We start from the raw sequence: 288,358 nt of genomic DNA on the forward strand, positions 1-288,358 counted from the left end.
TTGAATTTTTGGTTGATACAGGAGCAGATTAGTCCTGTCTCAGCAAAGTAACATCTGAAGTTAGACAAAAAAACAGCTAGGTAGAAAGGATATCCAATAGCACCAAAACTGGCCAGTAAAACTAAACTTGTAATAAGTGGTGTGAAAGTAAAAAGGTACCTTATTGTTGTCTTGTTGTGTGTGTGAGAGTGAGTCACAAGAAAAGTCAGCCTCAACTTCCCGGGCAGGTGGGAAGGGGGCAGTGGAAGTGTGTGTGTGACCTGCAAACCAGACTAGGGCTCCCTAGATGTGTGAGGGAGCCGTAGCTGTAAGAGCATGAGTGACACGCAGGCAGCCTCACAGGTGAATGTGCACCAGAGGCAACCAGAGTCTGGGCCCTTCCAAGAGGCCCAGAGATACTGAGACCTGTGGGCCAACCCCAAGGTGAGGGGGGGCTATAGGGACCTGTGATTTTCTAGCAATAAGTTTGTGTCTTAAAGGTGTGGAGGAATGTGCGAAAGTGAATGAGAAATGAGAGAGTGAATATAGATGAGTTAGAATAGAGGTAATGTAGATTGTGCATTACAAGTTTTACCACATCTCCTTAGAAGGAAGTGTATTGTGTAAAAGAATGGTGTAAGAAAAAAAAAGGGAAAAAGAGATAAAGAGTAAGGGGTTGAAAGAAATATTTAAGCTGTAAATAAAAGTAAGAAACAGAAGCAAGAGATAAATAAATAAGATCTTGAAAATAGAACAGAAAACCAGTGAATTAAATACACAGAAAAAATAGGAGAATAAAAGTACTTTGAGAGTTAAGCTAGCTGAGAAATACAACTCCTTGCAAAATACAGAGTATGTAGAAGTTGATGACAGAAACATACAAGCTATGGAAAAAGAGAAATTACTGATAACATTAAACAGAGAAGCTGAGTTTTGATAAAATCATTAACAGTAGACCATTAATGCCTGTGTTTGAAAGCCCGTTTCAGGTATTCTTCATTACTGAGACGGTTGGACTCACATCACTCTCACCCCTGGTATTGGACCAGGATTCAACACCAAGTTTTTCCCTCTGGCATTCTGGTATTGGACCGGACTGCACCCCTTTCTCCCTGGTATTGGACCAGACTCCACCCCTGTCTCCGTCTGGCATTGGGACAGACTCCCAGTTTCTACGTCTGGCATTGGGCCAGACTCCCAGTTTCTCCTTGTGGCATTGGACCGGACTACACCCCTGTCTACTTCTGGCATTGGGCCAGACTCCCAGTTTTCCCCTCTGGCATTGAGCCAGAGTCCACATCACTCACCTCCGGGCACTGGATAAGAATTCATCCATATCACAAGTTAATTCACCTGCGTATACTGAGTTTTAAAGTTGACTCTCAGGAGGAAGAGTCAAAAAGGACTGAACTGTATGGGAAAAATTGGTATCAGAGTTCTAATATTGCTTAAAATGTTTCAAAACTGTTTTGTGTAAATTATGTTGGTAAAAAGTTTAAGGCTGTAGGTGGGTGATTCTAGTTTAAGTTCCCCAATATACTTCTAAAGACTCCAGGTTAATCCTCTAGGGAACACTCCCCTGGGGGGGAAACTAAAATTTGTAGGGAACAGACCAAGAGAGGCTTAACCAGAGAAGCGGGTAGAAGGGACTCTAAAGAGCTTGGAAGCTTCTTCTCAGTAAAATTCCCCAAGAGGCAAGGCCGGGTGGGCAGGCTGTGCAAGATGACCCATACCGGACTCTTGGGAAGGGTAGTAATGCTGGCTCTGATTGCTGGTGGTGCTCAGGGGAGCCCAGCTGAGCTGTGCAGAGAGTGCTACCAACCCCTCTATGAGGAGGAAGAGAGCTCCTTGTTGAGAGTCCACATCAGTTCTAACCCTGATTGTGTTAACCTCTCCCAATTGGTCCTTTATGAGAAAAATAAGAGAGTGTATTGGATAGCCCAGAATACTGCCACTTTTAGGCAGCCACTCCTAGGAGAGTGCCCTATAGAGGAAGCCTGGTTTTGCTTTGAATGTGATGCTGCTGGAACAAGCTCAGCAGATCTAGTAAAAAGCAAAGAAATGGTGAAAATGGTAAGAAAAACTGTTTGTTACAAGTATTTATATGAGTGTACTGGAAAAGAGATAAACCCCTTTTGGAACACATTTCAGGGGAGCTCTAAACCCCTAAGTTTGATCTCATCTGGCAACTGCATTGCTAGAGTGATAAAACCAATTTTCTTATTACCCAAAGAAACTGGATCAAGTTTGGGAGTTCCTATATATAATGATTTGGGAGAAATTAAACAAAACCGGGAAAGTGAAATAGAAATTGGGAAAATCCAAAATTGTAAAAGCCAAGTTCGGATCCCAATATCTGTGTTGAACAAAGTCATCCGGCTACAGGCAGTATTAAAAATAAAGAATTCAATTATTAGGGACATTACAAATGAAATAAAAAGATTAGCATGTGTAAATAATCAAGATCAAACTCCTACACTTGATCCCAGTGGGTGGGAGAACTTAGAGATTTTCAGAAAATATGTATGGGAAAAAGTGGTTTTTCTCGCTGTGTGTGTACTTGGAGGATTGCTCTTTTTACTATGCTTATTTGTCTGTTTTAGTAAAACAGTATTGGCTGTATAAACCAATCTGAAAAAAACCAAGAAAAGTAAGAAGGTTAAGTAAGCATGATTACCAAAGTGCACAAGATATTTATAGTAGATTCAAAACAAAAAATTGTGAGTTGATGCGAGCTTAAGAATTTAAGCTCGATCAAAGAAAAAGAGGGGGGACTGTTATGAACAAAAATTCAGTTTATTTTTTTTTTTGAGAAAGAGTTACAGGGAAGCAGCCAGGTCTCTGTCTCTGCCAAAGTACTTAGTGCTTTGTTATGGTAATACCGGGTCGTTAAGGCTTATCTCCTCTTTTGTATTAGTAGAAAGCCTGGCTGGGTGCGGTGGACCCTTCCCCCGAGGCTGTGCTCTCTTACAGCATAGGGAAGACACCTGAGAGGGTGGGGGGGGTTATGCAAAGTGACTCCAAAGTCCAGAATGCTTTGTGGGACCCCGACTCGAAATGCAACGAGAAAACCCCAAAAACAACGAGCCAAATAAGAATTGAGAGACTAAAGTGATGTCTGGACGTGAGGAGCCGAGTGCTGAGCCTGCAGAGATGCTGAACACCTTCGGAGCCCCTCTCGCCCTGAGCAGAGAGTCGTCCGGACGCCGGGACCAGACAGGACCGAGCCAGGCAAAGTAACATCTGATGGGGACATCACGCCCTAAGGCTCCCATGAGGACTGGATCCCCGACTCTGCCCCTAGTGGATGGAGCTGCGCATATCCTCCTCCTCTGAGTCGCCCTGGGGGACGCGACGGGGACTGCAGCCCTGCTGAGCCGCCCAATCCTGAGCTGATCACTTTTAATAAAGGCATTATAAAGGAGAAGAAGTCTCCTGGCCCTGTTTATTTCAGAAGCGACTGAGGCGGGTGATTGGCAGCTGGCACAGAAAATTAATGCTTTCCCTGTAGAGTATAGACAGGGAAGAAATGGTGGGGAATCTGCTATAAAGACATGGAAACCAAACTCAAATAAGGAACTCATACAATTGAGAAATATAGCCAAAGAACATGACAGAGGCTCACATTTTTTTAGAAATTTCTTAAAAGCTATGTTCTTAGCACATCTTACTTCCCCACAATATTAAAAATATTTCACACTGCCTCCTTTCCCCAACAAAATATACGTTATGGGAAAGGCATTGGAAAAAACAATTTAAAACATTATCAGACTCATATTCTGCAAATGCTGATAAGACAAATTTTACAGTAGAACAGCTGGCTTGGGAAGGGGATTTACAGAAACCAGGGGACCAATTGGAAACTTTGAATAAAGAGGCACTGCAAGATCTGGCACTTGCAGCACAAACCTCCTTACTTCTCATGCATCATAAGTCAATGCCGACAATGCATTTTTCTACTATTAAACAAGGTATAGATGAAAGCTTTATCAAATTTGTGGACAGACTTAGAGATGCTCTGAAAAAACAGATAGAGAGCTCAGAGGCAAGGATGGAACTCTTATGTAAGCTTGCCTTGAGAAACTCAAATGAACAATGCAAAGCCATTCTGAGGTCTCTACCCGTGGATACAGACCCCACCATAGAGCAAATGCTGGAATGCTGTACACATCACATGTCCACTGAAAATACAGTGGCCCAAGCAGTTGCTAAGGGTATTGCTGAAGGAGTTTCTGGTGCATATGCAGTAATAGCTTCTAAAGAGCAAGCTAAATGTTATCACTGTGGGGACCTTGGACATTATATAAAGGACTGCCCAGACAGGTCACCTCCCCGATACCCCCGCAATACCTATCAAAGACCCCAGAATCAGCAGCGCTACCAGCAGCGGCTGGGAAACGCCCCGCGCAGCCCAGTGGGGCCCCAGGCTATGACAGCAAATCAAAGGCCATCCAGACCCAACCACGCACCAACCCAGGAGGTTCCGGACCACAAGAAGAGGATTCAGCAGACGGGGTGATACAGATGGGAACCGGCCGCCAACTGGCAACTGCTCTGTCCATTGACTTTAAAAATGAGAATGTTTATCGTGTTCCCACAGGCAAATATGGGCCAAAAGGTGGCCTTTCAGACATTTTAATTATAGGTGACTCTCTTAATTGCCCAAAGGAGATCTTCGTTTTTCCACAAGTGCAAACAGTGCACCCGGGACAAGAGATTCTTGTCCAGGTGTACTGCATGGACTTACCCTTTTTTCTTTCAAAGGGAACTCCAATAGCACAAGCCTTCTTACTCCCAAAGAATCACAGGGAACAGATTCCTCTCAACCCTACAGCAATGTGGGCACAAGTCGTGGGACCAACCAAGCCTACCACCGAGTGCAGCCTTACCTGCAGAGGGGAGAAGATCCACCTACCGGGGATGCTGGACACCGGTGCAGATGTGACCATCATCGCTCGCTCAGAATGGCCAGCACACTGGGAACTACAACCTGTCGCAGGCATGATTTCCGGGATTGGTGGAGCTACAGTATCAATAAGAAGCAAGAACAACATCCTCATTGAAGGGCCTGAAGGCAAGCTGGCAACCATCCGCCCATTCGTGGTAAGGGCACCCATCACCCTTTGGGGCAGAGACGTTCTATCCCAGTGGGGAGCTTTCCTACGTATCCCTACTCAGGATTTCTAATTGGGGCCACTGAAGCACACACACTGCCAGATACACCTAGTCTCACCTGGAAACGCCACAAGCCAATCTGGATTGAACAGTGGCCCCTCTCTAAAGCCAAGCTGTGCGCCCTAAACACCCTTGTGGAAGAACAGCTCACAAAAGGCCACATAGTAGAGTCCAACAGCCCTTGGAACTCTCCAGTCTTCGTTCTACCAAAGCCTGGGACAAACAGGTGGAGGCTCCTCCACGACCTTCGCAGAATCAACAAGGTCATCGAGGACATGAGCCCCCTCCAGCCTGGCCTGCCCTCCCCATTGATGCTGCCTAGAGACTGGACACTTGCTATCATAGACATTAAGGCCTGTTTCTTCAGCATTCCTCTGCACCCTGAGGACGCACCACAGTTTGCTTTCTCTGTTCCCTCTCTTAACAAAGAGGCTCCACTCAAAAGATATCATTGTCTTTTTCTTCCCCAATGACTAAAAAAATCGCCCACTGTTTGCCAGTGATATGTGGCTCACATCCTGTCTCCCTTTCGGAAATTATTTCCAGACGCTATCACACACCACTATATGGATGATATCCTGGTTTGTGCTTCAGATAAAGCTTACTTGGGCACAACAGTTAAAAAGATCATTGAAACCACAGAAAAGGCAGGAATGGAGATTCGTGAGGATAAAATACAGTACACCAACCCATGGACTTACCTTGGAGTCCAGATCCGGGAAAGGACCATCATACCCCAGCAGCTCACCATAAACAACGACCCAAAAACCCTGAGGGACTTACACAGCCTGTGCGGATCCATCAACTGGGTACGTCCACTGCTACGAATTGCAACAGAGGACCTTGCTCCCCTGTTCAATCTTCTTCGTGGGCCTAAAGACCTCGACTCTCCATGCACTCTCACAACAGAAGCCCGGGGTGCCATCACCAAGGTCCAGGAAGCCCTGTCTTCACGCAAAGCCCATCGCTTCGAGCCCAGCCTGCCTTTCCAGTTCATCATCCTGGGCAAAGCACCTCGATTCCATGGACTGATTTTCCAATGGGACTTTCAGCTTTGAGACCCTTTGTTGATTCTGGAATGGATTTTTACAAATAGCCAGCCTGCAAAGACACATACCACCTACCAGAAGGTCATGGCACATTTAATAAAAAAGGCTAGAACTCGCCTCCGCTCTCTTGCAGTGTGTGAGTTCACATGCATATACCTGCCAATAACCCTTGCAGACTTGGAGGATTTGCTCCAGACCAATGAAAGCCTCCAGTTTGCCCTAGATAGCTATACAGGCCAAATTTCAGTTCAGATCCCAAAACACGAACTTTTTAACCCTGATGTGACCTTTCATTTGACTCCAAAATTAATCCAAAGTAGAAAAACTCTCAAAGCTCTAACCATCTTTACAGATGGCTCAGGGTCTTCCCACAAGTCTGTAATTACATGGAAAGACCCTCGGACACAAAAATGAGAATATGACATAAAAATAGTGGAGGGATCTCCACAGATTGCAGAATTAGCAGCTGTTGTCAGAGCCTTTGAAAAATTTAAAAACGAACCTTTCAATCTGGTCACAGATTCAGCTTATGTTGCTGGTATAGCTATGAGAGCAGAACATGCTCTTCTCAAAGAGGTTTCCAATCCGTGGTTGTACCAATTGCTCTCTAAATTATTACACCTGATCTCCCACAGAAAGCAACCTTACCATATAATGCATGTGAGGTCACACACTGACCTCCCAGGTTTTGTTGCAGAAGGTAACAGGAAAGTGGATGCATTAGCAATGGCAGAAGAAACTGCCAATGTCCCTAACATCTTTGCCCAGGCAAAGATGTCATACGCATTTTTTCATCAAAATGTACCTGCCCTTATGAGAATGTTCAAGTTCTCAAAGGATCAGGCAAAGGCTATTGTTGCTACATGCCCGAACTGTCAAAACTATTAGATATCATCTATGGGGACGGGAGTCAATCCCTGAGGTCTTAACAGCTGCCACATGTGGCTGACAGATGTAACTCACTTCACACCTTTTGGAAGGTCAAATTATGTGCATGCATCGGTCGACACGTATTCGGGAGCAGTATTTGCATCATCACATCCAGGAGAAAATACACAGCACACAATAAAACACTTTCTCCTCGCCTTTGCCGCCCTGGGAATACCAAAGGAGATAAAAACAGACAATGGACCTGCCTATACCTCCCGAAAGTTAAAGGAGTTCTTCAATGAATGGGGAATAGCACACAAGACCAGCATACATGTAAACCCCACAGGACAATCCATCATGGAAAGGACACATCAAACCCTCAAAAGAGTCCTCGATCAACAGAACACAGACATGAGAATTACATCTCCAGTGGAAAGACTTTGCAAGGCTCTCTACGTCATCAACTTCCTGAACTGTACAGCATCAGAGCCTGACTCACCAATACTTCACTACTTTGCAAATACCACTCAAGCAAAGCTCACTGAGAAACCACCGGTGCTCATGAAGGACCCTGAAACACACCAAATTTCTGGGCCTTACTAATTGATTACCTGGAGTAGAGGATATGCTTGCGTGCTACTACCATCTGGTCCAAGGTGGTACCCAGGAAAAAACATAAAACCATACCTAGGCACTGCAAGCACTACTCTGGCAAACGGGGACAAGAACTCTCCTGAGTCAAACACAAGACCGCCTCAAAACCAAACCAGCTCTGCCTGGAGACGAAGACGTCGCCGAATACCCACAAACACAAGAACAGACTGCCCCATCACGAGACAGCAGACAAAATTAAAAGCTAAATAACATTCTGCTGCATTAAACCATAGATAGCCTTAACACAAAAGTGTTCTCTGAATTATGTGTTGTTACCCCTTTTTTTGTATCTCAGAAAACCCTATTATTCCCTTTTCCTAACCTTTTAAAACCCCTTAACCTTATACCCACTCCCCCTCCCTTAGTGTAGCTTAGAAATTAAAAGGAAAAAGGGGGGAAGGAGGGGAGCAGAGAAAAGAACAATGGAGAAAACCCTCCCATCATAAAGATAACAAATTCTGCTTATATTCCCTATCAGAAGCCCTATTCCTGCCCAAAGATGAAAAATATCTCCATTGGTGCTGTCCTCACTGCTGCTGGGATGTTCTTCACTGTACCTCATGCCTTTGGCTGGATTAGCCCTCAGCCTAGCCATAATGTTTGGGTAACCTTAGCAAAATCATTAAAACAGGATAACATGTGCTAGTCCATGGGAAACATTGATAACCCACTTTCCACATGTCTAGTAGGAATTCCCTTTGTAGCAGATGATTGGCCCGTCTATAACTCAGAGCTTCTCGGCACCACAGGTAAGAGACCCAACGTGGCTGATACTTGGGATGAGTGGACAAAAATGTTGCACAATGCTCTGGAGGAACCCAAAGAATTGGACCTGTTTGGGTCCTCCAAGGCCACATATTGTGTCAAATTTTACTTTATACGTCCAAAAAACAATTGGCCAGAAATTGACCAGACCAAAAACACATATTGAAAAGACATATCACCAATTAACAAAGCCTATAACTCTCACGATTGGTGCAATTATACGGCTCATGAGATTTCTGTGTCCTCTCTTCACCCCAAAATATTACCCAAGGGAATGTTTCTCATCTGTGGTGACAGAGTATGGGCTGGGATCCCCTCCTGACTCCAGGGAGATCCCTGTACCCTTGGAACACTTTCTACCCCTACTCCAAACATCGCCCTGTTACATAATTGGAGAAAAGAATGCAAATTCAAATGCCAAAAAAGGTCCTACACGGAATTTGATGAAAATTGTGATCCCAAATTATATGATTGGAACAAACCAAAAAAAAATTGCTGTCTCGCTGTTCTTACCCTGGGTAGCTGCAGCTAAAGCCCTCGGTGAAATCAAATCACCTTGGGTGCTGGCTCAGTAAACAAGCTAACGCTACCTCTGCTGCCCTGAGTGATCTATTAAAGGAAGAAGAAACCACAAGACAGGCTTCGCTTCAAAATCGAGCAGCAATCGACTTCCTGCTGCTTACCCATTGTGGTGGTTTGATTAGGAAGAAGTGAGAATTTTGAGATGTTGTGGTTAAATTAATGGATGTTTGGAGTTTGATATTGACACTTGGTGTAGCTAGTGGAGTTTGGATACACTTTTGAGAATATATAGGAGTTAAAAAGCAGAGCTTTGGCTCTGAGAAGCTCTTTTAAGACTTTGAAGTGAAGAAGTCAGATTTTTTTTTCTTGTTTAGCTGCTGCTGCTGGGCGGGGGAGGGGCAGTTATGTGGTAGGTTTGGAGTTTAGATAGAGATAGAGAGTGAAAAAAACTTTCAAAAATAGAAGAGTAGAAAAACTTTAAAAGACATCGGGCAGCTATTTTTTCTTTAGGAGGGAGAGAGAGGGAGAGTTAGTGTTTGAATGTAATAGTAGCTGGCTTAAAAAGAGAAGGGGGGGAGAGTGTTAGCCGGCTGCAGCAGCAGCGCATGTGAGAGTATCAGCGTTTTGAAACAAAGACTAAAAGTTTTAACTTCTTTCTTACATGATTGAAGCCTTGCAAAAATGTTAATCTTCTTCAGAGCTGAATAAGAAAAGAAATAAGAGATGAGATGAAACAAAAACTTAGCCTAAAAAATGTAAAAATGACTGAGTAGAGAAACATGATTAGAGTAGCTTTTTAGTTAGACTTTTCTTGTGTAACCATAAACTCAATTTGTTCTTGTTACACAGAAACTGCACTTAGAGAAAAGCAGTGCCTCAGAACTAAAAGAGTTCATCGTAAAGACTCTTCAGCTTTAAGAAGTTAGAAAAATATGAGAAAAACAGATGTTCCAAAACAAAAACTGTGCCTTTTTAGAGTGAGACAAAGCATCTTTAAAAAACAGCTTTAAAAGCAGCTCTAGTCTATGCACAGTAGTGAGAGCACTAAACATAGAAAGAAGATGTCACAAGCAGCAAAAAGACTTTTCTGAGCAGTGCCGAGTGACATTAGAAGCACACGAAGTTTCAGTGTGTTTCTAAAGAAAGAATATAGAACAAGAAAAATTCTTCTCTTCTTCATAAACTGAAGTTTAAGTATTCTAAAAAGTAGTGCTAAGCTGAACAGTTAGTAATTTAAGAAAATGTATCAGATTGAGAAATTCTAGTAGTAGAGAAGAAAAAAGTGTTTTTGTAAAGTTTTCAATTTTTTTTTCTTTATAGTTTTTTCTTATTTTCCTGTAAATTAAGTAATAAAATTTTCTTTATGTTTAAGCTAAAACCTATTTTGCTTATTCCTAGTCACATCTCACAGCAGACACCAAAGTAAGAGCATTTTCATGAGAGCACTAGCTCTGTGCCAAGCTCAAACCATAACACCCATGAACATGGCTGTGAAGACTTCGAAGGGATGTGCTGCTTCAACCTCTCTTCATGCTCGGAATCCATCCATGCGAACATCCAGAAATTGAAAGAACTCGTGAAGGACTTGAAAGTAGAGAGAATCCCAGACTGGGTCAATGAACTTTTCAGGCAATGGGGATTAACCGCATGGGTTGTACCTTTGGTTAAGGGAATGTTGTGGATTCTCCTTGTAGTTGTTAGCGTGTTAGCTATGTTCTTGTGCCTTGTTCACTGTTTCAAAAGAACTGTAGCGAATGCCTTTTTTCTAAAATCAGAAAGTGGAGTTGTAGCGGACTCCATAGAGCTTGCGAGAGCTCCATGGAGGATTGAGGCTTAACAGTAGGAACTGCCGAGTCATGATGAGACAGCAAAATAAGCTCCTGTCTTCTACTCCTCGCCCCCACAGCTTATCTATGTAACCTCATACGCCACTTCTCCCTGACCCTTACTATTGGACAAGTTTGGATCCCCTTATACCCTATAAAAAGGGGCTGTTTTAGCCCATTCGACAGAAGAAGAGCTGTCGCTGGAACCCTTCACAGACCCCCCAATAAACCATTGCAGTGGAACACCAGGACCTCTCCTTCTCCTCTCTCGCGTCTGCTTCTGCCTCAGCCAAGGGCGCCCTAGCAAGCAAGTAAAGAGCTGAAAACCTAAGAGAGCTGATAATCACTGAAGAGCTGACAATCACTGAGCTTGCTAAGGGTAGCTGATGGCTGCGAGCTGACTGGGTGTTCAGGCACTCTGTCCCCCAGAGGGATTGAGCTATCCGGACTACCTTGCATCTCTCGATGATAAGGCCAAGATCGAGGACTTATTATCCCCCCCCCCCCCCAGCCTCTGAGCGCCATTTTCTGCTAAATGCTGATGTCCTTCCCACCACCCACCATCTGCGGTCTTGGACAGTTACCTCTTTTAGCTGTCCTCAAATGGATGCTATTTTAAACTCGCTGCATCCAACGCAGCTGCAAACACTGCTGAATAATGATTTTCATTATCACTTCAACACCGTGTCTCTCCACTTGGCGGCTTCCAAGTGCTTTTGAGCTCTTACAGATCCCTTAATCTCACGCGTCCCACCAAGCTGAGAGTCTCTGCTTTTGTCTTTTACGTATCCTGCCCACTGCATTTCAGCCCTTCTTTTACATGCATCCCACCAGTTACCGGGTTCCCCCCCTTCTTCTCATAAGCGTCCCGCCCTGCTCCCAACCATCCATTATCCTGAAGCTTCAACAGACCATGATGGATCCGTATATTACTAATGTGAAGCTCACGTTCATATACTGGTATTACGGAACTATATTTTGGCCAAAACAATTATGAGGATCTTTAATCTTAAGCACAGTCCCAAAATGACTTCACTCACACTTCGGACATACATACACTTATACTCACAATCTTCTTGATCCTTCTTCTTCTTTTTCGTTATATAGTCCTTTGTAGTCCCCAGGCTTACCTGCAGTCACCGATGGTCCGAAGAGAAGTTGTTTGACCTGCTAAAATCAGCAGCGGCGCCATTTGTCTGAAATCTCCTAGGCCACGGGCAAAGAGGCTTTATATCCCCTACAACACCCCATTTGTGAGAAACAACTGCTCACTTTGAAAATTTAGAAGGGTTTATTAAACCTTAACAGAAATACAACAAAGGACTACATAAGGAAAAAGCTGCAGCACTGGGAACTACCCCTCATGCATACCATGTGGCCAGTTAGTCTTCAAGATGGATGCTCAGTCTTTTATACCCCTGGGGGTTGCATCAGCTACCCCTGGCCCCTCCCAAAGTCTGTCAGTCAGTTCTTCTTTGCCATTTATCGGTGGAGACATTTATGGGTTGGACTCGATGATCTTAAAGGTCTCTTCCAATCTAGAATTTCTGTGATTCTGAGACTGCTTTTTTTTACCTCTCCTAGACAACCCCGGCTGTCTGATGGTCACAATACAAGGGGGGGGGGGGGGAGGGAACTATGGGGACAACAGAGGACATCTAAAACATCACTAAAGCTTTTCTTAATATTCACACAATAGCTATCTTTTAATTGTGAGAGCCAATCATTTCATTACCCATCTATAACACCAATTTAGTTCTCCCACTAAGATTCTCCAAACCCCACTGCTGTTTACTTGCTCCCCATCCCTCTCTTCCACCCCCACAGCTGGCCAGGAAGGAGAACTGGAGGCACAAAAGGTAAAGATCCCAGTTTGAGATAAGAACAATTTATTGGAAACGGCAATGAGACAAGAAAACAAACAGCAACAGCAACAATATTAACAACAAAAGTGTATGAAAGAAAGTGATTCACATGCAAAAATGCTCTCTGCAGAGCCCAACCCGATGTGACTGCTACCCCATCCTGACTGCCCTGTCTGCCACACTTGCTCAACCAAAAGGAATCCCTTCTCCTCAGAAGGGAGTCCCTTCACCCACCCCCAGCAACGATGTGAGATGGTATAGAATAACCTCCGGGCCCTGGCCACACCCCCTCCCGCCTACTGCAAAACCTAACCCTGTCCTGGCTAAAACAAGGACGATATTTTATCCCTAAACATGTGTGCCATGAATATTTTGATCAAATAATCAATTTAATTATATTAAAGGTTTAGCTATGATTATAAATAGAACATTGTGAAGTATAAAGTATAGAAATATCAAGAATTATGTGTTTGGAATGCGTAACCACAGAAATCTCGCTAAGAAGTTACTGGACCCTTATGTTTCAGTCAAGAAGCGATGGAGACTGTCATGCTCTCCAATTATGCTGCTTGGAAACCCACTACCCTTCCCATCTTGATTTTAACATTAAGGATTGGAATCAGTAGACCTCAGTAGAGATGACCAATGATTGTTTTAGAATAGAATATTAATGAAGTTATTAACTATTGGACTCAATCAATGTAAAGGGTAAATTTAAGAGCAGGCATGGTATGTATAGTATGCAAAAGAATTTATATAACAATGATTCAGCAGAAAAAGTAAATAAAATGGATGAGGTTTGTTTGTTAAGTGTCCCCGGAACCTTGAATAAAGAAGTGTCTGCTTATTTGCATCAAAGGATAAGTTTGGATAAGTTTCTTTGACCCTGATTGTTGACATGTGGACTGTATTTTCTGTATTTTTAAATAATGCCTCTTTGGTTTCTGCTAATTGCTTTTCCTGGACTTACAGATGTAAAGAAACTCTATTTGCAAGCATAAATATAAGAGAAGCTCAGGTAAAGATTCATATATAGTGCTCCATAATTCTAATGTTTTATTACTTGTTCTAAAACAATTTTTGCAGACCATAAAATGAACTGAATTATTTTATAATTAAAATCTACAAAATCCTCAATAAATCATGTTGTTAAAGGGTTATATATGCTGTGCTTTAAAAATTACCAATCAACTACTATATTTCCCTTCTCCAAGAAAATGTATGAAAATTGTGTTTCTATAGCTCATTAATGAGCTGTACTATTTTAATACTACTCCAAAGATCTGCTATGGTGATGATTTCATTAGAACTAGGTCAAAACTAAGATTTGTTATAGATGGATAATGAGATGATTGGCTCTCACAATTAAAAGATAACTATTGTGCGAATATTAAGAAAAGCTTTAGTGATGTATAGTTATGTTATTCTAGTTCAGATGTTCTCTGTTGTCCCCCATAGTTCCCTTTCCCCCCTGTATTGATACCATCAGACAGCCAGGGTTGTCTAGGACAGGTAAAAAGAAGGTGTGCACATGTGTCCCTTACCTGGGACAGTTGGGAATGGAAAAGCTTGTTGCTTAGGGGGTGTGGCATGGCAACACCTTACCTCCAATCAAGTTATAAGAAAGCAGTCTCCACCGATAAATGGCAAAGAAGAACTGACTGACAGACTTTGGGAGGGGCCAGGGGTAGCTGATGCAACCCCCCAGGGGTGTAAAAGACTGAGCATCCATCTTGAAGACTAACTGGCCACATGGTATGCATGAGGGGTAGTTCCCAGTGCTGCAGCTTTTTCCTTATGTAGTCCTTTGTTGTATTTCTGTTAAGGTTTAATAAACCTTTCTAAATTTTCAAAGTGAGCAGTTGTTTCTCACAGATTCAGTACAATTTGATCTGAAGTGAGATCAGATGCCTATTCCTTACTTTGGAGTTTTATTAATTTTATTGTATTATTCTAAGGCAAACATTAAAATATATGCATTAATTTCAAATTTGAAATCAGTTTTACATCTATCATGGAATCAAAGTTGGGACATACAAATATAAGAAACTCAAAGTATAAGTAAAGCTCTGTTTTACCTTCCACTTATGTTTGCAGTTCATTTAAAAATTAAAACAATCAGAAAGCATTGTTAGCTTAATTTGGCTTTAAAATGTTATTTTCCTACTTATGTACGCTAGAAATTTTCACTTATATGTAATTTCCTATGATTTTTAGCTTTCTTACCATTGAAAAATAAACCACAATATTTTATATTTGGGGACACTGAGAATCCATGCAATACCAGAGAGATTTTACTGTATTTTGAACCACTGTGCATCAAAATATGCATATATAAGTAGTAAAAGTGATAGACTGTGAAGGTAACCAGCTCTATGGGACAGCATATTGCATAGAACTGTTGGTGTCATATTGCCAGCCCCTGGGCTGAGTGACAAGGGTTTTGGCCAATCAGATCTCTCATCAGACTACAGGCATTTCAGTGGTCCAGGACCCGAAGGGGCATGGAGTTCAAACCAATGAGAGCACCCAGACCGGGTCTTTCAAATCCTCTATATTAAGGGAGGGCATGGAAAATAAAGGTCTCTGTGCCACACGAATATCTAGGGTCAGTGGTCTCTGTCTCCTTGCCCCTCACCCCCTGACACGTGACCTAACACATGGTGAACCCTGAAGTTATAGAACTCAGCAGCACAGAGCAAAGGGGACACACAGCATTAGAGCTGGAAATCGGTGTAGAACCAGATTACAAGAAGTGTAAGAGCTGGGAATTGGTGTGGGAGCCTGATTACAAGGGCATCAGAGCCTGGATTGATGTTTGGAACCGGAGGCATACAGCCTGGGAGCTGGGAACAGTGGAAGAGCCGATACGGTGAAAAAACAGGACTTTGCTAAGTAGCGGAAAGTGCTACAACGTTTCTAGCCCTGTTTTTGTGGACTGGAATCTCTTAGGAGACCATGGGAGCTTAGATGTCAGGACCAGATAACTCCGTAATGAAGGTACTGATTTTCTTTCAAAGAAGAGGGATAATGCACAATGAACGAGCTCTACAAGCTTTATTCAGGTGGTGCGAAAACCATGAGCTGCACATATCAGAAGAGGACGTTTTAAATTTGCCTTTTTGGGAGAGGGTTGGACAAAATATATTTGAGGCAGTCTTATTTGGCAATGATGCAGCCATCGGTATTATAAACGATGAACGCTCATTCTGGACTTGGTAAAACAATTAGATTATGAAAGGCAAAGAGGGAAGGGCAGTAGCGCAACCATTCCTCTGTCTCACCCTGCGCGGGAGCCGGCTGGCCCCGGCTGCTGTGAAGACGTGCCCTGCTACATTGAGACTACGGCTGACCGCAGTGGAGCGGTCGTGGAAAACCGCACCGCCCCAGGGAGTGGGGGAATCCCGGGAAACGGAGATCATCCGGGGGCTGCCCGAGCCGCAACTGTCGGCAATGCCCAGGGAACCAGCAGCGCCGGTTGCGCAATCCGACCACGTGGAGAGAGGGATGCCGCCGTAGCTCCGGGATGCCCTCCGTCCAGTCCGGACTGCTGTAATCACCATGCAGCTACCCCGGGCCAATATATCGCCGATCCAGGCGGGTATGCCATGCCACCCCGTTCTGGGGGAACAGACCACGTTGTGGGTGCTTCTTACCCCAACGGGACACTATGCCATGCGGCCGCTCTGAGTCCTCCCAGGTTAAAGGGGAATTCCGCAGGCTTTACACCGTGTCACGTGGCTGCTGACATCGCCCCCCCACCATTCGCACCGGGTCCGCCTGTACTTCCCATCACCATGGAAACACCAACTTCCCCGGAGACTTAGTGGGCTGGCTCCAAAGCCACACCATCGAGGGATGTGCCTACCCCCGTGACCCCGCCTGCGACAGGGGGCGGGCCCCTGCACCCAAGCCAGCCTCCGTGGAACACAGCCTCACCTCCGATGGGAGTGGTCCCGCCACCGACCTAACCCCCAAGGGCGGGTCTGGGAACGCATCCACCAGGAACACCAGCAGACATCCAACCCAGAAGCAGAGCAGCTACCCCCTCAGCCCTGCCTCTACCAGAACTACAGCCTTACATGCCGGCAAGGGACACAAGGTATCATCGTCCCCCTGCAGAACACCACGACAATACCACAGTCGTCTTGTTGCTGACAGTCCTGCCAGATCCTGCAAGTGTCTGGGAAAAGGCAAAGCTTGCTGCTGTCATGAGTGGAGACTATGAGGGAGCAGAACTCATTAATGTTCCTATATCGGGAGACGGGGAACCAGAGGATGAGACACCAGGAGCTTATCCTGTAATAAGAGGCAATGGGACTAGTTCTGACAAATATACCCCTTTTCAATGGCCAGCTCTATCTGAACTGTGTCAACTTGTGGCCAAGCATGGTTTGGGTTCTACTGCAGTTGCTAATATGCTACAGTTCTTAACCACTGAGGAGATAACTCCCTTTGCTATAAAGCAACTAGCAAAACTGATGTTTACAACTGTCCAATATATGGTTTTTGAATCAGCATGGAAGAGCGGTGCTTATAAACAAGGGTTAAAAAATCTAAAGATTCCATGGGAGGACCCACGTTATGGGGCAAGGGTCCCTCAGCTTCTGGGTCTCACGCCAGTGGACGATATGAAGCTCCAAGCCAGGTTACACCCACTAATACTGGCACAAGTAAAGGAATTGGGTCTGCAAGCACTGTTCAAAGTAGCTAGCATGACAAACCCGACCCAAACACATTCAAAGATAAGGCAAGGACTTAAAAATCATAGAGAGATTGCAAAATGCAATGGAAAAACAAATTGTTAGTGCAGAAATCAGCTAATTTTACAGCTGGCAAAGACAATGCCAATGAGGATTGCCAGAGGGTGGTAGAACTGTTACCTAATGAGAACCCATCACTAAATGACCTGATAAATGCCTGTGCTAAGGTTGGATCCAATTTTCATAACATGACTATGTAAGCAGATTCTATAACAGCAGCTGCAAAGGTAGCACCTCAATGCTTCCAGTGTGGTCAGCAAGGCCACCTGAGAGCAAACTGTCCCCAAAAGTCCTTTCCACGGGGGATGTTTCAAGGACAGAACAGAGCATATACCAGCTGCAGCTGATGAGGAAGGACCGGACATGTGGCCAAGGTATGCATGTCAAGACTTCATGCTAATGGTCAATTTCTTGAGAACCGGGGAAACAGGATACCGAGCAAGGACAGAAATCGCTTGGCGGCACAAGTAATTTCCCACCCCTCAGCACAAGCCTATGTGATCAGCTCACAAGAGGGATTCAAGGAGCAACTGGAATGGATGTGTCCACCTCTGTCACAATAACTATATGCACTTCACAGGTACACAGGGTCCCTCTCTAGACTTGGGGGACGATCGGGGAAGAATTAAGTGCACTGTTAATTGGAAAGTCCAGTACCACAATGCAAGGTATAATTGTACCCTATTGTTATCGATACAAGTTTTGCTGGACAAATACATGCAATGGTTTCCACCTCTACTCCACCAGTAGACCATTCCTGAAAAAACTAGAATTGCTCAACTTGTTCCTTTTAAGTCTTATATCCCCAAAACAGACTCTAGAAAGCAAGAAGATCAAGGCTTTGGATCCACAGGGCAACCCCAGGTGAACTGGACTCAGATCGTGAGTAATCAAAGACCCAACATGGTTTGTACTATGATGATGCCTAAGGCAAAGCCCTCACAGATAAAGGTCAGTGGGATGGTTGACACAGGAGCAGACATCACCATCATCTCTGCCAACATGTGGCCACCATTGTGGCCTACTACACCTTTGGGATCTGCCGTTGCTGGCCTAGGAGGGGTCACACAGATACTGAAGCAGCAGTCCTGTGCTGATAAAGAATACTGAGGGCCAAAGAGCTACAATACGGCCATACATCACTACTGCACCGTTGAACCTGTAGGGGAGGGATGTTCTGTCTGCATGGGGGGTCCGGGTAGGAAGGGATTTTTAACAGGGGCCGCTGTGTTGAAGGGTGCAAGGTGTTCCACACCAGCCTTAAAATGGCTTACAGATCAGCCTGTGTGGATACCACAGTGGCCCCTTGAGGAAGAAAAGTTAAATGCCCTAAAATCACTTGTAAAAGAACAACTAGCACAAGGACACATAGAACCCTCTATGAGCCCCTGGAATACCCCTTTATTTGTGGTAAAAAAGAAAGCGGGTATATGGAGATTGCTCCATGACCTGAGAAGAATCAATTCAGCGATGGAGGGCATGGAGGCTGAAGCAAAGTGAAAATTTTGCAAGATAGAAATCCATTTTAATTTAGGTGAAATGTACATTTTTGAGTTGGGCCTGTGGTTAGAAATCGTAGTTATTTAGCCAGGCTGCAAGGCCTAAGCTCAGTGAAGTTACTTCAGCGAAGGACAGAGATAAAGGGGAGGAGACAGAAGATGATAGAGAGAGACAGGGACTGCTGTAAGGGCAAGTCAGCCTGACCTCGGAATTCTTTCTGATAAAAAGGAACTAGTGGTAAAAGTCACAAGAAACCCATAAAAATGAATATGTATGAATCTATTGTGAAACTGTATGCATATGTATTTGAGAGGGGGATAAAAAGAGACCTGAAGTTCTCAGAGGTACGCATGCCTTTTGAGGAGAGTTTTCTCCGCATGTGTCCAGCGCCGTAAATAAACATACCGAGCTTTACAACTTTTATAAAGTTGTGAGGTTTCTTCTTTTCTCCGCAAAACATTATGGCGAGCCAAGCCGGGAGTTCTCTGTCCCTGCAGGGGCAGGGGGATAGACAGACCTCCAAGGCGCGCCCTAGGATTTTTTCCTGGTGGGGCTCCGCTTGTCTCGACTTGCCACCTGCGAGGACAGACAAGGACCTGCTGGCCTGCGGAGGAGAATACAGTATGTACTGTGGGGTCCCTGGGGGGGAATGTCGTGGTTTGACCAGGAAGGAGTGGGAATTCTGGGAAGCTGTGGTCAAACCAATGAAGGTTTTGGGTTTCATACTGACACCTGGTGTAGCCAGTGGGGTTTGGACACACCTCCGAGAATACACAGGGGTTAAAAGCAAGGCACTGCCCTGGCACTTCCTCTTTGGGACATCGTCGGGCGAAGAGGTCAGATCTCTTCCCCCGCCCAGCCCGCTGCTGCTGGGCGGGGGAGGGGCGGCCATGCGGTAGGCCAGGGGCCTGGATAGAGGTGGGGGTTGAGGGGCTTTCAAGGATGGAAGGGTGGGGGAGCCCCAAGAGACATCGAGACATCGGGCGGCCAGCCCCCCCCCCCCCCCCCCCCCCCCGGGAGGGAGAGCGGCCGGCCGCAGCAGCAGCACGTGTGGGAGTATCATCTCGTCCCAGGACAGACAGAGACTGAAAACTTTTAACCCTTTCTTGCATGATTGGGGCCTTGCAAAAATGCTAATCCTCCTCGAAGCTGAATAAGAAGGGAGATGAGAGATGAGATGAGACAAGGACTTTGGCCCGAAGAATGTGGAGATGATTGGATGGGGGGAGATGATTTGGAGTGGCCTTTTGGCTGGACTTTTTCTTGTAGCCATGGACTCAGTTGTTCCTGTGACACAGACTGCATTTAGGGGGAGGTAGTGCCTCAAAACCAGGAAGGTTCTTCGTGAGGACCCCCCGGCCCCAGGGGGTTGGAAAAATATGGGGGGGACAGATGTCCCAAAAGCAGAGACTGTGCCTTTTTGGAGTGAGACAAGGCATCCTTGAAAGACAACCCTAAAAGCAGCTCTGGCCATGTCTCGGTGGTGAGAGCACTGAGCATGGAAGGAAGATGTCACAAGCGGCAAATGGACTTTCCGGGCGGTGCCGAAGTGACAGGGAAGCACACGAGGTTTTCAGTGTGTTTCCACGAGAAGCCTATGGAACGAGAAAGACTCCTTTCCTCTTCATGAACTGAAGTTTGAGTATACTAAAGTGTCGTGCCAGGGCTGGGCAGTTGGTGTTTTTTGGGAGAATGTATCGGATTGGGAAAGTCAGGGAGTGGGGAGGAGGAAAGTTTTTTTGTAAGGTTTTCAATTTCTTTTTTTTTTCTTTCCCTATTTTCCTGTAGTTTAGGTAATAAAGTGTTCTTTATGTTTAAGTTAGAGCCTGTTTTGCTTATTCCTGGTCACATCTCACAGCAGACACCAGGGTGAGGCATTTTCATGGGGGGCACTGGCTCTGTGCCAGGCTCAAACCATGACAGGGAAAAAGAGAGCAAGGGAGTAAATCACTCAGAGACGTTTGAGTTCAGGTGATAGAGCAGCTACTGTAGAGATGGGGTTCATCGTTCTGATAGAGCAGACCGCTAGTGACCTTGGGGGTGGGTCGGGTGAACCCATGCATGTGTGTATTGGGGGTTCATTGTTCTGATGGGGCAGAACCACTGAACCCGCGTGTGTTTTGTTTGTGTGTGTGTGTGTGGTGTCCGGACACTGTGTTGCTATATGGTTAATGCACTGTGTGGTCAGTGCACTGTGTTTGTAATCGTGCAAGTGTATAAGTGAATGGTGTATAAAAGAGAGTAGATCTACAGTGCTCTACAATGCGGGGGGGGGGGGGGGGTGAGTACTACCCGTGTTTGAAGCAGCCGAGTGAGGCCTGAGGTGCCGGCTGCAGAAAGCTGTGGGGGCAGGGAGAGAAGTGCCCCACGGAGAAGCGAGTGGAGGAACGTCAGTGATGGTATTTATTGTGTTTAAATGTAGTGATTTGTGTAGATTTGTGTACATTTTAACCGTGAGTACAAGCTCAAAGAGTTTCTTTGCCCTGGATGTTTGGACTTGATCTCTAGACTGTGTGCTGTTATTTTGATTGTGTCCAAGAAAAACTGATGTGAGTAAATGCTGAATTATGGTATGCTGTGTTGTGTTGAGAAAAGTGAGCACTTTGAGAGATATGCCCTTTCCCAGTGATTTTGTGTGGTGATTTTCTTCCGCTGCATTGTGGTAATTTGATTCTCAGATTGTATAGTGGTGTTTGTGTAGATTTTAAGATTTTCTTGCAACAAGAGTAGCATTTTACACAGAAGGACTATTGTATGGTGATTTATGCCTAACTACGATAAAGCGAATTAAAGGAATTCCAAGAATTCTCCCCCTCACAGCAATTCAAGCCTTGGCTCTAGTGAATTTGAGATAAAAGGGAGGGTGTATGTGTGTCTGTGTCTGTGTGCATATCAGAGTTTCGGCCGTGACAAGCACAGCCTTTTTGCAAGGCAGTAAAACAAGTGTAAGTAGACACAGTGCTTAATTAGATTGTGCAAGAAGAGAACTAGAAAAGACTGATATTTTGTAAAACAGAGTTTGGATAGAAGAGATGAATGAAATTAATTAGTTTATGAGACTTCAGTTGGTACTGTAGTAAGTCTGGTCTGGGAATGGCCTACTATAAGGATTTAAAGTTCTCAGTAACAAACAGAATAGCCTGTCTTTGCGGCAATTTTGGGGAGCCTTTGGTGCAGCAAGAGGCTGGCACGCTGCATGAGGTGACAGTGGCTGTCCCCTGAGCACAGGGACAGCTCTGGCTGCCCTGTCTCCCCAAGGAACACGGGAAGGACCTGTGGGCAAAAGCTAGATGTGCAGGTATTATTGCAGTGCAGTGTTTGTGAGAAACGCTGGTATTGCTCTTCTAATAAGTGTCAGGGCACATGCCCCGGGTGTAAATTAAAGGTTTCTGATCAAGCTCATTCAGAACCTAAGATCTTAAGGCTCGTGTGTTAGAAATCACATCTGATAGCTGCCACCTGGGGCTGTGTATGTGTAAGAGGGAAACTGAGAAACTACTGTGAAGGTCTGTGAAAAGAAGTTTGAGAAGAAGTGAGATAGAGCAAGGAGAAAGAGATAATGAGAAATGACCAGAGCAAAGAGGTTCCTAAATTAGCCCCGTTTTTGGGAGGAGGGGCTCACTGGGAGAAGGCTGCCAGTAGGAGCAGCTCAGAAAATAAAAAGATTTATAATACTTCATTGCAGTTAGTACTGTTTTAAAATAAGAAGATAAATAAGTTTTTTGTATGCTGAAATGTCTTTTTGTTTTAAGAAATCACCCAGAGTGGCAAAGAGACTGTGAGATCAGACCGCCCTCTGGTCTTGGCCCTTGAAAAGGAAAACAAGGCAAAGAGAAAGCAAATCAAACGTGTTGTTCAGCATGTAGCATAAGATAGCAACATATGAAATCAAGCAAAGATTATCATGCTGAAATGCAAAGCAATCACAGTTCGCAAAATGAGTACATATGATTTGTTAAAGGCTCCTCCCAAGGTAAGGGAGGAAGGATAAAGATGACCTCCCCAAAAAGGAAGAATTTAAGTTGACACAAGGGCCATATATTCAGTTTTAAATAAAGCTTTAGTACCTGTAGAGAATGTTTATGTTGTAGCGTGGGGAACAACTGAACAACTGGCCAATCTGAGAAGGCATACTTTTGCAAACCTTTAAAGTAACATGTACTGTGTGTACTTAGAAGCTTTTGTATAATTCGCTCAATTTGCTAAACATTCTCAAATGAGAAAGGTTACTCTGGAGGCAAATGATATAAAGATGTTATGCTTAACATTAACAGACACTGAAATTAAGAAAGACATTAGTAAGGAGATATTAGAATAAGCAAATAAGTGTTTTCAAGAGTATGGGCCTCTGCTGTACCAGGGAGAGTGAAAAATGCCCCCCCATGGTAATCAAGCTTAAGGAAAGAACACGACCAGTGAGAGTTGAGTAGCACCCTCAAAAGGAAGATAAGGAAGGAATCAGCCCAATAATTTATAGTACTGGATTAAGGGCTGTCAATAAGATAACACAGAATTTGTACCCTGTGGTAGCAAAACCATGTACTTTACTAACTTGTTTAACACCTGAGCTAAACTGGTTCACTGTTTTAGGCCTCAGAGATGCCTTCTTTTGCCTCCCTATCCACGAAGCCAGCCAGAAAATTTTTGCATTAAAACACAAGCTCACATGGTCCATGTGCCTGAAGGCTTCAAAATTCCTCACTCCGATTGGAGAACAGCTTGCAAAGACCCAGAGTCCCAGGAAGCTCCACAAGAGGAAAGGAGGCTGTTGCAGTACGTGGATGATGTTCTAGTAGCCACTCGGATGAGGGAAGCGAGAGAAGCCTGGACAGTAAGCCTTTTGAATTTCCTAGGACTCCAAGGATGCAAAGTCTCAAAGAAAAAGGCACAGGTAGTAAAACAGAAGGTAATCTACCTGGGGTAAGAAGTGGGTGCTGAGCAGAAGAATTTAAGACAGGGAAGCCCTATGCCAAACCCCGAAACCCCAGACAACGAAAGAACTCCAAACCTTCTTATGCATGGCAGGGTAGTGCCAGCTGTGGGTTTATAATTATGGACTGCTCGTCAGACCCCTCTATGCTCTTATTGCCGATGGAAACAGAGATCTCCAGTGGACAAAAGATGCCACATGGGCCTTTCACCAGCTAGAGAGTGCCCTCATGTCAGCTCCAGCTTTGAAACTTCCAGATGTAAGTAAACCATTCTTTCTATTTTTCCATGCAAGGAATTGCCCTGGGAATATTGCCTCAGGACTTGGGTCAATACTGAAGGGCAGTTGCTTACTTCTCCAAGAACCTAGATGCAACAACCAAAGGATGGCCAGGTTGCCTCAGAGGGGTAGCAGCAGTTGTGCTGAATATTCAAGAGGCGCCCAAATCTACTGTAGGACAAAAATTACTGTGCTAGTGTCCCACACAGTGTTGAAAATAAAGTAAAGGGTGGCCACTGGCTTTCACCACAGAGGTTTCTGAAATACCAGGCCATCATGGTAGAGCAAGATGATGTAGAGATAGTGGTGACTAATATTGTCAACCCAGCTTCTTTCCTCAGTGGAATCAAGGAGAAGCAGTACACCATGATTGCCTGGAGACTATTGAAGCTACCCACTTGTCCTGGGGTGACGTTATGATGCTTGTATATCCCCATTCATCTGTTCTGTGCCTTTAAGACAGGCACTGAAGAGTGGAAGTTTTGTTTGGGTTTCTCTTATCAGGACAGAGAGACAAGCCGTAGACAGAGCTGTTTTTTTCTTACTTCCAGCTTTGGGCTTGCTGCTTTTGCTTGCTGCTTTTGCTTGCTCTCTTTTTCTGCTCTTGCTTCTGCTCTGCTTTCTGCCTCTGCTTATTAGCTAGTTCTAGCTAAACAGTCCACATTGCTTCCTGGACTGTTTCTCTTCTCCTGTTCCTGTGACCATCTCGAACCTGCTCCGGACTGGGACCCGGGAACACCAAGGGTTCGGCTGCAGGGGCTGGCCCAGCGCCGGAGGGACTGAGAACAGAGCAACCACCCCCGAAAGAGACTTTCTGATTTTGCCATCTTTCTCAGAGCGGTGTCATCGGGTATTGTTCATTTTGTGTGCTGGGGGGTGCGGGGCCAGTCAAATAAACAGGTTCTTTCCACCTCTCTCCGAGGAATTTTTTCCCGAACCGGTTGGGGGGAGGGGCCGTGTGGGTTTCGCTTTCTGGAGGGGCCCTCCTTTGCAGATTCTTTAACAAATTTGCCCTAAACCAGTACAAAATCTTTGGCGCCCGAACAGGGACGTGAGAGAGAGAGTGGAAAAACCCTGTTTTGACTGCATTTTGGCTGCTATTACTCTGTGTTCGTTTAAATCAGCTAATAGCAATGCTTTTTGGATTCATAATGTCTGTTGGGGTGAAGGTTTGCATGCATTTCTGGTCCCTAGGGTTTTTTGAGATTTTAATACCTCTCTGGTCCCTAGGCTTATTTTCCTATCCAGAAATAGCTTTAGTATTGCCCCTAATACGTAGTTTTTACATCAGAGGGGCTGTGACCAGAATAGCTATCCTGCTGGGTTTGGTGGCAATAATGTGCAAGAAGTTTATAAACATGCTGGGGTCTGCTCCAGGTATGAATGTTTCATGGCTATGGTTATGCATCCAGTTTGTCGCAGGAGGAGCAGGAGGGAATGAGGTTTTTCAGCCTCTGCTTTCCTCCTTCTCCTATGAATCAGTTGCATCACTAGTGAAGGATGTTCAGTTTCCCCTCAATGTTAAAGAAACCATCTTCCTGGTATTCAATCTGGTAACCTTCCTCTATACAGCCTGCTGCTTCTCTAGAATGAGGGCTGAGATTTCTAGACGGGCTGATGAGACCCCTGACTCAGGAGTAAACCCTGGTGTGGAAAATCCTAAGTGGTGTGGGAAATGGGAGGATATGGGCCAAATCCTGAAGGAATTCTCTGACCCTATAGTGTGGGATTTTCCCCATGAACAAATTCAGAACCCAGCTGAGGTGGAGACATACCTGAAAGAGAAGTACCAGGATGAGCCTAAGGAGAGGAAGGTCATTGCAGTGAGCTGGGCCCTGGCATATGCTTATCGCACACTGCTAGATACTCTAGGGCAGCAGACAGAGGCAGGGGGGCAGGGAGATAAATCAGCAACTGTCCCGGTGACTCAGGCTGTAGCTAACACTCCAGGCTCGAAGCCAGCATCTAAACCCATGGCTGTTGCTACCAGCACTAGAAGTGGGAAATGCACAGCCAAGACCAATCGACCAGTGGACGATGATGATGATGATGATGATGCAGGAGAAGGAACCTCAGTGCCTCCTGACGTAAAGTCAGGAGTCAAAGCAGCAGGTGCAAGATCAGATGCTAATACTGAGTCCTTCTCCCTGAAGGACCTTCGTGGCCTACGGAAGGATTACACTCGAAGGTCTGATGAATCCATAATTAGTTGGCTGGTCCGTCTCTGGGATGCTGCAGGCGAGGCTACCATTTTGGATGGCACTGAAGCCAGGCATTTGGGATCCCTGTCACAGGATACTGTCATAGACCAAGGAATGATGAGGGGGGCTAACTCTCACAGCCTCTGGGAACGGGTCCTAAGAAGTGTGGCAGAAAGATACCTGTGTGCAGACGATCTCTATATGCAGCAGACTCAGTGGAAGACAATAGAGCAAGGGATCCAACGCCTGAGAGAAATGGCCGTGGCTGAGATTATCTTCTCAGATGATGTAACAACTAGGAACCCAGATTTAGTACCATGCACGTCTGTGATGTGGCGAAAACTCGTACGACTCGGGCCACAAGAATATGCTTCTGCCTTAGCCATCATGAAGAGGGATGAGAGGGGTGAGACTGTGCTTGACATGGCAAGGAAGCTCCGAGCATATGCAGATGCTGTACATGGCCCGACACATGCCAGAATCGCAGCGGTAGAAACACGTCTGCAGAACTTAGAGTATAAGATAGAGGAGAACCATAAGAAGCTTAGAGAGGAGATTAAAGAAGACCTTCTCCAAATTTCAGCAGTACAGATCCGAGGTTCCGGTATCCAAGGCAGACGTTTTCAAGATGGTGAGAGAAGATACACCCCACGAGCTGAGCTGTGGTTTTACCTGCGTGATTGTGGGGAAAACATGAGAAGGTGGGATAGGAAACCTACCGCTGTTTTAGCACGACGGGTGCGTGAACTGAAGGAAGCCACCAGGAGGAAAGCAGCTCCAGTTGCCCGTAGCCGAACGGCCAGGTATGATGATGATGACATGTCTGATCCCCTTGAAGGAACATCCAAAACATACACCCAGGGAAATAATGATAACCAGGCTTAGAGGGGCCCTGCCTCTAGCCAGGTAGAGGCCAGGGAAAATCGTGTCTTCTGGTCTGTGTGGATTCGTTGGCCTGGCACATCGGAACCACAAGAGTATAAAGCCTTGGTTGATACTGGTGCGCAGTGCACGTTAATCCCATCAAGACATGTGGGGACAGAGTCTGTTTCTATTGCTGGTGTGACAGGGGGATCCCAGGATTTCACTTTGGTGGAAGCTGATGTGAGCCTAACGGGAAATGAGTGGAAGAAGCATCCTATTGTGACTGGCCCAGAGGCCCCATGTATTTTGGGCATAGACTACCTTCGAAGTGGGTACTTCAAAGACCCAAAAGGACTCAGATGGGCATTTGGAATAGCTGCTGTAGAGACAGAGGGCATCCAGCAATTGAACACCTTGCCTGGGTTGTCTGAGAATCCATCTGCAGTAGGATGCCTGACGGGAGAAGAGCAACGAGTTCCAATTGCCACTTCCATAGTACATCGACGGCAGTATAGAACCACTCGAGATGCTGTGATCCCCATCCATAAGATGATCCGAGAGCTGGAGAGCCAAGGGGTGGTCAGCAAGACCCACTCACCCTTATACAGCCCCATTTGGCCTGTGCGAAAATCTGAAGGAGAATGGAGATTGACTGTGGACTATCGTGCATTGAATGAAGTGACTCCACCACTGAGTGCTGCCGTGCCAGAAATATTAGAGCTCCAGTATGAGCTTGAGTCCAAGGCAGCAAGGTGGTACGCCACTATAGACATAGCCAATGCATTTTTCTCCATTCCTCTGGCAGCAGAATGCAGGCCTCAGTTTGCCTTCACATGGAGGGGAGTGCAGTACACCTGGAACCGATTGCCCCAGGGGTGGAAGCACAGCCTCACCATCTGCCATGGACTGATCCAGACTGCACTGGAAAAGGGTGAGGCTCCAGAACATCTGCAGTATATAGATGACATCATTGTGTGGGGGAACACAGCTGCGGAAGTGTTCGAGAAAGGGAAGGAAATCATCCAGATCCTCCTGGGAGCTGGTTTCGCCATTAAAAAGAGCAAAGTAAAGGGACCAGCTCGTGAGATTCAATTCCTGGGAGTGAAGTGGCAAGATGGACGGCGTCAGATTCCTACGGATGTCATCAACAAGATCACAGCAATGTCTCCACCCACCAATAAGAAAGAGACACAAGCTTTCTTGGGTGCAATAGGTTTTTGGAGGATGCATATTCCTGAGTACAGTCAGATCGTGAGCCCTCTCTACCTGGTCACCCGCAAGAAGAACAATTTCCAGTGGGGCCCTGAGCAGCAACAGGCCTTTGTCCAGATCAAGCAGGAGATTGCTCATGCAGTAGCCCTTGGCCCAGTCAGGACAGGACCAGAGGTGAAGAATGTGCTCTACTCTGCAGCCGGGAACCATGGCTTGTCCTGGAGCCTTTGGCAGAAGGTGCCTGAGGAGACTCGGGGTCGACCACTGGGATTTTGGAGTCGAAGCTACAGAGGGGCTGAAGCCAACTATACTCCAACAGAGAAAGAAATCCTGGCTGCCTATGAAGGAGTCCAGGCTGCTTCGGAGGTAATAGGCACTGAAGCACAACTCCTCCTGGCACCCCGACTACCGGTGCTGGGGTGGATGTTCAAAGGCAAGGTTCCTTCCACTCACCATGCCACCAGTGCTACATGGAGCAAGTGGATTGCTCTCATCACTCAGCGCGCCCGTATAGGTAAACTGAATCGCCCTGGAATTTTGGAGGTCATTACAAATTGGCCCGAAGGTGAGAATTTTGGTGTCACAGATGAAGAGGAACAAGAACCAGTGACACGTGCTGAGGAGGCTCCTCCCTATAACCAACTGCCCCCAGAGGAAACACGCTACGCTCTTTTCACTGATGGTTCCTGTCGCATCGTAGGGATGAACCGGAAGTGGAAAGCAGCCGTATGGAGCCCCACACGACAGGTTGCACAAGCTACCGAAGGAGAAGGTGGATCAAGCCAATTTGCTGAACTCAAAGCTGTTCAACTGGCCCTAGACATTGCTGAGAGAGAGAAGTGGCCAAAGCTCTACCTCTACACTGATTCATGGATGGTAGCTAATGCTCTGTGGGGATGGCTGGAGAGGTGGAAAAAGGCTAACTGGCAGCGTAGAGGGAAACCAATTTGGGCTGCTGGTGAGTGGAAAAACATTGCTACCAGGGTAGGGAGGCTACCTGTGAAAGTCCGCCATGTAGATGCCCATGTACCCAAGAGTAGGGCCAATGAGGAGCACCAAAACAATGAGCAGGTAGACCAAGCTGCAAAGATAGGGGTGTCCAAAATAGACCTAGATTGGGAACATAAGGGAGAGTTATTCCTAGCTCAATGGGCCCATGATGCCTCAGGCCACCAGGGCAGAGATGCCACCTATAAGTGGGCACGAGACCGAGGGGTGGATCTAACCATGGACAGTATTTCTCAGGTTATCCATGACTGTGAGACGTGTGCTGCCATCAAGCAGGCCAAGCGACTGAAGCCCCTCTGGTACGGTGGGCGGTGGTCCAAGTACAAGTATGGGGAGGCCTGGCAGATTGACTACATCACACTGCCCCAGACACGCCAGGGCAAGCGCTACGTGCTGACCATGGTGGAGGCCACCACTGGATGTTTGGAAACCTACCCTGTGTCTCATGCTACAGCCCGGAACACCATCCTGGGCCTGGAAAAGCAAGTTCTGTGGAGACATGGCACCCCTGAGAGGATCGAGTCAGACAATGGGACTCATTTCAAGAACAGCCTTATCAACACCTGGGCTAGGGAACATGGCATTGAGTGGGTGTACCATATTCCCTACCATGCACCAGCTGCAGGGAAAGTGGAGAGGTACAATGGACTACTAAAAACCCAGTTGAAAGCTTTGGGTGGGGGATCTTTCAAGAATTGGGAGCAGCATCTGGCAAAAGCCACCTGGTTAGTTAACACCCGAGGTTCCACCAACCGAGCAGGTCCTGCCCAGTCTGAGTCCCTGAATGTAATAGAAGGGGACAAAGTCCCAGTGGTACATATCAGAGGTTTGTTAGGGAAGACTGTGTGGATCAATTCTGCCTCGAGTACAGACAAACCCATGCGTGGGGTTGTCTTTGCTCAGGGACCAGGTTGCACGTGGTGGATAATGCAAAGAGATGGAACAACACAATGTGTACCTCAGGGAGATCTGATTGTGGGGTAAGAATGATGTGCAATATCACTGTTCATTGGATGTTACTGCCATTGTCTGTACATTAAACCATACAGACATGAGATAGAAGGAAATGTGTAAGAGTTGAAGGTCTGGGCAAGTGGAAGATGGAGAAGGAAATGTGTAAGTGTCGAAGGTCTGAGCAAGTGATAGATGGAGCTTTAAGTGACTAAAGTGAAAAGGGGGAATCCTGCAGCTCTGTAATATAGGGCCTGGATTCAGTGGTCCAGTGTGGGGATGTGATGAAGGCATGATGGGTATTGCTTGTAATTTTGGGGGAACAGATAGAAATTTTGTATGAATAATGCATGATGTGTTGTAGTATGTTGATGATATGGGGATAAGGGGTGGAATGTCCTGGGGTGACGTTATGATGCTTGTATATCCCCATTCATCTGTTCTGTGCCTTTAAGACAGGCACTGAAGAGTGGAAGTTTTGTTTGGGTTTCTCTTATCAGGACAGAGAGACAAGCCGTAGACAGAGCTGTTTTTTTCTTACTTCCAGCTTTGGGCTTGCTGCTTTTGCTTGCTGCTTTTGCTTGCTCTCTTTTTCTGCTCTTGCTTCTGCTCTGCTTTCTGCCTCTGCTTATTAGCTAGTTCTAGCTAAACAGTCCACATTGCTTCCTGGACTGTTTCTCTTCTCCTGTTCCTGTGACCATCTCGAACCTGCTCCGGACTGGGACCCGGGAACACCAAGGGTTCGGCTGCAGCGGCTGGCCCAGCGCCGGAGGGACTGAGAACAGAGCAACCACCCCCCGAAAGAGACTTTCTGATTTTGCCATCTTTCTCAGAGCGGTGTCATCGGGTATTGTTCATTTTGTGTGCTGGGGGGTGCGGGGCCAGTCAAATAAACAGGTTCTTTCCACCTCTCTCCGAGGAATTTTTTCCCGAACCGGTTGGGGGGAGGGGCCGTGTGGGTTTCGCTTTCTGGAGGGGCCCTCCTTTGCAGATTCTTTAACAAATTTGCCCTAAACCAGTACACCACTCCAGCTGCCCAGACTTAAAGGACACTCCTTTGGATGATGCAGAGACCTGGTTCATTGACAGGAGCAGCTACATTGCCAGTGGAAAGCGACATGCAAGGTACACAGTGACTACCTGCAGAGAGGTAATAGAGTCTGGACCCTTACCAACAGGTACCTCGGCACAGAAGGCTGAGATAAATGCATGGACCCACGCCTTAGAAACAGCAAAAGGCATTCAGAGTTGTGCATGCACATGGAGCCATCTGGAAGGAGAGGGGACTGCTGACCTCACAGGGAAAGAAGAGACAATCCAGCTGCTGGAAGCAGTTCAGCTGCCTGAAAAAGCATATTAGAGCACACCAGAGAGTGAGCTTAAAATTGGAGGAAAGAAATGAGCTGGTGGATAGAGAGGCAAAGAAAGCAGCAAAGGGTGAGGTGCAGATCTTCCTCGAAGGTAAGCCATAATACAATAATACTAATCAAAAGAGACATACAACTGCAAGGGGTGGGCTACCATTGAAAGAGAGCTAGTAATCCCTTCCCATTTTTGTGGTTACTAGTGAAAGAAGAGCACTAGAAAACACACTAGGGCCTAACTACTTAAAAGCTTTTTATAGAGTGTAGCTCCTTTCTCGAAATGACCAAGGCTGCGAGTGATACAGACTGCACTTCAATGAAGTGTTGACTTTGAAGTAGTAATTCCCACAGGCTTTCTAGAACACACATCTGATTGAAATACTCATTGTCAGGAATTTATATGTCACTATCACTCAGGTAAGCCGACAATGTGATCCTTGCCTCCAGACTAACCCCAAAATACCCCCCGGCCGAAACTCGGTCAGACTGAGAGAGGCCATGGGCCTGTACAGCAGTGGCAAATTAACTTTTCAGAACTCCCAAGGAAAGGGGGGTATCAGTATTTACTGGTATTGACAGATACATTTTCAGGGTGGCCAGGAACATTCCCCACCAGAACTGTCAAAGCTCAAGAGGTGACCAGATTATTTTTACAAGAGATAATACCACGCTTCAGAGTTCCAGCCACTATATCCTCAGATAAAGAATCACATTTCATTTCCAAAGCAGTGCAACAGATTAGTGGCCACCTGGGCATAGATTAAGAACTTCCCACTACATATTGCCCCAATCAAGTAGCCAAGTAGAGAAAATGAATCATTTGATTAAGCAGCAGATTGTAACAATGGGGCAAGAAGTTAATCTACCCTAGCCCCAAGCTCTTCCACTAGCACTATTGCAAATTCGAACTAAACCTGGAGCTAAAAGAATCCTTTTGAAATGCCTTATAGAAGACCATATAGAATACAAAGGGAATGTCCAGAATATCCAACTACATGGTGGCTTTAAGCAAACAGCTCAGAGTAATTGAGAAACATGTGGCTGGAACTCGGAGCAGAGAGTTAGATAGCCTGGGGATGATGTTTATGTTAAGTCTCTTACAGAGAAGACTTCGGAACCACTGTGGGAGAGACCGCTGCAAGTACTTCTCACCACCTTCACTGCAATCAAAATCAAGGAGCAGAATGCCTGGATCCATCACTCTGGAGTGAAGAAAGCCCTAGAAGTCACTGGAGAGTGATACCAGAAGAGAATGAACTGAGACTAAAACTTACTCCGGCAAAATGAGTACATTGCAGTCGGGACTAGCTCATACTTTAGTGTACAGAATTGTTTTGTATGTAATTATAACTGAAGTTTTAGAACTAGAGTACCTCTACCCAAAGCAATGCTGAATGGCCTTGGTCCCTGGCGTTTAATCAGTATACTGGATCCATGGGAAAACCTTCTGAGATAAAAGATTTAAACCTATCCACTGTGGTAATTCATGAGAATCAGGTATATGAGGAGCAAGAATGGCAGGAACGGGAACTGTGGACACTTGAAGGGATAATCAAAGTAGGGTGCCAGATGATAAATGGGACGGCTTATGAGAGACCAAATGAAATTAGTTTTGTAACCTCTCCTGGTGTATACGAACACCAGGAAGTTTGTGATAGCCTAAGTGAATCAGACTGTTGGTGTAATTTCACTTTAATACAGCCTGTAGAAGTGACCTGCCTTTGAGCTCGAGTTGCTGTCACACTTTCATTTAAATTCAAAGTAGACACTGCACTTTTTACAACAGCAGGGCCTTATACAACCCATACTAGTTCAGACTCTACCCAAACTTGAACCTAAAGTGTATGAAATAGGCCCCTACGTAGTAAAGAATGTGAGTGAAAAACAGCTATTATTCAATCCAGAATGGTCTCTCAAACGAGTGGAGTTGATAATGCAAATTAACATCTCGAAAATCCAACCAGCCTGCTCCTCCTTCTTAAAAACATCCTTTGAGGGCTAGACAACATAGTTACAAAGAAAGGCATATCTCAGGAGCAGAATAAGAAAGGATCTAACTGGCATATTAGGGACAAGATTAGGAGTTTGAAATGGAATTGATTCAGAAATACTGGTGAATAAACTGGCCACTGCAGCAGGTGGCCTAACAAAATTTAAGCAACTCTTACAGTCATCCCTATTGGCATTAGGAACTAGCCAGCGGCAGATTTCAAAAGTACTGCCAAAGTGGGAAACGGCCGGGGACCAAGACCACAAATTAATAGTAGAAGCACTTAGTACAGTTCAAGATAATGTGTCTTTAGCTTTCAGTTGTATACAAGCACAGTTATGGATGCAGGCAACAGCAGCTCTGATCATACAGGAAAGGGGGGGAGGTAATTTTCCAGCTGAAATTTGGAGAATTGTTTGGGATAATGCAATTGATTTTGAAAGGAAGTTTCAGTCCTGGTGGATTATGGTGAATTTCACCTATGATCCTGCTTCTAATGTGGCCACTGCCTTTGTGCTTACCATATGTAATGCCACTGTTTATGTTATCCATCCCATCATTGCACTAAGATTAAACCATGAAAAAACAATACTCTGTCCTTCAGAACATAGAGTGTGGGCACGAAAGATGAATGAAAAGTGGCAGACAGTAAACTTAGAGTCCTGCATTACTAGAGAAACGATGAGATTCATTTGTGAAAGCAATACTATCAATGCCCAAGATGTGTGTCTAGACACTGAACAGAGTATTTGCCACTTCGAAGTTCATCCAGTCACTGACCAGAAAACTGTGCTCGTATATACTGGAAAAGGGGTGTGTATGCCTGAGAACTGCCTGTGCTGCTGTAAAAATGGATAGCGATTATGTTATTTTGTCCAGTAGAAATCATTCTAATTTCTGTATTTGTAATTTTGTTAAGATTATCGGGTGTGATCTTTTGTACTCAGCCCCAGTGACATCCCACCAGCTGGTTTAAACCAGTTGTACAATGTATCACAGATTATCACCTACCCCTATTGTGATGGACCTTGCATTGGTAAAACAATTAATTAAGCACCAAGACCTACTGGAAATCTTGAAAGAAATCCAAGAAAGTAGAAAGAAAACCTTAATTACTGTCCAACATGTTACAAAAGAAATAACTAGAATTCTGCAAAGAATACAACAAAATGCAGATCATCACTGGTGGGATGTGGTCTTTAGGTAGTCACCAACTACAAATAGAATCCTTAATAAGTTGTGTCATCCTACTGTAGTTTTGTTAATATTAGTTAGAATAAGTTCAGGATTATCCATTATCAAACGTACATGGTTAAGCACTAATGTACACTTGTTGTCATAAGAATTTGTATGAAGTAAAAGAATTTACTTCATCCTTTTAGGAAAGGGGGGAATGAAGCAAAGTGAAAATTTTGCAAGATAGAAATCCATTTTAATTTAGGTGAAATGTACATTTTTGAGTTGAGCCTGTGGTTAGAAATCGTAGTTATTTAGCCAGGCTGCAAGGCCTAAGCTCAGTGAAGTTACTTCAGCTAAGGACAGAGATAAAGGGGAGGAGACAGAAGATAGAGAGAGACAGGGACTGCTGTAAGGGCTAGTCAGCCTGACCTCGGAATTCTTTCTGATAAAAAGGAACTAGTGGTAAAAGTCACAAGAGACCCATAAAAATGAATATGTATGAATCTATTGTGAAACTGTATGCATATGTATTTGAGAGGGAGATAGAAAGAGACCTGAAGTTCTCAGAGGTACGCATGCCTTTTTGAGGAGAGTTTTCTCCGCATGTGTCCAGCGCCATAAATAAACATACCGAGCTTTGCAACTTTTATAAAGTTGTGAGGTTTCTTCTTTTCTCCGCAAAACAGGGGCTTTGCAAGGCACTATGCCTTCCCCTGCAATGATACCTGGCTCCTGGGACATCCTGATTGTGGACCTAAAAGATTGCCTTTTCACTATTCTACTGCACCCAAACGATACCTCAAAGTTTGCCTTTACGGTGCCCTCCATTAATAACGCTGCACCAGCGCAGTGTTATCGATGGTGTGTACTTCCACAAGGAATGCACAACAGCCCCAGTATCTGTCAGTGGTATGTTGCACAAGCACTCTCATCCATGAGAGAACAGTTTCCAGGGGCATACTGTTATCATTACATGGATGACATTTTGGTTGCATCCCAAACAAAATGGGAACTCTTACAGATTCAGCCAAACCTGCTGCCAGCACGGAAATCATTTGGGCTACAGATGGCGCCAGAGAAAGTGCAATAACAAGCATCCTGGAAATATTTGGGACTTAAAACTATAAACAAAACAATACAGCCACAGCCAATTTAATTTTCAACCAAGTTTGAGAATTTAAATGATGCACAGAAACTTTTGGGTACTATAAACTGGGTCAGACCATATCTGGGAGTAAATAGTTCACAATTAGCACTCTTATTTGACCTCCTGAAAGGGGATCCCGAATTAACTTCCCCTGGAAAACTAACCCCAGATGCAAAAGCTGCTCTTGAAACAGTAGAGCAAGCTATCACAAACAGACAGGTCCACCGGATATGCCCAGAGGTATGTATCACCATATTCTTTATCATTGCTGACTCTCATATTACGGGCATTATTGGACAGTGGAACACACAATGGCCTGACCCTTTGCACATCCTACAGTGGGTATTCTTACCTCACCGATCAAAAAAGTCGGCACCTACTGTGTCTGAGCTAACTGCACAGCTAATCATTAAATGCCATCACAGGTGTCTGCAAGTGAATGCAAAAGACCCTGCACAAATTATTATTCCCATAAAACAAGAGGAATTCAAGTGGAGTCTTGCTAACTGCACAGCCTTGCAATGCACCCTTCAAAACTTTACTCGACAAATCACTTACCACTTACCAAGCCATAAATCACTAAAGCTAAGTGATGAAACTACACTCTCTAAAACCCCTAAATAGCTGAACACCCCTAAAGGGTGTTACAGTGTTAACTGATGGCTCTGGGAAAACAGGAAAGGCCATTGTGACATAGATAGAGGAGAGTGAGTGGCAAACATTGGAGGGACACAAGAATGGATCACCTCAAATAGTAGAGCTACAGGCTGTAGCTATGGCTTTTCCATGTTTTCCCCACTCTCCCCTAAATGTCATAACTGATTCTGCATATGTGGCTGACATTGCACAAAGGTTAGACTGAACACTACTAAAAGAGATTGATAATGAGCAACTGTTTAAATTGCTAAAATTTCTATGTCTAACCATCCAGGCCAGGACTTACCTGTACTACATCCTACACATCAGGAGCCACACAAATTTACCAGATTTTATCACAGAGGGCAATGCCAGGGCAGATATGCTAGCTATCTCTGCTTGGACAGCACCAAAACCAGATTTGCTGGCACAAGCAAAGGCATCACACAGTTTTTTCCACCAAGGTGCTTGAGCATTACAGTGGCAATTTCAGCTGTCAAACACAGAGACTCATAATATTGTTAGCATCTGTGTTGACTGTCAAGGTCACGCTGCACCATTGCAGATGGGAGTGAACCCCCATGGACTGGGTGCTTTGCAAATCTGTCAAACTGATGTCACACACATCCCTGAATCTGGTCATTTTAAATACACTCATGTCTCAATTGACACCTTTTCCTCAGCAACATGGGCTACAGTACACACAGGGGAAAGAGGACAGGATGCCATCACACACTGGCGATCAGCTTGTGCATCCTTGGGCATTCCCCAAACCATCAAAACTGATAATGGCCCTGCATACATCTCACAGAAAACCAGGCAATTTCTACAGCTCTGGGGTGTATCAAACCAAACCCATATCCCTCATTTACCAACTGGACAAGCCATAGTGGAAAGGGCACATGGTGCCTTAAAAGGTATACTTAATAAACAGAAGGGAGGTATGTGTGGTGAGACTCCACAAAGCAGAATAGCTAAAGGTATATACACATTGAATCACCTAAAAGTATTAGAATCCAGTTATCCTAAATCACTTCTTATCACTACAATCATCCTGCAATGTTCAATTGCCCAAACCCAAGGTAATGGTACACAACCTCCTTACCAATACATGGGAGGGTCCTTGGGATCTCATTACCTGGGGTCGGGGATATGTATGTGTTCCAAAAGACCATGAGACATGTTGAGTACCTGCCAGATGCATCCGACCTGCACTGTGTCCTGCTCAGGACCACAGACAGCACCCTCCTGATAAACCCTCAGCAGACATCACAGAGCCGTGTGATCAGAGTGATTGATGACTACCTCATGGAAATCTGGGACTACAGTTCACATAAAGACTCAATCTGTTTACAAATTATTTCTCTGTTTACAAACTGTTTTCCTTGTCTACAGATTGTTTCCTAGTTTTCCAGTTGGGTTTGTTTTTGTTTTTTTTTTCTTTAATAAGGGTTGAATGATTCTTGTTCTTACAGACTGTTTCATTTTCTTCATTGGTTAAATGGTTTGTTGCTTTTAAAAAAAAGTTGCAATCTGCAACCTATAAGTCTAATGCCTGTGGCATATTTACCTGAGCTCTCCCCTATTGGGTCCTGGACATAAATGCTGCAGCTATAATGCAAATCAAAATTTATAGAAAAAAAATGGTGAGATGTTGGGGCCATGTTTCCAGCCCCTGGGCTGAGTAACAAGGGTTTTGGCCAATCAGATCTCTCATAAGACTACAGGCATGTCAGTGGTCCAGGACCCAAAGGGGTGTGGAGTTCAAACCAATGAGAGCACCCGGACTGGGTCTTTCAAATCCTCTATATAAGGTAGGGCATGGAAAATAAAGGTCTCTGTGCCACATGAACATCTGGGGAGAGCGGTCTCTGTCTCCTTGCCCCTCGCCCCCCTACACGTGACCTAACATAGAACAGCCCGCATGAGAGGCTGATAAAGCAGAAGCAAAATGTATGGTAATTAGAGAGCATTTGAGTCAATCTCAGCAGACCTAATTAACACACTAGTAGCTCTCTAGCTGCCTAAACTGTATCAGCAAGGTATTTTAAAGTTTTTCTTGACACAATCACATATAAAGGATTGTGCTAGATAAGGACCCTCAGGCTACTATGCAGATAAATCTCCAGATTTTTGTTATGTGTATGGCCATGTTCCATTGACTTAACCATCCTTTTTTTTTTACCAGATGAAAAATTTTACCAGACCTCTGTAGTATATTACTCAGAGCATCTGAATTTCTTGGAGATGACATTTAGACAATGCTCAGGGTCCAATGTTAAATTGCATTGCTATTTTAAACAAGGAAAACAGATGTTCAAGGGCGTTGCAATTTTTGTGATTTGCTTAGAGGTCTACCTTTGATTGCACTTTCCTAGTAATAATGTAAGATTTCAAATTATCATACACTTATGTCTTGAGAAACACACACATAATACTAAACTAGATTCACTACCTTCCTTACAGTAGTCTTTACATTCACATAATTAAGTGCAGGTTTGTGCTGAATATGCATGCACACGCAGATCCTTGCACACATACATAAAGAAACTGTACGTGTAAGTACATAAAAATATAGTATACAAAGATAAAAAGTATGAATTAATTTGATAGAAAGAACAGAAAATAAGATACAGTTATTTGTAGCCACTATATACTTACTATTTTGTTGAATCTGATAACTGATATTCTCGTCGTCTATCATAACATTCCTGGATTCCAGGGTCATTCCATAAACTTCTCAGTGCATCTACATAGGGGTTCTCAAAAGTTGACACCTTCTCTACATCGACTTCTCGAACTAACTGTGCATGAGCCTAATTTGAAACAAAGAAAACAATTTAATTTATTTCATTTTCTGTGTTTACAAATAGTTCATTTTCTCAGATTGAAAGGTGTAGCTGAGTGTGTATTCTATTGCCATCTGTTAGAGGTGGGGCAGTTATCTTCTGTTAATTAGGCAGTTTTCTTTATCTCTTCCACTACCCATCCTCCCTCAGAGGAGATATCTTCTGTTAATGGGCCATTGAGTCTCACTGCATGACTGATAAAATTACATCATCCTCTTGTGAGATGCTCTGCCCAGAGGGAGGAGCCAAGCATTCCTACCTAGATATAATCTGAGATTTGGAACACCACAGTCAGCCTTCTCCCACTGGATTCCCAGAGGAGCAGCTTTCTTCTCCACTGGATTCCCAGAGGAAGACCAGGCCTATCTACACCACCACTGGACCTTCAGAGGAAAACTACACCCTTCTACAAGATCAGTGCTTCAACAGAACCACATTTGTCACTCCAGGAGGACTGCAGCCACCATTTAATCAGACTGCTGCCAACACCCTGACCCACAGGATGTCAGGTTGTATTCTGATTCTTTCACTGTTGTTTTTTATTACTGCATTTTTATTTTTTCCTAATGAAGAACTGTTATTCCTACTCCCATATCTTTCCCTGAAAGGCCCTTAATTTCAAAATTATAATAATTTGGAGGGAGGGGGTTTACATTTTCCATTTTAAGGACGTGTCTTGCCTGCCTTAGCAAACCAAAACAGATTTTGGCGCCCAATGTGAGGCTCGAGGGTCTCGAGAGAAAAAGGGTGAAAAAGAAATAGCAGTTCTTGAGTAACCTAGTTTTTTGTGTGCTGGATACAGAAAACTTGTTAAGTGTCACCATGTGGTCTAGCTTACCCTGGTTCGGGTGGCATGTGGTCATGGCTATATTTCTCCCATTTGAATGCCCTTATCTAAACATGGTTCCTATAACTAAGGCTACTGTGGCTGTTATTCAGTTTTCTTTATGGGTTAATATGGGGAGGAATTCATGGATATTTAACTTCCTCTGGAAGGCAGGCACATGGAGTCAGAGCTATCACACACTAACTGTATGTTTTTGGGGTTACTTTAATAATGGTACCTACTGTGAGGAAATGACACCGGGGGAAATTTTCTCTCAACCCTTTAACCATCTCTTTGGGTCTGCCCCACCAGTTTTTGATGGGTTCAAATCTTCTCTAAATGCTAATGACATCATACAGTGGTTGATGTTGCTGATACGCCTGTTAAGCCTGTTCTATTTAGCATTCAGAGATAAGGGAAGATTGACTTGCATAACCACCCTGACACCTATCCCAGAAAGTAGGGATGCTGCCACAGAACCTGACACTGCCCTGGGGACTAGGGATGCTGCCCCAGAGCCTGACCATGCCCCATAGCCCACCTCAGAAATAAACCACCCAGATTGGGTGGGAGTTCTGGTAAAGGAGGTACGTGAGATGAGCCAGATGCTGAAAGAGTACATTTCTCCAGCTGGTGAGAAACCCTCCTCCTGCCTCAAAGAGGGAGAGTTTAAGGGTGCAGCAGTGGAACCCACAGATGTTACAACTGTCCATGTTCCAGCTGAACTGCAAGAGCAGTCACAGCCAGCAACAGTCGCCCCTGTGGAAATGAGGAAGTCTAAGATGAAAACTAAACAGCCAGATAAGGATAAGAATGGAGCGTCTTCACAACCTGCAGGGGAGCCAACAGTTGAGATCATCACAAAGTCCCTGACATATGAAAGTCTCCGTAATCTGCACAAAGACATACGACAGGGACATCAGGCTTATATAACCTGGTTATTTTGGGTCTGAGACCTTATGGGTACAGGTGTGCAACAAGATGGTGGTGAGGCAAGGAATTGTGGGACCCTTGACCCAGGACTCAGGTGTGAATCGGGTATTCATAAGGGAGCCAGGGTCCCCTTTCCCTCTGGGAGCGGCTTTTAATGAGCATCAGAGAGAGGTTTGTCCCCAGGGAGAGAATGCAAGGGCACCATCATAGAATGCACTAGAAGACCCTTGAGGAAGGGATCCAACAGCTGAGAGAAGCAGCAGTATTGGAGGTACTCTTTGGTAGGGATGGACAGCATGATAATGACCCTGACAAAGCCAGGTGCACAGGGCAACTGTTGTAGACTGGCAAATCTAGGGCCATCTCTATACACCACCTTCATTGCAACGATTAATGCCGATAACAACCGAGACAGTGGGTTCTGTCACCAACAAGCTTAGAAATTATGAGAGTATGATCAATGGCCTGATGCAGGCCCATGTCTCTGCTGTAATTAGAAGCCTCCAAGAGGAGATGAGGGAGGAGGTGAGGAGGAACAGTTCCTATATGGCACCAGTGAAAGTCACAGGCAGCAAAATCAGAGCCCAATGTCCCCCCCGAGAGAGAGATATGGTACACCCTCCGAGCTCACCTGTGGTTCTTCCTGGGTGACCATGGGGAAGACATGGGATGTGAAACCCGTAAGAGTCATCTCTGGGGCCTTTTTGGGGGTCCGATCCGGCTAGCTCTGGACCTTGGCCCCTTGCAGTCTTACAAGGACAAAATAAAAATACTCGAGGCACTCTTTCCTCTCGGGACCAGAGTTCCACTTTATTCTGGAAAGAGGCCGCCTGGGAATCAAGGCGGTGTCCCTGGGGGGAAAGAGGCTGGAATGTCTGATGGCAGGAGATTTTAAATCCAGGGAAAGGGGGGCAGAGGAGAGGGGCCACAGCCAATGTGATACAAGTGAGGGGAGGGGTGAGGGGAGGAGTAACATGGAGAGAGACCACCACTACTGGGGCTTAGGGGAGAGGGGAAGACCATGGGATATGAGGGGGGAAACCCATGAGGATACAAACATACTATTCAGTGCAAAATACCAAACTCAGTGCAAAACAACAAATAAATAAACTATTTAGTGCAATACAACAGAAACCTACTTCTGTCCTGGCAGAATGGGTGTGTGTTGTGGTGTGTTTTAAACTTCCGGGTCCCTTCCCCAGGTGTGCCAATACCCCTCTTCCCCCTCGCCCCTCGCCCCCTGCTGGGCTGTCAATCAGTTTTAACATTCCAGCAAGGCGTCGTGTGGTTGGTCAAGTTCAAAAGATGCCCCTATACCCAGAGGTCATTGGCCTGTCTAGGTGTCATCCCCCCCTGAGACCCTGCCCCTCTCACCTTGTTGGTAGCTGACCTGCCCCTTCCCTCCCCCTCCCCTGGGAGCCTAATCAGGTAATTAGACCATGCGGTCGGCTTCTGTTGGAGCTGTTGCCAAGATTCAGACCTGTGTGACCATGGAATAAAGCTCTGGATATATAACCCTCCAGCAGAATCCATCTCCTTTTCCTCCTCACCATTCGCCCGAAGCCTTCTTCCTGAGGTAAACGGAGTTCCTAACAAGCCTGGACTTGTTCGGCTGCCCAGCTGCAACCACCAGCAAGCTAAAGGTGTCTCTGGGGTGATACACCACAGCTGCCGCCTTTGGCCCAGCAGCAAGGGTCAGACTGGCCCAGGCACAATCTACCTGGTAATACTGGGATTCATATTCCAATAGATGTGTCAACACAAGGAGGGAAACACTAACTGAGGGAGTTCCACTAAAGTGAAAGCAGCCTCAGCCTCTCATGACTGAGCTGCTGGGTATGATCTGTCAGATCCCCTTGAAGGTACCTCTAGCATGTATGCCCAGGAAAGGAATGATAACCAGGGCTAGAGGGGCCCTGCCTCTAGCCAGGAAGAGTCACAGGAAAACTGGATCTTCTGGACAGTGTGGATCCAATGGCCTGGCACATCAGAGCCACAAAAATTTGAAACGTTAGTTGATACTAGTGCTCAATGTACCCTAATGCCATTGGGACATGTGGGGGCAGAACCTGTTTCCATTGCTGGGGTAATGGGGGGGGTCACAGCAATTGACCCTGTTGGAAGCCAAGGAGAGCCTGACTGGGAAGGAGTGGCAGAAACATCCTATTGTGACCAGCCCAGAGGGGCCGTGTATTCTAGGCAAAGACTTTCTTGAGAACAACTATTACAAAGACCCAAAGGGACTCAGGTGGGCTTTTGAAATAGCTGCTGTAGAGGCAGAGGACATTAGGCAATTGAACATCTTGCCTGGACTATCAGAAAACCCATCTGCAGTAGGACTCCTGAGGGTGGAAAAGCAATGAGTACCAATTGCCACCTCGATGATGCACCACAGGCAGTATCGGATGAATCAAGATGCTGTAATCTCCATCCATAAGATGATCTGTGAGCTGGAGAACCAAGAGGTGCTCAGCAAAACCCATTCACCCTTTCAACAGCCCCATTTGGCCTGTGCGCAAGTCTGACAGAAAATGGAGACTGACGGTGGACTATCGTAGCTTGAATGAAGTGACTCCATCACTGAGCGCTGCTGTGCCGGACATGCCGGAACTCCAGTACGAGCTGGAGACTAGGCAGCGAGGTGGTATGCCACTATTGACATTGCCAATGCATTTTTCTCCATTCCTCTGGCAGCAGAGTGCAGGCTTTAGTTTGCCTTACCTGGAGGGGAGTGCAGTACACCTGGAACCGACTGCCCCAGGGGTGGAAACACAGCCCCACCATCTGCCATGGACTGATCTGAGCTGCACTAGAAAAGAGTGAAGCTCCAGAACATCTCCAGTACATTGATGACATCATTGTGTGTGGGAACACGGCAATGGAAGCATTTGAGAGAGAGCATCATCCATATTCTGCTGAAAGCTGACTTTGCCATCAAGAGCAACTTCAAAAGACCTGCCTGAGAGATCCAATTCCTAGGAGTAAAGTGGCAAGATGGACAGCGTCAGATTCCCACTGATGTCATCAATAAGATCACTGTGATGTCTCCACTGACCAGCAAGAAGGAAACACAAGCTTTCCTAGGCGCCATGTTTTTGGAGAATGCACATTCCTGAGTACAGTCAAATTGTGAGCCCTCTCTACCTGGTTACCTGCAAGAAGAACAATTTCCACTGGGTCTCTGAACAGCAACAAGCCTTCGCCCAGATCGAGCAGGAGATCATTCAGCCAGTAGCCCTTGTCCTAGTCAGGACGGGATGAGAGGTGAAGAATGTGCTTTACTCTGCCTCCAGGAAAAATGGCTTGTCCTGGAGCCTGTGGCAGAAGGTGCCTAGAGAGACTCGAGGCTGACCACTGGGATTTTGGAGTTGAAGCTACAGAGGATCTGAAGCCAACTACACTATAACAGAGAAGGAAATCTTGGCCCCCTATGAAGGACTTCAAGCTGCCTCAGAGGTGATTGGCATGGAAGCACAACTCCTCCTGGCACCCTGACTACCACTGCTGAGATGGATGTTTAAAGGAAAGGTTTCCTCTACCCACCATGCCACTGATGCCACATGGAGCAAATAGATTACCCTCATCACACAGCGCGCCTGTATTGCCCTGGGACTTTGGAAATAATTACAAATGTGCCAGAAGTTGAAAACTTTAGTCTCACTGATGAAGAAGAGCAGGAACAAGTGACACAGGCTGAAGAAGCTCCACTGTAAAACAGACTACCAGCAGAGGAAACACAATACTCTCTTTCCACTGATGTTTCTTGTTGCATCATAGAGATGAACTAGAAGTAGAAAGCAGCTGTATGGAGCCCCACACGACAGGTTGCACAAGCTACTGAAGAAGAAGGTGGATCAAGCCAACCTGCTGAACTAAGGTCGTTCAGCTGGCCCTGGACATTGCTGAAAGAGAGAAGTGGCCAAAGCTCTACCTCTACACTGATTCATGGATGATAGCCAATGCTCTGTGGGGCTGGATAGAAAAGTGTAAAAAGGCCAACTGGCAATGTAGAGGAAAACCAGTCTGAGCTGCTGATGAGTAGAAAGACATTGCCACTCAGGTAGAGAAGTTACCTGTAAAAGTCTGTCATGTAGATTCCCATGTTCCCAAGAGTAGAGCTAATGAGGAGCACCAAAACAATGAGCAGGTAGATCAGGCTACAAAGATAGAGGTGTCAAAGACAGACTTAGATCGGCAACACAAGAGAGAGTTGTTCTTAGCTCAATGGGCTCATGATGCTTCAAGTCATCAGGGCAGAGATGCCACCTATAAGGCATGAGACCGAGGGGTAGATTTAACCATGGATAGTATTTCTCACTTTATCCATGACTGTGAGATGTGTGCTGAGATCAAGCAGGCCAAGCGGGTGAAACCCCTATAGTATGGTGGGCAGTGGTCCAAATATAAGTATGGAGAGGCCTGGCAGATTGACTACATCACACTGCCCCAGTAAGCACTATGTGCTGACCATGGTGGAAGCCACCACTGGCTAGTTGGAGACCTACGCTGTACCTCACACTACTGCCCAGAACACCATCCTGGGCCTTGAAAAACAAGTCCTGTAGAGACATGGCACCCCTGAGAGAACTGAGTCAGACAACAGGACCCATTTCAAGAATGGCTTTATAAACACCTGGGCCAGAGAACATGGTATTGAATGGATATATCATATCCCTTATCATGCACCAGCTGCTGGGAAAGTTGATTGGTGCAACGGACTGCTTAAGACTACCCTGAAGGAACCTGGAAGGGGAACCTTTAGAAATTGAGACATTAACTTGGCAAAAGCCACCTGGATGGTCAACACCCATGGGTCCTTCAATTGCACTAGTCCTGCTGAGTCTGAACCCTTGCACACAATGGATGGACATAAAGTCCCTATGGTACACATAAAAGGTATTTTAGGAAAGACTGGATTAGTCTGACCGCAGGCAAAGATGAACCCATCTGCGGGATTGTTTTTGCTCAAGTACCTGGTTTCACTTAGTGGGTAATACAGAAAGATGGACAAGCCCATTGTGTACCACAGGGAAACCTATTATTAAGTGAAAACTGTGTGTAAAGTTTCACTGCATAGAGTTTATTGATTTGGCTAAGATGCAGATGGTAATAGAATAAGGGGTGGATAATGTCTTAGGTTGAAAAGTGTAGCTGAGTGTGTATTTTATTGCCATCTGTTAGAGGTGGGGCAGTTATCTTGTGTTAATTGAGCCATCTGTTAAAACCAGGTGGTGCAGTTTTCTTTATCTCTTCCACTACCCATCCTCCCTCAGAGGAGATATCTTCTGTTAATGGGCCATTGAGTCTCACTGCATGACTGATAAAATTACATCATCCCCTTGTGAGATGCTCTGCCCAGAGAGAGGAGCCAAGCATTCCTACCTAGATGTAATCTGAAATTTGTAACACCACAGTCAGCCTTCTCCCACTGGATTCCCAGAGGAGCAGCTTTCTTCTCCACTGGATTCTCAGAGGAAGACCAGGCCTATCTACACCACCACTGGACCTTCAGAGGAAAACTACACCCTTATACAGGATCACTGCTTCAACAGAACCACATTTGTCACTCCAGGAGGACTGCAGCCACCATTTAATCAGACTGCTGCCAACACCCTGACCCGCAGGGTGTTAGGTTGTATTCTGACTCTGTCAGTGGTTTGTTTTCTTTTTTGTACTATTACATTTGTGTTTTTAATTTTCCTAGTAAAGAACTGTTATTCCTAATCCCATATCTTTGCCTGAGAGCCCTTGAATTTCAAAATTATAATAATTTGGAGGGAGGGGGTTTACATTTTCCATTTCAAGGGAGGCTCCTGCCTGCCATAGCAGACACCCGTCTTTTCAAACCAAGACATTAATATATTGTGAATGTGATTAACAAGAATAATTTTTCAGACTGGCCATCTTGCCAATGTGTGGTTATGAATGAATGATGTTAAGGTGTGTTCAAACTAAGAAAAATAGTAATCGGAATTCTACGAGAGAAGGTAAATTAATAAATGGGTATATGGGCCATTATTTCAGAATAAGCTTATCCTAATCCAGTATGATGTAGCTGAAATTGATAAACTATTCTTTTGAAAATTTATATTTAATTGGGCTACATTTTAAGAAAGTTCTCATTTTTCAGATCTAATTTTAGGACATATAATATGCTTGCTTTAAAATTATCATTTCTTAAGCAACTTGACAGAGTTAGACTGATAGGAGCAGAAAGAATGGGAAGGAGGGAGAAAACTTGTCTTTTAGAGAGATTCATTTATATGTGCATACACTAAGAAAGTAAAAGAACAGATGAAAACTTAGCAAAGAAAAAAAAAGGGATTCTATTCTCAAATTTAGTCTACATTTCAGACTAGACTCATTTCAGTAAGGACACAGACCCCTTTTCATTTTAAATCAGGTAAGTACATAAAATAAGGACTGGGTTTGTTAATTTTAAAGTAATTTGTCCTGCTTTCACATGTACAACCTGTCACCTCTCTTTTTAGGCAGTCAAGGAGAATGCTGCAACTCATTACTTAACAAAATTTTATACCTGCAACTATTGTCTACTCATAGGGAAATCAAGAACCCCAAGTTCAGTCTGAAAAATGTTTGAGATATGGAGAATATATGTTCTCTATTCTAAGAATTCAAGTCTCCAAGTTCTAACAAAGTTTATTTTCTTCTGGAACATCATGTTTACCTATCCCAAAACTGGACAGATCATGAAGGGTTTCTACTGTCTGATAACAAAATTTTTACAAAATGGTGTTCAACTAAGCGCAAGCCAGTACTCTTATGAAACAGGAAGATATATTTTTTTCCCAAAATATTTTGTATTTTTTGCTGAAGCCCAGTTATGTATTCAATTTGCTTTATAGTCTTCCAAAAGAATGATACTCCAAGTATTTGCTCACTACTTGCGACAAACCGATACACAATATATTCAGATATTATTTATTTTATTGTTCTTGAGCTCTGAAAGTATGGCCAGCTGATATCAAAATGCTAACATAGGTAAAAGACGGACTTAGTATTCAAAAGTTGCTCTTAAGCTTTCATTGGAAATTCATCATAATTGACAGATGCTCAAGTATTATACATCAGGAGCATCATAAAAGGTATTTACTATTTTCAGTTAATAATTTAGACATGTAATTACTAAAAAATAGATGAAGATTTTAAATAGCTTTGTTTCTCAGTTCTGCTTGTCCTGCCCCAGAACTAATATGACTTTGCACTATGTGGCAAAAACCTCTGAAAAGAAGTTCAATATATACCAGTGACACATATCCAGCAGAAATCTAATTCAGCCTTTTAAAAGAAACATAGGAACATCCTTTCCTCAATAAAAAATGTTTCTGGTTCCCTTGGTAGACTTATGACTACTTGTATCCTACTGACATACAGCTTTGACAACAAAGCTGCTTTTCTTAAAAAAGTACTAACCCTTCACACAGATTTCAAGTCTTTATGCTACGTCTAGGCTATGGTGTCTTGTTCCCCAGAGGTACTATACTTTTCTGTAGATTACATTTTTTCTTTCTCTGAGTCTTTGTCAGTTGGTATCTTTTACTGGCTTCTAATTTCTGGTCGAAAAGAGATTTAAAACCAGGATCTCATCTATTGGCTTGTTTTCTCAATCCCATAAAAACAAAAGTAATTCTACTGAAGCCTAATGAGATGCAAAAGCATGAATTTAATGCAGAAAAAGACTCAAGTATGCATGATGTGTGGTGCTAAAACTGCTAAATATTTGGTTTAGTTTCCTTCCACTAATATAATATCAATCTTGGAACATTACTTTTGATGTTAGCACTCAAACTGCTTGCATGAAAAATCTGAGGACTCATCATTCATCCAGTTTCCGCAGTATAACCTTTACCTAGTACTTCTTAGTCTTCACTGATACTTTTTGCTGTACCCAAAAATAAACATTACTTGAAACAAAAAAATAAAGCTACCACCCCTTAAAAAATTGTACCATCTGAGATTTCTTTCTTTTGCAACAACTGCAATCAAAGCAGTGAAATGAACAAAACATAAAAGGATTCTGTGAGAACCACCAAGTTCAAATTGGCAATTAAAATGCAATTACTAGTTAAGCTGTAATGTTCTGCAAACAAAATCTAGATGATCTAACTTCAGAGTCTGATACACTTGACATCTGCAGTCAAAGAACATTTTCCATGTCCTTCTGAAGATATAGGAATACATGTAACAAATTTCTCATTATTTGCCACAGATGTTATAGAAACATTAATCCAATTATCTATATCAAATCACATAAATTTTTAATTTTTAGAGGTTTCTTCCTTAAATTCTACAGGTATTAAAAAGAATCATCCCAGAAAAAGAAAACTGAAATTTCTAGGAATACCATTACAGTTATTTTCTAACAATGATTTTATGTTTCTGAAACCAGGAAATCAGAGAGTTAGATGATACCAAAATAGCGATCTTCTCCTTCTTCACCATTGCCTTCAGAAAATTATTGTCAATGTTAAAAACTAATTCTGAGCTTGAAGATAATTATAATTTTATACTGGTCATTCTGGCAATATTACTTTCCCCTTGATTGCATTTAAAATAAATATATTTTTAAATCTCTAAGGTTCTGTCCTTGTTCTACCCCAGATCAGTGGGAGGGGGCATGGCCAAGACATGTTATGTGATAACACCTTATGTAATTGCCAGGGTGTCCTGGTTTAGGGTAAATTTAAGAGGAAACTTTTAAAGGGGTTCCTCTAGAAAGTAGATTTAAGCAGTCCTTCTCCTGACTGGTTCAGAAAAAGATTTTGATGGAGAAAAGTGGAAAAACTGTTTATTTAACAAGCAAAGTATTCACAAGCATAAAAATTATTAATATTAAACAATAAAACCTCCTGCTGCTTTAAAGAGATGGTAAATTCAAAAAGTTTCTTTTGTGGAGTGTAGTTCAGTTTGTTCAGTCTCTTATTAGTTCTTCTTGCACTGGAAAATGCCGCGTTCTGGGCCCTGGTGGGCCACAGGTGCGAGCTTTCAGTGTTTATTTTGGGTTTTCAGTTTAGAGCATGACGGACCAGTTTTAAGAAAAAGAAAAGCTGCAGTTCAGGGAACTTTTCTGTCTCAGCTAGCTAAAAACTAATTAAAAGCAAAGGAGAGCTCTTTCTCGCTGTCTGTGCTGCAGACAACACAGTTTGTGAGTAGAAAAGCTAAAGATTTAACCCTATGTTTTTGAATACAGATGCCTCAGATAACTCACTGCTTTTCTGTCTCCCCCTCTTCACTCTTAGAACTAGTTTTAAAGGTGTAGAACTTATTTCTGTGTTAAAAAGACGAATGGGGATTCAGCATCATAAAGTTACGCTAGGACACGGGAAGGGACTGTCTCGCTTCCAGGGAAAAAGGATTCCTTCCAGTTATGGCTGTGGCTGTGGTTGGGTTGAGTCTGGATCTGTGGTGAGCATTTTTGCATGTGATCTGTCTTGGTTTGAAAAGATGGGTGTCTGCTATGGCAGGCAGGAGCCTCCCTTGAAATGGAAAATGTAAACCCCCTCCCTCCAAATTATTATAATTTTGAAATTCAAGGGCTCTCAGGCAAAGATATGGGAATAGGAATAACAGTTCTTCACTAGGAAAATTAAAAACACAAATGTAATAGTACAAAAAAGAAAACAAACTACTGACAGAGCCAGAATACAACCTAACACCCTGTGGGTCAGGGTGTTGGCAGCAGTCTGATTAAATGGTGACTGCAGTCCTCCTGGAGTGACAGATGCGGTTCTGTTGAAGCAGTGATCCTGTATAAAGGTGTAGTTTTCCTCTGAAGGTCCAGTGGTGGTGTAGATAGGCCTGGTCTTCCTCTGAGAATCCAGTGGGAAAAGGCTGGCTGTGGTGTTACAAATTTCAGATTACATCTAGGTAGGAATGCTTGGCTCCTCCCTCTGGGCAGAGCATCTCACAAGGGGATGATGTAATTTTATCAGTCATGCAGTGAGACTCAATGGCCCATTAACAGAAGATATCTCCTCTGAGGGAGGATGGGTAGTGGAAGAGATAAAGAAAACTGCACCACCTGGTTTTAACAGATGGCTCAATTAACACAAGATAACTGCCCCACCTCTAACAGATGGCAATAAAATACACATCCCTTGCCATATCTTGCATTTGCATCCTAAGACATGAACCGTTCTCTTTTTCTATATTTTTCTTATTGATATTGTTGCTGTTACTGTTAGTTTTCCTATCTCATTGCCGTTTACAGTAAATTGCTCTTATCTCACCCCGTGACCTTTGCCTTTTGTGCATCCAGTTCTCCTCTCTGGCCACCCACCGTGAGGGGGAGGTGGAAGAGGGGGTGGGAGAAATGACTAAGCAGCAGTATTGTTTGCAAAGTCTCATTGGGAGAACTAAATTGAGGAGTACCATTCCTAAACCATGACAGTTTCATAGTCTCAGTTTTCTACTTATTTTCTAATTTTTTGAAAGCACTCATGTTCCTCAGTGACTAAGCGGGACAGTTCCCATATTCTTTCCATAGATGCACTAACCTTTTGGAATCTTACAACAGTGGTGACCTAGTTACAGGGATAGAAGGCAGAGTTTAGCATTAGGGATAACAAAATCATGTATTCTAGACTTTTCTACATCATCTTTAGTGGATTGTCTTTTTTTAAGGCAGTAGGGGGAAGCATAAGGTCTGCCATTCTTTCTCTGGCCTGGAGCTGGGGAGGGACTGGGGCTTTCCAGACCACATCGTCACCACAGGTCCCCGGTTCATCATTTTCTCCAGCCGTGGAGCGCAAAGCCTTGAAAAGACAGCTTCTGACCCAGAGATTGCCTTGGGAAATGGAGCAGCAGGGGTGGCCCCCAGTCCAATCAAGCTGTGTGCAGCCAGAGCCTGCTCAGGACCCAGCTGCATGTTGCCTGCCGGTTTGCTGCTGCCTTCACTGAGAGAACGACTCAGCACTCGCCACTGCCATTGCCACTCGCTGTCGGGGAGAGACACTCACCACAAGTAAGGGAAGATCCAGACAGTGACAGCATCCCCCACTGCCACTACCACTGCTGCTGCCTGGGGGAGGGAGCTTGCCCAGGACCGTGCATCTTGGCAGCATAGTTCCTGGTTTGAACTATCTCATTTGGTTTCATTTTGTTCCTGTTTTTCTATTGTTCCCAGTCTGGGGGAAGGAGGTTTGAGCCATGTTATGAACAAAAATTCGGTTAATATTTTTTTGTGAGAAAGAGTTACAGGGACGCAGCCAGATCTCTGTCCCTGCCAGAGTTCTGCATGCTTTGTTATTGTAATCACGGGTCATGGTAGCTTATCTCCTCTTTTGTATTAGTAAAAGCACTGGCTGGGGTGGGGTGATGGCCCTTCCCCGAGGCTAAAGTTCCTACCATAGTGAAGACACCTGAGAGGGTGGGGGGGGTTATGAAAAGTGACTCCAAGACCAGCATGCTTTTGGGACCCCGACCCCAAAATGCAACAAGAAAACCCTAAAAACAACGAGCCACCTAAGAGTTGAGAGACTAAAGTGATGTCCAGACGTGAGGAGCCAAGTGCTGAGCCTGCAGAGATGCGGAGCCCCTCTCGCCCTGAGCAGAGAGTCGTCCCAACGCTGGGACCGGGCAGGACAGAACCAGGGAAACTAACATCTGATGGGGACATCACGCTCTAAAGGCTCCCACGAGGACTGGATCCCCGGCTCTGCCCCTAGTGGACAGAGCTGCGCATATTCTCCTCCTCTGAGTCACCCTGGGAGATGCGACGGGGACTGCAGCCCTGCCGAGCCGCCCAATCCTGAGCTGATCACTTATAATAAAGGCATTAAAAAGGAGAAGAAGTCTCCTGGCCTTGTTTATTTCAAGCCACAAGACCCTCTCCAGTGTGCTGCCTCTTCTCCCAGGTGCCACGTGGCAGACAGCGTGGGGGGAGCTACCATTTTGGTTTTCCCCTAGGGGTGGGGGGCCAGGTGACGTTTTGCCTTTGCTGATTTTATAGATAAACCATTTTTCTCTGTATTGTTGTATTGTTTGCACCTTTTGCCTCAGTAAAATTGTGACTAATGGTTTTTTTTTTACTTCTCACGGTCCTGTTTTCCCCTCCACTTGGGCAGGGGGGAGGAGCTCAAGGAGTATTAACATTTTTTTCCCCACTGAGTTTTTCTTTTTAGAACCATTACAAGTGGTTACAGTTGTTATGAATGAGTAATGTGATGGTTGGCTCTCACAATTAAGAAATAGATATGGTGTGTATGTTAAGATGTATAGTGATGTTATTGTAATATGTCCTCCCATAGTCCACTTTCCCCTACCCCTTGTAATAGCTTTGGTAGTCAAGGCATTTGAGGAGGGCCGGCTTACTACTAGGAGGCCCATCATAATAACACCTGACCTCCAATCAAGATGTAAGAAAGTGATCTTCACCAATAGACAGCACAGAAGGAGTTAACTGAATAAACTTTGGGAGGCGCTAAGGGTATAAAAGTCAGAGCATCCAATTTGTAGACAAGCACCTGGTTGCTAGTCATGGAGACTCCCAGCACTGTAATTTTTCCTTATTCAGTCCTTTGTTGCATTTTTGTTAAAGTTTAACAAACCATTAATGTTTTAAAAGTGAGAGTCATTATCTCACACAGTCAATGTTAGAAGAAACTTAGCAAGAAGTTGTTTTTTAATATTCCTTTTGATATTGTCTATGTAATTTTTTTCAAACTAGTTTTGTTGGAAATGATACAAGGTTTTAAATGTTTATATAACTTTAGTCAAGGGTTTTGTTTTCCTTTGCCCAGGGGGAAAGGAATTGAAGTTTCTTTTCAAAGGACTGTTTCACTACTCAAGGCCTGATGAGCTTAACATCTCAACAGACTGGCAGAAGAACAGGAGATATACAAAAGATAACAACCATCAACTCCAAACATCACCTCTGGCATGGTCAGAGATACCTGGTCTGGGAAAAGATAGATAAGAGAACAAAGAATGAGAACCTATTTAGCATTGAAGGCAAAGGGATCAATAATCAGTAGGAAATCAAATACTAAGAACTGTGTAACTTGGGACAAATGAAGATTGAACCAATGACTTTCTCTGGGTTTGGACTGTATGAGTATGTCAAAAATCTAGCAAAGATCCTGTGATGGAATGATTTTCTCTGCACAACCCAGGCAATGTGTGGATGAAATTATTTCTGTTGCACATCTTGGCAAGAACAACATCCTGGCTAGAATAAAGTGATGCCTTGATTCTCTTACACTGCAAATATGTCGTTAGAAAGTTTTTGTTTTTCCTGCAGTTTCGGTCACAGCTTTCTAACTTACCAAAAAGATTTATGATAGACATACACAAATGCAGTCCATTTTTAAAGAGTATTCTGATACACAAAAGAAAGCAATATGCTTGAGATGCAGCAGGCAAGGTTGTTTTGTATCAATGATCTAAGTGGACTAATTGATTTTAAGATGCCCATTTAAAGAATCTCTTTTCCATGGGAAAACAAATCTTCACAAATATTTTCTGTTTTCACAGAATCACATAATCACTAGGTTGGAAGAGACCTTCAAGATCATCAAGTCCAAACCATGCCCTAACACCTCAACTAAATCATGGCACCGAGTGCCACATCCAGTCTTTTTTAAAACACATCCAGGGATGGTGACTCCACCACCACCCCCGGCAGACCATTCCAGTAGTTTATCACCCTTTCTATAAAAAACTTTTTCCTGATATCCAACTTATATTTCCCTTGGCATAACTTAAGACCCTGTCCTCTCGTCCTGTCAGTTGCTGCCTGGAGAAAGAGACCAACCCCCACCTGACTGCAACCACCCCTCAGGAAGATGTAGAGAGTGATAAGGTCGTCTGAGCCTCCTTTTCTCCAAGCTAAACAACCCCAGCTCCCTCAGTCATTTCTCATAGGGCTTGTGTTCCAAGCCCCTCACCAACCTCATTGCCCTCCTCTGGATGTGCTCAAGCGTCTCAACATCCTTCCTAAACTGAGGGGCCCAGAACTGGACACAGTACTCAAGGTGTGACCTCACCAGTGCCAAATATCGGGGAAAGATGACGTCCCTGGTCCTGCTGGCCACACTATTCCTGATACAGGCCAGGATACTGTAGGCCTTCTTGGCCACCAGGGCACACTGCTGGCTCATGTTCAGCTGGCTGTTGACCAGTGCGCCCAGTTCCTTTTCCACCTGAGCACTGTTCAGCCATACTGTCCCCAGCCTATACCACTGCAGGGGGTTATTGTGGCAAAAATGCAGGACGTGGCACTTGGACTTATTAAACTTCATCCTGCTGGACTCTGCCCATCCATCCAAATGTTCTAATTCTCTGCAGAGCCCTCCTACCTTCCAACAGGTCGATACACGCTCCCAGCTTAGTGTCATCTGCAAATTTCCTAATGAAAGTCTCAGTATCCTCATCCATGTCATCAATAAAAATATTGACGAGAACTGGCTCCAGCACGGACCCCTGAAGAACACCACTAGTGACTGGCCACCAGCTGGATGCAGCACCATTCACCAGCACTGTCTCTGGGCCTGGCCATCCAGCCAGTTCTTAAGCCAGCAAAGAGTGCTCCTGTCCAAACTGTGAGCTGCCAGCTTTTCCAGGAGTATGCTGTGGGAGATGGTGTGAAAGGCCTTGCTGAAATCCAATTCGACAACATCCACAGCCTTTCCCGCATCCACCAGGCGGGTCACCTGGTCATAAAAGAAGACCAGGTTGGTCAAACATGACCTACCCCTCCTAAACCCATGCTGGCTTGGTCTGATACCCTGGCCATCCTCTAAGTGTAGAGCAATAACACTCAATATAAACTCTTCCATTACCTTACCGGGTACTGAGGTCAGGCTAACTGCCCTATAATTACCAAGATCCTCCTTCCTACCCTTCTTGTGAATGGGCATCACACTGGTCAGCTTCCAGTCATCTGGAACCTCACCAGTGAGCCAGGGCTGTTGGTAAATGATGGAGAGTGGCTTCACAAGCTCATCTGCCAGCTCCCTCATCCCCCTGGGCTGGATCCCATCTGGTCCCATAGATTTATGAACATCCAAGCAGCTCAGCAGTTTTCTGACTGCCTCCTCCTGGATAGCAGGGGGACCATTCTGCTCCCTGACACCATCTACCAACCTAGGAGGACAGTTGTCCTGAGGGCAAGCATCCTCCCACTAAAGACTGAAGCAAAGAAGGCGTTAAGCACTTCCACCTTCTCCTCATCTGCAGTTACTAAGTTCCCTCCCACATCCAGTAGAGAACAAAGGTTGGTCTTACTCTTCCTTTTGCCGTTAATATATTTGTAAAAACATTTTTTACTATCCTTTACAAAAGTTGCCACATTAAGTTCTAACTGAGTTCTGGCCTCTCTAATTTTTTCCCTACATGACCTAGCAACCCCCTTAAATACTTCCTGAGAGACCTGTCCCTCCTTCCAAAGATGATACACCCTCTTTTTATTCCTAAGTTCCTTCAAAACCTTGTTGCCCATCCAGGCTGGATGTTTGCCTTGTCGACTCCTCTTTCAGCACACAGGCACAGTCAGTTCCTGTGCCTTCAAGATTTCTGTTTTGAAGCACACCCATCCTTCCTGAACTCCTTTGTTTTTAAAGGCTGCTTCCCAAGGTACTCTCCAAATAAGGCCCTTATATAGGCCAAAGTCTGCCCTCCAGAAGTCCAGTGTAGAATTTTCATTGATGCCCCTCGTTGTTTCACCAAATATTGAAAACTATAATTTCATAATCACTGTGCCCTAGATGGCCTCCAACCACCACATCTCTCACCAGTCATTCTCTGTTTGCAAACAGAAGATCTAGTGTAGTTCCTCCTTTGGTAAGCTCACTCACCAGCTGTGACAAGTTGTCCTCCACACACTCTAAGAATCTCCTAGACTGCCTCTTCTCTGCTGTGTTGAGTTCCCAGCAGATGTCTGGCAGGTTAAAGTCATTTAAAAGAACAAGAGCTGGTGATCTTGAAACATCCTCTGGTTGCTTGTAGAATAAGTTATTCACCTCTTCATCCTGGTTGGGTGGTCTATAACAGACTCCCACCAGGATGTCAGCCTTGTTGGCCTTCCCCCTGATTCTTACCCATAGGCACTCAACCTTATAATTAATTTCAATTTCCATGGCGTTGAGAGCCTTCCTAATATACGGAGTCACCCCTCCACCTCTTCTCCCTTTCCTGTCTCTTCTGAAGGGCTTGTAGCCACCCATTGTAGCACTCCAGTTATGCAAGTCATCCCACCATGTTTCCATGATGGAGAATACATCATAGCTTTCTTGCTGTACCATGGCTTCCAGCTCCTCTTGTTTGTTACCCATGCTGAATGCAGTAGTATACACACACTTCAAATGGGCTACTGATTTCACCCCCAACTGGCTTACCACCTCTGGGCTTGTTTCTGGATTGTCTAGTGGCATCCCCTTCCCTGAACTTAGTTTAAAGCCCTCTCAATGAGTCCTGTCAATTCATGGGCTAGAATCCTTTTGCCCTTGTTAGCCAGATGGAGCCCATCTGGCTCTAGCAGGCCAGGTGCCATAAAACTTGCCCCATGATCAAAGAACCCAAAATTCTGCTGATGGTACCAGCCCTTATGCCACTTTTTGATAATGTGGGTTCTCTTTCTTTAATCATCATTTGTCCCTGCTATCAGAGACTGAGCAGAACACCACCTCTGCTCCTGCCCCATCAACCAATCAACCCAGAGCCCTGAAGTCCCTTTAATTGCCCTGGTGCTCTTCTTTTCAATCTCATCACTGCCAACCTGGAGTATCAGCAGTGGGTATTAATCAGAGAGCTGAATCAGCTAAGGCAGTGTCCCAGTGATATCCTGTACCTAGGCCCCAGTGAGGCAGGAGACTTTCCTGTGGGATGGGTTCAGTCAAAATACAACGGCCCTCTGTTCCCCTCAGGAGGGAGTCACCTACTACGACTACCCTTCTTTTCTTTTTAATACTAGAGGTAGTGATCCATCTGACAGACAAAGTCTAATTGGGAGGCTCTCCAGCCAGATCATTTTCTTTGGTATCTGGCTGACCCTCCTCATCCAGGGCCTCATATCTATTCTGAAGTGACACGTGGGTGGGTGATAGGGGTCGGGAGGTGTTTTTACTAACTCCTCGAGTAGGGACCTATTTCCACTCCCTTTCATCTACTAGGTCTCCTCCTTCTGTCTGATGGTAAGAGGCATGGGAGTCCTCTGACTCCTGGTGAGCTTCTCTCAGGGATGGAAGGGTGAAACTCTACCAGTCTATTTCCCTTTCACTTTCCCTAGTACTCCTTAGTCTTTCTACTTCCTCCTTAAGCTCCACCACCAGACAGAGCAGATCATTCACCTGTTTGCACTGCATGCAGGCATCTTTTGCACCATCCCCTGGTACTACTGACAGGCTCAAACACTCCTTGCACAAAGGGGTCTTGACAAATGTGTCCTCCTTGAGGGGTTCTGTTTGGGTTGGTATACTTCTATTAGCTATAGCTTTTGATTGTTTGGAGACCATTGCTAAGGAAAAAAACAAAAAACCAAAAAAAACCAACCAACCAAACAAAATCCCAACACAAAATAAAACTCCACTACCAGGACGATGGCTGCAACCCTGCCCGCTTGCCCTGTCTGCACAAACTGCCATGCAATGCCTTCCAAGACATGCCATGCCCCTGTTTGCCTGCTCTAGGTCAGTATGCTCCCTAAAGCCTTCTTTAAACCATCTACCATGGGCAGAGGAAGCCCCTTCCTGTGCCTGAATGGCTAATGAGAGGAAGGGAACCACCTGCTCAGCTCCCTTTTCAAATCACCTCTGATGGGTGGAGGAAGGCCCTCCCTGTACCTGAATAACTAACAAGAGGAAGCCATAGTACCCACTATCTCGTTTTCCTCATTCCACTGTGGTGACGCTAGGAAATGTGAGTATGCCTGTCATGCGAGTTTGAGTCACATCAGTGTTGTACATTTTACCAGGTCTGGACTCTTAGTGGTTTTGTCATTTGAGAAAAGGATCTCTAGCACAACCCGTTCTCGCAAGCATTGGATTCATTGCTCCATGGTCTTCCTAGGGCCTTGCTGAAGCTGGAGATCTTCTGGACAATGGTATCTCTCCTTCACAATGGCCAAGAGTTGCGTCCAGAGGCTGAGGGGTTCGGACTTCCTCACGATCCCCTGGTCGATACTCATGACACAACAGAGATCCCAAGTGCCTTGCTTTAATACCATCCAAAACTGAACCATCACTGCAGTGTCCCAGACTCAGATCAACAAGCTCAATATACTTGTTGTGTTGTCAGGCGAGGTCTTTCCTGAGATTGCACAGGCTTTCTAAGGATGAAGATTTGGTGATTATTTCTGGTTCTGATTGCTTCCTGTGAGGGTCCTGCCTCCCTGTTATCATTCATCAGGTAAATGGATTTGGTCTTATACTTCCTTTTCTGGATGGGGGCAACTGCTATTGGCTTAGGCTGCCCTTCTGGTTTAACTGCACACTGAGTGACCATGGTGTCCTCTGATTTGCTCTCCTTACCCTCCAGCTGTAGGTGCTGCTGTAAGGTGTGCGATAAGCATTAGCCAGGACCCAGCACAGTGCAATGAGCTACCCCTCATTGAAGCTGTCATTGCAATTTTCTTTCAGAAATTTCCCTACCTTATCTGGGTTCTGAATTTGTTCAGGAACAAAATTCCAAACTATTGGGGCAGAGTTTTTCTTCAGGATATAGCCTATATCCTCCCACATCCCATGCCACTCCAGATTTTCCACCACTGAGGCAGATCTCTGAGCAACCACCCTGAAAATCTCAGCCCTGATTCTAAATGTGTTGTAGGCCATATAGAGGAGAGTTAACAGAAATAACAACAAAAACATGGTGTCTTTAACATCCAGACGGAAATGAACATTCTCAAAAGGTGATGTGTCAGACCTGAAGGGGGAGAAGGATGTAAAAGGCTGGGAAAAATCATCCCCTACTTTTCTTCCAACAGGCTGGGGGTGATTATTACTAAACGCCCAGAAGTTGCAGCTGAGACCAAGACAGACAAAACAGCAGCGAATACACATCTCATTGCCTCTGATGTTATTTTAACGAAAACTGATATTGCAGAGTGCACCAACAAAGCAATCTTGGTTTGTGTCCCCGATCTGAAAAAGAACCATTTCCCAGGCAAATTGTACCATATATATGGAGATGTATATAAGCCTAGGTGCCAGAGACCCATGATTAAACAGGGCAGCATGTTGACCAGTGAGTTCTGTATCCAGTATAAAATGTTCCAGACAAAATTGTAATTTTTCCACTTTCTCTCTCACGCCCCTTAAGTTGGGTGACAAATTTGTCTTGGTTTAAGACAAATTAAAGGACAACACTCTGGAATGAGTTGCCTCCTTTTATAAGTTCTAACAAATCCCTTTCCACCAATGAGGAATGAATACAAGTGGAAATAGGTGAAACAGTAACTGTTTACTAACAAGTGGAACAGCAACAGGCAAAAAACCTCAAAACAACCAAACCAGTAAATAACGGCTAGATAAAACATTGCTAAATCTCACAGATTTCCCCCAAGAACAGAGAGACCCAAAATGCCAGGCATATCCCCCCAAGATGGCCCTCTGCAGGCAAGCATGTGGTTTGAAGGACAAAGGGAAAGATGGTGTCAGTCTTCCTCCCATGTCCCGCTCTGCTTATCTCCCTGACGTCTGGAGCTACAACTGGTATTCTCTGGATCAAGGGCTAGAAACTCACAGAGGGATGGGACTTCACCTTCCTTGCAGCAGGAGATGACAGGAGCAGGCAAAACAAGGTGGCTGGGCTGGGGCAGCTCACGGTCTTCTCCCCTTGGCTGGGCACCAATGGCGATCTAGACTGGCTTGCTGGAGCAGGGGCCACTGCTCAGAATTCGCCCCAAGGCAGTCTCCCCAAGTTGAGAAAAAAAACCAAAAAGAGAGTCCAAAAAGGAAAAGGATCTGCCCGTGCTGCCTTGGCTCTATAACAAGAAACCAAGAGCCAAACAAAGCAACCAAGAAAGAGCGAGCTCTGCCTAAGGCAAAACCCAAGAAGCCAGCAAGGCAAAGATCATGAGTCAAAAAAAAGAGAGTGAGCTGCCTGGGAAAGAGCAGACTTTAAAGCACCTGCCCTACCATCCCCTGAACTCCTGATTCTGTTTCTGCCTGAACTGCTGGTCCTTAAAGAGACAGTAACAATTTTTGGGCACAGATGGATATGGAATACAATAACATTTTGGGCTACCCATGGCATGAGCATTTTATCATATTTTCTCTCCCCTCTCCAGCTAAGGAAAGGGAGTGATAGAGCAGCTTTGGTGGACACCGGGCATCTAGTCAGGGTCAACCCACCACAAATATCCAGTATATTTTGCGCTTTTTTGAAAAGCTTTATTTTCAATCCTTTAATGTTTTAAATTTTAAAAGGTCAAGGGAGTATTAAAGTTTTAAGCTGACAGAGAAAGTAGAGGAAAAGAAAGGCAGAAAAAAAGAACCAAATGAAACCCAGAAAGTACTGGTTTCATGGGGAAAAAAGTATTTAAAAGCCTTACCGCAAAAGATTTCAGCTTTCAAAAGTCCCTTTTCAATCCAGAGTTTGAATGAAGCCAGCTTTAAAAAAATGCATAGGAACATCAAGAAAACATTAAAAATGTATTAAAAAAATTTCTTAAAAATACAAATATTTCATGCCAGAAAACACACAATTTTATTGGATCACATGTTGTGAATTAAGTAAAAAACTCCCACCCTCCAAAAACTTAAAATTATACAAGATTCTTCCTATTTGACTGTGGTATGTGCCTTTAAGTTTAGCTTTCAGAGACCGGTACAATGAAATTATTCTGGCCTTTTAACCTTTATTACCAAATGATATAGCAACATATGACATTGTAGCTTAGTCATAGAAATGGAGGATGCTGTTTTTTTTTTTTTAATGGAATATCATTATGATTCTAACTCTTAATAAAAATCATAACAGTAAGGAAAACCCTTCCAAACCAAACTATTCACATCTTTTCAGTTTTTTAAAAAGAAGATTGATAATATATTAACTTTGCATCTACACCCAGTTCAAAAGAAATACTGAAATACACTGCAGAAAAGTTCTGTTATGTCAGAACACCTGTTAAAATACTTAGATGAGACAGGAAGCCTGTTTCTGCACAACTATAAGTTCTAGTGTAGTCTGAGTGCACCCTGCAGGTGTAAAAGTTATTCATGTTTTGTACTCAGCAGATTTGTGTTTTAAATGATCCTTGAAGGATCTTTGAATTATTGGTGCTACTATAGTTCTCCAATGTCAAGCACCTAGTTGAGCAGAAGCAGCAGTAAAGAATTGTGGTGGGTTGACCTTGGCTGGATGCCAGGTGCCCAAAGCCCCTCTATCACTCCCCTCCTCAACTGAACAGAGGAGAGAAAATATAATGAAAAGCTCATGGGTTGAGATAAGGGCAGGGAGAGATCACTCACCAAATACTGTCATGGGCAAAACAGACTCAGGGAAATGAGTTTATTAGCAATCAAATCAGAGCAGGATAATGAGAAAGAAAACCAAATCTTAAAAACACCTCCCCCTCACCTCTCCCTCCTTCCTGAGCTTAATGTTACTAACAATTTTCTTTATCTCCTCCCCTAGTGGTATAGGGGGACAAGAAATTGAGTTTGTGGTCAGTTTGTCACACTGTTTCTGCTGCTCCTTCCTCCTCAAGGGAACCACTCGTCACACTCTTCCCCTGTTCCAGTGCAGGTTCCTTCCACAGGGTGCAGTCCTTCAGGAACAGGCTGCTCCCAACATGACTACCCTGCAGTTTCACAAGTCCTGCCAACAAACCTGTTTGAGTGTGGGCTCCTCTCTACAGGTCCACAGGTGCTGCCAGGACCCTGCTCCAGCACAGGCTTCCCATGGGGTCATAGCCTCCTTCAGGCATTCACCTGCTTCAGCGTGGGTCCCTTCCATGGGGTGCAGTCCTTCAGAAACAGACTGCTTCAGCATGAGTCCTCCACAAGGGTCACAAGTCCGGCCAGCAAATATGCTCTAGCATGGGCTCCTCTCTCCACAGGTCCTGCAAGGACCCTGCTCCAGTGCAGGCTTCCCACAGGCTTACAGACTCCTTCAAGCATCCACCTGCTCCAGTGTGGGTCTCCTCCACAGGCTGCAGGTGGATCTCTTCTCCCCCATTGACCTCTCTGGGCTGCAGGGGCACAGCTGCCTCACCATGGTCTTGCACTATGGGCTACAGGAGAATCAGCTCTGGCACCTGAAGCGCCTCCTGTCCCTCCTTCTCCACTGATCTTGGGGCCTGAAGAGTTGTTCCTCTCACATATTCTCACTCCTCTCTTCTGGTTGCAGTTGCTGTTGCACAGGTCTTTTTTTTCCCTGCTTAAATATGTTATCCCAGAGGTGGTACCACCATCACTGATGGCCTTGGCCATTGTGGTGGTTTGACCAGGAAGAAGTGGGAATTCTGGGATGCTGTGGTCAAACCAATGGATGTTCGGAGTTTGATACTGACACCTGGTGTAGCCAGTGGGGTTTGGACACACCTCCGAGAATACACAGGGGTTAAAAAGCAGGGCTCTGGCCCTGGGAGGCTCTCTTGGGACGTCGAGACGAAGAAGTCAGATCTCCCTCCCCTGTCCAGCCGCTGCTGCTGGGCGGGGGAGGGGCAGCCACGTGGTAGGCCCTGGGCCTGGACAGAGATGGGAGGTGAGGAGGCCCTCGAGGATGGAAGGGTGGAAGATCCCAGGGAGTCAGCCCTCGGGCAGCCATCTCCCCCCAGGAGGGAGAGAGAGAGCCGGCGACACCGAATGTGATAGCAGCCGGCCCAGGAGGAGAAGGGGGGGGAGAGTGCCCGGCCGGAGCGGCAGCGTGTGTGGGAGTGCCGCAGCTCCGGGACAGACAGAGACTGAAAGTTTTAACCCCTTTCTTTCATGATTGGGGCCTTGCAAAAATGCTAATCCTCCTCGAAGCTGAATAAGAAGGGAGATAAGAGATGAGATGAGACAAGGACCTGGCCCGAAGAACGTGGAGATGATTGAATGGGGAGAGATGATTTGGAGTGGCCTTTTGGCTGGACTTTTCTTGTGGCCATGGACTCAGTTTGTTCCTGTGACACAGAGACTGCACTTAGGGGGAAGCAGTGGCTCAGAACCAGGAGGGTTCATCGTGAGGACCCCCCGGCCCCAGGGGGTTGGAAAAATATGGGGGGGACAGATGTCCCAAAGCAGAGACTGTGCCTTTTTGGAGTGAGACAAGGCATCCTTGAAAGACAACCCTAAAAGCAGCTCTGGCCATGCACGGTGGTGAGAGCACTGGGCATGGAAGGAAGATGTCACAAGCGGCAAAAGGACTTTTTTCCCGGGCGGTGCCGAAGTGACAGGGAAGCACACGAGGTTTCAGTGTGTTTCCAGGGGAAGCCTATGGAACAAGAAGGACTCCTCTCCTCTTCATGAACTGAAGTTTGAGTATACTAAAGTGTGGTGCCAGGCTGGGCAGTTGGTGATTTGGGAGAATGTATCGGATTGGGAAAGTCAGATAGTGGGGAGGAGGAAAGTGGTTTTTTGTAAGGTTTTCAATTTTTTTTCTTTTCCTTATAGTTTTTCCCTATTTTCCTGTAGTTTAGGTAATAAAGTGTTCTTTATGTTTAAGCTGGAGCCTGTTTTGCTTATTCCTGGTCACATCTCACAGCAGACACCAGGGTGAGGGCATTTTCATGGGGGCACTGGCTCTGTGCCAGGCTCAAACCATGACAGCCATCAATGTGTCTCTCCTGAAGCTAGCTGGCATTGGCTCTATCAAACATAGGGGAAGCTTCTGGCAGCTTCTCACAAAAGCCACGCCTGTACCTCCTCTCTAGCAAAACCTTGCCATGCAAACCCAATACAAGAATAAACTACTGGACTACCGCAAAAAAATTTAACAAACATTAATAGAAATGAGCACACAAAAATTTGATTTCCATTTTGTTCTAAACCTCTTAACAAATGTAAAACAACATAGTGCGGCCCTATAAATGGTACCGTTAGAAAAAAACATTTGCTGTCAGACTTTCCAAAGTCAAGGTAGTGCTTCTTTACTACAACAGACACAGCAAACCTTCTGTAGATTACAAATAGATATAGACTACGTAAGAAAAATATGATCAAACAAAATTCAATGTCAATAATTTTGATCTCTGTGTTTTTCTTTTTTTGGATCAACAGAAATAAAAACATTTTAAAAAAGTCATGAAGTGGTGCAATTGGCACCCCAAAGACGGCTATGGGATTCACCAGGGTTACACAACTGCAGTGTTAATACCTCTTTACTCCAGGGTATGTTTCCATTCTGTCTCCACCCAGTATATGTCTGTACCAGAGTCCATAAAGGGAACAAGTGTGCCCAAGACCTTTTTTATGCTCCAGTGACAGTTACTTTTTTGTATAACCTGTACAATTAATTGCACTTGGTTCTCTGGCCCAAAAAAACAGCTAGATAAGGACTGAAGGCAAGATGCAAAGAAAGTATGCACATCCCAAGAGTGTTCATTTATCTGCTTGTACAGCAACAATACATACTGAGAGCATAGTTCTCAAAACAAAGGTCATAGCTTATTAAATAAAATAAAATCTAAAAATAGAGGAACATCTCCAAACAAACTACTTGTCACATAAGTTACATTTTGAAAATATTCAAGAAAAGCTCCAAATTTGCAAAACATGTGCATGCAATCTATAGCTGCACTGTATACAAATTAGCTAACAAGGTTAACCAAAACAAAAGCCAAAATTAAACTCTGCCCTATTGGTCATGGGAAGAAAAATGCAAAGTCACAAACCTTAAACAAACTTATTCAGCATGAAAATACCATAATCATAACAGTTTTTTCACAGTATTACTTACCCCACCCAATGCATACATTTCATGAGCTCTAATGCACATGAGAATTAGAGAAATGAAAAAAGGGATTCAAAGCAACCCTGTCTCAGTTACCCTTTGAACCCAATACTAAGCTTGGTTTTGTCAAACTGAAGACTGTCCACAGAGGCCACTTGCTCATAACAAATCATCTCCTTCTTATCCAATATCTTAGGTCCACCATAATAATAAATAATCTACAGAAACCAGTCAAAATGTATATACATTTTTCCAAAATTAAGGCATGCAACAGAGGCTTTGCCCTTTGATTCTGGAAAAGCATATTGTCAAAACAAAATTAACACCAATAATGTCATACCTAAGTTTTTTTTCACCCACCTCCTGTTCCAGAAATAAAACACTGGTCCTTTTTCTCATGCCTCACTTTTAGGTAGACACCTAAAGTTAGATTTTGTATTCACATTGTTGTAAGAATGGAGGCACATAGGTCCATATTCTGAAATCAGGCAGGCATGAGACCAGAACTGCATAGTGTGAAAATGTAATAAACTCTAATGTTTAGATTTTATACCGACTTTAAGCAAGGAGAAAAGAATGCAAAAATATTTCAACAATCAAAGTAATTATGAGAATACCTCTATCAGGCAATATATCCCACTATAAATACAAAACTAGTAGTAGTGCCACTAATAATAAAAAACCAAACACTTGATAAAAAAAAAGTTAGTTAATTTCTAATATTTAAAAAATCTCCATAATTAATTTGCTTAACATTTAGCCAATTTTCTAAACCAAACCTGAACTGTATAAAAAGAGGAAGCTTTCTTGCATTTCAGATGTGTGCTGGTTTTGCATTAATTGATTTGTGGTGAGAAGGGAAAGAGCTAACTATGGAAGTAATTTTTGAGAAGAGCTACAAAGAGCTTCCTCTGTGTCTAGCAAAACCAATAGCTAGCTAGGCTCTAAGAAATAACAACCTATGAAATAATTTAAAAAACTAGATCCGCCTCTGCGAGATTCATATTTTAAAGACAGGCAAGCCTGGGAAAAGCTCTTTCTCTTCTGTCTTTTAGAGAGAGAATTTCCCTCTCCCCCTCCCAGCGTGTTGGCCGGGCAGGGGGAGACTAGGCTGTGGGACCAGTTCAAAGCTGCCAGGCAGGGGAGGGGAGGCCATCAGCCCCAGCGTGCTGCAGCTGAGTCCTAGCCTGGCTACTGAAATCCTAGCTGCTCCCCCATCCTCCCAGCACGGCCGCTGAAGAAACTTTCATCTTCATGGTAAACAGCTCCTGCAAAAAATCACATGACCACCCGAAGGCCTGAGCAAGATATTAACTCTTTCACTGCACAGATGAAACTTGCAAAACATTGATCCTATTTCGAGTGAAAGAAAAGAGCAAAGACATGTAAAACACAACATGAGACACTGAGGTCAGTAAAGAAGTCAAATTTTAGATTGGAGGAGAATGAGGAGATGCCTTAGTTTTGGGCTGAAATCCTCTTGTAAAGCTATGGAAAAGAATATAATTGATACATCATACTCTTTTTCCTTATAACTCATTAAATGCATTGGAGGGATGTAGCATTCTAACCACAGCCATTAACAGAGGCACTAGTGTTGAAATAAGCAGATGTTGCAGGAGCTGTGATCAAATGAGAAGTTTGAACAGAGAGAAATGAGAGCGATGAGAAACCTTGCCCCAGGAATAGAAGAAGAAAACCTCTCTTTCCCAGAGATAGATGAAGAGAACTTTTGTTTTTATGCTAGAACAGCTCATCCTTAAAAATAGCACCCTAATAAGTTGACATGGCCCAGGAACGCAGCTGTGGGGAGGCTGTGAAAGATAGGAGGGACTTCACAAATGCAGATTTATGGACTACTGCTATTCCTGGAAATTGAAGCCATGAGAGAACTGTTTCTTGTGGAGAAGTCTCCATAATCTTAATAAGAGGGACTTCTCTCCCTAAGTGAACTGAAGAAAGACTATTCCAGAGGTGGTAAACTGACTGAAAATACCAGGTTTTGTCTCTGTACATTGACAGTGAGAAAGGAGAGTTGGGGGGAGGAAAAGTGTTTTAAAAGTTTATTCTGATTCTTATTATTTTTCTTTTAGTTCTGTTAATAAAGTTTTATCTATACCCTTTAAAGTTTGAGCCTGCTTTGCTCTCCTGTTAATTCTTATCTCGCAACAGAAAATGAGTAAGTAATTCTAGTGGGTGCATTGGTATTTGTCCAGCACTCAATCTACCACATTATTTGGTGCCGAAACCCAAGAAACGAAAAATTAGCAAACCAAAACCACTACAGGATGTTACAACTTTTACCACATAGGAAGTGCAAACTAAAAAAGAGACACCAATAAAATCTTGAGAAAAAAATTGTCCATTTTTGCTGACAGTTTCTTAATTCATGGCAGTAAATCTTATTTCAAGCAAATTTTGTGAGTTAGTAGAAATGAACAAAGACATGAGACTGAAAAGCTTTTAGTAATTTCACATAACATAAATGGAACATAACTGCATCAGTTAGTTTCCCAAAAAAAATGTTTACTGGGGGCAGAAAATATTTTCTAAAGTTTCAGAGAGTTTTAAGAAAATATTTCAATATGAAATTATTTCATAATTGAATGCTGGATTATGTAAACACAATTTGTACAAATGAATTAACTAAATAGGAAGTTAAATATTTTGCTCTCAGAGAAAAATATATATAATATGAATACCCATATAGCTATTAAATTACTGCTAATGAAGGAAAAAAATCAGAATCATTTCAAGACTATGACATCTTAGTCATTACCTTAAAATAAACTCCAGACCTCTATTACATAGAAAAGTTGCCCAGAGAGTATTCAATATTTTTATTGTCAGAATGCATGGTCATATGAATATTTGTTTTCAGATACTCAGTAAGAAAAATCACTGTATCAAGCATATCTAAAGTAAAAGAGAAAGAATACTTATAAAAAAGAAACAACAATGACAAAAAAAAAAGCTAGAAACATCTTGTATAATTACCATCCTTTAACATCTGCAGGAGCTATCACAAAATCTACAAGAATCTGTAAGCAAGCATTTTAACCACCCATTCTCTCTACTAGGAGTAAAATGGTGGAATTGGAAAGATAAAACATGGATATCACACCCCACACATATGCTTTTGTATTTGACTTCTCATTTCCCATTAGCAAAGGGTAGTTAATCACTTAAAACATTATATTCCAAAAAAGATAAAGTGCTTCTCTTAAAATATAAAAGAAGGAATGAAGAAATTTTAATGCACTGAAATATGAGTAGCTAACATTGAGTTTTCAAATTTATGCCTACAGTATTCTATATCTGGCATATATATTAAATAATCTAGGTCCTATTAATTTCAAAATTAAATATTAGCAGATGCATGAACTTCAGTGTGATTAATTAATTTTGTGGGCTTGCAGCTGTTTTAAAATGCAATCAAAAGATATTTTTAGTTCTTTGAGTGATGCTGCTAACCTATCTTACCTCTGATAGACAGTTTTCCTACACTTGGAAAAAATATAATCTAAAAGTCACTTCTGTTGGGCTAAAATATGAAAAAGTAAAGAAGAATATAGGAGATGGAAACAAATAATTTATAAAATCATTTGAGCAATGTTAGAACCCAGGGCACAGGGAATATTTCTCTGCCTGCCCTGAGGGGTCCTGGCCCCCAGAGAAGCACTGCCTTTAACCTTGGCCCATGGAGAAGACTTCCAAGACTTTGGGATGGACTGGAGTCTACAAGTGTGTGAAACAGATCATAGAGAATGGTGTAGTTTGTCACAGGGTGATAAATTTAGAGTTTTGGGATTTTAGTATAGAGGTAGATAGGAGGCAAGATGGACGATCTTGGGCGTTGTCTCAAGCTTCTTCTTCATCTACTCCATTTTCTGCAGTGTTGGTGGCACAGGGTGATTTGCCACAGGAAGCCGCAGTGCAGAGGTTACATGGACAGACAAAGGATTAGTTATTGGTAGAAAGGTAGAAATAAAGTACATTTTAAGAGTTAATTGGATAAAACAGCTTTAAAAGACCTTGAAACCGTACATCTTGTGACCATTTTTGCTGTACTTTCTTGTGTGCTAAGTCTGGCAGATGACATGCCAATTTTCTGATAAGATAACAATGCACAGCAACCTGAAGACCAAAAAAAGTCCTATGCGTCTCTCAATCCTGGCACAGAACTGTTAAAAGGAGGTTTTCCCCCATCAGGGGAGCCTCTGGGGCCCAACGAGAGGGGCTTCACTCACAGAGCAATACAGGCAAATGCAAGAAATTTCAGCTCTAACCAAAAGGTAAACAAAAAAGGGAAGTAAGCAATGGCTTTAAAAAAATTTGCTTTAAATGTAATGAAAAATGAAAACAATAGAGAGTAGGACAATATGGTCACAGACAAACAGATAATTTTATAATGTCAAATGTAAAATAAAACAGGATAGAGACCAGCTAGGTGAGAGAGAAATAAATGACTGACAGAGGAAGACAGATAAAAAGAAAAGCAGTTAGGAGTAGACTGAGTTCTGTTTTGGGTTGTAGAAGTTTATTCTTTATGAAGCACTGAAGAAAAAATGTTCATGGCTTTATTGAAGCCCTTTTTAAAGCAAATCCTCATAGGAGGAAATGTAAAACTATTGGGGAACCAGCTTTTACCTCATATTAAACAAGGCTCATGAACAAAACAAGTAATCTTTAATTTCTTTATCTGCACAGATGTTAATTGATTACAATACTTGAAATCCTACTGCACTCTTTTCCATATCAGCTTGCTCTTAGGTAATCTATTTCTTGTGGGAAAAAATTGCATCAGTAGCTTCACAGTATTAGAAGCATTTAACTGACTGCAAGACTTTTATTTACTGGGTAATTTTTCTTTAGTTTTGTGTGTCTGGAGGAAGACATCTAAGAGTACTAGGAGCACTAACTAACATGACTACTATAAATCCCCTTTTCCTGTTCCCTGCTTCTAAGCTCTCTGCTTCAGCTTTGAGATGCTGAAGAATACTTTTTACAAAGATTCACAGTTCAGTTTTTTATTATGTGTATTCCAGACCAATAAGCTATTCTTTAGAAGCATTTCATTTCAACATCCCAAAAATATAATAATTTCTTTTTAGAAGGCCATAAATCTTGCAGATTATTCATCATCTGAGAGTCAATGCATCTCACACACAGCTTGCATGCTGATGCTTGGGATTCTAACCTTCATACTCTTTGAATACCAGGTAAGGTATATGAGGGAGGTCGTTTTTTCCAACCTATGTTGTTCACATAGCCCTAATGTTTGGACTTCATACTTACTTTAACCAGGGAGAAAAAAATGTCATGTGAAATTACTACTTTGTTGCTCAACATGAAATTTCACTGAAAAGACCCAAAACTTTTAAGACTCCACTACTTGAGAGGAGAATTTATGTAATTTGACTCCATACCTGATCCTGATATCTTACTTTTGTGTGTTTGTGTCCTGGGGTGACTTCATGGTGCTGAATTGCATCCCCATTCATCTGTTTAGTCCAGAAATAAGTTTTGCACCTTTAAGACTGGTTCTGAGAGCAAAGGGGGGGGAGAGAAGAAGCGCACCATTTGTTATCAGAAACTACACTCACTCCTACACAGTCCTGCTCCTAGACTGTGTTGTCTGCAGACGGACAAACAGCAGGACAGAGCTCTCCTTTGCTTTTAGCTATCTGAGGTGTTGTTATTATATTTCTAGAGTCCCATACCTCCTGGCTGGTTTTCTCACAAGCAGCTCTTTACAGCAGAGTTGTTCCCGCTTCTTCGTCAGGGCTCCTCAAAGCCTCTTGCTGACCAGCCAACCACCAAATACACACACCCCCCCCTTATCCCAGTTATCTTCATTAACCACAGCTGCCACCCAATTAAGGACATCACAGCTGCAGCCCATTTAGAACAACTAGGATCGGGGCAAGGCCACCTATACAATACATATATTTTACTAGGATTCCTACTATACTGAGGCAGAGAAGTTCTCTGAACTGTGGGTTTTCTTTTCTGTGGAACTGTTTAAACCTGCTCTGGAATGAACACCCAGAAGAGCACCGGCAGCTCGCATCTGTGGCCTGCCAGGCTGGGCCGCGGCATTTCCAGTGCCAGACAGACTGATAATAGACTGGATGAGCTGAGCTGTAACCCACGAAAAGGACTTTCTGAGTTTGTCATCTCTTCAGATTGGCAAGATGCTTTATTGGTTTATATTGTTCATTTTTTTTGTGCTGGTGAATGCTTTGCCTGTTAAGTAAACAGGTTTTTTCCATTTTTCTCCAAGGAAATATTTTCCTGAACCAGTTGGGGGAGGGGCCGATTGAATCTGCTTTCTAGAGGAACCCCTTTGGAGCTTTTGTCTCAAATTTACCCTAAACAAGGACAGTTTGTTACAGTAGATTGCTTCTATGGGGGTGGGGATGTGGAGCTATTAACAAAGTAAACTTGGCCTTCAAGACAATTTCAGTAAGATTTTGGACTTTAAAACCATTTTCCCATATCTGCTTTTTTTTTTAATTTTTAAACATTTCCTATAGGGAAATAGGCTTAAATAAAGAAACAACTTCACCAATAGAAACAATTTACAGCAAAATTCTTGGTCTACTTTAAGGCATAATTTTACCTTTTTAGTGCCTATGGTTTCTTGTAACTTGCTCTATCTTACATTAGGTATCTTGTTATAAACAGTTAAGAAGTCTCATGGGAAATTATGTATATGGATGGTCCTGGGGTGACGTTATGATGCTTGTATCCCCATTCATCTGTTCTGTGCCTTTAAGACCGGCTCTGAAGAGTGGAAGTTGTGTTTGGGTTTCTCTTATCAGGGACACAGAGATGAGCAGTACATACGGCTGTTTTTCACTTCTTGCTTTCAGCTTGCTGCTTTGCTTGCTCTCTTTTCTGCTCTCGCTTCTGCTCTGCTTTGGCCTCTGCTTATTAGCTAGTTCTAGCTAAACAGTCCACATCCCTTCCTGGACTGTCTCTCCTCCCCTGTTTCTGTGACCATCTCGAACCTGCTCTGGACTGGAACCCGGGAACACCAAAGGTTTGGCCTGCAGCAGCTGCCCCAGAGCCGGAGGGACTGAGAACAGAGCAACCACCCCCGAAAGAGACTTTCTGATTTTGTCATCTTTCTCAGAGCGGTGTCATCTGCTATTGTTCATTTTGTGTGCTGGGGGGTGCTGTGCCTGAAATAAACAGGTTCTTTCCACCTCTCTCCAAGGAATTTTTTCCCGAACCGGTTGGGGGGAGGGGCTGTGTAGGTTTTGCTTTCTGGAGGGGCCCTCCTTTGCAGATTCTTTAACAAATTTGCCCTAAACCAGGACAGGATTTAAATAAGATTTTCTGCCTGATAACCACTGCTGAGTGACATCTTCCTGACAGTCTGTAAGAAGAGGCAACTGTCTTCTGGAAATTACACTGAAAGGGAACAATAATGGGTAAAAGTGCTAGTACTTCTTTAGCACAGTAGTAAATTTATTTAGTAAAAGTTCTGTAACAACAGGAGAGGAAAAATAAAAAGCCTTCCTTCAGCAATTAGACATGAAGAAAGATAGAAAAGGAGAAATGGGGGGACTACATTACCTGGAGCAACGACTTCTAAGCCACTATGGACAACACTGGGAATGTCAGAAGATAAAAAATTTAATGTTTTAATTCAGAATTGGAAAGGATTGACAAGAACATAAATACACAGGTCAGATTTCTAAAAAGATAATTTTAAAAATTATTTTAAAATATATATAAGATTTTTGTAATTGAATTTGAGTGTCAGTGGCTGCACATGAGATACTATTGTACATTCACAAAAACCTTGCAGACAGGCAATTTTGAGAATTGCTGAAGTCCATTTCTGTAAAAAAACAGGACAAAAATCTCCACCTAAGGCTTTTCTGAATTTTATAAACCGCTTCTCTAAAATTCAAGATGCATATAAAAAATTCAAAATTTCTGGTTAAATAAAATGGAAACACAGTAACAGTTTACTCAAATGGAAACTAAAAACCTAGTCCATAAGCCACCATTTCCTATGTCAGATCCCTTAAGAGATAACCCTCACCTTTTATCTTAAAGCTCAGTCGAGCTTATATTCTGAAACTGACAAGACAAAAAAGTGTGATGAAGTATGATACAATGCCTTACCATCAGTTTTGAGACATTACTATGTAAACAATAATTTTTACATTTCTCAATTGACTTTCATTATTCTGATAATAAATATTTCAAAGATCCTAGATTATTATAATATAGGACAATGAATTTCAGACTCTGCCTCTTTAATTATATCACTTACTATGAAGCCAACACAACACTGGAAGAACTAACTTCCTTAACTTACAACATGCTTCTTCCTACACTGATATTAAAATAATCCAGCCTGGATGTGTTTTTTTTTTACACTGTACAAAGATTACAAATGTCTACCTAACTGGACTTTTTGAATTTGCTAAGTGTCACTTCACTCTCTTTTCTTTAGGCTCAGCAATACAAACATCAGCTTGAGCTGTAGTTTTCTAAGCTACTGTACAAGACAAGTACTGTGCTAAAAATATGCAGTTACTTGAACTGTGAGATATTTTCTAGAGACCAATATTTTTATGAGATTCAAATTAATAGGAAATGCCCTTCCTGTGTTTTTTAGGTTGCGAGGCTAATAAATTTACCTTCTTAATGGAGGAAAAAAAGGAGGGAAGTGGAGAAATAAGTTTGCATTTTTAATTTCTTTGAATTAAAAAATCCCCAAGTTTTTAAAGGAATTGAATCTAGAACCTGGCAACTTTGGCAAGTTGTACTTTAATTCACACCTAGAACTGATGGAAATGCTTGTGAAGGAGGTGAGTGCAAAGATAGACTCACTTAAAGTCAAGGTATTTTTATATAGAGAAATGAACAGCATTAATTAGAAAGGTCTGGCCACACATATACAGGTATGACACATCTAATTCACTACAACTATACAAAAACAGCCTATATGAATTGAACATTCAATCTGAACAATACAAAACACTTTGCATTATAATACAAGAAAACAATTTACTGATTTATGATTAGGACTTCCATATACTACAGCAAAATGTCTGTCAGTACCGATTCAAAAATAAAAAAAAGTGCGCTTCACAATCAACTAAGTCTTCAAGTCAGCTTGTTAGGAAATTCAGTGCTTTATGTACAGCAAAAACATGGACCTGAAATACACATGCAAATTTCAATTTTAATACTGGTTATACCAGTTATACATTTGATTTTAAATGGAAAATTTCTGAATGGAACAAAAATTAAAAGAAGTCAGGTTAATCAAAGATAAACCTTATAAAATGCTTTAAATGTGTTTTCTTTCAAAGTTTCAATGATGTCATCACTTTCAAAATAATTTGCTTATTCCAAGGCCTTGTATCAAAAGTTTTATTTCATAATATACTCACATACAAGCAGATATCCCCACCTATTTTTCTAATATTTTTCCCCCACATAATATTTATGGAAAACCTTAAGTAGTACTGGTACAAACCAGAAAAATTACTTAACTATGCTCTGGCCAGAACATAAGCTGGGAGGAAGGGAAAAAAGATAATTAAAGTCACAGGCAAATGGCAGCCTGCCCTCTACCCTCTTGCTGTCACAAACCTCCCAAACATCTTGATAAGAACAGCACCTGTGTTGTCAGAGCAGTGCAAAGGGCAGAGAACTCGAGGCAGGACTAGAAGAAGCCCTTTTCTTTCAAACTTTAGGTAGAATATAATTTGTGATTTATCATTTTTAGAGGCCTTCAGTACATTTCCTAAAGATAAAAGAGGAAAAATTTCAGCTATGGAAATAAACAAAAATCTCACCTTATTATGGTCATACTTATATGGAATTTTGAGGGTATCCATGGCTCTGATCATGGCCTGCATTGCTGTAAATATATTCTGGTACACCAATTTCGTAAAGCCCCTTTTGTCTTCATCAGAGTAACCTGATCCATGAATAATTCTCATCTGTTTGATGAATGTGCTTTTGCCACTCTCTCCTGTGCCTGCAAGACAAATAAGAATATACTTCAGCCAATGGACACAAACATGACTTTTCTGCACAAAGTGGACAGCTTGTTAAGTTCAGGGCAAAACACTGTCAAGTGGTTATGGTGCTTGCAAGGTGCTTGCTTCAATATCAAGACAGCAGTAACACAGTAACAACTGCAGCAACATTGAATTAAAAAAAATTTTTGAAGACAAAATACAAGCAAAAAAAAAAAAGCAATGAGTTAATAACTAAAACAAAACTTCTCCAAAAAAATCTAGAATACACCACTGGGTATTTAAAATTATAAGCATAAAATTCCAATCCCAAATAAATAGTTCTCAACTACAAGGAATTACTATTAGATGTTCTATCACAAAAAATCATAGAGTAAGAACAAAAATTAGCTTGCATGGCCAACTTTCAGAACATTATGGTAAGCAGCAATATACAACCAATGCATAATTCTTAGAAAGCCAAATAATGTAACAATTATAGTTGTGCAAACTTCAACCTCAGAAATATATAAAATCAGCTTTAAGTAAAATTTGGCTTGTATTTGTTAATGCACAGTCACGACTTCCTTTACATTTCTTTGTATCTTTGTACTTTACACAAAGAATAAATAACTAATAAATTAATATTCTGCATGTTTACCAATTTAAAGTTAAGATTTGCTTTTTTGGAATTTTGCACAAAATATATCACATAGCATTTTTTCCTTTGGCAAAATTCAGTCTCTCTGTGATTAGCTGAGCTTATCTAAGCAATCAAATCGTATGAATACTTTATAAGAAGGAACTGAAATTTAAAACAGTTGCACAGCTGTATGTACACCTAGCTATTTAGCTCCCTAAGAAATGCAATGCATTCAAATGCATGCAGTACTTAGCCTTGAAGCCTAGATTCTATTTTGATCATTTTTATAAAGCTTTCAGGCCTCATTTATGATATAATACTTGACTACCAGGACAAAGAAAGTTTTATGCCTTACATGATATTTTAGGTGTCTCAGAGTAGTGTATTTCACAAGCAGTGCAATGTTGCAGTACAAGCTGATTCGTACTGAACATGAATCTGGTTATAAATAAGAAATCCAGCCCAGTTCCATAAACCAGCCTATGGGCTGACTGACAGAGGTTTCAACCAATAACAACTCTCCTAAAGTACAAGCATTTGACTGGTTCAGCGTCTAGGAGGTGTGGAGATTAGACCAATGACTGTTTAGAGCCAAGAGTTTTTGAATTGCCTATAACAGCAAGCCCCGAACAATAAAACACACTGTTTGGCTGAGGAGCAACGAAGGTCTGTCATGTGTTATGTCTCAGACACATGAACTGTTATGAGTAGAACAGCTGCCCATTTTTTTTTTAAGATTGCAGAGTTAGCAGGTTGGGCCAGTTGCTGCCAGGGGTGGAGTTCTAACTGTTTGTTATTGTAATCACTGGTCATTTTTGTTAACTACCTGTCGTTGATGGTTAAGAATTCCCCCTTTTGTCGAGTGACATCCTGCTGCTTCCTAGAGGATGACACCCAGAAGGTGAAGGGGAAGGGACATCGACATGCAAATGACATCGAATCCAGCATGCAACGGGAGAGACCCCTCACCAAACCTAGCCAAAAACCCCTAAAACAACGAGCCAACACAAAATTGACGAATCAAAGTGATGACTAGACGTGTGTGACCATGGTCACAGGGGTTTTCAGGATGAGAGAGAGGCGAGAATGTTGATTCCATGATCAGAAGGCTTGATTTATTATTTTATGATATATATACTACATTATAAATATATTAAAAGGAATAGAAAAAAAAGTTTTCAGAAGGATAGCTAAGAATAGAATAGAAAAGAATGATAACAAAGGAGCTCTCTCTGACTCTGTCCGAGAGAGCTCAGTCTTTGACTGGCTATTAATTGTAAACATGTAAGATGGGCAAATCACAGGTGGACCTGTTGCATTCCACAGCAGCAGATAACAATTGTTTACATCTGTTGCTGAAACTTCTCAGCTCCAGCAGGAAAAATCCTAAGAAAGGATTTTAATGAAAAGATGTCTACAACAGACATGAGGAACAGAATCTAGTATCCGCCAAGGCCTTTTTACCCCTCACCCTAACCTAAAAAGATGCCAGCTAGACAGAGGACCTTGAATGTTGAACCGAAAAGCAAGGGATTTCCCGATGCTCTCATGAGGACGGAACCCCCAGCTCTGCCCACAGACCAGTGGACAAAGCTGCACTCTTCCTCCTCTTCCGAGTCACTCCTGGGAGCATCGGTGGCGTGAGCGTGGACCCGTTGGTTCTCCCCACCGGAGCTGATCACTTTTAATAAAGGCATTAAAAAGGAGAAAAGTCTCCTGCCCGTGTTTATTTCATGAGCATCATGTGACAGTGCAATGCAAGGTTAAAGCATGATTCTGTGCTTGCAACTCTTAAGTGTTTCAGGTAGGATTCCTCAAAATCTAACCTCAAAGTTTCTACAAGATTTTGTCTTTACTCTGTGTGACTGTTCATTAAACTCCCACTTAAATTTTTGGCTATCACAGCTCATGCTAAGGAATAATGTATGCTAGGAGCAGAGTCATTAATCAAAGCCAAGCACTAGAGTCGGCAGGACAGGTGGCCAAAAATAACTAAAGGGCCATTAACCAACCATTATCACCTGCAAATTGTTGTTTCCAGGAGCTGTTATCTTTTGTTTGACAGTCTGGTCAGAATGTGCTAAATTATGGAAATGATATAGACCAAATCTCCAAGATGGAGAGTATAGAACACCAGCTTACCTAAAAAGCTTTTGAAGTATATCCAACAGCAGTTGGACTGCTGAGGCTTTCATGCTTCCTGGTGTGATACAGGACATACCTGCACCGTGATGGAAGAGGAAGGATGAGCACACTCACTGTCGGCTAGGCAACTAATTCTTTTCCTCATAGGTGTGTTACCAGATAATAAATGGCCTTCACCTGGTGAGCTAACACAATGCTTATTCTCTGAAACTACTGGCCTACGGAAACTGCACAATGCCCATTGTGTAAGAAGGAGAACTGGAAGTTAGCCAGCCTCAGTGTTCTGCCAACTCAGCCAGGTCACCTGGAACACCAGGGTCTAGGAACACCAGGGACCACCAGAGAGACCCCCAGGACAGAAGAACGCACGAGTAAAGGGGAGGGGAAATATGTTAATGATTTCAGAGAAATTATTATCACATGTTTGTTTAGTCTGGGACAATCAATGAATATGTATGCAAAATACAGTATCTAAACAGAAACTTTCTTGTACCCAGCATGCACAGCTTTGGGAGGAGCTATTCCCCCGAGCATCCAGTCAAATAAAGAATGCCTGCTTCTTAATGCTACATTGGTGTTAAGGGGTTTCTTATTTTACCAAATTTTTGGTAACAGTTTTGGTGGCCCAGATGGGACAGACTCCTGATTTTCCATGGATCCAAGGGATCTCAGGACTTCCAGCCAGCACCGAGGGATTCTCGGGGAGAACCTTCATCCCTGGTCCAAAGGAAATCGGAACAAGATCCCTGGTAAGATAAAGGCATTCTTTACTTTACTCTAAAGATGTTAACTGTTAACCTACCTATAAGGCACAGCAAAAGCTACACAGGGTTTGGTTTAAAGGTACCTAAGGTGAGAAAAGGAAAGGGTTAGAGTCCCTTCAAAAGGGAAGGGTTAGACTCCCTTCTAAGGAGCTCCTAAACAGTAATTTGTTATAATGAGAAACAAAACCTCAAAAGGGGCATCACAGGTGTCACTGCTGAGATGTATCTTGAAACACTGGAAACAAATTTGGGGTATTCCCCTCATGCGCGAAAAACTTAGAATTCTGTAATCAGTGGTAGCCACTTTACATGCTGGAAGATCAAAAGAAGTGGCCTAAGGATGGAACCTTACAGTATAACACCCTGTTGCACTTAATGTTCTTTTGTAGAAGGGAAAAGAAGTGGAATGAAGCTCCTTATGTTGACTTGGTTTTCACCCTAATAAATCATCCAGAGTGGCAAAAGGAATGTGGGAGGACCCTGCAAGATCCATTAATTTTTGCACTTGAAAAGGAAAAGAAAGGCAAAGGGTTGAAAAGGTGATGTTCTGTCTGCAGCCTAGGGCAGAGGTGCTTAAAGTGTGGAAGAGAGGACAAGGATGATTTAGAGATGATGGTTGCTCTACGGCAAAGAGCAGGTGGGGTGAATGGTGAATCAGCCGGGAACAGGTGGGGTGAATGATGAATCAGCAGGGAACACGGCTAGATGCATAAGTAGGTCATGGGACAGTGGACTGGAGTGGAGAGAACACTTTAGGGGATCAGAGGATTTTAGCCTGGTTGCAGGACGCACTAGAAGGCAGCAAGGAGATGTTGGAGGGATGCTGGGAATATTCTGATGGCTCCCTTCTGGCAGGTGGTTGGGAAACATGGTCCAGGAAAAGTAAAGACCCCATTTTCAATTGTGGATTTAATGTCATGGGAAAAGGCAGCAGGAGTTTATAGAGAGGATCCGAATAGAGTTGCTAAAGTATTTGAAACCATAATTAGGACTCAGGACCCTGACTGGAATGATATACAAATGATGTTAGATATGTTGTTGGATAACACAGAAAAAAGGATGGTTTTGACCATGGCCAGAAAGCAGGTGGAGGGGACACATGCTAATGGAGACTTAGGAGGAACTGTAGATGAGATTTTTCCTTCAACAGATCCAAGATGGAACCCTAATTTACTGGGACTTCAAGATTGCTTAACAAGATATCAGAGATGAATATTGTTTGATGTAAAGCATGCTACACCAAAAGACATGAACTGGTCAAAACTGTATGAGGTAAAGCAGGACAGTACTGAATCCTCTACAGCTTTCATGGAACTATTGAAGGTGACTGCCAGAAAAATATACTGATCTGGATCCTGAGAATCCAGAAGAGGCTGTACAGTCAGCAACTACCTTTATAGGGCAGTCTACTCCAGATATTAGAAAGAAACTCCAGAAACTGGAAGGAATGGGGTCACATGACTTAGGAAAGTTGTTAGATGAAGCGTGGAAAGTATATCACGACAGGGATAGGGAAAAAGAACTATGGCAGGCTAGAAGGGAAAACAAGAGACATGACAAATTGCTTGCGACTTTTGGGGTGGCTAGGGGACCTGTGGAGGGTACTAAGGGACCGGCCAACAGGGGAGGTTGGGTGGGGGGAACAAGGGGTAGGGGAGGTGGAAGGCTTCCACTGTTTCCCTGACAACAGTTAGGGGAAGACCAGTATGAAGTCTGCAAGGAAAAGGGGCATTGGAAGGTAGAATGCCCACAGGCTGGAAAGCTGGACCTGGTCTTAAAGATTAGACCATTAGAAGATGAAGATTGAAGGGGACCAGGGGATTCTACCCCAGCTGAGCCTCTGGTTACACTGAGGCTGGGAAAAGAAGAAGTGGAATTTTTGGTGGACACAGGAGCAACTTATTCTGTATAGAATACATGTAAAGGGAAACTTCGTAGAAATGTGGTTGTCTTGGGGTGATGTTATGATACTGTATCCCCTATCGTCTGCTTTATGCCCAGACATGGGTCCTGTAACTTCAAGCTCAAAGGGGAGGGCGCGGCGGTGGAATTCTTTCGGTGGCCTATGTTCAAAAACACAGGTAACTCCCTTGGCTTTTCCCCAGCACTCAGCTCTGTGTATGCAGCAGAAAAAAAAAGGTAGTTGTGTCTGCTTTTAGCTAGCTTTTTTTTGTTAGCTGAGGCAAGAAGTTTTTCTCCCAGGACTGTGGCTTCTTCTTCTGGAACTGTTAAGCTTTGCTCCAGTCGAAAACACCTGAACATTGCCAGGAGCCCCACGCCATGGCCCAGTGGGGGGAAGGCTTCGGGGATGCCTCATTCTGGCTCCAGACCTCAGGAGAAACCAAACAGGACTCTAAAAATCTACCATCTTTCTCCACAATGAGAAGGTTTATTATCTAACAATATTAATTTTCTTTTCTGTGATTGTGTGCACTCTGCTTTTTCAATAAACAGAGGTTTTTTTAATTTTCCTCCAAGAAATTCCTTTTGAACCTGTGGGGGAGGGGCTCTTGAAACCTACCTCTCTTTCGAGAACACGTTCTTTTCAGGACATTTCCTCCTAATTTGTTTCAAACCAAGACAGTGGTAAATGCAATTGATGCTACAGGGAAAAGCAAAGCCTGGTCCTTTTTACAACCCATGAAATTTAAATTAGGAAATAATTGGATTACTCACCAGTTTCTATATATGCCTGAATTCCTAGTCCCCTTGCTGGGGAGAGATTTATTGGGAAAATTAAATGCTCAAATAATTTTTCAGGATGGGGAAATAAAAATTTAAACACCAGAATCAAAAGCCCTTTGGGCAAGGATTTTTATGTTACAGGAGTCAAATGAATTGGAAGAAATCCCATAGGAGGTAGAAAACACCGTGACCCTGTTGGTATGGGCAACTGAAATGCCTAGACAATCAAAAGCAGCCAAACCAGTGAGGATTACTCGAAAACCTGAAGCTAAACTGGTAAGGCAAAAACAATATCCTGTTAATTGGGAGGCAAGGAAGAGGCTGGAAAAGCTCATAAAAATTTTATTAAATATGTGTTATTGAAGGAGTGTGAATCAGAAAATAACGCACCAGTACTACCTATTACAAAGCAAAATGGGGAATATAGGTTAGTACAAGATTTAAGGGTCAGTAATAAAATAGTACCAGATATTCATCCAGTAGTAGCTAATCCATACACACTTTTGACAGTACTAAAATGGGAATATAAATGGTTTAGAGTTATTGATCTTAAGGACGCCTTTTTCTGCATACCCTTGGATGAAAATAGCCAAACAATAATTTGCTTTTGAATGGGAAAGTCCGACCTCTGGATTCAAAGTTCAGTTAACCTGGACCACCCCACCACAGGGTTTTAAAAATAGTCCAACAATATTTGGAAATTAACTAGCAAAAGAAGTCGAACAATGGAAAAAAAATAACACCGAAGGGGCAGTTTTACAGTATGTGGATGACATTCTGCTGGCAGCAGAGACCTAACACTAATGCCTGCAAATGGCCATAAGTCTGTTGAACTTTCTGGGACAGAATGGTTACAGAGAAGCTAAAAGAAAAGCTCAAATAGGAAAGACAACTGTGAACTATTTGGGCTTCGAGATCACTCAAGGGCAGAGAATTCTTGACCTTGACAGAAAGGAAGCAATCTGCCAAATTCAAAACCACAGAACATCTGAGAATCATGAGGCTTTCTGGTAGTGGTTGGGTGGTGCCAGTTGTGGATCTTAAATTATGGACTTTTAGTGAATCCTGTCTATGAAGCCCTAAAAGAAACAAAAAAGGACAATTGGTGTGGACTCACAAGTGCTGAACTGCCTTTTGAGAACTGAAAAAGGCATTAATGACAGCACCTGGATTAGGGCTTCCTGACTTAACCAAGCCCTTTAAACTGTTTGTACATGAGAGGCAACATTTAGCCCTGGGGGTCCTGATGCAGAAGCTGGGAACCTGGAGGAGACCTGCAGGCTATTTCTCCAAACAGCTGGACAATGTGAGCAAAGGATGGCCAGAATGCTTGCGAGTGGTTGCTGCAGCTGTTCTACTGATCCAAGAGGCCAGGAAGCTCATGACTGCACAGCACATAACTGGTTTTGTCCCTCACATGGTGATACCTGTATTAGAGTGAAAGGGGGGAAGGTATTGGCTGTCCCCCAGCAGGATGCTCAAATACCAAGTTGTGCTTTTGGAACAGGATGATGTGAAATTGAAGACAACAGCAGCCACGAATCCAGCTGTATTCCTCGATCCAAAGGCAGTGGATGAGGGAGCCCGGGCACATTAATGTCTCCAAACTATTGAACAGGTATATTCCAGCAGAACTGAGCTGAGAGATGATCCAATAGAGAATCTTGATTTAGAATTATTTACAGATGGGAGCAGTTTCGTGAAGGATGGAAAATGGATGGCAGGATATGCAGTGGTAACCACTACTGAAGTATTGGAAGCTCGATCTTTACCAGTTAAGATGTCAGCACAAAAGGCAGAAATAATAAAACTAAAACAAGCATTGAATTTGGCAGCAGGCCAAAAGGTGAATATTTGGACTGATTCTACGTATGTATTTGGTATAATTCATGGCCATGGAGCTATATGGAAGGAAAGGGGACTCCTGCTCAAGCATCAGCTATTAAACACAAAGAATAAATTTTACAACTTCTGGAAGAAATTCAAAAATCAAAGGAGGTGGCAGTGGTGCATTGCAAAGCACATCAACCTGGGCAAACGAATGTTATAGTGGGAAACCAATTGGCAGGCAAAGCAGCTCGAGGAGTAGCTGAAAAAGGCATCCTAGCCTTAGTACCACAAAGACAAATTGACATATCTGAATTTAAGCCTAATTATGACAGTGAGGATCAGTGCTTAGCAAGCACATTAAAAGCCACTAAGAATCAAGAGGGATGCTGAGTAACAGCCAACAGGTATAGTTCCAACTTCTGTAATGAGAAAAATAATGGAAAAAGAACGCAACAAAACCCATCGGGGAAGTAAGTCCATGACATCGAGTCTCCAAAGCTCTGTAGTCTGCATAGGAATGACTGAAATAGCAAAATCATACCTAGTGAAATGTCCAATTTGTTTAAAAAGTAATCCCATATATAGGAAAAGACCACCTGCTGGAAGAATTAAACAGGGAAATTCACCTGGAGATTACTGGCAAATAGATTTCTCTAAATTACCCAGACAAAACGGGTAGAGGTATCTTTTGGTTTGGTAGATACTTTTTCCAGATAGCCAGAAGCCTTTCCCTATCGCACCAATAAAGCTGGGGAAGTGGTAAAAATCACGCTTAAAGAAATCATACCGAGATTTGGGGTACCACTTAGGATGTCCTCAGATGGAAGCCCACATTTTATAGCAGATGTGGTGCAACAGCTGAGCAAAACTCTAGGTATAAAATGGGACTTACACACACCTTGGCGACGACCACAATCAAGTGGGAAAGTGGAAAGGATTAATCGGACTTTGAAACAACAAATTAGCAAAATGTGTCAAGAAACTTGCTTAAAATGGCCACAGGCCCTCTCTCTGGCTCTTTTGCGAGTCAGAATTCAGCCAAGGTCAAAAACTAAAGTCCCTATGAATTGCCCTATGGATGCCTGTATCAGACACCATCCTATCTTGGAGAAATACTGTTGTGGTTTAAAAGCAAAACCAGTGAGAGACTCCAAGTCAGTAATACAATTTATTAGGAAAAGGGGAAAAAAAAACACTGACAGAGACAGAATGCAACCTGACACCCTGCTAGTTAGGGTGGTGGTAGCAGTCCAGACAAAATGGTCTTGTTGAAGTGATGATCCCGTAGAAAAGATCTGGTAGCTCTTGTCCTCTGGAAACCAGTGGGTAAGGGCAACTTGTTCTGTCCCAAAACCCAGATTATATCCAGGTGGGGATGATTAGCTCCTCCCCCCTGGGCAGAGCATCGCACAATGGGCTGATATAATTCTACGAGCCATTCGGTGGGTCCTTGATTGCCCATTAAACAGAAATGGCTCCCGAAGGGAGTTATCTCTGAGTCTTGTGGCAAGGCATTGATGGGTCCATTAACAGGAGATAAAGGAAAAAACAATGTTCCTCCTGGTTTCAACAGCTCTTGAAGATGGGGATAGAATGCATCTTTATATTGTAACCTAGGACAAATGCATTCAAAGGGAGAAACAGATTTAAATCTATACTTAATTTCTTTAGGGAAAACCCTTACAGGATTCTGCCATTTTATAACCCTATTGGGACCAGTTGCTTTGGATGCACCTGTTCACCCATACCAATCTGGGGACTTTGAATATGTTAAGACCTGGAACTCTGAACCCTTAAAAGAAAAGTGGAAAGGACACTTTCACGTCCTCCTGGTAACCTACATGGCACTTAAGGTGGAAGGAATCAAACCCTGGGTCCATCACACACAGGTAAAACCAGCAACCATGCATTAAACACAGCAAAAAACCCATTAATTAACACCACAGAGTTTTTATTATCTGTAAACCCTATTGTTTTAGGTATGCAATATGATTTTCTAGGGGGATATTATTTATTGGATCTAAATGAAGATGATAAGTAATTGCATATTTATAATAATAATAAAAACTATGTTATTAATCTCTGAGAAGGGAAATGTGATCTTAAAGCTAGTGCAAGATTTTGGCAGATTACAGAATGTAACCTCTATAACAGCTTGTTTGCCAACACCAACTTGTGCAGAAAATCCAATTCTGTGGGAAGTTTTAGTGAGCAATTTGACAAAAATTTGGGAACACATGTGGCAAGGAAATAGCGCCCATGCCAATTGGACAGGGATGGAAGAAGAATACTCCTTACAATGGATGTGTAACAATGTTGAGAGTTGCAATATCTTAAAACCAGATCTGGAAATAACTTCAGGGAATATTTATCGGCTGACAGACTGCATTAATACCCCTTGGAGATGTCAAATACCCAAATATGGAACAGCCCTCAAACGGGACAATGGGAATATATCCAGCCAGTTCAATGGTGCCTGGACTGGGAAGGGAATCCAGGCCTCCCAGAAGACCCCTTACAGGTTGGTATAAAATATTCTGATTTAATTAGGTCAAGGCAAAAGGATCCAAAGATAAAAGAAAAGTGGAATTGCACTCAAGTATACACTTGTACTAGTAAGAATCCTGAGATATAGCAACTCATGGCTGTGGCTCAAGCTCTAAGTTTAGGATGTGTTTGTAGAAATTATTCTACCTTTCTTAATGACACCTGGTCTCACCTAACAAATAACAAGACTTGGAGAGATATAGACTTTAGGCAGGACATGGTAAAATCATTAGGACCCACAGTATGGGTGGGAAGTAATGGAATCTGGACCATACATTTGCCCTTGGGAGAACTGAGAGTACAATAGACACTTGGGAGTATTAACCTTATGTCCCTTGTGGAAGGAGTCACCATTGGGAACCCAACTATGGGGAAAAGTTAAACGTGATGAGACTTGGAAACACCCCAGTACAGGAATCATAGTGGGATGGATTTTAGAATCCATTTTTGTGGATATTCTCAGTTCAGTTGAAGAGAGAACAGAGACAATTTCTCCCAGGCTGAGCCTGGGAATGTTAGACGAAAGAATTCAAAAAATTATTATCTCTCTTTCTGTAACCATTGTTAATAGTTATGGTTCTCCACAGCATGCTATTCATAGGCACCAATAATGTGAGATGTTTTCTACTTTGAGACCAATCCGGTCCCACTTAGCAAGTGAGACTATAAAGCTCGCTGCTTCTTGCTAATAAAGATTCTTCTTGAGCCTTCTGATCCACCTGAAGACTGGAGTCTTTCCGTCCCTGACTCAACAGCATCACATTTTCACTTCCCAAATATCTACCTTCAGAAGTAGACTAACCATACAAAATTTTTGTTAACAGGTGAATAATATTAGGAATTATGGGTTATAACTTATGAAACCTTATGACTTCAATGATGAATAAGTGAATTTGCGTGATAGTCTGGGCAAAAGGGGATTGAGCCCATTTGTTGTATTTCTTCTTGAAACTACGATAAAAAGTTTAAATCACAGAGTATGTCATCCTGAAAATTTGAGATCAAAAGAGACTGACACTGTTGACTTTGTTTTGAAACATTCAGACCCATCTCCCATGTGTATAAACCAAATACAAGTCTTCCTTAAACACACATTCTCACAAAATCAAGCACAATGTTGTATACAGACCTATTTATTTTTTTTTTTTGTGGAAACACAAATGGTTATTGTTGCAATGAAACTTCTCCAGAGTTGAAAGGTTAGACCAAACCTGCTTCCACAATCAGCCTTCACTATGATCTCCAGATTGTGATGTGATCAAGAGCAAAGCACCAAATATGCATACCATCTTTGCACGGCAAAAACTGGCCAGCAGGATGTAATTTACCAGACAGGAGAGAACATGGATTTTTTTCCAAGAGTTTATAAAATTACAAACCCAGGCAAAGAAAAAGTACTACATACTTCAAAAAAAAAAAAGTTTCAGGATATCTTTATGTCCTGGGGTGATATTATGATGCTTGTATCCCCATTCATCTGTTTAGCCCAGAAATAAGTTTTGCACCTTTAAGACTGATTTCAAGAGTGAAGGGGGGGAGAGAAGAAGTGCAGAGTTTGTTATCAGAAACTGCACTTACTCCCCCACATCCTTCTCCTTGACTGTGTTGTCTGCAGCACGGATAGCGAGACAGAGCTCTCCTTTACTTTTTAGTTAGTTTTTAGCTATCTGAGGCAGAGAAGTTCCCTGAACTGTAGTTTTTCTTTTTCTTAAAACTGTTAAAACCTGCTCTAGACTAAAAACCCAGAAGAGCATCAGCAGCTCTCACCTCTGGTCCACTGAGCCTGGCCTGGGCCAGGGCATTTCCAGTGCCAGAGGGACTGAGAACATACTGAGTGAGCCGAGCCACAGCCCACCAAGGGGACTTTCTGAGTTTCTCATCTCTTTGGAATGTTTGGAATGGCAAGAGGTTTTATTGTTTAATAGTGTTCTTTTTTTTTTTTTTTTTTTTTTTTTTTTTTTTTGCTAGTAAATGCTTTGCCTGTTAAATAAACATTTTTTTCCACTTTTCTCCAAGGAAATATTTTCCCAAACCAGCTGGGGGGGGGGGGTCCACTTAAATTTGCTTTCTAGAGAAACCCCTTTAGAAGTTTTCTCTCAAATTTGCCCTAAACCAGGACAAAACCATTTTTTGGCGCATAACATGGGGCTCAAGAAAGTAGAAAAACCCTATACTAATTACATTTTAGTTGTACTTACGCTGTATTAAGATAAATCAGTCAGTACCTATGTTACCTAAATTCATAATCTTTCTAGGAAGAAGCCTTCAGGTGTTTCTAGTTGTCATGGTTTGAGCCTGGCACAGAGCCAGTGCTCCCCATGAAAATGTCTCACCCTGGTGTCTGCTGTGAGATGTGACCAGGAATAAGCAAAACAGGCTCTAACTTAAACATAAAGACTACTTTATTACTTAAACTACAGGGAAATAGGGAGAGACTATAAAGAAAAGAAAAAAAAATTGAAAACTTTACAAAACTACTTTTCCTCCTCCCTACTCTCTGACTTTCTCAATCTAATACATTCTCTCAAAAATACTAACTGCTCAGCTCGGCACGACACTTTAGTATACTCAAACTGCAGTTCATGAAGAGGAAAAGGAGTCTTTCTTGTTTTATAGGCTTCTGGAAACACACTGAAATCCCGGATGCTTCTTTGTCACTTCGGCACCGCCCGGAAAGTCTATTTGCCGCTTGTGACATGTTCTTTCTATGCTCAGTGCTCTCACTACTGAGACATGGATCAGAGCTGCTTTTAGGGTGGTCTTTCAAGGATGCCTTGTCTCACTCTAAAAAGGCACAGTCTCTGCTTTTGGGACAACTGTCCCCCCCATATTTTTCCAACTTCCTGGGGCCGGGGGGTCTTCACAAATGAACTCTCCTGGTTTTGAGGCACTGCCTCCCCCTAAATGCAGTCTGTGTCACAGGAACAACTGAGTTCATGGCTACAAGAAAAAGTCTAGCTAAAAGGCCACTCTAAATCATCTTTCTCCATCTAATCATCTCTACAATCTTTGAGCTAAGTCATCTCATCTCTCATCTCTCTTCTTATTCAGCTTCGAGGAGGATTAGCATTTTTGTAAGGCCCCAATCATGCAAGAAAGGGTTAAAAGTTTTCAGTCTCTGTCTGTCGGTCCCGGAACGGCTCCCACGCATGCTGCTCACACGCTGCCGCTGCGGCCGGGCAGTCTTCCTCCCCCTTCTCGCTGGCTGCTCTCCTGGGGGGGGAGGGGGGGGGGAGAGGGGGGCTGGCTGCCCGAGGGCTGACTCTCTGGGACTTTCCACCCTTCCATCCTCGAAGCCCCCCCGAAGCCCCCTCTGTCCAGGCCCCAGGCCTACCACGTGGCTGGCCCCTCCCCCGCCCAGCAGCAGCGGGCCGGGCGGGAGAGAGATCTGAACTCCTCGCCCGACGATGTCCAAAGAGGAAGTGCCAGGGCAGTGCCCTGCTTTTAACCCCTGTGTATTCTCGGAGGTGTGTCCAAACCCCACTGGCTACACCAGGTGTCAGTATGAAACCCAAAACCTTCATTGGTTTGACCACAGCTTCCCAGAATTCCCACTTCTTCCTGGTCAAACCATGACACTAGTCCCTAAAAGTTTTTGAAGTTTTAATGTCTTTCTAGTCCCTAAGCTTATTTTCTTATCGCAAAATAGCTCCAGTATTGTCCCTAACACAGTTTTTACAGTAGAAGGGTATGAATTAGAATAACTATTGTGCTAAGCTCAGTGATAATAATTTATAGAGTTTACAAAGGTACTAGAATTGTAGGAATGTGCCCCCTGTTGACGAAGTGACTAAATTATTCTTTGTTTGCTTCAAAAGGCAAAAAGCCCAGAAGTTTCTCTCCCAATTTGGTACAAAAGACACCTCATAGGACCTTTGGGACTTCACCTCAGACCTGGGGCTGTTCGATTGGACAGAGGCCAAGAGGTCCCGCCTAGGTAATTCACTAGAAAAGGAAGAGAACAAAGGAAATACTCGCTTTTGTGGGGTGTTTTAGAAGGAGCAAGAACTTCCTGCCCCTGGCTCAGTTTTTCTCTGTAAGAGCTTTGTTATTTTGCCTTTTATTAAACCTTTTTCAGTTTCCAAAACTACCTCAGAAGCCATCCTGCTAATTTTATGCTATTTGGGGTAGCTGGGCTATCTCAGGTGTGATAGGTCTTCTGAGAGCTCATAAGACCTGGCTTGAGGAGAAACCCATCATAGAATCTGTTCAAAATATATATAGTTTATCGTTTCTTCAACCTACCCTGTGTTCTAGTTCCAATAGCATGTTTTAGTTTATTAGTAATTACAGCCAGTTTGTTAGAGGAGGAGCAGGAGATGAGCCTTTTCAGCCTTTCCTTCTTCTCCTTTGAATCTGTTAAGTCACTTTTTGAATATGTTCAGTTTTGCTGCAGCTGGAATAGCTGCTAATAAAGTCTAGGGTAAGGAAGCAAAAAGGGCCTTTGCATAGTATCCACAGATGTTTAATTCAGCCACGTGGTAAGATGTGCAGGGTCCCAGGGCACACTCATCCAGGGAGTCCAGGTTTCTCTTTCCCCAGAGGTAGGGGCTCCACAGTAGTCTTGGGGCAGTTCCAAGATGAGGGCCAGTCGGGGAATAGGGAGGGAGTGGCTCAGAGACATAGGAACAAGGGGAGGAGCCAATGGGGTCCCAACAGCCTCTGAGGGAAGCCTCTTGTGTCTCCCCAATCCAGGGGATGCCTCCCAGGGTCCCCACACAGTTTCCCCTAAATGGTAAAGAGATCACTTTCATAGTATTTAATCTAGTTAGCTCTATATGGTCTACAACTTCTCTAGAATGAGGGCTGAGATGTCCAAAAGACCTGATGAGACCCCCTAACCCAAAAGTAAACCCAGGTGTGAAAAATTCTAAGTAGTATACAGAATGAAAAAAAATAAGTCGAACCCTAAAAGAATTTTTTGATCCCCCAGCCTAAAAATATTCATGTGAACAAATTCAAAGCCCAGACAAGGTGGGGAAATATTTAGAAAAAAACTGCCATGATGACTCTAAAGAAAAAAAGATCATTGCAATAAGGTAGACCATGGCCTATGCTTATCATACACTACTAAATACTAAAGAACAGCAAATAGAAACAAGGGGGCAGGGAGATAAATCAACAACTACCCCAGTCACTCAGGCTGCAGCCAACACCCCAGCTACTCAGGTTGTAGCTAAACCATATAGTAAGCCTAAGCCTGCAGCTAAACCAGACAATAAGCCTCAACCAATTACTATTGCTCCTACCATGAGAGGTGGAAAACACACAACCAAAGCCGATTGGATAGTGGACAATGATGATCCGGGGGAAGGACCCTCAAAGCCAATTACTGACACAAAATCAAAATTCACTATTAAGTCCTTTTCCTTGAAGGACCTTCATAGCCAGAAAAAAGATAATACTCGACAACCTGATGAATCTATAATTAGTTGGTTAGTCCATCTTTAAAATACTGCAAGCAAAGATACAAATCTGGATGGTACTGAAGTAAAGCATTTAAAATCTCTGTCACATAATCCAGTTATCAACCAAAAAATGATGAGAGGGGCTAACCCTCAGTCTCTAGGCACAAGTCTTGGGAAGCGTGGCACAAAAATATCTGTGTGCAGACAATCTCTATATACAGCAAACCCAGTAAAAGATCTTAGAACAAAAAATTCAACACTTAAAAAATCAGTAGCAAAGATTGTCTTCTCAAATAACCAAAACACTATAAATTCAGACTTAACACCATATACATCCATAATGTAACAAAAACTTATACGACTTAAGCCACAAAAATACACTTCTGCTTTAACAATAATAAAGCAGGATGACAGGGAAAAGACCATACTTAATATAACCAAGAAGTTCCAAACATATGCAGATGCCGTGCATAGCCCAACATATACAAAAATCACAGCTAGAGAAACGTGTCTAATGAAATTAAAAGATAAAATAGAAGAGAATCACAAAAAACTCAGAGAAGAAATTAAAGAAAGCTTTCTCCAAATCTCAACAATACAGATCAGAAGTTCTAATACCAAACATAAACATCCCCCAGACAGGGAGAGAAGGTACACCCCACAAGCTGAACTATAGTTCTTCCAACATGATGATAAAAAAACCATAACAAAATAGAATAGAAAATCTACTACTGCTTTAACGCAAGAAGTGCATAAATTTTTAAAAAGCAAAACTCAGAGAAAAAGTTTCAATAAAAAAGAAACAACTCCGGTTGCCCATAGCAAAACTACCAAGTATAATAATAATGACAACATATCCAATCCCCTTAAAAGAACCTCCAAAACATATGCCCAAGAAAAAAGAGATAACCAGGCTTAGAGGGGCCCTACCACTAGACAAGTAAAAGTTTAAAAAAACCTTATTTTTTAGACTGTATAAATTCATCAGCCTATCACATCAGAACCATAAAAATATAAGACCTTAGCGAACACTAGTGCACAGTTGAGACAGAGTAAAAATCCCCCAGAGTAGAAATCCATTTTGATTTAGACAGAGATAAGGGGGGGGGGGGGAGACAGAGGGAGATAAAGAGAGACAGGAACTGCTGTGGAAGCAGGTCAGCCTGACCTAGGAATTCTTTCTGATAAAGAAGAACTAGCGGCAAATGTCACGTGAAATTCGTAAAAATTAATATGTATGAACCTATTGTGAAACTGTATGCATATGTATTTGAGAGGGGGATAAAATAGGACCTGAAGTTCCAGAGGTATGCATGTCTTTTAAGGAGAGCAATCTCTGCATGCGTCCAGCGCTGTAAGAAACATACTGTCTTAACAACTTTCACAAAGTTGTGGAGTTCTTTTTCTCTTTCTCCCCAAAACATTCTGGCGAGCCAGGCAGGAGGAACCGTCCCTGTCCCCGCAAAGGATGGCAGAATAGACGGACTCCTAGGCACGCCCCAGAATTTTCCTGGAAGGGCTCCGCTCGTCTCGGCTTGCCTCCTGCGAGGACAGACAAGGACCTGCTGGCCTGCGGAGGATGCAGTATGTATTGAGGGGCCCCGGGGGAAAAGAGGGATAGGATGGCTGAGTAAGTCACTCAGAGACGTCTGAGTGCTTGGCCTGTGGTTGCAGCAGATCGAGTGGCTAAAGGGGGGGTTCACTGCCTGATAGAGCAGCCGCTAGCGACCCTGGGGGTGGGTCAAGTGAACCTGTGTGTGTGGGTATGTGTGTGTGTGGTGTCCGGACACTATATCATTGTATGGTTAGTGCATTGTGTGCTTAGTGCATTGCGTTTGTACTTGTGCAAGTGTATAAGTGTATGGTGCATAAAAGAGAGTATATCTAAAGTGCGGGGGGGTTTCTACCTGTGACTGGAGGGGCCAAGTGAGGCCTGAGGCACCAACCGGGGCAGGCTGTGGGGGCAGGGAACGCCCGGGAGAAAAACAGAGGAAGTAGTGGAGAAGCATGGGTGAGGACGATCATTGAGTAAAGGTGGTGATTTGTGGTGTAGATTGTGCACGCTTTTACTGTGGCTAGACGAACCCAAGGGGTTCCTCTGCCCCTGTGGTTTGGACTTGACCCCTGGGAGTTTGTGAATCCTGTTAATTATTGCATAGATAGAGGAGACGAACAAGTTCATTTGGAGGGGCTCTACCAGACTTCAGCTGGTACTGTAGTAAGTCTGGACTGGGAACAACCTGCAATAGAGGATTTGGAGTTCCCTGTAATAAACGGAATAGCCTGCCTCAGCGGGCAATTCCTGAGAGCCTTTGGTGCATCAAGAGTCTGGGACGCTGCGTGGGTATTATTGCAGTGCGGAGTTTGTCAGAGACGCTGGTATTGCTGTTCTAATAAGCGTCAGGGCACATGCCCCGAGTGTAAATTAAAGTTTCCTGATCAAGCTGATTCAGAACCTAAGATCTTAAAGCTTGTGTGTGAGAAATCACATCTGATACCTGCCACCTGGAGCTGTGTGTGGGAGGAAGACTGGGAAACTACTGTGAAGCTCTGTGAAGAGAGGTTTGGGTGGAAGCGAGATAGGGCAAGGAGTTGGAGATAATGGGAACTAACCAGAGCAAGGAAGTCCCTCGGGGTAACCCCTTGGGGTGCATCTTGGCCCACTAGAAGGAAGTCACCAGCAGGGGGGGCTCTGAGAATAAAAAGAATCTAATCCAATATTGCACACGCTGCTGGCCATTGTACAGGTTAGAGGATGGAGCGAAGTGGCCGCCCACTGGAACTTAAGATTATAATACCTTACTGTAGTTGATGTTGTTTTTAAGATGGGAAGGTAAATGGGATGAGGTTTCGTATGCTGATATGTTTTTTGTTTTAAGAAATCACAAGAATGGCAAAGGGACTGTGGGATCAGACCGCCCTCAGATCCACTGGTCTTAGCCCTTGAAAAGGAAAACAAGGCAAAGAGAGGGCAAATCAAACGTTGTTGTTCAGCATGTAGTATAGGACAATGGTGTAGGAGATCAGACAAGGTTTATCATTCTGAGGAGAAAGAACGAGACACATTTGAGCAGATGAAAGCTCCTCCTAGGAGGAAGGAGGTTGAGGAGGTTGAGGATGAGGATGAAGAGGAAGGGAACTTCCCCAAAAAGGAGGAGGACTCAGGTGAGGAAGGCATATCCACTAGAATCGACCCCCCGCCCCCGACAGTCCAGTTGCATCTAGAACTAGGAGGCAAACAGTGTTACAGGCCCCTCTGCGAGAGGCAGTGGGACCAGAAGAGGGGATATTAATGATTAAAGTTCCATTTACCACTCTTCATTTAGAGGCATGAGAAAGGAACTCTCGTATTGATCCGATACTTACTGCGAAACGTCTACGATATGATATCAAGAAACACAGTCCAGATTAGGCTGACATCCAGTTACTACTGGATGCTTTCACTGAAACAGAAAAACAGCTGATCTTAAAGAAAGCAGGGACTTTGGCAGAGGATTATTGCAAGAGCAAGCAGCTAGATGTAAAGGAACATTTCCCCCTCCAAGACCCAGAATGGAATCCTAATGTATCAGCAGAGGTAAAGAAATTAGCAGATTACCAAGACTGGATAGCAACAGGGGTGGAAAGAGCTATTCCAAAAACCATAAATTGGTCTGCCTTATATTCCCTTAAGCAGGGGCCTTCAGAGACTGCATCTGAGTTTCTAGAGCATTTAAGGGATGCTATGCGTTGTCATACATCATTAGATTCGGGGCCTGAGATAGGGACAAATCAACTAGTTAATTAATTTTTGGGGCAGTCTGCCGAAGATATTAGAGGTAAACTTCAGAAAATTCGAGGACCGGAAGGGAGAAACCTCGAAGCCTTGCTAGAGGAAGCCTGGAGGGTATTTAGTAACCAGGAAGAAGGATATAAACAAGGAATTAAAAGATTGGTGGCAGTGGTACAGGAAGAAAGGCAAAGAAAATACAACCAGGGACGACCCAGACAAGGACCACCTCGGCTGGGCAGCAACAAGTGTGCAATCTGCAAAAGAATTGGTCACTGGAAAGATCAATGCCCGGAATGGAGACAGAGTGACCAACAAATGGCTGCACACATACAAAACAACTGAAGAGGTCTGGAGAATTCTGCCCCAGCAGATCCACAGGTTATTACAATGAGTCTGGGGGGAGAAAGGAAAAGGGTAGAATTCTTGGTTGATACAGGGGCTACATATTCAGTTTTAAATAAAGCTTTATTTCCTGTGGAAAATGATTATGTTGTAGTGCAAGGGGCAACTGGCCAGTCTGAAAGGGCATATTTTTGCAAACCTTTGAGATATAAATTGGGAAAACAATGGGGTATTCATAAATTCTTCTACATGCCTAATTCACCAAAAGCACTTTTAGGCAGAGATTTATTGGAGCAGCTACAAGCAACCATTACGTTCAAAAATGGAGAGGTTACTCTGGAAGTGAATGATCAAAAGTACATAGAGGTATTAAGTTTAACCTTAACAGGTATTGAAACCAAGGAAAAAATTAATGAAGAAATACTAAGTAAAGTATTTCCCGGGTTATCGGCTTCTGATGTACCAGGGAGGGCAAAAAATGCCTCCCCTACAGTAATTCAACTCAAGGAAGGGACACAACCAGTGAGAATCAAGCAGTACCCCCTAAAAATAGAGGACAGGGAAGGAATCAGCCCAATAACTGAAAATTTTCTGCAGTTAGGGTTATTGAAAGAATGCCAATCTGATTTCAACACTCCCATTTTACCTGTTCGGAAATCTGATGGGTCATACCAGATAGTACAGGATTTGAGGGCTGTCAATAAAGTAAGAAAAGATTTGTATCTGGTAGTAGCCAATGCATATACTTTATTAACTTGTCTAACAGCTGAGCTAACCTGGTTTACTGTTTTAGATCTAAAAGATGCCTTCTTTTGCCTCCCCATCCACCAAGCCAGCTAAAAAATTTTTGCATTCGAATGAGAAAGCACTAAAAGTGGGTGCAAAATGCAGCTCACATGGTCGAGATTGCCCCAAGGCTTCAAAAATTCCCCCACTCTCTTTGGGGAGCAACTTGCAAAAGATCTGGAGCCCTGGGAAATTCCACAAGAAAGAAGGAAGGATTTTGCAGTACATGGATGATCTTGCAGTAGCCAGTCGGATGAGAGAAGCATGTGTGGCCTGGACGGTAAGCCTTTTAAATTTCCTAGCACTCCAAGGATGCAGAGTCTCAAAGAAAAAGGCCCAGGTAGTGAAAGAGAAAGTACCTGAGGTACAAGGTGAGTGCTGGGCAACGGACTTTAGGGCAGGCTCGCAAGGAAGCCAGATGCCAAACCCCAAAACCCCAGACAATAAAATAACTCCGAACCTTCTTATGCATGGCAGGGTGGTGCCGGCTGTGAGTTTGTAATTATGGACTGCTCGTCAGACCTCTCTATGCTCTTATTGCCGATGGAAACAGATCTCCAGCGGACAAAAGAAGCCACACGGGCCTTTCGCTAGCTAAAGAGTGCCCTCATGTCAGCTCCAGCTTTAGGACTTCCTGATGTAAGTAAACCATTTCTTTCTATTTTCCCATGAAAGACAAGAAATTGCCCTGAGAATAGTGGCTCAGGACTTGAGTCGATACCGGAAAGCAGTTGCTTACTTCTCCAAGCAACTAGATGCAACGGCCAAAGGATGGCCAGGTTGCCTCAGAGCTGTGGCAGCAGTTGTGCTGAATATTCAAGAGGCACGCAAGTTTACCCTCAGACAAAAAATTACTGTGCTAGTGTCCCACACAGTGTCTGCAGTACTGGAAGTAAAGGGTGGCCACTGGCTTTCACCACAGAAGTTTCTGAAATATCAGGCCATCATGGTAGAGCAAGATGATGTAGAGATCATGGTGACAGATACTGTCAACCCAGCTTCCTTTCTCAGTGGAATCAAGGAGAAGCAGCACACCATGATTGCCTGGAGACCATTGAAGCTACCTACTCCAGCCGCCCAGACATAAAGGACACTCCTTTGGACGATGCAGAGACCTGGTTCACTGACGGGAGTAGCCATGTTGCCAATGAGAAGTGACATGCTGGGTATGCACTGACCACCTGCAGAGAGGTAATCGAATCTGGACCCCTACCAACAGGTACCTCTGTGCAGAAGGCTGAGATAATTTCCCTGACCCGTGCCTTGGAAATGGCAAAAAAAAAGAGAAAAAACATCTATACAGACTCGAGGTATGCATTTGGAGTCGTACATGCACATGGAGCCATCTGGAAAGAGAGGGGACTGCTGACCTCACAGGGAAAGAACCTCAAACATGCACAAGAGATAATCCAGCTGCTGGAAGCAGTTCAGCTGCCTGAAAAGGAAGCAATTATGCATATGAAGGCCCACCAAAGAGTTAGCTCAGAACTGGAGGAAGGAAATGAGCTGGAGGATAGATAGGCAAAAGAAGCAGCAAAGGGGGAGGTAACTACTGAAGGAGTCCTAATTCCAGATGGAAGGATTTCCCTTGAAGGTAAGCCGGAACATATTAAGAGAGATAGAAAATTTATTGAAGATCAAAGAGGGACGTATAACCAGGAAGGGTGGGCTACCATTGAAAAGAAGCTGGCAATCCCTTTCCATTTATTCTAGTCACTAGTAAGGGAAAAACACCAGAAAACACACTGGGGAATAGATGACCTATACACCTACTTGATTGAAAGAATTGTTGCTAAGAATTTATATGCCACTATTACTCAAGTGACCCAACAGTGTGATCCTTGCCTCCAGACTAACCCTAGAAATACCCCCAGGCTGAAACTTGGTCAGACTGGGAGAGGCCATGGGCCTGGACAGCAGTGGCAAATTGACTGTTCAGAACTTCCAAGGAAAGGAGGGTATTGGTATTTACTGGTATTGACAGATACATTTTTAGGATTGCCAGAAGCATTCCCCACCAGAACTGTCAAAGCTCAAGAGGTGACCAGGGTATTATTACAAGAAATAATACCGCGCTTCGGAGTTCCAGCCACAATATCCTCAGATAGAGGATCACATTTCATTTCCAAAATAGTGCAACAGATTAGTAGCCACCTGGGCATAGACTGGGAACTTCACAAGCCATACTGTCCCCAATCAAGCGGCCAGGTGGAGAAAATGAATGATTTGATTAAGCAGCAAATTATAAGACTGAGGCAGGAATTTAATCTACCCTGGCCCCAAGCTCTTCCACTGGCACTATTGCGAATTCAAATTAAACCTCGAGCTAAAGAAAAGTTGAGCCCTTTTGAAATACTCTGTGAAAGACCATACGGAATACAAATGGGAATGTCCACCCACATTGGGGAGGTAAACTGGCCATCTACATGGTGGCTTTAAGCAAACAGCACAGAGAAACTGAGAAAAACATGGCTGGAACTTGGAGCAGGGAGTTAGATGGGCCAGTATATACATACAGCCTGGAGATTATGTATATGTTAAGTCTCTTACAGAAAAGACTTTGGAACCACAGTTGGAGGGACCGTTCCAAGTGCTTCTCATCACTTTCACTGCAATTAAAATCAAGGAGCAGAACGCCTGGATCCATCACTCTCGAGTTAAGAAGGCCCAGAAGCCCCTTGAGGAGTGACTCCAGGAGACAATGAACTGAGACTAAAACTTACTTGGGCAAAATGAGTATATTGCGGTTGAGGTAGTTCAGACTTTGATTTAAACACTTGTTTTCTATGTACTTATAACTGAAGTTTTAGAACTAGAGAGTACCTCTATCCAAAGCGATGCTGAATGTCTTTTGTCCCAGGCTTTTAATCAGAATACTGGATCCATGGGAGAACTTTCTGAGATAAAAGATTTAAACTTGTCTACTGTAGTAATCCACGGGAATCGGGTATATGAGAAGCAAGAATGGCAGGAATGACAACTGTGGACACTTCAAGGGATAAGAAGAGAAGAAATCAAAGTAAGGTGCCGGGTCATCAATGGGTAAGCTTATGAAAGACCAGATGCAATTAGTGTCTCAACCTCTCCTGGTGTACACGAACACCAGGAAGTTTGTGATAGCCTAAATGAATCAGACTGTTGGTGTAATTTCACCTTGATACAATCTGTAGAAGTGATTTGCCTTTGGGCTCCAGATGCTATTGGACTTTCATTTAAATTTAAAGTAGACACTGCACTTTTTACAACAGCAGGACCTTATACAACCCATACTAGGACTCAAATACTTCAGACTCAACCCAAACTTGAACCTAAAGTGTATGAAATAGGCTTCTACGTTGCAAAGAATGTGAGTGAACAACAACAATTATTCAATCCAGAATGGTCTCTCAAACTGTTGAGTTGCTAATGCAAATTAACATCTCGAAAATCCAACCAGCCTGCTCCTCCTTCCTAAGAACATCCTTTGAGGGCTGGACAACGTGGTTATAAAGACAAGTATATCTCAGGAACAGAATAAGAAAGGATCTAACTGAGATATTAGGGACAGGATTAGGAGTTTTAAATGGAATTGATTCAGAAATACTGATGAATAAACTGGCCACTGCCGCAGGTGGCCTAACAAAATTGAAGCAGCCTTTACAGTCATCTCTATTGGCATTAGGAACTAGCCAGTGGCAGATTTCAAAAGTACTGCCAAAGTGGGAAAAGGCTGGGGACCAAGACCACAAGCTAATAGTAGAAGCACTTAGTACAGTTCAAGATAATGTGTCTTTTGCTTTCAGTTGTATACAAGCACAGTTACAGATGCAAGCAACAGCAGCTCTGATCATACGGGAAGGGGGTGAAGGTAATTTTCCAGCTGAAATTCAGAAAGTTGTCTGGGATAATGCAATTGATTTTGAAAGGAAGTTTCAATCCTGGTTTCACCTATGATCCTGCTTTTAATGTGGCCACTGCCTTTGTGTTTACCATACGTAATGCCACTGTTTATGTTATCCATCCCATCACTGCACTAAGATTAAACCATGAAAAAACAATACTCTACCCTTCAGAACATGGAGTGTGAGCAAAAAAGATGAATGAAAAGTGGCAAACAGTAAACTTAGAATCCTGCATTACTAGAGAGCAGATGGGATTCATTTGTGAAAGCAATACTATCAATGCCCAAGATGTGTGTCTAGATACTGAACAGAGTATTTGCCACTTTGAAATTCATCCAGTCACTGCCCAGAAAACTGTGCTCATATATACTGGAAAAGTGTGTGTGTGCCTGAGAACTGCCTGTGCTGCTGTAAATATTGATAGCAACGATGTTATTTTGTCCAGCAGAAATCATTCTAATTTCTGTATTTGTAATTTGTTAAGATTATCAAGTGTGATTTTTTGTACTTGGCCCCAGTGACATCTCACTGGTTAATTAAAGCCAATTATACAATGTATCACAGACTATCACCTACTCCTATCGGGATGGACCTTACATTAGTAAAACAATTAATTAAGCACCAAGACCTACTGGGGATCTTGAAGGAAATCCAAGAAAGCAGAAAGAAAACCCTAATTACTCTCCAACATGATACAAAAGAAATAACCAGAATTCTAAAGAGAATAAAACAAAATGTGGATCATCACTGGTGGGATGTGATCTTTGGGTGGTCACCAACTGCAAATGGAATCTTTAATAAGTTGTGTCATCCCACTGTAGTTTTGTTAATATTAGTTGGAATAAGTTCAAGATTATCCATTATATTGCTAATTTAGAATTGGAGAATACTACAGCGAGTAGCTGTGTTAACTTCTTTATCAAATGTACATGGTAAAGCATTAAGAGACACTTATTGTCAAAGGGGTTTGCATTAAGTAAAAGAATTTACTTATTTTCTAGAAAAGGGGGGAATGAGACAGAGTAAAAATCCCCCAGAGTAGAAATCCATTTTGATTTAGGAGAAAGGTACATCTTTAAGCCTGTGTAGCCTGGCTGCAAGGCCTAGGCTAAAGGGAAAACTGTGGCAATGAAAGACAGAGATAAGGGGGGGGGGGGAGACAGGGGAGAGAGGGAGATAAAGAGAGACAGAAACTGCTGTGGGAGCAGGTCAGCCTGACCTAGGAATTCTTTCTGATAAAGAAGAACTAGCGGCAAATGTCATGCGAAATTCGTAAAAATGAATATGAACCTATTGTGAAACTATGCATATGTATTTGAGAGGGGGATAAAAAGGGACCTGCAGTTCCCAGAGGTACGCATGCCTTTTAAGGAGAGCAATCTCTGCATGCGTCCAATGCTGTAATAAACATACCGGCTTTACAATTTTCACAAAGTTGTGGAGTTCTTTTTCTCTTTCTCCGCAAAACATTCTGCACATTAATCCCATCAAGACATGTGGGGGCAGAATCTGTTTCTATTGCTGGCATGACATGGGGATCCCAGGATTTTGCTTTAGTAAAAACTAATGTAAACCTATCTAAAAAAGAGTTTAAACAATCACCCAATTGTGACTTGCCCAGAAGCCCTATGCATTTTAAACAGACTTCCTCTGAAATTAATATTTCAAAAACCCAAAAAACTCAGGTGGTTGTTTAAAATAACAGCTATAAAAACAAAGAACATTAAGAAATTAAACACCTTACCTAAACTATCAAAAACCCCATCTACAATAAGACTCCTAAAGGTAAAAGAACAACAAATACCAACTATCACCTCAACAGTACACTACCAACAATACAAATCAACTCAAGATACAGTGATTCCCATCCACAAAATAATCTGTGAGCTAAAAAGCCAAAAAGTAGTCAACAAAACCCACTCACCCTTCAACGGCTCCATTTATCCTATACACAAATCTAAAAAAAAAAAAAAAAATAGAAATTAACTGTAAACTATCATACCTTAAATGAAGTGACTCCACTGCTGAGCACTGCTATACTAAACATGTTAGAAGTCTAATACGAGCTAAAACCCAAAGCAACAAAATAATATGCCACTTATAACATTGCCAATGCATTTTTCTCCATTCCTCTAACAGCAGAATAGAGACCTCAGTTTGCCTTCACATAGAGGGGTGTGCAATACACCTAAAACCAACTGCCCCAAAAATAGAAACACAATCCTACCATCTACCATAGACTAATCCAGACTACACTCAAAAAAAAAGATAAAGCTCCAGAACATCTACAGTACATTAATAACATTATTATGTGGGGGAACACAGCAGCAAAAGTGTTTAAGAAAAGAGAGAAAAGCATCCAAATTCTTCTTAAAACTCATTTTACCACCCAGAAGATCCAAGTTATGGGACCTACTGAAGAAATCCAGTTCCTAAGAATAAAGTAACAAAATAGCATCAGATTCCCACCAACGTCATCCACATAATCACAGTCATGTCTCCACCGACCAAGAAGGAAACACAAACTTTCCTAAGCACCATAAGCTTTTAGAAAATGCATATTCCTTTATATATCCAAATCATGAGCCCTCTTCTTAGTCACCCACAAGAACACTTTCCAGTGGGGCCCTAAACAGCAACAAGTCTTTACCCAAATCAAGCAAAAAATCACTCATACAATAACCCTTAGCCCAGTCAGGACAGGACCAGATATAAAAAACATACTCTACTCTTTTTCCAGGAGTTATAGTCTGTCCCGGAGCCTTTGGCAGAAGGTGCCTAGTGAGACTCAAAATCAACCACTAAAATTTTAGAGTCAAAGTTAGAAAGAGTCTAAAACCAACTCAATCCCAACAAAAAAAGACATTTTAACAGCCTATAAAAGAGTCCAAGCCACCACAAAAGTAATAAGCACTAAAACACAACTCCTCCTGGCACCCCAACTACCGGTGCTGGAGTAAATGTTCAAAGCAAAAGTTCCCTCTACCCACCATACCACCAATGCCACATGGAGCAAGTGAATTGCCCTCATGACACAACATGCTCATATTAAAAAACTAAATCACCCTAACATTTTAAAAATAATTACAAATTAGCCTGAAAGCGAAAACTTTAGTCTCATAAACAAAAAAGAACAAGAGCAAATAACTCCAGGAGAAGAAACACATTGCAATCTTTTTACTCCTTTTACTAATAATTCTTACCACATTATAAAGATAAAACAAAAGTAAAAAGCATCCATAGAAAGCCCCACACAACAAGTTACAAAAGCTACTAAAAGAAAAAGTAGATCAAGTCAACTTACTAAACTCAAAACGATTCAAGTAACCCTAAACATTACTAAAAAAGAGAAGTGGCCAAAACTATACCTTTATACCAATTCATAGATAGTAACCAATGCTCTGTGGGGATGGCTGGAGAAATAAAAAAAACTTAATTAGCAGCATTGAAAAAAAATTTAAGCTACTAAAGAGTAAAAAAACATCACTACGAAGATTAGAAAAACTAGCTGTGAAAGTCCGCCATGCAGATGCCCATGTTTCCAAGAGTAGAACTAATAAAGAACACCAAAACAATCAACAAGTAAATCATGCTACAAAAATAAAAGTGTCAAAGATAGATTTAAATTAGCAACACAAAAAAAGTTATTCCTAACTCAATGGGCCCATGATGCCTCAAGTCATCAAAATAAAACTACCATCTATAAGTAGGCACAAGACCAAAGAATAAATTTAATCATAAACAATATTTCTCAAATTATCCATGACTGTGAGACGTGTACTGCCAGCAAGCAAGCCAAGGAAGTTAAAATCCCTATAGTATAGTAGACAGTAGTCCAAATGTAAGTATGGGGAGGCCTAGCAGATTAATTCACATCATACTACCTCAAACCCACCAAGGCAACTGCTATATGCTCACAATGAAAAAAACCCCTACTAAATAGCTAAAGACCTACCCTGTACCTCATGCTACAGCCTGTACACCATCCTAAGCGTTAAAAACCAAGTTTTTTAGAGGCATAATACCCCTAAAAAAATTAAGTCAGATAATGAGAATCATTTCAAAAACAACCTTATCAACACCTAGGCTAAAAACCATAACATTATGTAAGGATACCATATCCCCTACCATACACCAGCTGCAAACAAAGTAAAAAAGTGCAATAGATAATTAAAAAGCACCTTAAAAACATTAAGCAAAAAATCTTTCAAAAATTAAGACCAACATCTAGCAAAGACCACCTAATTAGTTAACATCCAAGGCTCCATCAACCAAGCAGGCCATACCCAATCTAAGCCCCTGCATACAATAAACAAAAACAAAGTCCCAAAAATACATATCAAAAATTTATTAGGAAAAACAGTTTAGATCAATTCTACCTCAAATACAAACAAACCCATTCATAAAGTTGTCTTTGATCTGGGACCAGGTTTCACATAGTAAATTATACAAAAAGATAGAACAACACAATGCATACCTCAAAGAGATCTAATTATTAAATAAGAACCATATATACATATCATTATTTGCTAAATATCACTACCATTATCTATCTATCTACCTATCTATCTATCTAAAATGTATGTTTATAAAGCGAAAATATATATTAGTTTTAGTAATAACCTAACAATATAGGAATAAGGAGTAAAATGTACTAAAATGATTTTATGATGCTTATAACCCCATTCTTGTATTTAGCCCAAAAATAAGTTTTGCACCTTTAAGACCAATTTCAAAAGCAAAGGGGAGGAGAAAAGAAGTGCAAAGTTTGTTATCAGAAACTGCACTTACGCCCCCACATCCTTCTCCTAGACTCTGTTGTCTGCAACACAGACAGCCAGAGCTCTCTTTTACTTTTTAATTAATTTTAACTAACTAAAGCAGAAAAGTTCCCTAAACTATAATTTTTCTTTTTCCTAAAACTGTTTCAACCTGCTCTAGACCAAAAACCCAGAAAAATACCAGCAGTTCACACCTATAGCCCACCAGGCCTGGCCTAGGAGGCAGCATTTCCAGCACCAGAAAGACTAATAAGACTAAGTGAGCCAAGCTACAGCCCACCAAGGAGACTTTCTGAGTTTTTTATCTTTTCAGAGTGGCAAGAGATTTTATTGTTTAATATTGTTAATTTTCTTTTATACTAAGAAATGCTTTGCCTATTAAATAACATTTTTTTCCACCTTTCTCCAAATAAATATTTACCCAAACCATTTTTAAAAAGGCCACTTAAATTTACTTTCTAAAAAAACCCCTTTAGAAATTTTCTCCCAAATTTGTCCTAAACCAAGACACCTCAGATCTCAGTTTTTCCCCTTCTTCTGAAACTTATGCAATAGTGTCATGTTCTTATATATATGAAGTAAGTACCATATCACACATTGCTTTAATAATTCTGTAATATTTTCTATTTTTCCTGCAAGATATGTGATACATTTAGTATAAAAGTGTTCAATATGAACCCAAAAAGCACAGAATAATATATGGTATTCATTTTTGACAGGATTAACTCTTATTAAAAACTTTCCTTTAACTAACACGTAAAAAAGTAATATGCACCAAATCCCCCTGATAGGAGAAATGGATGTTAATGTCTGCACAAACTACTCGATCTGAAAGAACTTATCAGGTTCTGGAAGAATGGGTGTGGGAGTCTTCATGAACATCAAGCCGCACAAGTTTGTTGCAGAACCCAGCAGTCTGAACTTCTGAACTTTAGAAGAAAATGCTCAGGCTTAATAGACTTATGAATATTAACTTTTCTGCCCGGGGGGGCTTAAAGCTAATTTTAATGGTCATACAATGCATGATGAGGGGGGAATATGTAATAGGCAGTTGGGGAAGTATGTACCTTCCTAGTACTGCAGCCAGTCGGGAAAGGAGAGGGGCAACATGCAGTGAAGAGTTTAGGATGAAAGGAGGCTGTGTCCTCGAAAAAACTTGACAGAGACCCCATGAGGGTATGACCTTGTGGATTCTCTCCCTTTATTCAAATAAAGTTGATTCTCGCAGGACTCCTCTGTCCTTTGGGGACACTGGCCTTTCACAGTGTGATTTTCCACATATCTCTAAATCATTGGAACACAAAGTAACTTCCATTTTTGGTCAAAATATTGCTTCTTTAAGAGGAAATCCATACTCCTCAATAAGAAATCATAAAATACAAATTTAGCCATTGAGATGGTAAGAACATGCTTGTATTATCTACTCTGCTTTAAAATAAAATAAAACTTGAAGCTTGTAATTCTTTATTGGGAGTTTAGGTAGCAATAAAAATCATACACAACTGGAAAGAAGACATGCCGATAAAGCCATCTGCATTATATTATAGAAAACAGTACTTCCAATTATTTACTCTGTGAGTATAAAATAATTAAAATGTATAGACAAACTAAATTTTTTAAACTCACAAAAATAAAACTGAAGGAGTCTATATCTTATTCAGCTTTGTGATTCTTTAATTGAGTGGCACTGTACTAAGGCTTTGTCAGCCTAAGGCCGATAATAAACTATATTTGGAGATCTAAAGGTATACCAAATTTTGCAAAGACTGTGATGCAATGGTGATGAATTAAAACTATATTTACTCCTGGCTTCAGCTTTTCTAGAAGTCTCTAAGGGAACAGAACTGGATCCAATATCGTTTTTATACAGCCATACATACACACATGCAAAAGAAAATGTAATACTAGACATACATATGTAAAAATGTAATTTCTCTGTGCTTTCTCAAGTCCATCCCTTCTTAGGTCAATGCTCAATAAACCATCCTGTTTCTTCCCATAGACTGATCTTGTGTTTTGTCAGGATCTCTAGCTGGTCAGAGTGACCCTGAGAAAAGTTAGAAAGTCTCTTTTTCCAGCCCGGCACTTGAAGAAGGAGTCAGAGCTCTTCATTTCTCGATCTCAAGGTTGTTTATTACATCTTATCTATAAAAAATTTTCTCCTGCCCTGCCGAGGTCTGTCCAGCATGACAGTTCCAGTCACACTGCCTGCCCCCGGGGTGGTGTTATGTCTTTATACTAAAAACTACGTATACAATGTTTACAATTACTTTCCAATACCTATCACCTATGTTAGACAGTGAGCTTCTACTCTAAACCAATCTGTAAGTGCCAACATCACAGCAGAAGATGGAGGCCAAGAAGAAGAAGGAGAAAGGCTGGACATGCCCAGTTCCCTCCATCTTGCCTCCTGAACCCCCATTCCAGAAACCCTAAAATCTACTTTTCCACCCTGTGATAACTTCACTATTATTCTACCTAAACTGTTGTGGCTTGCTGATCTTCATATAAGGTTGGTAATTTGCTCCACAGGTCATAATCAAAACCACAGGTGCTTTGGGCTCCGTGCCAGGGCCTCCGAGCCCCCTGGCAGGGGTCCCGGCCATCCTGGGCAGCCAGAGGGATGTTCTGGGTTCCCACAGTGTTTAAGCCAGCAGCAACAGTGAAGCAAATATTTACAGCCCTCCTTAACTGCATGGAGAGGTGTGTCCTCTACTTTAGCCATAACAACCCCATGTAAGGTTATAGGCTTGGGAAGAATGGCTGAAAAGCTGCCCAGAGGAAAAGGACCTGAGGGTGCTGGTTGACAGCCTTTGAATATGAGCCAGAATGTGCCCAGGTAGGCAAGAAGACCAATGGCATCCTGGCTTGTGTCAGCAATAGTGTGGGCAGCAGGACTAAGGAAGTTATTGTCCCCTGTACTCGGCACTGGTGAGGTCACACCTCAAATATTGTGTTTATATTTGGACCCCTCAATACAAGAAAGACATTAAGGTGCTGGAAGGTGTCCAAAGAGGCACAACAAAACTGGGGAAAGGTCTGAAGCACAAGTTTTATTGTGAAAACTGTTTTTGTGATTTGTGTCAATTGGTAATGGAAATAGCAAATGCTTGTATCTGCTGTGTCAAAAATAGACGCAAAGAATGGTTTTGAAACTTTCTGACTGAATAGCCAAATAAAGCATCGAAATAAAAGTATAGTAGAGTAAAAGAGATGACGTAGCAAGACGACTGGTGCTTAGAATAAAATAGAGGAAGTTGTGGTAAAGCTATGAGATACCGCAACAAAGGAACTAAATGCTTATGTATAATAAAAAGCTTGATGCACTTGACAAAATCATGTAGCAGACACCAGTGTAAGGCCTCCCTCCAGACAACCACAAGAAGGACCGGAAGCCAACAACCACCTGGAAAGATTACGAAATTGCTGATCCCAGCTTATTGATATTTGCTGACTCGGACTAACCAAGCCCATTGGAAAATGCTTTGTAGGCTTAAAAACAGCATATATACCTTGCCAAACTTTTAAGTGGTGTGTGCTGTGAGTGGAGCAGTGACTCCCTGGCCACCTAGCACTGCTTGCTTATTTTCTTTAAAATAAAAGATATAAAAATGAAATTTGGTTTGGCAATTAAAATTTTATGTCATTATGAGGAGTAGCTGAGGGAGCTGGGGTTGCTTAGTCTTGAGGAAGGGAGGCTGAAGGAGGGACCTTATTGCTCTACAACTAATTGAAAGGAGGTTGTAGTGAGGTTGGTGCCAGGCTCTTTTCCCAAGTAGCAAGTGATGAGGGGAAATGGCCTCAAATTGTGACAGGGGAGGTTCAGATTGGATATTAAGAAAAAAATTTTCACCACAAGGGTTATCAAGCATTGGAACAGGCTGTCCAGGCATGTGGTTGAGTCACCATCCCTGAAGGGATTTAAAAGATATGTAGACATGGTGCTTAAGGGACATGGCTTAGTGGTGGACTTGGTAGCATTAGGATTACAGTTGGATTTGATGATATAAAGGGACTTTTTCAACCTAAATGATTCCATGATTCTATGTACAGGGGAAAAGTGTGAAGAGTAATCCTAATAAAAAAAGAAATAATGGAAAATTTCCATCACAGAATGCATTAAAATTGGATAAAACCATATGAATTTGTGATCTTATAGAAATTATGGGATTACACAGAAATTATTAGGAAGTGAATATGCAATTTTCAACACAATATACAGGAACTTACAAAATCTTAACATTAATAACTTCTCTTAGATATGATCAACGGGAAGTAAGTCAATATTTTTCTACTGTTAGTCACAAAAAAAGCACACAGAAAAAGTTTTTTTAACTATGAAATCACATATTTCTGTTTAAAAAATTCTCTTTAGGTGAAAATAAAGCTGCTTAGTAGTGGCAGAACATGAAATATATGCATGTATAGGGATTTGCTCAGATACTTTCCCCACAACTAAAATAACTTGGAAGAAAATGAGCAGTGTTATTAGCTACAACAAAACGAGGAAAAGTTGAGATTAATGGATCTCAAAGGTTAGCTAAAAAAAGCTGCAATCATTACAGCCTTATTACCAGTGGAAAGTGATGTTTAAGACTATTATTACAGCACTGAAATCAAACTATTTTTATATATTTTTGACCTTTTAAAGTTACATGATTGGCGCTATGAAAAGATCAAAGCATTGGCTGATAGCACACTTATAGCAGAGTCAGGAAGGTAGTCAAGTTGCTTAAAGGCAGCAGTAGCTCCGTATATACAAACATCATGCACAATTTATTGCATTAATACTATTGTTTCCTGGCACACATCTTGCAGAAAGGAAACTACAAAATGGTAAGATAGAATATGCTTTTAATCTCAGAATAACCTACGTTGGAAGGGACCCATGAGGATTGAGTCCAACTCCTGACTCCATACAGGGCAACCTAAACATTAACCTAAGAGCAGTGTCCAAATGCTTCTTGAACACCAACAGGCTTGTGGCCATGGCCACTTTCCTGGGGAGCTTGTTCCAGTGCTTGACAACCCTGTCAGTGAAGAACTATTTCCTAATATCTATCTTCCCCTGATGCAGCTTTAAGCCATTCTGCCATGTCCTGTCACCAGACACAACATGGAATAGTTCAGCACCTCCCCTCTGCTGCCCCCTTTGAGGAAGTTGCAGACAGGAATGAGGTCATGCCACAGTTTCCTCTTCTCTAAGATGAGCAAACCTAGGTATCCTCAGCTGCTCCTGATAATTCATGCCCTTGAGGCCTTTCATCATCTTTGTTGCCCTCCTTATATTGAGGAGTCCCAAACTGCACACAATACTCAAGGTGAGGCTGGACCAATCCTGAGTATGGTGATACAAGTACCTCTTTCGATCAGATAGCTATACTGTGCTTAATGCACCCCAGAACATAGTTGGCCCTTTTGGCCACCTGGGAATTTTGTTGAGTCATACTGAGTTTTACCATCAACCAGAACTCCTAAATCCCTTTCTGCAGGGCTGCACACCAGCCTCTTATTCCCCAATCTATATTTACACCCAAGATTGCACTGTCCCAGGTGCAGAATCCAGCATTTGTTCTTGAATTTCACAAGTCTGGCAATTGTCCAGCATTCTAATCTATCAAGCCCTCTCTCTAAGGCCTCTCTATCCTCAGGGTAATCAACAGCTCCTCCTATTTTGTCTTGTCTTCCCCCTCCAACCTCACTGAGTAACATTTTTCTCCACTGAATGAAATTTCAATCATTATAACTGGAAAAGAGGGGTCTGGATTTCTTGATGTTTTCTAGTCTTATACATAATTATCATGTACCAAAACATATCTAGGAAAAAACTGAACCCACACATTTACCAAAGAAATACAACTTTGTACATCTATCTTTCATAAACTGTAGATAAAATATTTGTTACTCAATTTCCTATTTGATATTTTACATAAGTACTATCTGGAAAGTATACTTGATATATGTTTGTATACATCAGAAATGCAAATTGAAACCTCGTATGTTCTGCAATTTGTTACTTTTTAAGAATATGTTAAAAACCAAATTACGAAAAGATAAAAGTACACTTTTCAAAGGGGGAGTTATTATTTCACATATTTTACATTGGTTAGGTTTGTTTTGACAAAATAACATTAACTTTTGACCTGCCACTTGTATTAAGGGCCTCCATACAGGAAATCAAAGGATACTAAAGAGAATTTTGTTTCTTAAAATGTATAAATGCTTTAAAAATTAATTGCTTTATCATACAAAAGCCAGCATAAGCATCTGTATTAAAAACAGAAGCCATAGGAATAGGTATGCCTCTGTTACAGTGCAATATTTATGTCAAGCAGCATTTTTTATATTATTAAATAATATTATCTTAAACAAGAGACTAAGAACAGCAAGCGCCTCTTAGTGCTCTCATGATTTTTTCCCCATAGAAATTTTTGGCCACTGTTGAATACTAAGGCTAGAACAACAGGCCCTGAGACAAAGTTGACCTCTAGATGAACCTTCCAACCAAATGCTATATGTATCCACTCATTAACTGTCTGGATGGCCAGGCCCAGAGAGTGGTGGTGAACAGTGCTGCATCCAGCTGGCAGTCAGTTACCAGTGGTGTCGCTCAGGGGTCCGTGCTGGGACCAGTTCTGTTCAATATTTTTATTGAAGACACGGATGAGGATATTGAATCTTTCATTAGTAAGTTTGCAGACAACATTAAGCTAGGATTGTGTGTCGATCTCTTGGAGGGTAGGAGGACTCTGCAGAGAGACTTGGAACAACTGAATGGAAGGGCAGAGTCGAACAGGATGAAATTCATTACATCCAAGTGCCAAGTCCTGCGTTTTGGCCTCAATAAGCCCCTGCAACATTATAGGCTGGGGACGGAGTGGCTGGACAGTGCCCAGGCAGAAAAGGACCTGGGAGTACTGGTCAACAGCTGGCTGAACATGAGCCACCAGTGTGCCCTGATGGCCAAGAAGGCCAACAGTATCCTGGCCTGTATCAGGACTAGTGTGGCCAGCAGGACCAGGGAGGTCATCCTTCCCCTATACTTGGCACTGGTGAGGCCACATCTTGAGTACTGTGTCCAGTTCTGGGCCCCTCAGTTTAGGAAGGATGTTGAGACACTTGAGCACATCCAAAGGAGACTCCGAGGTGACCTTATCACTCTCTACAACTTCCTGAAAGGTGGTTGTAGTCAGGTGGGGGTTGGTGTCTTTCACCAGGCAGCAACTGACAAAACCAGAGAACACAGTTTCAAGCTGTGTCAAGGGAAATATAGGTTGGATATTAGGAAAAAGGTTTTTATGGAAAAAGTGCTAAAGTTCTAGAATGGTCTGCCAGGGAGATGGTGGAGTCACCATTCCTGGATGTGTTTAAAAAAAGACTGGATGTGGCACTTGGTGTCATTGTTTAGTTAAGGTGTTAGTGCATGGGTTGGACTCAATGATCTTCAAGGTCTCTTTCAACCTAGTCATTCTGTGAATTCTGTGTGAATTCTGTTAATTCCATGAACAAAGTATTATTAGCAATATGATATATGCATTCATTCATTGGCAAAACATATATTTACCTTTCCATATTTAGAAACTGGAAAAGGCCACATCTGGCCTTGTTTGGGGGTGTAAGATCAAAGACAACTCCCATGGTTCCTCCTTGAGCCGTGGCCAGGCTTTAGGAGAAACCCAAAAGGAGAATGAAACAAGATGCTCCTGCACTAGATCTTATCGTGGATTTTTTATTTAACAGTATAAAAACAGGACCCTACTCACAGCAAAGTCAGAAGCCTCATGGAATGCAAAGTGGACACACCACAGAATTTCTCAATTACTGGATCTGGTTCTCCAGTCCTTCACTATGACAGCTTCCCCCAGCTGATGTTTGTGGATCTGGATGAAGGGATAAAGTACTAGGGTAACTGGTGATGTATCTTTTTTAATAACTACAGGCAATCTTTTGTAGTAATGATTAGATGCATTGCTTAGCTTATCCTTTTGTAATTATTTGCTAATGATTTGGTGCATTTCTTAGATTATCCTTTTGTAATTCTTTGCAATTTTGCGTTATAGTAAATTATATTTATTCCTTAAGCTGGTGTCTGTCTTTGGTGGTGACCCTGCCTACCGGCAAAATAACTGTTTCCAAAAGAGACAGTCACTCAAATTCTAGGCTTTTGCCTAGATAGCATAGAATAATAGAATCATTTGAGTCTGAAGGGACCTTAAAGATCATCTAGTTCCAATCTCCCTGTCATGGGCAGAGGAACCTTCCACTAGACTAGGTTGCTCAAAGCCCTATCCAACTAGGCCTTAAACACTACCAGGGATCAGGCATCCACAGTTTCTCTGGGCAACCTGTGCCAGGGCCTCACCATCTTCACAGGGAAGAATTTCTTCCTAATATCTAAATTTTATTTTAGCTCTTTAAAACCATTTGTGTTAACACCAAGGTTGTGGTTTTGATCCCCATATGGGCGGTTCACGTAAGAGTTGGACTCGATGATCCTTGTGAGTCCCTTCCAACTCAGAATATTCTGTGAAATCCTGTCACTATAGGCACTGGCAAAAAAGTCTCTCTTTGTTTTTCTTGTAAGCCCCCTTTATATATTGAAAAGCTGCATTAAGGTCTCCCCAAAGCCTTATCCAGGCTGAACAACCCAAACTCTCTCAGCCTGTCTACATAAGAAATGTGTTCCAGCCCTCTGTTTATTTTTGTGGCTCTCTTCTGGACCCACTCCAACAAGCCCATGACTTTCTTGATCTGGGGACCCCAGAACTTGGTGCAGTACTCCAGGTGGGGTCACATGAGAGTGGAGCAGAAGGGGAGAATCACCTCCCTTGACCTGCTGTTTAGTCATGTGAAAGAAAGAACATTATCATATGGGTTTAGATGGTACAAAACGTAAATGCAGATCAAGCTGGTCATTCTAACATGATAGATTAAACACATTTCTCCCATGTAGCTATTTGGGATCTCATTGTGCTATATAATATAGTCAATAAAATAGCTTTATGTTTCTAACATAAGCTGATATATTATATATCAAATATTAGTATTCAGATGCTTGTCTGATAGTTTCAATTGTCCATAATACCTATTTGCTCAGTCAGAACTATACCCAAAAAAAGGATTCTTTCAAGGCTCAAACATGCCACTTCTACTAAAATGATAAAGCAATTCTTACTTCAAACAAACACAAAAAATATAAGTCCATGGTCTTGCAATCAAAGCCTTCTAACAACTTGAATCCTCATGGATAACATGAATTGTAAAATAATATACCTTACAGTATTTATTACGCACTGTATATCCTTATTGGTTTTCAAATAGTACATCTTGAGTACCATAAGGATAATACTATCTTAGTGTAAGTAAAATATTGTCTTACAATAAATATTTTCTTCTCATATTTAACCCTTTTTGCTTCTACCAGTGTATAGAACTTCTTCACACTCCTCTTTGTTAAGAAGACTGAAAAAGCAGTAACTATCTAGACCTACATCTACCTAGTTTTGAAGCCATTCATAGACCTTTCTCAAAAGAGCATTCATCTCACTCCCATATACTCTCATCCTGGCTACTCTGTTTTCTCAGATTTGCCTCAGTATTATTACATGTGATTACATAATTAAACTTTGAGGGGGGGAAAGAAGAGGTATATTAGTAATTTGATAAGGAATAAACAAAAGTACTCTTCCATAAAATAAAATAAAATAAAATAAAACCAAAAAAACACACAAAACACAGGAAACTTTACTTGGGAATCATATGGATAATTTTAGCCATAACCTCCAACAGAGGAACAGAAAAGGAGGCAATTGGAGGGAGGTAGGAGGGCAAGGCTAAAGGGTACAAAACTTTGCAATTACCAGCCTTGAGAATGCATTATGAAATCCTTTCCCTCTTTCCCTTCTCATTAATGCTCCAAGACTGCAACTGTTACTTTCTTGGCTATGCACAAAACATAGTTCTCCCTTACTAAAGCCACTGTTCAAAGTGAAAATTTCCCACAGGTTATTAATAAATGCTAAGAGAAGCTATGTCCCTGAAAGATCTGTTCCTTAAAACTTATAGTATTCCTTCATCCTTTCTCCCCCAGTGTGTATGCATAGACCAAATTGGACGAAAGTTCACAATAAGGAGCCATGACATAACAGGACATGACATGTAGCAAGACAATGAAAACACTACTCACATTTTATTTTTCTCTCCCTTGGTCCTGAATTTATAGGGTCACTTACAGTTTTATCTCTTTCTCACAACAGCCACCCACATGTGTGTGCATGCAGAGAAATTCCTACTGGTTCCAAGGGCAACATTATAAGCCTACCCAGAGGGTAGCACAGTTCCAAATATTGTAACACATTTCCTGTGTCTTACAGTGGGTTGTCCTTGAGAGTGCTTTTTAATGTCTATTTTCCTTGGAGAGTCACCAGCAATTTTTTGCTGTCCTCTTGCACTTCTACATCTTCACAGCTATTGCAAGAAGTCCCTCTCAAAGAAAACGATCCCCTCTATGGACTTTGTCCACCAGCAAGGGGAGGAGGAAGCCCAGCCAGCTTCCCTTCACCAGCATTCCCCATGGAAGGTGGCCATGTTCCCATACAGATTAGTCAGGGCCAGCCAGCCCTCCAGCTGAACAGGAACAATACAACTTCTATAGTCTCAGAAGAGACCCCAAGTTTAATTTCAACTATTTCAAACTAGGAAGACAGATCATCAGAAGTCATTAAATAAATTAGTGTTTTAATCATGTTCCTTGTATAGTTTAATATCAATATACCTATGCATATACTTTAATGCGTATAGATAGACACACACAGTGATGAAGACTTTATAGATACAAATATACCACTGGCACTGAAAGTTTAAGAAAACAGGTAAGGGCAATATTATCAAAGAACAAGTTTATAATTAAAATAATAATTAGATTCTGCACACAAAAGAAACCTGTGATATTTATTAAAGAAAAAAAAAAAGAAAGCAAAAAGAGAGCAAATTGAACAGCTAAGTTCTCAGAGGACATCCTTGCTAGCCTTATGCACTATACTATATAGGTATTTTGGTGCTAACTACATGATTACTGAAATGCAATGTAAATTTTTAGATGCAGTATTTGCTCATGACAATAAATTAAAACAAAATTTATTCTTGGGGGAAGGGAAGGACAGAAGCTTTTATTGGGTCAATAAGAACATGAGATTAAAATATACAAGGGACAAATGGGCAGATTTTATCAGTCAAATCATCTGGTCAGTTCATTCTGCATTTGCATTCATAACAGCACAGTGTATTAACATGTCATTTAAAGCACTGGTTTCCTATGACTGAAAAGAACAGCATAATATTCCATTTCTTCTGCAAAATTATTAGCACAACAGAGCATCACATTATGTGGACAGCATTCACCTGTAGGGCCCAATCAGCCATACTAGCTTGAATTCAGCTCCATTCTGTCCACCTGCTCAGCTGAGCTAATTCAGTAACCTAAAGAAAAATGGTTTCCAGCCTTTTCAGACAAATCAAAACTAATGTTTCTCATACTCCCAACATTCTCTTAAAGAAAAGCTGCTGCTTTTCTTTATACTTACCTAGCAGCTTGTCATATGCTTAAAGTACATATTTATTTACATTTGATTATGAAACCTTGTATATACCAAATCAGCAACTCCCCAAAAAGTTTTTATAATTACTTTTGTAATGTTTTTATAGCATTTATAAACACACATAAAATATCAACCAAAAATGGCTAGATTGATAAATAACTGCTCCCTATTAAAAAGGCCTTAAAAATCATAAGACTATGTCAATCAGAACACAATGAAAATTATAGATAAGTGGTATTCTTTGTTGCCATTCAGAAACAGTATCTACTCTCTGATACTTTTCTAGTATGAAAAGTCTTACTAAATGCAAGAATTAGAAGTGGTGAGTTACAACTACTGTTTTAATCAACATCACCTCTAGTGAATAAGCTATACTACTGAAGTACAGATTTATGTACCTTAGAAAAAACCAAGCTCTCCCAAAGTTTCTTCAGATCTGCTCTCTTAAAATGTTATGTGGGGTTTTTTGTTTAATAAAAGTCCACAAGCTGATTACTGGCATAAGAGTTAATGACATTATAAATCCTGCTTTACCTCTGCATCTGAGGAAAAATTCTAAATTCACTACAGTCACTGGCTAATTAAGGTTTTTGTTTTATAATGTTTTCAATAGTTCTACTTTTCACTAGTCATACTTGCTTCTGGTTTTGCAGAACTGACTCAAATACATTTCTAGTTATTTTTATTTGTTATGGAATAAGATACTCAAGAATAGGCTTAGGTAGGGAATCAGTCCCTATTCTGATATTCTGGCAAAGAATTGTTGGAGACTGAAATCTTATAATTTATGGCTTAAACATATTAATGAAAGATTTTTGCCTATTATAACAAATCTGTACGACAAAACCTGCATGGAAGAACACCACGCCCTGACTGAGGCCCTGCACTGCACTTGATGGAGATAAGATAAAGTGACTCAGGTTTGGGCTGAGGGAAGAAGAATATATTCACAGGAGGATTAAGCCTCACACCTTGGGGGTGGAGACTGCAGCCCCAGGTTTATCTGCTGCAAAGCTCACACAGACCCTCACACCAAAGAAGGGGCGAATAAAGGGTTTGGGTGTATACTGCAAAAACCTCTGGTCAGAAGCAGTGAATGCTCATCCTGTCGTGTGTCGTCCCGTCCCCCCCCCCCCCCCCTTCTTCTATTACTTTCTCTTTGCCTCTCTTACTATTAAATAAAATATATCAATTTTCTTGACACCAACATCTAAGCTCGTTTAGTTTTAATCAAGTTTTGGAGTATAATTCAAACTTTTCTGGGTTCAATCTGCTTTATTCACAGACAGTTTTCTTTGTGCTTGTGTGTTAAGACCAGATCCTAAAAAGAATCATAATGAAATTTCAGCTCACACAAGAGACGAGGCCTTGTAGCTTGTCTTTCTTTTTTAACTTTTTTAACTTTTCTCCAAAGTAAACTTTTACTTCCATTAAATAAACAGTTATTTTATACATAATTTCTTTGTAAAACAGACAAATGAGAAGTATTCAAGTCTAAATTTTTAGCTTACATTTTCAGCTATTAAAATGTTATCCACACAAGTCAATATTCTTCATAATTTTTATATTATAATTTCAGCTCAACAAAAAAACAAGCAAAAGGAACACAAACAGCTATCAACAGAAACACAAAATAGCTGTCAACTGGCTTATTGAACACTACACAACACCTCTAAATCCTTCTTCAGCAACTCTAAGAAGACATGTGTATGTACTCATGGAGGAAACATAATTGATTTTAAATTATTTTAAATCTCTAAAGCAGATAAAATTAATTTAGAGGTGTCCTGGGTAACCCAAATTGTTCTTATAGTCCATATCTATTTGTCCCCAAAACTGTTGCTGTCACTTTAAGACCTGGCATTGCAGCTGGAAACAAAGCTGAGGGATTGCTGGGGTGCCTCTAAAAAGTCGGGGGTAACCAAGCAAACCCTCTTTTACCCGGTGGCTTTTGTTTAAGGCAGAGGCTCCGCTTTGGAGGAGGTTGTTTCGGGTGGGTTTTCTGGGCTCACAACAGTAGCAACCCAAAAGAAAGCTGCACTTCACAATCAGAAACTGTTCTGGAGTGAATTTTGCAACAACTGTGTGGCGGTTTTAGTTCAAAACTAGGTAGAAACACTAATTTCGTGTAGTGGTTTTGGTTCACTAATTTTTCTCCAATTTTGAGATTTCTCTAATGCACTAAAGAATGTAGCAAGTTCAGTGCTGGCTAATCACTAATACACTTACTTTTTGTTGGGAGATAGGATTAGAAGAAAGGTAAAGGAGGTTCAAAACTTTAAAAGGATATAAAGAAGATTTTATTAAAAGTAACTAGAAGGAAAAAAAGTAGTAAGAATCAAAACAAACCCTCTAGAACACTTCTCCTCCCTTTACAACCTTTTCTTTCTTACTGACAATGTAAAGAAACTACACTTAAGATTTCTAGTCAGTTTACTACTTCTAAAATAATCTTTCTTCAGTTCACTGAGGGAGAGAAGTCTCTCTTCTTAAGGTTATGGAGACTTCTTCACAAGAGGAAAAAACAGTTCTCTCATGGTTCTCAATTTCATCACGAGTAACAGCTGCTTAGAGAATCCTGCTATCATGAAATCTTTCCCATTTCTGCAAGCCTTCTTACAGCTTGTCAGTGGGCCATGTCAACTTATAGAGTATTGTTTTAAAGATGAGCTGTTCAAAGGAAAAAGTTCTCATTATCTATTTCTAAAATCATCTTCATCTCTAAGAACAGAAATCTTTTTCTTCTAAAAGCAAAAGATTTCTCTCTTTCTTTGTACCAACTTCTCATGGGATCACAGCCCTTTCAACGTCTGCTTATCTTAGCATAGAGGCTTTTGCTCAATATCAATTTGAACACTTTCATCTCTCCATAGCTTCATCCATTATAAGGAAAAAGTCTTTTTTTCATAGCTTACAAGAAGATTTCAACTCTAAAAACAAAGCATTTCCTCACCCCTCCCATCTGAGACTTAACTTCTTTACTGACTTTGATGTTTTCATGTTATTCCTTTACATAGTTGCATTTTGTTCTTTTCTCTCACTCGATAGAAGATTGAAGCACCGAAAAGGTTAACATTACACCTGAAGCCTACCTGACCTGCCGGGTAACTTGTAGCGGAAAGCTGCAACTAGGCTTTATCAAGATCGGCCTCATAGTTAGTTTCTTGCACAAGCTGCAGGAGTCACTAGTCTCAGCCGCGCTGAGAGAAAGGAATTTGATTATAAAATCTTTACAGCTGTGGCTAAACCTGCTCCGGCCAGGGCTCGGCAGCCTCCCCCGCCTTCCTACCTGGCAGCTGCTAGGGCCAGGCCCGGCCAGATCGGAGCCAATGGGGAAGCGCCAGCAGACAGCACGGGGAGGGAAGAAAGGGCCCGGCTCGCGGCAAGACTACCCGGCCCGGCCTGGCCAGGACTGGGGACCAGAGCCCGCCACTTCCTTACCGACCACAAAAGAAAGAGATAATTCCTGAGATTTTTCATTTTTAACATGTCTGTTTCACAGAAAGCCTGTCTAGCTTCTCAGTAGTTCTACGGATTGTCAGTTACACAAAAAGCTTTGCATCACTTCCCTGAATTTCCTCCCATTCTAAACCAAGACAGACTGTCAGTAGTACAAAGCTTGAGCTGGTCCAACATTGGGCCACCACTCCTTGGTGCGAAGTGAACGTTTCACAGAATCACAGAATCACTAGGTTGGAAGAGACCTTAAAGATCATCGAGTCCAACCTATGCCCTAACACCTCAACTAAACCATGGCATCAAGAGCCATATCCAGTCTTTTCTTAAACACATCCAGGAATGGTGTCTCCACCATCTCCCTGGGCAGATAAATCCAGTGCTTTATCACTCTTTCTATAAAAAACTTTTTCCTAATATCCAACCTATATTTCCCTTGACACAGCTTGAAACTGTGTTCTCTGGTTTTGTCAGTTGCTGCCTGGTGAAAGACACCAACCCCCACCTGACTACAACCACCTTTCAGGAAGTTGTAGAGAGTGATAAGGTCACCTTGGAGTCTCCTTTTCTCCAGGCAAAACAACCCCAGCTCCCTCAGTCATTCCTCATAGGGCTTGTGTTCCAAGCCCCTCACTAACCTCATTGCCCTCCTCTGGATGTGCTCAAGTGTCTCAATGTCCTTCCTAAACTGAGGGGCCCAGAACTGGACACAGTACTCAAGGTGTGACCTCACCAGTGCCAAATACCGGGGAAAGATGATGTCCCTGGTACTGCTGGCCACACTAGTCCTGGTACAGGCCAGGATACTGTTGGCTTTCTTGGCCACCAGGGCCCACTGGTGGCTCATGTTCAGCCAGCTGTTGACCAGTACTCCCAGGTCCTTTTCTGCCTGGGCACTGTCCAGACACTCCGTCCCTAGCCTATAATGTTGCAGGGGCTTATTGAGGCCAAAACGCAGGACTTGGCACTTGGATGTAATGAATTTCATCCTGTTCGACTCTGCCCTTCCATTCAATCATTCCAGGTCTCTCTGCAGAGCTCTCCTACCTTCCAAGAGATCAGCACATGCTCCCAGGATGTCATCTGCAGTGTCCCAGTGTTGTCTGCAAATTTACTAATGAAAGATCCAATATCTTCATCCGTGTCTTCAATAAAAATATTGAACAGAACTGGCCCCAGCACGGACCCCTGAGGGGACACCACTGGTGACTGGCCGCCAGCTGGATGCAGCACCGTTCACCAGCACTCTCTGGGCCTGGCCATCCAGCCAGTTCTTAAGCCAGCAAAGAGTGCTCCTGTCCAAGCTGTGAGCTGCCAGCTTTTCCAGGAGTATGCTGTGGGAGACAGTGTCAAAGGCCTTGCTGAAGTCCAAATCAACAACATCCACAGCCTTTCCCGCATCCACCAGGCGGGTCACCTGGTCATAAAAGGAGACCAGGTTGGTCAAACATGACCTACCCCTCCTAAACCCATGCTGGCTTGGTCTGATACCCTGGCCATCCTCTAAGTGTAGAGCAATAACACTCAATATAAACTCTTCCATTACCTTACCGGGTACTGAGGTCAGGCTAACTGCCCTATAATTACCAAGATCCTCCTTCCTACCCTTCTTGTGAATGGGCATCACACTGGTCAGCCTCCAGTCATCTGGAACCTCACCAGTGAGCCAGGGCTGTTGGTAAATGATGGAGAGCGGCTTCACAAGCTCATCTGCCAGCTTCCTCATCATCCTGGGATGGATCTCATCTGGTCCCATAGATTTATGAACATCCAAGCAGCTCAGCAGTTTTCTGACTGCCTCCTCCTGGATAGCAGGGGGACCATTCTGCTCCCTGACACCATCTACCAACCCAGGAGGACAGCTGTCCTGAGGGCAAGCATCCTCCCACTAAAGACTGAAGCAAAGAAGGCGAAGGCGTTAAGCACTTCCGCCTTCTCCTCATCTGCAGTTACTAAGTTCCCTACCACATCCAGTAGAGAACAAAGGTTGGTCTTACCCTTCCTTTTGCCGTTAATATATTTGTAAAAACATTTTTTATTATCCTTTACAAAAATTGCCAAATTAAGTTCTAACTGAGCTTTGGCCTCTCTAATTTTTTTTCCTACATGACCTAGCAACCCCCTTAAATACTTCCTGAGAGACCTGTCCCTCCTTCCACAGATGATACATCCTCTTTTTATTCCCAAATTCCTTCAAAACCTCGTTGCCCACCCAGGCTGAACATTTGCCTCGTTGACTCATGTTTTGGCACACAGGGACAGTCTGCTTCTGGGCCCTCAAGATCTGTTTTCAAGTACACCCACCTTTCCTGGACTCCTTTGTTTTTAAGGGCTGCTTCCCAAGGAACTCTCTGAATAAGTCTCCTAAATAGGCCAAAGTCTGCCCTCCAGAGGTCCAATGTAAAATTCTTATTGATGTTCCTCCTCATTTCTTATCCACCTCAACACACACACACACACACAAAAACACACACACACACGTGGCTCAGAAACAGCAGCACTAACACTGGCAGAGTCCAGTGGGTGGCAGAAGGATGCAGTGAGACAATAGCACCAGTATCTGAAGAACTGGAGGCTGATGCCACGGGGCTGGAGTTCCTCGGGCAAAGTTTTGGCAATTCTTATCTGCCAGTAGAACTGCTTCATAAGCCCACAAAGCCCCTCTATCATTCCCCTCTGTTGGGAAGGATGAAAGTTTGACAAGAAAGTCTCACAGATATGTATGCTTAGCAGAAAGATTTTTAAATGTAGAGTCTGATGAAGGAATAGAAATGGAAGCAAGTTTTGATATAGAAGAAAAGAATTGCTGAGCCAGTTTTACTGGATAACCAAGGAGGCAAAGGGTATGTTAGTTACAAGGGGTTTTTATGACTTAGAGCAAAGGATAAACCCACCTCAAGCAAGATGTTTTTACCAAGCAGAAAGATAGCACAGGCAAGCAAGTCAGCAAATATTGCAAGTAGAAAAAAGGTTTCAGAATTTTCCATTGCAAGAAAACTGAAAAACAACTTCTAGCTTAAATTGTAATGTACTAACTTTTAGTGATTGGAGAATAGTAACATGAATATGGTAATTATAGTAGTTATGATAGGCTATAGATAAAAGTTAAGGTATAGATTGGTTCTACTGTATTAAGATGCTCAGCAAAGAAAAGTATATAATGCATTTGTAACCTAAACTAAGGGTCTCCAGGCCTGCCTGCAGTTGGAGCTGACAGCTGTAGGCACAGGCTCTGTGACCCACGACCCTGGACTGCTATAACATCTTGAATGTAATAAACTGCATTTTGAAAAGCCGCCTGGAGTCCTGCATCCCTCATTTTGCCTCTTACACCCCTCCATCAACAGAACAGGGGGAGAAAATATGACAAAAAACTCGTGGGTTAAGATAAGGACAGAGAGATCATTTGCCAGTTACTGTCATGGGCAAAACAGATTTAAATTGGGAAAATAATTTAATTTATGTCAATTAATTGTAACAGCAGGATAGTGAGAAATAAGAACAAAACTAAATCACTTTACTCCCACTTCTCCCTTCTTCCCAGCCTCAACTTCACTCCTGACTCTTCTACATGCTCTCTCTGAACAGCCCCGGGGAATGGCAGTTGCAGTCAGTTCATAACACTTCCTCTCTGCTACTCCTTCCTCACACTGTTTCCCTGCTCCAGCATGGGGTCATTCTCACGGGATACAGTCCTTCATGACCTGTTTCAGCATGGGTCGGTTTCCTTCAAGAACAGACTGCTCCTGCATGGGTCCCTCTGCAGGGACTGAAGTTCCTGTCAGGAACCTGCTCAAGCATGGGCTCTCCATGGGCTTCAGCTTCCTTCAGGACATGTACACCTGCTGTGGTGTGGGGTCCTCCCTGGGCTGTAGGGGGACAGGCTATTTCACCATGGTCTTCGCCACAGAATGCAGGGGAATCTGCCCTTGCACCTGGATCACTTTCTCCCCCTCCTTCACTGACCTTGGTGTCTGCAGAATTGTTTCTCTCACATATTCTCACTCCTCTCTCCCAGCTGCTGTTGCACAACATTTTTTATCCTTTCTTAAATGTGTTATCACAGAGTCGCTACCAGCTTTACTGATTGTCTCAACTTTGTCCAGCAGCTTGGAGTTGGCTGAAACTGGCTCTACCACACACAGGTCAGCTTCTAATGAATTCTCACAGAAGACACCTCTGCACCCACCCCACCCCGTAAACCCAATACAGGGAAAGAGATGTTATTAAAGAATAATGTCTTGGCCTTTGCTAGGAAGGATTGCTAACATAAAAAGATACATGTATTCATATTTACCATTATGAATTTTACTGGCAGTCTTAGAAACCAATGCACGATGCAATTACACTACGATTTGTTTACTTGACATTATAATCTTTATCATTAAATTCAGGATATATATATTAATTTTATTTGAAGCCATAAGAGAAAAATTCTCTTAGATTCTCTTGGTCCATGAAGTTAGAAAATGACTGACAAGAAAGTTCATGGTTTAGATTCTCATGTCCTGTGAATTCAGCTAGCTAATTTCCTAGATCCAAATCTAATCTCGCCTGTTTTCACTCATTTTGCTCTGTCTTCTTCATATCAATAACTATTTTTCCTATTATATAAAATAATACATGGCCTATAGCAATGTTCTTTTGTACAAAGTAGCTAGTGGGTGTACAACACACTGAACATGTAAAAAGTGCTAAATAACTATTCTCTTTTATTACAAATACTACTGAGCTGTCACCATCCAAAAAAGAAAACAGTAAAAGCAAGAATTATTTTGTAATGTCTTCACTGTTAAACTTTGTTCCAGTTAATTAAATGCTGATTGTAGCATATTTATTTCATAAAAGGTGATAAAATTCTGACACATACACATAAAGTGCATTTTAAAATTTTATTTAGGATACTGTTTTGTAAAGTAGAAGTTTGTACTTTATATAGTAAAATCTTTTCATAAGCCTGAGAAGTATATTTCATACTTACCAACCAGGATTTTTTTTTAATTAACTGAACTCTTTTCAACGTCATTGCTACAAAACCAGAAGCAACAAATATCAGCTAGTATATTGGTAATTTATTTTATTTATTAATTCTTGCTTAATTTGACCAAAAATTGTGTAAGAATGTATGTCTATTAATTAACAAAACAGCTTTTATATTTCTTTGTGATGATTTTGGTGACATTAGCCTTGAGACTAAAGTCTGTGGGACTAAACAATGCTGATAAGAAGGTATATCTTGGCCAGACCACATTGCTGGGATGCATTCAAGGAGAAAAAACATTTTTAAAGGCCTGTGACCAAAAAAGGATAATTTGGAGTGGGATGTTCCCCAAATGATAACCAGCAATCCTCAAGAGACCCTTATTCTAATGTAAATGAGCTCCAAGAAATCATTTAAATATGTAAAAGAATTTTTGGCCACGTTCAGCATATATGTATGAGTTTTAGGAAATATAATGAATATGTATTAGTAACATAGATATAAACTAGTCTGTTAGCTAGCTGTGATAGGAAGATATATCCTGTGCATGCCCAGCACTGAAATCAAGTAATGCCACTTTCTAATACCGAAATTAGAGTGTTAGAGAGTTTTATTCCTGATTTTTAGTGATTTTCTGGCAACCCGGATGGGACAACTCTGTTGACACTTCACGGATTCCAGGATCCTGAGGACTCCAGCATGCACCAAAGATTTTATTCGGGAAGATCATCTCAGTCCCTAGATCTGCTGAGTTCAAGGCAAGTTCCCCTAGGATTTAGTAAGGCATTACTGGAGGGGGTACAACAAGGCTGCTGGAAAGTCTCACTGGATTATTAAGGTAAAGGGAATTTGGAAACCAGGTTTTGGGCTTGCTTGCACATTACTATGGGGACGCCCAGAGTGCCAGCCCTATGGAAGGTTAAAAATAATAAATGGAAAAAAAGGTAAAAAGGAAGGTACCTTGTGGGTTAGGGTCCCACTGCCTACATACTGAAATCTGTGCTGGCTATTTTGTAGGTGAGCTTACACAGGTGACCTGTGTTTCAAGCTTTGCAGTATGTGAGTGTTGCACACCCCTCGGGGTAAAAAGGTGGGAGTGGGTGTTGTGCATCCCTCTCAAAGGGAAATTTAATTGTCTTTTATTATATTCTGTGATGAGTTCTGGCCTATCATCAAAAGGGAAGTTTTGGAGAATTACCCCCCCAGGATGTATTTTGAAATACTGTAGAGAGATGGGAGGTGTAATGGGAGGCTACGTCTCCAGAAGACAGTTAATTGAATATTGTAATAATTGGTGGCTTTTGTACTCTTTGGATCATGGCGAAAATGGCCAAAGAATAGAACTTCAAGTTACAATACAATGTTATAATTGATGGAATGAGGTGTCATATGTAGATTTGTTTTTCATGCTGCATAATCATCTGGAATGGAAAAAAAAAAAACAAAAAATGATGCTGCTCAGCTTGTAGTATTGGGAAGCATTGTAAAAATTATGGTTGCGCAGAGGAAGAGGAGGTTGATTTACTGGTAGCCCCTGAGAGAGGGGATAAAATGGATGCAGGAAGATGTGGGGGACATTTGGAGTGATGGCGTTTGTCTTCCTAAGTAACTTACACATGATAGGGCCCCGCTTGCCTGGAGATAGCTGAACACTTGCCTGCCCATGGGAAGCAGTGAATGAGTTTCTTGTACCATTCTGATTCTTTCCATGATTCAGCTGACAGGAAAATGAACGAGCAGCTACCACTGCTGGATGGGGTTAAACTGAGACTTATGGCAAGATCTGTTAGTGCTGCTTAGCTGATAATTAGCAGGCTCCTATAATTGCCATAGGTCTCCACTTCCCTGACTGTATTTCAGTGTCATGGACTTGTTAGTGGCCACTTTTTGCTTTCACTGCTTGCTGTACTGCCGATCACCTCACTGTATTGTGCCTGGGAATGTTTTGATAATGATGCCCATGGGCTGGCAGGTGACCAAGGCAGTGCTACTGTTTCTGTAATGCTGTACTAGACAGTCTGGAACTCCAGAGCTATTTTGCAAGTCCCACTGAGGCAAGCAGTCGTAACTTAGGAGCCAGTGCTAGTTAAAGATACCATTATCAGTGATGGACCTCAAGTCCTAGAAAGAGTTATCAGGGAAGACCCAGAGAAAGTTGTGAAAGTATTTGAAATCATTGTTCAAACCCAGGGCCCTGACTGGAATGATATGCTGGTAGTTAAAAATAAGGGACACTGGAGCCGGGAATGTCTGGGGGGAAAGGAACAAGTAAGAGCTGCTGGACCCTGGACTCTACCCAGAGCTCCTGATCAGGAAGTAAGATGTGTGATGAGGACCAAAGGTGTCATCCCCAACTGAACTTGTTGGAATAATAGCTAACCAAGGACTGGAAAAGTACCAAACCCAGCTAATCTGAATTTCTACACCTGCAAAAACACTGTGTCCTTGAGCATAGTTGTGGTACGATAACAAGTAGTGAGAGAGACGTGAGAAAAAGAAATATAAGTTCTAAAGAATGAAGAAGAGCTGATATTGTAGTATAACCAATAGACTGTTTGGCTTACAGAATATGCATGAGCTTATTACTTGTTGTAAATAAATGTCTGGTGCTCTAATCAAAAAAGGAAGCTTGCTGATTCTCATATTGAGCGTCCCGAGTCTTCCCTTGCCACGACAGAACTTCTGGTTATATTAACACTGAGGAGTGAGAAAATGGATTTCTTAGTAGATACTGGAGTGGTACATTCAGTTTTAAATACATGTTAAAGAAAATTTAGTCAGGAGACTGTAAATTATGTGGGTGTTGATGCTGTTTTGGTTTTTGCCTTTTTTTCTTATATATTGTCTGTAAATTTTCTTATATATTTTCTGTGTAAAGAATTGCACATCTATTTGTAGCCTATTGTATTAGTGGCTAGTTTCCCGGTAATTTTCCATGCCCTTTCCCTAGGCAGAAAGAAAAAACAAATTCCAGGGCCCCTATCCTATCTTGGTTCTCCCTGGATACCAAGGTTGAGACAAACTCTTCAAGACATATTTTCATAAACAAAGTATAGCTAGTACCAAGGGGGGTAGGGGCTCCAGAGAAGGGGCTTGACCTGGGGCGAATTGCATCACCACTTGTCCTCCTAATTGGTACTTTTTTGTCAATTATGCTAATTGCCAAACTTATAAAACTGTATTCACTCCCGTGGGGGTAGACTTTTGTGGACATTCTTCCATAACTTCCCCTGGAGCTCCATTAAAGATCCTCTTTTATATTACCTCCCGTACTAATATTATCTAGAAAGTGTGTGTTGTTTCATTTCTAGGTTGAAAAAGGCATCAGTGTCACGGGGGAGGCTGAAAGCAGACCCTTTTTCCAGCCTCTAAGGTTTAAATTGGGAAAAAGATGGGTAACCCACCAGTTTTCATATATGCTAGAATGTCCTATACCCCTGTTAAGAAGAGATATTTTAAGCAAATTGGATGCTCAGATTTCATTCAAAGATATGTAAATACAAGTGCAGATTCCTGAGAGTAAAGATCTGGAAGCCCAGGTTTTTATGTTACAACAACCTGAAAAGAAAGAAGAGGAAATTCCAGAGGAGGTCAAAAATGCTGTGACTCCATTGGTATGGGCTACAGGAGTTCCAGGGAAATCAAAAGCAGCTGAACCAGTAAAAATACAATTGAAACCTGAGACCAAACCAGTAAGGTTGAAAAAATATCCTTTGAAATTAGAAGCTAGAAAAGGGTAACAGAAGTTGATTGATACCTTCAAGTTACATGGACTATTAAAATAATGTGCATATGAATATAACACACCTATTTTACCTGTCAAGAAACCCCACTCAGATGAATACAGGTTAGAGAAGATATCAGAGCTATTTATAAAATAGTGATAGATCTACATCTGATAGTAGCAAATCCATACACACTTTTGACTACTATTAAAGAAGGTGATGAATGGTTCACAGTTTTAGATCTTAAAGATGCTTTCTTCTGTATACCTCTAGAAGCTGAAAATCAGCCTTTGCTTTCAAATGGGAAAGTTCTTCAACTGGCCATAAGGCTCAGCTACTTTGCTGACCTGCACTGAAATGACTATAACTTTACTCAACTTTCTGGAACAGGCTGGTTACAGGGTATCCAAGAAGAAGGCTTAAATTGTTCAAAAACATGTGACTTATTTAGGATTCACCATCTCATGAGGACAGTGAAGCCTTGGAACAGAAAAAAAAGAGGCAATTTGTCAAACCTTAGAACCAAGGTCAGTGGGCAAGTTGAGAACATTTCTCAGGATGGCTAGGTGGTGTTAATTATGGATTTCTTATTACAGACTGATACTTAGGCCTTTGTATGAGACTTTAAAGGATTCTAAGGAAACATTACATTGGACTCCTGAGTGCCAAACTGCTCTTAGAAATATGGAAAGAGCCTTGATGTCAGCCCTGGTATTAGGACTACTAGACTTGACGAAACATTTGAGCGCTTACACCTTGCATTAGGTGTATTAGCTCAAAAGTTGGGAATCTGGAAGAGGGCTGTGGGATATTTTTACAAGTGGTTGAACAATGTAAGTAAAGGATGTCCTGCCTGCCTTTGAGTAGTAGCAGCCACAGTTCTTATACAAGAGGCCTGGAATTTGACACTGGGCCAAAAGATGACTGTTTATGCTTCACATATGGTCATTTCTGTTTTAGAACAAAAGGGGGGGGGGGGCACTAGTTGTCCCCAAGCATGATGCTTAAATATCAGGTTGTATTGCTAGAGCAGGAATTGAAGACTATCACTGCTCTAAATCCTGCTATGTTTCTTGATCCTGGATCAGAGAACTAACTATTGAACAAATTTATTCCAGCAGGAAAGGCTTAAAGGATATTCCCTCTGAAAACCTGGACTGGGAACTGTTTACAGGCGGCAGTAGTTTTACCCCAGAAGGCAAGTGAAAAGCAGAATATGCTGTAGTAACTCACAGTAAAGTAATTGAAGCCAACCCACTACCTGTCAATACATATGCACAGAAGGCAGAGCTTTACAAAGAGCTCTAGGACTATCAGAAGGTAAGAAAGTTAATATATGGACTGATTCTAAGTATGTGTCATGGTTTTGCATGGGAGACATTTATGGAAGTGATGCAAAGCTTTTAGCCAATAGAACGCTGTACACACCCCTGTGAAAAACACGTTAAAGACAAAAGAAACCCGGAAACTTCTCTTTCTCTTCCGGCTGGCACGGCCCCCTGTCTCAGCCAGGCAGGGCCCTTTCCTCCAGGGTGCCTGCCAGCTCCCCCCATCGGCTACAGGCAGAGGGGGGAATGCCGTGGGCCTGGCCATGGCTGCGATTTCTGACATCTTGCCACTAGCCAAGGGCCAAGACGAACCTGCTGGCCCCCAGGAGCAGCCCCGGGCCGAGCCGGCTCAGCCAAGATTCCACCACCGCAACTACCAGGCACCAGCCAAAACAAAATCGACACATTGGCTTTCCTGGCTGGGCTCCAAGAGGGCACCCAGGTGGGCTCTTGGCAAGCAGCCATGCCACCAGCCATTAGCCGCTGAAACCCAGCCTGAGAAGAAAACAGGCACTCTCAAGGAAAAAATCCAGAGAGAACATCTCAACCTCTGCTGAGACGACTCCTTTCAAGCTCAACCCAGAAGGAGGAGAACCAGAAGCCAGCCTCGAAATACCCCCATGTGAGCTGCTGGACAGTGACCAGGACAAACTCCAGACTGACCTTGCAGATGATTCAGCTTTTGGTAAGAACGGTCAAAATTGTGAACACGGGGGGTAGATGCTCCCAGAAATAACTCAGCATCTTGTCAGCCCTACAGGGCACGGCAGCCACACACCCTGTGAAAATGTCTGAAAAAAGATAAAACGGCCTTGAAGCTTTTTATCCCCAGCAAGGGTAATGCTAGAGGCAATTCCTCGGAAATCCACGGGGTCTGCCAGCTATCAGCAGGCAGCCAAATATTCCCCCAAGGATAGGAGAAAAGGAATCGCCCTGCCATCCACAGGTGGCAGTTGCTCTTACCAATCAGGGAGGGGCAGAAAAAAACCCCTAAAAAACAGGTGTGTGTAGTGAAACCCACAGGTTTAGCCAGGGCCCCATGGAGAATCTGAATAATAGAAATGCTGACACAGTAGCAAAGAAGCTTCCTGACTCCAGGGACATCCGCCCTATAACCTATCCCTATAGCCATGTAAGGCAATATCTTGTTAACCCTACTATTGGTCACTTATGGTCCCTCTAACCTTCTGCCATTGGTCAGGATTGGAACTGGGCCAAGGCTATAAAAGTAGCATACTGTACCCCTACTAACTCGGAAGAAGAAGAGCTGAAACCCTTCACGGACCCCTCCAATAAAGCCATACTCACGGAACATACGGCGTCTTCTCCTTCTCCTCTCTCTGGAACCTCTAGCCAAGGGAAAGCCACCTAGCAAGCAAAGCTGAAATCATAAGAGCTGGCTAATCACTATAAGAGCTGAATATTCCCTGCTTGCTAGGGGCTGACCCGCAGCCTTGGTCTGAGCGAGCTGGCCTCTGGCACTCAGTCCCCTTGGGGGCTGAGCTCTGGAGCTGTAATAGCTTGCCCTAGGATAAGACCAATTAAGGCTCATTTAGGTGTGGGAGGAATTGGCATCATCTTCAGAGTTCCCAGGGTCCCATGGGTCCCCAGAACACCCAGAATCCCCAGAACCTTCAGGGTCCTCTGACACGGATGAAGCAAAGTGAAAATTTTCCAGGATAGAAATCCATTTTAATTTAGGTGAAATGTACATTTTTGAGTTGAGTCTGTGGTTAGAAACCATAGTTATTTAGCCAGACTGCAAGGCCTAAGCTCAGTGAAGTTACTTCAGTGAAGGACAGAGATAAAGGGGGGGGGAGACAGAAGATGATAGAGAGAGACAGGGACTGCTGTAAGGGCAAGTCAACCTGACCTCGGAATTTTTTCTGATAAAAAGGAACTAGTGGTAAATGTCACACAAAAGCCATAAAAATGAATATGTATGAACCTATTGTGAAACTGTATGCATATGTATTTGAGAGAGAGATAAAAAGAGACCTGAAGTTCTCAGAGGTACGCATGTCTTTTTTGAGGAGAGCAATCTCCGCATGCATCCAGCGCTGTAATAAACATACCGGATTTACAACTTTTACAAAGTTGTGGGGTTTTCTTCTTTTCTCCACAAAACACAGACTCAGTCAGGGGGAGGAGGGCGGAGGGGGACTTTCAACACATATGACTTAACACCTTGTGATCTTAGATGTCTTGTGTCAATGATTCTTACAGACACACAGAGATTAAGAAGAGCTCTCAGTGAGCTGAGAGCCAGATACCAGGGTGAGCCAAACGTGAACCTCACCTTGGCACAATTGGCAGGTGATCCTCCAGAGGACAATCCAGTGCAATAAGCGGCGAGGCTTCCACAAGAAGTGCTGGACGACATCAAGGAAGCAGCACGGAGGGCAATCCTACAAATCGCACCTGCAGGAGTCCAAGACACCATCTACACAGACATCAGGCAAGGTCCCACTGAACCTTTTTCTTCATTCACAGATCAACTCACACAAGCAGTGGACCGACAGGTGACTGATGAGGGAGCGAAACCACACCTCATCAAGAGCCTTGCCTCTGCCAATGCCAACCAGGACTGCAGGCGAGTCATCAATGCGATGCCAAATCAACCCTCCCTGGCAGAGATGGTGGAGGCGTGCAGCAAGGTGGGAATACTTCAGCATGTTGCATCCATCGTGAAGCAAGAACTGGAAGGACAACTGGAAGGATGAATGGAAGAACGGATGGACAGAATGTTCCAAGCGCACAATGAAAGGATCAATAAAGTTTTTGCAAACTTTGAAAAGAAAAGCAACTGTTCTGGAGGACAATGCTACAAATGTGGGGCATTTGGACACTTTAAGAGAAACTGCCCACAAATGCCAAGGACTGAAAAGCCGTTGGGCCTCTGTCCAAGGTGGAAGATCTCGGAGCGAACAATAAGACCACAGAAAATGGAAGTCAGCTCCAAAGCCAGCAATTTGCATGACCTGTAAAAGCTTGTCGAAGAAATCAACTGGATGAGACCAATCTTGGGGAACACAAATGATGATATCCCATCATTGCTCAGTCTGCTGAGAGGAGACAATGACATCAAATCTCCCAGAACTCTTACACCTGAAGCACAGAAAGAACTCGAGAAAGTTACAGAGGTCTCACAAGACGATCCTCACGGACCTGGAGATGGCATCCCAAATTATCATAAAAGCAAGGGCAAGGTTGCTGACAATGTCAGGAAGGAATTTTTCTGCAATTCATTTACTATTGAAAAAAGATTATTTGACTGGGCGATGCAAAAATCAAAAGACTTGTTAATTGCATTGTTACGGTAGCCAGGAATTTGCACGATTCATTTTCCAGGTCACAGATTGCTGAAATCAAAAATATGTTACAGGGAAAAACCAAGAGTAAGTGAGGAACCATTGGACAAGATAACAGTATTCACTGATGGTTCAGGGAAGACCCAGAAATCAGTAATCACGTGGCAGAATTTGGTCACAGGGGAATGGGACTCAGATGTAAAAATAGTCCAAGGTTCACCACAAATTGTGGAATTGCCAGCAGTGGTCAGAGTCTTTCAATTGTTCCAGCAACCTCTCAATCTGATCACAGATTCAGCTTATGTTGCAAATGTGGTCAAACAATTGGAAGGTTCACTTTTGAAAGAAACAAGGAATGACATCTTATATTCATACTTATCATGTATGAAAACACTGCTGGAAAACAGGGAACATAAATATTTCATTACTCACATTAGAGCACACTCGTCCCTTCCAGGATTTTTAGCAGAAGGGAATGCCCAGGCAGACAAGCTAACCATGCCCATTTCACAGACGTTACTGGATATTTTTGAGCAGGCGAGGTTGAGCCACGCATTTTTTCATCAAAATGCACAGGCACTGATGGAATCCTTTCGCATCTCAAAAAGCCAGGCGAGGGAAATCATTAGTGCTTGCCCAGACTGCCAGCTTGTGCAACCACCTCCATCCACAGGAGCAGTCAATCCGAAAGGATTGCAGAGTCTCTGACTGTGGCAAGCTGATGTCACAAAATATCCATCTTTTGGGAAGCTCAAAAATATCCGTGTCTCTGTTGATACATTTTCAGGAGCAATTTTCGCATTGTTACACACAGGAGAAACTGCACAACATGCCTGTCGACACTTTTTGCAAGCAATTGCATCATTAGGGGTGCCTCAGGAAATAAAAACAGACAATGGTCCAACATATACAGGGAAGATGCTTGACAAATCTCTGAAAAAGTGGGGTGTCAGACATATATTCCGTATTCCACACACTCCCCCACAAGTCAAGCAATCATTGAAAGAACACACCACACCCTGAAATCCCTTTTGGATAAACAAAAAAGGGGGGAGTCAGAGGCAACATCTCACATGAGGTTGAACAAGGCATTGCATGTGCTGAATTTTCTCAACAGCTCCTTCTCAGAACCCAAGCCACCAATTATCAGGAATTTTCTAACAGTACCCAGGCAAAACTAAGGGAGAATCCTTTAGTTTTGATCAGAAATCCAGAAACAGGACAGATTGAAGGTCCTTTCACACTAATCACGTGTGGTGAGGGTTTAGCTTGTATTTCCACAGGGCGAGGTCCGAAGTGGGTGTCAGCGAGACACATGAAGCCCTATCAGACTCAGACACAAGAAGACACAGATCCCAGAAACAAAGAGGCAAGCACACAGATGGAAGGAGAGGACAAGAACGTGGACATCTCCTCGAACAGCACATAAAGAGTTCAAGGACTTGGGGTTTCTTTCAGGAGCTTGGGCGTCACGGCATGGCAAAGCTCGTCACAAGGAATGAAGCCATGAGCTTGAGATTCAGTCAAGTGTTGCTCGTGCCTCATTCTCCCACCTATTGCCTTAGGCAATGGGGCAGATTTGCCTATGGTTCAGCCAAAATAAAGTGTTTGGGAACTTTGGCCAATGCAGCAGGTTTAGACAGCATCAGCTAGACACATTCAAGGCCAGGGAAACCATTTTCAACATGCTTGGTGGGCTTGCTGATGAATGAGGGGCCAATTCCAAAAATCACCCCTTTAAAGATTTCACAGGTCATTTTGAATGAGTGGCGTCTTTGGACACAGTTCCTTCCTGTGGCTCCTTTTGAACCTCAGGAAGTGGAAATTCTAGGGTCAACAAAAATGAATTTTTGCATAAAATTCGAGCTTCCGGAGGTGACACAAACAGAAAATAAGACAATTGATGTCACTCCAAATCATATAATTTATAGAAAAGCATCTACTTGGTGCAAATACACCAAGTTGACAGCCAAAGCATCACTCCAGGTTTCATCACAGTTGCTACAGGGAATCTTTTTCATTTGTGGGGACAGAATTTGTCCTGGTATCCCTGCAAATGTCAAAGGTGGTCCATGCAGCATTGGGAAAATTTTATTGCTAACACCCGATTTGAAAATTTTAAAAGAGCAAAAACATAAGGGGAAAAGATCAGTGGAACAACACAGTCCAAATTGTGATGATGATGTGCACACATGGGACAAGGCTCGGAGAATTGCAGTTGCAATTTTCTCACCACAGACAGCACCAGGGGTGGCCTTGACTCAATTGGATCATATGGGTTGCTGGCTGAGCAAGCATGCTTGAGCTGTTTCTCTTACACTGAGTGGCATGTTAACAGACATCAACAGTGTGAGACGAGCAACTCTCCAAAACAGGGCAGCAATCAACTATCTGTTGCTGGCACATGGACACGGGTGTGAAGAATTTGAAGGTATGTGCTACATGACCATGTCAGATCATTCAAAATCAATTCATGAAAACATCAAAAGGTTACAAGAAAGCATTAACAAGCTTGGAGAGGTCACTAGATCCTGCATGGATGATGTGGTTGGATTTTTTAACCTTTCACCATTGTGGAGGGAACTTTTAAAGATAGGTTGTTATATTTTGATAGGGCTTGTAGTTCTTCTGCTCATTTAACCATGCATCTTCCACTGCATGCGGCGGGCCATGAACAAAGTTGAAAAAGAGGTGATTTTGGTGCAAACAGAAGAGGGAGATGTCAGGACCCAGGACATCCCTCTGGCTGTCCTGAGCAGCCAAGACCCCTGCCAGGGGTCTCAGAAACCCTGGCACAGAGCCCAAAATGCCTGTGGTTTTGATTATGACCCATGGAGCAAGTTACCAAACTTAGATGAAGATCTGCAAGCCACAACAAATTAAGTACAGTGATATTGAATTTATCACAAGGTGAAAAAGTAGATTTTGGGGTTTTTTGAATGGGGATTCAGGGCACAAGATGGAGAGATCTGGGCATGTCCTGCCTTTCTCCTTCTTCTTCTTGGCCTCCATCTTCTGCTGTGATATTGGCACTTTTAGACTGGTTTAGAGTAGAAGCTCACTGTCTAATATAGTTGATAGGTATTGGGAAGTTATGGTAAATAGTGTACACGTAGTTTTTAGTATAAAGACATAACACCGCCCCAGGGGCAGGGAGAATGCCTCTGACTGTCTTGCTGAGCGGACCTCGGCAGGACAGGAGAAAGAATTTTATAGATAAGGAACAATAAACAACCTTGAGACCGAGAAATTAAGAGTCCTGACTCCTTCTTCAAGCGCCAGGCTCGAAAAAGAGACTTTTAAACATTTCTCGGGGTCACTCTGACCAGCGAGAGTCCCCGACAACACATGAAAGCCATGGGGAGATGAAGGACTTAATTTGATATCGAGCAAAAGCCTCCATGCCAATGGAAGCAGATGTTAAAGTAGCTGTGATCCTATGGGAAGTTTGAACAGAGAAGGAGAGAAGAGTAATCCTGTGCCCTCAGGAGAAGACCTCTGTTCCCAGAGATGAAGATGATTTTAGAAATAGATAATGAGAACTTTTGCCTTTGAACAGCTTATCTTTAAAACACTACCCCATAAGTTGACATGGCCCATAAACACAGCTGCAGGAAAATCTTGTGGAAAATGGGAAGGACTTCACGATTGCAGATTTCCCCAGGCAGCTGCTATTTGTGAGAGAGCCATGAGAGGACTGTTTTTTTTCTTGTGGAGAAGTCTCCATAATCTTAACAAGAGGGACGTCTCTCCCTAAGTGAACTGAAGAAAGACTATTCTAGAGGTGGTAAACTGACTGAAATTTTAGGTTTTGTTTCTTTACATTTTCCGTGGGAAAGAAAAAGTTGTGGGGGTAGGAGAAGTGTTCTGAAGGCTTTTTTCTGATTCTTATTACTTTTTCTTTTGGCTACCGTTAATAATTTTTTCTTTATACCCTTTTTAACTTTTGAGCCTGCTTTGCCTTTCTCCTAATCCTATCTCACAGCAGGAAGTGAGTGCACTGGTGATTGACCAGCACTGAAACCCACCACACTCTTTGGTGCATTGGCCAGGAATTCTCAAAATTGGTGAACTCTCAAATTGGTGAACAAAAAACACTACACGAAATTGGTGTTTCTGCCCAGTTTTGAACTGAAACCACCACATCATCTGGTGGAGAATGCAGTCAATTGATGAACGCTGTGAGATGGGGCATTAATTGAGAGAAATGAATGGCAAGGCACATATTAGGTCATAAGGTTAAGTAAAATGATAATGAAAAGTTAAGGTTGCAGAAAAATGTATTCTACTTGTAATTTCATCAAAGGGATGCTTCCCCAAATTACTCCTAGGTACTATGATCAAGATCAACAGCTTGCAAAAGCCTTAAAGGCTCAGTTAAATGCCAAGAGTTGGTGGGTAACCCCAACTCGACAAGTAATAGTGTCACAAGTAAAAATGAAACAGATAACAGAGAAAGAACATAATGAAACTCATTGGGGAGGAGAAGCAATGATGGAGAACTTAAAAACACAGGTGCTTAGTATCAGGATGGTAGGAATTATTAAGAGTATAGTAGGGAAATACTGGATTTGTCTACAAAACAACCTAAAAATGCTTAAAAGGCCTCCACTAGGAACTATTAAGAAAGGAAATAGTGAGGGAGATTACTGGCAAATTGATTTCTCCAAGTCACCTCAGCAGGATGGATCTAGGTACCTCTTGGTCCTAATAGATACCTTTTCTGGGTGACTCAAAGCTTTTCCCTGTTGCACCAACAAGGCAAGAGAAGTATCCCAATGTTTGTTTAAAAGAAATTATATTCAGATTTGGGATACCACTGGGTATGTCCTCAGACAGAGGACCTCATTTTGTGGCAGAAATAGTTCAGAATCTCAGCAGAAATCTGGGAATAAAATGGGATCTCCACATATCATGGAGACCACAATCTAGTGGGAAGGCTGAAAGAAGGAATCAGAGCATAGAGGTAAATGAGTAAAATTTGTCAGGAAGCATCACTCAGGTGGGCACAGGCTCTTTCCCTGGCATTGTTGAGAATTAGAATTCATCCAAGCTCTAAGGAGAAGGTAAGCCCATATGAAATCCTCTATAGGGGACTATATCAGGCTGTAATTATACCTGGAGAAAGTCACATAATAGGGAATCACAATTTGCAGGAGTATGTAATATCTTTGGGAAAAACACTTTCATCCTTGTACAGGTTTATTGTTTTAGCATCACCAGTGACCTTAGATGTTCAAGCACACCCTCAGGGTCCAGGAGATTGGGTATATCTTCAAACCTGGAATGATGAACCTTTAAAGGAAAGGTGGAAAGGACCATATTAAGTTCTGTTAACCACCCATACAGCAGCCAAGCTTGATGGAATCAGTCCATGGATTCATTATAGCAGACTTAAAGCCATACTGAAGTTTGAATGGAAAGTGGAATCAACTGGACCTCAACAATTAAAGTTAAATAAGATCCCACATGAACTGTACATGAGAGGACTACAAGTTATTGGGAAATAACGTGTAAACAAAGATATGTTACAATAGTGTTTGTATTTTCATTTTGATATTTCTATTTAAAGCAATATGAAGTTTTTAACTATCTTGTTAAGTGGACTAAGTTTAGCAATACCATTGAGATCAGAACTGGGAAAACAATGGAGCTTCAATCTCCACCTGAAATTGATAGAGGAAGTAACAAAGACAGCTAATCTGAGTGATTGTCAGGTATGTGTTCATATGCCTGAACATTTGGGAAAAGGAATGCACTTAATTGGAGTTCCAATTCCTACTGATATAAAATGGGCAGCGTTGTGGCTAAGTACCTTATTTAATATAAGTCAAGAAGATCAGGAATGGGATGTGGAGCAATCACCTTATCCTAGAACATGTATAAACAGATGTAATCCCCAAAAGGACTAGGCAAAGTGGATTGTGTTAACACCACTTTTGTAGGAAACCATATGAAATGTAACGTGATTGTTTTATTTTATAAGTAAATTAGAACCAAATGGCTTTAGATATGATGTTGGCCTCCCAAGGGGGAGTCTGTACCATAACTAACAGTAGTTGCTGTGTTTATATTGATCAAACTCAGAAAGTAGTGACTAATTAGGAAACAATTTGGGGATTTCAGGAGTTGTTGGAAAAGATATCATCTTGGTTTCCACACCTATCTCAATGGGTCAAATGGATTATAGAGACTGTGATGATAGTGATTATAGTCTTTGTAGGCATTTATGTGAACTATTGTACTAAATTTTGTAACCCAAAATATTATATAGCTTTTAAGTGAGACTTGCTGAAAATTTCAGCAAGTATCAAAGGGGAGGAATATTGGGAAAATGTTTAATTGTAATAAATAATGTTTAAGTCTTGTGCATTCCTTTAGCTTTACCAGACAGTGCTTATTCCTGTATTCACCCATATCAGTGATTAATGTGTGCAAGTGGATATCTTAGCCTTAAGACTAAAGACTGTGGGCCTGAGCAATGCTGATAAGAAGGTATATCTTGGCCAGACTACATCGCTGGGATGCATTCAAGAATAAGAAAATGGGTTTTATGAGGCCTGTGACCAAAAAAAAATAATTTGAGAAATGAGATGTTCCTCAAATGACTACCAGAGATCCTCTAATGCATATAAGTTCCAAGAAGTTATTTAAATCCATAAAAGAATTCCCGGGACATTTAGCCCATATGTATAAGTTACACAGATATAAACTAGTCTGTTAGCTAGCTGCAGTGATAGGTGGAGATATTCCCTGCACACCCAGCACCAAAATAAAGTAATGCTGCTTTCTAATACTGGAATTAGAGAGTTAGAGAGCTTTATTCCTGGTTTTTGGTGACAGGCTTGTCCATTGTACCACACAGGGGGTATGGAGTCACTCACACTGCACAAGAAGTGGTAGAGTCCATTGGTGCACACAGAAGGGGGGATGAAGTCTGTGTTGGTTTTGCACAGCCTGGTTTTTGGTAGTGGGGGGTCACAGAGGTGGCTTCTGTGAGAAGCTGCTAGAAGCTTCCACCATGTCCAGCAGAACCAATCCCTGATGGGTCTGAAGATGGACATACTGCTGGCCAAAACTGGGCCAATTAGAGATGTTGGTAATGCCTCTGTGATGACATATTTAAGAAGAAAATCAAAATAAAGTGGGGCACAGTTTTTTCTAGCCAGAGAAGAGGAGGAGGTGAGAACATGTTAGAGGGACAACATGGAGACACCAAGGTCAGTGAAGAAGGAGGGGGAGGAGGTGCTCTAGGCACCAGAGCTGAGATTACTCTGCAGGCTGTGGTGATGAACATGATAAAGCAGGCTGTCCCCTGCAGCCCATGGAGGTCCATGGGGATGCAGAGATCCACCTGCAGCCCATGGGGGAAGTGCCCACGCTGGGGCAGGGCAATGCCTGGAGGATGCTGTGATCCAGTAGGAGATACAGTGAAGAGAGGGGGCCCCTGCTTCCAAGCTGGAGCAGCCTGTCCTTGGAGGACTGCACCCCGTGGAAGAGTGACCCATGCCACAGCAGTTTTGGGAGGACTGCTGCTCGTGAGATTGGAACCATGATGGAGTTCATGGAGAACTGTGTCCCGTGGGAGGGACCTCACGGTCTCACAGGGGAATGACTTATTTCCCTGAGCAGCAGAAAAAAGCCTCAGGTGACGAACTGACCAGGACCCCCACCCCCGTCTCCCTGCACTGTCGGTGGGAAGGAGAGTTGGGGGAAGAAAAGGTGTTTTTAAGGGCTTATTTTATTTCTCATTATCCTCCTTTGATTTTGTTAGTAATTAATTCACTTTATACTTCTAAGTTGAGCCCATTTTGCCCTTGGAGTGTTTTCTCCCAGTCCTTATCTCAACTCATGAACACTTTGTTTAGTTTTTCCTTTCCTCTGCCCAGCTGTGGCAGGGGAGTGTGAGTGAGCGACTTTCATGGGTGCCTGGCATTTGGCCAGTGTCAAACCATGATAAGTCTCTTTTTTAGCATGTAAAAAGGGGTATCAAGTCCATTGTAGTTTTTGAAATTATGTGAAATAAACCCAGCATAGATTAGGGAGATGCCCTTGGCCAAGGTTGTGCAAAATTAGGAAAAAATTTTAGGTACAGTAGAATTTTGCAAGGACTGTGCAATAGCATTGTGCCAGGAAAATTGGCCAGCTATAACCTGGTCTGTTTGCTCAGCAGGGCAATGACCATCACAAAACTTTAATGACACACTTGCTGTTAGTGTCTTTGTAGACCAGGCAGCCCCCAACATCAGAAGATATTTTAAGAAACATATGCCAGTGTGGCAGGGACCAGTACAGATGGGGAACTGTTGGTCTCAACACAGACCCTATGTATTAAAACAAAGGGAGGCAGGATTCTATTCCCCTAGAAGACAAGAAGACTATCCAGAAGCAGACAAACCAATACTTAGCCCAATGCATTTTGAAGTATTCCATTAGATGAAAAAAATTAACCTTCATTTTCCTTGCCTTGGAAAAGACAGCAACTAACTTGGACATGCTTTTCCCAAGGATTTTTTGGATCCACTACCATTTTTTCCATGAATATTGGAGGTTGATTTAAAGGGTTTGAAATCACCATGCAAATCAGGTTTTCTATAGTGTGTAGATGATTTGTTATTAGCAAGTAGTGATGAGAATGCCTTTATATTACACTATAAATTTATTTGTTGCCCTAGTGAAAAGAGGACACCATGCATCTCCATCCAAATTTCAGCTGGGTCAAAAGAAAGTTAAATATTTAGGCTTTATTTTGGGAAAACAGCAACAGACTTAAGCAAAGAACCCTGTATTTTTGCCTAATTCGGTAGTTTGTTTTACTTGTTTTTGTAGTTTGCCTAAAACATTGCAACTTTCATTTTATAATTTAGCTTTACTTAATTTTGCTTAAACTTTGTAACTTTTAATCTATAGTTTGGTTTTACCATATAACCAACATTCGTAGCTTTGTTTTAATTGCTATTAGCTCATACTGGAATATTGATAGCATGGGGCTCAGAAGATGAGCAAACCTTGCCAGCTGTGGCTTGATCACAATGACCTAAGACCTTCAGAGCACTAAATAAGTCAAAACCTGTCTAGATGAAAGCCTTAACTTTTGCCTTGCTGAGTGTTGAAGATTGCAATGCAAGTTGTTTTCGATTACCATCTGTATGGCAGATTACCTTTGTCAAGTGGGCAGTTTGCTTTATCTCTCTCTTTGAGTGACCACATTCACACCTCCCTCTGGAGGGGACATCTGCTGATAACAGACTATTGAGTGTCACTGCATGACTGATAAGAACTATAACATCCCATTGTGAGATGCTCCGCCCAGAGGGAGGAGCCAAGCATTGCTACCCAAATATTATCCAGAAGTTTTTTAAACACCGGCACGACTTTCTCCACAGGATTCCCCAGAGGAACAGCAGCTGTCTCTTCTTCCACTGGATCTTCAGAGGAGGAATACACCTTCCTCTACAGGTCCTCCTTGCTCCAACAGAACCACACCTGATACTTCAGGAGGACTGCAGCCACATTTCCAATTGGACTGCCACCAACACCCTGACCCACAGGGTGTCAGGTTGGGTTTCTGACTCTGTCAGTGTTGTTCTAGTGTACTGCATTGTTTATTTTATCCTTTTTTTATTTTCCCTAGTAAAAAACTGTTATTTCCTGCTCCCATATTTTTTGCCTGAGAGCCGCTTAATTTAAAATTTACAGCAATTCGGAGGGGTGGGGAAGGGTTTACATTCTCCATTTCAGAGGATGCTCCTGCCTTCCTTAGCAGACTCCTGTCTTTCCAAACCGAGACACTGAGTTTAATTTAATTGTATGAGTCTTATGTTACCAGATAAGAACTGCACAACTCAGCACAAGAGGAATTTGACATGTGCGCAAGTCTATAAGTTCAAACAGAAAACATTATGAGGAAGACTCTGGAATCAAATAAAACACCCTGAAACCTAAAAAAGGGGGATGCAGTTCCAAACAGTGGACAATAGGTGACTATCTTGTTCCAGGAGAACACAAAGGACTAAAAATCCAAGAAATCCAAGAAATATTAAAGTACATACCTATTACGTAACAAAGGAAGACAGACTTTAGGCATGGTTTGAGGAATTTTTGAATATTACAATGTAAATAAACCTGAGGGAACAGTGCTTGAGAACGCGTGCTTATGGAAAGGACACCCCTAGCATGTTCTTGACATTATTAAAGAAATGCTTTCTTAACAGTTTAGGCTGTCAAGTGATTTTCTTTGAATCAAGAGAATAGATCTGGAAAGAATAGGTGGAAAATGACACCACATGAGGCGAAAATACTGGTGAGACAGTGTGTGACCCAAGCTTTGATGCCACAACAGGCACACAGATATGAACTGATCTTCCTAATAGCAGATAATGGAATCTTAAAAAGATATAACACCTTGAATCCAGCAAGCCTAGTGCCTCTACCTGATGATGGAAAACATCACCAGTGAGCAAATTATACATATACCAAGTAAACCATGGACTGATTTAACTGATGTTCCCTCACATAACCCAGATACAGTTCTATTTGCAGATGGCCCATCCTACTACCTACAAGGGTAGTGACGGGCTGAGTGTGTTGTCGTGAGCCAGGAGCAGGTGACAGAAGCACAAAAACTCCCAGCAAGGATGAGCTCACAAGGAGCAGAACTAGTAGGTTTGATGCATGCAAACTACTACTACATTCTACTGCATAGGAATGCAGACTCCGCTGAGGTGCTCAGACATTCGTCTGGACCCCTGGACCTACCTTTGTCTATTCCTGCACATGTATGGATCCAGCTCTACATGTGAAGAGACACAAAGAAACGTTCGGTCATCCCTGCCTCAGGCAGAATAAACTGTATATAAGTTAGCTGCTTGAAGCATTCGGGGTGAACCACTGGGGAAATGCTGTCACTTTGTCAGTCGGTGTCACTTTGTCAGCCGGATCCTGGTTCACCCAGCGCCTGCACCCGGGGCTGACGCTATCTTGGCTGTGGTGTTTTTTTTTCAAAATTCTATTTTTTTGTTAACGATCTAATAAATCTCTGTTAAATTTTAACTATAAATTTGGCTGCCGATTTGATCATTTATAACAGGAGTGCGACTGCCAGAGTGGCTCCTGAATGGTCAGACTGGGAAGTTTCCTTAACATAGGCTAACAGTGCACTGAAAGAGTAATTTGCTGATTAACTAGGTTCTTTTCAACACAGCCACACAATGCCACGAGTGGAATAAAGGCATTTTTGCCACCTGCATTTTTGAAAACTACTGTAAATTTTCTTTTTCCCGTCACTTTTTAATAGCTATGTTTGTTATATTTTGTTTTCTTGATTTTTGTTACTTTCAATTTCTGAACTATTGCAACTTATTTCAAACAAAACTGTTTGTCTAATTCTTCATGAACATTTCTAAATTTATGAAATATTTATGAGCAATATTTTCTGGATTACTCTTCTGTTTTATTCATGCAAACTAGTTTGCAAAAATCTCTATATTATTTGTTCCATCTTCCAAGCAAGTCCTATAAATAGTATTTTTTAATGGAATTATGACAAGTTCCCCAATATATTAAAACATGAAGCTTAGTTCAAGCATTTATGTCTGGGTAACACAAAAATCTTACTATTCCCAGCAAACATTTCTAGTGCAACATAAGTTAGTAAAAGCTACTGCTTTGGTACCTTTGTCTCTTTTCCATATCAGCCTATAAATTGGGTAATAACAGTATCATCTACAAGAGTAATATATTCTCTCTACTCCCCCAACTTGAATATTTAGCATCAGTATGATACTTTTCCAAACAGAAAAGTTATTATATGAAAATACTTATTCATAGTGCTCACTTAAAAGCAAATTCCTGATCATTTAGAAACCAAATCATTCAGCAGGATCCAGGTCATAGTCACTAAATGGTTTAAAGACAAATAGAAATGTTTGTCCAAATATCTGGTGATTTACAACATAAACACACTATAAAGCAAATGGGGGAGAGATCAACCAATAAACCCCAACCAACAAAAACCCCAACAGCCAAAATCTAGATCAGCCTGAATCAGTGTTTTATTTGAGAAATAATGGTGAGTGTGGATTCATTAATTTATCCAGGAACAAAATCTAGTGTCATTTCCAGCATTTTTCTGAAGAACTATAATTTCAGTGAGATTACTGGGAGGTAAATAAGGTCCATGATACTTATCATTGCAGAGATACTGTTAGCTTAAGAAGAAACACTCTTAGGTGACATTTCTGTCACAATATACAATTGCAATAGTCTGCATTATTAGAAAACAAATCTACCTTGCTTGCTGACAGACTTTTAAGTCTGCCCAATTTCAGAACAAGATTTTGTGAAATCATTAAAAGCTTGAATTTGCAATATCAATTGGCCAGTGAGGTTTTTAATTTAAAAACCACTCAGAGAGAATAATTTTCTCTCCTCTACTCTGAGAGAAAATGATAAGGGAATCAATTATTTCCTGTCTGGTTTCAAGTCATCTTCCTATAGATTTAATCTCTTCAATTAAATCACAGAATCATCATCCAAATTGGAAAACAGTGAGAAAGATCCTGACCTACAATCTCCAGAAAGAGTAATCATTAGTAAGGCAATTAAAAAGGAGAATGGCAGGAAGGAAAACCTTAATTTACAAATGCAAGCCTAAATCTTATTTCTAGATGTACTGGGTTTGTGTGGCAAGATTTTAGTAGCAGGGTTCTACAGGGGTGGCTTCTGTTCGCACAATGTGCCCTTTCCCCTGCCTCTTCCGATAATGGAGGAACACTAGGAGGGATTAATAGGAAAAATCCAAAGTCTGCTTGCCCTTTTTAGAAAATAATTGCTAAGAGCCAAGAATGATTAATTCAAGGCTAAAAATCTCCTATTTGTCAAGGTCTAACTGTCTTCAAGGATTTCACTGCCTAGTTATCACAAGGGCACCGAAAAGCAGTTTTACATTTAAAAAGGAACCTACAGGTAGATCTTGGCCTTTGCAAGATCTGACTTTATAGCACGCTTACATTAGTAAGTGTTGGGAAGGAAAGAGATGAGAATGTTAATTTCCCATGATCATTCTATTCTCTAACATTGTTCAGTACTTGTTTTCCCCTTTACCTCTCCCAATTACTATCCTTATCTCAAAATCATTATCTGAGTCACAGCACCAAAAAGACTGTAGTGGGTTGACCCTGCCTGGATGCCAGGGACCCACCAAAGCCTATCATCCCCCTCCACAGCTGGACAGGGGAGAGAAAATATAATGAAGTGCTCATGAGCTGAGATAAAGACAAGGACAGATTACTCATTGTTTACCATCATGGGCAAAACAGACTAGAATTAGAGATAATAATTGAATTTATTCAACAAAATCAGAGCAAGATAATGAGAAGTAAAATAAGACCTTAAAAACACCTTCCCCCCACCCCTCCCTCATTCCCAGCTCTGCCTCTTCCCCCTCAGCAGCACAGGGAGATGGGGAATGGGGGTTACAGTCAGTTCATCTTTCTGCTACTGCTCAGGGAGAGGAGTCCTTCCCCTGCTCCAGCATGGGGTCCCTCCCACAGGAGATAGTTCTCCATGAACTTCTCCAAGGCGAGTCTGTCCCATAGGCAACAGTTCTCCACAAACTGCTGCAATGTGGGTCACTCTTCCCTGGGGTGCAATCCTTCAGGCACAGCCTGCTCCACTGTGGGTCCTCCACAGGGTCGCAAGCCCTACCAGGAAACCTGCTCCAGCGTAGGCTCCTCTCTCCATGGGTCTGCAGGTCCCTGCCAGGAGCCTGCTCCACCGCGGGCCTCCCACGGGGTCACAGCCTCCTCTCAGGCATCCACCTGCTCTGGTGTGGGTCTCCTCCAGGGGCTGCAGGTGAATCTTTGCATTCCTGTGGTCCTCCATGGGCTGCAGAGGGACAGCCTGCTTCACCATGGTCTTCACCATGGGCTGCAGAGGAATCCCAGCTCCAGTGCCTGGAGCACCTCTTGCCTTTCCTTCTCCACTGACCTTGGTGTCTGCATAGCTGTTCCTCTCACATATTCTCATCCTGCTCTTCACTGGCTGCAATTACATCTGGGCAATACCTTGTTTGGTTTTTTCTTCGTCTCAAATATATTATCACAGATGTATTTACCGCCATTTCTGATTGGCCCGGCCTTGGTGAGTGGCATGTCCATCTTGAAGCCACCTGGCATTGGCTCTGCCAGCCATGGAGGAAGCTTCCAGTAGCTTCTCACAGAAACCACCCCAATAGCCTTCCCATTACCAAAACCTGTCCATGGAAACCCAATATAGTTACTTAAAGGCTTTGTTTTGTGTGCAAAGGGAATTTGCTGGCAGTAGACTGAACCTCTGAGCACTGGGCAGAAAAGCTGAGTTTTTTATAATGATCAAACCTTATTTATCAGGAGATGTTGGTACTGGTGTGGTATGAAGTTGACCACACTGGGGTTTATTACACCAGGTTAATTCTTAATGCCTCTTGGCTTACAGTCAACTACTTGAAGCTGCATTCTGCTTCAATCCTGTAGATGTTCAGAGCTCAGTTGAAACACAGACCTAGGCTATCTATTGGAGCCCGTAATCCAAAGTAACAAGATATCCTGCTGTCTACCCCACATGAAAGACTACTAGCAGAGGGTGCTATTCCCTGAGAAGTCTGCTGGCCTACTACTGCTGGAAGTCCTGAAAACTGCAGAACTAAGGTTTTCACAGATTTTCCTCAAGCAGCCAGTCATAGCGGCCCAGGAGTGTCTGCAAAATAATATTTTATAAATCCCTAGGCACACAAGGAACTGATAGGTGAGGAACAGCATAGTAAGATTCCAGCCACACTAATTAAATGTCTGGGTGAACTGGTAACATAGCTCATACACATCTGCAAGATGATGCTGCAGCATGCTCACTGTGAACTCACTAGCCTCAAAATCCCTGCCCACCAAGCAGAACGAGTCAGGGGTTTAAAAGTTCTACTACACAAGGAAACTCATTTTCAGGGAGTACAAGAGCTCAGACTGCATGTGTCAGCGCTGGAGAGCAGGAGTCAAATCCCAACCATGCTTCAGCTATGTTTATTCACATCTGAAAATTATACATAACCTGCTAGTCACCACAAGCACGTAGGACAACATAGTCCCACAGGCTCCAAATCCTCATCTTGGTGAGATTGTCTGGCCATGTCCAAAAGCTAGACTATGATCAAAGAGAGAAGATGTACTGTAAGTGCTGGGGATTATAAATTTACTTTAAAAAATTACTTATAGAATATTAGAAATTAATTGGGTAAATTTAAGCTTAATTGTAACTTACAGCTTAGCATGAGTAGGCTCTGCTCAAAACTTAGCAGAGGTGAACTCTAAAAGAACTCAGTCAGCATGAATTGCTAAGCAGGGGAGAAAACAGAGGAAGATTGGATACCTTCAGAGAAGGGTTGAGACCCTAGAGGGCCCCAAGGCTGGCCCAAGCTGGAAGATAAGAGCAGTTAATGGCCTGCCCAGGTGGACATGAAGAAAGAATCCAATGAAGTATTGGAAGACCCAGACCACAAATCACCATTGGATCAAGAGGCACGCCTGGGGCACGTGAAGAGCATGTGAAGATCAGGTGCACAGACTGTGAGGGTATGAAGGCACAGGATTCTTTGTTCGGGGTCCCTCTCTGGAGCCACCAGCTCAAGCTGAAATAAACCAACTCTGCCTCAGAAGCCAGGGTCTGAACTTTTCTTAAACAAACAGCAACTCAGATGGGATCCTAGGTCTTGCCTCTGGATCCGCCCGACTCCAAATATCCATACTGCTGGCAGACAGGTGAGTTCATGTGGGCTCTTTGCAGTGGAAGCTTTCTCTCTAGAATGAGTTTAAATTCTGACACAGAGGCAAGTGGGATGCAGGTTCAAATTCAGCATTCCAAGGAGGCAGGTTTGAGTCCAGTCTTACTCTAGAAGAGATGACAAGGAGTTTGTCGAAGAGAGTTTTAAGTCCTCTGAAAAATGGTACCTGTATCTTGGTAAAAAAGAAATTTGGAGTTCAAGTCACTGAAATTAGGTAAAAAGAAAATTTGGGGTTAGAGCTCTGAAACAAGGTAAAACTGGGGAATATGGCCAGAGTAGAGAAGGGGATGCCCTTGGCTGAAATCCTCCAGAATTGAAGAAACAAATAAAACAAAACAAAAACAAAAGTCTGGAACAAAAGAACTGTTGAAAAAGTATGCTATAGAATTGCATCAGGAGGAATGCCCATCTGTCACTACAAAAACAAGGATAAATCCATAGAAAACCTGGCCAGGTTGAGGTACACATTTGATCAAAACCATCAAACATCTTTAGGAATATCTTTAGAAAATCATCATTCTAATCATATGTGTTATTTCTTTATATGGGATAATTTGGCTTATGCAAGGAGAAAACCTAAAACAAAGTCAGAAAGCAAATGATGATTGCAATCACAGAACTAGTATCTGAAATGGGGGAGGATGTTCCTCCCTACACTGCAGCTGCTGCGGCTGTTTCACCCACTCTGCTTGCTTTTTCTTCTACCCCCTACCTTGGCAAACTGCAGCTGCTTTATCTCCTTCTGTCACTTTGCTCACTGTCCCTTCACTTGCTCCTGCTCCTACCTCCCCGCTGCTGCAAAATGCAGAGTTGTATCCTACGTTCCTGCACATGGTGCCAAATCCCGCTGCTATGCAACGTAGGGTTCTGCCAAGTAGTGCCCCAGTGTTAGCATTTTACAACCATTATCTGTGGTCCTCAGGAGAATTAACAGCTTGGGGAAGTAAAATGCCAAGGCTAAGGGAGGATGCTGTTTAGAGCTGTTTCAAGTTTAAATGTATATATAAAGGCTCATGTGCTTTATTTTCAGCTTTTGTGAGATTGGATGTGGCACTCAGTGCCATGATTTAGTCGAGGCGGTGTTAGGGCATGGGTTAGACTCGATGATCTTAAAGGTCTCTTCCAACCTAGTGATTCTGTGATTCTGTGAAATCTAGTATGGTGAAAGTGTAAACATGTAAAAAAATATTGAGTGTAGCCATGTTTGTATACGATGGAAGGGAAGAAAGGTAAAAGGTGGAAGAATGGAAGGTGAAAAGAAAGATAAAGGAACAGGAAGGGAATTTATTGGTGACAGTGTCGGCAAAAAAAATTTCAGGATAGAAACAAAAGATTGGAAATAAGAGCGTATGGGGAAAATGTAATAGCTGAGGACTCACCAGTATGTCTCTTGGGAAGGGATCTGTTGCAGGCTTTGGATATAGAAATAAGGTTGGCACCAGAAGGAATAGATTTAATTGTTATGGGAATGAATGTGATAAAAGAAAAAATGTAAGAAGGTATAACCAGAAATTATTTTGGAATACCCTCAGAATTGAGAAAAGTCCCAAAGATATTGTGGAGCTGGATGAGCACAGATGTGGGACTACTAAAGTTGGCACGGCCCGTGTGGATAAAATCAGTGAGGTGTTACAAGACCCCAGACCACAAATCACCATTGGACCAAGAGGTGTGTGCAAGGCACAAGAGCATGTGAAGATCAGGTGCACAGACTGTGAAGGTATAAAGGCACAGGGATTTCTTTGTTTAGGGTCTGTCTGGAGGCACTCAGCTCAACCTGTAATAAATTTTAATAAATTCAGAACCTAGGGTCTGAACTTTTCTTAAACAGTAAGCATCCCAGACGCTTCCACTTGCAGTTAAGTCCTGGAGCATTCAATTCCTTCAGGAGAACAAGAGCCACACAGCTGTTAAGGACAAACTTGGACCCTTTGCAGAAATTGCAGAAGGCCTTCTAATAGTCCTCTAAAGTCATTGTTTCTCAAGGTGTAACAACACTTTTTTCATATTTCACAGACATGCTAAACAGCTACTGCCAACATTCACCAAGCATTGCTCCTTTCACAAAGACATTAATTTATAGTCATATTGTACTCATGAGGTAGACAAGCCATGAACACAGCACATACAGTACATAAGAGAAGTCTGCAGGTATCCCAAGGGGTAGGTGCATATGGCTGGGATAGCTATTTCATTAATGTGCACTCTATTTGGATGTAAGTCCCTGACAACAGATGAAGGAACTTGCTTAACACAGACAATGACAGCAAAAGTGAACATATGTGAACATGTCATCTGTGAATATCCACTGATGATACTTCAGTTTTGCCAATAAACAAATAATTGCAATTATTCCAAATAATAAATATCTAAACATTCTACATTTATTAGCTTGGCATCAAATTTAAATGACAATTTTGTTACATACCAGGAGAAAAAAAACCCCACCAGGTCACCTAAAGGTAAATTCCTGGACAGGTAAAGAATATATGATAGAGCATCACTGGATGTATGTGGAAGAAAGAGTTGCAGAATTTGGATAGTTCCCATTGTTAAAATTAAAAACATTCAGAAAGACAGACTGGACAAAGAGGCCAGAGTATTATTTCACTACTGAAAGAGAAGGATGAGAGGGAAAACAATAGTGTACTTATTTAGCAGGAAAAAAATAAAAATAAGATTAAAATTGAACAAAGCATCAAATTAAAAGAGGAAATTTAACTGTCTACAAAAATGCTAGATGCATAGGTGGTTGTCGTGGTTTGACCAGGAAGGAGTGGGAATTCTGGGAAGCTGTGGTCAAACCAATGAAGGTTTTGGGTTTGAGACTGGCGTCCGGTGTGGCCAGTGGGGTTTGGACACACCTCCGAGAATACACAGGGGTTAAAAGCAAGGCACTGCCCTTGGCACTCTCTCTTGGGACGTCGCTTCGAAGAGGTCAGATCTCTTCCCCCGTCCAGCCTTGCTGCTGGGTGGGGGAGGGGCAGCCATGCGGTAGGCCCGGGGCCTGGACAGAGAGGGGGGTTGAGGGGGCTTTCAAGGATGGAAGGGTGGAGGAGCCCCAAGAGACATCGAGCCCTCGGGCAGCCAGCCCCCCCCCCCCGGAGAGAGAGAGAGAGAGAGCCGGCGGCACCGAATGTGATGGCAGCCAGCCAAGAGAAGAAGGGGGGAGGGAGAGTGCCCGGCCGGCCGCAGCAGCAGCACGTGTGGGAGTATCATCTCGTCCCAGGACAGACAGAGACTGAAAACTTTTAACCCTTTCTTGCATGATTGGGGCCTTGCAAAAATGCTAATCCTCCTCGAAGCTGAATAAGAAGGGAGATAAGAGATGAGATAAGATAAAGACCTGGCCCGAAGAATGTGGAGATGATTGGATGGGGAGAGATGATTTGGAGTGGCCTTTTGGCTGGACTTTTCTCGTGGCTATGGACTCAGTTGTTCCTGTGACACAGACTGCATTTAGGGGGAGGCAGTGCCTCAAAACCAGGAAGGTTCTTCGTGAGGACCCCCCGGCCCCAGGGGGTTGGAAAAATATGGGGGGGACAGATGTCCCAAAAGCAGAGACTGTGCCTTTTTGGAGTGAGACAAGGCATCCTTGAAAGACAACCCTAAAAGCAGCTCTGGCCATGTCTCGGTGGTGAGAGCACTGAGCATGGAAGGAAGATGTCACAAGCGGCAAATGGACTTTCCGGGCGGTGCCGAAGTGACAGGGAAGCACACGAGGTTTTCAGTGTGTTTCCACGAGAAGCCTATGGAACGAGAAAGACTCCTTTCCTCTTCATGAACTGAAGTTTGAGTATACTAAAGTGTCGTGCCAGGGCTGGGCAGTTGGTGTTTTTTGGGAGAATGTATCGGATTGGGAAAGTCAGGGAGTGGGGAGGAGGAAAGTTTTTTTTGTAAGGTTTTCAATTTCTTTTTTTTTCTTTCCCTATTTTCCTGTAGTTTAGGTAATAAAGTGTTCTTTATGTTTAAGTTAGAGCCTGTTTTGCTTATTCCTGGTCACATCTCACAGCAGACACCAGGGTGAGGCATTTTCATGGGGGGCACTGGCTCTGTGCCAGGCTCAAACCATGACAGTGGTAAATCCAAAAGCTTGCTAATATACAAATTAAATTTAAACAGGGAGATATAATCGAAGCAAAGATTTACATGAGTCAAAGTGCAGTGATTAACATTTCTGTGCTTCAAAACTGGCTTCTAGACAGCAATCTTTACGGTTTTCACTTTAAAATCTAATAGAAAGAATTGACACAAAAGCTAGAACCATGTCAGATGACCATGTCACAGGTGATTTGACAAACAACTGAGTGGGGTTCTTTAAACAGTTTAATGAAAACAGAAGGAGGTAAGAGTCTCCCAGGGCAACATAATTGATACTACAAGTCCCAGTCAAATGACATTGGAATGTCTGTATTTCAGAAATGATGATTTTCTAACACAGAAAAGCACCATACAGAAATACATCATATCATATGAAGAAAAAGAACTTGCGGCAGAACTGAAGTAAAAAGTAATTTTTAGAGGGTGTTATTATGACTTGATTACATTTATTATATGCAAGCAAAAAAAGTCCAAAACTAGTAGTACAAATACTTCATGTTTCATGAGAGATACTTGAACAAAACCTGACAGAATTAGGAGTGAGAACAGCTGCAATTAAATTTAAAATGGGAACAGCTAAGAGACATTTCATAACATTTCATTAAATACCTAGACAGCCTCAATTCCACAAAACAAGAAAGCATGAAAAACAGTAAAAGTAATTTGGATAAGAGGGGATGTAAAGAGAAAGTTGAAATAGGCAAGTTAAAACCTTCAGAAGTATTAAAAATTGTTAAGGGGGAGGGAGGGGGGAAGAGAAGTCAAATGAATAACTAAAGGGTTCCAAAGACTGGGGAAGGGCTTTTTTTTGTTGTTTTCTAAACTTCATATTTTCATGCAAAAAAAAACCCAACCAAAAACTAAAAACTTAAAACTGCATTGGTCCTCTATTAAATGGATATGGTTCTTCATATTAACACCAAAAGATCCACATACAGTTTGCAAATATTTCTGTTTTTGTTTTAGGGAAACACAGATCATATTTAAAGTGACGCCGAAAGAGTTTCCACTACAGCAGTTACTGAAGATGTTACAGAGCAGTTACTAAAGTTAGAACATTATCGTTACTCAGTAAGTCAGGACACCTCTTATCAAAAGGATAACTGATCAAGAAGCCCTTCTGTCATAAATCTTGAAATATCACTAAAAACCCCCAAAACCCCAAGGATGAGAATGGGACGTGGGAGAGATTGCATACCAAGAGTTAAGCAGTTACAACAGTTCTAGTGGTTTGGTTCATAAATGCAGCAGTTTTGAGGAACTAGGCTTCTGCTAAGCAACTGATTTGGTATCATACAACAAACAAACAGCACACATTCCTTCTTTAAGCAGAAAGTATTAAATTACATAAGAGAAAGTCCTCAGGCAGCTTTGTTTCTAACAGGATCCCAGTGATATCCCTATTCTGATAAGAAACTTAAATATCTTTTCCCATGAGATTAAAAAAATACCTCTTAACTTACTACTGACAATATCTGTAGGTGATACAAAAGCTGTGAACTGGTAAATTACAAAGAGGATATGATGATGAATAACCCGTAAACCAGGAACAGGCAGAGACTGTGCTTCTGAATACAGGTAAATATAAGGTTAACTATATAGGAATAGGGAAAGCAGGTTGCAAATGGTCAATCAACCCACCCTGAAATGCAATTGTTTTGAAGAATATTTTAGTTATGGTACATAGCCATTTAAAGATGAATAGTTTGATGCCATAACTAAAAAGGTCATTGTTTTCCTTGTACAAATCTCAACAGTGGCATCTCAACTATCACAAGAAAAATTTTACTTCTGCCCTTGTAGCAAAGAATGTATACATCTCAGTGCTCATTTCTCATAGTCTGTAATTTAGAAGTGATGTTGGAAAGGATGAGAATTATAAGAATGATTAAAGGACTCAAAAATTCACCCTACAATTAGCATTAGGAAATCAATTAATTTAGCTTCATAATCGATACAAAGATTAATTACTATCTTGGTCTCAGTTTCTAAGGGCCCATGGGTCATATATCTAATATCAAAGGTCAAAATATAACAAGTGACTAGAAGCAAATCCTGGAGAAATTCAAGGTAAGAACAGGACAATGTTTCACAGGGGAAAGTTATTTTTTATAACATACCAAGAATTGTGCAAGCATGTTGATCTGTAAGAGTTTTTAGCTCAAGAGTGCATTTTTTGCCATTGTCTATCAAGATAAGGATCGTTTAACAGGTGAAGAAAAAGCTACTCATTTAAGTAAAGCAAAATGAGGCTGTTTTGACACTTTTTGAGCCTCAGCATGTACAATGCTATTTAGGAAGATAAATGGCATTTCTCTTTCCTCCTTATTTCCCAGATCTTTTGTTGCTGAGCACATCCTACCAGCCCCCCCACCCCCCTTAATGACTTGAGATCAGGGATGGGGGAAGGGAGGGGGAGGGGGCAGAGTGGGGCAAAAAAGGATAAAATCTTAGCACTGTGAAAGCACTGCTCAGCAATAGCCAAAACATTGATGGTATCCACACTGGTTTAGTCACAAATCCAAAACACAGTATGATACAGACTACTATGAGGAAAATTAACTCCATCCCATCCAGATATAGCACTGAATTTTTATTGCTAACATTGTCCTGGTCTATGAGATGAAGTGACATGCCTAATACTTAGTAAAGCAAATATCAGGGTTTAGAAAAAACAAAGTCCCATATTAGATCCTCAGTTTCCCAAGCCTGATAGGTTCCTAAAACCACCTGACACCTTTCTCAGCATTCATGCATTTGAGTTTTTCTGGCATTATAAGTTAGCATTTGCTGCTACAGAAAACTTCTGTCTTTCTGGCTGAAACCCATTTACCCAGAAACATGGATAGAAGTAGTTTCAGGAATTCTTATCCAATGTTCTCTAACATGACCAGAGAATTAACATTCAGATTAACAATTTAAGAGTATAAACTGGGAGAAGAGTGGCTAGAGAATAGCCCTGCTGGGGGTGAAGGTCAGCAGCAGGCTCAGTTGAAGTCAGCAGTGTACCCCGGCAGCCAAGAGGGCAAAAACACATCCTGGGATGCATCAAACACAGCACAACCAGCTGGTCAATAGAGGTGACTATCTCTCTGTATTTAGCATTGGAGTGGCCTCACTTTGAGTACTGCATGCACTTCTTTACCCCACAATTAAAAAAGGATTTGAAAGTCCTTGAAGTGCCCTCAGAGGAGGGCAACAAAGCTGGTAAAAGGGCTGGAAGGCATGTCCTGTGAGGAGTGGCTGAGGACTCTCGGTTTGTCTAGTTTGGACAAATGGAGTCTGAGAGGCAACCTCATGGCTCTCTGAAGCTTCCTGAGGAGGGGAAGTGGAGAGGGAAGTGCTGATCTCTTCTCCCTGGTATCCAGACAAGATCACAGAATATGCTGAGTTGGATGAGACCCACAAGGATAATCAAGTCCAACTCCCAGCCCTGCACAAGACCATCCCCAAGAGTCATACCATGTACCAAAAGCGTTGTCCAAATACTTATCGAACTCTGGCATGCTTGGTGCTGTGACCACTTCCCTGGGGAGCCTGTTCCAGTGCCCAACCACTCTCTGTGTGAAGAACCTCTTCCTAACATCCAACCCAAATATGCCCTGACACAACTTCAAGGCCTTCCCTTGGTTCTTTTCACTGATCATCACAGAGAAGAGATCAGTGTCTGCCCTTCCTCTTTGTTGTAGTGCATTTTTATACTTTGTAATACTTTGAAGTAGTTTTGTTTTGTATCCCCATATTTTTCCCAAATGGTTTATCCCAAACTGTACCCCTCTCCCTTCACCTGTGTTATCCCTCTCCTGGGATGAGATCATCCCCAAATCGCCACCCTGGCTCTCTGTCAATCACTCAGCATCCCATCCCTCCATCTAGAAGTTTCAGTCCAGGTCATCAAGTGATTAGCCAGAAGCTAGGGGTCAGCCCCCCAAGCCTTGCCCCATACACTGTCCTATATGTCTATCCCCCAGTATATTTTCCTTAGGGTCACTTATTGGTTGGTAAAATGTTATCTACTTTTGGTTTCCACCTCCCTTTAAATGTAACCTTGGCACATCTCCCGGTGCTCTCAGCAGGAGGCCCCCTAAGGTGCAGGAGCTCCCCTGAGCCCCTGAATAAAACCTTGGATTAACCCCTGCTAAGAGTCAGCTCTTTATCTTCTACCGATGTCTCTAGTGTCTCTTCTGCTGCCAAGGCAACTAGCCTAGGTGCCCTCAGTACCCTTGGGGCACGAGAGAGTGTCTCCCTGCTGTCGGCTGTGTCGGGGCTGCCACCACCCTCCCCCCCCCCCCCCCGTGTCTGCTGACTCGGGACTGGCCGAGGGTTACTGAGAGGCTCACAGAGGGACCAAGACACCTCTTCCCCTCACAAGGAAGCTGTAGACTGCAATGAGGTCTTCCCTCAGTTTCCTCCAGGCTGAACAGACCAAGTGACTTCAGCTGCTCCTCATATGGTTTCCCCTCACCATCTTCATTGCCCTCCTTTGGACACTCTCTAGTAGCTTTATAGCTTTCTTATATTGTGGTGACCAAAACTGCATACAATATCTAAGGTGAGGCTGCCCCAGTGCAGAGCAGAGCTGGACAATCACCTTCCTTAACTGGCTGGTGATGCTGTGCCTGATGCACCCCAGGGCACTGCTGACTCATATTCAACTTTCCATTGACCAGGACTCCCTGATCCCTTTCTGCAGCACTGCTCTTCAGCATCTAATTCCCAAGTCTGTCCATACATCCAGAGCTGCCCCATCCTCAGTACAGAATCCAGCACTTTCCGTTGTTAAACTTCATGCAGTTGGTGACTGCCCAGTCTTCTAATTTGTTGAGGTCTCTCTGCAGGGCCTCCCTGCCTTCAAGGGAGTCAACAGCTCCTCCCACTTTTGTATCATCTGCAAACTTGCTTAGTATCCCTTCCAGTCATGCGTCCAAGTCATTTATGAAGATGTTGAAGAGAACTGCCTTTAAGATGGAGCCCTGTGGAACCCCACTAGTGATGGGTCAGCAGCTTGATGTTACCCCATTCACTATAACCCTTTGTGCCTGACCCATGAGCCAGGTGCTCATCCATTGCATGACATGTTTATCCATCTGTGTGCTAGTATCATTCTGGACAAAATGTCTATGAGAGGATGTGTGGGAATGGTTCAAAGTTGCACCAGGGGAGGTTTAGACTGGACATTAGGAAGTGTTTCTTTAGCCAGAGGGTGGTCAAACGCCAGAACAGGCTTCCCAGAGATCTGATCGATGCCCCAAGCCTGTCCATGTTAAAGAGGCATTTGGACAATGCCCTTAATAACAGGCTTTAATTTTTGATCCACCCTGAAGTGGTCAGGCATTTGGACTAGATGATTATTTTAAGCCCCTTCCAATTGAACTATTCTATTCTCAAATTTAGCATTAAAAAAAAAAAAAAAAGAAAAGAACCTACAGATATATATTGTTCCTAGAACTTCCCTGGGAACTTTGAAAACTTTTCAAACTGTGGTATCACTTAGACTTGGGTCCTTCAGTATCTTATTTCTTTGCACAGTGTTAAGACAATACTTAAAGCCTGCTGCTCACTTACTTCTCTGATTTTAAGAATACTATTTATATGGCTTCATAGTATTTCCAATATTCAAGTGCTTCCTCAGTTTTTATTTTACTTTGTTGCTCTTGATTCTTGCAAGTTACTTTTTTAAATAAGTGGAGCAAATAACAGTTGAATGTTGAAAAATGTCCCATAATTTTATTAGCAATGGCTGCATGCCATCTTGTTCAAGTATGAGAACACATTTCCTGAGTATTAATCCATTCAGCAGAGCAAGAAACACACATCTACCTTATTATGCTCTCCCTTCCTGGAATTAATTTTGCAGATTGTCGTAGTACTTCAAAAGAAATACTGTCTATTATTAAATTACCACTGCCTTTACACACCAAACAATTTGAAATAGCTAAAACCAGAAATATTTCTAAACATTACAATATATACCCCAAAGTCCCTTCTCGAGAGAGTCCTCTGTTTTATCATGTTTCCCTCTCATACAAATTCAATAATGTTTTTAAAAGGAAGTACAAATTTTGGGTCCCTTGATTTTTTGACATATGAGCAAAACTAAGTCAGAATTTTTTGAGTATTGAGGTTCTAAACTAGTTTCCATTAACTAAAGTAGATAACTTATAAAGAATCTTCTTCTCGGTTATTTTGTTTTGATTTTCCTCCTTCTTTAAAAGAGCTGAAAATAAAATATTCATTTATCACGCATTAAAAAATTAATATGCTCTTTTCCAGAATATGTGAAGTCATGATATCACATAGATATCAATATGATGATTTATGTTTTCCTCAAAAAGTTATTTTTATAAATGAATGTATATATCTATATATATAAGATAGATCAGTGTTTGTCATCCAGAATCAAATTACATAACCTTAGAAACAGCTTCTCCAAATTAAGATATACTTACCAATCTAGTTTCAACATACATCATCAAGATAATATATTATTTGCTTGTTTTCTAATCATAAATACATACTGTTGTAATTACCTAAACTTATTTGCAAGTGTTCAGTGCAAATATAAGTATGGATCAATACAAGATAATAAGAAAAGGTTGCAACGCTCTTTCAAAATAATTACATTTTCTGCTTTAATGAAGAGCAAAGAAAATAGTCAATTAGGATATGCTAATCAATACCAGCATTTTTAAATTGTGTACAAAAAATCCTAAAACGTGTAGTATCCGTTTATCTACTTATATAAGTAGATGAGACTATTGGCATACATATTTCAGATTACAGCAGAGAAGGAAGATTGATTGTTGGCTTGATGGGCCCACTTCCTCTTCAAGGTTTTTGAAGTCTAAGTCTGCTAATTTACAGAGTTCTGTACACAAATCTTTCATTCAGCTACCACAGGTATACAAATAAAACTCTACAACATATATATATATATCCTATAGGTTTGGAAAACAAACAAAGTTTTCCACTCAAGACTAGTTGAAATTCATGCGAAATTCAAATGGCTTACTTCCCACCTGTTTTCTTTGGTAACATATAGATAATTAAAAGATACTCATATTTGACACCTTGCTTCACTGATTAATCTCCAATACCTAATTTTGCCAAAATTTATAGATATTGCTGACTATTTTCTTAGCTACTCCTGAAGAGAAAATAATGCATAACACAAATATATACAGTCTACAGGCATATTATGATCAGTAGTGAAGGCTTATGGCTACAAACTAACATTTAAGCCCAAACATTGCTTTCTGAGACCAGATAAAACTTCCACTGATGACAGTCAAAATTATATACATAGAAAAGTTAGATCACATGCCTCTTGCTACTTAACAATAAATACGTACATACATGCTTAAAATATAAGCATGCAGAATACTGTACATTGTTCAGTGCATACCCATATAAAACACTAAAAACACATGACTTTTTTGTACTATAGCAACATACGTATTTACAATGGCAAAAAACAAATAAACGCTAAGAACTTTATGCTCTGGAGAACAATCATAAGGTTTTACAAAATGTTCAGTAGTAATGGAATACAGAAGAATTTCAAAAATACAGGAGATAAAAATCAAATCAGTGGAAGACTGAATTTGCTCCAAAGTACATTAAACATTGCAACCAACTTGTGCTAGCTGAACTATTTTCAGTGTATGTGCTAGAGTTTTCACTTTTTAGAATTACAATAGTAAGAGAGACTTTGCTTAATTTTTTACAGTAGATTAAAACAGGACAATGATGTTCAATGCAGCACCTAAAAGTGGTATTTTAATGTTTAATCATGGAGAGAGTTTATTTTTTAACTAATAATTTAAAATAATCTTACCATGCAAAAAGTTTTCCAGAAATTGCTTTCAACATTTTAAACTCTGATCTCATGAAAAGTAAAAACATATCATTAATACACAAGAAAGGTGCACACAGCATAATGTGTCACACAGTAACAGTAACCAACATAGATGGGAGGGAAATATTTCATTTTGCAAGGAAGCACTACAATTTCTACAAGTAAAGGAGGGAAAAATATCCTCCATTCTGACACAGAATTTTACTTTATATTTGCTATACATGTGCATTTGTATGTATGCCTAATTTTTAAACGAGATCAAAAAATATGGCATAGACATGCTCATTTGGTCCTTAAAACCTTTTGATTTAATACCTTTTACTTCACACTTGCAACAAGTTCAAAAAGCACATGTGGTCAGTTAACTGAGCTCAGCTTAAGCTGCATTTTCACCTTATCATCAAAAGGATATACCTTTTGTTCCATGTTTAAGAGCCTTTAACCCATTTAGGCTTCTAAATCCAACAACACTTTTCAATGTGGGACTGAGAAGTTGGCACTTTTTTTTAAAGTTTGCCTTACATTTACATAAAATAAAGTTAAGCACTACTGTTACTTTAAGTTTTGATGACTAAAGATACTTAACGGCACAGTAAAGGTCAAGTCAATTTAAAAAATGGATAGCAAACAGCTACAGACATTTCCCAGTTTCCTAATTTTAATTATTATTTTCCTATTTTAAAAATTATTTTGTCCATTCTAACCATATGAATTACCCAAACAAATAACAAAAACTTAAGAACTGAACAAATGATTAGGCTGGAGAGTGACTGAAAGTACTGTCAGATACCTAAAAAAATACACTAATTAAAACAAATTTTTAGAAACTTTGAGTTTTGGTTTGTTTGGGGCTTTTTAATAAATTGAAACTTGAATCTCTATCCAACCCTGTAACTTCAACAGTGGTTTACTGCTATACTGCATTTTACAATATTAACTGTAAACAGCTACATGTGCACAAACACTTTCAATCAAATGTGACAGCAATTGACAAAGTACAACACGAAAAATGTGTACACAAGAAAAATTTCTATACTGATTTCTACTCAAATGCAGATATGCTATCAAGTATGAAGCAGAATATTTACCTCAGTTTCATGTACATCATGCTTACACGTTCAGAAGCACAGTTTATACAGACAGTGATATATGAAGAAAACATTCATACAGGCAATCAGTGTTTTCTTCTAAGTGATGGCTTCTTGTCTATTTGCTCTGAAAACACTTTATTTCATTTGTTCTAGAAGTAATGCCACAAATAGGGCTTAATCTACCATTACCATACACTTACCATTACCAGTGGGTGGATCTTATAAAACAATACCAGATCTGTACTACTGACTGTGGAATCAAATCTCTGAATTCCTTCTCTGTGCAGTATATGTTGGTACCATTCAGTAAGTTTCATGCATTTTTAAAAACTTGGGAGAAACCTCTAGCATTAATGCAAGACCAGGAAATGCAGCAACAATTTTGACCCAAGTAACAAGTCAAACATCAACTGCCTCTCCTACAGCAAATGCATATAGTTAAGTAATTATACTTGAACATCCATAACATTTTTGAAATGCAAGCTATCTGTCCTCTATTTTATCTTGGTTTTGGATCTTGAAATAGCCACAGCACACACTTCCATCAACCCAAAATTAGGCCGAAATGAGACAGAATGTTATTACTGGTAGCATTGTTTCTGTCTCCACCCCTCCTTTTTCTACATCAGTTAAGGATGCCAATACCTTTCTCCATATACAGGAGACAAGCTGTATTATTTAAAGTAGAAAGTAATACGTTCATAAGCAAGCATTAAATTAGTTCCTTTTAAATCACCTTAGTGTAAAGGCAGTTTATTTCCCCAATATAAATAATTACTTTCATGTACCTGATCCAAGACTAAAGTCTTTGGCAAAAACATCCCACATCCACTTGGAACATTCCCATACACCCAAATACTGGTGCAGACATATTTCAAGGCCTGCTAGTCTACAACAGAAGCAGTATTACAAGAACTACAGTGTGTAGTAGAGCACCTCATATACAAACAAATGTGTTTTAAATCAAAAAGCTTATTTTAACACAAGCCAAATTCCTATTAAACAAACATTGCCTTTGCACACTCGTGGCTCTAAAATAACAACCTGTTTTAATTAAAGATAAATGAAACTATAGATTTTACTTCTTGGAACAGTGGGTGAATTCCAAAGGTCTTAAAGATCCTGCTATCCACCAGTATACTTTAAGGTTACTTTTCACCTTCACGGATACATCTTGGTCTTTATGATTTTTTTCTCCTTTTGCTTTAAAAGTCAGTCTACAATCTGGGCATAAGACCCTTATCCTATTTTGCCTCACTGAATAAAAATCACAATGAAAAAAAATGCAACTGGTGACCCAGCAACCTAAGACTCAGAGAACAATGCACCAGAAATCTGCAAAACAACCCCCCTGCAAGTTCTTTCATTAATCTGCTTCCTTACCATCACTCTCCTATACACATCATCGCCGATATTCCCCCAACACCCCCTCCACTGACCAGCTATCCTTTCCCTTTCCATTTTGGAAGGACGGGTTCCCGACCATATCAAACCCACTCAGAGTAACCACGGTTATTTACCCAGCTATAAGCGCCTCGGCGAAGCCTGCACACGAGCAGGCGCACACAACGCGGTGGCGGAGAAACGACGAGCGGTTCACTGCCACCACCTCCACGGCCGCCCCGCGGTGAAGGTGGCAGGCGCCTGAGGAAAACCGAACCAACCACGCCATATAATGTATTGGGGGACCAGCCGGACAGGGCCCGGGACAGCAATGTCTGGGCTGCACCCCAGCGGCGCTTAAGGCGTGTGTGCTGACGGTGGCCCACACTCACCCAGCAGCAGCAGTTTCAGTTCCCGACGGGCGTCCCGCTTGTCCCGGCGCAGCTGCCGCTCGATCTCGTCGTTGATCCGCCGGGCTTCCTTGGCTTCCTCGCTCAGGCAGCACGCCATCATGGACTCCAAAGTCATTCTTCCTAACTGGTTCAGACACAACCCCCACCCTAAAACCGCGCGCGCACACACACCCCACCAGAGCACCAGTCCCGGGGGACAAGACGCTCTCTACCCAGAAGTCCCCACCCGGGCACTGTAGGGCAAGTGCAGCGAGCTGCCTCGATGCTACTCACAGATAAAGAAAAAGCGGGACCACAGCAGCACAAATCCCCCCGTTCCCTGCCTCAAATAGTCGCCGCTTCCAGCTCCTCCTCTAAATTATGCACCAAGCAACATGAAAACATCCCCCACTGCAGCCGTGGCGACAGCAGTGCTTTCTTCGCCAGCCAAACTGCTCAGCACAAACACCCCTCTTCCTCCTCCCCTCACTACTACTTCTGCCTCTGCTACCGCTACTACCACCCGAATATCCCTCGCAAACTACACCCCCGCCGCCCTCCGAAATAACCACCCCCCACGGAAATGCTAATATCCGTTAATCCCTCCCCTCCTCGTCAATTACGCTTCCCTGTCGCTCCTTCTGTCCTAAAGCGAGAGTTCGGCTCCTCCGAAAGTGGGTAAAGCCGCTGCCCGGCAAACTCAGCGTGCGCCTGGCGGGCGAACTTCCTTAAGGTGAACCTTTTTTCCAGGCACGGTCGCTCACTCCTCGCGCGAGGAGAACTGCTGCTGAAGAGCTGTCGCGGCTCGTTCCTGCCCTGATAGTAAGGAAGAGAGGGAAGACGAATAGAAAGGGCTCTACCAGAGAGGAAGAGAAGGCAGGTGGAGACTAGAGCATGAACACTGCGAGCCCAGCTGGACGGGCTTTTCAATGGCTTGTCTATGCGGGCGTGGTGAGGTAGAAATATGGCGGACTTCCTCTGTCGCTTCGCTTTTTCCCTGCGCCGCTGCACGATGGGAATGAGCGCCTGGAGGAGCCAGGAATTCCTGGGGTGCGGCTCCCGATCATGCGTGTTTTATTTGCTTTTGCTACCTATTGTTTTAGTCGATAAATGCACCTTTTTATTTTACCCCTGCATTCTCTTCCTAGAAGAGATGGCTTTGGTTCATAGGTAAAGGGGGGAATATAATAATTTACACAAGGGGAGAAGTATCTTCTCCACCTTAAGATGGCAATTAAAATGTGGGGGATAAAAATATACTAGACACTAATAACTTTTTTATTCCGGTAATCCTGAAAATACTTGAATACTTCTGTTATATGCAGAAGAAATAAAAAATGTGTACAACAGATAAAAACAGTAGCATACTTCCCTTGCTCGTAAGAACCTAATATTCTATCATTTCAAGGCATCGATATATTGCATTTTCTATCCTGTTGTTGTAGCCTTTATTCAACCAATGCTTTTCGCTACCATCCTTTTTCACAAACCCAGACCAGTTTGCCTTCAATTCCAGTACTAGAAAGCCTGTCTTTAACATAGCCTTTAGTAGCTCCCAGAGTGATAGCACACAATTGGATGGAAATATTAAGTTCTACTTTTTGTGGATTGTAGGATTCACATTCTCTAAACCTGAGAGAAGTAGAGAAAAGAATGATCAAAACAATTCTTATCTCATTTGCTGTGCCTGTATTGTTCACAAGTGGAATGCATTGTGGAAGATTGTTTACCTGAAGGGAATTGGTAATTGGATTCTGGTGTGAGTGTTTTGATTCACTGACCAATTGAATCCCGGTGTGTGTGTGGGGACTGTCGGCTGACAGTCACGAAATTGTGTGCAGTTGAGTGCTTGGCAGATTCAGTTCAGATGTAATGTAATATAGCATAGAATTATATAGTATAATAAAGTAATTAATTAGCCTTCTGATATTCATGGAGTCCTCCTCATGATTTCTCCCTGCCACAGGGGTCACCTTGCTACAATAGTGGATTTGTAAAATATTTCAAAATTCCCACAGCTGCCCTACCTTTTCCCACCTCCATATTAAATAAATAGCTGGGAATGTTGAAAAATCTCCCAGGAAAGCCATAATAGTCTATTAGGTAGTTAGAGGGGTGCATCACTCTCCATCCTTTAGTTTCACATGCAATATCCTCTCCAGCACCTGTTTTGATCACGTGCTCACACTTACAACTGTGCACATATGTTGTCAATATGAATTAAGTAGAGTCCACCATAAAGCAGAAGACTAAGAGGAAATTAAAAAATGAAAATGTAATAGTCAATAGAATAATATAGTTCTCAGTTTTTAGAGCATTAAAATGTTTTTTGTTTTTTAAAAAATGAGTAATTTTTGTTTAGATTTATAACAGTTTTCTATGTATAATGTTTAAAAGCATTTAAGAAAATTTTAAATATTTTTAAGTATGTTAACTCCAGTAAATGAATATTCTAAACTTTATAATACTACTAATAATGATATTTCAGTAAAAGCATCTTCTTATTTACCTGATGTGGATTTTAAAATTCATATGTATGTAGGTATATATATTTATGTATCTTGTCCCACATTAATGTATTAATATAAAATTTGATGCTAAGAATATCAGGAAAATTCACAAACACCAGAGATTTATGTCCAAAAAGGAGACAGAGGAGTCCTGTAACTTTATTTGAATAAAGGGAGAAGTCATGGGGCATTCCCCATGGGGTCTCTCAAAATTTTTAGAGGATGCAGCCTCTTTTTTATCCTAATTTCCCGGCTGCATTTCCCTCTCTCTTTCCCCATTGGCTGAGGTACTTGAGAGATACAGACTTCCTAAAACACCTAATATCCCCTTCTAATGTCTACCCCTCATGTTTTTCTTTTTCCTTCTGTCTCTGATCTTTTTCTCTAAATCCAGAGATGTAGCATAGTCTTGAGTAAGTCTGTGAATTAGTGGAATTCCTATGGAATTTATGGTTCCCCCCATTGCTTCTTTCACCTCTCCCTTTCTGGCCTTATCTACCATCAGGCCCACAGTTTGTTTGTAAAGACACCTCCTTCTTATTCCTTTCAATTCCTCTTTTGGGAAGAGATCTATTAAATAAACAGCAGGCTCAAATTATATTTACGGATAGAAAAGTACAATTATTGGTACCTGAGACCGTCTTGGGGTGATTTTACGATGGTACTCTATTCCTGATTGTCTGCTTTATGCCCAGAAATGGTTGCTGTAACTTTAAGGTGGGTTTGGGGGCAGGGCGGGAGCCCTGGGGGAGTTCTTGCAGCAGCTCTGTTCAAAGCCTCACACCCAGTCGTGCTTGGTGCTCTATGGATAGGCATTATTTTTTTGCTTAGCTAACTTGGGGTTTTTGTTAGCTTAGGCAAGAAGTTTCTTTTTCCCGTTTTCCTGGCCTTGAAGAGACTGCAGCAGCAATCCTTCAGCGGCTTTTGTTTTTTCTTGAACTGTTCGGCTTGCTTTTGGTCTGAGATCAGACAATCGATAGGGAGACGGTCGGCCAGGATCCGTGGGAGCCGCTCCCCCCAGCCCCAGACCATGGGAAAAGCTGAATCAACAAGAGAAAGGACACCAAAATCCACCACCTTCACCTGCTCTGAGGAGGAGACCAATGCCAGAGGTTCAACATGTTCCCATCTGTTTTGCCCAAGCTGTTGCATGAACTTCTTTTCCCTTCCCTGAGACAAAAAGCCGGCGCCATTTTGTTCCCCTTTGCCACGTGGCTAGCCGGATTGTTTCTTCCCCTGGCATTTTGGGTTTTTTCATTGTTTGTTCTCTTCTACTGAGGGATAGGGGAGGGGGGCAGGATGTGAAGTAAGGTTCTGACGGTTACATATCTAGCATTTGTTCTTTCTTTTTCCCCTTGCCATGTGGGCCCTTTGTCAATAAACAGTTGGAATTTTTTCACTTTGACTCACTGGTATTCATTTTCTCATTGACAGAAAGGGATTGCTGAAGCCCTTTTCTTTAGAGGAAACACTAATTCCAGCGAGTTTTCTCCTAAACTCGTCTCTAAACTGGGACAAAATATGGTGCCTATCTTTAAGGGGCAGGAGAAAGTAAAAAAAAAACAAAAAAAAAATTACATTCTGGTTTGAAACACTTTGTATTGGTGTACAGCAATCAGTTGTCACCATGCTGCTTGATTAATAATGGCGCTCTGGCACATAGGCATTGGGAAAAAGACGTTCACTCTCCTGTGAAACGAAAAAAGTGTGATAAACGAATCGAACAAATTTATAAACCGTACAATTATCTTTATTATTATGCAAGCAAGAATAAGCAAGATTCAGCGCTGGGCGGCAAGGAGACTCCGCTCCTCTTAGGCGCGCCCCTCCCCCCTTTAAAGTTCGCTTTTTATTGTCCTTTTTCTCCGGATTCCTGGATGACGTGGGCCGTCTTCTGCGCGTGCTCCTCCGGTTGCTAGGGGGTCTTTTTCTGCCCTCTGGTGGTCGTGGGATGAAGGCCCCTAAGTCTTCCTCTTTTTCCGCTTTCCTTATAAGGCATATCTATAAGTCTAATTTTTTACAAGCTCAGCATTTTTGCAAGGTTAATAATTGTTACCATATGTGTTTCAGAAAGTCTCCTATATCTATGGTGTTATGAACAAAAATTCGAGTAATATTTTTTTTTGTGAGAAAGAGTTACAGGGACACAGCCAGATCTCTGTCTCTGCCAGGGTCCTTAGTGCTTTGTTATTGTAATCACAGGTCGTTGTAGCTTATCTCCTCTTTTGTATTAGTAAAAGCCCTGGCTGAGTGGGGTGATGGCCCTTCCCCGAGGCTGTGCTCTCTTCCAGCATAGGGAAGACACCTGAGAGGGTGGGGGGGGGGTTATGCAAAGTGACTCCAAAGACCAGCATGCTTTGAGACCTCGACTCCAAAATGCAGAGAAAACCCCAAAAACAACGAGCCAAATAAGAATTGAGAGACTAAAGTGATGTCTGGACATGAGGAGCTGATGGCTGAGCCTGCAGAGATGCGCAGTCCCTCTCGCCCTGACCATGGGAGTCGTCCCTGGCGGCAAGACTGGGCCGACGAGGCTGAGAGGACCAAGATCTGTTGGGGACATCACGCCCTAAAGGCTCCCACGAGGACTGGATCCCCGACTCTGCCCCTAGTGGACAGAGCTGCGCATATCCTCCTTCTCTGAGTCGCCCTGGGAGACGCGATGGGGACTGCAGCCCTGCCAAGCCGCCCAATCCTGAGCTGATCACTTTTAATAAAGGCATTATAAAGGAGAAGAAGTCTCCTGGCCCTGTTTATTTCAGCTGGGGGCGCTCGTCCGGAATAGCCACGCCGCAAGAAGACTCAAGACTGGCCATCTTGGACTTCAGGACAGCTGACTATCAGGATCAGAGGGATCGGCTCAGGAGCAACGACACAGAGGAGCACCGGAGCACCGGATTGGTGAGAAAGCCGGTGGCGGGAGTGGGAGATGTGCGCATGTGTGTGTGAATGAGACGGAGGCCGGTAGTCGGACCTTCGAAGTGAGAGCGGACCCCTCAGTACCGCAGTTCCGAGCTTTCGCGAGAAAGCCGGCTGGAAACAGGGGGAAGCACGTCGAATTAGCGTGAGTGAGTCTCCCAAGGGGGAATAAAGGCCCCCCCCGCTCCGGGCGTGCGGAGGGAATATTTGTATGTGTGGCACGCAACCAAAATAGGTCCTGACAGAGGGAAGTCAGGCAGATTTGTCAGTCCCGAGAAGGATTCGGGTAGCATTTGTAAGTCTCGAGAAGGATTTGCGTAAGATTTGTCAATTCCCGAGAAGGATTTGGGTAGCTCACAAGCCCTGCAGGCAAAAGTAAGTCCTGAAACAGGAGTCAGGCACAAACCCCAGCGAAGGAGGCTGTGGTTTGCTTTTAAGTCCTGATACGGTGAAGCCTAAAAATTGGCGGGTTAGGCAAACTAAAAATCAGGCAGTTGTTTTTCCTGACTGAGGGAGTCAGGCACGACCCGGATTCTTAGGCCGAGGCTTCGTGTGTTCAAGTCCCGATACATGTAAGACCTGACGTGGGGAAAGTTAGGCAATCAAGAGATCGGGCAGTTGTTTCAGTATAAAGTCCTGAGCATCAGGCAGAAATTTGAAGTTCAGTGGAGGAGGCTGAAGCTCCTCAAAGAAGGTTCTTTTTGAAATTACCGGTCAGTAAAGGCACCTTTGGGATTTTTTTACTGTTAAGACCTGTAAAATGGGAGGGTGTAATAGTAAAAAGACCGGCAAGAGACTGAGGTATATACATCCCAATAGTCCCTTAGGAGAACTGTTAGTAAAATGGGATTCTATAGAGGCCACGGAGGGATTAGATAAAATGAAAATGATCCATTATTGTATGGAAGTGTGGCCAGAATTAGAGTTACAAGGAGGATGGCCTTGGTGTGGGAAAAAGGATAAGTGGATGTGCCAACTATTAAATAATTATCTGACAGCTCGAGGTGATACTGATCCTGAGCAATTATTGTATGTAGCCTGCTGGTTAAAGAGCGCTGTTGGGGATGAAGGGGTGCGAATTTGTAAGGTACAGAGGAAGAAAGAGGGGAATGAAGGAGGGGATGATAGGACTAGTAAAAGATGGGATCCCCTGGATTATTTGCCTCCTTCTGCCCCAACACCTTATAATCCTCTTCTTCAAGCACCTCAAATGGCAGGTCCGGTTCTTCCCCCAGCTGCCATCTCATTACCACCTGTTCAAACTCCTCCTTCTACCTCTTCAGCTTCCGCTATGATAAACCCAGTATCTCCTCCAGTAACCACTCCCTCACAACCCCCTTCATCCCCTCCAGTTCCTTCTGCACCACCACAAGGGCCTACTCCACCTGCTGGATTCTCCACCCCTTCTCCAGCTGCACTTAATATCCACTCAGGCTCTTCTCCCCCACCTATTGCTGTCCCTTTACCTCCTCCTAGTTGGGACACAAATGCCTCCTCGCCTAGTAAACAGCCATCAGCAAATACACCTGCTGATGGGCAGAAAGTTCAGGGTAACCCAGATATCCCTCAAAGAAGTTTGGCATCCGAAGATGGGCCGTACTGTAGCACCAGATCCAAGACCTCCAAGGCAGAGAGACTCTTTCCCCTCAGAGAGGTTCCTATGGGAGGAGTAGCGGGAGGTATTGGCTTTGTGAATGCTCCCCTAACTGCTTCTGAGGTGAGAGGATTCAAGAAAGAGTTGGGGCATTTAGTTGAGGACCCAGTGGGCATAGCCAATCAAGTGGATCAATTTCTAGGTCCAAATATCTACACTTGGGGGGAGATGAATTCCATCCTGAGTATATTGTTTTCCCCAGAAGAGGTCCAGATGATTAGGGTGGCTGGCATAAGAATTTGGGAGAAAGATAACCATCCAGGACCCCAGGTGCCATCAGGCGAACAGAAATTGCCACTAACGGATCCCAGCTGGAACTCTAACCAGGAGGAGGGGAGGAAGGCCATGATGGAATATAGGTCTTTGATAATACGGGGGATCAAAGAGTCAGTTCCCAAAGGAACTAACACCCAATTGGCATTTGAGGGTACACAGGAGAAAGAAGAAGCTCCTGCTGCCTGGCTTAATCGCCTAAAGCGGAACTTCCAGTTGTACTCTAGAATAGACCCAGACACCCTAGAAGGTCAAATGCTACTAAAAGTCCAATTTGTTACCAAATCTTGGCCTGATATACGGAGAAAACTGGAAAAGATGGAAGAGTGGCAAGAGAGAGACATTAATGAGTTATTAAGAGAGGCATTGAAGGTGTATTTAAGGAGGGAGGAAGAAAAAGCAAAGGCCAAGGCTAAGATCATGGCTGCTGTAGCTAGAGAAAGTGCAGGGTGGGCGGGTCCACCACCAGGAGGAGGCAAGGATAGGCCTCTTGTACTGTCAGGTGCAAAAGGGATAGAGACACCTCAAGTCCCTTTGAGAGGACGACAGTGTTATTACTGTGGGGAGGCAGGAAACATCAGGAGGTTTTGTAGAAAGCTCAGTCTTGATGTGGCAATAGCCAGGGAACAAGATAATTTAGGGAAGATCCTTAGAGGTGACGAGTAGACGGTCAGGGGCTTTACACTTTAGGGGACCTGATGCAACATCTAGACGAGCCCTTGGTAAACTTTAAGGTGGGACCCCTAAATGAGGAATTTGAATTTTTGGTTGATACAGGAGCAGATAAGTCCTGTCTCAACAAAGTAACATCTGAAGTTAGACAAAAAACCAGCTAGGTAGAAAAGATATCCAATACCACCAAAACTGGCCAGTAATACTAAACTTGTATTAAGTAGTGTGAAAGTAAAAGGTATCTTATTGTTGTCTTGTTGTCTGTGTGAGAGTGAGTCACAAGCAAAGTCAGCCTCAACTTACCAGGCAGGTGGGAAGGGGGCAGTGGAAGTGTGTGTGTGACCTGCAAACCAGGCTATTGTCCCCCGGGCAGGTGGGGGCTGTGGCCAAAGTGTGTGTGTGTGTGACCTGCAAACCAGACTAGTGCTCCCAAGATGTGTGAGGGAGCCGTAGCTGTAAGAGCGTGGGTGACACGCAGACAGCCTCACAGGTGAATGTGCACCAGAGGCAACCAGAGTCAGGGCCCTTCCAAGAAGCCCAGAGATAATGAGACCTGTGGGCCAACCCCAAAGTGAGGGGGGGGTTTAGGGACCTGTGATTTTCTAGCAATAAGTTTGTGTCTTAAAGGTGTGAAGGAATGTGTGAAAGTGAATGAGAAATGAGAGAGGGAATATAGACGAGTTAGAATAGAAGTAATGTAGATTGTGCATTATAAGTTTTACCACATCTCCTTAGAGGGAAGTGTAGTGTGTAGAAGAATAGTGTGAGAAAAAGTGTAAGGGGTTGAAAGAAGTATTTAAGCTGTAAGTGAAAGTATGAAACAGAAGCAAGAGATAAATAAATAAGATCTTGAAAAATAGAACAGAAAACCAGTGAATTAAATACACAGAAAAATAGGAGAATAAAAGTACTTTGGGAGTTAAGTTAGCTGAGAAATACAACTCCTTCCAAAATACAGAGTATGTAGAAGTCGATGAGAGAAACATACAAGCTATGGAAAAAGAGAAATTACCAATGACATTAAACAGAGAAGCCGAGTTTTGATGAAATCATTAACAGTAGACCATTAATGCCTGTGTTTGAAAGCCCGTTTCAGGTATTCTTCATTACTAAGACGGTTGGACTCACATCACTCTCACCCCCTGGCATTAGACCAGGATTCAACACCAGTTTTTTCCGTCTGGCATTCTGGCATTGGACCAGACTGCACCCCATTCTCCCCCTGGCATTGGACCAGGATTCAACATCAGGTTTTTTTCCATCTGGCATTCTGGCATTGGCCCGGACTGCACCCCATTCTCCCTCTGGCATTGGATTGGACTCCACCCCTTTCTCCTTCTGGCATTGGGCCAGACTCCCAGTTCTTCCCTCAGGCATTGGGCTAGAGTCCACACCACTCACCTCCGGGCACTGGATAAGGATTCATCCACATCACAAGTTAATTCACCTGAGTATACTGTGATTTAAAGTTGACTCTCAGGAGGAAGAGTCACAAAGACTGAACTGTATGAGAAAACATTGGTATCAGAGTTCTAATATTGCTTAAAATGTTTCAAAACTGTTCTGTGTAAACTATGTTGGTAAAAGATTTAAGGCTGTAAATAAGTAGTTCTGGTTTAAGTTCCCCAATATATATTTCTAAAGACTCCAGGTTAATCCTCTACAGAACACTCCCCTGGGGGGGGAAACTAAAATTTGTAGGGAACAGACCAAAAGAGGCTTAACCAGGGAAGCGGGTAGAAGGGACTCTAAAGAGCTTGGAAGCTTTTCCTCAGTAAAATTCCCCAAGAGGCAAGGCCGGGTGGGCAGGCTGTGCAAGATGACCCATACCGGACTCTTGGGAAGGGTAGTACTGATAGCTCTAATCGCTGGTGGTGCTCCAGGAAGCCCAGCTGAGCTGTGCAATGAATGCTACCAACCCCGCTATGAAGAAGAAGTAAGCTCCTTGTCCAAAGTCCACATCAGTTCTAACCCTGATTGTGTTAACCTCTCCCACTTGGTCCTTTATCAGAAAAATAAGAGAGTGTATTGGATAGCCCAGAATACTGCCACTTTTAGGCAGCCACTCCTAGGAGAGTGCCCTATAGAGGAAGCCTGGTTGTGCTTTCAGTGTGATGCTGCTGAAACAAGCTCAGCAGATCTAGTAAAAAGCAAAGAAATGGTGAAAATAGTAAGAAAAATTGTTTGTTACAAGTATTTATATGAGTGTACTGGAAAAGAGATAAACCCCTTTTGGAACACATTTCAGGGGAACTCTAAACCCCTAGGTTTGATCTCATCTGGCAACTGCATTGCTAGAGTGATAAAACCAATTTTCTTATTACCCAAAGAAACTGGATCAAGTTTGGGAGTTCCTATATATAATGATTTGGGAGAAATTAAACAAAACCGGGAAAGTGAAATAGAAATTGAGAAAATCCAAAATTGTAAAAGCCAAGTTCGGATCCCAATATCTGTGTTGAACAAAGTCATCCGGCTCCAGGCAGTATTAAAAATAAAGAATTCAATTATCAGGGACATTTCAAACGAAATAAAAAGATTGGCATGTGTAAATAATCAAGATCAAACTCCTACACTTGATCCCAGTGAGTGGGAGAACTTGGAGATTTTCAGAAAAGATGTATGGGAAAAGGTAGTTTTTCTCACTGTGTGTGTACTTGGAGGATTGCTCTTTTTACTATGCCTATTTATCTGTTTTAGTAAAATAGTATTTGCTTTGCAGACCAACCTGAAGAAACCAAGGTTAAGTAACCATGATTAACAAAGTGCACAAGAGATTTATAGTAGATTCAAAACAAAAAAATTGTGAGTTGATGCGAGCTTAAGAATTTAAGCTCGATCAAAGAAAAAGAGGGGGGACTGTTATGAACAAAAATTCGAGTAATATTTTTTTTTGTGAGAAAGAGTTACAGGGACGCAGCCAGATCTCTGTCTCTGCCGGGGTCCTTAGTGCTTTGTTATTGTAATCACAGGTTGTTGTAGCTTATCTCCCCTTTTGTATTAGTAAAAGCCCTGGCTGAGTGGGGTGATGGCCCTTCCCCGAGGCTGTGCTCTCTTCCAGCAGAGGGAAGACACCTGAGAGGGTGGGGGGGGGTTATGCAAAGTGACTCCAAAGACCAGCATGCTTTGAGACCTCGACTCCAAAATGCAGAGAAGACCCCAAAAACAACGAGCCAAATAAGAATTGAGAGACTAAAGTGATGTCTGGACATGAGGAGCTGATTGCTGAGCCTGCAGAGATGCGCAGTCCCTCTCGCCCTGACCATGGGAGTCGTCCCTGGCGGCGAGACTGGGCCGACGGGGACATCACGCCCTAAAGGCTCCCACGAGGACTGGATCCCCCGGCTCTGCCCCTAGTGGACAGAGCTGCGCATATCCTCCTCCTCTGAGTCGCCCTGGGAGACACGACGGGGACTGCAGCCCTGCCGAGCCGCCCAATCCTGTGCTGATCACTTTTAATAAAGGCATTATAAAGGAGAAGAAGTCTCCTGGCCCTGTTTATTTCATCTACCATATACTACATCTCTCACACCTCTATGGGTGCCCTCCCAGGTTTACCAGTGCTACCCTCCATGGATGCCCTCCCAGCTGCACCTGTGATCCCCTCCGTGGGTACCCTCCCAGGTTTACCTGTGTAAATGAAACAGAGTGGAAATTTACCAGGGTGGCAATCCATTTTGGATTTAGGTGAAATGTGCTGTTTAAAAAAACTGCCTCAGCTGAAGGAAAAATGCGAGAGAGATCAGAGGGACCCCTTGAACTTTGAAACAGATGAAAACCAAAGCTGAGGCTGCAGGAGACAGGGTAAGATGATCCAGGAGTTCTTTCTGTAATTTCTGATAAAAAAATCTAGCTGCAAGTCTAACAGGAAGCCAGTAAAATGAATATGTATGAACTTATTGTGAAATTCTATGCATATGTACCAGTAAGGGGGATAAAAAAGGATCGAGAGTTCTCAGGGGTATGCATGTCCTTTACGGGGAACGATCCCCACATGCATCCAGCGCTGTAATAAACATACCGGCTTTTCAACTTTTACAAAGTTGTGGAGTTTTTCTACCTGCAAATCATTTTGGCATGGCCAGCCAGGAGACTGTCTCTGTCCTCCCAGGGGCGGAGGGAGGGCAGACTCCTAAGCACGCCCAGGATTTTCCCCAGACAGCTCCGTTTGTCTCGGCTTGCCTCCTGCGGGGACAGACAAGGACCTGCTGGTGTGCCGATAAACGGTATGTATATCAAAGGAGGGCCCCCGGGGAGAGAGAGATAGGCTAATAAATTGCTCAGAGACATCTGAGTGCACAGCCTCGTCCCTGTGCCTGCAGGCAGCTATCGACCAACAGCACGGCACCGTAGGTGGTCGGTCGGCAGCAGAAGTCCCCAGTTGATGGAACGACTTGGGGAAGGGGTTCATTGTTCAATAGAGTGGCCTCTAGCAACTCTAGGGGTCAGTCGAGTGAACCCGAAATTTGTGTGCTTGTGGTGTCCGGACATGTGTTTGTAATCATGTGAGTGTGTGATGAATAAAAGAGAGCGAGCGAGTGAGCGTAGCCAAGGTGCACAGGAGGGCGAAAGTTCTACCTGTGTCTGAAGCGGCCGGGTGAGGCCTGGGGCACCGGCTGGGGCAGGCTGTGGGGGCAGAGAGTGCCCCGCGGAGAAGTGTAACAGATGGAGAAATGTGGGTGAGGACATTTGTTGTGTTTAAAGGTGGTGATTTGTGTAGACTGTGCACATTTTAACCATGGCTAGATGAACTCAGGGGGTTCCTCTGCCCCAGTAGTTTGGACTTGATCTCTGGAATTTTACTGTGTGCTGTTATTTTGATTGTGTCGAGTGTGTGAGGACCAGAGAAAGATGATGTAGGTAGATGCTGAAGTGTTGTGTGCTGTGTTGTGTTGAGAAAAGTGGGCACTTTGAGAGATACCCCTGTAATGGGTTAAAACTTTAAGTTTGTTCATCAAAACTGACAAAGCTATTCCAGTAAGACTGTTGCACCTCTAGTTTGTTTAAGTAAATTTCCAGACTTTAAAGGATAAGGAAGGTGAAACCAAAAGACAATCGGTTTCACAAACATTTGTTTATCTGTTTAGTAAACTGTTCATATGGGTGGGGGGTTTGCTATGATTGATAGCACAGTATCAGCTTATCCGCTCAGTAAACCTAGGATTCCAGGAACTCAGCAGACTGAGTCTAAAAATTCAAGGAATCAGACAAAGGAAAATTACCAACCTTCATCTTCAGACCCCGGGAGGTGGACTATGACCACCTAAACACAAAATAAGAATACGCAGAGTACTACACATCAACCCAGAAAAAGGACTGTATAAGAACTCCACGGAAAATCAGAAGAGTGTGACAGTGGCGGAGCAGAGACTCCCCTGTCGCCCAGCGCTGATTTGCTTATTGCTTTGCCCGCTGTAATTAATAAATTCTCAATTGGTTTTACTTGGCATATTGTTGGCTCAATTTATAACACCCCCTTTCCCAGTTAGTTTGTGTGGTTCTTCCCCTGCATTGTGGTAATTAGATTCTTGGGATTGTATGGTTGTGTTTGTGTAGATTTTAGGATTTTGTTTACAACAAGTGTAGCATTTTCTGCAGAAAAATTACAGTATAGTGATTTATGTTTAACTGTGGTAAAACGAAAAAAAGGAATTCCAGGAATTCCCCTCCCACAGCAACTTAAGCCCTGACTCTCGTGAATTTGAGATATGGGGGGTAGGGGGGTCTGTGTTTGGGGGCATATCAGAGTTTTTGCTGTAACAGCCACAGCCTTTTGCAAGGCCGCAAAGTGAGTGTCAGTGGAAACAATGTTTTAATTCGATTGTGTGGGAAGAGAACTGGAAGAGACTAAGATTTTGTAAACCAGAGTTTAGGTGGAGGAGACCAGGACAAGCACTTTTTCATTTGTGTTATTCTAAGGAAACAAATGCTACTCAGAGAGCTATAAGGATTTTAGCAGCAACTGGTCGTGAGAAGCAAAGAAGTAACAGGGTGTTTGAATTATTAGAAAAGAGAGTTTCAAGTAATTTAAGAAACCCAGCAGAAATAATTGACGTTGAGTGTGCTCAGCCTATTTTATACCCCAAGACCTGAATTAAGGCAAAGAGTTGGAACGGAGTAGAAAGATAGGAACTAAGAAAAATGAGTTTTTACTAGACAGGGGAGCAACATACTAACTGTTAAATAAAGCCTCAGTGCCTGTAACAGATGATGAAGTTATGGTAAGTGGGCAACTGGCCTTTCTGAAAAAGCATACTTTGCAAACCATCAAAATATTCATAGGTTTTTGTATATGCCCAAATCTCCAAAGGCCCTGTTGGGTAGGGATTTGTTGGAGCAGCTGGAAGCAAAGATCACATTTAAAGATGGAGAGATAATTTTGGAGGTAAAGGATCAACAATATGTAGACCTAATAGATTTAATTTTAACAATTAGTGAAACCAAAAAAGAAAATAAGGATGAAATTAACAAGAAAATAATGGATCCGGTGTTTCCTAGAGTATGGGCCTCTAACATACCAGGGAGGGCAGAGAAGGCACCTCCTGTGTAAGTTAAGGAAGACAACGAGTTAGGGTCAGGCAGTAAAAGCCTGATATGCACCCGGTGGTGGCAAACCCATACACCTTGCTAACATGTCTGACACTTTAACTAACCTAGTTTACCATTTTAGATCTGAAAGATGCCTTCTTTTGCCTCCCTATCTACGAAGCCAGCCAGAAAATTTTTGCATTCGAATGGGAAAGCCCTAAAAGCAAGCGCAAAACCCAGCTCACATGGATTATGTTGCCTCAAGGCCCTCAAGGATTCAAAAAATTCCCCTACTCTGTTTGGGGAACAACTTGCAAAAGATCTGGAGTCCTGGGAAGCTCCACAGGAAGAAGGAAGGCTGTTGCAGTACGTGAATGATCTTCTAGTAGCCACTCAGACAAGGCAAGCATGTGTGGCCTGGACAGTAAGCCTTTTGCATTTCCTAGGACTCCAAGGATACAGAGTATCAAAGAAAAAGGCACAGGTAGTGAAACAGAAAGTAATCTACCTGGGGTACGAGGTCAGTGCTGAGCAATGGACTTTAGGGCAGGCTCGCAAGGAAGCCATATGCCAAACCCCGAAACACTAGACAATAAAGGAACTCCAAACCTTCTTAGGTGTAACCATGATATTTTCTGAAAAATCCCTTTGCCAGGATTTTTCTCCTGAGAAGCTAAGACGCCTCAGAAACAAAATGTAAAGAATAATTATCTTCTGCTGTGGAATGCAACAGGTGCATCTTTGATTGGTCTCATGTGGTTGTTTTTGATTAATTGCCAATCCCAGTCCAGCTGTCTCCAACTCTCTGAGACTCATGAGCTTTTGTTATCATTCCACTTCTTTCCTTGCTAGCCTTCTGATGAAATCCTTTCTTCTATTCTTTTAGAATAGTTTTAATATAATATATATAATAAAATAATAAATGAGCCTTCTGAACCATGGAGTCAAGATTCTTATCTCTTCCCTCGTCCTGGAACCCCTGTGAACACTGCCACACTTAGGGATGGCAAGGTGGTGCCGGCTGTGGGTTTATAATTACGGACTGCTTGTCAGACCCCTCTATGCTCCTATTGCCAATGGAAATCTTCAGTGCACAAAGGAAGCCACACTGTTTTGTGGAGAAGGCGAAAAGAACTCCACAACTTCGTAAAAGTTGTAAAGCTGGTATGCTTATTGCAGCACTGGACGCATGCGGAGATTTCTCTCCTAAAAAGGCATGCGCATCTCTGAGAACTTCAGATCTCGTTTTATCTTCCCCCCCAAATACATATGCATACAGTTTCACAATGGGCTCATACACATTCATTTTATAGATTTCGCGTGACATTTGCTGCTAGTTCTTCTTTATCAGAAAGAATTTCGGGGTGAAGTTGGCCTGCCCTTGCAGTAGTTTCTGTTTTTCTTTATCTGTCTCCCCCTGTCTCCTCCTTATTTCTGTCTTGCAGTTTTCCCTTTAACTTAGGCCTTACAGAGTTTTCACACTTTCCAGACATTTCACCTAATTTAAAATGGATTTCTACTCTGGGAGATTTTACTGTGCCTCAACACGGGCCTTTCACCAGCTAAAGAGTGCCCTCATGTCAGCTCCAGCTTTGGGACTTCCAGATGTAAGTAAACCATTCTTTCTATTTTCCCATGAAAGACAGGGAATTGCATTGGGACTATTGGCTCAGAACATGGGTCCATATTGGAGAACACCTGCTTACTTTTCCAAACAACTAAATGCAACAGACAAAGGACAGCCAGGTTGCCTCAGAGCTGTAGCTGCAATCGTGCTGAATATTCAAGAAGCACGCATGTTTACCCTGAGACAGAAAATGACTGTTCTAGCGTCCCACACAGTGTCCACAGTACTGAAAATAAAAGGCAGTCACTGGCTTTCAACACAGAGGTTCCTGAAATACCAGGCCATCATGGTAGAACAAGATGATGTAGAGATAGTGGTGACAAATATTGTCAACCCAGCTTCCTTTCTCAATGGAAATCAAAGAGAAGCAGTACACCACTATTGAAGTTGGAGGGAGCGACCCACCTTGCATTGGTCAGCATCGACTCCGATTTATTAATCAATCAGACACTTTTTATAACAGTGTTAATCAAGTTCATGCATATTGCAAAATCTGAGCTCACAATAGGTCAGAGATAACATACCAACCCCTCCTTATGTTTCCAATACCAAGATTTGGGTTCTCAAAATTATTCTTGCTTTCCCAAAACAGCCAAAGATAGAACATTCACTTGTCATGAGAAAGCTGCCTGAGAACTCTGATGTGCAAGGCTCTCAAGGCCTTCATGTTTGTCACTTTTACCTGTAATTAAAAATAACCTGAGAACCTCTGCTGTTCACAGAAACAGGCTGTGAGAATCTGCTCCTCACAGCTGCCTTCTAGGCCATCCCTGAAAAAATCTCCAACACACCACGATTGCCTGGAGACCATTGAAGCTACTTACTCCAGCCGCCCAGACTTAAAGGACACTCCTTTGGACAATGCAGAGACCTGGTTCACTGACGGGGGCAGCTATGTTGCCAGTGGAAAGCGACATGCTGGATATGCAGTCACTACCTGCAGAGCAGTAATGGAATCCGGACCCTTACCAACAGGCACCTCTGCCCAGAAGGCCAAGATAATTGCACTGACCCTTGCCTTGGAAACGGCAAAAGGAAATAGAATAAACATCTATACAGACTTGAGGTATGCATTCGGATTTGTGCATGCACATGGAGCCATCTGGAGAGAGAGAGGAGTGCTAACCTCACAAGGAAAGAACATCAAACATGCACAAGAGATAATCCAGCTGCTGGAAGCAGTTCAGCTGCCTGAAAAGGTAGCAATTATGCACATTAAGGCACACCAGAGAGTGTGCTCAGAATTGGAGGAAGGAAATGAGCTGGCGGATAGAGAGGCAAAGGAAGCAGCGAAAGGTGAGGTAACTACTGAAGGAGTCCTAATTCCAGATGGACAGATTTCCCTTGAAGGTAAGCCAGAATATAATAAGAAAGACAGAAAACTAATCAAAGATCAAAAAGGGGCATATAACCAAGAAGGGAGGGCTACCATTGAAGGGAAGCTGGTAATCCCTTCCCATTTGTTGTGGTCACTAGTAAGGGAGGAGCACCAGAAAAATGAAAGAATCATTGCCTGGAATTTATATGCCTCTATTACTCAAGTGAGCCAACAGTGTGATCTTTGTCTCCAGAGTACCCCCAAAAATATCCCCAGACCAAACTTGATATGATTGGGAGGAGCCATGGGCCTGGACAGCATTGGCAAATTGACTTTTCAGAACTCCCAAGGAAAGGGGGGTATCCATATTGATTAGTATTTACAGATACATTTTCAGGGTAGCCAGAAGTGTTCCCCACCAGAACTGTCCAGGTTCAAGAAGTGACCAGGTTATTATTACAAGAAATAATACCACATTTCAGAGTTCCAGCTACAATATCCTCAGATAGAGGATCACATTTCATTTAAGTAACTGCTCAGAGAAATTGAAAAGCATGTGGCTGGAACTCGGAGCAGGGAGCTAGATGGACCAGTACATAACATACAGCCTGGGGATTATGTATATTCTAAGTGTCTTACAGAAAAGACTTTGGAATTGTCGCAGACATCTTTTCATTAAAATCCTTCTTTAGGATTTTTCCTTCTGAGAAGCTAAGACGCCTCAGAAATAAAATGTAAACAATGGTTGTCTGCTGCTGTGGAATGCAACAGGTGGATCCGTGATTGGTCTCGTGTGGATGTTTGGAATTAATGACCAGTCACAGCAAAGCTGGTTCTTTCTCTCTGTCCGAGCCACACACCTTTGTTTTCATTCTTTCCTTTCTATTGTTAGGTTAGCTAGCCTTCTGAGATGAAACTTTTCCTTCTATTCTTTTTAGTATCGTTTTAGTGTAATGTATATCATAAAATAATAAATCAAGCCTTCTGAACATGGAGTCAACATTCTCGTCTCTTCCATCGCCTGAAAACGCCTGTGAACACCGTCACAGGAACCACAATGGGAAGGACCATTCCAGGTGCTTCTCACCACCTTCACTGCGATCAAGGTCGAAGAGCAGAATGACTGGATCCACTACTCTCGAGTGAAGATGGCCCCAGAAGCCCCTTGGAAAGTCACACCAGGAGACAATGAACTGAGACTAAAACTTACTGGGGCAAAATAAGTATATTGCGGCCATGGGTAGTTTGTAGTTTCATTTACAGAATTGTTTTGTGTATAATTGTAATTCGAGTCTTGGAATTAGCGAGTACCTCTTTTCAAACTGATGCTGAATGGCCTTGGTCCCAGGCTTTTAATCAGTATACTGGATCCATGGGAAAACCTTCTGAGATAAAAGATTTAAACCTATCCACTGCAGTAATCCATGGGAATCAGGTATATGAGAAGCAGGAGTGACAGGAATGGGAACTGTGTACACTTCAAGGGATCAGAGGAGAAGAAATCAGGGTAGAATGCTGGATGGTCAAAAGGACCACTCATGAGAGACCAAATCAAATTAGTGTATCAACCTCTCCTGTATACAGGTACCAGGACGTTGTGATAGCTCAAATAAATCAGATTGTTGGTGTTATTTCACATTAATACAGCCTGCAGAAGTGACTTGTCTTTGGGCTCGTGATGTTATCGGGCTCTCATTTAAATTTAATATAGATGATATAATTCCTAATGCAAATTAACATCTCAGAAATCCAACCATCCTTCTCCTCTTTCCTAAGGACATCCTTTTAGGGCTGGAAAACATGGTTACAAAGACAAGTACACCTCAGGAACAGAATAAGAAGATCTAACTGGGATATTAGGGACAGGATTAGGAGTTCTAAATGGAATTGATTCAGAAATACTGATGAACAAGCTGGCCACTGCAGCAGGTGGTCTAGCAAAATTGAAACAGCCTTTACAGTCATCTCTATTGGCATTAGGAATAGCCAGTGGCAGATTTCAAAAGTACTGCCAAAGTGGGAAAAGTCCGGGGACCAAGGCCCCAAGTCAGTAGTAGAAGCACTTAGTATGGTTCAAGATAATGTGTCTTTAGCTTTCAGTTGTATACAAGCACAGTTATGGATGCAGGCAACAGCAGCTTTGATCATACGTGAAGGGGGTGAAGGTGATTTTCCAGCTGAAATTTGGAAAATTGTCTGAGATAATGCAATTGATTTTGAAAGAAGGTTTCAATCCTGGTGGACTATGGTAAATTTCACCTATGATCCTGCTTCTAATGTGGCCACTGCCTTTGTGCTTACCATATGTGAAATAAACAGGGCAGGAGACCTTTTCTCCTTTTAATGCCTTTATTAAAAGTGATCAGCTCAAGGTTGGGGAACTCGACAGGTCTGCGGTTTCACCATCGCCACTCCCAGGGCAACTCGGAGGAGGAGGAATATGCAGCTTTGTCCCCTAGGGGGCAGAGCTGGGGGTCCCATCCTCACGAGAGTAGTGGGGTTATACCCCATTTTCAACTTTCGAGTTTTCCAGGCTCGGGGTCTTGGTTCCAGCTGAGGCCTTTGCTCAGGGCGAGGGGCAATAAAGGTTTTCAGCATCTCTGCAGGCTCGGTACTTTGTTCCTCACATCCAGACATCACTCTGATCTCTTAATTCTGTGTTGGCTCATTGTTTTCAGGGTCCTTTTGGTAAGTTTGGTGGGGTAGCTTCCCATGGCATCCTGGTCCCAAGGTTATTTTGCATTCTCTCTGATGCCCTGTCCCCTCCGCCGCCATGTCCCCTCCTCTCACGTCGGGGTAGAAGGGCCATCGACCTAGCCCCATGCAGGGCCTTACCGATACAAAAGGAGCAATTAATGAAAACGACCGGTGATTACGATAACAAACAGGTAGAACTTCACCTTGGCAGTGTTATAGGTAGTAGAAATATTTCATGCCATAAGAAGTAGGCATATGTGCGTATAAAATATTAGCAGAGTTTGAAACTATGTTTTGGTATAAAATATTGGTGAAGGTTAAACATATGCTTGTGAAATCACCCTGTCCTGGAACAGAAGCTATTCACATTGTTACTAGTTCCCCAAGGAGGTTAAGATAAAATCAAGCCCTGTTCACATATGAACAGAGTGGCTCTGAGCCTGGTGCCTGTGGTTGTCTATGCCAGGGTGAGGGCTATTCACATGTTAACTAGTTCCCTGACTGGCTCCTGGATTGCTTGGACTCACTATCAGTACAAGAGACTGGCTGGAGTTGATTTATTCCACACCTAGAAGATATCATCTGGAATTTCCTGGGTGAGGACATCCCAGGAAGCCCAGGAGGCCTGGCACCTGGACCCGAGATGGCATCACCTACTACATGTGAATGGATCTTTCCTGGAATACTCAGACTGTCGTCTGAGCTGTGGACACTTTCTTTGTCCAATTCTACACATGTATGGACCCAATTTCACATGCCAAGAGAGACAACGAACTATGTGGTCATCTCTGCCCCAGGTGGAATAAACTGTATATAAATCGGCTACTGGAGGCATTTGGGGTGTACCTCTTGGGGAAATGCTGCCACTCGGCTGGCTGGAACCCAGGGCACACTCAGCGGCTGCTCCCGGGGCTGGCGTTGTCTTGGTTGTGGGAAGGTTTCTAAATTCTCTATTTTTTTAATTGACTTAATAAATTTTTGTCAAATTTTTCTAAATTTGGCTCTCGAATTGATCATTTATAACAGCAGCAACTGGTTTAACTGGTTTCACTCTGCAACCTTTCTTTTTTCCAAAAAAAAAATTGGCAGATTTTTTACTTACAACAATATTTAATGCCACTGTGTATGTTATCCACCCCATCATCGCACTATGGTTAAATAATAAAAAACAGTGTTCTACCTCTCAGAACATAGGGTATGGGCACGAAAGGTGAATGAAAAGTGGTAAACGGTAAACTTAGAATCTTTTGTTACTAGGGAACAACTAGGATTAATGCTCAAGATGTGTGTCTTCACACAGAATAAACTATTTGCCACTTCAAGATTCATCCAGTCACTGATCAAAAAACTGTGCTTGTATATACTGGTAAAGATTGCGTATGCTTGAGAAACCTCCTTATCAAATGTACATGGTAACGCATTAAGAGACACTTATTATCGTAGGGATTTGCATTAAGTAAACGAATTTACTTATTTCTTTTAGGAAAGAGGGGAATGAAACAGTGGAAATTTACCAGGGTGGAAATCAAGTTTTGATTTAGGTGGAATGTGCTGTTTAAAAAAACTGCCTCAGCTGAAGGAAAAATGTGAGAGAGATAATGAAATAAATAGGGCAGGAGATCTTTGTCCTTTTTAATGCCTTTATTAGAAATCAGCTTGGGTGGGGAGAACCGACGGGTCGTGCTCATGCCACCGCTGCTCCCAGGAGTGGCACGGAAGAGGAGGAAGTGTGCAGCTGTGTCCACTGGTATGCAGGCAGAGCTGGGGCTTCTGTCCTGAGGAGAGCACCAGGAGATTCCTGGTTTTTCAGTTTGACATTGGAGGTCCTCTTTCTAGCCGACATCTTTTAGGTTAGGGTGAGGGGTAAAAAGGGTCTTAGCGGACACTGGATTATGTTCCTCACATCTAGACATCACTTCGATCTCTTAAGTCCTTGGTAGCAGATTGTTTTAGGGGTTTTTCCTGCTTGATTTGGTGAGGGGTTTTCTCATTTGCATGCCAACCCCGATGTCACCTCCTCCTCACAGTCCCAGGTGTCATCTTTCAGGAAGCAGCAGGGTGGTACTCGACAAAAGGGGATTTCTAACCATCAAGAACAGGTAATTAAAGGAAAACTATTAACAACAGGGGATTACAACATGAAATTATTAACCACAAATAGTTGGAACTCCAACTTGGCAGCAATTGGTTTAATTTGTGACTTCTGCAACCTTTAAAAAAATTGAAAACTTTTCCACTCATAACAGATTAGAGGGACCCCCTTGAACTTTGAAACAGATGAAAACCAAAGCTGAGGCTGCGGGAGACAGGGTAAGATGACCCAGGAGTTCTTTCTGTACTTTCTGATAAAAAAACTAGCTTAAAGTGTAACGGGAAATCAGTAAAATTAATATGTATGAACCTGTTGTGAAATTCTATGCATATGTACCAGTAAGGGGGATAAAAAAAGGATTGAGAGTTCTCAGGGGCGCATGTCTTTCACAGGGAACGATCCCCACACGCATCCAGTGCTGTAATAAACATACTGGCTTTACAACTATTACAAAGTTGTGGAGTTTTTTTTCTACCTGCAAATCATTACCCTCCATGAGTGCCCTCCCAGGTTTGCTCCCCAAAGATCCCATTTTACTCACCGGTGAGATTTTCAGTGTTTCTTCCTTGTGGACTCTTCACGGATCCCCGTGGTCTGCCACTCGTCTGTCTCCTGGACAGTCTCTGGAACCCAATCAATCGCTTGGTGCCAGCCGCCACCAAGGGGAGGTGATGACCCAAACTGGGTGAGGCATGCCTCTAGCTCCGCTCGCTGCCTGCCGCCCCCGATGGTGAAAAGATCCTGGACCGAGCTTCCAGCTTGTCAGGAAAATTAATTCACAAACATCAGAGGTTTATGTACAAAAAGGAGACAGAGGAGTCCTTTGTCTTTATTCGAATAAAGGGAGAGGCCATGGGGCATTCCCCTGGGGTCTCTCTCCAATTTTTGGAGGACACATGCAGAGGGGAACGTATGTGGCCCGAAGTTTAGAATCCGACTAGCTGAGGGTGAAAGGCCGACGCCCCTCTGCAATTCCTGGCCAGCACCCTTCCGGCGTCTGAGAGCCTCGGGCTGTGCTGGCTGCGGACTGGCGTACCTCGCTGGTATAGGAGAGGAACGGAACTGACCATTTCCCCGGGGGTTAAACATCGGTTTATTGATGGTGATGCCGCATCCAAACACCAGGAAACCATCCGGGAAAAAGTTTTTTCATAGGGGGTGAAAACAGGATTATAAAGCAAGGGGGTGGGTACAAACAAAGCCAATCAGGAAAGATGAGGGGATGAACTTCACAGAACTGACACTCCATGGAGACCAATAATCAAAAGGTAAAGGAGGTGTCCTGGGACCCCAGCCAACCACCATCTCTAGAGAGGAGAAGGTTCTCGAAACCTGGGAGGAGGAAGGGAGTGATTGACTGGACAGGGAGGAAACAACTTTCACTTATAAGGGAAACCAGGGGAGAAGCAATTATATATCGGCAACTATGAATAGCAGTTGCTATAGCAACTTAGCTGACAGGCTAGCAGTGGCGGGAAAAACTGGGGGAACGAAACCATTTTACACATAATAGGGGAGAACAATACATAAATTGGGGGAATAACACAAGAAACTTAACAACACACTACCACATCTCCCCGTTTTTTACCAAATAAAAATTAAAATGAAGAGAAAAGTCCAAATTAAGCTTAGAATGCAGGAACTCGCAGCTGGTCATGACGAGCGTCTTTGTCTTCTGAACATTGCAAGGGACAGTGGCACTCGGCGCAGTCAGTTTTCTCCGGACTGGCTTGCAAATTAGGAGGATGAAAATCAAAAGTGAGTTGGGGAAATGTACTAAAAGACAAAAGGTGAACAGTTAAACGCAAAATACTTAAACAGATGGTTCTGCCCCAAATAATAAATCCAGTTCGGGAGAAGAAGAAGAAATGGGGGAGGGAGATTGGGATTAATAAACCAGAGGTAGTTCAGTGACGAGAGGGGTAGGAGCAGCAGTCTCAGCATTGGGGAGGAAGTAAACATCTGAGGAAATTGATGGTGTTTGGGAGGGTTTTCTCCGTCGCCGCGAGCACGCCTGAACCTGTGACTCAGCTTCCTTCTGCATCCTCTGCTTCGGGATGAGGGGCCTGACTCATTTGGATGGTCTTTTTCCTCTGTCTTCTTCTTATCTTGCTTCTGCCTCCATTCCATGTAGTCTTGGCGCATGGGACACTGAGGCATCCAATGCCCCACCTTGCCACAGAGATGGCAGGGATGGGTTGCTGATGTCCTCCTGCCGGACTCAGAAGTAGAAGGACCGGCCACGGGGGAAGCTTCAGCCTCTATGAAGTCTTGCTCGGGGCATTCAGCAAAATGCACAGATGTTCTCTTAGGCCTTGGGGCCAGGGAGACTTGACGCACTACGACATCTATCATGGCTTCTACTGTGGGCTTAGGACTTCGAGGGAGAGTTTTTATAGCCTTGCGGCAGTCAGCGTTGGCATTGCTATAAGCCATCTGCTCAAGCATTTTTTCCCTGTCATCCTCTCCGAGCGCTTGCGCTTCCACATATCTGTATAGGCGTTCGATAAATTCCATGTATGGCTCTTGCGCTCCTTGCAAAACCTCAGCATCTTCCCATTGGGAGGTAACTACCTCTAACTTAAAGAAGGCCCGCTCAGCTGCCCGGGCCGTCTCTACTAGCTGGGATGGGAATAAGGCTTTAGCTTGATTTGCCCCTTCAGCCCACTGTCCTTCACCCAAAAGATGTTCTTGGGTAATTAACTGACCATCTGCGTCATGGGACAGTGTAAGGTTCCCCCAAAAACTTGGGAGTACTTCCACTATTTCCCTCCGCCATTCCCTCACCCAGACTCTAAATTCCATGGGTCTGAGCAGGCTAGAGAAGAGGGACCTTAAATCCGTCGGTACCAAATCTCCCTGAGCAAGGGTATTGTGTAGCAAACCCCGGAAGAATTCTGACTCCCGGGAGTAATCTTTCTGAGCTTTGCACAGTTCGTTTATTCGGACCTGTGCATTCCCCCTTTCCCCTAGATGGTATGTTACTGGAGCGGCTTCTAATAGGGGAGCTTGCTCCTGTTTCCGGCTTCCCCCCCCCCTCTCCTCTGAACACAAAGCGTGAGAGCTGGGGGGGGTGGCGTGGGAACCGAAACTGGAGGAGGTTGAGGCGGGGTTTGGAGCTGACGTAAGGCAAGGGAGTGGGCGCGGCAAAGTACCCTTCTCCGCCCCCCGGACGGCGTTAGGAGGCGGAGGGAAAAATGAAACCGGAGCGGGGGGGAAGGGAGTGGGGGGCTGAACCGGGGGAGGGGTTTGAGGAGGAGCTGAAGGTGGGGCGGAGTGCTGAGGAGTGAGCGGGACGGAGGGAGGGTATGAGAGAGGAGTAACTGGGCAAGGGGTGTGGTCAGGGTGAAGGAAGGGGTTGGTGCTTGGGAGAAACGGGTTAGCGGAAGAAGAAGGAGCTCTGGCGGCAGAGACCGCGTGGTCCCCGCCATCTTGGACAGTAAAGGGGCTACTTTGCGGAATTTCATTACTAAGCGGAACAAACTTAGGGGTTGAAACTGGGGACTTGGGAACTGGGGTAGAAGGGGAGGATGGAGGAACTTGGGCAGGGCTCCTCGGACGGGGAGGCTGAGCAGGTTGAGAGGGAGCAGGGGCAGAATGGTTTCCCTGCTTTTTGTTGGCCTTTAAAATCCCTTTCGAGGGCTCCTGCCTGTGTGAAGAGGGAGAGGGCTGGGGGGTAAGGATGCGGGAACTGGGAGAACTAGGGAACAAACAAGAAGAAGAAAGATCGTTTCTTGAACTCCCGGCTGGGCGCAGCGAAGTTAATACTTTGCTTGCCCAGTATGCCACGTTAGACAACCGGGGTTCCCCAGCGTTAACCTGTTGGTCTAATTTGGCCACAACGGCTGCCCAAAAGCGCGGCTCTTTCGCAACTTCTGGGGAAACTTCAGGGAAATGTGAAAATACCCATCTAATCAACACTATCAACTCTTTCTTGGGGGCAGTAAAACCTCTTCCAAGTAACAAACCCTTAACTACAAAAAAAACTCCTTTTTGGGTTTTGCTCTGACCCACACCCATGATCGTGGGGGGTGTAGCGACCCCACCACGGCAAACCGCGCGGAAAAGCCGCCCCGCGCTGAATGAGCCCGCCGCAACCAGTCAGCGCCGCGCCGAGAGCCCCGCTGCTGGGCCCGGCGCCACCGTGCCGGGGCACCGCGAGCGCGAAAGGCGGCAGACGGCAGTCCCCCTCGTAGAGCTCCCAGGGAAAATTAAAAGGGCAGGGGAGGAACCGAGTCCGGGGTTCACCTAATCAAAGAGCGTTGCAAACGAAAAGTTCAGGCGGATTAGTCCACTGACACCGGAGGAAGTCTGACGGCTAGTAGATTTAAAGTCCAGTCCGCGGGGTACGGTAAAGCCCCCGCGTGGGCGCCATCTGCAGAGGGGAACGTATGTGGCCCGAAGTTTAGAATCCGACTAGCTGAGGGCGAAAGGCCGACGCCCCTCTGCAATTCCTGGCCAGCACCCTTCCGGCGTCTGAGGGCCTCGGGCTGTGCTGGCTGCGGACTGGCGTACCTCGCTGGTATAGGAGAGGAACGGAACTGACCATTTCCCGGGGGTTAAACATCGGTTTATTGACGGTGATGTCGCATCCAAACACCAGGAAACCATCCGGGAAAAAGTTTTTTTATAGGGGGTGAAAACAGGATTATAAAGCAAGGGGGTGGGTACAGACAAAGCCAATCAGGAAAGATGAGGGGATGAACTTCACAGAACTGACACTCCATGGAGACCAATAATCAAAAGGTAAAGGAGGTGTCCTGGGACCCCAGCCAACCACCATCTCTAGAGAGGAGAAGGTTCTCGAAACCTGGGAGGAGGAAGGGAGTGATTGACTGGACAGGGAGGAAACAACTTTCACTTATAAGGGAAACCAGGGGAGAAGCAATTATATATCGGCAACTATGAATAGCAGTTGCTATAGCAACTTAGCTGACAGGCTAGCAGTGGCGGGAAAAACTGGGGGAACGAAACCATTTTACACATAATAGGGGAGAACAATACATAAATTGGGGGAATAACACAAGAAACTTAACAACACACTACCACAGACACAGACTCCTTTTTACCTTAATTTTCCCGGCCGCATTTCCCTTCTCTCTTTCCCCATTGGCTGAAGTACTTGAGAGGTACAGACTTCCCGGAACACCTGATACCAGAGATTTCCCTCTAATGTATAACCCTCCTTTTTAATTTTTAATTCTTATGGAATTTAGGGTTTTCCCCCATTCTTTCTTTCATCTTTCAATGTCCAATTTCATTTATCAGCAAACCTAAAGTTTATTTGTGTAATAGGTTAAAACTTTAAGTTTGTTCATCAAAAGCTGACAAAGCTATTCCAGTAAGACTGTTGCACCACATCCATTTGTTTGCCTAGTAAATTTCCAGACTTAAAAAGATAAGGAAGGTGAAACCAAAGACAATGGGTTTCACAAACATTTGTTTATCTGCTTAGTAAACTGTTGACATGGGTGGTGGGCTTGCTATGATTGATAGCACAGTATTAGCTTATCCGCTCAGTAAACTTAAGATTCCAGGAACTCAGTAGATTGAGCTTAAAATTCCAGGAATCAGACAAAGGAAAAATATCAACCTTCATCTTCAGAACACCGGGAGGCGGACTATGACCACCTAGCAACAGGAGAAGAATAAGCCGAGTACTACCCTGAAAGACACGCCAACCTGGAAGCAGGACTGTATAAAAACCTCACGAAATATCAGAAGAATGCGGCAGTGGTGAAGCGGGGACTCCCCTGTTGCCCAGCACGCCTGGGGCGCTGACTTTGCCTATTATCGCTTGCTCTAACAATTAATAAATTCATTTTAAATTGGACTCACTAGTCGGTGATGATTATCCACCAATAAATTCATTTCATTTGGACTTACTAGTCGGTGATTGATTCCCTACCGCAACTAACCTATAACAATTTGTAAAAGCAAAAATTTTTTTCCATTCATCAATCAGTGGAATCCTTCCCATTGTTTCTTTTATCTCTCAATGCTAGTTTTATCTACCAGCAGACCCACCGCTTGTTTGTAAAGACAAACCCGTCATTCCTCTTGAAATAAGCAGGGCAAGGAGACGACTTCTCCTTTTTAATGCCTTTATTAAAAGTGATCAGCTCAGGATTGGGTAGCTCGGCGGGGCTGCAGTCTCCCGTCGTCTCTCCCAGGGCGACTCAGAGGAGGAGGATATGCGCAGCTTTGTCCACTAGGAGCAGAGCTGGGGATCGATCAGGTCCTCGTGGGAGCCTTTTAGGGCAAGATGATCCCTTCGTTGTTACTTATCTCGGCCCCGTCCTGCCCGCTCCCGGCGTCGGGACGACTCCCATGGTCAGGGCGAGAGGGACTCCGAAGGTGTTCCGCATCTCTGCAGGCTCAGCACTCGGCTCCTCACGTCCAGACATCACTCTAGTCTTTCAACTCTCATGTGGCTCGTTGTTTTGGTGTTCTTCCTGCACGTTTGGAGTAGGGGTCCCACACAGCATGCTGGTCCTTGGAGTTACTTTGCATAGCCCCCCCCCACCCTCTCAGGTCTCTTAACTATTCTGGGGAAAAGTACAACTTAGCCTCGGGCAAGGCTCTGCTAATACAAAAGGAGCAATTAGCCACAACGACCCGTGATTACAATAACAAAACACGCAGAACTTCGGCAGCGACAGTGATCTGGCTGCCTTTTTGTAACTTTTTCTCACAAAAAAAATTAACAGAATTTTTGTTCATAACACTCTCAGCTCTGAGGATGGACATGCCGCTGGCCAAGCCTGGGCCAATTAGAGATGATGGTAACAGCTCTGTGATAACATATTTAAGAAGAAAATCAAAACAAAGTGGAGCACGGTTTTTTTCTAGCCAGAGAAGAGGAGGAGGTTAGAACATTTGATGGTGTTGGGGTTTAGGATTTTTCCTTTTGTTTCTTTCTCTCAGGGAATTTTCTCCCAAATGTTGCTAAGACAGTAATGATCGATACTTAAAAGAGACAAAAGGAATTGCCACGGGAAGGGTGCAGCTGTCTACACTCTTAGCTGGGAGGTTACTCTTGTACTGGCAGAGATACCTCGAGATTTGGGCTGGGGAAAAGGAGACTGTGCAGCTCCTAGCTCTCTTGCTCTCTTGGCATTCTGAGAGAAAACTGGCTGCGGTCAGTGTGGGGAGAATTCGCCAACACTACAGGGCTCCATCTCCTGCTGCCTTCTACCCTGAGTGAAGCTCTGCTTGTGGGAGTGGCCATTCCATGGAACCTTATTAACACTCTACCTCACTAAGAAAGGACCCTTTCATCATCTGCTCAGGTGCCTCAGGGGAAACCCCAGAACCCTGAGCCCTTTCCCCCTCCAAGGAAGCCTTTCCTGGCTATGTTCAGGTGCCTGGCTGACACTGCCCAGCCCCCCATTTCTTTGCCACTGCTTCGGGTTTTTTGCTACACTGTAGCCATGCCTGCTGGGACACCCTGCAGCTCCTGACACAGCTACTGAGTTTCTGCTACCTCTTGCTTGTCACCTCGGGTGAGCCCACCCTGCCTTTCTAGCCGCTGCTCCCGAGGTTCCTGCTGCAACTCATTTTTTCCAACCAGCCCGTCCAACATTACCACGTGAGGGAGATGCGACTGAACTCGTGTCACAGCGCCCCCTGCAGCCGTGAGGGAATCATTGCACCTGCCCTGCCCACTAGGAGCTTGCCAGTGCTCCTGCTGGCTGTGACCATAACTACACCGAAGGGGAAAATGCTTAAGCAGCAGGGAAGAGACTGTTTATTGGGTTTTCTTTTCTTGTTTGTTGTTGTTACCATTGTTGTTTTTTTGTTTGCCTTGTTATACATACACATAATAGTAAAGAACTGTTATTCCTTTTGCCATATCTCTTCCTGGAAGCCCCTAATTTCAAAATTAAAATAATCTGGAAGGAAGGGGGTCATATTCTTCATTCTGAGGGAGGTTCCCGCCTTCCGTGGCAGACACCTGTCTTTCAAATCAAGACAGAATTTTGTGCCCAATGTGCGGCCTTAAGGCATCGAAAGGTGTCCTGGTTTAGTGCAAATTTGGGAGAAAACCTCCAAAAGGGGGCCCCTCCAGAAAGCAAACCCACACGGCCCCTCGCCCCAACCGGTTCGGGAAGAATTCCTCAGAGACAAGTGGAAAGAACCTGTTTTTTTAACAGGCAAAGCACCCCTCAGCACACAAAATGAACAATACCGGATGACACCACTCTTTCACCGCTCTGAAAAAGATGACAAATTCAGAAAGTCTCTCTCGGGGGTGGTCGCTCTGTTCTCAGTCCCTCCGGTGCTGGGGTAGCTGCTGCAGGCCACAGGGTGCAAACTCTTGGTGTTTCCCAGGTCCCAGTCTGGAGCAGGTTCGAGTAGGTCCAAAAAAGGGAAAGGAGAAACAGACCAGGAAAAATTTGGACTTCTTAGCTAAACTAACTAATGAGCAGAAGCTATGAGCAGGAGCAAAGCAGAAGCAAGAGCAAAGCGAAAAGCAAAGCAAAAAGCAAAAGCAGCACTATGTACTGGCCTGTCTGTGTGTCCCTCCAGCTGTTATAAATTGAGCCGACAATATGCCAAGTAAAACCAATTGAGAATTTATTAATTACAGCGGGCAAAACAATAAGCAAATCAGCGCTGGGCGACAGGGGAGTCTCCGCTCTGCCACTGTCACACTCTCCTGATTTTCTGTGGAGTTCTTATACAGTCCTTTTTCTGGGTTGATGTGTAGTACTCTGCGTATTCTTCTTTTGTGTCTAGGTGGTCATAGTCCACCTCCTGGGGTCTGAAGATGAAGGTTGGTAATTTTCCTTTGTCTGATTCCTTGAATTTTTAGGCTCAATCTGCTGAGTTCCTGGAATCCTAGGTTTACTGAGCAGATAAGCTGATACCATGTTATCAATCATAGCAAACCCCCCACCCATATGAACAGTTTACTAAACAGATAAACAAATGTTTGTGAAACCTATTGTCTTTTGGTTTCACCTTCCTTATCCTTTAAAGTCTGGAAATTTACTTAAACAAACTTGAGGTGATGCAGCAGTCTTACTGGAATAGCTTTGTCAGTTTTGATGAACAAACTTAAAGTTGTAACCCATTACAATTCCCCCCTTTTTCTTTTTAACCATTTTGTTCATCAAATCGTTTCAGTTCTTGTTTTGCTAGCTCCTAAACAGCATCAAATGTGCAACTTCTAAACGTCTTTTTACTATGGCAATTAATCTATAAAATTCATGGCCCAAAAGTGAGCCCAAGTAGTGTATCTACTGCTCCCTCTTCTTCTGGGAGCTAAGGTTCTTCTATCATTCAACTTTCCTTGTTCTAAATACAATTAACAATTCAAACACAAGGCAAAATAAACAAAAGCAGTAAAAATCACACCCAATATTTGTTATGAACAAAAATTCAGTTAATATTTTTTTTGTGAGAAAGAGTTGCAGGGGGGCAGCCAGGTCTCAGGCGCTGCCAGGATTCTTAGTGCTTTGTTATTGTAATACCGGGTCGTTAAGGCTTATCTCCTTCTTTTGTATTAGTAAAAAGCCTGGCTGGGTGCGGTGGACCCTTCCCCCGAGGCTGTGCTCTCTTACAACATAGGGAAGACACCTGAGAGGGTGGGGGGGGTTATGCAAAGTGACTCCAAAGTCCAGAATGCTTTGTGGGACCCCGACTCGAGATGCAACGAGAAAACCCCAAAAACAACGAGCCAAATAAGAATTGAGAGACTAAGGTGATGTCTGGATGTGAGGAGCCAAGTGCTGAGCCTGCAGAGATGCGGACCCCCTCTCGCCCTGACCATGGGAGTCGTCCCCAGCGCCGAGACTGAGGGGGACCGCACTGACAACGCAACATCTGACGCAACATCTGACGGGGACCTCACGCCCTAAAGCTCCCACGAGGACTGGATCCCCCGGCTCTGCCCCTAGTGGACGGAGCTGCGCATATCCTCCTCCTCTGAGTCGCCCTGGGAGACGCGACGGGGACTGCAGCCCTGCCGGGACGCCCAATCCTGAGCTGATCACTTTTAATAAAGGCATTATAAAGGAGAAGAAGTCTCCTGGCCCTGTTTATTTCAATATTCTTATAACATATGTTACAAAAGTACAGGCTAGCCCACCAAGTATGTCCAGAAAGGGCTGATAACTTTTCTTAAACTCAGGCAAAACAATGATTGTTTAGTTTGATTAGCAAACATTACCCATATGTTTTCTTTTTGACTGGTTAAAGCATGTTACTTCTGTTATACCAGCTGTTACAGCGCTAAGGAATACAATAAAAAAAAGTTTTATTTTTCTTTTCCCTTTTTATTTTCCTTCCTTTTTCTATCAACCGTTAGTTTTACTCCTGGCTGTTGTAGTCTAAACTCCTGTAATTCTTTTATACATTGATCTAATGCTTTATCAGGATCTCCTTTAATGGGCCCTATGACAGAATGCTGTGTTAAGGGCAGCAATCTCATACACCTTGCGGAATTTATATAAGACCTACTTTGAGCTTTAACCCTTTTTATAGTATGCTTTATCTCCCACCGATAGTAAGCCAAAATCTTCTGTTCAGGAGATTCGTTAAGATCTAAAGCCGAAGCTGTATCCAGCCCCGTCTGCCTCCTCAGGTCCCTCTGCCAGCTATCAAATGTGTGCTTGTGCTGGCATTTGTTGCACCATAAGTGCCAGAGGAAAGATTGTTCCACCCAAAAAGTTTTACCACAACCCCCACAATACAGTGCTACCCAAGCGGCACAATACGGGCTATAACACTCAAGGCAGTTTTTCCCCGCTGGTCCCCTTATGTAAAAAGGCGATAATGATTCAACGGTGTCAATCAATTCCTTAGCCGTTTGGCAGCGTGTCACGGCCCTGTCGACCGCTTTCGAGTGTCCTTTTAGTTGTACCAGTAGTGGCCGCAGGATCAGGGGCAGCTTCTCTTCTAGTCGCTCTTTGTCTGCCAGATTGTCCACCTGCCATTGCATTGAAAGCAGGCTTGGTCCACTTCGCAGGTAGTTATACAGCTCCTGTAGGGGTAGAAACACAGGGATATCCCCTTCCCTAATATAAAACTCTGGCAGAACCTTATCCACTCAGGTTACAACATTTAGAAGAGAAAAACCAGAACCTGCCAGGTCAGACGGTAGATATTGCCTCTGAATTGAAATATTTGCCAATTCATTCCCCAACTTAGTGACTGTTCCCCTTTTCTTTTTAGGAGTTCATGCTCTGCCTGTTCCATAATCTTTCTCTTTGTTAGGTTAGAATCGATTCCTCCACAGGTACTTACCACTCTGCCTTTGCTCGTCAACTCGGTTGCCTCGAGCTACGAGAGAGGTATAGTCTTCTCGGCAGCAGAGGTATTTCTTCAGGAGGGTCTAACCTATCACTGTTATGCTGTTTCAGAGAGAAACAGCTTATTATCAAAGGGTACGAGGGATTGGATGACAGGGGCACCGTCTATGATTTTGCCAAGAACTTGACTCCCCCCTTTTTCTTTTGTGGCTGATTCTACCGTCTATCTTGACAAATTTTACATTTACACCCCCTACTGTGGGGTTAATGAAGTCTTCTTCCATGATTTAATTAATATCCAATCACCTGGTTTAAATGTGATAGTCCGTTTTTCAGGTTTCTTCACAAGTCTTTTGGTTCTGCTGGCATGAAATTCACCTTCTTTCTGTGGTGGTCTTTTGGGCTATCATGCTCTTTTCCGCAGTTCTTCTCTGTATCGCATTAGGGTGGTCAAGTATGTGTTAAACTGCTTGTCCCTGAGGCTGGGGTGGTCTTGGGGTGTATCCTGTACAGCATTTCGAAGGGGTAAACCCCCACATCAGCCCTAGGCTGAGTTCTAATATTTAATAGTACCAAAGGTAAACACTTGATTCATAACGACTTTGTTTCTATCCTCAATTTGGTGAGTTGTTTCTTTATTTCCCCATTCATCCTCTCAACTTTTCTTGTGCCACGGAGTGTGATGGTCTCATTGTATCCCCATTATTTTCATTACTTCTTGAATAACTTTAGACACAAAATGTGGTCCTCTATCAGAGTCAACTACTTCCGTGACCTTATATTTTGGCATAATATTTTCAAACAAAATTTTAACTCTTCAAACTACGTCTAGCAGGTATCGATGTCTCCCTACTTTAGCCAGTTTAGTAAAATCAATCAATCAATCAAAATGCGTGTAAATAGCCGGTCAGCTAGAGGTCTGCTCCCCCCCCCCCCCCCCGCCAAGGGACGTTCTAGGAAATGGGCTTTGTTCTCCTTCAAGCAGGTTACACATCCTCTGATTACCTGTTTTGTTAGGTTATATATCCTTATTATTCTTAAAATTTATTTCTTACCTGTTTTCCCAAAGGCTTCTCTAATTACAGAATGATATCTGTCTATTCCCCTATAACACCCTTTATAAAATTTTGTCAGAAATCTTTTCCTAGTGGTGATGGACTTGCCACTGCTCCCAGCAAACTTCAAAGGCATACAAAAGGATTATTCACTCTATGCATACCACTTAAAAAGATAAGAATAAGGCACAAAAACATTTTTGTCATGCTCTAAAATAATTATGAGTGATTTTTTACAATAAACCAAAAGAATAACAAAAATAACATATATACAAATTTCATCAGTATTAACTGCCCACCATGCCTGTTCTCCTTTCTCAGTCAATTGGTATATGTTTTGAACAGGGCTAGGCTCTAATGGAAATTTCTCTGATGTTCACGTTAACATTTTACACACAAATTATAAAATAAGCATTTAGCATAAATTTATCTAATGTCACTTAAACCTAATAACACTTAAAACACTTAAACTTAAAACATTTGAGCTTAACCAAACTTAACATCACTAAAACTTATCTTTACTTAAACTTAACAGAAATTAAACTCAACAGAATGTGAACTTAGTAGAACTTAGTTTAGCAGACCTTAACTTTAACAAACCTTAAACTTAACAGATTTTCAAATCAACAGAACTTACATGTAAAATCACTTAAATTTAACAGAACTTAACTTTAACACAACTCAACCAACTTTAAATTCTGCACGACTTAAAAACACTTTAACTTAACAGGAATGAAACTTTAAACATTTAACTTTAGCAGTATTTAACCCTTAATGACACTCAATAGACAATTTAACTTTCCACCACCGGAGTTATCTGGGCTTCTGATGCACTTTGTCAAACAAAACACAGATATCAAACACTCACACAGTTTGGCCAAACTACATAAAACATACATTCCTTATTATAAGAACTTTTTACCCTAACTTATTTGCTTTTATCACTTCAAATTGTACTCCTAAAAAGCAGATTCATGTACTATGGTAGACAAAATGCAAAAAAATTCTAAAAGCATATTTTTATCTTTAGTATGAGCCTTCTCTGAGAGGCTCTAACACATTTTGGTTCGCAGCATCGTATTGAGCAATAAAATGTTTGAGGTCTTCAACGCATCTCTCACCTCTTTCATGCAAGTTCTGCCTCAGGGCAAACTGAATGGCTTTCTCTAATGATGGATCTTTATCTACTGACATCTTAACTACCATGCTAAAGGTTTCACAGTCTTGTCTGTAGGCCTGTTCAATTTCCCTTGTTTTAGTTGTAATTGTTTTTAACCGATCTAGAGGCTGCCTGTCTGTTAGATTTGCCTCTATAATTTTTGTCTCGCTGTGGAGGCCAGATTCATTGTCCGTATTCTGCAGTTGAGTCAATAATTCCTGATCAACTGGAGTATTTGTGATATCGACATTTCCCTGATTATTAGTTGTATTTACTACGGGGAAAGCTTGTATCTCACTCATAGTATTCAGGAAGTCATAATCCTGATGATCTATTGCCTCCCTTGCAATTGCTTGCCAATTTACCCACGAAACCCTATTTTCAGACCCCCTATTTACATCCTGCATCCATTCCTCTTTATCATCCCCCTTCCTCTTACTGCATTCCCTCTTAAAGTGTCCTTTATTCCCACAATAAAAACAAACACTCTCCTTCCTCCGCTCAGTCTTCGGAGTTCCAACTCCTTCCCTTTTCTCTCCTTGCGACATTCGTCCCTTTTCATTATCCCTTCTTGCATACACCTTCTGAGCTTCCCTTAGGAGCTCGTTCAATCCTCTGTCCTCCCAGTTGTCTAGTTTTTCAAGTTTCTTTCTGGTATCTTCCCATGATTTAACCACAAAATGCATCTTTAGAAAAGATTATCCTGCTGGACTATATGGGTCTAGTCTTGAATACATCTGTATGTTTCACCTAAGTCTTTTAAACCAGTGTGTAGGTGCTTCATCTTTTCTCTGTCTATTATTGATTACCTTGTAGATATTTTTCTTCCATTTCTTATTAAGTACTTTGTCAATATTTTGTCCCTTAAGGGGAACTGAAGTAAACCAAATCCCAGCTTGAGCAACCCCATCGGCATTTCCCTCAAGGGATAGAGGTGCAGCCTTTTTGGTTTTACTTCGAGTCAGTGGTCCCCAATCGTCTGGATAACCATCCGGGAAGGGGATCCCCCTCCTGACTCCCAGTTTGAACAGGGGGTGTGTTTGGTGGGGGAGGAGTATATGATGGTGATATTAAGAGAACCTCCTCCTTCTTCTTATTTTTATAATTTACACAGTCATCTTTCTCCCTTAGGGGGTACATTTGCTCATTTTTAATTTCTGAAGGACATAATTTTACACTTAATTTGCCTTTAGATACCTCTATTCCTATTCCGAACTCAGTCATAAGATCCCACCCTAAAAGATTACAATTGGCTTCTGGGACCAGCAATAGAGACCCTATTCCCATTTTGGAGGGTCCTTTAATTATTACATCTTTTATTATAGGTACCCCGAAGGGTTCCCCTTTAGATCCTTACAGCTGCACCATTTCTGTGGAAAGGGTGCAGCCTTTGGGGAGAGTTCGAATTGTAGATCGCTCGATCCCCGAGTCCACAAGGAACTCGTGGATCTGTTGCTGGGGACCTATCATAAGTTTTATCAGGGGCTTCTCTTTTTCTCCCAGCAAATAGAACTCCTGGTCTTGAAATCGTTTTCCATCCTTTTCCCTCTTTTGGCATGTTTGTTTTAGATGTCCCCTCTCCCCGCAATAATAGCAAACAACCACTTGATCTAACATGGATCTCAGCGGACTGTCTCTAGGCACTGGGGGAAGTTTACCAAGTTTATCAGATACAGGCAGCTTACTTCTTGCCTGTCCCATGCTCTGGAGTACGCCCGCCCCGTCTTATGGAGTACACTCACACAACAGATCTGCTTTCACTTCCCCTGGTTCGTGGCCCACGCTCTCGCGAGCAGTGGAAAAACGCACTACTGAGGGTCCGCAATCGCTTGGGGAATCCGAGCTGCCGGTTCCCCTCTCACTCGCAACACTCCAGGTTACCCAACCCAGACCGAACAGTCACTGCACTATACTTACGCGTCCTGTTGTCCTGCGTCTTCGTCCGGACCTTTGTGCACAAAGTTTACAGGGTCGACCGGTTTCCTTTGCTTAATGCCTTAATGTTGCAGTGTGCTGTAATAGCCTGTTTTAAACTTCCGGGTCCCTTCCCCAGGTGTGCCAATACCCCTCTTCCCCTTCCCCCCTCGCCCCCTGCTGGGCTGTCAATCAGTTTTAACATTCCAGCAAGACGTTGTGTGGTTTGTCACTTTCAAAGGATGCCCCTCAGGCCCAGAGGTCATTGGACTGTCTAGGTGTCATCTTCCCCTGAGACCCCGCCCCTCCCACCTGGTTGGTGGCTCACCTGTCCCCTCCCCTGCCCCTTCCCCGGAAGCTTAAAAGGTGAATCAGACCATGCGGTCGGGATTCTGTTGGAGCTGTTGCCAAGATTCAGACCTGTGTGACCATGGAATAAAGCTCTGGATATCCATCTCTGTGGAGAGCCTGGTTCAGACATGGCTTAAAGAAAGAGGCCATGAAGGTACTCAGCTGAGGGAAAGATAGAAGCCTGCTGTAAAGCAGCCTTTCCCAGGCTTGATTCTGTAAATAATTAAGGTTCTCAGCCACCTTTTATATAAACAACAAGATTCTCGGACCGTTTCCTCAAAAACAAGCAATATTCTGTCCTTGGCTGCTCTAGGAACAGATGGCCATTCTGAGAACAGATATAAAGGTTTTGAGAACTTTCCATATCATGGTGAGAACACTGATCTTGGTTTCAATAAACAAACTTCAGGTATTGTAAACAAAAGGCGGAGCTGAAGTTTTCTCTACAGCCTATCGGGAGCTCAGGTTTTGCAATATGCATGAAGTGAATTAGCACTGTTATAAAAAGTGCCTGGTTGATCAATAAATCGGAGTCAGATGCTGAACCAACAAAGGTGGGTCGCTCCCTTCACTTCAACACATCTCCTTTTCCTCCTCACCATTCACCTGAAGCCTTCCTCCTGAGGTAAACGGAGTTCCTAACAAGCCTGGACTTGTTCAGCTGCCCAGCTGCAATCACCAGGAAGCTAAAGGTGTCTCTGGGGTGATACACCACAGCTGCCGCCTTTGGCCCAGCAGCAAGGGTCAGACTGGCCCAGGCTCAATCTACCTGGTAATATTTGGATTCATATTCCAATATTTTGGCGTCCCTGGGTGGGCAAAGTGACTCTGCAGCCCCAGACGGACTCTCACTACCTCGGACAGGCTCTGGCAGCTGTGCACCCAGCTGAAAGGATGTTGGCTGCTTCGCTCTCAGCTAGAGACTTTGGGAATACTCCCAGAAGAAGTTTCGTGGGCTGTTTGGCGCCTCTGGAAAGCCCAGCTCCATTTTTGTGAGCAGATTTTCCAGAGGAAGGACAGGGCAGCCTCTCTTGCCCATAGAGAGGTCCTGTTCCGGTGAGGAGACCTGCCTAGACCCAGCCAGCTACAGCTTCCATTTCGGGTGAGTATCTCTGCTCTCGGTGGAGCAGAAGCTCAAAAAACAGACTCTGCCGTGAGTTCTGTTCCTTTTTTGCCTTTGCATTTTTGGCTGCGCAGCCTCCACAGAGGGAATTCATTGCGTTCTAGGCTTTTCGCTTTCTGCCGCGTGTTTCGCTGTCTTTTCGAATTCGCGCCGGTGCAGGAGTGCTCTCTGCCCTCCCCCCCGGCTCGACAGCGCAGCGTGCTCGGCTTTCTGTGTGGGGGAGGGGGACTCTGCTCTTTCTCTCTCGGTGCGGGGGAGGGGGGCTCTCGGCACACGCGGCGCGGGGGGCCCCCGGTTTCGGTTTGCCACGTGGCGTGGCTGCTTTCTCAGCTCCACGGGGGGGCTGGATTCCACGGCGGGGGAAGCTTTGTGTCTGCCTCGGCTCGGCAGTGCGTGCCCTGCTGCTGCTGCCCGGGAATTTTAAAAGCAGTATATACAGCTGCATTGTGAAGCTTTTGTCTGTTTGTTATCACTTTCCTATCTGTGGGTTTTTTTTAGAAATCGGTAGCTGATTTTGGCTTTGTTTTTGGTCAGGCAGGATTTAGTACTTTGCTTTTTACATCTAACATGGGTTCGAATCTCAGCATTGTACAAAAAGGAGTGTTTTATAATATTGTTAGCATTTTAGTCAAGAGTAATGTGAAACTCTCTAAAGGAAAATTAAAACAGTTTATAAGATGGCTTTTTCTACACTTCCCAAAAATCTCCCCTGAAGAAATCCACAATATTCAATTCTGGGATAAAGTTGGGAATGAATTGATAACCTTAGGACAATCTGGCAATGCACCCTCAGCTAAATTTGTGTTCTGGAGTTTACAAATTCGAACAGCCTTGCTCAAACAAAAGGAATTGGAGAAAAAGCCAAATGCCAAGCCATGTACCTCTGCTCTCCCTGTTTCTCCCTCTCCTAGCTCTAAAACCCCTAAACCTCTTTCCCAAAAACTTGGTATTTTAAAGAGAGCACACTCATTGGGAAGTCAACTCCCAGAGTGTGCTAAAATGCCTGAGTTGTCCTGTTCACAAGGCCCTGGCCAGGCTGCGTGGAACCTTTCCCAATCCCCTGTGTCCCCTCTCAAACCCAGAGCACGTGTCAGCTTTCCAGAGAGCAGTGATGCCCAAAATGGCCCCCAGTCCCTAGGGGGTCCACAAGATGGTGGATGCCACGTGGCATCTTCCCAAACCTGGTCTTCTTCTTCCCAAAATCCTCTTAAGTATCCCAAAATTCCTTCCCCCTCCCCTCCTGTTCCTCGTGACCCCTTTCCCCCGTCCCCCTCCCTTTCCTGCAGTACCCTCGGCTGCACCCCTCTACTCCTCCCAGGGGGCGTCTGCTGATGTGATTTCACCAGGTGTCCCCGCCCTCTGCTAGCCCCTTGACCCCGCCCCTTGCCAGCCCCCTGTCCCCGCCTTCTGTGCTCATTGCGTCCCCACCCCCTCCCCGGGTTCCCACGGTGGAGACACACCCACTGCCTGTCCCCAAACCTGTAGCTGTGATCCCAATGCTTCTGATTGAAGGGATACAGAGCAGGGAACAGCAGACCCAATGCATAGTCCCATGTTGTCACTAGCTCCTGTTACGTTTCAGCCTGCAGCTCAAGCTGGAGCAGCCCCAACTGCTAATTGGAGTTCTTTTGGACGACAATTGATTAAAGAGATCTGTAAATCTCATAAACAATATGGCCCACACAGTCCATATTTCCGTGGCCTTTTAAATTCCGAACTGAGTACGACTCTGTTGATTCCACATAATTTAAAACAGCTTTTTTCCTGTCCCATGACTTCCACGGAATTCAAATTATGGGAACTAGCATGGAAACAACTGCTAAAAGACGCTCTCCCAGGCTTGCATGCTGATCCAAACACAGCGAAAGACAACAGGGGTAACCCTATCACCATTGAGAACCTCTGTGGTGAGGGTCAATGGTCTTCACCCTCAATCCAAGCTACTGCAATTCCTGCAGAAACACTCGAGATAGTAAAAGAAGTAGCTGAAAAAGCATTCTTTTCCCTCCAACCCGAGGGGCCTTTGGAGCCCTATAGTAAAATTAAACAGCTACCATCAGAGCCCTTTTTGAAATTTGTAGAAAGGTTAACTAGAGCCATTGAAATAAAAGATAAAAAAGTGAATGCTAGGGAAGCGATTTTAGAGGAAAAGGCATTTACAAATGCAAATGAACAGTGTCGAGCGGCAATCCTGAGCCTTCCTATAGAACCTCCCCCTACACTAAAAGATATGCTTCTAGTCTGTAACAGGAAAGTGCCTCTGATGACTGTGGCTGAAGACACCAGACCAAGGCTGCTGCCAAGACCACCTCAGCGTGTCTCTGTTGCCAGCCCTGCACCTTTTCCCTCAGCACAGCAGTACCCTGGGCAGCAGCGGAGACCAGCAATGGTTGAGCCCACAAAACCATGCCTGCTTTGTAACAGCCTTGGGCACTGGAGTAACCAGTGCCCCCTGAAAAAGCAATTTGATGAATTCAGAAATAGCAGGGGAGGAGAAGTATAAGCCCTTCCTGGGGGTCAACCACAACAAAAAAACTGAAAAGGGAGCGCCCGCCTGCCAGGCGTGCAGACACAAAAAGAGCAGGCCAAGGGAATAAGGGTAGAAAAACTAATCAAGCGGGCGATAATATTAATATTTGTGTAAGTGAAGCAGGTGCTTCAAAGACCAAGTCTGCTGGTCCACTGTTGAAAGTGAAACAAAATAAACTTTGTTATGATTTAGGTGATCCTGTGTTAATCACGTCTTCTGTCAATGAGCCTTACAGGTTGCAGCTGACAGAGTCACTCCACCTGAAGGACACTGACTGGCATTTTGTCTCTATCAATTCTGAACAGAAGGGTACTTGGAACCGAATTCGTTGTAAGTGCATCATCATTGGGGACACCAAACACACACCACAAGAGATCGAGATTGCTCCAGGAATGACAACATCAGATCCTGAGCAATTCGTTCTCGGCCTGCACTGTTTCCACCCACCCCTGTTTCTTCCCAAGGGACAAATTGTTGCACAAGCTATCCCTGTGCTGTCTTTACCTGAAAATATCGAAAAACAAGGGCCCACAGTCGTCTGGGTCCAAGTTATTGGGAAAGACAAACCCAAATTATGATGCAATGTCAGTGAGGGTGGGGAGTCAAAACGCATTGAGATGCTTGTAGACACGGGTGCAGACTGCACAGTGATTCCAGTACAAGACTGGCCAGCACATTGGCCTTCGCAAAATGTTGCCGGTCACCTTCGAGGTGTAGGATGTCTGCAATTGGAAAGACAATCCAAAAGCATTATTCAAATCAAGGGACCAAATGGACAATTGGCAAATATCCGTCCGTTTGTGTTAGATTATTTGGAACCTTTGTTAGGGAGAAATTTAATGGCCCAGTGGGGTGTCACAATTGATATTCCAGACTCTGCACAGCATTTTTGTGCAGCAGTCATTGGACAACAGCGCCCCACCCAAAAACTGAAGTGGAAAACAGACGAACCAGTTGATGTGAAACAGTGGCCACTCAGTAAACAAAAAATAAAGGTGCTTGAGGAACTAGTACAAGAGCAACTAAGAAAGGGCCACATTGTGGAGACCATGTCCCCATGGAACTCTCCAGTGTTTGTCATCCAAAAAGCTGACAAAAAGAGACGGTGACTTCTTCACGACCTCCGACAAATTAATAATGTAATTGAAGATATGGGTTCTCCCCAACCTGGTATGCCATCCCCAACAATGCTTCCCCAAGATTGGAAATTAGCTGTTATTGATATTAAAGATTGTTTGTTCCAAATCCCCTTGCACCCTGACGATGCACCGCGTTTTGCATTCTCCGTTTCTTCCACCAACATGGAATCCCCTATGAAAAGGTACCATTGGACTGTTTTTCCTCAGGGCCTGAAGGTATCGCCAGCTATCTGCCAGTGATATGTCTCTTCCCTGCTTTCCCCAGTACGTGCAGCCGCAGAGAAGGCCATCATCTATCATTATATGGATGATATCCTTGTGTGTGCCCCCAATGATGATTTACTCACACATGCGCTTGACCTAACGATCGATGCATTGATTGTTGCAGGGTTCGACCTCCAGGAAAAGAAAATTCAAAAGATGCCATCTTGGAAGTATTTGGGCTTAGAAATTGGAAATAGGACCATTGTTCCTCAAAAACTAGAAATCAATCCAAGGATCAAGACCCTTGCGGATGTCCACAAGTTGTGTGGGTCTTTGAATTGGGTAAGGCCATGGCTTGGTCTGACTAACGAAAACCTTGCCCCTCTCTTCAATTTATTGAAAGGGGGAGAGGACCCAGGTGCTCCTTAGGTCTATTACCCCAGAGGCACGGAAAGCTCTAGAAAAGGTTCAGATTGAAATGTCCACAAGACAGGCCAAACGATGCCAGCCTGACCTGCCATTCAAATTTATCATTCTAGGTAAGTTGCCACACCTTCATGAAATTATTTTCCAGTGGGAGGAAAAACAAACACCTAAGGCAAAGAACACACCAAAAAAGGACCGGGACCAGAGGGACTCTCTCTTGATCATAGAATGGGTTTTCCTCAGTCACAAAAGGTCCAAGAGACTGACAAAGCCTCAGGAGCTGTTAGCGGAACTGATCCGAAAAGCAAGGACCCGGATCAGGGAGTTAGCAGGATGAGATTTTAAGTGCATTCACATTCCAGTTGAGTTAAAATCGGGTCAAAATACTATGAAAATACTGGAACAATTGTTTCAAGAAAATGAAGTGTTGCAGTTTGCTCTGGATTCCTACTCAGGACAAATTTCGGTAGCGCGGCCCGCTCACAAATTGTTCGAACAAGATGTTCAATTCACTTTAAAATTGAGAAGTGCTCTAAGTAGGAGACCTTTAAAAAAGGCTCTGACTGTCTTTACAGATGCATCCGGGAGGTCACACAAGTCTGTTATGACTTGGAAAGATCCTCAAACCCAGCAGTGGGAGACGGACATTGCTGAGGTGGAAGGTTCACCTCAGGTTGCTGAATTGGCTGCGGTTGTTAGGGCTTTTGAAAGGTTCTCAGAACCATTTAATCTGATTACAGACTCTGCATACGTGGCAGGAGTAGTATCCAGGGCAGATCAAGCAATACTGCAAGAAGTGTCTAACATCGCACTTTTCAAATTGCTCTCAAAACTGGTAAAGTTAGTCACTCACCGAGAGCAACCATTTTATGTGATGCATGTCAGGTCACCCACTGACTTGCCAGGGTTTATCGCTGAAGGCAACAGAAGGGCAGATGCTCTTGATGCACCTGCAGTGATGGCCACTCTCCCAAAAGTTTTTGAACAGGCAAAAATCAGCCACCAGCTTTTCCACCAAAATGCACCTGGCCTGGTTCGTCAGTTTAACATCACTCGAGAACAGGCCAAAGCGATTGTGGCCACGTGCCCAAATTGCCAACAACATGCACTCCCTACAGTGAGTACGGGAGCAAACCCAAGGGGACTGAACAGTTGTGAACTGTGACAAACAGATGTAACACACATACAGTCTTTTGGACGGCAGAAATATGTTCACGTTAGTGTAGATACCTTTTCTGGAGTGGTCTATGCTTCTGCCCACACAGGAGAATCATCTATCGATGCTATTAAGCACCTCTTACAGGCTTTTTCTTTCATGGGCATCCCCAATGAGCTGAAAATTGATAATGGGCCTGTTTATAAATCCAAGGAATTCGGGAGCTTCCTGCAACAATGGGGAGTAGAGCACAAAACTGGCATCCCCTACTCCCCTACAGGTCAAGCCATTGTAGAAAGAACTCATCGTGATATTAAAAGAGTCCTGGACCAGCAACAACAGGTTCTGAAGGTGGAACCTCCCCACATCCGGTTATCCAGGGCGCTATTCACAATCAATTTTCTGAATTGTTCTTTTGACAGCCTGAATCCGCCCATCCTATGCTACTTTGGGGGGAGCAGTCATAGGTTGATGAAAGAAAAACCTCCAGTTTTAAAGGACCCTGAGACTTGGAAAATGGTGGGACCTTACAAATTGGTTACTTGGGGACGTGGATACGCCTGTGTGTCCACCCCCTCTGGTTTAAGGTGGGTTCCTTCCAAATGGGTAAAGCCCTATGTTCCCAAAGTCTCAGAGAAATCTACAGAAGCGCCCCAGTTTGCTCATGCGGCCTGAAGAAGAAAACGTCTCACGCGTTCTCTGGAGGAAATTCCATTTAAGCCTCCTATCTGGAATAGTTTTTAATATATGTTTGTTTCAAGTTCTTGTACCAGTTTGGATCCCACTGTTCATGTGTAGCCTCGAGACTCCATGAGACCGAGCCTGCTTCTCGCCCTACTCGTGATCATCCCACCTGCGATCTCCTGCTTAGTCCCTCAGTCCAAACCACATATGGACTACCTTGGCAAAAGCTCTCGGACATCATCAGAGAAACTGACAACGGGCTGAATGGACTGTTCAAAGGCTGGGGACTCTCGGGCTGGTTGGGATCTATTCTGAAAACTGGGTTTTTAGTGCTGTTTATTATAGTTATTGTAGTTGTTAGCATTGTTTTTGGACTAATAAAACGCATGGTCCTCAAGCTAATTTCAAGCTTATCTCCCCCTCCTGAGGTCTACCATTTGGAAGCCCCCAGTGCTCCAATGGATGACCTGGAAGCCTCAGTGGAAAACACTGACCCTCCTGTAGAGGAAGAACTGATTTACCAACCATGGTTTGGCAAGCATTCTGCACCACAAACACAGTCCTCTTCTTTTTAAACAAAACTAGGGGGAGATGTTGCAGTGTGCTGTAATAGCCTGTTTTAAACTTCCGGGTCCCTTCCCCAGGTGTGCCAATACCCCTCTTCCCCTTCCCCCCTCACCCCCTGCTGGGCTGTCAATCAGTTTTAACATTCCAGCAAGGCGTCGTGTTGTTTGTCACTTTCAAAGGATGCCCCTCAGGCCCAGAGGTCATTGGCCTGTCTAGGTGTCATCTTCCCCTGAGACCCCGCCCCTCCCACCTGGTTGGTGGCTCACCTGTCTCCTCCCCCTCCCCCTACCCCGGGAGCTTAAAAGGTGAATCAGGCCATGCGGTCGGGATTCTGTTGGAGCTGTTGCCAAGATTCAGACCTGTGTGACCATGGAATAAAACTCTGGATATAACCCTCCAGCAGAATCCATCTCCTTTGTCTTCCCCTTCGCCTGAAGCCTTCTTCCTGAGGTAAACGGAGTTCCTAACAAGCCTGGACTTGTTCTGCTGCCCAGCTGCAATCACCAGCAAGCTAAAGGTATCTCTGGGGTGATACACCACAGTTGCCACCTTTGGCCCAGCATCAAGGGTCAGACTGGCCCAGGCACAATCTACCTGGTAATATTGGGATTCATATTCCAATAATCAGTCACGAGTCCCAGCGCTCGAGACGTAGTGTGCATCAGTTGGGTCCTGAATGTAGAGATGAGGTACAATTGTGAGACTCACCATCAATTATATTGGCATCATTTTTCACACCAGGAGTAGCCTCAGCACAGGCCCTCACACCATTGAGGCAACTAGCGTGTCGGGCAGGGAAACAAATTAACTTCACGTCCACAGTGTTAGATGAACTCACCCCTGATGTTGATAGCATACGCCATGCTGTGTTACAAAAAGGGCTGCCATAGATTTTTTTATTGCTAGCACAAGTGCACAGGTGTGAAGATTTTGAAGGGATCTGTTGCATGAACCTCTCTGATCACTCTGAATCAGTTCACAACAAACTTTTGCAACTTAAAGAAAACATGAAAAAACTTACAGTTGTTGATAACTCTTTTGATGGTTGGTTAAAATCTTGGGGTATTACTGGTTGGCCTAAAGACTTAGTTTGCTTTGGCATTATGATTTTTTGCATTATTTTAATAATTTTGCTTATTGTACCCTGCTTATTACAGTGTGTGCAAAGAATAACTGAACCTGCTATTAATTCAGTCTGGCTTGTGCAAAAACAAGACAGAGGAATTGTTGAGTTTTTTGCAGGACCATGGACATATGCTGCATATGCACAATCCAGCCTTCATAGAGACTGAGTAAGGTCACCATGCCCTTGAAGGACACAAAATGAGAAGAACACGCTCAAAAGCAGACAGTTCAGGATGCAAAGGCAGACAAGAAAACTGCAGTGAGACGCATGAAGAAGGAAGACTAACTAAAATAACTGAAATATTAAAATGCATGTGCAAAAAGAATTTAACCAATCATGTATTAGCTTGAGGCGGGAACAGTAGAGAATGGTATAAATATAGCTTGCTTTTTGTAATAAATGGGCTTCACTTGATCATATTGATCACGACGTGATGTCCCATTACTGATCGTCCACACCTGGGCACTCTTATCTGGCTCCTTATCTAAGGAGTACTTACTCTTTTTCACTCACACACACACTGCAGGAGAGACACTCTATCTCACATTCAATCACATGTCCATTCACACATCAGGCCTGTTCATTCATACTTCTCTGGTTCTTGGTGTCTGGACCTCCCAGACTATATAAGGTACTTTTTCCCAACACCTCAGAACCATAAGTACTGACACACTAAGTTTCCCCATTGACCTAGGTTCAGCACTCTGGAGTTTCCCTTTTCCTTTTATTGAACAGAGGAAGGAAATGTTAGCAAACCTCTTAGACTCACACAAAGCAAATCCCTGTTGTCAGACAATCTCTGGTTTGTGTAGGGCCCCACCCTGACTCCTTCCGCCTCCCCTGAGGCTTGGCTATCCCTCTTCCCTAGAGATAGTTTCAGAGTCAGGGGTTCGGACCTCCGCACCTTGCCCAGGCTGGACTTCCCACCTTCATACCCTGAAGGATGGGCCAGACGACTACTCCTCACAGCCATGGTGCTAAAAAGTCCTACTATACTGCAGCCCCCCCTTGCCTGGGATCGGCCTCTGGGCTTCAGTATTGCTGAGTCTCCAGGAAGGACTCAAACTGATCACCTCTGGTGTCAGTTCACCAATGAGGCTGATCTTGGAGGCCACTCACACCTTTATGCTACAGCCCCTCACCTGCCCGGAGAAGAATGGCTTGTTTGTGTGTCACTCAAAACCATTCACTGCAGCTCCCCACACACCCAAGAAGCTAAAGCTAATTTGTGTGTGATTCACTCTCTTTCACTATGTCTCTCCACACGCCCAGAGGGCAATGACTTGTCAGACTTTAATGGGGCCTGCCCTCAGGTGCTGGAAAAAGGAGGATTTGGGGGGCCTCACTCAGTCTTCCCTTTTTCGCTTCCTTCGGTTTCTAGCTAGTCTCCTTGCGGAGATCCAAAACCGTCGTATAAGAGGTCCACACTCACTTTGGAGCTCCGAGACGCTTGGGCTGCTGGCTCCATCTCAAACACACACACGTACACACACACACACACACTCTCTTCCCCTGGTCCCCTCGGGCCTTCCTCCTGCCCGTAGATGGGTGATACTTACCAGTTGCACTGTGCCTCATGTGTGCCTCAGGCATTTTCCCTGGATACCAACACAAGGTCCCTCCGTGGAGGACAGGCGGCCATCCTGTCCTTTGGTTGGGCGAGGTCGTATCACAGCAATGCTCCCAAGTTGATAAAAATGAGAGTAGGCTCCCGGTACTAAAGTGATTTCTGCATTTATTATAAGAAAAAGAAAGGCCTAAAGCAAGGGGGCCCGTGGGCCTAGCAGGAGCGTTCCTGTCGAGGATGCTGCAATGCCGGCTCTGGGTCATCTTTTCAGCAGCGATGTAGCGATGTCCCCGATGTCCCAGATGGAGCAGCACGGATTCAGTGGGTCAGAAGCCCCTTTTTATCCTGGTTTTTGTCTCTCTGGATTGGTTCCTTTTTGGATCCTTCATTTGCATGAAGGTTTAAGGCACTTGATTGGCCCATTACAGTTCTGTCCAGACTGGCTCGTTTCGCTGGGGGGTGGTGCACTTTACTTAGGTGTATTATGGTATGTTGAGTACTGTATTTCTTATAACTACCCTTTTAACTCCTTTTACAATATAATAACCAAACTAACAGTACATGCTTAACGATCTATCAACTATTTTACAACAGTTTCTAACCTATTTTTAACAATGTGGATAATGCATTTACTACAAAGTTGTGCTAAGGGCTAGGAATGGGACAAATGCCAACAAATTCCTACAAAGTAGTTTTCTTTCACTATTGACACCTCCCTCCCCCATCAGCCCTATCAGCCCTTTAGAGGTACAATGAGAACAGGAAAGGGGACTTTTTTTCTTGACATGCCTGTTGAGATTCATCGACATAGGTTATTTCTCCCCTAGAGCCATGACTCTTGCCAGCATGAATGTGTTGCAGCATGAACTGGTAGTGGTGACTTGAGTGCAAAACAGTAATGGGCATCTTAGGTAGGGAGCAGGCACATACACTGCCTCATTTACTCCACTTATCAAGCAGTGATGGAATCTCAAACCTGTGTGGTGGTTTAGCAATAGGATGGTTACCAGCAGATACTCATCTTGGCCTCCAGGAATACTTAATGGTGATTGCTAGCTGCTCAGCTGGGACACGGGATGAAGGCCCTTCCCAAAGGACAGCATTATTGTAATTACTCCAAGGGACACTGTGACGATATGAGCATTTATGTATAAATAACTGTTCTGCTACTGTAAGTGGTTGAAGGTGGGCTTTCCCCATATGTCCTCTTGGAATAAATCTGCCTTGCCTGTGTGTCTGCCCCAGCCTCTTAACTACTAACCTTTCCTTGCCTTGTAGGGAAAAGCTACTGGAAGAAAAGCACCACTGTGGCTGAGAGCAAAGTTTCAGAGACTGTTATTTAAACTGGGCTGTTACATTCAAAAAAACTGTGGAAAGTTTTTGGTTGTTTGCCTTCTCATATTTGGGGCTTTTGCTGTAGGATTAAGGGCAGCAATTCTTGAAACCAATGTGGAGGAGCTGTGGGTGGAAGGTAACTTTGAGATCCCTTTTTCTGATGTCATCTCTCCCCACATTGTCCCTTCTACCTCAGGACCTGAACAAAACCAGCTTGAGTCTCAGACTTCAGGAATGTATGTGTGTATACTTATGAATATAATAGGCTTTCTTCATGCTAAGGAGTGTCTGATGACAGGACTGAGCTGGTGGTCAGGGGAAGCCTACAGAGTGCTGCCTGTGCCCAATGCTGTGGTGTTTAGTGGGGCTCTGTGAGGCTGGTGAACATGAGAGAGTGTGTATAGATTGGGAAGGAGTGGACAGCGGGGCATGTGGCTCTGGGCAGCACATACTACTTCATCACTCAGAGAGCTGCAGGACAGTGGCAGGCCATGAGGAGAATGGTCTAGAGACATGGGTGCTTGTGTGGTTCTATTTTTTTGACAGCTTTCAATTGTGGGGGAGAAATGTTTGTCTCAAGGTTAAAATAATAAAGAAAAGGCTGCTGAAGTGAAGCCTGGCGTGGCTGGCCCAGAGGCTGTGGCTGGGCAGCCAGGTATGGGGTGGATGTGGGCACTACCCTAGGCTAGAGAGGATGATGTCTTCCAAAACCAGCCAAGAGGCTCACCCATGTTTTCTTTCTGTTGGTAAGCACCAGTTTAGGAAGGCTGTTTTGGTAAAGGAGAAGAAATTGTATCGGGAGGCTGGGTGTTTGTGTGCTTCCTTTAGAAATAGCTCTACCCCAGCATGTGGGTCAGGGAATGTGAAGGGATGGCTTTCCTTGAGGGCCTGGAGGCAGTCAGCATCACTACCCTCCTGCCTGGGGGCCTGCTCAGGGTTGCTCTAGTCTGAGGCATGACTCCAGGTTGTCACTTTTTCTATTCAGGGAGAAAATACTATTTATTTAGCATAAGACTGCCTCTTTAGCTGTGTTGATGTAAAACCAGACTGATATTGTTGGCAGCGGTAGTGACTCTGTATCTATGTTCAAGAAGAATTTTGATTATAAGAGTTAATACAGAAAACTACATAATTAATCACTGGCAAATGCCTCTGTGTGTGTGTTGAGAATTCCATCCATAGGCAGAGATGTATGTTCAGAACCTGGTCCTTAGGTACTGTGTGTGGTATTCACATGCCCTCTGAACAGAGAGAAGCTGCGAGAGAAGCAGAGAAAAAAATGATCAAAACAATTCTTATCTCATTTGCTGCTCCTGGTGTTTTGCACATGTGGAATGTGTTGGAAGATTATTTACCTGAGGGAATTTGGTAATTGGATTCTGGTGATGGCTGTTTATATTAATTGGCCTATTGAGTCAAAGCTGTGTCCTGGCTGTTGAGAGACAGTCATGAGTTGTTTAGGAGTTAGAAGTAAGTATGATATGGTATAGTAGCTCTCTACAATATAGTTGTAATGTAATGTAGTTTTAATAAAGTGAGTGTTCAGCATTCCAAAGCCTTGGAGTCAGATGCCAATCATTCCCAGACATTGGGGTCACCTGAAATTACTATAACTGTGCACCTTAGTTATTAATGCAAATAGTTGCGAACATTCTTTTTTCCCCAATGAACTTTTCTTAAATCTTTGTGAGACTTTTGTGGCAGTTTCTTTTGTCAATTTTTGCTCTTACTTTTTGTCTCTGCTTTTTTATAAGTCTTCGGTGAATAATGCTTGATTGCAGTCCCATCTAGCACTTGTCTCTTAGGTTTATTATCTTGTATTATTTGGGTTCACTTACTCAGAAGCTGTGCTGGTTTCAGCTGGGGTAGAGTTAATTTTAATTTTCTTTTCGGTGGCTGGTGTAGGGCTGTGTTTTAGCTTTGGGCTGAACACAGGGTTGATAATACAGAGATGTTTTTGTTATTTCTGAGCAGGGCTGGCATGGTTTGACACTGGCCCAACACCAGGCACCCACGAGAGTCGCTCACTCACACCCTCCCCCCTCCCACACCCCCCATTACAACTCAGCAGAAGAGGGGGAAAAATAATGAAGGCTTCTTGAGTGAGATAAGGACTGGGAGAATCATTTCAAGGGCAGAGCAGGATCAACTTAAGTTGCAAAGTGAATTTATTACTAACAGAATCAGAGGAGGATAATGAGAAGTAAAATAAGCCCTTAAAACACTGTTTCCCCCCTTCCCACCGACAGCACAGAGAGACAGGGCATGAGGGTTTTGGTCAGTTTATCACCAAGATTTTCTTTTGCTGCTCTGGGAGAGGAGTCCTTCCCCTGTGAGGCTGTGGGGTCCCTCCTACAGGAAACAGCTCTCCATGAACTTCTCTGGTGTGGGTCCACTCTCATGAGCAGCAGCCCTACTGCACCTGCTGCAATGTGAACTCCCCTCACAGGCAGACAGTCCTCCCAAAACCTCTGTGATGTGAGTCTCTCTTTCCGTGGGGTGCAGTCCTCCAAGGACAGGCTGCTCCAGCTTGGAAGCAGGGGTCCTCTCTCTCCACCAGGTCTTCCACGGCATCACAGCCTCCTCCAGGCATCCACCTGCTCTGGCATGGGCACCTCCCCCACGGGCTGTAGGTGGATCTCTGCATCCCCTGTGGACCCATGGGCTTTAGGGGGACAACCTGTTTTTCACCATGGTCTTCACCACAGCCTGCAGAGGAATGTCGTAGGAAGGAGACCAGGACACCAGATGGTTCATCACAGGTCCAGTTTATTGAAGAAAGTATCAAACACTTATACAGCAAATAATAAGCTTATGAATATTCTGTAAGCCAAGCAATCTATTGGTTAAACTATACCATTAACTCATCCACATTCCTTTGGGCCTACGTTCTCTACCTCTCACGCCTCACTGTCCATTTCTTTATCATACTCCGCTAGGCCCAAGGACACATTATCTTGCACCTGCAAGATTTGGAACTAACCATGGTCTTGTACTTTTCCATTCTCTATCCAGCTACATTCTCAACAGACACAAAAAGGCCTCTGCCTGCCTCTGCCCTAGTTAGGACATCTTTACCAAATTAATTCGGCTGTGTCCTCTCTCCTCAAGCCACTCTTTGACAAAACTCTCCACATTTCCCCCGTTTTGTTCTTGGGCAAGGAGGCTAGTCTGCCAGGTTCTTTCTATCATTTGGCTAACCATATTTTGAATACAATTAAAAATACAAGGCAAAATAAGCAAAAGCAACAAAATCACACCCAGTAACCCTATAGCATATATCACAAGGTTTCTCAGCCACGGTCCAAGTCCTAAGCTTTTAAGACATTCGTCGATTCCTAAACCCTCTTCTTCTTTAAGATTGTAAAGTCCCTGCTGTAATTCTTTTATCTTCGCATGAATAGACACAGAGTGATCAGACAAATTCATGCAACACATTTCCTCAAACTCTTCACATCCATGACCTTGTGCTAAAAGCAAAAAATCTATAGCAGCTCTATTTTGCAAAACAGCATGATTAACACTTTGCACATCTGCAGTTAGCATATCTAAAATTTGTGATGTCTTGTCTAGCTCATCCTTGGCCCAGCATCCCAACTGCTTTGCTAAGTTCATAGCTTTATTTGCAGCTCCTCCCGGCAAGACAGTTGAGACCATCACTTGTTTTAACTCACTCCAAAACCGTGGGCCTCCTATCCGGCTGCAGTCTAAGTTATGCAGGCTGCATCTCCTCCTGCTTGAATTTTGACTGAGTTGCATTAATGAAGACACACTGGGGTGAAACAATGACAATTTCCCCAAATAGCAAGGTCCACCCTGTGGCCTGACTGGTATACCATTCCAAGCTCTGTCTCCACAGATTAGAAATATCCCTGCGGGTAGTTTCATCGGTGCCCTAATGTTAGTGCCTTTACATTGGCTATAAACCTGTTTGGATACTGTATCCAAACTGAGGGATGAATCCAGGGTAGCCCATGCGTCTCTAGGCCAATGTAAATTCTGTGGATCTAAGGGCTCAAAACTGAACCATCCACCATTTGAGGTGTTAGTTATACTGGCGTTTGCACTTGCAAAGAGATCTAGCTCCTCTGGAGGAGAATGAAGGGTAGTATTAAGCGATGAGATTATTAAGCATTGGCGGTAACCGGCACTTTGACTTGCGGTGTAACCTGGCGTGGGTGGTTTAATGTTTGTCAGATTGCGTATGCATAGAGTTTGATTATTGATCAGACTGCAAAATTCCCGAGGGGACCACACTGGAAGACCCACCAAACATGTTCGAAATGGATTAGTAAGCCCCCCAAGGCTAAGACAAAGCGAAGATTGGTTAGTTTGATTAGCAAGCGTTATCCATATGTTATCTGTTGGCTGATTAAAGCGCGTTACTCCTACTGCCCGATCCGCCACAGCACTAAGCAGTATAACAAAAATAAGCCTCATTTTTCTGTTTTCTTTCTCGCTTTCCTTTTTTTATCCGTCTTTAACCTCACCGATCCTAACTTTTGCAATCTAAATCCCTGAAGAGTCTCAATGCAGGAGTCCAATTCCTTATCGGGATCTCCTTTAATGGGTCCTACTACAGAATGCTGTGTTAGAGGCACCAATTTTCTACACCTGGCAGAAGCTATGTATGACTTGCTTTGAGCTTTAACTCTTTTCACAACACACTGTACCTCCCACCGGTAATAGGCCAAGATTTTCTGCTCGGGAGACTCATAAAGATTTAAAGCTAGGGCCATACCTAGCCCCGTCTGTCTCCTTAGTTCCCTCTGCCAGTCTTCCCCCCATGTGTAGTTATGCTTACAGGTATTACACCATAAGCCCCAGATCCCGGACTGTTCTAACCAAAAGGTTCCACCACAACCCCCACAATATAGAGCTACCCACGCAGCACAACAGGGGCTGCGACACTCAAGGCAGCGCTCCCTCGCTGGTCCTTTTATGCGGAAGGTTGATAGCGCTTCAACAGTGTCAATCAGCTCCCTGGCCGTCCAGTAGTGACGTGTCACTGCTCTGTCCACCGCTTTCGAGTGTCCCTTCAGTTGCAGCAATAAGGGTTGCAAGATCAGCGGCAACTTCTTCTCCAGACGCTCCTTGTCCCCCTCCGTAAGGTTGTCCACCAGATGCTGCATCAAAGACAGGTTTAGTCCACTTGGCAGGCACCCACAGAGGCCCTGTTGGTGAGGAAACACAAAGATATCCCCGACCCCAGTATAGCACTTTTGCGGGCTTTTCCCATATCCCTGTGCTTGGATTTTTATACTTCACCCAGACCTTTGTTTCCTTAATAGCTTCCTGACTTGACCTCGGGTGATGTTTAACTGCAGGGGGGCCATCGTCCTCCCCAAAAACACATAAATGATTGATCACATACAAAACCTTAGCCAGGCATGCTTGTGGGTCCTTTAAATCCTGGTGTTTGTCAATATACTGTTTGAGGGTACCATTTGCTCTTTCTACTATCGCCTGTCCTGTGGGGGAATGTGGAATACCTGTCACATGCTTGACAGACCATTGGTCCAAAAACTTTCAGACCCTAGCACTTGTGTAGGCCGGGCCATTTTCTGTTTTGATACCTTTTGGGACTCCCATGACAGCAAAGCAGCTCAATAAGTGCCTGATCACATGTATCGCTTTCTCTCCTCCCTGAGCTGTAGCCCATATGTAGTGGCTATATGTATCTATAGTAACATACACATACTTGAGCCTACCAAACCTGGCTACATGCGTGACATCCATTTGCCATTTCTCATTCATTTCTAAACCTCGAGGATTAACTCCGCAGCCCAGACCTATTCCCCCATTATGATAACTGCATATTGGACAAGCCCTGACAATGGCCTTGGCTTCTGATAAGCCCAAATCAAAGTTCCTCGCCAACCCTTCTGCATTTTGATGATACCTACTATGGGCTTCTCTTGCCAATGTATGTTTATCAACAGGACAAGAGTTATCAATGGGGAAGGTAACCAATTTATCTGCACCCTCATTTCCTTCTCCTAGGCCCTCGGACCACTTGTGGCTCCTGATATGGATTACAGAGTACACTGCACTTCTATCCCGGAGACCTTTCCTTAATTGAACCAGTAACTCATACAGCCGTTTGTTATTCACTTCCTTAATTCCTGCTCCTTCTATACGTCTGGCTACTCCAGCGACATACATGGAGTCTGTGACCACATTCAAGGGCTCATGCAGGTTGGACATTGCCCATACTACTGCTAACAATTCTAAGGTTTGTAGGCTGTCTGCAGGGTCTGCTGTAAGAAGTTGATGCTTCCATTGTCCTTTTTCTTGCCAAGTGACAGCAGCACGTCTCGATTTCTTCCCTGTGTCTGTGAAGGCTATGGTGGCTCCTTCTATGGGTCGCTCTCTTCTCAGCAGCTGAGTGATCCAGTCCCATTCTGTCATCCATTGCAGGACCCTGGGCACTAACTTGCTTGTCTCCACATTTGCAGATGATGTCAATAATGCTTCCTGTAAGTCCACTGAATTAACCAGGTACCAGTCCAGCGTCTCTTTTTCCATGGGTATCCTAATGGTGGCAGGTTCTCGACCGTCCACCTCAGTAATTCTGAGATGGCCTTTTTTAATCAATGCAGCCAATTGTTCAATTTTAGAAAATATTGTTCTTTTATGTTGTAATGGTGGTGACAGCCATTCCAATACCCGTATCTCCCCCGTTTTGTTCTCATATTGGGAGAGAGCGCCAAGCAGGTGACAAGGACTATTCCAAACGGTGAGGTCAATAGGGCAATCTAGCTGTCGACGAGACACATACCCTTGTTGTACACAATTACTGATTTGCTGTAGGGTGGTATGGTGTTCCTTTGTGAGGCATACAGGGGTAGTGGGGTCAGTGCCCTTTAAAAAGGGTCGTAGGGTCTCCAACAAGTGATTTGGTACTCCCACAATGGGTTTTAGCCACTGTAAGTCTCCTAGCAACTTTTGAGCATCATGTAAAGTCCTAATGTCCAAGTGCAGTTCTAATTTTTGGGGTACCACTGTTTGGTCCATTAGAGTCCATCCCAAATACTTCCATGGTTTCGTGGTCTGAATTTTCTCTGTGGCAATAACAAGTGAATATGCTGCAAGAGTGTCTTTGATCCTGTCAACCTGCAAAGGGGAAAATGGTTGTTGCTGCGCAAACAAGATATCATCCATGTAATGATATATTATGGTAGCTGGCCACTGCTGACGCAATGGCTGTAATGCAGCATCAACATAAAGCTGGCACAACATAGGGGCATTGCGCATCCCCTGCGGTAGTGACGTCCACTCAAATCTTTTGTCTGGTTCCCCACGATTTATTGCTGGTAGGGTAAAGGCGAACCTCTTCGTGTCATCGGGATGCAGCCCAATAGTGAAAAAACAATCCTTTAAGTCGATGATTAGAAGTGGCCAATCTTGTGGGATCATGGCTGGATTCGGAAGACCAGGCTGCAAGGCCCCCATCGGTTCCATCTGGTCATTCACAGCTTGCAGATCGTGTACCAGGCGGTATTTCCCTGACTTCTTCTTAATCACAAAAATGGGCGTGTTCCATGGACTCCTTGAGAGTTGTAAATGTCCCTGCTCGTATTGTTCCTTCACCAATTCATGGGCATGTATAAGACTCTCCCCTTTCAAGGGCCATTGCTTAACCATCACCGGTGTATCTGTTTTCCAGGTGAGGGGAATGGGGAAAGTCCAAGCAATGGCAATTACCCCAAAGGGTGGTGATTGGTCAACACCACCCCCAGCTGTGTTAAAACATCCCTGCCAATCAGGCAAGAGACTGTAGGGGGCAACTGAACAACTGAAAAAACAACGGACACTTGTTGCCCATCAATGCGCACCGAGAGAGGCAGTGTTCTGCTTGCCAAGGTAAGTCCTCCTACTCCCGTGAGCATGTTTGTTGATGGGAGCAGGGGCCAATGCTGTGGCCATGCTTCTGGTGATATAATGCTGGTGTCTGCTCCCGTATCCAATAATCCATAGAGGGTTATGCTCTGATGTCCATGGGTGATCTCCACTTTTTGTCTTGATCTCTCCTGTAAGTCCACAGTTAAAAGTGCAATGCCGGTGGAGCCAAAACCCTTTCCATCACGCTTCTGTCCAGTGAGCAATGGAATACCCGATGTCATCTGTGGTAGTGGTACCAATTGTGCAATGCGTTGTCCTTTTGTTATTTTAACCGGGGGATAAGGGGTGTAAGCCATGATTTGTATTTCCCCTGTATAGTCTGCGTCTATGACCCCAGATAATACAAATAGTCCCAGCATGGATGTCGAGGAGTGTCCTAGTAATAATGCTCCACATTTTTGTCCTTGTAGCGTGAGAGGACCATTTACTCCAGTTGGTATCCTTTCAGGCCGGCTCGTGATTAATGTGACATCTACTGCTGCTGATATGTCCAAGCCGAGGCTCCCTGCGGTTGCTGGCTGCAGACAGGAGGTGGCGCTGATGTCATGGCAGCAACTTGTGTCTGGGTGCGGCCGGCAATCGCGCTCCGCCATCCGTTTCCCGATTGGCGCCAAGCCGTGGTGTTGTGGGAGCTAGATTGGCAGCTTTGGCACCACACGCCGGTCGCTCTGCATTCTCGGCGCATGTGTCCCCCATTGCCACATTGGTAACACTTGAGATGTGATCTCGAGCCTCCCTGCGCGACTGCCGTTGAGCCGTTTCGGAGAGGAGCAAGAGCAGCTAACACCTGATTTTGAGTGGATTCTGCTTGGTTTTGCAGCCCTACTCCTAATTCCTTTAAGGCATCTACTAAAAATGTCTGTGAGGTTGTTGGCTATAATGCCATTTGCTCTAGCGCTTCCTCAATGGTCCAATTTGCTCCCAAGAGTGGCTAGCACCCTTTGCATTGCCGGATTGCTATTTTGTAAGGCACACTGCTTTAATAGTGCCCCCTTCATAAATTCTGCGACACCCGCCCGGTCCATGGCCGCAGCTGCTTTGTCAATAAAACTCCCAAATGATTCCTCTCTACCTTGTTTTATGCCCATGTATGCTGGCAGCCCTCCTGGCTCTTTAACCCTCTCTATGGCAGCATGTACCAACCGCATAGCTTCTCTAAGCTTATCTGCTCCTGCTATCATCTGTGCCTCCATGCGCAAATACGCCCCTAAGCCCATGAGCTCATCTATCGTCACTCCCTGCAGCGGGTCTCCCTGAGCTCGCTGTGTCGCAACCGACTCATTAACCAAGGCTTGCCAATGCGCATTAAACAACAATTGCTGATGCTGAGTAAATATTAACCGTACTATTCCCCTCAAATCATTTGGGCACAAAATCTGCGTATTAAAGAGATAATCCAGAATCTGCCTAACAGGTTCGCTTTTCACCCCGAACTGACTGACTGTGGACCGCAACTGAGATAACAACTTCCAGTCTAAAGGGGTATACTCCGCCAGATCCTGTGTGTGGTTCCCCTGAGCATCATACTCAGGTGTGTATGTAACCGGACAGGCAAGAGCAGAAGCGGCCTCCATAGCCTCACCATCTCCCGTTTGCATTGCCTCTTTTGCCAGAGTAGCCCAAGCCTCCCTCCTCTGTTTAGCCATCTCCTCCCATAGGTCACTGAGTGCCCCTTGGATAGGATCTGACTCTCCGAGAGTTCTGCGCTGTTGGCGCTTCTGCGCAGGCCATTCAGGTGGGGGAGGCAGCGGGCTTAGCTCGCTCTCTCTGCTGTCCTCCAACTCGTCCTCCTCCTCCGACAGAGGAGGTGCAGACGGCCCCCCTGCGCCTGTAACAGGATCCTCCATACCACACGGTTGTGAACCCTTTGGTATTAACACCTTGTTTACCGAAGGTGCAAGAGGATCGTCATCACGACCATACCCTATATTCCTCTTATGAGCTTCTGTTGCCCTTTCTGCTGCCTTGCGCTCAGAGACATGCTGAAGCAGTGTATTGTGCACCACCCACCATGGCTTGCCCAATTTCTTTGCTGTCTTATCATCTTCTAACACCGCTTCCCACAGTATATCCCCAAATTTTCTCCATTCTGAGAGTTCATGGACTGTATGTGGGTTAAGGAAAACCCCCTTAGCATAGCCGTAGGCAAACAACCCTGGTAGCTCCTTTTTTATATCTATCCCCTTTACCCCTCCCCTTTCTAAAAACGCGGCGAAAAGATCATATGCTGCTTCCCTATCCATACCTATTTGTATACGTCAGCGCTGTTGCAGCTTTCCAGGCTCCGGCAGACACGTATGGCTCGAGTCACCGATGTGAACCTTGAGGATGCTTCAAAATTCCGGCACTGTCCCAGCTGCGATCAGGACCCAACTCCAACTTCCCTCGACCGTGGCGTGCTCCCCCCCGTTTTCTTTTTCAGCAAGATGCCGGGGCTAACATTCGAGGTCACCATTTGTCGAAGGAGGGAGACCAGGACACCAGATGGTCATCAACAGGTCCCGTTTATTGAAAAGAGCATCAGACACTTATACAGCAAGTAATAAGCTTATGAATAGTCTGTAAGCCAAGCGATCTATTGGTTAAACTATACCATCAACTCTTCCTCATTCCTTTGGGCCTACGTTCTCTATTTCTTACGTCTCTCTGTCCACTCGTTATCATACTCAGCTAGGCCCAAGTACACGCTATCTTGCAGGTGCAGGACTTGGAATTAGCCACGGCCCTGTACTTTTCCATTCTCTAGTCAGCTAAATTCCCAACAGACACCCTGCCTGCAAAAAGGCCTCTGCCCTAGTTAGGACATCTTTACCAAATTGATTCGGCTGTGTCCCCTCTCCTCAAGCCACTCTTTGACAAAACTCTCCACATATGCCTGAGAACTGCTTGTGCTGCTGTAAAAATTGATAGCAATGATGTTATTATGTCTAGTAGAAATCATTCTAATTTCTGTATTTGTAATTTTGTTAAGATTATCGGGTGTGATTTTTCGTGTTCGGTACCAGTGACATCCCACCAACTGATCAAAACCAATTATACAATGTATCACAGACTATCACCTACCCCTATTGGGATGAACCTTACATTAGTGAAACAATTAATTAAGCACCAAGACCTACTGGAGATCTTGAAGGAAATCCAATAAAGTGGAAAGAAAACCTTAATTACTGTCCAACATGATACAAAAGAGATAACCAGAGTTCTACAAAGAATAAAACAAAATATGGATCATCACTGATGGGATGTGATCTTTGGGTGGTCACCGACTGCAAATGGAATCTTTAATAAGTTGTGTCACTCCATTGTAGTTTTGTTAATATTAGTTGGGATAAGCTTAGGATTATGTATTATATTGTTAATTTGGAACTGGACAATACTACAATGAATAGCTGTACTAACCTCTTTGTCAAACGTACATGGTGAAACATTAAAAGACACTTATTGTTGTAGAGGATTTTCATTAAGTAAAAGAATTTACTTATTTCCTAGGAAAGAGGGGAATGAGATAGAGATCCATTCTGAATTAGGTGAAGTGTCTAGGAGAGGTGAAAAGTCTGTGAGGCCAAAGCTGAAGGAAAAACTGCAGAGCAGAGACAGTGAGGAGACATAAAAAAAAACCAGAAACGACCACAAGGTCGATTTGCCCCCGACCTAGGAATTCCTTTGATAAAGAAGAACTGGTGCTAAATGTCACGCAGAATGAATATGCATGAACCTATTGTGAAACTGTATGCATATGCATTTGGAAAGGGAGATAAAAGGAGACCTGAAATCCTCAGAGGTACGCATGCCTTTCCAGGAGAATTTCCTCTGCTTGCGTCCGGCGTGCGCCGTAATAAAAACATACCTAGCTTTACAACTTTTATAAAGTTGTGAGGTTTCTTCTTTTCTCTGCAAAACAGTAACACCATCCGGAATATTGGACGCAGCTTTAAGCTGGACTTTTTATTTTTTTCCATATTATATAACTTCAATCCCACCATGTCCCAGAACTCTAGTGTAAGTCTCTCAGGCATATCTAGGGTTGGGAATTCTGTGGAAACCCATCTGATGTGTTTTTTAAGCTGTTTCTTCTCAAACTTTATATCTTGAATTTCTAGCTTATCGTTCAAATAAAAATAAAGATCCTGTTCAGATACAGACAACTGGTTTCCCATTTCTTACTCACCTAAGGGTGGTTTTCAGATGAGTTGTCCTCCTTGGTCTGACTCCCTTATTGGAATATGTATCCCAATATAACCAGTTAGATGGTGCCTAGGCCAGTTCTGACCCTCGCTGCTGGGCCAAAGGCAGCACTGTGGTGTTTTACCCCAGAGATACCTTGGCTGGCGGCAGAGTGCAGCGGGGCACAAGACAGGACTCCGTTTACCTCAGGAGAGAGCTTCTGGCGATGGTGAAGAGAAGGAAGGAGTGGATTCTGCTAGAAGGTTGCCAGATGTTTATTCCATGAGTACAGAGATGTCTGCACTGGGCCACTGCTGCTAACAGAATGCCGGCCACATGGTCTCATTAACATTTTAAGCTCAGGACAGGGGAAGGGGAGGGGACAGGTGAGCCACCAACCAGGTGAAGGGGCAGGGTCTCAAGGGACTAGGGACACCTATCACACGACGCCTTGCTAGTATGTTAGCCTGATTGACAGGGCACACTCAGCGAGGGGCGAGGGGGAAGGGAGAAGGTAAAACAGGATATTGCAACACACCACAACACTCCCTGATGCTGGAAATGCAGCGATGTCTTGGCTCAGCCAAATAGCAGCTTCCTTCTAGGATTTCGCAGTGCGTTCTCCAGTACTGTCCCCAGTTCCAGCCTCCTTTTACCAGCTGTGAGGCTTTGATCCCTGACTCCCTCTAGGTCTCAGTTCCTTCTTTTCTAGGTTTTTCTTTCCAGGCGCCCAAAAAACCCAGCTGCAGGCCTGCTTCTCTAAAAATGCAAGACCAAGGAAAAAAATGTCCTAATTTTGATAGAGGGCAATCAAAATATTCCCGGACTGTGTCTCTCAATATGAGAAATCACCAATACGAGGGCCACGTGATATAGGAGCCTCCTTGAGCCAGGTTTCATAAGCTCTTGGAGGTCTATTTCACACCCAAGATATCTGAGCTACCCTTGGAGGCATAAAATCAGCAGGATAGCTTCTGTTGCAGTGTTGGAAACAAAAAGGTTTTAATAAAAGGCAAAATAACAAACTCTTTACAGAGAAAAACGAATCTGGGTGCAAGAGACCTTCCTGCCCCTGGTAAAACACCTCACAAAAGTGATTAGTTTATTTGTTCTCTTCTTTTTCTAGTCAATTGCCCAGGCGAGACTTTTTGGCTCCTGAACAATTAGCTATCCTTAAGTTTGAGGTGAAGTCCCCTGGGTCCTTATGAAATGCCTTTTTCACCTAATTGAGGAGAGAAACTTCTGGGCTTATTTCCTTCTAAGGGGATAAAGGATAATTTGGTCACTCCATCGACAGGGGGCACATTCCTACAGGAAACCTCCTTTGCAGTGGATCAACTTTCACCCCTTAGAATTCTTAAAAGAGTTTAAAAAAATATTACCAAGTGGAAAGCTGAGAAGTGCTGAAAAAAGTAGAGGTTGGTCATGGTTATGTAGATCAACCGTGTCTGAATCTTGCTGATCCTGATTGCCCAATCACAGCTCCCAACAATAATTCCACCAAAGTAAGTTTGCTTACCTTTGTGTAAATCTTTTCAAGGGAAGCTCTGTATGTGTGGTGAGAGAAAAGGGTGCCATTCCCTTCCAAGTAATATATGTTTTATGTTCTTCAGTGATTTAATTATTTGGTTTCTATTATATATCATTAGCCCAGGGTAACTAACTTTCCTTCAGCCTGTGATGCAATTGTAATCACACATATTTAGAGTGAAATTACAGTTCTCAGCTACTGGCTAGGTGTGGCAATGTAGACACATTATTTCAGCCGGCAACATGCCTCAGGCAGACCCTCCTGGAATAGAGCTACTGCTGTACACTGACACTGCAGTGAGGTCTTCCTTCAAGTAGGGCCAGTTTTGTTGATCCAACTTTATATATCTGTTTCTTAGTCACTTTGGCTTTGGTGAAGTTACTATCTGGTGAACAAGTATCTGGTTAGTTTGTCTACTTCTGTTTGTTGAACACATTTCTCTTTGTAGACTTCCTAGATGATCTTCAATATCTGTTATTTCAGTACACTAGGTGTTGATTTAGGATTTGTCTTAAGTTGTGCAACTGATTAATTGCTTCTTTAAAACTTTTCTAGCCTCTTGATGTAGCTCTTGTTTTGAGTGGTAGATACTATGGACTGAAGAAAATACATGCATTGGCAGGAGGAATCAATTATAGGTGGTACAGTCAAGAATAGTTCTGGTAAACTTGTCAGGTACGCAAACAAATGTTTACAGAAGAATTTTTAATTTTTCTTTGTTAGAGTTTGGGAATTTTTGGCAGGGGGACAGATCATGCAAAATCAACTATCTTTCAAAGTCTATGAATGATGTATTTTATGAACCTGGGTATAGGAGGACATCCCTGATGAGGACAGAATTTAAAAGAGTGATTATTAATCAGTTGTTTAAGGAGGTGTCATTGGTTCCTACTTCAAACCTAAAAATGATAGCCTACATTTCTCAGAAATAATTTTTTTCTCGGCAACTTTTTGTTTGGAGTGTATGAATAAAGCATTTAACAGTATTTAAAATAATGAACAAATTTGTGTTTTTGAACATCATCAAAGGAAAAAAAGGGGAAATATAACTTTGGTAATGTGACCACTCGTTTGACTTTTATCAGAAAACCAAAATCTCCATTGAACTGTTTGTTTAAGGTCAATAAAGAGAAAAGTATATTCTTTATGTTACTGTATCTTGAATACATTTTTGACTGACAAAATAAAACCCTTTGTTTCAGACTTGTTGAAGAAGTCATGGAACACTGTACTTTGGGGGGAAACTCCTTGAAATAGAACTGTGTTTAAAAAAAGGACATATAAAAACATCATTTAGATATATACACTGAATCCAAATTTATATGAAACAAAAATAAGTATAATTCTTGAATATTTAATACAGATAATTCTTGCTAGAACATTTTATATGGATTTTTATGGTTTTTTCCTTTGACATTAAATACTGAAAATGCATTTAGTGTTTTCTAAAAAATAGCCAAAGAATTTATTCTTGGTGAAAAATTAAATAGTTCCTTAAGCTTCTAAAATTGTTGGATACAGTTACATACTGTGTAAATTTATAGTGGATAGCTATTGCCTTTTGTGTATTGTTTGCTGCTTGTCAGGTGTCAGGAGTTTAGTCTGGCATTTCTCTCCAAGGTAGGAAAAAGCCAAGGTCTTCAAATGACAAATTGCCAACAGCATTTGCAAGATTTTATAGGAATAACTGTTCCTGTGTCGTTCTCATAGCAATCTGTCTGTCAGTCATGATCATGATAAGTGATTTATTTGTAGGGTTACCTTCTTTGATTCTGCAACTGATCCTATTGAAAATAATGGCAAAATACTCACTAACTTCAGTGAAATATAGACTTAACATCAGTACTATGTAGACTAGTGCAGCTTAACCAGATACATGGTAGAATAATTATACTCTGGTCAATTTTAATATCAACATGTAGCCTAAAAAAATCAAGAATTTTTTCAAGCTCCTATGATGGAAGTGAAGGGAGACGAGCACATCCTATTGATGATCATCGGTCTCAAATTTATTGATCCAGCTTACATACTTTTATAGTAGTGTTAATTAAGCTCATACATATTGCAAAACCCAAGCTCATCATTGGTTACAGATTACATGTCAACCCCTCATTTTGTGGCTACTTTCTCAAAATACTTGTGGTTTTCCTGTTAAGACTAATACTTGTTTTTCATCCTGCTGTTGACTACATTCAAGGGCACCGTGTTTTTCACCATGTTTTTCTTGTTATCTGCTCAAGGACGCTGTGTTGTTGTTTTTCTCATAAGGAAAAAGGCTGAGAACTTACTGCTTACAGCTGCTTTTTACTGCTTAACCAGCTGTATATGATCATGGCCCTTTTCCTCAAGCCACGTCTGCACAAAACTCTCCACACTCCTATTAGGCTTTCATTTGAGCCTTTACACAGTGAAAAAACATTTCTCGAAAATGCTTAATACCTCTTTCTCCTCTCTCTTCTCTCCCTGTTACAGTGCACAGGCTTTGAAAACCGTGTTTCAGTTAATTATGCTTAAGCAAATGTATGAGCACTTCAAGGGTCATGAATTTGTTTCGTGTATCAACTGGAGTGAGGATAAGGCAGCAGCAATCCTGGAAGCCTGGCAGCGGATAAATGTGGAGGTAAAACAGACAATAACCGAAATGTCTTGCTATATAACTTTACTAAGATTCACTGCCTTTAGTTGTGGCTTTTAATAGTTTTTTCTCAAGGAAAATGCTAAACTAAAACTGAGTGTTGTGTCCTGATTTTAAAGTTATCCTTATGCTGTAACAAACTATTTTAAAAGGCTGATTTCTTTTTTTTTTTTTTTTTAATTAAGAAGCTGCTTGCTTACTCACATATGAGAAGCCATGAAGGTTTTACTGTTTGCTAGACCTTGGATTAAAGGCAAAACTCATCTCATACAACAGCAAATCAAAGACAGAGTTATGGAAAGAAAAATGTTTTGGATGAGCTGTGAATGCAGTGGCCTTTAACGAAGACGCAAATTCTTGTTTGATAATCAGTAGCTTGCAGGAAATAATTACCAAAAATAAATATTTCATGTAGCCTCAGTGAAATCTCTGTTATAGAGTGTGTGCTTTAATAGGAACATTAAGGCAAATATAGTTGATTTCAGATATGTGCTGTAGAAGATGATAATGGGCTTTTTTCTTAGCCACACTAAGTTTTATTTTTATTTCTATAGGTTGTTTATCAAAGTGTTGCACAAAACTCTACTCAAAAGGTGCTTTCCTTTACTACAACTACCCTGGATGATATTCTAAAGTAATTTTCTGATGTCAGTGCAATTAGAGTAGCTAGTACCTACTTGCTGATGGTAAGAAATTAAATTCTATTTATTAATTCACTCCAATAGTATACCAGGGCTCAAATGGCTAGCTTCTTGTTACCAGTCAACACTCCATAACATTTTCAGAATACTTAAAATAAAAATTGCCATTTGTAAACATTTGCCTCGGGATTGTCACCTATCCCTCTATGTGGCATCTCCAATATGTCTGTTCTGTTTAAAAACACTTGTAAGCTATATATGTTTTTGGGTGAGCTAGCCAGTAGAGAAGGATCCATTCTAATCCAATCCTTACTTTGCTTTCAGCTTGCCTATGCCTGTTTAACAATGCTGCAGTGGGAGTGTGCAAAGTCTCAGGATGCTGTGGGGCTGGCAGGAATCTTCTTGGTTGCTCTCTCAGTGGCTGCAGGACGGGGTCTGTGTTCATTGATTGGAATTTTCTTTAATGCTGCCACAACTCAAGTTTTAAGGAGCCAAAAGTCTGCTGCTAAATTACAAGAATTTTGTTAGTAAATAAACACATCTGAATTGATATTTGACGAAAAACATAAGTTGAGAAAGATACAAGTAAAAATAGAAAAATCAAAATACTTTCTCCTATCTAGTAGCTTGTGCTGTAAGAAATTAAGAGAACATGCTGCCAAATGATTTTAAGAAAAAGGCAGGTATCCTGCAGTTTAATTATGTAGATTCTAGGATATTTGTTTTTCTGTCTCAATATGAGTGCAAGCATCTAGTTGCACACAAAAAAAAATGCAAGTTTTTCCCTTACATCTGAAAATATCAGGATGTTCAACTTCTGATAATATTTTGAAGATAGCTTGAAATATTATGTTATTCTTTTCCTACCAAAAACTTGAATTATTTTTAGTGAGGTTTTGTACTTGTAAATTATTTACTGCAAGTTTCTCATTAATTTTTCAGAATGAAAGATAATAGCTGTATTGCATCATATCGATTTTCATTTTAGCCTTGGAGTTCTTTTCAGAATGAAGAGTAAAGGTTATTTTGATTAGGTAATGACTAGCTAATGATAAATCATAAGAATAATATAAAAGTGTTACTGGTTTTTTTGCTTGTTTTGTTTCTTCCTAAAGGTTTTCCCTTTTCTTGCTCTTAGAGTTGGTGTAGATTATATATTCCTTCTGGTACATACATTTAGGGAAACAGGGCAGAATAAGAGAATTCCATTTGAGGTAATGAAAAAATGGGGTGTTGGGGGACAATAAAAGAATAAGTAAAAGAAAAAGCCTCGTAGAGGAAAATATACCTAGAATTAGTTCGTAATTATTTTTAGAAAATCTTCTGTTCTAGACATCTTTGTCCTAGGGCCTCGTGTTTTTTCCTTTTATTTATAATTAATCATGACATTCACATATTCGCATAATGCAATCTGAGATCCTACTCACTTTTTTAATCTTTTAGTTTTATTGACACTTTTATTGTCAGTACAGAGTTTCATATCCAAAGCACAAATAATTTAAAAGCAATATATATTTGTCAGTTTTGTTTTGTACAAGCAATGTCTTCCATGTGCTCTTTTCATTTGGTTTGGCATGCAGGCAATAAAAACCCATTGTGCAGTAACCTTCATATGCTTCAAAATAACCTACTGCATTAAGGAAGGGTCCTATGTTTGATTGTCTCTGGCTTTTTTGTGGTTCCTGGGATTTCTGTCTGTTGGATTTTTTTCTTACATGCCTTTTTAACACATTATGTATCTACACTGTTAATGCATGTTACTTTTCAATGAAAAATGTTAAGAACAAGTGACTGCACTAATACAAAACACATCCTACTTAATTGATGTATTTGATATCATATCAGTATCCATTTAGCTTTGACTTTTAAAGCCAGTGTCATCTTTGATAATGTTTGCTGCCCTCAAAAAATCTAAGCACTTAATACGTTATCTGCTTTTCTCCTGGACAGTGTACTTAGTATATTTTTTACTCTTGCAAACTGTCAAGTGCATATTTTTATTCAGAATTTCCTTGTAATAGTTTTCACTGTTACCATGTTATATCTGTAGGATGATCCCTTCATTTACAGAACATTACCGTATTCATTTGACTTTGTTTTACAGGACAGAACAGGTGAATACTTGAAGCAAACAGGAACAAGTATAGCCCTCACATGTATCAGCAATGTTACTGCTTTCTTTATGGCTGCCTTAATCCCTATTCCTACTTTATGAGCATTTTCACTCCAAGTAAGTTTTAATGTTGTTTTGTTAGCTCTTGTAGATAGTGTCATTGTGAAAATGAATGATATGTTAGACCATGTTCAGTGCTTCTGCAGTTCACTCAACCAATATGGGATCACTGTTTAGTATAGTTCTTGATGATAACCAACTGCTTTCTCCTCTTGATTCTACTCCTCCCATTTCTCACACCTTGAGTCTTTCACATCCTGTACATAGGTGAAAGAATATCCTGCCCCATCCCAACTAAGTTGAGTGCAAAAACCAAGAAGTATGCAACTAAGCAGAAACAAGTCTCTGGCAAGATTTGAATTCTTAAGGCAGTCTAGACCGGTATTCTGTACTCTAGTTTACACTATCACATTCATAAGTAAAAATTTATTCCTTTCACTGAGGTTTGTCCAATTTGCTGCTATTACAAACCATAATCTAAGTTCAATGACAGCAGCAAAAATGCATGAGCTACATTAATAATTATCAATGCAGTTTGTTCTTTTTCCCAATGTAATTTTAGCAAAACGTTGGAGAAAATTTCATTAATAATTTTCTGTTCTATTCTGTTTTGAGAGAAAATGTGATTTTTCTGTGCTGAAGCATGTATTTCCTGAAACAACTGGTAAGTGAGCCTACCAAGGGAGGTGCCTCACTGGACCTGCTGTTTATAAACAGAGAAGGGCTGGTGGGAGATGTGGTGGTCAGAGGCTGTCTTGGTGTCTTGGTTTAAAAGACAGGTGTCTGCCAAGGAAGATGCGAACCTCCCTTGGAATAGAAAATGTGACCCCCTTCCCTCCCAGTTATTATAACTCCAAAATTATGGGGCTTTCAGGGAAAGATTTGGGAAAAGGAATAATAGTTGTTTACTAGTATGTATATAATAACAAGACAACCAAACAACAATGGCAGCAACAACAAACAAAACCAGAAACCCAATAACAGCCTTCTCTTGACTGTCAAGCACCTTCCCTTTGGTGTAGTTATGGTCACAGCCAGCAGGGGCACTGTTGGCACTGGGCAGGGCAGGTGCATTGATTCCCCTATGGCTGCAGGGGGCACTGCTGCACGAGTTCAGTTGCATCTCCCTCACGTGGTAATGGCAGGAGGGTTGGATGGAGAAAAATGGGCTGCAGCAGGAACCTCGGAGCGGTGGCTGATATGGCAGAGGCAGGCACACTCCCTGGGGTGACAAACAAAATGTCACAGAAAACTCCGCAACCTTAGCAGGAGCCGCAGGGGTCAGGCAGATACGCAGTATTGGATTAGAGTGTAGTGAGAAAGCCCGAGCCAACGGCAGAAAGCAGCAGGGCTGGGCAGCGGCAGCTGGGCTTCTCCACAGCAGATGCCGCACGCAGCTGGGGAAATGTACCCCCTTGGAAGGGAGATGGGGTCATGGTCCCGGGTTTTTCTCTGAGGCACCCAAAAAGATGGTGAGAGTCCTTTCCAGTCAGATCAGATGTTAATAGGGTCCCAGTTCAACAACTGCTCTAACAAGGAAAGGTTCACCCATGGTAGGAAAAGCAATGGGAGGACAAATGCTCCATAGTGGCAGCAAATCCTCTGGGCAGTGACCACACACCGGCTGTCCCTCCTCCGATGCTGAGAGAGAGAGAGAGCTAGAAGCAACACTTGGCCCCTTCCCCCCTGCCAAAAATCTCACAGCAACTCTGCCCTTCCCAAGAGAAAACCCCTCATATAGGAGATTAGCCAGCTGCATCCTTCCCCCTCCTCCTCCTCCCAGCCACATCTTTTGTTCTCTTAAGTATTGGTAGTAATTGTCTCATAGCAACAGATGGGACAAAATTCCATGAGGGAAAGAATAAAAGGAAAAATCCCAATCTCCAACACTTGGGCATAGCTACCAGGAAATTATAGTTTTCAATTCTTGGTGAAGTAAGGAAGGGGGTCAGCAAAACCACTGCTTAGGACTTATGGAGGGCAGACTTTGGCCTGTTCAGGACACTGGTTCAGAAATTCCCTTGGGAAACAGTTCTTAAAAACTAAGGGGTCAAGGAAGGCTGGGCATACTTTAAAAAGGAAATCTTAAAGGCATAGGAGCAGTCCCTCCCTATGTGCCAAATGATGAGCCAGCAGGGAAAAAGAGTGGCCTGGAAGAACAGGGAGCTTTTGTTGGAGGTCAGGCTAAAAAAGAGAGTTTATGACCTTTAGAGGAAGGGACAGGTAACTCAGTGTTATAGATGGATAATGAGATTATTTGCTCTTGAAATAAACAGGGCCAGGAGACTTCTTCTCCTTTTTAATGCCTTTATTAAAAGTGATCAGCTCAGGATTGGGCGGCTCGGCAGGGCTGCAGTCCCCGTCACGTCTCCCAGGGCGACTCAGAGGAGGAGGATATGCGCAGCTCTGTCCACTAGGGGCAGAGCCGGGGGATCCAGTCCTCGTGGGAGCTTTAGGGCGTGATGGTCCCCGTCAGATGTTGCTTCTGAGCCTCAGCGGCCACCCTGGTCCCGGCGTTGGGACCACTCCCTGCTCAGGGCGAGAGGGGCTCCGAAGGTGTTCAGCATCTCTGCAGGCTCAGCACTCGGCTCCTCACGTCCAGACATCACTTTAGTCTCTCAATTCTTATTTGGCTCGTTGTTTTTGGGGTTTTCTCGTTGCATCTCGAGTCGGGGTCCCACAAAGCATTCTGGTCTTTGGAGTCACTTTGCATAACCCCCTCCACCCTCTCAGGTGTCTTCCCTATGCTGGAAGAGCGCACTGCCTCGGGGAAGGGCCATTTCCCCACCCAGCCAGGCTTTTTACTAATACAAAAGAAGGAGATAAGCCTTAACGACCCGGTATTACAATAACAAAGCACTAAGAATCCTGGCAGCGCCTGAGACCTGGCTGCCCCCCTGCAACTCTTTCTCACAAAAAAATATTAACTGAATTTTTGTTCATAACAGCTCTCGCAATTAAGGGATGAATATTGTGTGACTGTTATAAATGATCTAATTGAGAGCCAAATTTATAAAAATTTGACAAAGATTTATTAAGTCAGTTAAAAAATAGAAAATTTGAAAACCTTCCCACAACCAAGACAGCGTCAGCCCCGGGAGCAGCCGCTGGATGCCCTTTTGGGATCTGGCTGACAGAGTGGCAGCGTTCCCCCAAAAGGTACACCCCAAATGCTTCCAGCAGCTGGTTTATATACAGTTTATTCCGCCTGAGGCAGAGATGACCACATAGTTCTTTGTCTCTCTTGGCATGTAAACTTGGGTCCATACATGTGTAGAATCAGACAGTGTCCACAGCCCAGACGAATGTCTGAGTATTCCAGAGGAAGAACTATTCACCTGTAGTAGGTGATGCCATCTCAAGTCCAGATGCGAGACCTCGTGGGCTTCCTGAGATGTCCCATTCATCATCACCCAGGAAATTCCAGATGATATCTTCCAGGTGTAGAGTAAATCTACTCCAGCCTGTCTCTTGCCTCTGATAATGGCCATGGCTCAGAGCTACTCTGTTCATATGTGATCAGGGTTTGATTTTATCTTAACTCTGTCCGGGAACTAGTAACAATATGAATAGCTTCTGTTCCTGGACAGGGTGGCTTCACAAGCATATGTTTAACCTTCACCAACATTTTATACACAAACATAGGTTTAAGCTCTACTAATATTTTATACATACATATGCCTATTTCTTATAGCATGAATTATTTCTACTACATATAACAGTGGCTATTAAGAGAAGCTTTATTGATTTTTAGTTATGTTAATGTAGTTTAGATGTCCTCTGTTCTCCCCATAGTTCCCTTCCTCCCCTCCCCCTCACCGTATTGTTGCCATCAGACAGCCTGGGTTGCCTAGGACAGGTAGAAAGAAGGCATGTACATGTGCCCCTTACATGGGGCAGTTGGGAATGCAAAAGCTTGTTGCTAAGGAGGCATGGCAACACCTGACCCTCCAATCAAGTTACAAGAAAGCAGTCTCCATCTATAAATAGCAAAGAAGAGTTAACTGACAGACTTTAGGAGGGGCCAGGGTTGGCTGATGCAACCCCCAGGAGTATAAAAGACTGAGCATCCATCTTGAAGATGAACCGGCCACATGGTAAGCAGCCACGAGGGCAGTTCTCAGCGCTGCAATTTTTCCTTATTTAGTCCTTTTGTTGAATTTTTATTAAGGTTTAATAAACCTTTTAAAATTTTTAAAGTGAGCAGTTGTCTCTCACATCAGGAAGAGTAAAAGGATGTCATTAGTTCAGGCACGGAGGGGGCAATGCTGGGAACAGCGAGGGCAATTTAAACATCTTTAAAGGAGCTTGGCAAGGAAGTTTGCCAGGCAGGGTGAGCAGGCAGAGCTCCTCTCTAACCATCTGGAAGGAGCCAATAGAGACAGGTAAACAGACTCAGTGGCTAGTGGAGAAGATCATTAAGACATCCTTTCATTCCCAGCCTTATTAGCATACTACCATAAGCTTTCTCATTTATGGTGTTGACATGCCGTAAAACTCAATCTCCTGTAGCTGCTAGAGTCACTGACCCAGCCATGTCAGAGGCCTCCAGCCAGCCAGACCTGCTGTTGGTAAATGCAGCTCTCCAGGTCATAGGTTGCCGGGAGTGTGTGATGCCTCTGTGAGACTGGGGCAGACAAGCAGATCTTTTGCAGAAGGTGTACTGTGGTTGAGGACCTGTGTTGCCAGGTGAAGGAGCTACAGGAGGAAGTGAATAGTTTATGTAGTATTTGAGTGAACGAGCAAGAGATTGGGTATTTTCAGAGGTGCTACAGTCTCAAGACTCTCAGGAGTCTCAAACCTCCATTGTAGTGGAGAAGTAGGGGGACTCAGAACCCTGTACGGTCAAGGGACTGTTAGTCAAGGATTTGTTGAAGATGAAGGCTAGAAGCAGGTCCCTGCACAAACCAGGAAGAAAGTTCCTCCTTCTTCTCAGAACTTGACAAGTAGGACTGGCACCTTCTACAACAAGTATGAGGCTCTGGAACTAGAAGGCCAGACAACTGATGAGATGGGCAAAAGTCCTTCTGGGATAGAGGGGCCTCCTAAAGCAACCCCAACTATATGCACATCACGACTTCCTCTGTTAATAAGAGAAGGGTAGTTGTAATAGGAGATTCCCTTCTAAGGGGAATGGAGGGCCCAATATGCAGACCAGGCCCAACTCACATGGAAGCATGCTGTCTCCCAGGGGCTTGGATAAGGGACACTACTGGGAAACTCTCCAGTCTAGTATGGCCCTCTGATTACTAATTGGTATTGGTTCTTAAAGTGACAAGATAACAAAAAGAAATCCAAGGGCAATCAAAAGGGATTTCAGGGCCCTGGGATGATTAGTTGAAGGATCTGGAGCACAGGTAATGTTTTCTTAGAGCCTTTCAGTAGCAAAGAAAAATATTGAAAGGAACAGGCAGACCCATCAGGTCAACACATGGATCTGAGGCTGGTGTCACCAGAAAAATTTGGGGGTTTTTTGACCATGGGATGTCTATTCAATGACTGGTCTACTAACACGTGACAGGATGCACCTTTTTCAGTGGGGAAAAAGGGTTCTAGAGCAGGAGCTAGCAGGGCTTGTTGTTGGAGCTTTAAATTAGATTTGAAGGGGGAAAGGGACAAAACCAGTCTTGCCGATGACAAGCAATGGGATGGCACACCAAAACCTGAGGAACTGAGCGCTAGTGGGATCCCTCAATCTGCTCCACAAAGTGTTGACTATAACGAACTGCACTTGAAATGTTGCTATACCAACACACGCAGCATGAGAAACAAACAGGACTAGCTCAAAGCTTTGACCCAGTCTCAGAGATATGACATCACTGTCATAGGCAAAACCTGGTGGGATGAGTCCTGTGGCTGGAATGCCCTGCTAGATAGGTCCAGGCTCTTCAGGAGGGATAGATAGGGCAGAAGAGGCAGAGGGTGGCACTGTATGTGATAGAAGGATTAGAATCTATAGAGCTCACAGTTGGCAGTGATACAGTTGAGAATCTCTGGGTAAGAATCAAGGGGCAGACAAATGTGTTAGGTTACAATGTAGATGTCCTGTCTCGGCTGTTGAAATGGCCTGGTAAGGCTCTGGATGGCCTTGAGGCAGCCCGCGCTCCAAAGGACGAAAGGAGTCTTCAGGTTTTTCAGTTCTTCAGTGTTGTTTATTAATTCTTATCTACAATATTTTCTCCCGGCCCGACAGAGGTCCACACAGCAAGCCAGCCATGAGCACACTGACCTCCCTCGGGGCGGCCGCTTATTTTTATACCAAAAACTATGTGTAGGATATTTACCTTTTCCTCCCAATACCTTTCACTGTTATTGACAAGTGCACATTCAGTAAGAACCAATCTCAAAGTGCCGCCATCACCATTAAAGATGGATGACAAGAAGAAGAAGAAGGACAGGACACGCCCTAATTCCTCCCTCTTGTCTCCTAGAACCCCCCTGTACCGAGATTCTAAAACCTGTGTTTTCACTCTATAATTAATCTATCCCTTCACCACTTATCCCCGTGTGATCCTCTCATCCTCATACAGGTGTGGCATCCCGTGCAGGGTCAAAGTCTAGCCACCAAGCACTTCTGGCAACGTTCCAGGACTTCCGAGCCCCCCCCAAGGGTTGTCTCGGTGATTCTGGACATCAGGAATGATGTGCGGAATTCCCACATGTAGAATGTAACAAAAAGTATTTATTCTATTGACATCTACATCAGCTGTTGAGATAGAGAGGCAGTGTTCTTTATATTCTCCATGAGTCAACCCTGATAACACCCTCTGAGGGGATATCTCCACTAATGGGCCATCAAGGTCTCCCAGCATGACTCATAGAATTCCATCATCTTATTGGGAGATGCTCTGCCCAGCGGGAGGAACCAAACATTCCTATCTGTATATAATCGGAGGCTTGGAACACCACAAGCAACACTATCCACTGCATTCCCAGAGGACAAGAGCTCCATAACCATCGCTGGGCCTCCAGAGGAAGACCAGACCTTTCTACAGGATCACCACTTCTACAGAACCACATCCATCACTCCAACAGGACTGTAGCCACCATTTAATCAGACTGCTGCCACCACCCTGACTGACAGGGTGTCAGGTCATATTCTGACTCTGTCAGTTTAAGCCAGTGTTTCTGTACTATTGCCTTTATTTTAATTTTCCTATTAAATTGTAGTTCTGACTTGGAATCTCCCACAGGTTTGCTTTCAAACTAGTACATATTTTGGCACCCAGTGTGAGGCAGTCCTGGGAGAAGTCAGAATTAAAATTCTGTACTACAGAAACCACCTATTCACCATGATGTTCAGTGTCTTTACATAGGTACTGTACCTTGCTCTCTATGTTTTTCCCCACATGGGGAACCATTTGCTGACTTTGATGCTCCATTTGAGAACAGGGAATGGTATGCAAATCGCTTTATTGGTTTATTATGTCTATTGCATTATAACTTCCAAGGCTATGAACATCATTCAGAATATATTTTCAGTTCAGTTCTCTTGTCCTAGTCTGGGCTGCTACCTCTGGGGTCGCCTACACAATCTCACCCAGCCCATGAGGGGAAGAGTACGGAGTGTTTTTTTCCAGCCTTTCAGGCCTGACACAGCGGGGTTTGAAAATATTGAGTTTCCTCTGGATGTCAAGGACAGCATAATCTTGTTATCAGTTCTGCTTTCTCTTTTCTTTACAACCTGCACCGTGTATACCATGCTTAGAGTCAGAACAGTGCTCAGTGTGGCACAGCATCCTCAGGATGAGGAGGAGAAAAGCAGCAAAGCAACAGGCACCATGTCTATGCAAACTGTCACAGAGAGAAAAGGAACCAAAGGAACAGTCGATGTGTCCACACAAACCATCACTGAGCCCAGACAGCCTAAGTGGGTAGCAGTTGCCCCCATTCAGAAAAAGAAATCAAAGAGCAAATCAGTCCACGTAGTGACTGACAAGGAGGTGGCTGGACATTGGCATCCAGCAGAAGAGACAGAGATCATCACTCACTCTCTACCCCTGGGTGAGCGGCATGACTTGCAGAGGGAGTTCACCTGCCAAACAAATAAGTCCATCCTGACCTGGCTGCTCCACATCTGGAACACTGCAGCTTATGACACCATTCTGGATGGAAATGAGGCCAGGCAACTGGGAAACTGGGATCCCTGTCCCGGGATGTGGTCATTGACCAGGGGATTAGGAGAACCCAGGAAACTCAGCCTCTGGTGGTGACTGCTGGTGAGTGTAAGAGATAGATAGTTTCCTGGGGTGATGTCATGATACTGTATTCCCTATCGTCTGCTTTATGCCCAGACATGGGTCTTGTACCTTTAACCTAGATCTGGAAGGGTGGGGGAACTGGTGGAATTCTTTTGGCATTTTTATTTGCACATCCTCCCCAGGCTCTCTCTCGGCTGTATTTTCTAGCACGGAAAGAGGGAGGACGTCTTTGCTTTTTAGCTAGCTTCTCATTCGTTAGCTGAGGCAAGAAGTTTTCCTAGGACTGTGGCTTCTTCTTCTGGAACTGTTCAGCTTTTCTCTGGTCCAAAACACCAGAACATCACTGGGGGCCCCTCATGCCACGGCCCAGAGGCCAGCTCTGGATCCTGGAGAGAGCCAAGACACACCTACAGAAAGGACTCTGACTCTACCAGCTCTTCTCCACAACGAGAAGATTTATTATCTAACATTATTCTTTTTTTTTTTTCCCGTGCCTGCGATCACCCTGCTTATTAAATAAACAGGTTTTTTTCACCTTCCTCCAAGCCTGCTTTTGGGGAGGGGCTGCTGAAACCTTCTTACCTGTTAGAGGAGACACCCTTTTCAGGACATTTCCTCCTAATTTGTCTCAAAACCGAGAGAATACCTTTGTAAAGAAGACCTCCACATGCAACAAGGAAAACGGTGCACAGTAGAAGAAGCTATACAATGCCTAAGGGAATTGGCTGTGCTGGAGATGAGTTTTTCAGAAGATGAGAGATTCCCTAAGAGCCCAGATGGTGTCCAGTGCATGTCGCAAATGTGGTGCAAATTCGCAAAGCTTGGACCTGAGATACTCCTGTTACCTAGTGATACTGCAATGGCGGGAAGGAGAGGGCAAGGTAGGCATGTTGGTCAACAAACCAAGAATTTACGAGGATGTTGTCACTGCACCATTATGCACCCATATCTCATCTGTGCAAACAAAGCTGGATGAGCACGTCCAGAGCTTGGAAGAGCAAATTGAAGAGAGCCACCTGAAACTGAGAAAGGAGCTTAAGGAAGGAATTTACTACATCTAGCCAGAACCAACAAGAGTCTCTGCCATTTGGAGCAGACATCCCCCAGCGAAGGAGAGAGGATATACTCCACAAGGTAAGCTCTGGTTTTTCTTTCAGGAGAATGGAGAAGACATGAGGAAGTGGGATGAAAAACCCACCTCCTCCTTGGCAGCTCAGGTACATGAATTGAAAAGAGGAACATCTACCACAAGAAGCTCATCTACGGTCAATGCCACTCTGGTCTCTTATTGACTGAATTCCTGGTGGTATAGGAATGATAATATGATCAATTCCCTTGAAGGGACCTTGGGAACATATTTACAGGAGGAGAGCAACCTGTACCATGACTAAGATTACAGGGGCCCTGCCTCTAGCCTGGTAGAGGAAAGGGACAATCAGATCTATTGCACTGTGTGGATCCAATGGCCTGGCATGTCTGACCTACAAAGATATATGGCTTTGGTTGACACTGGTGCTCCATGTACCCTGATGCCATCAAAGTATGTGCAAGAAGAATCCATTTCTATTTCTGGAGTGATGGGGATCCCAGAAGCTTACAGTACTGGAAGCTGAAGTGAGTTTGCGAACAAGTGGCAGAAACACCCCATTGTATGGGCCTAGAGGGCCCATGCATCCTTGACATCGACTATCTCAGAAATGGATATTTCAAAGACCCAAAAGGACATCGCTGGACTTTTGGGATAGCTGCTCTAGAGACAGAGAAAATCAGACTACTGAATACCCTGCCTGAGCTTTCAGACAACCCCCTTGCTGTGGGACTGCTGAGAGTGGAAGAACAACAAGTATCAATTGCCACAGCAACAGTGCACTGTCAGTTATACCGCACCAAGACTGTGATTCCTGTCCGTAAAATGATTTGTGAACTGGAGAGCCAAGGGGTGGTCAGCAAGGCTCGTTCATTCTTTAACAGCCCCATACGGCCAGTGCGTAAGTGCAGTGGAGAATGGAGACTGACGATGGATTACCGTGGCCTGAATGAAGTCACACCACTGAGTGCTGCTGTGCCAGACATGTCAGAGCTTCAGTATGAGCTGGAGTCCAAGGCAGCAAAGTGGTATGTGACCATCGATATTGCCAATGCATTTTTCTCCATTCCATTGGCAGCAGTGAAGGCCTGAGTTTGCTTTCACCTGGAGGGATGTGCAATACACCTGGAACTGACTGCCTCAGGGGTAGAAGCACAGTCCCACCAGGTGCAATGGGCTGATCCAGACTGCACTGGAAAAGGGCGAGGCTCCGGAACATCTTCAATACATTGATGACATCATTGTATGGGGAATCAAAGCAGGGGAAATCTTCAGGAAAGGAGAGAAGATTATCCATATTCTCCTGAAAGCTGGTTTTGCCATTAAGCAAAGTAAGGTTAAGGAATCAGCTCAAGAAATTCAGTTTCTAGGATTTAAGTGGCAAGATGGAAATCGCCAAATCATGGCGGAGGTAATCAACAAAATCACCTCTATGTCCCCACCTACCAAAAAGAAAGAAATCCAGGCTTTTCTAGGAGCCATGGGCTTTTAGACGTTACATGTAGTGAAACCCACAAGTTTAGCCAGGGCCCTGTGGAGAATCTGAATAATAGAAATGCTGACACAGCAGCAAAGAAGCTTCCTGACTCCAGAGACATCCGCCCTATAACCTATCCCTATAGCCATGTAAGGCAATATCTTGTTAACCCTACTATTGGTCACTTATGGTCCCTCTAACCTTTGCCATTGGTCAAGATTGGAATCGAGCCAAGGCTATAAAAGTAGCATACTGTACCCCTACTAACTTAGAAGAAGAAGAGCTGAGACCCTTCACGGACCCCTCCAATAAAGCCATACTTGTGGAACATCCGGCGTCTTCTCCTTCTCCTCTCTCTACCATCTGCTGGAGCCTTAAGCCAAGGGCAAGCTACGTAGCAAGCAAAGCTGAAATCATAAGAGCTGGCTAATCACTATAAGAGCTGAATATTCCCTGCTTGCTAGGGGCTGACCCGCAGCCTTGGTCTGAGCAAGCTGGCCTCTGGCACTCAGTCCCCTTGGGGGCTGAGCTCTGGAGCTGTAATGGCTTGCCCTAGGATAAGACCAATTAAGGCTCATTAGTTACATATTCTGGAGTACAGGATGATTGCAAACTCTCTTTATCTTGTGACAGGAAAGAGAAATTATTTCCTGTGAGGCCCTGAACAACAGAAGCATTTGAGCAAATTAAGCAGTAGATTGCCCATGCAGTAGCCCTTGGGCCAGTCAGAACGGGGCAGGATGTGAAGAATGCGCTCTACACTGTGGCAGGGGAGAATGGTTCTTTCCTGGAGACTGTGGCAGAAGGGACCTGGAGAGACTTAAGGATGACTGCTCAGGTTCTAGAATTGGGGATATATAGGATCTGAGACCAGCTATACCCCAAATGAGAAAGACATGCATGCAGCTTTTGAAGGGGTTCAAGCTGCCTCAGAAATAATTGGCACCGAAGCACAGCTGTTTCTGGCACCCTGGCTAGCAGTGCTGGGTTGGATGTTCAAGGGAAAGTTTCCTTCCATGCATAATGCCACCAACGCCACATGGATCAGGTGGATTGCACTGATCACAGCAAGCTCAGATAGGACATCCAAATTGCCCTGAGATTATGGAAGTTATAACCAACTGGTCCAAAAATTTTATTTTTGGATTATCTTCTGAAGAAGAGGAGGAGCAAGTGACATGGGCTGAGGAAGCCCCACCATATAACGAGCTACCTGAGAGTGAAAGATGATATGCCCTCTTTACTTACAGTTCCTGCCAAATTGTAGGCAGAAATCTGAAATGGAAAGCTGCTGTATGGAGCCCCACACGGCGAGTTGCACTAGCTGCTCAGGGACAATATGGATTGAGTCAGGTTGCAGAGCTTAAAGCTGTCCAGCAGGCTTTGGATATCGCCGAATGAGAGAAGTGGACGAGTCTCTATCTCTACACCAACTTGTGAAAGGTAGCTAATGCTCTGTGGGGATGGCTGGATCGCTGGAGAAAGGCCAACTGGCAGCACAGTGGGAAACCCATCTGGGCTGCTGAGACTTGGCAGGACATCGCTGCCCAGGTAGAGAAGCTTACTGTGAAAATTCAACGCTGTCATGGTTTGACCAGGAAGGAGTGGGAATTCTGGGAAGCTGTGGTCAAACCAATGAAGGTTTTGGGTTTCATACTGACACCTGGTGTAGCCAGTGGGGTTTGGACACACCTCCGAGAATACACAGGGGTTAAAAGCAAGGCACTGCCCTGGCACTTCCTCTTTTGGACATCGTCGGGCGAAGAGGTCAGATCTCTTCCCCCGCCCGGCCCGCTGCTGCTGGGCGGGGGAGGGGCCATGCGGTAGGCCTGGGGCCTGGACAGAGGTGGGGGTTGAGGGGGCTTTCAAGGATGGAAGGGTGGCGGAGCCCCAAGAGACATCGAGACATCGGGCAGCCAGCCCCCCCCCCCCCCCCCCCCCCTTCCTTCCCCTCCCCCGGAGAGAGAGAGCCGGCGGCACCGAATGTGATGGCAGCCAGCCAGGAGGAGAAGGGGGGAGGGAGAGAGAGCCCGGCCGGCCGCAGCAGCAGCACCTGTGGGAGTATCATCTCGTCCCAGGACAGACAGAGACTGAAAACTTTTAACCCTTTCTTGCATGATTGGGGCCTTGCAAAAATGCTAATCCTCCTCGAAGCTGAATAAGAAGGGAGATGAGAGATGAGATGAGATAAGGACTTTGGCCCGGAGATTGTGGAGATGATTGGATGGGGAGAGATGATTTGGAGTGGCCTTTTGGCTGGACTTTTTCTTGTAGCCATGGACTCAGTTGTTCCTGTGACACAGACTGCATTTAGGGGGAGGCAGTGCCTCAAAACCAGGAGGGTTCATTCGTGAGGACCCCCCGGCCCCAGGGGGTTGGAAAAATATGGGGGGGACAGTTGTCCCAAAAGCAGAGACTGTGCCTTTTTGGAGTGAGACAAGGCATCCTTGAAAGACAACCCTAAAAGCAGCTCTGGCCATGCGCAGTGGTGAGAGCACTGGGCATGGAAGGAACATGTCACAAGCGGCAAAAGGACTTTTTTTCCCCCCGGGCGGTGCCGAAGTGACAAGGAAGCATCCGAGGTTTCAGTGTGTTTCCAGAAGCCTATGGAACAAGAAGGACTCCTTTCCTCTTCATGAACTGCAGTTTGAGTATACTAAAGTGTCGTGCCGGGCTGGGCAGTTGGTGTTTTTGAGAGAATGTATTGGATTGGGAAAGTCAGGGAGTGGGGAGGAGGAAAAGTGGTTTTTGTAAGGTTTTCAATTTTCTTTCTTTTTCCTTATAGTCTTTCCCTATTTTTCCTGTAGTTTTAGGTAATAAAGTGTTCTTTATGTTTAAGTTGGAGCCTGTTTTGCTTATTCCTGGTCACATCTCACAGCAGACACCAGGGTGAGGCATTTTCATGGGGGCACTGGCTCTGTGCCAGGCTCAAACCATGACAAACGCGTAAATACACATGTACCCAAGAGTCAGGCTAATGGAGAGCATCATAACAATGAGCAGGTGGATCAATCTGCCAAGGTGAAAATATCACAGGTGGATCTGGACTGGCAGCACAAGGGAGAATTATTTCTAGCTTGTTGGGCCCATGATGCCTCTGGTCATTAGGGAACAGATGCAACATACTGATGGGCTCATGACCGAGGGGTAGACTTAACTATGGACAGTATCTCACGGGTCATCCACAGCTGCAAGACCTCTGCTGCAATCAAACAGGCCAAGCAGGTGAAGTGTCTGTGGTACAGTGGACAAAGATCAAAATATACGTACGGGGAAGCATGGCAAATAGACTACAATACCCTTCCCCAAACCCGCCAAGGCAAACACTATGTCCTGACCATGGTGGAAGCAGCCACTGGATGGTTGGAGTCCTACCCTGTGCCTCATGCTACTGTCTGGAACACAATCCTGGGCCTGAAAAAGCAAGTCCTGTGGAGACATGGCACCCCTGAGGAAACTCAGTCCGAAAGAGGACTCATTTGAAGAAGAGCCTCATAAACACCTGGGCCGGAGAACATGGTATCGAGTGGGAGTGTCATATTTCCTTTAATGCACCAGTGGCTGAAGAAGTTGAGCCGTGCAATGGACTACTTATAAGAACCTTGAAAGCACTTGGCCAAGGAACCTTCAAAAACTGGGAACTCAATTTAGCAAAGGCAACCTGGATGGTCAACGCATGAGACTCCATCAACCGAGCTGGTCCTGCCCAGTCTGAACCCTTGCACACAGTAGATGAAGTCCCTGTGGTACATGAGAGGTATTTTAGGAAAGACTGTTTGGATTAATCCCACCTGTCTTGGTTTGGAAGGACAGATGTCTGCTAAGGAAAGCAGGAGCCTCCCTTGAAATGGAAAATGTAAACAGCTCCCCCTTGCCTCAGAATTGCTATAAATTTTAAATTAAGGGACTCTTAGGCAAAAAATATGGGAGCAGGAAATAACAGTCCTTTAATAGGGAAGAAAATAAAAAGATAAAATAAACAGTGCAGTAAACCAAAGCAACACTGACAGAGTCAGAACAGGACCTGACACCCTGTTGGTCAGGGTGCTGGTAGCAGTCCAATTGGAATTGTGCCTGAAGTCCTACTGGAGTGTCAGGTGTGGTTCTGTTGGAGCAGTGATCCTGTAGAAAGGTGTAGTCTGCTTCTGAAGATCCAGTGGAAGAGGCACTTGTTCCTCTGGGAAAGCCTGTGGAGAAAGCTGTGCTGGTGTCCCAGAATCTCAAGATTATATCTGGGTAGGAATGCTTGGCTCCTCCCCCTGGGCGGAGCATCTCACAATGGGATGCTATAGTTCTTATCAGTCATGCAGTGACATTCAATAGCCTATTATCAGCAGATGTCTTGCTGGAGGGAGGAGTGGTTGTGGAAGAGATAAGGACAACTGCCCACTTAACAGAAGACAACTGCCATACAGATGGCAAGTAGAATACAATTTCCTTGGCAATCCAGGACATTATCCACCCCTTATTCTATTTCCATCTGCATCGCAATGAAACCTTACACACAGTTCTCACTTAAGACTAGGTTTCCTTGTGGTACACAACGGCTTTCTCCATCTTTCTGCATTATCCACCAAGTGTAACCAGGTCCTTGAGCAAAAACAATCCCACGGATGGGTTTGTCTATTGGAATTAAATACCAATATATCCAGATGGAACGTGCCTGGGCTCATCTGGCCCTTGCTGCTTGACCAAAGGTGGCAGCTGTGGTGGTTTCACCTCAGAGACACCTTTGGCTAGCTGGGTATTGCAACTGGGCGCTTGGGACAAGTCCAGGCATGCAGGAGCTCAGGTTTACCTCTGGCGGAGAAGCTTCGAGGTGAGGTGAAGGAAAGGAGTCAAGTTCTGCTAGAGGGTTTTGATCCCAAGCTTTATTCCTGGCCTACAGGCCTCTAAATTCCATAACAGCTGTAATAGAACTCTCGAACTGCGTGGTTGCTGTGTCTTTTAACCCTGGGGAGAGGGGGAGGGAAGGGGTAGGGATCCCACCAACCAGGTAAGAGGGAGGAGTCTCAGGGGACAAATGACACTTGGATGGCCCAATGTCCCCCAGGGCTGAAAGGCATCTTTTGCACTTTGCCAATCACTCAACGCCCTTTCTGGAATGCCAAGATTGACAGACAGCACTCAGCAGGGGGCAAGGGAGGGGGAAAGGAGTGGTGATTGGCACACCTGGGGAAGGAACGGGAAACTGAGGCAAACCATGACATCACACTGCAACATTTCTCTTTGAGGTGGGATTAATCAAACAGTCATTCCTAAAATACCTTTCATATGTACCACAGGGACTTTATTTCCATCCACTGTGTGCAAGGGTTCAGACTGGACAGGACCAGCTCAATTGATGGACCCTCGGGTGTTGACCATCCAGGTGGCTTTCGCTAAGTTCATTTCTCAATTTCTAAAAGTTCTCCCACCAAGTGCCTTCAGGGGAGTCTTAAGTACTCCGCTGCAGTGTTCAACTTAACTGGCAGCTTGTGCATGATAAGGGATATGATAGATCCATTCAATACCATGTTCCCTGGCCCAGGTGTTGATAAGGCCATTCTTGAAATGGGTCCCGTTGTCTGACTCAATCCTTTCAGGGGTGCAATGTCTCCACAAGACTTGCTTTTCCAGGCCCAGGATGGTGTTCTGGGCAGTAGCATGAGACACAGGGTAGGTCTCCAACCATCCAGTGGTGGCTTCTACCATGGTCAGCACATAGCGCTTACCTTGGCATGTCTGGGGCATTGTGATATAGTCCATCTGCCAGGCCTCTCCATACTTGTACTTGGACCACCACCCACCATACCATAGGGACTTCACTCACTTGGCCTGCTTGATGGCACCACGCGTCTTACAGTCATGGATAACCTGAGATATACTGTCCATGGTTAAATTCACCCCTTGGTCTCATGCCCACATATAGGTGGCATCTCTGCCCTGATGACCAGAGGCATCATGGGCCCATTGAGCTAGGAATAACTCCCCCTTATGTCGCCAATCTAAGTCTATCTTTGACACCTCTGTTTTTGCTGCCTGATCTACCTGTTTGTTGTTTTGGTGTTCCTCAGTAGCCTGACTCTTGGGGACATGGGCATCTACATGACGGACTTTCACAGGTAGCTTCTCCACCCGAGTGGCAATGTCTTTTTATTCATCAGCAGCCCAGATTGGCTTTCCTCTACGCTGACAGCTGGCCTTTTTCCACCTTTCCATCAAGCCCCACAAAGCATTGGCTACCATCCACGAATCAGTATCAAGGCAGAGCTTTGGCCACTTCTCTTTCTCAGCAATGTCCAGGGCCAGCTGAAAACTTTGACTTCAGAAAGTTGACTTGACCCACCTGCTCCTCCGGTAGCTTGTGCAACCTGTCATGTGGGGCCCCATACAGCTGCTTTCCACTTCTTGTTCATCCCTACGATGCGACAGGAACTGTCAGTGAAAAGAGCGTAGTGTGTTTCCTCTGCTGGTAGATGGTTGTACGGTGGAGCATCTTCCACACGTGTCACTTGCTCTTGTTCCCCTTCATCGGTGAGACCAAAGTTTTCACCTTCCGACCAGTTTGTAATTATCTCCAAGATCCCAGGACGATTCAGGTTTCCAATACAGGCATGCTGCATGATGAGAGCAATCCACTTGCTCCATGTGGTGTCAGTGGTGTGATGGGTAGTGGGAACCTGTCCTTTCAACATCCACCCCAGCACCAGTAGTTGAGGTGCCAGGAGGAGTTGTGCTTCCATGCCAGTCACCTCCGAGGTGGCTTGAACTCCTTCATAGGCGGCTAAGATTTCCTTCTCTATGGGAGTGTGGTTGGCTTCGGACCCTCTGTAGCTTCGACTCCAAAATCCTACAGGTCGGCTTCGAGTCTCCCCAGGCACTTTCTGCAAGACGCTCCAGGACAAGCCATTGTTCCCAGCTGCAGAGTAGAGGACATTCTTCATCTCTGGTCCTGTCCTGACTGGGCCAAGGGCTACCACATGAACAATCTCCTGCTTAATCTGGGCAAAGGCTTGTTGCCGCTCAAGGCCCCAGTGGAACTCGTTCTTCTTGGAGGTGACCAGGTAAAGAGGGCTCACGGTCTGACTGAACTCCAGAATATGCATTCTCCAAAAGCTTATGGTGCCTAGGAAAGCTTGCCTTTCCTTCTTGCTGGTTGGTGGAGACATCACAGTGATCTTGTTGATGACCTCAATTGGAATCTCACGCTGTCTGTCTTGCCACTTTATTCCCAGGAACTGGATCTCTCGGGCAGGTCCCTTGACTGCTCTTCTTGATGGCGAAGCCAGCTTCCAGCAGAATCTGGATGATCCTCTCTCCTTTCTCAAATACTTCCATTGCTGTGTACCCCCACACAATTATGGCATTGATGTACTGCAGGTGTTCTGGAGCTTCACCCTTTTCCAGTGCAGCCTGGATCAGTCGATGGCAGATGGTGGGGCTGTGCTTCCACCCCTGGGGCATTTGGTTCAAGGTGTACTGCACGTCCCCCTCCAGGTGAAAGCAAACTGAGGCCTGCATTCTGCTGCCAGAAGAATGGAGAAAAACACCTTAGCAATGTCAACTGTGGCATACCACTTTGTTGCCCTGGACTCCAGCTCATACTGGTGTTCCAGCATGTCCAGCACATCAGCACTCAATGGTGGAGTCACTTCATTCAAGCCACGATAGTCCACAGTCAATCTCCATTCTCCGTCAGACTTGCACATAGGCCAGATGAGACTGTTGATGGGTAAGTGGGTTTTTCTGACCATCCCTTGGCTCTCCAGCTCACGGATCATTTTGTGGATGGGGATCACGGCATCTCGATTCATCCAATACTGCCCACGGTGCACCGTCGAGGTGGCAATTGGCACTCGTTGCTCTTCCACCTTCAGGAGTCCTACTGCAGATGGGTTTTCTAAAAGTCCAGGCAAGGTGTTCACCTGCTTAATGTTCTGTGCCTCTACAGCAGCTATGCCAAAAGCCCATCTGAGTCCCTTTGGGTCTTTGTAATAGCCCTTCCGGAAGAAGGCTATGCCTAGAATACACGGGCCCTCTGGGCTGGTCACAATAGGATGTTTCTTCCACTCTTTCCCAGGTAAGGCTCACCTCGGCTTCCAACAGGGTCAATTGCTGTGATCCCCCCGTCACCCCGGAAATGGAAACAGTTTCTACGCCCACGTGTCCCGATGGTATCAGGGTACACTGCGCACCAGTATCAACTAAGGCATTGTACTTTTGTGGTTCTGATGTGCCAGGCCATGGGATCCACACCATCCAGAAGATCCAGTTTTCACGTGCCTCTCCCTGGCTAGAGGCAGGGCCCCTCTAACCCTGGTTATTATTTCTTTCCTGGACGTACATAGTAGAGGTACCTTCAAGGGGATCTGACAGATCATACTTGGCAGCTTGGTCATGGGAGGTTGAGGCTACCTTCACTTTACTGGAATTCCCTTGGTTAGTGTTTCCCTCCTTGAATTGAGGCACCCATGCTGCCAGGACAGAAGTGGGTTTCCCATGCCACATACCCATGTTTTCCTCATGGTCACACAGAAAGAACCATAGGTCATCCCATGGGGTGTACCCTCTCTCTCTAGCTGGGGAACGTTGAGCTCTGACTTTGGGGACTGTGCCTCTTACTGGTGTCATATGGGAACTGTTCTTCCTCACCTCTTCCCTCACCACCTCCCTTATCTCCTCTTTGAGTTCCTTGGCCATGGCAGAGACATGAGCCTGCATTGGGCCATTGATCATACTTTCATACTTTCTAAGCCTGTTGGCAACAGAACCCACTGTCTCTTGGTTGGTATCGGTATTAATCGTTGCAATGAAGGTGGTGTATTGAGATGGCCCTAGATTTGCCAGACTCCACAACATTTGCCCTGTGCACATGGCCTTGTCAGGGTCATTATCATGCTGTCCATCCCTCCCAAAGAGTACTTCCAATACTGCCACTTGATTTGTGGAGAAAAGAAGAAACCTCACAACTTTGTAAAAGTTGTAAAGCCCAGTATGCTTTTATTATGAGACGCGCGCCGGACGCAAGCCTCCCCAAAAGGCATGCGTACCCCTGACAGACCGCAGGTCTCCTTTTATCCCCCTTCCAAATGCATATGCATACAGTTTCACAATAGGTTCATACATATTCATTCCGCATGACATTTAGCACCAGTTCTTCTTTATCAAAGGAATTTCTAGGTCGGGGGCAAATTGACCTCGTGGTCTTTTCTGTTTTTCTTTCTCTGTCTCCTTGTTGTCTCTGGAATGCGGCCTCTCCTTCAGTTTTGGCTCTACAGACCCTTCACCTCTTCCAGACACTTTACCTAGTTATGGATGGATCCCTACTCTGTCTCACACTTCTCTCAGCTGTTGGATCCCTTCCTCAAGGGTTTTCCAGCTCATTCTATGGTGGTGCTCCTGCATTCTGTCTCTGTGGACAAACTTCTCTCTTGCACTCATTAAAAGCTGCTCCCAGAGGGAAAGAGACCCTGGCTCTCTTACAAAAATCTGATTCATACCTGAGTCCTGGGTTAAGGGTCCCAAATTCCTTGCCTAACCACCATCCAGCTGGACACCTGTGTCACAGACATCTTTCCATGGAAATCCTTTCTTTAGGATTTTTCCCTCTTCTGGGAAGCTGAGGCCCCAGAGAAAGAATGTAAACAATGGTTATCTGCTGCTGTGGAATGCAACAGGTGCACCTGTGATTGGCCCATGTTGCATGTTTACAATTAAGGGCCAATCAGGGGCCAAGCTCTCTGGGACAAATTCACAGAGAGCTTCCTTGTTGATGCATTCCTATTCTATTCTTAACCTAGCAAGCTTCTGAACTTTTCTCTCTATTCCTCTTAGTATAGTCTTAATGTAATATATATCTTAAAATAACAAATCCAGCCTTCTGATCATGGAGTCGGGATTCTCGCCTCTCTCTTCACCCTGCAACCCTTGCAAGCCCGGGAACACACCTGTACCCATAAGGTCCCAGACCCAAAGTAGCCAGGTTGTAGAAGCCTCACGTCTTTGTCGTACAATGTCTTTGTGCAGATTACGGAGACTTTTGTACGTCAGGGACTCGGTGATGATTGCAACCTCTGGCTCCCCTGTGGGTTGTGAGGGCCCTCCCCTACCTGGGTGCCATGATTTCATCTTAGATCTCCTTGTTTTTACTGGGGCAACTGCTGCTGGCTGTGACTGCCTTTGCAGTTCAGCTGGAGCCTGGACAGTTGTGACATCTGTGGGTCCCACTGCTGCACTATTAGACTCTTCCTCTTCGAGGCAGGGGGAGGGCTTCTCACCAGCTGGGGAAATGTACTCCTTCAGCATCTCATGCATCTCCTTCCCCAGACCCCCCACCCAATCTTGGTAGTTCATATCTTGGGTGGGCTGTGGCATAGGGTCAGGCTCTGGGGCAGCACATCCCTAGGCTCTGGGGCTGTGTCAGGTTCTGGGGTAGGTGTCAGGGTGGTTGTCCGGGTTAGTCTTCCCTTCTCTCTAAATGCTAAATAGAACAGGCCTATCAGCAATACCAGCCACTGTATGATATCATTATTATTTAGAGTGGATCTGAACCCTTCAGAAACTGGTGGGGCAGACCCAAAGAGATGGTTAAAGGGTCTGGAGAAAATTTCCCCCAGTGTAATTTCCTTACGGTAGGTGCCATTATTAAAGTAACCCCAAAAACATACAGCTAGTGTGTGATAGCTGTGTATCCATGTGCCTGCTTTCTAGAGAAAGTTAAAAATCCATTAATTCCTCACCTTATTCACCCATAAAACAAACCGGATAACAGCCACAGTAGCCTTGGTTACAGGACTCGTGTTTAGATAAGGGCCTGCAAATGGGAGAAATACAGCCACGATCACGTGCCACCCAAACCAGGGTAAGCTAGACCACATGGTGTCATTTAATGAGGTTTCTATAGCAGCACACAAAAATTAGATTACTCAAGAACTGTTATTCCCTTTTTGTTTCTATGCCCTTGAGCCCTATGTTGGGCGCCAAAATCTGTCTCGGTTTGGAAAGACAGGTGTCTGCTAAGGAAGGCAAGAGCCTCCCTTGAAATGGAAAAATGTAAACCCCCCCTCTAAATTGTTATAAATTTAGAAATAAAGGGCTCCTCAACAAAAATATAAGAGTAAAATAATATTTTTTTAATTAGGGAAGAAAATAAAAAGATAAAATAAACAATGCAGTAGACCAAAACAACACTGACAAAGTCAAAATACAACCTGACACCCTGTTAGTCAGGGTGTTAGTAGCAGTCCAATTGGAATTGTAGCTGCAGTCCTCTTAAAGTGTCAATTGTAGTTCTATTAAAAGAGTAATCCTGTAAAAGAGTGTAGTCTTCTAAAAATCCAGTAAAAGAGGTAGCTGTTCATCTGGGAATTCCAGTCGAGAAGCCATGCTTGTGTTCCAAAATCTCAAGATTATATCTGAATAAAAATGCTTAGCTCCTCCCTCTAGGCAGAGCATCTCACAATGAGATGCTATAATTTTTATCAGTCATGCAGTGACATTCAATAGCCTATTATCAGCAAATGTCTCCCTGGAAAGAAGATTGATTGTAGAAGAAATAAAGACAACTGCCCACTTAACAAAAGACAACTGTCACACAAATAGCAAATAAAATACCATTTGCTTAGCAATCCAAGACAGTCTTCTCATGTAAATCCATTGGTAGCTGCCCCACTCCGAACTCATTCCTTTTATTTTAGTGGGTGGGGGAGTTCTGGCATTCCTAGAAAAAGAAAACAAAACAAATACCTCTTTTTTTTCAGGGGAATCTCCTCTGTTTAGCACAGCAGCGGTTAAAGTTGGAGCATTGTTATTCAATTGCCTGGAATAAAAAGGACAGATAAAAGAATTAGAAGAGAAGTGTAAGACCATCTCATCACTGCTGACTGCAGCTGTTAGTATTTTGACTGTTAGGTTTGCAATATTTAATACTGCAGCTGTTGATAAAGCCAAACTAGTTATAACTTAAGAAATTTTACTTTGTGTTGTTGCAAACATCTGCTATTACGACATACTAGAATTAGGGAATGCAGTCTCTGGGGCTTTTTTTAGGGTTAACAGATTTCCTCTTCTCATCTGGGGGCCATGAATGTTATCAGTTTCATAGACAACATTTGTTCAATTTACTCCAGTGATTTTAACTCTTTGCTGCCCACCTGGCATTTCAGCATCCCACTGCATTAATACTACCTGGATTTCATTCTTGCCTGATTTATGGCCAGATATTTATATAGTACATGGCACCATTTTAGTAGCAGTTTGCCCACCTTGCCAATCATTTATGGTTTCAATTTTAATTAAGGCGTATAATGCTGCTTTCTCATCATCAGATGCCAATGCAAACACTACATCTCACTCTTTATCAGAACAACAGATTTGCTCACTGTCTTCCATCTTCTCCACCAAACGCAACAAAAGGTCTGAGTTACAAGATCGTATGTCTGAGAATGTTACAGGCTGTACATCCTGCAGTTCTTCCCATAAGATTCTCTCTTTCATGCACATTCCAAAGCTTTGTTTGAAGCCTCCTAACACAACTATGCTGAGCAACAAGCAGCCTCTGCCTGCATTTTTTTTTCCTTTTCCTCAGCAAGCAGCTTCTCTGCTTCCTGCTTGTTGAACCTGATTTCTTTCTACGACAGGGTAACCCAATTATTTGATCAAGGGAAGCCAGTTGAGGGAATCTTATTGGATTTCAGCAAATCTTTTGATACTCTCTCTCCCAGGATCCTCCTGCACACAGCTGAATAAACACATCATGCAATGAGTGAGGAACTGGCTCACAGGTCAGGCACAAAGGGTTATAGTGAATAGGGTGACATCAGACTGGTGACCTGTCACTAGTGGAGTTCCCCAGGGCTCCCCCATCAGCCCTGTGCTCTTCAACATCTTCATTCATAACTTGAACACAGGACTCAAAGGAATGCTAAGTTTGCTCGCGACACTAAATTGGGAGCAGCTGTCAACTCCCTTGAGGGCAGAGAGGCCCTGCAGACACCATGACCAATTAGAGGACTGGGCAATCACCAACCCTATGAAGTTTAACAAGGGCAAGTGCCAGATTCTTTACCTGGGACAGGGCAACCCTGCATGCATGCATAGACTGGGGAACTAGAGGCTGGAGACAAATGCTGTGGAAAGGGACCTGGGGGTCCTGGTCGATGGTAAGTTGAATATGAATCAGAAGTGGGCCCTGTCAGCCAGGAGACCCAACTGTGCCCTGGTGTGCATCAGGCACAGCATTGCCAGCCATTCAAGGGAGGTGATTTTCCCACTCTGCTTGGCACTGGAGTGGCCTCACCTCGAGTTCTGGGGGCAGTTTTGGGCACCATAATATAAAAAACACATTAAACTATTAGAGTATCCAAGGGAGGGCCATGAGGCATGAGGCTGGTGAAGGGTCTGGAAATGAAACCTTATGCAGAGTGGATGAGGTCACTTGGTCTGTTCAGACTGGAAGAGACTGAGGGGAGACCTCATTGTGGTCTTCAACATCCTCATGAGGGGAAGTGGAGGGGCAGGTATCAATCTCTTCACCCTCGTGACCAGTGTCAGGACTTGAGGAAATTGCATGAGGCTGAGTCAGGGGACGTTTAGTTTGGATATCAGGAAAAGGTTTTTTATTGTAAATCAAAGGCGACTCCACCAAAGGGGAGAGAGAATGATGCATCTGACTCCATCATCAGAAGGCTAAAGAATTACTTTATTATACTATACTATGTACATTGTATCTAAACTGAATCTTCCATGCACTCACTCTTGCTCACAACACTCAGAACTGCACTCATCTCTCATTCTCTCATGACTGTCCCGTGACAGTCCAACACACACACACTTCTTGGCCCTGATAGGCCAAGGGAACAAAACATCCTCACTTGGGTAAACAATCTCCATATTGCAGTCTACTTTAGCACAACACAGGCACAGCAAGCGAGATAAGAATTGTGTTTTCCTTTGTTTTGCGGAGAAAAGAAGAAAACCCCACAACTTTGTAAAAGTTGTAAAGCTTGGTATGTTTATTACAGCGCTGGACGCATGCAGAGATTGCTCTCCTCAAAAAAGGAAAGCGTACCTCTGAGAACTTCAGGTCTCTTTATCTCTCTCTCAAATACATATGCATACAGTTTCACAATAGGTTCATACATATTCATTTTATGGCTTTTGTGTGACATTTACCACTAGTTCCTTTTTATCAGAAAAAATTCCGAGGTCAGGTTGACTTGACTTGCCCTTACAGCAGTCCCTGTCTCTCTCTATCATCTTCTGTCTCCCCCCCTTTATCTCTGTCCTTCACTGAAGTAACTTCACTGAGCTTAGGCCTTGCAGTCTGGCTAAATAACTATGGGTTCTAACCACAGACTCAACTCAAAAATGTACATTTCACCTAAATTAAAATGGATTTCTATCCTGGAAAATTTTCACTTTGCTTCACTTCTTCTCTGCTTGTCTCACAGCTTCTCTCTCTTCAGAGGACATGTGAATACCACAGTTTTTCACCCAGAGCATAGTTGAGCACTGGATCAGGCTCCCCAGGGAAGTGATCACAGCACCAAGCCTGACAGAGTTCAAGAAGTGTTTGGACAACACTCTCAGGCACATAGTGTGATTCTTGGGGTGTCCTGTGCAGGGTCAGGAGTTGGACTTGATGATTCTGATGGGTCCCTTTTAACCTAGCATATTATATTATATGATTCTATGTAGAGAGAAAATTTGAAAGGAGAAAACTGCTAGAACTCCATCTGGCCACTCTTGTGTAAGACAATAAAAAGTGGTTTTATGTCGTTGCAGTCCCCCAGCTGGGTAATAATTAGCATTGATTCCATGATTCCAGAAGGCTGATCAATTACTTTATTCTACTATATTATCCTATACTTATTAAGAAACTCAGCACCCTTACAGACAGTCCAATACAGACAGATCCAATTTGTCAATGAATCCAAAACACCATCCAGTGTCCAATTAAGAAATTACCCTTTGGTAAACAAATCTCCATAACACATTCCACATGTGCATAACAGCATTTTTATAAATACATTAACAGGAAAAATAGGGCCAAGGAAAATGTCCATTCTTTATTGGATGCAGAGGGGAACATTGTAACCAAGGATGAGAAAAAGGCTCAAGTACTTAATGCCTTCCTTGCCTCAGTCCTGAAAAGAAAGATGTGTTATCCTCAGGGCAGCCAGCCACCTAAGCTGGCAGATGGGGATGGGGAGCAGAACAGAGCCCCTACAATCCAAGATGAAGTAGTTTTGACCTGTTGTGCCACTTAGACACTCAGAAGTCTATGGTACCAGATGGATCCACCCCAGGGTACTGGTGGAAGAGCTCACCAAACCACTTTCAATTATTTACCAGAAGTCTGGGTTCATTGGTGTGGTCCCAGGTTACTGTAAGTTAGTAAATGTGATACCCATCTAAAAAAAGGCCGAAAGGAACACCCAGGTATCCTGTTTAATATCTCTATCAGTGATCTAGATGAGGAAATCAAGTGTACTGATTTGCGGAACAAACTAACTCCACAACTTGTAAAAGTTGTAAAGCCGGTATGTTTATTACAGCGCTGGACACATGGGGATAGTTCCCCCTAAAGGACATGTGCGCCCCTGAGAATTCCCAATTTTTTTTTATCCTCCCTTACTGGTACATATGCATAGAGTTTCACAATAGGTTCGTGCATATTCATTTTACTGGTTTCCCCTTACAACTTGCAATTAGTCCTTGTACAGAGAACTCTCTGGTCACGTTGTCTGTCTCTTGCAGACTCAGCTTTGGCTCTTTGCCTTTGTTTCAAAGTTCAAGGGGCCCCTCATCTCTTTAGCTTGAAAGTTCGTGTTTGGCTGTGGCAGTTTTTGTGAGCGCAGCAGAGCTAACAAACTAAACAAATTAAAACAGCATATTTCACCTATGCTAGCAAGCTACAGACTTAATAATTCAAAGCGGCACATTTCACCTAAATCTGAAATGGATTTCTACCCTGTTAAATTTCCACTCTGTTTCAGTACCCTCAGTAAGTTTACAGACAACACTAAGTTGGACAGGAGTGTTGATCTGCTGGAGGGTAGGAAGGCTCTGCAGAGGGATCTGGACAGGCTGGATCCATGGGCCAAGGCCAATGGTATGAGGTTCAATAAAGTGAAGTGCTGAGTCCTGCCCTTGGATTAATCACAACGAACCCCTGCAGCACTACAGGCTAGGGGAAGGGTGGCTGGAAAGCTTCCCAGTGGAAGAGGATCTGGAGATGCTGGTCAACAGCTGTTTGAACATGAGGCAGCCTGTGTCCAGGTGGGCAAGAAAGCCAGTGGCATCCTGGCCTGTATCAGGAATAGTGTGACTAGCAGAATTAGGGAAGTGATTGTCCCCCTGTACTCATCACTGCTGAGGCCATGCCTTGAGTGCTGTGTCCAGTTCTGGGCCCCTCACTGCAAGAAAGACATTGAGGTGCTGGAAGAAGTCCAGAGAAGGATAAGGAAGTTGGTGAAGGATCTAGAGAGTAAGTCATATGAGACGCAGCTGAGGGAGCTGGGATTGTTTAGCATGGAGAAATGGAGGCTCAGAGGAAATCTTATTGCTCTCTACAACTCCCTGACAGGAGGTTGTAACAAGATGGGGATCTGCCTCTTTTCTTAGGCAATCAGTGACAGGATGAGAGGACATAGACTCAAGCTGCACCAGGGGAAATTCAGGTTGGACATGAGAAATAATTTTTTCACTGAAATGGTGGTTAAGCATTTGAATGGACTGCCCATGGAGATTGTGTAGTCACCATCCCTGAAAGTGTTCAGGAAATTACTGGACATGGCATGCAGTGCTCTGGTTTTGTTGGTATGGTGGTGTTGAGTCAAAGGTTGGACTCAATGATCTTGGAGGTCTTTTCCAACCTTAATGGTTCCATGATTCCATGTATCGCTTTTTCTCCCTTTCTTTTTTTTTCTTCTCATATATTTTTATAATAGTATACCTTTAAGAAGATGAAATATTAAGGATGCTGAAGAGAGTTTCTTTTGAAAGCAAGGGCTCTTTGAAGAAAGCTCTGAGAAGTTCTCTTCTGGAACATTTTTAACACATAAGGAATTTATAGCATTAGCTGACCTTGGTACAGAGCAAACTTTTTCCAGTAGTCATTTTTTCTCTGTTATAACTTGGTTCCCCAAACATTTTTAATTCTCCTTGAGCTCCTGACTTTCCCAAAGGAAGTAAGAGCTGCATTTTTTCTTAATACCTGAGGTAATTATTGCTGTTTTTAGCAATTTAAGCATGTCTGCATCAAGCTATTAAATGGTAGTGTTCATGATTGCAGCAACATGACCAACATTACTAACTTGTTTACCGTTTTCTTTTAAATAGGCATTTTGGTAGTCAATAACAGAAAGTAAAGGAGAATAAGGACATTGGTCTGCTGCATATTTGAGAAGATTTCTGTGTGTACTGGCTTAAAAGTAAACCAACAGGAGAAGTGAACCTCACTTAACTACCCCAAGAGAGATTACAGGTTGGAGTTACAATTTACTAAAGTTTACAGCAAATATAATGATACAGAGAAAACTGGTTTTAATCCACAAAGTCTGGGTTCAACCTGCCACCCTGTTGGTCAGAGTGATGGTTGCAGTCCTATTAAGGGGTGGTCACAGTCCTGTTAAAGAAATGGTTTCAGTCTTGTTGGAACCGGTGGTAAGTCTTGTTGAAGTTCTGGTCCTCCTCTGCATCCATCTAGTGGTGGTGGCCCAAATCCCCAAGGCCAAAGATTATATATGCTCATGTTCTGGTGGAAATGTTCAGTACCTCCTTCGGGGTAAGGAGTTTCACAATGGATAATGTAATACTGTGAGTCATGGAATATTTCTGGGAGTCTTTGATAGTCATTGTAGCTGCCTATTCTGATAGTGCTGTTGAGTCCATTATGGCCCATTAGCAGATATGACCCCTAAGGTTGCATGTGACTGTGATGGTGCTTCCTCAGAGGGAGTTGTCACAGCTGAGTCATTTGTGAAGAAACACTACCCTGTCTTGCAGGGTTTGCCTCTTTTCCCTTATCTCATTAAAGGCCCAGCTTGTAGCCTGAGGTGTGCTCTGGGCAGCTACTGCAAATGATCCATCAATAACTGTTCATCAGGAATGACCTAGAGGGGAGTAAAATACAGTTTGGTTACACCCACAGTGCTTAATTGGCACCCTACTCCTATAACCAGGATACTGTGACATCCTAAACTCTATCTTTAGTCCTAAATAGTTAGCAGTATTTAGTTCTGCTGACTTGCCAAAACCTAGCTCTCTCTTCTTACAGGGTGTATGACAGTTAATTCGTTTATATAATGGCAAAGACCAGTTTGAGAATGTGAAATATTTTGAAGTGATTTATGTCATCTAAATCTTGAGGTACCCAGCCTCCTGATCTAGAAGGCAGGGACAGGGAGCAGAATGAAGCCCTCATAATCTGAAAGGAAATGGTTAATGACCTGCTACAAAACTTAGATACATACAAGTGTTGGGGACTAGATAGGATCCACCCAAGGGAGGTGAGGGAGCTGGTAAAGTGCTCACCAAGCTATTTTAATAATTTACCACCAATCCTGGCAAACCAGGGAGGTCCCAGTTGACTGGAGGTTAGCAAATGTGGTGCCCAGATACAGGAACGGGACAGAAGGAGGATCCAGGGAATTACAGGCCTGTCAGTCTGACCTTGCTGCCAGGAAAGTTTATGGAACAGATCATCTTGAGTGCCATCACATGGTACATACAGGACACCAAGGTGATCAGGCTCATTCATCACAGGTTTGTTAAAGGCAGGTCCTGCTTGACTAACCTGATCTTCTTCTATGACAAGGTGACACACTTAGTAGATGAGGAAAAGGCTGAGGATGTGATTTACACAAACTTCAGTAATCCATTTGACACCCTTTCTCACAGCATTCGCCTGGAGAAACTGGCTGCACATGGGTTGGACGCGTCTACTGATTGCCAAATAAAAAAGGGCATGGATGGGTGGGCATCGAGAGTGGTGGTAAATGGAGTAAATCCAGTTGGTGGCCAGTCACAAGTGGAGTCCCCCAGAGCTCAGTATTTGGGTCAGTTCTCTGTCATATCTTTATTGATGATCTGGAGGAGGAGATGGAGTGCATCCACTGTAAGTTTCCAGATGACACTGAAAAACGCCATTCACTTGTGTTAAAATTTTACAAGTTTAATAGTAATGAAAATAATAATGAAAATTAGGACAATAAAAATTAGGACAATAAGAGACAATAAAAAGCAAAGAATTATGGATGTCTGGGTGCCTGTGACTCTGCCACAAAGCACACCTTGCTAACAAAGGATTACCCCTTAAAAGCAATAGAGTATTGCATATTCATATATCTCATACATGATTCAAACATTCCTTTCACACTAGGGTGTTTCTGCTTAATTTTAGCTTCCCCCCCATCCTGGGTTGACTATATGATGCTTTTATCCCCAATCGTCTTGTTCTGTTTATGCTGAATAATAAGTTTTGCACCTTTAAGACTTGTTCCAGAGAGTGAAGGGGGGAGAGAAGAAGTGTGCTGTTACAGGGCTTGCAAGGGTTTTTCAGGGTGAAGAGAGAGACGAGAATGTTGACCTCATGTTCAGAAGGCTTGATTTATTATTTTATGATATATATTACATTATAACTATGCTAATAGGAATAGAGAGACAGAAAATCTCAGAAGCTTGCTACACTAAGAATAGAAAAGGAATGAATAACAAATTTCTGTGTCCAGGCAGAAAGCAAGAACAGCTCTGCCGTGAGTGGTCAGTAAATCCAAACATTCACCCAAGACCAATTACAGGTGCACCTGTTGCATTCCACAGCAGCAGATAACCATTTGTTTACATTTTGTTGCTGAGGCCACAGCTTCGCAGAAAGGGGAAAAATCCGAAAGAAAGGATTTTTATGAAAAGATGTCGGTGACAGTGCGCAGTTTGTTTTCAGACACTGCATTCACTCCTCCACATTCCTTCTCCTGGACTGCATTGTCTGTGGATAAACAGACAGCGGGACAGAGCCCTCCTTTTTTTAAGTTAGTTTCAGCTAGCTGAGGCAAAGAAGTTTCCTGGACTGTGGGGGTTTTTTCCCTTTTGTTTTGCGGAGAAAAGAAGAAACCTCACAACTTTATAAAAGTTGTAAAAGTTGTAAAGTCCGGTATACTTTTATTACGACGCGCGCCGGACGCAAGCCTCCCCAAAAGGCATGCAGGCATGCGTACCCCTGACAGACCGCAGGTCTTCTTTTATCCCCCTTCCAAATGCATATGCATACAGTTTCACAATAGGTTCATACATATTCATTCCGCGTGACACTTATCGCCAGTTCTTTATCAAAGGAATTCCTAGGTCGGGGGCAAATTGACCTTGTGGTCATTTCTGTTTATCTTTCTCTGTCTCCTTGCTGTCTCCAGCATGCGACTTTTCCTTCAGCTTTGGCCTCACAGACTTTTCACCTCTCCTAGACACTTCACCTAATTCAGAATGGATCTTTACTCTGTCTCACTTTTCTTTGGACCTGTTTAAACCTGCTCTGGACTGAACACCCAGAAGAGCACTGGCAGCTCGCACCTGTAGCCTACCCAGCCAGGCCTGGGCCGCGGCATTTCCAGCACCAGAGGGACTGATAAGAGACTGAGTGAGCTTAGCTGCAACCCGGGGAGGGGGCTTTCTGAGTTTGTAATCTCTTTTGGAATAGCAAGGGGTTTTATTGTTTAATATTGTTTAGGCTTTATTGTTTAATAAACAATTTATTTTCCTCTTTTCTCCAAGGAGGTATTTTTCTCCCAGACCGGTTGGGGGGATGGGCCTCCACCCTTTGGAGGGTTCTCTCCAAATTTTGCCCTGAACCCCGACACCCCCTCATGTTGTAAATCAATCTTCTTGGTTCCTTGAAGTCTGAGCTTTCCCGATAAGGAGGCAATAATTCTTTTCTTGGAATTTTGGTGTCTTGTTGCTATTATCGCTATCCAGATAGCATAATGTGAAGAATTTCTTGATTATCTTTTCCAGTCCTTGAGCTAGTTACAAAAAGTATCTTATATCACATAGTTTCTATTTTAATATTATGCTATAGCCTAAAGACTATATTTTCCAAACTACTTAAAAGAGATTAATACATCATAACTTTCCAACATAATACATATAGTATTCATTTAATATTTGTGAAGAGCCAATAATATAATATGCATTTTTCACAACACTGTCACCAAAAATCACTGAAAACCGAGTAAATAAAACTCCTTAACACCAATGTAGCATTAAGAAGTGACATTATTTATTACAGGTCTGGTTGGCAGGGGATTTGCTCTACCTAGCATGCACAGGATCCACTGCAAGTGTGTTGCTTATATACAGTCACCACATGCATATTATAATTCCTCCCCAGGTTCCCAGGTTCCATTTTTTTACAGTCTTTTTATGGCTTTGGCTGCATTCCCAAGCCAGATGACTTCCTCTTATCTTCCTCCTGTCCTTGCTGAGAAACCAGATCCTGCATGCCCTCTTTCATTGCTAAAAGTATACAGACGCAGTAGAACTCCTTATTGTTGGGTTAACCCTTTGGTATCAACACCAAGTTGGGCTGGAGTGTTGATATGCTGGAGGATAGGAAGGCTCTGCAGAAGCATCTGGACAGGCTGGATTGAGGGGTTGAGGCCAATTGTATAAGATTCATGAAGACTCAGTGACACTTACCGCAGTTAGATCACAGCAACCTGTTATGACCTGCTGCAGAAGGTGTGGGTAATCCAGGTTCTTGTTGTTACAGAAAAGTAATGCAATAGTTGGCTCTCACAATTAAGAGCTAGATATTATGTGTATGTTAAGATGTGTAGTGATGTTATTGTAATATGTCCCCCATAGTCCTCTTTCCCCTCCCCTCGTAATAGCCTTAGTAGTAGGGGCATTTGAGGGGAGGGCAAGCTTGTTACTGGAGAGGCACGGTATGGCAACACCTGACCTCCAATCAAGTTACAAGAAAGCAGTCTCCACCAATGGATGGCGATGAAGAGTTAACTGACAGGCTTTGGGAGGGGCTAGGGTTACCTGATGCAACACCAAGGGTATATAAGGGGGAGCAGCCATTTTGTGAACGAGCTACTTCGCTAGTAGCCACAAGGGGGGAGAGTGGTGGTGGGTGGGCACCTAGTGCTGAGATTTTTCCTTATTCAGTCCTTTGCTGTAATTTTTGCAAAGATTTAATATGTCTTTTTAAAATTTTAAAAGTGAGGGTTGTTTATCACATTGTGATAAACGAATTGACCAAATTTAAGAATTGTATGATTATCTTTATTATTATGCAAGCAAGAATAAGCAAGGTTCAGTGCTGGGCGGCCAGGAGTCCCCGCTCCTCTTAGGCGCGCGCCTTTTCCCCTTTAAAGTTCGCTTTTTATTGTCCTTTTTCTCCGGATTCCTGGATGACGTGGTCCGTCTTCTGCGCGTGCTCCTCCGGTTGCTAGGGGGTCTTTTTCTGCCTTCTGGTGGTCGTGGGATGAAGGCCCCCAAGTCTTCCTCTTTGGCCACTTTGCTTATAAGGCATATCTATAAGTCTAAATTCTACAAGCTAAGCAATTCTTGCAAGGTTAATAATTGTTACCAGATGTGGCAGTATCTAGTTACAGAGGGTCTCCTATATCTATGGGGTGGAATTTGCAAACCAAGCAATTCTAATGAAGTTAGTAATTGTTACCAGATGTAGCTGTACCTAGTTACAAGGGGGGGGTTGTAAACAAAGCAATTCCTACGAAGTTAAAGATTTTACCATATGTGACTGCACATAGGTAACATTATATCCTGCTAAACAAGAGCTATTTAGCTATTGTTTTATAATTTAAATTATCTAGCTATTAATGAACAAACATATTGTTACTTATTACAACATTGTTAATAAATCCCTTGGGGTGGATTACAGTCAAACAACACTGATCGGTGTTTGTAAATAAATATATGTAGGGTTTATTGTAGAATAGCTTAGTTATACAGGAAAATAGGTATGTGACAATTTTTGGTTGTTTTTATCTATACTAATATGACAATACAAAAGTATAGAAATATCACTTGAGAAAATGTGTAAGAAAGAGAAAGAAATGGATAAGAGTAGAAAGGTCTCACCACCTTTAGGCCTCATGATGAGACTTGGTTGTTGCAATTTTAATGTTTGGTCAAAGGACTGGTTGCAGACTGGATCCATCGGATGGTGGGGAAAAATCCCAGGGAAATTCGCAGAACACAAAATCTATTGGGTTTATATTCACTCAGGTTCTGGTAGGAACATCCAGATATCTTCCCTGAGGAGGGGAGTTTTAACTGGATGATGTAATGTTATGGATCACAGGACACTTCAGGAGTCTTTGACTCTTTCTAAGACAATACAGTTGCCTATTACATCAGTGCGGTTGTGTTCATAATGGCCCCTTATGGCCCATCAGTAGAGGTGAACACCTTCAGGCTATGTGTGAATGTCCTGGTACTTCCCAGCAGGGGAGTTATAACAGCTGAGTTCACTTGAGTAAGGACAAAGAGACAGTACCCACCTTGCCTCCCAGGGTTTGCCTCTTTCCTTATTCAGCATTCAGCTGTAGCCTGTGGTAGGGTTTGCTTGCCCTCTGCACTTGGGAGATTGCTTTGCACATCAGTCACAGTCCAAACTCCAGTTAGTAGGCATATTGGAGAAGGGTAGGCTTTGGTGATTGTGGCGATGTTCACAGGGGTTTTCAGGTGAGGGAAGAGACAAGAATGTTGACTCCATGTTCAGAAGGCTTGATTTATTATTTTATGATATATATTACATTAACACTATACTAAAAAGAATAGAAGGAAAAGTTTCATCTCAGAAGGCTAGCTAAGCTAAGAATAGAAAGGCAAGAATGAAAACAAAGGTCTGTGGCTCGGACAGAGAGAGAGAGCCAGCTTTGCCGTGACTGGTCATTAATTCCAAACATCCACACGAGACCAATCACAGATCCACCTGTTCCATTCCACAGCAGCAGATAACCATTGTTTACATTTCGTTTCTGAGGCCTCTCAGCTTCTCAGAATGAAAAATACTAAAGAAGTATTTTAATGAAAAGATGTCTGCGACAGGTGGTCACAGATGAACAGCTGCTTCTTTGCAGTTTGATGCAGTGGGCAAAAGTCCTCTGATGATTTCAGCCATGTTTAAGCTATTAACCATGTCAGTTTCTCACACAACCCTATGCCATGCTACAGGCTTTGGGAAGAGTGGTTGGAAAGCTGCCCAGCAGAAAAGGATCTGGGGGTGTCAGTCACAAGTGGCTAATATTGTCACCAAATAGGACAAAAGAAACTTATCCAACATCAATTTGATGTGAATAAGCAGACACTTCTTTATTCAGGTGCTGGGAGCATGGGAGATAGCTCCTCCAAAAATGTGTTCCACTTAACAAACAAAACTCATCCATTTAATATACCTTTTCTGATGAATTATCATTACATAAGTTCTTTTACATACTATGCTTGCTTTAATTTAACCTTTACATTGATTGGTTCTAATAGTTAATAACTTCATCAATATTCTTATCCTAAAACAATCATTGGTCCTCTCTCCAGAGGTCTACCGATTGGAATGCTTAATATTCAAATCAAGATGGGACAGCTAGCGGGTTTCCAAGCAGCATAAGTGGTAAGCATGATAGTGTCCATAGCTTCTTAATTGAAACAGAATGGTCCAGTAACTTCTTGGTGAAGTTTCTGCCATTACACATTCCATACATAGCACTCCTGATATTTCTATACCTTATACTTCACAGTTTTCTACTTATAATCATAGATAACCCTTTTATATTATTTAACTGATTATTTGATCAAAATATTCATAGCAATATGAGCCAGCAGTGTGCCCAGGTGGTACTGAAGGCCAAAGGTATCCTGGCTTCTATCAGAGACAGTGTGGCCAGCAGGACTAGGGAAGTTACTGTCCCTCTATACTCAGCACTGGTGAGGCTGCAACTTGAATAATGTGTTCAGTTTTGGTCCCGGTCACTACAAAAAAGACATTGAGATGCTGGAGTGTATCTGAAGAAGAGCAAGGAAGGTGGTGAAGGGTCTGGAGCACAAGACTTACAAGGAGCGATTGAGGGAGCTGGGGGTGTTGTATTTCTTCTGGTTTAGGGTAAATTTGGGAGACAACCTCTGAAGGGGTTCCTCTAGAAAGCAGATTCAAGTAGCCCCTCCCCCAGCCAGTTTGGGAAAATATTTCCTTGGAGAAAAGTGTTTATTTAATAGACAAAGCATTTACCAGCACAAGAAATGAACAACGTTAAACAATAAAACCTCTTGTCACTCCAAAAGAGATGACAAACTTTGAAAGTCCCAGTCGTGGGTTGTAGCACAGCATACTCAGTCTCTTATCAGTCCCTCTGGCACTGGAAATGCTGCAGCCCTGGCCTGGTGTGGTGAGCCACAGGTGTGAGCTGCTGGTGCTCTTCTGCACGATCAGTCCAGAGCAGATTTAAATAGGTCCAAAGAAAAAGACAAACTACAGTTCAGGGAATTTTTCTGCCTCAGTTAGCTAAAAACTGCCTAAAAGCAAAGGAGAACTCTCTCCTGCCATCTGTCTGTCCGCAGACAACACAGTCCAGGAACAGGAATGTCCATGAGTGAGTGCCGTTTCTGAAAACAAATTGTGCTTCTCCTTACCCTCCTTTTGCTTTCAGAACCAATCTTCAAGGTGCAAAACTGTCTTAGATTGGAAATAGGGGTGTGTATTCTATTCCTATCTGTTAGGAGTGGAGCAGTTCTCTTCTGTTAATTGGGCAGTTTTCTTTATATCTTCCGCAACCAATCTTCTCTCCGGGGAGATATCTTCTGTTAATGGGCCATTGAGTCTCATTGCATGACTGATAAAACATCATCACCCCATTGTGAGATGCTCTGCCCAGAGAGAGGAGCCAAGCATTCCTACCTGGATATAATCAGAGATTCTGGAAGACCACAAGCAGCCTTTTCCCACTGGATTCCCAGAGAAGCAGCTTTCTTGTCTACTGGATTCCCAGAGGAAGACCAGGCCCATCTAAACCACCACTAGAGCTTCAGAGGAATACTACAGTCTTCTACAGGATCACTGCTTCAACAGAACCACACCTGTCACTCCAGGAGGACTGCAGCCACCATTTAATCAGACTGCTACTACCACCCTGAGCCACAGGGTGTCAGGTCATATTCTGACTCTGTCAGTGGGGTTTTTTTGTTGTTCTATTGCATTTGTATTTTTTTGTTTTCCCGGTAAAGAACTGTTATTCCTATTCCCACATTTGCCTGAGAGCCTTTTCATTTCAAAATTATAATAATTTGGAGGGAGGGGGTTTACATTTTCCATTTCAGAGGAGGCTCCTTCCTTCCTTAGCAAACACCTGTTTTTTCAACCCAAGACAAAAACTTATTTCTGGGCTAAACAGACAAATGGGGATAGGAACATCATATCATCATATCCTGTCACCTCAGGACAGGTGTTTAGCCTGGAGAAAAAGAGGACCATAGGAGACCTTATCGCTCTCTACAACTACCTGAGAGGAGGTTGTAGATGTCCGGTCAGCTGTCTGTCTCTGCCAGACACGCGTAGGATGGTTCTGGGGCAGCCCGCGCTTCAAAGGACGAGACTGGACTCTTCAGTTCTTCGGTCTTCGGACTTGTTTATTATTTCTTATCTACAGAGTTTTTCTCTCTGCCCAGCCGGGATCAGACCAGCAAGGCAGCCAAAGGCACTCTGCCCGCCCACGGGGCAGTCGTGTCTTTTTATAGTTAAAACTACATACAGCATATTTACCTTTTATCTCCAATACCTTTCACCCTTGTTAGTAAGTGCACCTTCACCATGAACCAATCCACAAGTGCCAACGTCACCACAGAAGATGGATGACAAGAAGAAGAAAGAAGAACCACGAGACTGGCCCTGATTCCTCCATCTTGTCTCCATTACCCCCCTGTACCAAAACCCTAAAATCTACATTTCACCCTTGTCCTGGGGTGACATTATGATTCTTGTATCCCCATTCATCTGTTCTGTTCCTTTATGACCGGCTCTGAAGAGTGGAAGTTTTGTTTGAATTTCTCTTATCAGGGACAGAGAGACAAGCATACATCGGGCTGTTTTTTCTCTTCTTGCTTAGCTTGCTGCTTTGCTGGCTTGCTTTTCTGCTCTTGCTTCTGCTTCTGCTCTGCTTTCGCCTCTGCTTATCAGCTAGTTTAGCTAAACAGTCCACATTCCTTCCTGGACTGTTTCTCCTCTCCTGTTTCTGTGACCATCTCGAACCTGCTCCGGACTGGGACCCGGGAACACCGAAGGTTTGGCTGCAGCAGTTGCCCCAGCGCCGGAGGGACTGAGAACAGAGCAACCACCCCCGAAAGAGACTTTCTGATTTTGTCATCTTTCTCAAAGCGGTGTCATCTGGTATTGTTCATTTTGTGTGCTGGGGGGTGCTGTGTCTGACAAATAAACAGGTTCTTTCCACCTCTCTCCCAGGAATTTTTTCCCGAACCGGTTGGTGGGGAGGGGCCGTGTGGGTTTCGCTTTCTGGAGGGGCCCTCCTTTGCAGATTCTTTAAAAAATTTTCCCTAAACCAGGACAACCCTGTAAATATGTCATCCCTGCGCCATTCAAACCCGAGTGATTCCCATGTCCTCACACACAGGTGGCACATCCCTAGAAGGGTCAAAGTCAAGCCACCAGGTGCTTTTGGCAACATTCCAGGACCTCCGAGTCCCCCAAGGGTTCTCTCAGTAACTCTGAACATCCGAAGTTATGTGCTGAGTTCCCACAGTAGCGAGGTGGATGTTGGTCTCTTTTCCTAAGTAGCAAGCAATAGGGCAAGAGGAAATGGCCCCAAGTTGTGCTGAGGAGTTTTAAATTGGCTACTGGGAAACATTTCTTCACATAAAGGGTTGCCCAACATTGGAACAGACTGCCCAGGGAGGTGGTTGAGTCACCTTTCCTGAAGGTATTTAAAAAATGTGTAAACATGGCACTTAGGGACAGGGTTTAGTGGTGGACTTGGTAGTTTAATGTTTGGACTTGATGATCTTAAGAGTCTTTTCCAGCTTAAATGACTCTATGATACATAATTCTGTTCTATAATCTGTGGCCCAAACTCAAACTTTTAACATATTTTAAGCAGCAGAAAAGGTACTGGAGATCTTCACAAGGAATCAGAAGAGAGGTCCTATTTTCCCGTTGTCTGGCTTTGCCGTGACTGTGATTTTTAGAAGCTACTTCAGTTTAAATGCCACTTTCCTTATAAGAACCCAATATAGATGGGTCATTTTATCCTAGTCACATTACTGTGCTACTTTCTTTGATCAAATTTTCCTCAGCCTGTTCTCACTTCTCACAGATGATCATGGTGTGGAAGTCCATCCAAAAATCCTTCATTTTTTGCCTCCCAATTGTCATGAGAAAAGGACCACCGAAGGATTAAAAACTGTTGAGCCAGTTGGGAAAGAAAGTCTCATGCTTATTTAGTGTGTTTACAGATGGTGTCTGCAGAACATGCCATGCTGTACTCGAAGGGGGCATGCTGCCCTTTTCTGAACAATGGAACTGGACTTTCTTCCAAACTTCAGGCCTGGCTGGACTGAGCTCTGGGGTGGCTCCCCCCCCCCTCCAAGAGAAGACCCCTCTTGCCTGTCTTCAACCACCGTGACAGACCAACAGAGATGCGAATCCCCTCATCAAAGAACCAAGAACCCCCCTGGCACCCTATTGGCACCCCCATGGCACCCCCCCGGCAACCTCCTTCCAGAGACTGGGACTGTACCCCCTCCCAACTCAGGGAAGGGGGAGAACCTGCCCAGAGTAAACGTACCTGCGAGCATTCGGCCATGAAAACAATGGAATAATCTGTTCTTTTCCCCTCCATGGAAACCTAATTTCGGCCACCCTTCCCCCAACCAAGAACAGTATATCTGGGGTTCGGTTCGACTGCCTCTCCGAGATCTCCCCAAGGCGTGTACCAGCGAGCATCTGTGGCGGGACCCCAAAGACATCACGTCTTGGTAGCTATACCCCATTTCCTAACCTTCTTTCCTCCCTTTTTCCCTTGTCCTACCCTTCTCTTCCCCGGATCCTCTAACCAAACGCATATTTAGCTGTGGTTATCATCAATAAATTGCATCTTGTTGATTTGTTACTGCAAAACCCCTGTGCCTTTGTTGGTTATTTTTGCACCCAAAAATCATTCGTCACCCGTTCATTTCGGGCGGACCTTCACATCGGGTCACTTGAGTAATGGTGGCATATAAATTCCTAGCAAAAATTCTTTCAATCAAGTGGGTATATAGGGCATCTCTTCTTTAGTGTGCTTTCTGGTTTTCTTCCCTTACTAGTGACCACAATAAATGGGATGGGATTACCAGCTTCTTTTCAATGGTAGCCCACTGTTCCTGGTTATACGTTCCTCTTTGATCTTCAATTAATTTTCTATCTCTCTTATTATATTCTGGCTAACCTTTGAGGGAAATTTGTCCATCTGGAATTAGGGCTCCTTCAATAGTTACCTCACCTTTTGCTGCTTCCTTTGCCTTTCTATCCGCCAGCTCATTTCCTTATTCCAATTCTGAGCTGACTCTTTGGTGTGCCTTAACAGGCATAGTTGCTACCTTTTCAGGCAGCTGAACTGCTTGCAGCAGCTGGATTATCTCTTATGCCTGTTTGATGTTCTTTCCCTGTGAGGTCAGCAGTCCCCTCTCCTTCCAGATGGCTCCATGCTCATGCACAACTCTGAATGCATACCTGGAGTCTGTGTAGATGTTTATTCTCTTTCCTTTTGCCATTTCCAAGGCACCCGTCAGGACAATTATCTCAGCCTTCAGCGTAGAGGTGCCTTTTGGTAAGGGTCTGGATTCTATTACCTCTCTGCAGATAGTCACTGAGTACCCAGCATTTCGCTTTCCATTGGCAATGTAGCTACTCCTGTCAGTGAACCAGGTCTCTGCATCGTCCAAAGGAGTGTCCTTTAAGTCTTGGTGGCTGGAGTAGGCAGCTTCAATTGTCTCTAGGCAATCGTGGTGTACTATTTCTCCTTGATTTCTACTGAGAAAAGAAGCTGGGTTGACAATATTAGTTACCCCTATCTCTACATCATCTTGTTCTACCATGATGGCCTGATATTTCAGAAACCTCTGTGGTGAAAGCCAGTGGCCGCCCTTTAATTCTAGTACTGCAGACACTGTGTGGGACACTAGCACAGTCATTTTTGTCCTAGGGTAAACTTGCGTGCCTCTTGCATATTCAGCACAACTGCTGCTACACCTCTGAGGCAATCCTGCCATCCTTTGGCTGTTGCATCTAGTTGCTTGGAGAAGTAAGCAACTGCCTTCTGGTATAGACTGAAGTCCTGAGCCAATATTCTCAGGGCAATTCCCTGTCTTTCATGGGAAAATAGAAAGTATGGTTTACTTACATCTGGAAGTCCCAGAGCTGGGGCTGACATGAGGGCACTCTTTAGCTGGTGAAAGGCCTGTGTGGCTTCCTTTGTCCACTGGAGATCCCTGTTTCTATTCGCAATAAGAGCATGGAGGGGTCTGACAAGCAGTCCATAACTATAAACCCACAGCCGGCACTACTCTGCTATGCCTAGGAAGTTTCAGAGTTCCTTTATTGTCAGTGGTTCTGGGGTTTGGCATATGTCTTCTTTGCGAGCCTGCCCTAAAATCTGTTGCCCAGCACTCACTTCGTACTCCAGGTAGACAACTTTCTGTTTCACCGCCTGTGCCTTTTTCTTTGATACTGTCTATCCTTGGAGTCCTAGGAAATTCAAAAGGTTTACAGTCCAGGCCACACATGCTTCTCTCGTCTGAGTGGCTATTAGAAGATCATCTACGTACTGCAACAGCCTTCTTCCTGTGGATCTTCTTAGGACTCCAGATCTTTTGCAAGTTTTTCTCTAACCAGAGTGGGAGAATTTTTGAAGCTTTGAGGAAGCACGGACCATGTGAGCTGGGTTTTGTGCCCACTTTTAGTGCTTTCTCATTCAAATGCAACAATTTTCTGGCTGGTTTTGTGGTTAGGGAGGCAAAAGAAGGCATCTTTTAGGTCTAAAATGGTAAACCAGGTTAGCTCAGGTGTTAGACAAGTTAAAGTATATGGATTGTCTACTATAGGATACAAATCTTCTTTATTGACAGCCTTCAAATCTTGTACTATCCGGTATGACTCATCAGATTTCCGAACGAGTAAGATGAGACAACTGAAATCAGATTGGCATTCTTTCAATATTTCTAACTGCAGAAAATTTTCAATTATTGGGCTGATTCTTTTTCTGTCTTCTTTTTTTAGGGGGCATTGCTTAATTCTCACTGGTTGTGTGTCTTCCTTAAGCTTAATTACTATGGGAGAGGCATTTTTCTCTCTCTCTTGTACATCAGAGGCTCATACCCCGGGAAATAGTTGACTTAGTATCTCTTCATCAATTTCCTCCTTGATCTCAATAGCTGTTAAGGTTAAACTTAATACTTCTATGTACTTTTGATCATTTACCTCCAGAATAACCTCTCAATTTTTGAATGTAATGGTTGCTTGTTACTGCTCCAACAAATCTCTGCCTAAAAGTGCCTTTGGAGAATTGGCCATATACAAAAACTTATGAATACCCCATTATTTTCCCAATTTATACCTCAACAGTTTGCAAAAATATGCCCTTTCAGACTGGCCAGTTGCCCCCTGCACTAAAACATAATCATTATCCAGAGGTACTAAAGCTTTATTTAAAACTGAATATGTGGCCCCTGTATCAACCAAAAATTCTACCCTTTTCCCTTCTTCCCCCAGCCTCATTGTTTTAACCAGTGGATCTGCTGGGGTAGAATCCCCCGGTCTTCCTCAGTTGTTTTGTATGTGTGCAGCCACTTGCTGGTCACCTTGTCTCCATTCTGGGCATTGATCTTTCCAGTGACCAGTTCTTTTGCAGATTGCACACTGCTTCCTGCTCAGCCGAGGTAATCCTTGTATGGGTGGTCTTTGATTGCGTTTTCTTTGCCTTTCTTCTTGTACCACTGCTACCAACTTTTTCATTCTTTGTTTATGTCTTTCTTCATGGTTACTAAATACTTCCTATGCCTCTTCTAGGTAGACTTTGAGATTTCTCTTTTCCAGCTCCCAAATCTTCTGAAGTTTACATCTACTATCTCTAGCAGAGTGCCTCAAAAATGAATTAACTAGCTGATTCACCCCTATCTCAGACCCCGGATCTAATGATGTATGAAGACGCATAGCATCCCTTAAATGCTCTAGAAACTCGGAGTCTCAGAAGGCCCCTGCTTAAGGGAATATAAGGCAGACCAATTTATGGTTTTTGGAATAGCTCTTTCTACCCCTGTTGCTATCTACTCTTAATAATCTGCTTATTTCTTTACCTCTGTTGATACATTAGGATCCCATTCTGGGTCTTGGAGGAGGAAATATTCTTTTACATCTTGCTGCTTGGCCTTGCAGTAATCCTCTGCCAAAGTCCCTGCTGTCTTTAAGATCAGCTGTTTTTCTGTTTCAGTGAAAGCATCCAGTAGTAACTGGATGTCAGCCTAATCTGAATTGTGTTGCTTGATAACATATCGTAGACGTTTGACAGTAAGTATCGGATTGATACAACAATTCCTAGCAATCCTTTCTCATGCCTCTAAATGAAGAGTGGTAAATGGCAGTTTAATCATTAACCTTCCTCCTTCTGGTCCCACTGACTCTCGCAGAGGGGTCTGTAACACTGCTTGCCTCCTAGTTCTAGATGCAACTGGACTGTTGGGGGGGATGGTTCTAGTGGATGTGCCTTCCCAGCCTGAGTCCTTGTCCTTTTTGGGGAAGTCCTCTTCCTCTTCATCTTCAACCTCCCTTCTCCTAGGAGGAGCTTTTACCCACTCAAATGTATCTCGTTCTTGCCTTTTAGAATGATAAACCTTGTCTCATCTCATACACCGTTGTCCTATACTGCATGCTGAACAACAACGTTAGATTTGCCCTCTCTTTGCTTTGTTTTCCTTTTCAAGGGCTAACACCCGTGGGTCAGAGGGAGCTCTGAGCCCACAGTCCCTTTGCCATTCTTGGTGATTTCTTAAAACAAAAAACATATCAGCATACAAAACCTCATCCCATTTACCTTCCCATCTTAAAAACAACATTAATGGCAATAAGGTATTATAATCTAAAGTTTCAGTGGGTGGCCACTTCGCCCCGTCCTCCAACCTGTATAATGGTCACAAGCGCGTGCAATATTGTATTAGATCCTTTTTATTCTCAGAGGCCCCCTACTGGTGACTTCCTTCCACTGGGCCAAGATGTACCCCAAGGGGCTAGCCAGAGGAACTTCCTTGCTCTGGTTAGTTCTCATTATCTCCTTCTCTTTGCCTTATCTCGCTTCCACCTAAACCTCTCTTCACAGAGCTTCACAGTTGTTTCCTAGTTTTCTTCCCACACATAACTCCAGGTGGCAGGTATCAGATGTGATCTCCTACACACAAGCTTTAAGATCTTAGGTTCTGAATCAGCTTGATCAGGAAACATTAATTTACACTCAGGACATATGCCCTGATGCCTATTAGAACAGCAATACCAGCGTCTCTCACAAACTCCGCACTGCAATAGTACCCCACCGAGGGTGCCAGCCTCTCGATGCACCAAAGGCTCTCAGGAATTGCCCGCAGAGGCAGGCTATCCAGTTTATCACAGGGAACTCTAAATCTTCTACGGCAGGTTTTTCTCAGTCCAGACTTTCTATAGTACCAGCTGAAGTCTGATAAAGCCCCTCTAAATGCACTTGTTTGTCTCTTCTATCTATCCAATAATTCACAGGATTCACAAACTCCTAGGGGTCGAGTCCAAACCACTGGGGCAGAGGAACCCCTTGAGTTCATCTAGCCACGGTAAAAGCGTGCACAATCTACACAAATCACCACCTTTACACAATAAATGTCCTTACCCACACTTCTCCACTACCTGCTCCACTTCTCTGCCAGGCGCTCCCTGCCCCCACAGCCTGCTTTATTCAGTGCCTCAGGCCTCACTCAGCCCCTTCAGTCACAGGTATAAACCCCCCCGCAGTGTAGGTATACTCACTCGCTCGCTCTCTTTTGTACACCACTCACTCGCACGATTACAAACACATTAACATTAACCACACAATGCATTAACTATACAATGATACACTGTCCAGGCACCACACACACACACGGGTTCACTCGACTCTCCCCCAGAGTTGCTAGCGGTAGCTCTGTCGGACAGTGAACTCCCGTCTCTAGTCCAGTCGCTCTATCAACCAGTCTGCCTGCAGGCACAGGAACGAGGCTGAGCACTCAGAGGTCTCTGAGTGACTTAGTCAGCCATCCTATCTCTCTTTTCCCCCAGGGGCCCCTCAATACATAGTGTATCCTCCACACAACAGCAGGTCCTTGTCTGTCTCCGCAGGAGGCAAGTCGAGATGAGCAGAACTCCTCTGGGAAAATCCCAGGGCGTGCCTCAAGACGTCCATCTATCCCTCTTCCCCTGCGAGGACAGAGACGGTCTCTCCTGGCTGGCTCTTTATTACAGTGCTGGACGCATGTGGAGATTACTCTCTTTAAAAGACATGCGCACCTCTGGGAACTCCAGATCTTTTTTTATCCCCATCTCAAATACATATGCATGCAATTTCACAATAGGTTCATACATATTCACCTTACAAATTTCATGTGGCATTTGCTGCTAGTTCTTCTTTTTCAGAAAGAATTCCTAGGTCAGGTTGACCTGCTCTCACAGCAGTCTCTGTCTCTCTGTCTCTCCCCCCCTCCCCTTATCTCTGTCCTTCACTGAAGCAGTTTCTCTGAGCCTAGGCTTTTTACAAGAACAGGCAGTCAGACTAAATAGCTATGTTCTCAAACTACAGACTAAACTCAAATATGTACATTTCACCTAAATCAAAATGGATTTCTACTTTGGAAAATTTCCACTCTGTCTCAAATGTTTGATCTTTGTGTACTTTTGTCTTTGTTCAAGACAATTATACAGGGTGAAGGCTCTAAAATGACTTACCTCCCTTATTAGTTGTAACAAGTCCCCTTTCACCAAAAAGGAGACATGAATGAGAGAAAAGATATGTGAAAAAACAACAGTTTATTAAAAAGGAAAACAGCAACAATCAAGATAACAGCAATAATCACTAGATACAAAGGTGCTGTGGTCTCCCTGGGAACAAAGAAAACAAGATGGTGGATAAGTCCCTCCTCCCAAGATGGCAGCCACCACAGCAGCCAGCGTGGATCAGAGGACAAAGACAAGATGATGGAGAAGCCTCCAGTTCCACCTTCCCCCGGAACAACAACAACAAAAAAAATCGGGAAGGCAGGGTATTATGAAGCAATTCTGGTGGCAGGTGGGGGGGTGCTGGTGTTGCCTGGGGCAGCTCTGGACTTGCAGTGTCAGTTTTCCTCCTCCTTCTCTGCAACAGCACTGGTGTGTGTGTGAGGTCAGTGCTGCCACTTTGCTGCCTCTTCCTGCCACCTGCTGGACTAGGTGTCAGCACCACTGTCTCAGGTCACTGGCCCATTGTGGGGCAGAAGGGGGGGTAAATGGCCTATCTCATTGGGCACTGAAGAACAACAGCCCCAACCCTACCAGTCCTGGCTGCAGTTACATAGTTGTCATTTCAATGCCACACCTTGTCCTGCAGAAGCATCGTAGAAGACTCAAATGGGACTTGCAGGTCATACAGTGCCATTATCTGCTGATCCCTTCACTCAAGCAAGCCAGAAAAAATGGACCCCCTTCCAGTTGTGGTCACAATTTTTTCCCTGCTGAAACCATGCCCATAGCTGTGGCGCTAAGAGTATTTGAATAGACAGTGCTGAAAACTCTACATCCTTGTCTTTGTACCCAAGACAACTTTCAAGCCTAATCAACCAGAAGGGAGATTTAATCCATTAAACAGAGATCAGTAAACAAGCTGTAAGTGATGTCCAGGTGTTAGGAAAAAAAAAATCACTTGGTAGAATTTCCTTGTTAAGGTTTAGGGCTAGACATGCTTCAGTGAACTCAGACCTCAGGGGAGGTTAACAAAGCTTTGACTGTATAGAAGTGGTACCTCTAGAAGAACGCTCAGGGGACTCCCACTGCCGAGAAGTCCAGAAGAAGGGCCAGCAGGACACCACAGAAACCCATGTGGTGGTGACTATCTTTCTACTTAATCTGCCTCTCTCTCCTTGTCTTGCTCTCTCTCTCTCCCTCTCTCCCCCACTTTGTCTCTCTGCTTCACATTTACTGTTGAATAAAATACATACTATTGACTTTTGCATATGATCTCATTTGCATCTTAATTTAGGCAGAGGCATCTTTTAATAATCAGAGCCTATCATTATTCCAGTGGATCTTAACATTAAATTGGTGTCAGAAGTGGGATTACCAAAAGAAAAGAAAGACTGAGCAAGCAGAGTAATTAACATGAGAAGTTAGAGAACCATTAACCAGTAGAAGATAGGATACTAATTATAAAGAGAACTATGTAACCTGTAGCCAATGAACACTAATCCCTTCGTTTGCTAAAATGTATAAATAGAAAAAAGTCTTGATAGTTGGGGTTCTTGATTTGCAGAATATCACAGAGCACCCAGGCTTCTGCAGCTCTGAAATAAATGATCAGTGTAATTATTGGCTTGTTGCACACCAGGTAATGAATCCAATTTTAATGGACAACACTACTGGAAGCAAGTTGTTTGTTTCACCTAGTTCATACAACTGCTTTTATTACTGCTAAACCACGAAAATTGAATCACCCATAAATCATGAGTAATTGTGTCTAACCAAGAGCATTCATAAAGGATCAGCAATGAATTGCTGAGATTTGGAAATAACAGTTGAGACCTGGTCTAAGAATTCTTATACCTCTGAGCATGCCTGAAAAGCTAACTTAAGTTCTCTACTTCTGTTTACTTCTATAAACACTTCCTGCCTTATCAGTTCTTCGTAGACCCTAGTGACCTTGAATCCCAAATGCTGCTAAACCCAAAAATTAATACTTAAATGTGTGGCAGAGATGTCATAGTTATGTTTACATTTGATTTCTGAAAGAGAATCAAAAGTATCCCAGCAACACATAGTAAATCCACCTGTTAACATGGCAACTCTTTTTTGTCGGGATACCAGTTGTCGATGTCTCTGGGTCTGGATTGAAGGCACTTGAAATGGTAGTTCATGTTCAGACTCAAGTGTTTATTATTTTTTGTCAGTAAAACAGTTTCACTACCGTGAGTTCGGCAGCTTTTCATTAGAAGGCACAAAATGGCTAACAATCTCTTGTTACAAGGTCTTTTAAGACTAAATTATCCAATTAAGAACTGACACCTAGATTTTTTTCCCTTTTATCACAATAACTGATCCCAAAGAGCCTGCAATGTGGACTTTTCTGCTCAATTACAAAATGCCACCCAAACCCATGAAGAAGGAAGAAGAAGCATGAAGAAGAAACTCAGGACAACACCCTGTGCCCTCCATCTTGCTAAATATCCCAAAACCTAAATTTCTCACCAAGTGATACACCTACACTTGTCTCTATAATCTATTTCCCACTTTTGTGGATTCTAATCTATCCTGAAGTCTAGGAAACTTTCTCAATGTTGAGGGTCAAAGTCAGTGCTCCCCTGGGGGTCAGGACACCCCAGAGCAGACAGAGAAATATTCCCAGTGCTCTGGGTTTCCACACTTTTTAGAGCAACTAGATTTCCCACTGTGCTATACTGGAGTTAATGTACTGATACCGCAACTCAAAGATTTCTAAACAACCCTCTCTATCCGGACTTGTATTTTGATGGATTCCTACAGCTTAACACCACACTTCCTATATATATTATACTTTCTCTCACTTGTCCTCCCCCCAATATCTCAAGGACATACCATTTCACAGTTTTCAGAATTAAATACAGAAAATATTGTTTGTATATAAATTCAAATGTGTTGTCTCATCAAAAAATACCTCATGAACTGATAAGGAGCAGTGTGCCTTCCAGTTTCTGCTATAAATCTCCAACTTAGGGGAGCTTGGAAGTGAGTGAGACAAGAGGAGGAAGTGGTTTGAGATCCATATTAGCAAGGGAGGAAGGAAGAACTGTTGAGAAGTGATTGAATCTCTGACCTGATGCATCAGCCACCACCTTCCCTTCCCAATAGTATTTAGAAGTCTGGTGGCTGGGAACGGGAACATATTAAAAGATGGGTATCTTGGCAATACCTGCAGTCTGTAACGGTGACATTGATCAGGAAAGCACCAACAAAAATTTAAGGTAGTAGATCTCCCAATGTACAAGCAATCTAGAAACAGCTGAGCTAAGAGCAAATAGAGGATTTTTTTTAACAGGCAGGGCATCTGCTTTCACCCTTTCAGAGGGGAATGGTCAAATGAGAAAGAAAAGGACCTCAGAGTTTTTAGTTGAAAAACCAATATAGGTAAGATTAGTACTAGAGCAGGGAAAACATGGAGTTTACTCAAAAGTATTAACTGAAGGAGTTTAATGAAATGGGAACATCAGAGAGAAGTAAAAAAATAATCCATTAAGCAGACAAAACCTAATCACTTTCTGAGAAAAATGCTCAAATTTTACATTTTATAATAATGTACAGCTTAAAATATTACTGCTGTTGCTGCAACTGCTAACTGAAACAGAAGAATGAACACAGGTATCAATGAACTGCATTAGCTGACAGAACAGAATCTGAAAAAGTAAAGCATTGATATGCAAAATATACGTTTCTAAGTAAAAATTTGGTTTCCACATGCAAGGCTAGTCAGGAAACCATTTATTTTCCCTAGCAGATAGGTAATTTACAGATACTGGTCCTCAAAAGTTATGGAAATTTGACAGTTATCTTGCAATATCTTAAGGAAAGCAAATTAGGAGCAAAATAAGATCAAGAACAATCTTTTTAATCTGTTAAAAATTCACTATCTAGATAAGAAAGCGGCATCTGTGAGAAGTAAACTGCCGTATTTCATTGCTTTTTAAGTTTTTCTAGAAAGCTGTCAAACATATCAAGGAAGCCTAGTTTAAACAAGCCTAAGTAAGAGGGAGGAAGAAGACTGTGAATAAACAAATCCATATATAAAGATCACACACACCAAAATCTATTTTTATTATCTCATTCTGAATGCTATGATTGAATGCATTACCCAGTGTTTATAATATTTGTTGAAATCAGACAACTGTGCTGGTTTTGCATCATGGAAGTGATGTTTTGGGAGAGGCTGCTGGCTGTTTCCTCCATGTCTGACAGGAAACTAATCAGTGGTTGGCTTTGGGAATTGACAATCTGTTGAACCACTGGAAAGCTGTACACGCCTCTGCAAAAAACACATGTTAAAGAGAAAAGAAACCTGGGAACTCTCTCTTTCTCTTCAAGCACCTGGCCACAGTTCCTGGTGCAAGCTATGGAGCCGGGCTGGGGTCACATTACCATCTGCAGGCCCCATGAGAGATATTAACTCTTTCAGTGTTTCAATCCTCCCTCGAGTGAGAGAAAAGGACAAGTGCAGGCACACAGAAGAGTAACATGAAGACACCAAGGTCAGTGAAGAAAAAGTCAAGTCCCAGATGGGAGGGATGAGGAGATGCCTTAGTCTTGGGGCTGAAATCCTCTTGTAAACTATGGAGAAGGATGTAATTGATACATCTGATTCTTTTTTCCCTGTAACGCATGCAAGTATGGAGAGATGACTTGTTCAAATTGTAGGCAAAGGCCTCCATGCTAAAGTAAAGCAAATGTTGAAGTAGCTGTGATCCCATGAGAAGTTTCAACAGAGAGAGTGATAAAGACCCTGTGCCCCCAGGGAGAGAAGAAGACTTCTGTTCTCAGAGATGAAGATGATTCCAGAGATAGATGAAGAGAACCTTTGCTCTTGAACAGCTCATCTTTAAACTATTACCCCATAAGGTGACATGGCCCATAGACACAGTTGTGGGAAATAAATGTGAAAAAAGGGGAGGGACTTAATGATTGCAGATTTTTCCGGGCAGCTGCTATTCGTGGAAATTGAGAGCCACGAGAGAACTGTTTTCTTGTGGAGAAGTCTCCATAACATTAACAAGAGGGACCTAAATGACCTGAAGAAAAGACTATTCTAGAGGTGGTAAACTGATTGAAAATTTTAGGTTTTGTCTCTGTACATTGTCAGTGGGAAAGAAAAAGTTGTAGGGGGAGGAGAAGTGTTCTGAAGGTTTTGTTCTGATTCTTATTATTCTTTCTTTTAGTTACTGTTAATATTTTTTTCTTTGTACCCCTTCAAAGTTTTGAGCCTGCTTTGCTTTCCTGCTAATCCTAGCGCACAGCAGGAAATGAGTAAGTACATTCTAGTGGGTGCACTGGCATTTCACCAGCACTGAACCCACCAGACTAGCTGGTGAATTGGCCAGGAAATCTCAAATTGTCAAACCAAAACACCTACAACAATACAAATCATAGATGTTCCTTTCTAACAATATGGACTGTAATTTAGGTGGTTCCTAACTCATATACACAGATTCCTCCAGTACTATTAAATCCTAAGTATGGGTCTCTGGTTGGCCTTTTGCACATTTCTCCATCTCATATACATATAAGCAGTTACTATGTGTGAGGAATGACAGATTACAGATGCATCTGAGGAAAGACTGGGACACTGAAACATTGATTTCTGGACACTCAAATATACAAATAAATAGATTCAATGTCAATCACTGCCTTAATAATAACTTTTATCATGATGTCATTCTGGATAAGAGCATTTTCATAGACGAAGATATTGAATTCTCATTGGAACCTTAGTCCTTTGTTTGACTTTTGGAATGCACCATGCATTTGACAACATGGGCTTCTTTTTCTGAACTTCTGCTGATTCAGTTTACAGCAAGTCATGAGATATGGCAGCAGGCAAAAAAAAACCTTTAGAAAGGATAAATTTAATTTATACTCAAATTACAGCAAGAGTTACAGCTGTTGTCTCCACATATATTTGAAATTTTAACTTACCATGTGTTAAGGTCCGCCCGAAATGAACGGGTGACGAATGATTTTTGGGTGCAAAAATAACCAACAAAGGCACAGGGGTTTTGCAGTAACAAATCAACAAGATGCAATTTATTGATGATAACCACAGCTAAATATGCGTTTGGTTAGAGGATCCGGGGAAGAGAAGGGTAGGACAAGGGAAAAAGGGAGGAAAGAAGGTTAGGAAATGGGGTATAGCTACCAAGACGTGATGTCTTTGGGGTCCCGCCACAGATGCTCGCTGGTACACGCCTTGGGGAGATCTCGGAGAGGCAGTCGAACCGAACCCCAGATATACTGTTCTTGGTTGGGGGAAGGGTGGCCGAAATTAGGTTTCCATGGAGGGGAAAAGAACAGATTATTCCATTGTTTTCATGGCCGAATGCTCGCAGGTACGTTTACTCTGGGCAGGTTCTCCCCCTTCCCTGAGTTGGGAGGGGGTACAGTCCCAGTCTCTGGAAGGAGGTTGCCGGGGAGGTGCCATGGGGGTGCCAATAGGGTGCCAGGGGGGTTCTTGGTTCTTTGATGAGGGGATTCGCATCTCTGTTGGTCTGTCACGGTGGTTGAAGACAGGCAAGAGGGGTCTTCTCTTGGAGGGGGGGAGCCACCCCAGAGCTCAGTCCAGCCAGGCCTGAAGTTTGGAAGAAAGTCCAGTTCCATTGTTCAGAAAAGGGCAGCATGCCCCCTTCGAGTACAGCATGGCATGTTCTGCAGACACCATCTGTAAACACACTAAATAAGCATGAGACTTTCTTTCCCAACTGGCTCAACAGTTTTTAACCCTTCGGTGGTCCTTTTCTCATGACAATTGTGAGGCAAAAAATGAAGGATTTTCGGATGGACTTCCACACGACCCTGTGACTCACGATTGTCTTGAGGAATCTTCATCAGCAGAGCTCTAGAGTGTCTTTGAAACTCGTTTCACGTCGGTAGCATAACCCCGGAAAAGTAGGGATGACAGGAGAGAGGGGATAAAAGGGGAAGAGAAGGAAAAGAAAGAGAGAGGGGAAAGGGGAACCAATAAACATAAACATAATTAATATTGATCATCATAACAATTTCACACGTGGTTATTTTTTATAACAATTTCAAAAAATGATTAATTTTAACAATTTCAAAAATATTAATCAATTAAAACAATATCATTTGTTTAACAATTTCAAAATTATTTAAAAAAATCACAAATAAAGCAACAAGTAAATCATGGTATAATCATTGTCTTTTAAATTATTTTCTAAAAAATTAAAGTAACTTTCTGTAAATCATACTTGATAATTAAAAAGTTGTTTTAAAGCACATATGCTTGATTCATAACTGTTTCGTATCAAGTGTTTTGGGGACATCTATTGTATAGAGTACATCAGCTAAGCGGTGTGCATTGACTACATTTGACAGTCTCTTAAGCTTTTTCATCATGTTCCAATTCATAATGAATAGGGCTGCTGACAAAATAAAGCCAAGCGTAACTAAGATCAAAAGAACAACAACTGGATGGCACACACTGTTCAGGACAGCTGTGGCAGTAGGTGACCACCCAAAGAGAGTATCCCACCACCTAGGCTCAGCATCCTGCTTTACCCTCTCCATAACCCGGTGTATTTGTCTCACGTTGTGATGAACAGTCACCAGAGTCTTCTGTCCGTTCTCCTTGATTTTCTCGAGGATGTCAACCAGGTCCTGATGGAGCAACAGTTGTCTCACGAGGGTGAGGTTCATTCCGATAGGAGTGGGCATCAGCTTCTGGATCAGTGTGTAGTTGGAATGCAATAGGTAGTGAGAGGTAACTGGAGCTTCGTAAGAGAAATCACATCCTACTATCTTAGTAAAGTTACAAGCACAAAAGTTTGAATGATTCTTTGTATCTACCACAACATCTTCTACAAAAACAGAATCACATGTCGTTCTAAAGCATGCGCAGCCATTGCCTATGTATATAAGAACTGTCTGGGTATCCTCATGTGGACGAATCTCAAAATGACAGATGTTTTGCTCTGTGTCCAAACAGATATCCTGAGCTACAATTGCATTGCTTTCACAGATGAACCCTTTCTGTTCTCGGACAATACAAGTTTCCAGATTAACAGTTTGCCATTTGTCATCGACATGACGGGCCCATCCCCTATGTTCAGTAGGATAGAGAACATGGTTTAATCCTAATGCAATAACAGGGAAGACCAAACGTACAGAGGCATTGCGTATGGTTAAGACAAAAGCAGTGGCTGTGTTTGAAATGGGGTCATAGGTAAAGTTCACCAGGTTCCACCAGGATTGGAATTCTCTTTCAAATTCAGTGGCACTGTCCCAGATTATTTTCCGAATTTCTGTGGGGAAGGTGCCTTCCTCGTCCTCTCTTATAATTGCAGCAGAGACTGATTGCATCCACAATTGTGCCTGGATACAGCTGAGGGCTAAGGAAACATTGTTCTGTGTAGCACTAAGTGCATCAATTATCAATTTGTGATCATTCACGTTCGCTCTTTCCCAATTTGGCAAAATGTTTGACAGCAGCCATTGGTGCGTCCCTAAGGCTGACAGAGATGACCTCAGTGGTTGCTGCAATCTAGTCAGGTCTCTAGTTGTAGCAGCCAATTTGTTCATTAGTACTTCAGAATCAATGCTATTCAGAATTCCCAATCCTGTACCCACAACACCGGTCACATCCCTTGGTGTTGTAGTTTTAAAAGAGCTTCGTTTCCAAAGCCAAGTGGTTGAGCCTTCAAAAGAAGTTTGCAGGAACGGAGAACAGGCTGGCTCAATATCTGAAACATTGTTCTGCATTAGCAATTTTACCTGTTTGAGAGACCATGCCAGATTGAACAATATTTGTTGATGGCCAGTTTTTCCTGATCACATAAGGTCCAATCTCGAAAATTATCGGGATGAGCATGACCAGTGGTACGGGTGAAGTGG

The 288,358-nt window shown here is 43.3% G+C and overlaps 1 protein-coding gene and 1 pseudogene across 4 annotated transcripts; one reads left to right on the forward strand and one right to left on the reverse strand.

Annotated features, from left to right (window-relative positions):
* Nucleotides 1–39,389: 39,389 nt before the first annotated feature.
* LOC135460510 (guanine nucleotide-binding protein G(q) subunit alpha-like) lies at nucleotides 39,390–165,305 on the reverse strand. Of its 4 annotated transcripts, none has more exons than XM_064737366.1 (3): nucleotides 164,788–165,305; nucleotides 76,005–76,189; nucleotides 39,390–39,545 (listed from the first exon to the last, which is right to left on the reverse strand). In XM_064737366.1, exons 1-3 carry the CDS (start codon nucleotides 164,921–164,923, stop codon nucleotides 39,390–39,392), a joined length of 477 nt encoding a protein of 158 aa, XP_064593436.1. In that variant the 5' UTR covers nucleotides 164,924–165,305. The 4 variants fall into 4 exon arrangements, with proteins under 4 accessions (XP_064593436.1, XP_064593438.1, XP_064593439.1 ...); XM_064737368.1 differs by lacking the exon at nucleotides 39,390–39,545 and adding an exon at nucleotides 69,601–70,061; XM_064737369.1 differs by lacking the exon at nucleotides 39,390–39,545 and adding an exon at nucleotides 71,567–71,717.
* A 57,196-nt stretch (nucleotides 165,306–222,501) lies between these two features.
* Nucleotides 222,502–288,358, forward strand: part of LOC135460511 (protein patched homolog 1-like) — a 144,345-nt pseudogene continuing 78,488 nt past the window's right edge.

This window comes from Zonotrichia leucophrys, unplaced genomic scaffold (genome assembly GCF_028769735.1).
Source record: "Zonotrichia leucophrys gambelii isolate GWCS_2022_RI unplaced genomic scaffold, RI_Zleu_2.0 Scaffold_50_376499, whole genome shotgun sequence".
NCBI classification, from domain to species: domain Eukaryota; kingdom Metazoa; phylum Chordata; class Aves; order Passeriformes; family Passerellidae; genus Zonotrichia; species Zonotrichia leucophrys.

Excerpts from the sequence above, each read along its gene's own strand:
- LOC135460510 (XM_064737366.1), bottom strand. The coding sequence starts at position 164,923 with ATGACTTTGGAGTCCATGATGGCGTGCTGCCTGAGCGAGGAAGCCAAG. Across the intron at positions 76,190-164,787 it reads ACTGAAACTGCTGCTGCTGG|GCACAGGAGAGAGTGGCAAA; the intron begins GTGAGTGTGGGC and ends TTTGTCTTGCAG. Across the intron at positions 39,546-76,004 it reads ATAAGTATGACCATAATAAG|GCTCATGCACAGTTAGTTCG; the intron begins GTGAGATTTTTG and ends GTTTCAAATTAG.